The sequence below is a fragment of the Sturnira hondurensis genome, unplaced genomic scaffold, assembly GCF_014824575.4.
Source record: "Sturnira hondurensis isolate 20B ecotype Veracruz unplaced genomic scaffold, ASM1482457v3 Scaffold0001872, whole genome shotgun sequence".
Lineage (NCBI taxonomy): Eukaryota > Metazoa > Chordata > Mammalia > Chiroptera > Phyllostomidae > Sturnira > Sturnira hondurensis.
The window spans coordinates 40816678-41096251 of NW_028074503.1; the positions used below are offsets into that span (position 1 = coordinate 40816678).

The following is a 279574-nucleotide window of genomic DNA, read 5'->3' on the forward strand; positions in this document are numbered from 1 at the left end:
TTCAACCCAGCGTTCTCTGCAGTTGCCAAGCTGTGGAGGCAGCCCGTGGGCCCACCAGGAGACGCGGGGATCAACGGCTACAGGAGATTCACCAGTGGAGTACTGCTGGGCCGTGAAAGAGAAGATCTCACCCTTTGCGACAGCATGGATGGGCCTGGAGAGCATCACACTCAGTGAACTGGGCCCGTCAGAGAAAGGCAAACGCCATATGATCTCCCTTGTGTGTGGAACCGAATGAACAACCTGAACTAACACGCAAAATAGAGTCAGACTCATGGATGGAGAGCAGGCTGATTGTTCTGGGGGGGGTGGGCAGCAGATGGGCAAAAAAAGGGGGGAGAGAAAGAAGGACTCCTGGACACAGAGAACAGAGTGGTCATTGTGGGGGGGGGTGGAGGTGGAAGAGGGCGTAGGGGACACAAGCGGCCGTGGGAAAAGCACAATAAAAAATGCAAGCTGTGGGCCCCACAGGGCCGGCCAGGAAATACGATAAAACAGCGTGAGGGGCTTCTCTGAAGGTCCCCGTTACGCTCTGGCCACTCTTGGAAGAAAAATACAGCGATCTGAATATTTAATAGGAAATTGCATCTATGGCCATAGGTGCATTTTTTTAACTTTTATGAACATGTTTAATGATAATTGTTCTGTCCACAGGTGTTCAAGTCGATTCTCACACACACGGGCTGTGAGGTGCGCATCAGGTTTTAATTACAAGGGAGTCCGTGGCCACAGTGTGGCCTTCCCGGAGCCTGCGGTTTCTTTTGTTCCTCTTGGTCACTTCCTGCCGTCAGTCCTCTTCTCTCGGAAGGAAAGAAGGACTAAGTGGTGGCATGTCTGCGTAGCCTGACACGTCATCTGGGTGCTGTCTGCCTGCTGCAGCCGTCCGGGCTGGGGCGCAGGACAGGTGAGCCCTCCCAGGGGCCTGAGGGCTGGCCCAGCTCTGCAGGTTGGGAGGGGCAGGAGCCCAGCTGGGAGCCACACCCCCGGCCCCCACCCCCTGTTTAATGGAGCAGCTCTTCGTTCATTTCAGTGGACAGAATCAAAGGCTAATGTGGATTTATTCCAGGCAATTGCTCTCTTTGTTTTTCTTAATTCATGAGTATTAATATTCTTTAATGAGGGATGTTTCATCATTTATTTTTTTGAGGGAGCTCTGCCCTCCTCCTTTCTGGAGTGCTGGGCATTAATGAGCTCTAAGTCACCGAACAGTCCCACAGGGCTTGTGTGTCTCTGTAAAGGGAAGCGGAGGGGAGGCCTGGGGAGGACTCTCGTAAGAGGCGGTATTCCTATCGTTCGAGGGTTCTGCGAATGTCAACATAGTCCGGTGACCATGATGCCAGTTTGAGGCCCGTCTTGCGACCTCTGTGTCTCCTGGGTCGGACCCCGTGTGTCACACGATTCGTAGGCTCCAGTGTCTGAGCTGAAGGAAGGAGAGACCAGCAGAGACACTGGTTCTAGGGCTGAGGCAACGGGTTGTGAAAATCTGTTTTCACACCTGTGCCAAGCACTTTGCAGGGTCCTCTGATGTGACTCTCACGTAATCTTTCGGCGATCGTGCTACGATTCTGAGTCCCCTCCCTCAGGCAAGGAAAAGGATGCTCCAAATTGAAAAGGTGACCCCAGTGACAGGTGGGTGATGGAGAGAAGACCTTGCAGCCCCGACGGCCTGGGACAGACCAGCTCCTTAGACACCGAGATGTTTTCGCTCCTAACATTTAATGAAGGCACTGCCACACCTGAATGTGCACCGGAAAATAATTTTGTCGTACTCAAGGATGGGTGTTGAGTTTCTACAGTCAAAAAAATTTGCCAAATAGTTGCAGATGGAAGAGACATTGATAAAACATAACAGATGGAATAACAGTGACAAACGTCAGAATAGGACGCTTTTGCCAGACCAGGCTGACATGGCCGGAAATGCTGGAGTCACCAGCACTTTTTTCCAGCGAGGAGAAGGAGAAGAAGGAGAAGCCTGCAGAGTTTGAAGGGCTTGCCACCACGCAGGGAGCATCGGACATGCCCTGGGCTCCACGGAGACAGGAGAGGCCTGCCCAGCTCTGCTCTCACTGGTCACGATGTCCACAGTGTCCATGGCCCCAGGCCATAGCCGAGCAAGGCATGGACCACAGCCATGACTCCGGACCTGAGCAAGCGCTGGGCCCCAAGACAGCCAGTCTGCCAACCGAGGCGTGGCTTTGCTTACCCCCAGGGTCCAGGGCTCTGGCTTTGTCCCCATGAACAGCCCGACCTAAACAGGAGGATCGGCTCCCAAAGGGACCTGAGGGCACTTGCTACTGTCTCCCTAGAGACATAAGGTGAGCCACCGTCAAGCAGAAAGTTAGACTCCAGCCCGCGTTTTCCTTATGTCAATAGGGTGCAACCAGTCAGCATCTGGAGCACTTTCTCATGAAATACCCCACGGTGACACACCAGACCTTTCAGTTCCAAGACATGAAAGCCCGTGAGACATTTCTGCGTTCCGACAGGAAGGCAGGGTTCGTGTGTGTGTGTGCATTCTTGTGCACACTTAATAGTAGCATTTAACATCTCCCGTAAACTTGCTTGGCGGTAAACAAACAAACCGTCAGGAGGCTGCAGCAAACACTCTGCTCGCTGGCGGGCTGCTCGGCAAATAATGACATCAAAGGGAACCAGAGCCACAGATGGCGGGCAGAAGGGAGATTCCTTCCCCATCTTCGCTGAGGTATAAATTACATACCAAATAATCCACTCATCGAAAGTGTACAACTCGGGGGTGTAACAGAGTCACAGAGTCAGGCAGCATCACCCCAATCTAGTTTTAGAAGATTTTCTTCACCCCAAAAAAGCCCCACCGCTCCGCCCCATCCCTCTGCACCCCCACTGCAGCCCTGGGCCACTGAGCTGCTTGTGCTGCCCACAGATTTGCCACTTCCAGGCCGTTTTGCATAAATGGAATTGTGTACCATGTGGTTGAAGAAAGATTATTCTCCACTGCAATGTTAATAGCTATGTGCCCATACGAACTTTTGGACACTCCAACCGAAGTTGCTGTTCCCAACGTGGAGCGACGGAAAAGAAGCCCCATGGGAAGTGTCGGGATGCCTAAAGGAGGTCTGGGAGGAGCTCCTGCGGCTGTTGTGGCGAAAGCATCCAGATCCCCCCGTTCAGGACACTCCCTGGCCACCACCCCCACGCTCACAGGATGGACGGGGGACACCCTCTCGCTCGCCGTGGCGCTATTAAGAGTCTCAGACGGCCTCCGCAGGGTTCAACAGTCAAGGTCGCTTGGTACATCCTGAGTGTGCATTTTCCTAACAAAGGCTGGCACTCTCCACTTAGTATGTGTGGCACACATGCACACACGCACACACAGGACTTCAGGGCCATGGTTCCCACCACAGAGTACCTTGTGGCTATCAAAGTGCCGCCTCGCACAGAACTCATTGCTTCAATCTCATTCCAAAGATGCTCCGCATCTTTTATCACATAAAATTTAAGCTCCAAGAATTAACCAAGATTTTCTTGGGGGAATATCAAGGAAATTGTGTTTTCAGCCCTGGCTGGTGTGGCTCAGTGGGTTGAAGGCCAAATATTTTATACACACACCATATATATAATTCTCCATGTACATATACACACACATATATACATATATATATTCTGTATGTAAACTTTTTTAGATATAGAAATTTCTGCACAGAATTTTCTGAAGATAAAATTGTAATATGATGGTACTTGGTATTCTATCCTCTCAGGAATTTTCAAGGTTTTTTTTTTTACATCACTATTGAAAACATCCCACCTTATTATAACTCGTGGACTTCCACAGTTTGCAATAAATATAGTCAGTACAAGCAATTTTATTTTAAGAATTCTAAAGTGATTAGCTTCATCCGCCTACAGTGGTAGGTGCAAATGTGATGTCAGCAGAAGAAAGCACTTCCTCTAGGGCTTTGTGCGAAGAGGTTTGTTTCGGTCACCATGGGGACCATGGTGTTGTGCCTGGAAAGAGAGTCTCAGACGTTAAAATTACAGGCGGAAGGACTTGTCAGCCACACAGCTGTCGCCAGAACAGCCTTACTGACTCCAAACTCCATCCAACCACAGTGAGACCCGGTGGGTGCAGGTTGACTCCAATTTGTTTAGTCTTTGGGCGACCCTTTACAACTCTCCACGAGAAGCTACAAATCATGCGTTTCTCATTCTGGTAGAAGAGCTGCAATATCCATGGTTCGATACAAAGCAGTCATTGAACGAATGGTTTAAAGAAATTTTTGAATTCCGAAAATACATCACTCTAAATGACTTTCAGCTTGACCCTAAGTAACAGAAAGCTCTTTTTCAAGTTCTTGGGCTTTCGAGGGGTATGACTTGGGTTGCACATGTCACATAGATTCCATGTGTTCACACGCCCATTCACGACATGCATGCAAAAGTCTGCATTTGACCTAAATTCACAAAACAAGAAGATAGAATTACTGCACAAATATAACTTGTAAATTATGAACTTACTGTGATGAATGTGGGGATGTTGTTTCATCCGTTGAATGAATATCTTTTTCTATTGCAGTTACATTTGTCTCCTTTATAAACAATACAGGCCCCATAAACCTGGAAGGTACTTCATCTTTCCCTTTTTATTATTATTTTTAAAAATCTTCACCCAAAGATATGTTTATTGATTTTAGAGAGAGAAGGGAGAGAGAGAGAAATAAAAACATCAACTAGTTGCTTCTCATATGCACCCTGACCAGGGATCAAACTGCAACCTAGGTAGGTGCCCCCACCGGAAATCCAACCCACAACCTTTTGGTGTGTGGGACGATGCTTCAACCAACTGAGCCACCCAGCCAGGGCAATCTCTTGCCTTTTAAATATACTTCCATTCAAGGAGTAAAATATGATGTTGGAAATCTTGTATTTGGTCCATGCTGAGGTGTTTTGAGTTTATACATATGGAAGAGAGCGGTATGAATAAAGATCACTTCTGATTAACAACATATTACAAAGACACAGCATCCACCCTGGGGGAGGTTTTGCCAGGGTGGAGAGACATACTTGCAAACTGCTATCTTTGTCATGTTCATATCCTTCATCTGGGTACACAATGGGAACGAAGAATCTTTGCTAAACTAAATTAGCAATGCACAGAAGAGGAGGTCAGAATTTGGAAAAGACTTGAGGTTTTTGTTTGTTTGTTTGTTTTTAAGTGGACAGACTATGAAAGAGAATTGCCCAATCACCAGCCAAACCCCATTGCTGATAGCTGCCCGGGGCTGCAGGTACAGCTGACAGTCCCTGGCTGGTCAAAGGGGACCAGCGGGCAGTCTGGAGACATTCCAGACAATCCGGGTTAGGGGTGGCAGCTTCCTAGAACAAGATAGAGTGGCTGGGGGCTTTTGGAGCCCCTCAGGAGACATGACTACATGCCAAGCAGTGTCTCAAAACAGACCACACTCCTTTCCAAGTCCCCATGGAACATTTGGAAAACAACAAGCCACTGGGGGTGGGTGGCAGGAAAACTCACAAACACTACTGAACCTTTAGAATTTTGGATCTTGGAACATAAAACCTATTCACAGAACATACAGTTTGGAAATCTGACCACATATTTGGCCGGAAGAAAAACCTCAAATTTTAAAAAATGTTATGCGTTCAGACTAAATTCCTGGGCTATAAACTAATAATTCTTAAATTAATATCATGATAGCAAAGTTCAGAACTCCCTAAATACTAGACCACTCTTTGGAGGCAACTTACATGGAATACTGAAACTTTAATAATACAATCTAGGGAAAATGTCTTAAGTATAGGAGAAACCTGAACATGTTTGCATGCAGAAGACTGAGTGAGGAAGTAGGGATTAAACTATCAGAAACTTGGAGCACGGAAACTATCAGTACGTTGGAGCACGGAATTAGCTTTGGAGATTGACTGATTGACTGCCTGAGGTCGGGGTGAAGGGAGAGGACCCAGGAGCCGAGAGGAAAGTGAGAGCTACCGACAGAGAAGTAAAAATTGAAACAAATGCATGTGTGCAGAAGCTTTGCAGCACTGCACGGATCACGGCGCACTCGGGGCCGGGGGTTCTTTACACAGTTGCTCGGGCCTTCGAAGCCGCTAGCGGCGCGGAAGGACCGCTGTCTTCGCCCGACAAGCGAGAGGGGTCAGCGTCTCCAAGATCTGCGGGTCGCCATCGGCTTCCCCAGTCGCCGCTTTCCCACCTGCGCCCAGTCGGACCGTGGAACCCAGCACCAGCCCGGGCGCGGAGTCGGGTCTGCAGGCTCCCTGCGGGGCAAACCTGCCCAGGCTGCAGACACAACTGGCCGCCTGCCGCTTGGCCTCCACTTTCCGGAGGCCGGGCGCACCTGCGGAGCGCGCGTCCCTCGGGGACTCCAGGCGACCCAGCACGACGCCAGGCCCAAGACCGCGGCGACCCCACGTGACACCCCCACCGGCTTTTCAGAAGACCTCCGGGGCAGGCGCGCGCGGCCCCGCCACGCTGTACCCGCGCCCAGCACGCGCTTCCCGGAGGCCTGCGCACGGCGCCTGCGCATGCACGCACACCGCCTCTACTCCACCCTCGCCGCTCGGTGACGTCACCGTGCCCCGGGGAGCAGCGGGCGGAGCCTCGGGCACCACCCCTCCCGCCCTCTTGCGCGCTGTGGTCATCGGTCCCCGACACGTGTGACGTCATCTGCCGCCGACTCGCGGGCGGTCGGGAAGGGCTCGCGGGCGGAGTCTCAACCCGGTGGAGCTGAGGGGCGAAGGCGGGGAAAAGTGGCGTGTGAAAGGGGCGAGAAGGGGCGGGTAGCCGGTGGCCCGAACATGGCGGACCGGATCCCTCTGTACCCGGTGCGCAGCGCGGCCGACCGTAAGCGCGCGGCCTACTACAGTGCGGCGGGGCCCGGGCCCGGGGCCGAGCGACCCAGCAGGTAACGGCGGCCCGCCCCTCCTCCTGCCCCACCCCTTCTCCCGCCCGTCCGGGTGCGGCTCGCCCCGGGGGTGCCTGCCCTGGTGGGAGCTGCCCTGGTACGCGCGTGGGGCGCGGTACGGCGGTACTTTGAGGGCACCGTCCTCCTGGAGCGGCCCCGGGGGCGTGTCGGGACAGGCGGGGCGCGCCCCAGCCCTGCACCGCCCCCAGCCCCGGGGTGCCCTGTCCCCCGGTCCACCCAAAGAGGTGGCTGCTTCCGATCCGGGGGTGGGGGCTGCTCTCAGAGGCGACGCGCGGGAGAAGCCCCGAGCACTGGTCACGAGGACTGTCTAGTGTCCGAAACTCAAGCTGTGACGCGGGCGGAGGCCGCTCGCTCGCTCGCTCGCACGCTGGCTCTCTGATGGCGAGTTCCTTGTTTTCACCCACCGGGAGAGCACGTGAAGGCGGTTCATTCGGCTTAGGAAGCACACTTGTTATAACGAGCGTTTACAGAGTGCTTCGTGTGGACACCAGCGTTTGCCTTTAGGAAGGGGAATCGGAGACTTTGGGGAAGTCGGAGACAAAATCGGAGACTTTGCTCAGTGGGCCAGGGTTCGTTTAGAGTCAGAACGTACGCACGTTTGATTTAAAGCGAAAGTCTCATCCCCCTATTTGGTTTTAACTCGTTTATTTCACACCCCAGGAGAAGCTCCTATACTTTTCATAAATGATAGAGTAATTTGAAACAAAAACTTCTAAGAAGGGAAAATACAGCCTTTTGTGCAGTGGTTACCGAAGTTTTCCTCCCAAGGACTCGTAGGGGCAATTAGCCTTCCACACAGAGGGGAAAACCAGATTTCAACACCCTGCCTCCCAGTCGGGATTTAGATTTTGCTGGTGTTTTGGTTGAGGAGCGTCCCTCACCATGTCCTCCGCAGTGAATCTCGCTTCATCTACTAACCAGCCATTGGATCTCAGACGCCTTATTGAGACACGAGCCCTGGTTTCCTCCCAGGAACCTGGGGGTTCCTCCTGGGTTGCTGAGAATGAGGGGAGAATCTAGGAAGCTGCCGGTGGTCCCTGCTGGGCCAGAAGTACCATTTCTGCCTTCCTCCCTGTGAACACCTCCGTGAGTGCGGGCGTCCTAATGGTGTAAGTGGCCAGTTTCTGGACATTGTCCAGAAAGATGCCACCTGTGTGTGTGGGTATAGGTTTCCGGGACAGCTTGGATCTGTCTTTCTGTCCTATTTCTGAGGCTCTGTGGTTTGGGGTGTACACATTTAGAACCCTTATGGCTTCCAGGTGGGTGTCTTTTACTGTTGTGCCCAGTTCCTCTTTGTCTCTCTAACTTTCCCTGGTCTGCAGCCCACTGAAGTCTGCTCTGTTAGATGCTGGTGTCGCCACTCCTGCTTGGTGTGGCCGCGCGGTGACGTGGCACGTGCTTTGAGGCTGTTTGCTTTGTTGGGTCTGAAGTGGGTTGTCGTTGCATCGAGTTTTCCATTTTGCGCTCCATTGGTCTCTGTCTTCTGATTGGTGCATTTCAACCATTTACATTTAAGGTGATTACGAGAGGGGACCCCAAAACCCTGGAGATTATTTATTTAAATAATTGTGTATTTATTCTTACATGTTTAAACTTCAGTCAGCTTCAAAGTCCTCCTGTTTGAGGCAGTGCACCTATAAGACGTTTTCTCCACTGCTCAAAACAATTTTTGAGCTCGTCGATTTTGATGCCTTTTAGTGCTTCTGATGTTTTTCATTTTACCTGTACTACGATAAAATGTTTCCCTTTAAGGATTTTGTTTATCTTGGAAAACAAATAAAAGTCGCTTGAGACAAGATCAGGTAAATAGAGGGGGCGGAGCTCGGGGGGTCTTGCCGTTTGGGTCAAAAACTGCTGAACACTCAGTGCAGTGTGGACAGGTACGCTCCTAACTCACCCAGCATGAAACGGGTGAACACACCCAGAGTATTCAAAAAAATCAAAAAATTTCACTGAAGCCAAATGCAGCCTCTCACAACAACGCCAGCTAGTCCACGGATACAGATGGGCTCCTAGAACACTCACCTAACAGGGGGAGCCTGTACTGCCAGGGGCCCGCCCTCCAGAAGATAATTCGGGGGTATTTTGGGTCCCCCTTCGTATTAATAGGTTAGTGTGTAGGTGTGCCATTTTACTATGTTTTATTTGTTATTTACTTTTTTCTGGTTCTCATTCCTGTTTCTCTGCATGCTATCCTTTGGATTACTTGAACTTACCTTGCTATCTCTAGTGTTTCTGAGTGTAGATATTTGTATGGTTTCTGTAGCGTTTGCTCTGGGCATTGCCATGTACAGAGGAGTCACCAGAATGGGGGGCGGGTGTCAGCATTTTCTTGTGTGGAGTCAAGAATGGAGACCTGACTTTCGTTCCATTCCCTTTACCCACCTTCCCCCTCCAAACCTTACAGCTACGCTGGGTATCAGATCATGCTGATGTCCCTTGTTTAAACCATCAAAAGCCACTTAGAAAACTCGTGATGGTAAACCCATTGCATGGGCCCCTGTTTTTGCTCTTCCTGTTACCTTTCCTTCCCAATGCTCCATGGCTCTCTCGTGATTTCCTTTCCATTGGAAGAACTTCCTTTAGCCAATCTTGAAATTTATCTTAGAATGTCTTTATCTCATTCCCGAAGGAGAGTGTCCTGGGTGTAGAGTTCCTGGCTGACCATTCTCAGCCCCTGAGAGCACGTTTCACTGTGTCCCGTTCTTCGTGGCTCCAGCTGGAAGTCGGCTGTCATCTCCCACAGGGTGGCTTCCTCTCACCTTGCGCTGGCTGCTTGCAAGGTTTTTATTTGTCCTTACTTTTCAGAAGTTTAATAATGATGTATCTTAGTGTGGATTTCTTTAGGCTGATGTTGTTTGGCATTCATGAAGCTTCTTAAACTGTAGTTTTGTTTCCCCAAACTTAGGGCGTTTTAGCCATCGTTTCTTCAAGCGCTCTGATCTCCCTTCAGAGCCCGGGTGCTGTAAAGCTCGGACCTTTGTTAGCGTTACTTAGTTCCCTTACACTCCTTTTTTCTCTCTTCTCAGTGTTGTATGTGCTGTACAGATTCTGTTTGTTCTCAAGCCCCTGAACTCTGACCTCTGACGTCTTCACTCTGCTGTGGATCCCACCTAGTGATGGTTGGTTTTCACTGTTTTCGTTCTCAGTTTTATAATTTCTGTTTGTTTCAGGAGAATGCATAATTGATTGAGAAAGCATTTTTATGTTTTCTGCTTAAAATGCTGTAACACAGGTTCAGTGTCTGAGTTAATCTTGGCTTAATTAATTAATTAATTAATCTTGTCAGGGGACTGTCTTTTCTGATTCATACTGTGAGTGTTCTGGGTCGTGTGACTGATGATTTTCACTGGGATCCTGGATATTTTGTCTCCACTGTTAGGAGAGTGTGGGTCCTCTTTTTCTCATGGGATCCCTTTGTGGTCAGTGAACACACTTCACGGGATTTGGTTTTAAATCTGGTGCAGTGTGTCTTGTGACTGAAGATTCAGTCTGCGTTGGCAAGAGCCCAAAGGCCCTCGAGAAGAGGGTGTGTGGCGTTGGTGCCGGGTGAGATGCTCTGAAGTGTCGGTCGGGCCCTGTCGGTGAGCGGTGGCGTGTTCTTCTGTGCTGCTTGTGTGCCGACCGGCTGTTCCATCGGAGGTTCTGAGCAGGGCGGTGAAGTCACTCGTGGTCACCGGTGGTGGCCGTGTGTTTGTCCCTTTCTCCGCTCCACTGTTGAGTCTGCCCCTCACCGGGTCGGTGGCGCCGTCCTCTGGTGCCACACTCTCGGGGTCGCTTGGCGTCCTGGCCCGGCTGTCACTTCCATCATTACGTCATTGCCCTGTCTGTCTCTAATCATGTGTTTTGCTCTAAAGTTTATTTTTCTGACATTACTACAACCACTCCTGCTTTCTTTTGACCAATGTTTGCCTTGCATATAATTTTCCATCCTTTTACTTGTTGACCTACTTCTCTTAGAAGTGAAATTCCTGTAGTTGGTGTGCGGTGGTTTATGTTTTCGTCCTCTCTGCCAGTGTTTGGTGTGTTCAGGACGTTTGCGCTCAGTGTCGTGACTGGCGAATTGGGGCTTACTCTGCCATTTTACTTTCGTTGCCTGGATTTGTGTTTCTCTGTTTTCTTTTCTCTGCCTTCTTTTCTCTGCCTTCTTATGGGTTATTGGATCGTTTTTGTTGGAGTTCCATTTTGATTTATCTGGGGTGTTTCTCAGTGTGTCTCTTTGCGTAGACACTTCGTGGTGTGTCTGGGTGCCACACAGACACAAGTTGTCACAGTGCACCAGTGCTGTTACTTTGTCAGTTTGAGTAAAGGGTGGAATTCTTGCCTTTTTATATCCTTGAATGCTTCCTGTTGGTAATGTAGTTATCTTGTAATAGTATATGTAGCCCTGGCTGAGTGTCTCGGTTGGTTGGAGCCTTGTCCTGTAACCAAAAGGTCATAGGTTCTGTCCCCAGTTAGGGCAAATCCCTCCTGGGTGCGGGTTTGGTCCCCAGATCAGGCCACGTTTGAGAGGGAACCCATCGATGTTTCTCTCTTTCGTCAGCATTTCTCTCTCCCGTTCTCTCTCTCTCTCTTTGTCCCCTCCTCTCTAAAATCAATGGAAATATCCTCGAGTGAGAATTTTTCAAAAAGTGTATGTAAATTTTACATATGTAAAAGTGCATAGTTCTTTTATATACAATTAGAACCAAATAACAATGTTACGATTTTTGTTTCCTCTTTCAAACATAATTTATAAAATTCAAGAGGAGAAGCAAAGCCTGTTGTATTGACCCATATTTTTTGCTCTTTCTGTCCTCTTATTTCCTGATTTCCCAGAATATTTTATTATTTCTATTCTGTTTTAACACTTTCTTAGCTATTCTTTGAAGGTAGGTGTGCTAGAAACATGTTGTATTTATTTTTCTTTATCTGAGAATATCTCATTTCCCCTTTTTTCCTGAAGGGTAATTTCAGCAGATAGACATTTTGGAGTTGACAGTTCTTTTATTTCACCACTTGAAAAACGTTGTCACTTTCAGTCCCCTCCCCCGCTTCTGCAGCAGCCTCGGGGCAGTGGGTGCCTCAGAGCCCTGGCTGCAGCCTGGGGGACAGGGGGTGTGCTTCTTCTGTCGCACTCGGCTAGGAAGAGCAGGTGCCAGCTCAGGTGCCCTTCCTGCTGGGCTGCCATCCTGGTCCTTGGCTGGGGGGCCCGGCTGTCCTTGAGCTGTGCCTGTGGTTTTGTGTGGCTGCTGCCTCTAGTATGCAGTATGGCTCCCACGAGGTGGGAGGTACGGCCCCTCCTGGTCAGCCTCCTCCTCTCTTGCTCCACCTGCCCCCTGTTGCCTCCAGGGCGGGGGCGGGGGTACTGTGTTGGGGAGGGGGAGGTGTCCCCTCAACCTGGTCCGCAACTGGAAGGGAGGGTGATTGACTTTTTTTCTTTCATTCTTTTTATTTTAAAGTCTGGTTCCTTCAGCCATTCCTTCCCAGTTTTTGATGCAGTTCACACACCACACAGTCTTTCCTGGAAAGTGTAAGTTGCAGGGTCATACATAGTGTGCTCACAGGTAAGTGCGGCCATTACCAGTCAGCGTTGAGGACACTTCCGTCCCTGGACGCCTGCCCCTCTAGCTGGCCCCTGCAGGTTTTCTTGTGGTGAAATGTGCAGCACAGCACGAGCCATCGTGAACGGTGCTTTTGACTCACTCCGAACTTCACTGCAGCGGATAAAGTTTTATGTGAAAGTTACAGTGATTAAAACATTTACAGTTTGAGAAATGTGTGCTTTGTATCAGAATGCAACTAAAACCAAGAAGCGGAAGTTAGAGTGGTCTTCGTTTTTGTCACATCTGTTGGGGCATCACTGGTCAGACACGCAGTGTGGACCTGTGTTTCCAGAAGCTCAAGTTGGCACCGCGAGACCTTTCTCTCCTCCTTGGCAGTTGAAAGCGAATTAGTTGTCGGAGAAGCAGCTCTGCTCGGCTCGGCTTGGCTCTGCTCCACGGACCAGCTTTGGAAGCTGCTCTCCTCGGCCGCAGGAGGCCTGGTCGGGTGCGCACTGTGCCCAGAGTCGTCGTAATGTGCTTCAGAGGTCCTCAGGTTTTCCCCGAAGTGAAATTACCTTCGTTGCCCTACCGTCATACCAGTTTAGGATGCCATGTATTTAAGGCATCGTGTTGGTGACTTGTTACAATGTGTAAAGATTTTCACCATTGGGTGTGCATTTAATGAAGATTTCCAACAGAAGACTTCAGCGTGACTTGAGAATGGTTTAATAAATGTTGAACATTCAGTATCACGCTCTTTTCTGTACTGTGAAGGATGAGGGCGTTTGTATGCTCCTGTGTGAGTATAGTCAGGTCAGCAAGAGGCCACGCACCTCACACAGGTTCCCATGGGCTGCTAGGGATGCAGCTACTTAGGAAGATCACCTTCGGTGAAGCTCCGGCCAGCCTCTGGTCTGCTCGTGGCGGCCTGGGGAGGAGGAGGGTGCCTGTCCTTCCGTTGGTACCCGTGTCCCTCAAACATCTTCCTCGGGTGGAGGGAGGGTGGGGGGGCAGGGGGCACTGGACGTGGTTTTGTTCGCAGTGCCTGTGGGCCTCTGTCCTGCGACCCCGGCCCCACCCTGAGGTCTCCACAGTGTTGCACTGGCTAAACACCCATGTTTGGAGAGACTCATGCTGAGGACAGGCGGCTGGTATCAGATTGTCTCTACGGTATTTCTTGGTGGAGGCAGCACAAATTTTTTTAGTGTTAGTTTTCTCATTCTGAGTGTCTGTGCACAATTTCCTTTGGATATTGAAAATTTTTATAACTAGGATGAGGATCTAAAATATTTTACTGATTGCGAAGATGAAGCTTCCCCTGCTGGGATGGTCCCTCAGGCAACGTTGACCCAAGCACCCACGCCCAGGGCTCAGGGTTCTGGGAAGTCAGAGACGTGTTCCTCAAGGCCCAGCACTTCCCTTAAAGTGGGTCCGTGGCTCACTCAGGTGGGCGGCCACATCCAGGCTGCTGGAATGGACACGTGTCACTTCGTTTGCTGCGTCTGACCATGGGACCACGTGGATGGAGTCTGCTGACCCGGGATCTCCAGACCAGTGTTGACGGGGCACTAGATACTGTCCCGTCGTCTCAGTGTATGTGGCGGTGAGTGCAATGTCTTATGCCCAGGGATGGGCACTGAAGTTTCTTATCGAGTGTTTCCAAAGAGGGCCCTGTGCGTGCAAGTCCCGAGGCCCCTCTCAGCTGCAGGGGCTGGCGGGCCCTTGTCCCCCGCATGGCTTTGCGGTGGAGGGCCGGGCCTGCGTGCCAGGCAGCCCCTGCCTTGCCTCCTCTGCGTCGCGGGCCTGCGTGGTCCGCCGCTGCCATGGGACGGACAGACAGACGGACGGAGGCCCGGTTCCCTGGTGGCTGCTGTGGCCCTGCTGCTCAGCAGGGACGGCCCGTGCCCTGGTTGCGCCTGGAGGCTGCATCTGAGGAACGCACTCGTTTCTCGGCAGCACTGGGGCTTTTCACGTCCCTGACGTGCAGGGGAGGGGGGACGTTCCTTTTTCTTCAAGAAGGCTTGGGCATTGGCCTATTTTAACGATATTCCTCCCTCGAGTATCAGTTGACTTCTCAGAAATGTTTCTTGTCAAAATGGAAGCAATAAAGCTGTTATACCAAAGACAGAATGGGAGTCGAAGCTGGCTATTGTCCTGCCCTGTTTTTATGTGGGTCCCTGTGAGTGGCGCGTCTTCTGGTGTTAGAGGGTCGGACGACGCCTGGTTTTTCACGCCTGGCAGCAGCGAAGGTGGCTCTCTTCCCTTCCTGCCCGGCAGGGCCCTCGGGTTTGGTATCATCCGTTTTGTCGTCTTTGTTCGCATTGTTTTTACTCGTGTTAAAAATATGTTTCCAGAATTATACTTAATTGCTGCAAACGTTGATTCTTCTTGAGTGACAAACCAGTCGAGTTTGTACGACACTCGGCAACAAAGACGCTTAAGATTCTCTGCTTAGCCTGTCTCTGAAAAAATCCATTATTCATCATCTTATTGTTTTCAAATACTGAGGTAAAATCTCCACTACAATAGGAAAATTGCTCTGGGAACGGGGTGAATTGCTCACCCGTTCAGAGGCTTCTTTCTGCATTTGAGGCCGCTGCGTGCTGTTGCTTCTGCTCATTGTCTTTCAGACGCATTGTTCTGCTCCCCCAGCGTCCAGTCGCCGGATGGCGACTCCTGCTGCAAGCAGCGCGGTGACTGGAGAACACCGGGAGCCAGGCCGGAAGTCTCCCCTGGTGCACGGCACTGCGCCGGAGCGAAGCGGGGCTCCGCGTTTCCACCGCAGTCTGTGCGTGCTCACCTCCTGGCCGACCGGTTTTAGGGAGGTCGCCTCATGTGGAGACCAAGGCAGAAGGGTGTGAACTGCTGCTTCTCCTTTAGGGCTGTGCACAGGTCATGGAGTTTGGCCTGCTTATGTCAGCGGCTTATGGGCTGGCCTGGGGGGCACTGGCGGTGACAGGGGCTGTCCGGGGCGGACTGTGGGCGCTGCCCGAACGGCTGCTTTGGCCCCGGGCAGTGAGGTGTCCCCAGGCAGAAGCGCCTGCTTTCCGCAAGTCTCCCGCCTCGACGTTCGTGGGGCGGGTGGCGCTCAGCTCTGTGTCTAACGCAGTCTGAGTGTCTGGAGCGAGGCTCCCGTGCCTCTCGGGTGCCACGCAGCGCAGCAAGGAGACGGTCATCTTGGCAGGTGAGTCTGGTGCCCATTTTAAGTTCTCGTGGGCTAGTCAGAACCTGTGCTCAGAGTTTACTTGCATCACCAAGAACAAGAGGCCTTTGCCGCGCCCTCACCCAGTCTTCTCTGGTCTGCTCTCCCTGGTCAGCAGGTGCCGGCTGGAAGACGAGTCCGCCCACCTGGATGAGATGCCGCTCATGATGTCGGAGGAGGGCTTCGAGAACGACGAGAGCGATTACCACACGCTGCCCCGAGCCAGGGCCGCGCGGCGAAGGCGCGGGCTGTGGGGGCTGCCGCAGCTGCTCTGCGGAGCGTGGGTGTCCCTGTGCACCAGGTGCGTGGCCCGCAGTGCCTTCCCTCCTGGCTCGCCAGGCACACGCTTAGCTTGAGCATGCCCATCCCGTCACACGCAGGAGGTGCCCTGCGAACGCTGTCCTGGGGTCGGTCACGTCCGTCGGGGTGGGCAGTGCCGCTCTAAGGGGCCCGGGCAGCCAGAGCCGCCTGTCCCCGCTCAGCATCTGGGCTGGCGACTCTCTGCCCTGACCTGGGATATGTGTCTTCTGTTCATTTAACCAGAAGGGAGTTTAGAGGAGAACTCGCGTGTTAGACAGCGTCATTGGCGGTTGACGTAAACCAGTGTTGTGTGTACTGGGTGTTAAATTGGTTCACCGTTGACCTTAGAGTTTGGAATATGAAAGCACACTGAACGTCAGGGACCCTGTGCCCCTGACGGCCCTGCGCACCCCTGGGACAGGCAGGATGGGCTTGGGCGACAGGCGCCTGATGCCCTGAGGGGTGTGTGTCGCAGAGACTCTCAGTCGGTGCCTTTACTGTGATCATGAACTTGCATCCCTTTGCCCGTGAAAGGCACAGAAGCGATTACAGAGGAGTGTCTTGTCCTTTGTCCTTCCATCACCTGTTAGAAGTTTGCAGACAGGTGTTGGACACTTGTTTCAGTTTCCGGGTTTGCTCTTGGAGTGGCGTTGACACTGTTCTGGGGACCCCTGGGGACAGAGGAACCCCTCGGGGGTCTGCAGATGGAGCCAGAAGGGGAGACCACGTAGGGTGTGGGCTCACGGCCCATCCACCTCCAGGCACAGCGGTCCCTGCCCTTGGTTTTCTTACGTGTGTGTAAGCTTTTCACACAAAGAAGCAATTTCATGGCTAAATAGTCTTTTAAAGGTTGCTGACATGTGGAACTAATTTTAAGACTTTCTGTGTCTTTTAAAAAACCGTTCTGTAGGTTAAGTAGTCAGTGTTCCAGGAGTGTTCTTTGTGGGTGCATGTTCAAGCGTGGCTCGTCCCTTTCTGGTCCTGGTGGGCACTCCCTGTAGGGACGTGGACAGCTCCTGTGACTGGTGCAGACTCTAACAGGGCAAAGTGGCACTCACGCACTCTGCACGCGAGTCACCAAGAACTGCAGACTCTCAGTGTTTTCGGTCTCTTCACAGCATGGGGACATTGTTAGGGTGATCACTCCTGGCCTTTCACAGGGTTCCGTTTGCACCAATGGAACGTCGCCGTATTTGGAGTTTTGTCTGTAATGTGTTTCTTTTCTTGAGGAGAATATTAAGAATATTTGACGATGTAGGTAGCAGCAGCAGCAGCAACACCCATGTTGGGGACACTGAAACATGCGATAAAACACGCAAGACCGGCATGTGAATTTTCACGAAGCAGTGACTGTGTGGAGAAGCAGACTGAGCCATCCAGGCAGTGCCAGTCGGTCCGAGTGGCCCTGTGGCCAGGCGTGGCTGCCAGTGTCTGTGGCCCGGAGAAGGTGCTGCTCGATGGGAACTGTCTCCCAGAACAGACTGTGCGGTTGGCGGCTTGTGGTGCGTGCCCTCCTCCTCTGCGCCTCGCGGACCTTCAGTCCTGAGTGTCTGCTACTTCCCAGTGCCCTGAGCACCAGGCCCAGTGAAGTTTGACGTCACTGATGCTAGCAGGGGTGGGTGGGTGAAACCGCAAGGTAGGGGTGCAGGAGGCCCGCCGGTGGGCACTGTGGCGAGGCAGCCAGTGTGTCCGTGGGTCCCGACTGCAGGGCCTGCAAAGAGTCCACTTGCTGCAGAATCGCAGAACTCCTTGGGGAGCGATGAGGAGGCTCTGGTTTCTTCATGGTGTGAGAACTGCTTTCTTGTTTCTACAATCCAGCACAGAATTCCAGCTCTGCATGTCGAAACTCTTTTCTGTCGTCTGTCTTGTGAAACTGTGACTGTCTGTCCTGTATGAGGCTCCGAAGCACATGGGTACATGTGGTTCTGGGGCAGGTGGGGCTTTCTTATGAGATTCACATTCCACTCTTGCTAGAAACAGCTTTGTCCCCAGGAGAGCAAGGCCTGACTGGCATTTCCCCGTGTTCAGGGCTGGGCATTGCATGCTGGGTGTATTCTGGGCTCTAAACGGCCCCACGTGTGGGTGCAGAAGCCAGGGTGCAGGAAAGTGTGATTTTCCCACGAGGCCTGAGTGCTGTGCTGCCTTTGGCTTAGAACCAAAGGGGCCTGGTGGATATAAGAAGTGTCTGATTTTTTGCAAGTTGTGCCAGTTTGGGGAGTCACGGAGCTGTGGCCAGTTGGAGATGTAAGGACAGCGCCTGGGGGTGCACGTGAAGACAATCAGCTTAACGTCAGAGCACCACTTGGGCGCTGGAGGCGTTGGTGAAAGGCTCCTACCCTAAAACCTTTCAAGAAACAAGTGTAACTTGTGCACTGTTGGATTCGGGTTCAGTTTTGTAAGGGGATTTACAGATAAATGGGAGGGTACCTTCTAAAGCGCTGACAGTTTGGGAACGTCGTAGCCACATAGAAGTGCCTAGTTAAGTAAACTTCCTGGTTACGAGCTTCCAAAGGCTTCCCCTCCTTTCCCCTCATTTATCAGCTCTCAGCCACGTATTGGTCTCATGTCACTCTGCCCGGATTCCGTTTCCCCTCACTCTGCCACCGAGGACAGGTTCTGTGTTGGTGGCTGCGAGAATTTCTCCTGGGGCTCCATGCCCTTCACTCTCAGCAGTGAAGTCACTGTCCTCCCCTGGTCGTACTGGACAGCTCACAGGCCCAGGCCGTTCTGGGGGAGGGCCAGGCCTTTGTAACAGCAGTGTGTGGGTTCGTGTGATTCTTCATAGCCGTGTGTGGTTTGGCTGTGGCCGACCACTACTTAATTCTGTCTTTACATAAGGCAGCAATCAGAAATGCCACTTTGATGTGTCAACAGTTATTAGTAGCCTAGCGTCATGAATAATTGAGTTGTATCTTGGAAGTCTAGGCATCTCGGTCTCTGGCAGACAGAGTCACAGGAAAACGTTAACCGCCTGTGTGATGTGCGCCTGAGGCCTTGGCTGTCACTGAGTGTCTGAGGACGGGGCCACGCCCACATTCCTAAGTTTTAGGGCACACTGCTGGGTCGTGCCCTCGGTGTCCCTCCGATACTAATGCTGCTAGACTCGCTGTCTTCCAGGTCAGGGAAACAGTGATCACATGGGGGGCGGGTCACATCGAATCATCAGGAAGCCCCAGCTGCTCCGAAGGTCAGGAGTTTTGTTTCCCGAGAGGGGTCTGCTCCGGGAAGGTCACTCCCTGGGGTTCAGTGTCTTCCACCGGCTGCGTCGGTGCACCTGGCCTGGCCTGGCCTGGTCTGGTGAACCCCTGCAACCAGCCCGAGAAGCGCAGCCTGTGTCTGGCAACCATGGGCGCTGTCACCATGGGCTTGAGATGCATGGGGTTAATTTAAAGAGTGCACACAGTGTCTGTCTCTCCTTTCTTGCAGCTGCTGCGATGGGCTGATAAACGTCTGCCGGAGAAAGAGAGAGCCGAAAGCGCGCACCGTGTGGCTCGGGCACCCCGAGAAGTGTGAAGAGAAACACCCCAGAAACTCCATAAAAAACCAGAAATACAGCGTTTTTACCTTCATACCTGGGGTAAGACTCTCACCTCCTCGACGACGGCTGTCTGTCAGGGAGCGCCAGCTTCCTTCGCTTCCGTTCTCTGTGTCTCGTTGTTAGTCGTTTCCCTTGTTAACTGTGCCGTCTTTTCTTCCAGCCATGTTTAAATTATCGTGAAATAATTCATACGCATTTTAATAGACATATCATAGAATTCAACTGAAGAGAATTTACATTTTGATTATTGCTTTCAGTTCTAGATCAACATCATGTTTATATTATTGTAGAATTAATCAAGTAAAGCTAAGTAAAATGATCAGGAGGTAAGTGGAAGTTTGTTCAGCTGGAAGTTTGTTTGGAGGGAAGCCCGCCCAGGGACTTCACAACTACGGTAACACGGTTTCTTCAAAAGCATGACTCAGTAACAAAGTGTTTATTAGTATTTGTGACTGTCTTTTCTTCTTCACATTACAGATTCTGTGCCTTGTTGTAGTAACACTAGTCCTCTTTGAATAGGTATTATCCTAATTTTAAATTAGTGTGAATATTTTATTATGTTTTTGTTAAATTATAATACCGAGTTAATGTGTGTTTGCAGTACTAAATAGTTGTACAGTTTTTGGGTGGGGTGCATCATTTCCTATTTAGTGACAGATTTGTTTGTCTTTCTAAAGTCAAAGGGAAGCTGGTACCGATTATGTTGCCACATCAAAGTTTCTGACGTGTCCTAGGCATTTGCTCTAGTGCTGTTTCGCCAGAAACTCTCTTCGTTGTGTGACACGAGGGGGCCTTTGTCCTTCGCATGTCCTTTATATTGTCATGCTGACTTACATGGGCATTGATTGCCCCCACCTGTCCGTGTGGTAGTTGGTGTGTACGTGATAAGTACCATGGTCCTTTGTTAAAACACACAAAACCGACATCTCCAGCTCGAAGATGAGCTTCCGTCAGGACAGTGATGTGTGAAGTGTCTTTCAGACGAGGACGCTCTCACCTGCAGTGAACTGCTGTGTCTGGGTTTGCTGTTAAATACTCGTGGGTTGGCTAAGCCCAGCAGTTTCCTAAAGGCCCCCATCCCGTCAGTGGACAGGAAAGTATCTATGACGGAGGGTTCCAAGTCGGCAGTGCCGCTTCCCGGCCACCGGCATGGCCGCCCGGATGGCTGCCCCCGAGTACCTGTGGGTGGTCTGCACACTGCTACTGTGTGAGTGATTCCTTCTTAGGTTGTCTCTTAAATTAGTCTTTTCATCGAAAACGTAGTATTTTAGAAACATTTGGTAATTGCACAGTAGGAATTCTATTCCGTTTTTAGTGTGAATGGCAATTTCTGAATTGCTAATAGGTATAATTTATGCTAACTGAGATTTTAAAGAAATCACTGAGGAGAAAGAGGGCTCTCTGTCCTGCTGGGATTAATTTATGAAATGATTCCAAACATTTCCAGCAGCAGTTGAACACGATGACGAACGTAAACCTGCTATCAGCGTGGCTGAGTTTTGGTCGCTTGCATGGCTGTGTGATGACGCAGGTGCGTTCGCACTGTGCAGCCGTGGCTCCTGACCCTACATCCACAGCAGGCGCTCCTCCGCCCAGGGCCCTGCTCTGCGAAAGCCCCCAGGCCGTCCAGTGTCACGAATGACGGCGTCCGGGGAGGTCTGGGTTTGCAGGTCGCAAGTTTGTAGTAAATCGCATTGTAATGTGCGAGTGGACTGTCCTCATCTGTAAACACGAGTTCTGTTCCATTTAGATTTTGGTTTAGCTCTGTTAATTTGAGAATTTGTAAATAGATGTCTATTAATATACTAAATATTGTTTTTCTACCTTAAAAATAATTCTGTTTGAACTAAGCAAAAACAAAAAGTTCTAAGGTTTGCATTTCTAACATTTTATTAAATGATGATATTTATTTTGTATTTCAAATTATTGTTGAAGACCAGGTATCAGGGGACTGTAAAGAATACATAGGTGCCGTCTTCCTGAAAATTGGTCTGTAATTTATATATCTTTATATTTTATCATTTCCTGTACTCGAGAGGTAAATGCTCTGAGGAGATGAAGGCAGTGCTGCAGGAAAACCACACCTGCGTGGGTGCTGCTCGTCCACCCAGTCTTTGCAGGGCTGCCCAGACGTCCGCAGTCAGGAAGGTGGCGGTCACGTTTTGTCTTTTACCATTGCATAGGTACAAGGAGAGCGTGACTTTTCTGTCACAGTATTTTCTGAGTTGGTCTCGAGACACACACTTGTGTGTGTGTCCTCGCCCATGGCTCAGTCTGGGGGGGGGCTGGGCCGCCTGCCTGGCCGTGTGTGTGTGACGGTTCACCGGACGGGACAGGGTCGGGCTCAGGGTGGCCGCACACGGGAGAGTCAAAGGCTTTTCAAGGACACTGTTAACACCGGTGAATGTTCTGATGGTCTTCTTACCAGTTTTGTTTTAAATATAGGTTGGGGGTAATATTACCTTTAGATATGATTCACTTTTTGGAAAGCTAAAGATTTTCCTTGGAGAGACTGTTAATTTTTTCTTTTCCTCTTTAGGTTTTATATGAACAATTCAAATTCTTCCTGAATCTCTATTTTCTGGTTGTCTCCTGCTCCCAGTTTGTGCCAGCATTGAAAATAGGCTATCTCTACACCTACTGGGCCCCTCTGGTAAGAGAAGATTTTTGAAATTAGCTTCATTATTAAATGTTTAGGATATAGGGCTTTTTAAAGGTTTTATTTACTTATTTTTGGACAGAGGGCTCGTGTGTCGGTCCTCAGGCTTCTCCATGGAGCCCAGACAGCTCCTGCTTGACAGCCCAGGGTACACGAGGGTTGGAAAGGCAGGTGATGCTTTACCGATGCTCCCACTCGAAACATGCTGTCTCGGTGGTGTAATGCTGTTTGCGGACAGTGCTTGTTACTTCTTATTTACGTAGGCAGTCGCATGTCTTCTCTCTTCCTTGCACCCAGAAGAATGCTCTGTGTCCTCTCGCCTGTTCCTTTGGGGCGGATGAGCAGTGCTCTTCAGAAGGGCCCACCAGGCGAGAGAGGGCACAGCTTCAGGGGAGGGGCTGTGCCGGGTGGGGGGAGGCCTCCCCGAGGCGCTGGCTGCCTTTGGAGCCAGAGTCTGAGCAGGGTGTAGGGTGTGCTGGGCTGGTGATGGGTGGCTGCGGCCAGCGCCCCATGCAGCGCTCAGGTCAGTGGACAGAAGGGTGGGCATCAGTGAGGACCAGGCACAGCTGCCGGCGGCCCGCTGCAGGTAGCCAGCCGGTGCAGAAAAAACTGGAATGGGAGGTGATCGACCTTTCCGTGGAAGCCGGCAGGTTTCGTTCAGGGCAGCCTGGCTCCCGGCTATGGGGACGGGCTCTGTGCCTCGTGGGCGGGGCCGGCCTCCTCACACACGTGTGTGCATCCCTGGGGGTGCAACGCAGCCTCTGAGAAAGGAGGATGTCAGCCACATGGCAGCGGTGTGACAGTTCGTGACAGATAGCAGGCACATGAAAGCTGTATTGGGGCTTTCACCTGGAAGAAATGAGAGAAAGCACGGGCCCCAGCCACACTCTCTACGGCGGCCAGTGGCGCTGCACTCAGGAGGGAGGTGGTGGGGACACACAGTGGTAGGGACACGCGTGGTCCCTAGGAGCTGCCCGGGTCCTGCGGTGCTTCCGTCCTGTTGGAGTGTGGTGCAGGGTGGCGGCACCACTCCTCCTGTCAGCCTTTGCTCGTCTGACGTTTGCACGCTCGCATGTTCCAGATTTGGTGTCAGGAAGTTCACTGAGGGGTGTGTTTTCTTTGGGCCACTGAATACTTTCTGATAATGAGCTTGAAGTACACTTATGATGTGAACTTTAAAGTTTCCTTGGGATAGTAAGAATTGTAAATCTGTTACTGTCTTACATTCCTTCTGTAGTGTTTTGCTGTTACGTTTTCTGGTTTTCTTTGTTTCCGTTCATTTTCTATTTCAGAGGTAACGTGGGGTTTGGTCCCCACACGCTCAAAGTCTGCAATGTGACTCCTGACTCCCCCAGAACTTCAGTGCCCCCGCAGGGTCCAAAGTGCATGGTGCTTAGGTCCCCCCAACAGTGATGTAGGCGCAGCATGCAGTCGGTCCCCCGCACCCCCAGTTCTCAGCCCCAGACCAGAGCCCACGCAGGTGTTTACCAGAAAGCCTGCGGAGCAGACCCACACCGGCCGCCCCCACGCTGTTCAAGGGTCTGCCGCACAGCGAGGGGAAGAGAGCGGGACTGATGCAGTAAAGGGTGTTTTCTTGTCTGTTAGTAGCTAGTGTCTCTCAAATACCGTGTTTCGTTTTGTTTTACAGGGGTTTGTCTTGGCTGTCACTATCATGAGGGAAGCAATCGACGAATTCCGGCGCCTTCGGCGAGACAAGGAAGTGAACTCACAGCTGTACAGCAAGCTCACCGTGAGAGGTGAGCGGGGTGCTCTCCGTCTGGTTTGTCGCTTGCGCGGTGTGAGCGCCATGTCAGAGCCAACAGAGGGGAAAAGACGTGTGTCCTCGTGGAGGGTGGCACTGTGCAGTTGCGCATGGTATCTAGTTAGCTTCGCACGTAATACAGCGATATGCTTGCAGGGTAGATTTTCATCCATTTTCTCGATTCATGGATGCACACATGTGACTGCAGGTACACACACACACTGCATGCATACACACGTGCACACATGGATCCATAATCGCCTGACATGCTCTCTCCCATCCATGTACTTAGACACATGTGAACCCCCTGGTGTGTGCACATTCTCCATGAAGTGTGATGTCACTGAATAGATCCTTTCACGCTGTATTTGAAGCCCAGTCATGAGGGTCCGACAGTCAGGTGTGCAGCTGTGCTTGAGGGACAGACTCTGAGCCACTAAAGTGACGTCAGCTGGCGAGTGGTGACTGGTGTGTACCTGCTGCCCCTTGCCCTTCACTCGGGGCTTTACCTTTGCTTAATCTGTGCTTTAAAGAGCTCGTTGCTGTGGTTCCGGTCCCAGCGGAGTCCAGGAGCTGCTTTAGGAAGAGAATGGGTGGAGCTCTTACATACAGGCACTGGCACAGGAGGGAACAACAGTGCAGGCTGGACCACGAGGGGGGCCGGGGGTGGGGGGCCTCGGGCCCCAGGGTCTAAGACGAGGGTGTGCAGAGCACGCTCCATGTCTTCCGTTTGCAGAAGATATCTGCACGGGGGTAACGTATTTGAAGAAATCCCGTCCAGAGCAGTTGTTTTTATACTTTATTGGGATGTGTTTTGTGTAGCCATGCAGTTTGTGGGTTTGGGAACATTCACAGAGTTAGGAAGCCATCACCACTATGACTCAGAACACATCCCACACTCTGGAGGGAGCCGACGGCCACACTGACAGGCAGCCCCACCCGCCTCCCTCCTGACCGAGCCCCCGCCTCCAGCAGCCACTGACCCGGGGCTGTCTCTGTGGCGTGCCCGCCAGCACACGCTGTGCAAAGGGGCCTGGGACCCTCGGCCTTCCGTCACTGGCTTCCGTCACTGGGCGGGGTCTTTGCAGGGTTGACCCACATGGTTGGGTGCCAACACTTCCTGTCATTGCCGAATACACTCCACGTGCCACAGACCGCACGTTGTTGGCTCGTTCCTCCCAGAGGGACCGGCGGGGTGTTCCCACTTGTAGGCTGTTGTGACCAATGCTGGTGTGCGTATGCGTGTGCAAGTTTCTGTGACCAGTGTTGTCATTTACTTTCATTAGTCCTAGGAGTGAAGTGGCTGGACTACGTCGTAACAGTGGTTCTGATGAGCTGCCCAGCTGTTTCCTTAGTTGGCTGCGCCGTTTTGCCTGCTCACCGGCTCCCCGTGCCCTCGCCAGCACTCACTGCTGTCTGTCTCCTGGGTAGTAGCCGTCCGAGTGGGTGTGCCGTGGGCTCCCACGTGGTCTCACTTTGAGTCTTTCCGATGACTAATGAGGTTGAGCGTTTCCTAATGTGCTTATTGGCCGGTTTTAGGTCTTCTTTAGAGAAATGTTTGTTCAGATTCTTTGCCTACTTTTTAACTGGGTCATTTTTGTAATTGTTGAGTTTTACAAGTTCTTTATATATTCTATATTTAAGTTACTTGCTGGATATAAGATTTGGAAATATTTTGTCTCATGCTGCGGGTTGTAGCTTGTCTTTCTTAGTGGTGCCCTCTGGTGCACTAAAGTTTTTCATTTTAATGAAGTTTAGCTTGCCTTTTTTTCCTTTTGTTGCTTGTGCTTTTGGAGTTGTATCTAAGAACTAATTTGCCAACCCAAGATTACAAAAATTTACTTCTGTGTCTTCTTTTAAGAGCTGTATAGTTTTAATTCTTACATTGACATCTATTATATATCTTAATTTCATATTTGGTCTGTGGTGAGCCCACATTCTATTGCGTGTGACTGTTAAGTTGTCCTGTTACCATTTGTTGGAAAGATCACCCTTGATTGGACCGATGGAACTAGTTATGAGACACTGTGGTGCTCCAGGTGGCGGGGTGGCAGAGGCACAGGGCACCGTGGGAACGGGGTTCATTTTGGGAAGGAGGGTCCCCAGAATGGCCAGGCAAGGGAGGCGTGGCGCTGGGACATTACATGCCCTCGGAGTGTAGTGTACATCCTGGCTTGTGTTAACAGTTGTGCTGGTCGTGGGGATCCGGAGGAGCAGAAATCTGTTTCTGTGCGTCAGCGGCGTCATTCAGAAACGAGCGGGGAGGTGACTCGGTGGGCGTGGCAGGTGGTGGCTCGGCTGCCTCTGAACAGCAGCCAGTCAGGCAGATGCCGAGAGAAGGGCTTCCTCAAACCCTGGAAACAGAGGTTTGCTGTGCCCGTGGGGTCACTGAATCCAGGAACAGGTGACCTGGGAGGAGTCGGAAAGCCTCTCTGTGTGGTGCTTGCCCTGCCCCCACCCCACAGAGCCCATGTCCCCAGTCCGGGGCTCTGAGCCCGGCTCTGCTCCGAGGGGGCAAAGCAGCACTTACTCATGAGGCTCATGTCTTCTGTCCGACCTGTCTGAAGGCTACTCGAGGGACTGGTGCAAGGCACTGTTGTTTTTTTAACTGCTTGGAACTCACACAAGGCAGAAAAGCCCAAGAGCAGCAGGCATTTTGCAAGCCTAGGTAAGGCTCTGGCACCTGGAGCAAAAGAAGCAGTTGAGACAGAGAACAGTGTCAAATGCAGGCAGAGTAGTTGGTGAAAGAATACGGTTGGGGCATTCGCCAGTGCCCATGCTTACGGGCGAATTTTGAAACAGCTTTTGAGGCTGGAGCTGGACACCTGCTCAGAAAAGACCTGAGAAGGGCCTTTGCCTCCAGCCAGTCCCGGGGCCCCCTGCAGGCGGAGGTGCCGGCTGAGGCTGACCGCAGACAGCTGGGCGGGGGCTGGTGCCCTTGGCACAAAGCCCTCCCTTCCTTGCTTCCTCTCCCCCTCCTCATTTCCTCCTCCTCCTTTCCTCCCCCCAGTTCTCTTACGTGCAAGGAAATCTCACTCAGAGAGCACACACTTGACAAAATGAGTATAAAGGAGTCCCTGAGCACATGGCCGCAGCCTGTGCCCACAGACCCAGGGCAGCCCCTTCACCAAAAGCGTGCCGGGGACTTACTAGGCCTGACCCAACCGGCGACCTTGAGGAGCTGAAGGAAATGAGTGCTGAACGATGTCAGGAGAGTAAGGTGTGAACAAGCACAGAATGCCAATGAGAGTATAGAAATTATTGGGGGAAAGCACTAGAGAAGCCTGGAAATGGAAAGTACAATAAATTAAAAGAAAAAAATCACCAGTGAGCTTCACTAGCAGATCAGAATCGGCAGAAGAACCTTTCAGTGAACTTGAGCCTGGGTCCTGTGAGATATCCCATCTGAGGAGCAGAAGGAAGAATTAGAAAAATACATTGAGGGTCCAGCACAAATAAGACCCCTGTCTTACTACATAAAAGTCTTTTATTACAAAGTCACAACCGTGTGATTCTGTAATATAACAGTATGACATTTTAGGCGAAATGTTCGAAGTGCTGTCCGTGTGGTGAGAGACACTCACGCACCCGCCTGTGCACACCCAGCGGTGTGACTTCTGCCGGACCCTGCAGGTCTGAGCAGACTCGGGGGGTGGCGGGAGCGGGGAGACTTGGAGGGATCATGGCCATGAGCGCCCACACTTGAGAGATGCCATGCCTCTACAGACTGCGGGCCTTTAGCGACCCCCAGAGAGGTGGGCGCATAGAGAGCTGCCCTGGGGCACACTGAGGTCAGCTGGGGTTGAGACCCCAGGGTCGAGAGAGCGCTGAGAGCAGCCAGTCATCACACGTGAGGGGTCTGCAGTAAGGAGGTAGGAAGTCAGCCCCGTCTGGTGCGGCTCAGTGGATGGAACACCAGCCTGCAAACCACGGGGTCGCCGGTTCGATTCTCAGTCAGGCACTTGCCTGGGTTGCCGGTTCAGTCCCTCACAGAAACAAAAGGCAGCCAATCAATATTTCTCTCTCATATCCATGTTTCTCTCCTTCTCTTTCTCTTTCCCTCCCCCTTTCTCTAAAAATATATATATATTTCTAAAGAAAATGTACTGAGGCCTGGCTGGTGTGGCTCAGTGGATTGAGTGTCAGCCTGTGAACCAAAGGGTCCCCGGTTCAGTTCCCAGTTGGGGCACATACATGCCTGGGTTGTGGGCTGGGTCCCCAGTAGGGGACATATGAGACGCAACCACACATTGATGTTTCTCTCCTGCTCTTTCTCCCTCCCTTCCCTTTTCTCTAAATACAAGTAAATAAACTATTTTTTAAAAAGATAAGAAATCAGCAAGAGAATCCCAGTAGTATTTAAAAATAGTAAAAGAAAAAACGACCAGTCAGGAATTCTGTAGCCAGTTAAACTGTCGTTCAAGCCCTGGCCTGTGTGGTGTTGTCATGTAATTGAAAGGCTGTAAGTTCGATTCCTGGCCGGGGCACATACACAGTTTGCACTTTCGAGCCCCAGTCTGGCCACACACCACACTGGTTCAGATACCTATGGGAGACATCTCATCAGTGTTTATCTCTCCCTTCCTCTCTCTAAAGGCAGTGAAAAATGTCCTTGGGTGAGGAAAAAACAAACAATGATTCAAAAGTGAAGGAGAAATTAAGGCATTCTCAGATGGACTTAGAATTGGAAGCAGGGATGCAAGCAAATACACACACAGCCATATTCACTGCAGCACTATTTACAGTTGCCCAAAGGTGTAACAACCCCAGTGTCTACCGTGGATGACTGACTAAACAAAATTGCGGTCTGTTTGTACACCGACATAGTATTCAGCCATTAAACTTGATGGAAGTGAGATGGGATAGTGTGGACGGACCTTGAGAACACTGTGCTGTGTCGTGTGAGAGAGGCAGGCACACCGGGCCACATACTGTGTGGTTGCACTTACGGACTCACGCCCCATCGGTGAAGTGGTGGGGAGAATGCAGGTTGTGGGTGCTGTGGCCTGGGGGTGCAGGGGTGGGGTGAGGGTCCATCCGGGCGGAATGTGTCTCAGACTGGAGGGGGCAGCTGTGTGACACAGGAAGGTACCAATGTCCTTGAATTCGTTCACTTTAAAATGGCTGGTTTTACCCGATGTCAGTTTGACCTAAAATAGTATAAAGTGTTGAGGAGGACACACTGATATTATGTCTTTTCACTTGTGTGCTATTTGAACTAAAAATACGTTAAGAAAAAACATTTTTGGTGGTGATCTATGAAACTGACATTTTACGTGCAGTTGGTAACTTCTGCTATTTTTGGCTTCCTGTGTGTGTCAGACGACATTCGTAACCACCATCCCTGCATAGCACCATCCCTGGCAGGTGGGTGTCACTGCCAGGTCACAGAGGAGACACCCTAGGAGCACGATGCGTGGCCAGCCCTCAGCCTCCTGTCTGGGGAGCTCGACTCACCCAGACCGGTCTGGCCTCACTGCTGCCCGGGGCACCCAGCTCTGTGGCAGATGTCCTGATGCAAGTGGGTGCGAAGTAAAACCTAGAACATAAAAAATACAGGTTTATGCTCATCAGGCACAGTTTAGAGCTTACTGTGCCATTGAGAACGCGTGCTGCGCAGCCCGAGGTCCTGACATTCCACAGTCTCCCGTCCTCCCACCGGCAGCGAAGCTGCGCCCTGTCGGTGGGTGCGTCATCTCTGCGGCATCCGTGCCTCTGGTACTTGGGCTTCTAAGCACATTCTTGTGGAAGCTCCCTGGGAAAACGTTCTGTAGTTTGTTTCTTTCAGGTTTGCTGACACCCCAGAGGTGCTTTGTTGGGAGCTGAGAGTGTTCAGACTGACGAGGTCTTGGTGGACACTGGGTGGGTCTGGTTAGCGCTGTTTCGTCACCCAAGAAGCCGCTTTTCTGGTTGTGGGTTTTCCGCATCTGCTGCCGCTCCTGCTACTCCTGCTGCTCCCTTCTCCTGGCCCAGGGCCACTGCCGATCTCTGTCACCTCCCAGTGGCCCGTGGCAGGGGTCTGTCACAGCTCTCCTACCCAGGGCCCCGGGAAGGGAGGTCCGAACTGCGTGGCCTTCCATTGTCAGACTCTTGGAATCAGTGCTGGATTTTCTTTCCAGCTTCTAAAGAGAGGTGTGTAAATTGTGTGCTTTGGTAATTCTCCAGTTGGCTAGTTCACAATTCCATTCCACAGGTATTTACTAAGGACTCACCATGGGTTAGGCACTGTGATAACCTCATGGGATTCAAACGGGAGTAAGTTTTGAACTGAGCTTCCCAGAGCTCCTGCAGCATTCCGACAGGATGAACTCCAGGCCTTTGTTTGTTTGTACTTGTTCGACTCTGCCGCCAGGTAGCGGCTGGGCTGCCACATCAGCCACTGTGTGTGTGTCTTGCCACAGTAAACCAAAAGTTAACGTGCAACATTATATTTGGAAATGAAATGTAATTGGAAGTGGATTTAATTCTGTTCTGTGGTTTTTGTGATAGATGCTACGTCCCAGTGTATCTCGGGTATTCCTTTAGCAGCTCTGGCACTCTCTCGTTTGGTCTGTGTTCACGCTCCCACCCCGCGGAGAGGGCGAAGAGCGCCCGCTGCCTTTGAACCTTACGTGAGCCTCGTGTGCCCAGAGGGCGTGAGGGATGGTCCCACGGGCGCACGCTCCCTGTGCTCCGGTCTCCTTACCGGAAGGAGCCCCGTCCGTGGAGAGGACCAGACGGGCTGTGCTCCCTGTCCCCACGGATGCAGCGCCCCAGTGTTAGCGCTGTGGGTGCTCGTGGGACTGTTGCTCCCAGTTAAAAATCTGCAGAAAGTCTCAGTGAGGTTGCGTCACCCTTTAGCGAAGTTCACTTCATTTGTGAGTAATGAGTGTCCCTTTACAAACGAAGAGGTTCTCGAATCCCTCTTAGTCAGTGCCCCTTCTGTATATTCTCTGTGCATTACACACACGTTCACGGGGGCCGTGCGTGTAGCTGGTGCTGTGGGTCTGTTCTCCACTTGGCAGGAAGGCTTTTGCTTTGAGACAGCTGCCTCTCTGGACAGTGTTGGCACCGGTGTGAGCGGCAGCCAGCAGGACCGGGTGGCTGGAGCGCGTGGAAGCGGCCGGTGGCTGCGTACCCGCCCACGTGCAGAGAGGCCAGGACGGTGCTGTCCCGCCGGGTCGCCCGCTTCCTGATCCTGCAGGTGACACGTCGCCCTGGGTGTTTGGAGTCCCCTGTGGGGGTGTGTTCCGCGTGGCCAAAGCAGGGCTTTGGGGCGTGTGTCCAGCGTTCTGCACACTCGTCTCGCACCGTCCCGTCTTGAAGCAGGCGTGAGCCGTCTTCCTTGTCTGTGGTCTGAGCAGCACCTGAGAAGGGCCCAGTTCTGTGTTTGTCGGGAACGGCCCACACCCAGCATCGTCGTGTTCTTACTGTCCAGTGGCATCCGCTGCCTGACACACACGTCAGGCACAGACACACACTGGAGGTTTGTTATCTCATTTGTTTAGCTCCTGGGGCCAGGCGTGCACACACAGGAAGCAGACACACATGCACAGGAGGCCACGTGTGACCCCATTGCTGTGTGGCCAGGCTGTCCCCTCAGTCCCCAGAGAGGGTCTCCTAATTGGCTTCTTCATGATGCTGAGACACCCAGTGCTTTGTGTTGCATCGTTTGGAGGCTACGGCAACGGCCTGGAACACATGAAATAGGACTGAAAACCCCAGCCGGCAGATGCGGTTCTTCTCGGTGCACACGGAAGAGCTGTGTGTGTGTGTGTGTGCGCGCACACGCGCGCCGGGCAGCACTCGCCTTCCCCTCGGGTGACTGGGTGCCTCCGGAATGCCGGCAGCCCCGGGACTTCGGGCTGTGCCCTCGTGCTGCCAGCTGCCGCCGGCTCGGCCTGTGCAGTGGGGAAGGAGGCCCAGGGCTGCCGCTGGTGTCGCCAGCCTGGCAGGCGCTGCCCGAGAGCTGGCCGAGACCTGGCCGCCTGCGAGGGCCCAGCAGTGGGCGGTCGGCCCCGTGGCCGTGCCCAGCACTCCCTTCACCCCCCACCTCTTGGTCACTGGAAACGCAGTGTTTTTTTAACTTGCCGACTTCATCTGGGAAGGTGCTCTCTGTGTTTTGCTTACTACTTACCTTTTAATATTTCATCATTCATTTTTTATCCTTTATGAAAGCCTATTCACCTTTTTTTCCTGTTTCCACTTTTACCTTGTAATTTCTCTTCTAAGAAATATAGCATATGGCAATTATTTTTATCTTGTGTAATTTTTAAATCACTTTTCAGATGTAGATAAGTTTATAATTTTTATGGATGCAAATCTTGCGATCTTTTTGTGGTTTTTACTCTAATCTTAGAATGCCCTTTCAACCCTAGCATACTATAAGTATTTTGATTTCCTTACAATGTTGCGGTTTTACACTTAAAGCATATTTTATACGGAAGGGGCCATCCCTGGCACATGGGGGCTCTGCCCTGCTGGTTCTTGCCCTTGGGAGTTGACTGGGAGGCCTTTGGTCTCAGGCTTAGCACAGCACATGCGCCCTGCCCCCGGGGTGCTGAGAAACCACGAAGATTCCCGCAGGGCATGGTGCTTCCGCAGGCTGGGCAGGCCCCACAGCATCTGACCCCGTGGCCCAGGGCCCTGGAGCCTGGGGGTGCAGGCCCGCCCTGGGCAGGGAGCTGAGCAGTCTGCAGGAGACCGAGGTCACCCAACTCCAGCGGTGGGCGTCACCAGGACATGGAGGGCTGTCCTCAATCTACGGTGACACATACTTGCCCTTCGTGTCTGTCAGTAGATAAAATATTTAACGTTGAGGTACTTAGTAAAGTTTTCGGACTATCTACAACATATTTATCTGGTGAAAGCAGTGAATTGCTATAGGTACCTTTTAAAAAACCCCTGTGGTTGTTGCTGCTGACTGTCGAAGAGTAAAAGCTACTACCAGCCAGACGCTCGGTGACCCTTCCCCTGAGCAACAGTACTTCTTCCTCTTGCGGGCTGTGGTTTGTGCCCTTCGTTTGGTGATGGATTGTGTTTGCCTCTGCTCTGCGCATGTGGCAGGACTGGGAGTTCCGTGAGGGGCAGGGCTTTGCCCATCTCGTTCCCGCCGTGACCCCCACAGGCCCCAGGGAAGAGGCCCCTGAACCCTGAATGACGACGTCCCTGGTGTCGTTGGCAGCAGAATCCTGTGAGCCGCAGGCCCACCTCCTAGGCTGTGGTCTGGGTGCCAGGCCCTGGACTTGGAGAGTCTCCGACTGCCATCTTGTGCGCCGCCGTGGTTCCTGGGACCCTTCCTCGGAACCCTCCCTGGAGCCCTCCCCCGGAACCCTCCCTCACTCCCCCAGACCCAGGGGGTCGGGTCTCCTCTACCATGAGAGGGGCCCTCTGAGCCCACCCCCGCCCCCCTGCAGGGGGGCCTTCTCTCCTTCGTCTTGGGGCCTGCGACCTGGGGTCAGGGGCTCTGCAGCCTCTGCTCCAGATGCCCTTTCTAGGAGCGCTTTGCCTGACTCCCGTGCCCAACGCGTTCTGCTGGTTTCTCCCGTGTTTTCTCTGCAGCTTCACTTTCTGTTTCAAGATTCCCATTATAAATGCGTGCGCGTGCACACACACACACACGTATGTATCCCTCGGGAGTACACGTCCCGGGAGAAGGTGTGGCCCTGAGCACTGTCCCCAGAGGCAGACACCCAGCTGTTTCTAGCACGGTTGTTGGACCTGGTAACCTTTCCCCTGCATTGCCGCATGCTCTTGTCAAAACGACTTCTCTGTCAAGTGCAAGCTTAATTCTGGCTTCTCTTCCATTCCATTGATCTGATGGTTCGTCTTTATGCTAGTTCCATGCTCCTTTGACTACTGTTGCTTTTTACTGGTTCCTGAACCTGGTACTGTCTGTCCTCCAACCCTGTTCTCCGTTTGCAGAGCCATCTTGGCTGGTCGGGTCCTTGGCGTTCCCATGTGACCATGAGCCCGCCTCCATGAAGGAGGCTGCCAGGGTTTTGATTGGTTCCCACTGAATCCATAGATAAATCGGGGGGGGGGGGGTTGACATCCTAATAATGTTAAGTCGCCTGACCCATGAATGAGATATCTCTCCCTTTATTTAGGTCTTTAAAATTTCTCTCAGCGACTTGTTTTTCCTTCAGAGTACAGATCTCTTTTTAAATAGCGTATGTATGTATGTACATACGTGAGTAAACACATCCATCACTCATTTCCCAACTCTCCACTTTGATTCATCATCTGTGTTAAATTAGGCTCCTCCCTGCACACCCACCCACGTGATGAAGGTCAGCGAGGTGGCCTGCAGGGGCGTGGGGTCATCTGCCTGCTAATGTGATGCCCCCTTTGGGTGTGTGCTCACTTGACGACCTGCGCGTGTCACCCTGGGGCGCAATGCTGGGCAGTAAGTGCCCAGTGTGTTCCCAGGTGTGCTGGGTGATATGTCTGTCTGGTTAGACCTGTCTCACAGGCGTATGTTCTCTTTAGTCCGCTAGGACCTTCGGCCTGACCCAACTGAGAGCGAGCAGAATGGGTGCAGGCCCCCTCCCGCACTTGACAATGGGTGTGTCTGGATGTGCTGCTTCGAAAGGCAAACTGAGTGTCCTCAGGGTGTGTTTCAGTTGTGCTTGCGGGACAAGGTGCCTGCCAGGGCCCTGGCAGGGGGTCCCAGAGTCAGCAGACTCTCCGGCGGTGGGCGGGCTGTGGCCACTCTCTGTGTGGAGGTGTGTGCTGGTCCCTGGGGTACAGTGGGGCTCCGTGTGCCCTGTGGCCGAGGAAGTCCAGGAGGGGTGTGGTTTCAGGGGAGGGAGGTCGCCACAGGTTGTGGAGGGAGAGCTGCGTGCAGGCACAGCAGGGACAGGGGAGCCAGAGCCCTCCTGGGAGGCCAGCTCCGAAGAACTTGTGTGTAAGGAGGCAGATTGGCGTGGTCTTCTAAGGAGCTGTCAAACTGTGGAGCTTTTTGGGTGGGAATAAACATAATCCTTAGTTTTTTCAGCTAGTTCATTCGAAACTCCCATTGAGTTAGGGGAACTATAATGTTGGAGACCATTTAATAGTATGTCTCTTCACACAGACAGACAGTCCGAGTCGCAGGTAGGTGCTGGGCAGCACAGAGGTCGGGAGGGTTTGGGGCGGAGAGTAGGCAGTTGAGTCCCTTTGATCCCAGGGACCCCCGAACCTCGGCTCACAGGAGAGGTGAGGCAAGCGTGTCTCTGCCACGGGAGAGAGGCAGGCCACCACGTCCTGCTGCAGAGCCCAGGCTGGAGCCCAGGGCCTGGGCGAGGAGATAATGGCTGAACTGGACCGTTGCAGGCAGGGCCGAGGACCATTGTCACCTTATCCGGTGTCACTCAGTCTTCACTGGTGCACCACAGAGGAAGAGGCCGGCAGTGTGTGGCTCCTGAGTGGGGTGTTTCTAAGAAAAACTGTTGCTGGGTTCAAATACTAAACTATACATCGAAGTATCTTCGTTGCTGTACTTAGAACTTGCCTCTGACTATTGTTAAATTTTACATGCCCGTTTCATGAGCGCCTGGTATTGACGTCCCTGCTGGTTTGTGGCAGATGTGTTGGTATGTGCTGTGACTTGTCACAGTTACGGGTGTTCTGTTGTTACCAGTGTCTCCCAACTCTGGTGTTAGTGTTTCACCAGGGCCAGCCGTCGGCTCAGTGCCCGAGGGCGGCAGAAATCACACCGTCCACATGGCTGTTCAGAGTGGCAGCTGGGGGTCGTGGTGCTGGGCTTCCCCGTGGGCCCGCGGCGTGGGAGCAGGAGGTCTTCCTCCTCTTCCCTGTCCGGCGCCCGCTCACTGGGGAAGACCGCAGAAAGGCGGCCGTGAAGGACATGCAAGCCCTCCCCTGACCGCAGGATAAAAGTGAGCCTGGAGACGTGCCTTCTGAGCACTGGGGTGAAGCAGACCGTCGTCCGGACCTGACGCTGTGCTCTCTGGCCTCCTCTTCCGTCCGTGTGAGGCGCTAACGTTAGGGAACTTCACACTTACTGCCTCTTACCACCGATTGTTTTCCTTAAGTGGAATCGCAAGTCAGTTGCATTGAAATGAGTAACAATTGCTACGTAGTGCACAAAATTGAAGGCTATTAAATATAAATTCTGTCTGTTATGTGAAAATAACTTTCTCAGAAATGTAAAATCTTGATTAAGAAGGTAAAAAGGGATATGCTTTCTGTTTCCAGACACTGAAATGTGTTGACTGCTTGTTTATGGCACCGTTGTCTGTGGCAGAGAGTGGTAGAGGCCAAGGGAAGGGTGGGGGGGTGGCAGGAGCAAGATGAGAGGGGCACGGTGGGAGGGGCTCTGTGGAGGCTGGGCTCGTGGGCAGGGAGCTCTCAGTGAGCAGGGAAGAGACGTTAGAACAGGCGTTCCTTTGTGGCTGTTTTCTGGCTGTTAATAGACACGTGCTGACCCATCACAGAGATACCTGAGGACTTGTTGCACGGGTGATTCTGAAGAACATTGCTATCTTACGAATAAAAAGTCGCTCCAGCTCCTATGTGTTTATTGTGTAATTGAGGACCATGACAAACATAACAGTATTTACAAAGCTTGTTAATACCCTGCAGACAGCTCTTAGGGACCAGGTGGGCTCAGCCCCATGAGGAGGAGGTGTTCAGGGGTCGGGCTGTCTGATGGGACAAGTGTGGTCTGGGGGTCAGCAGCTGGGTGGCAGGGTGCTGGGTGTCAGGAGTGTGCGGTGAGCTCAGCTCTGTTCTGTCAGCCGAGTGAACTGGACGTCAAAGCAGTAGGTACGAGAGTGGGAAGACCCACAAGGCTGTTGCTGGTCCTAAGAGGGAGCAGACAGAGAGTGGCAGGCAGAGCGCAGGGACCCAGGGAAAGAGAGGACTTGGGTCTCACCTTGGTGATGTGTCCCCTGCTCTGCAGGACCAGGCCCTTCTCGTGGGTAGATTTCAGATGTTAAATGTTATGTGTGACGAGTGTGCGCCAGTCAGCACCTATGACGGCGGGTGGAAGGACCACTGTCTGACGAACCTTCAGGCCTTCCTCCTCCATCTGGGCCTCTGTCTGTGACGCTTCGGGGGGAGGGCGCTGCGCTGACCGTCTTTGTCCTTTTTTCCCGTTAGCGCCACGCCAAGCAGTGCCGTTCACCGTGTTCATGGAAGGGTCTCACGTCTGCACGGATTCACCTTCAGTCCTCAAGTTACTTTATTTAGCTGTGTTTCTCGTCGGTGCGACGTGACTCACACCTGAACTAATGGCAGATTTGGGAGGAACTTTCTGGATGGAACCCTCTTCCACATGCCCATGTGGTTTTTATTGGGGTACTTCATTGTATTGGGGAGCTAAAAACTTAATTTTTAGTGACTCATCTGAAATATTTATTTTGAAAATATAGGTGGAGATAAATACCTAAAGTTGTGTCCCCAAAAGCTACGTCTGAAGCGTTTACAGTTGAAAGTTTAACTCTGGTGTGCTGCTGTTTCCTTGAGTTGATTATACTTCTTCTTTTTTTTAAGGTAAAGTGCAAGTTAAGAGTTCAGACATACGAGTTGGAGACCTCATCGTAGTGGAAAAGGTTGATTCATTTTTAATACATTTTAGACATGTATATGCCAATTACTGTCTTTTAGTATGATTGCGAGTAACTTGTGAAGATGATGGAAATGGACAAACTTATTTTAAATCTTTACCTCATTGTGTAAGATTTGCTGGACATATTTTAAATCTTTACCTCATTGTGTAAGTCTTGTTTTGCTAAAGTCCATTTCAATGTGTGGAGGTAAAGTCACGTGTTGTCTAGAAAATAAGATGTGTTAACTGTGTAATGTTGCATTGTCAGAACGCTCTGATTTGCTCAAGAACCGTGCTAGAGTCTGTTTACAGGGCAGTGTTTACAGTAGAACGCTGCCTTTTACAGGAGAGACGGACACACGGAGTTGTCGGGCAGCAGTCCTCGTGGCCACTGAGAGTCCCTGTGTGGTTGCTAACGTGCTTGTGGTTCACCGTGAAGTCAGGTGAAGTGCTAGGAAAGGAAAATGGACAGAAAAAGGATCAGAAAGAAAAAGCGTAGGTCAGTGTAGGGAGAAGCCATTAGAAAACCCTCACAGTGGCCAGAGGGGGAAGCGCAGGCTACCGTGGCCTGGGGCAGGGCGTGTGGTGGCCGACCTGTTTCCCATTCACAGTCTTCCCGAGGAGCAGCAACCAGCTGGACAGGACAGCATCCCCCACCCTTATTTTTAAAGCTCAGGACAACTTTTTAAAAATATTAAATGGCACGCTTTAAACAGACCTCTGGCAGAGCATAGCAGAGCAGTCCTGGTGCTAGCTAGCATCCAGGCCACAGGGGCACGCGGACACCAGCTTGAACCCCCTGGTGGGGGCGTTTCGTACAAGGATGGAAGTGCCCCTCCTCCAGACCCAGGCGGCCCTGCCGTCCCACCTGGCTGGCTGAGGGTGGTTGGGCTGTATTCGATCTTACAAAGGGGGTGGAAGAAGGCCTACTGATTCGCAACTCATTTATGTGGCATTCATTTGCATGGATGTGAGTTGCCAGCCTTTGGTTCCTCCTGAGATTTCAGGTGCTCTCTCTCGCAAAGGGCTCCAGCGAACACCCCCGTGTGATACATCTGCACCTGGGCCTGTGGGGCGCACGCCAGCAGCGGAGAAGCCACGCCGGGTAGCATTTGTATAGGTTTCCGTGCTGTTCTTCTCGAACAGCACATACTCTGACTGTGTCACAGTGTCTGTGGTCGGGGCCCTGGTGCAGCTGGGCTGGGTCTCCTGATCCTGGATCCCTCTCCAGTCCAGTCAAGCGGTCCATCGGGTGGCTGTCACCCACAGGCTCCACTGGGCTGTTGGGAGAACTCAGGTCTTGGACTCAGGCCCCAGTCCCAGGGCTTTGGTTCGAAGCCTCCCCATTCCGGGCCAGGTGGGCCTCTTGCAGGGCCTGGCCGCGCGGACGCCAGCTGGGAGACCCGGCCCCAGCTTCTCCAGTCTCGCTTGCTGTCTGAAGAGGCTGCCGAGTGCCGTGTGGGGCTGGGAGGCTGGGGCAGAGTCTGTGCGTCAGCTCCTTCTCCAGTGCCATCTGGGTGAGCTCGAGGACAGAGCGTCCACGCCTAGTACGCAGCGGGCGCCTCCCCTTTAGGCCAGGCCCACGGCACTCGGCCTGCTGCCACCCTCTCCCTCAGAGGGCGGTTCTAGCCACTGACCCAGGCAAGGGCAGGAGGGAGGAGGTGTTCCAATTGGAGAGGAAGAGGTGAAAATGCCCCTTGTTCGCAGATGGCAGACCTGCGTGTAGGAGGTCTGTCCTACAGACCTCATGCCACCATCTGTAGAAAAGCCTCCTGGAACTGACGAGGACACCGTGGTAACGCGTGACAGGACCCACACCCCAGTGCCAGCGACAGCGGACATGTGGGAGCCGTGCTGCAAACGCAGTGCCCTCAGTCACCCCGTGAGACACAGCCAAAGCACGCACAGTGGAGGGGCTCCATTCTCCGCCTTTGGAGCCACACTGTGGTCGCAGGCTGCAGCTCTCCAGGGCTTTCCCCCAACTGGTCTGTAGCATTGACACACTCCCTCGGCAAGGCCTGTCTGCTTTGTAAACAGAGTAAGCTCATTCTAAACTGACTTGGCCCAGGTGCTAAAGTGGCTGAGGCTGTCTTGGCAGGAGAATGAAGGGAGAAGAGTTGGTCTTCCCCAGCCCAAGTCCTCCCCCCTAGAGACGTTAAGAGCGTGTCCTGCAAGGAGCTGGCCCACGTAACGCCAGGGAGAGCCCAGAAATGGGCCCGCCCAGGTGCGCTCAGGGCACACACTTCAGGAGGAGAAAGGCCCACCCCTTGGTGGGTGAGCTGGAGCCCCCTGGGCACCTGGGAGCACCCTCCGCAGGCGTCACACTTCGTACAAATGTCCTGTCAAAGCAGACCGTGGATTTGTGAACTGGAGGACTGTGAAAATCTAAGAAGAAGCATAGGGACAATGTGCTCAGGATCTAGGCCAGGAAAGGAGCTCTTAGACTTGACACAAAAGGCCCAGAGCCTCAAAGACAAAATTCGATAAACCATCTCATTATCATTAAACTCTGCTTTGTGGAAGGCCTGTCAATATAATGAAAAAACAAATGAGAAAGTGGGAGGGAATGTTTGTAAACTATGTGTCTGACAAGGACTTTATCTAGAATATGTAAAAACTGTTAAAAGTCAATAGTAAAAAAAGGGAATTAGAAAATGGGCAAATGATATAGAGAGAATTTCATCAAAGAAGATACATAGATACAAATCCAGCACGTGGAGACACTGCATCACCGATCGCNCGCTCAGGGCACACACTTCAGGAGGAGAAAGGCCCACCCCTTGGTGGGTGAGCTGGAGCCCCCTGGGCTAGAATATGTAAAAACTTTATCTAGAATATGTAAAAACTGTTAAAAGTCAATAGTAAAAAAAGGGAATTAGAAAATGGGCAAATGATATAGAGAGAATTTCATCAAAGAAGATACATAGATACAAATCCAGCACGTGGAGACACTGCATCACCGATCGCCCGGCGGTGTGAGTGGGACACGCGGGACATCGCACGGAGCAGAGCAACGGCCGTGAAGACCAGGGCCGGCGGCCAGCTCCAGCATCAGCGAGGAAGAGAAGGGGGACTTGTGCATTCCTTGTGGGACTACCCAGTGTAACAGTCATCCTGGAAAATTAGCAGTCTGTTAAAAAGCTAAATATACAAAGACTACGTGACTCAGAAATTGAACTGTTAGGCCTTCGTCGCTGAAAAGTGTTCATTTAAGTTGGCACAGAAGCCTTTGGGTGACTGTCTGTGTCTTCATTGTTCCTGGTGGCCAAAGGCCAGGCGGCCCAAGTGGCCCGGCTGGTGGCAGGCCGGGAGACCCTCGCACTCAGACCCCAGGGCTTCCTGTCCACAGTGCTCTCACGTGGCTCCCAGTCTGGAGGGGAGGGAAGTAAAAGGTATCCAGTAATTACTTGAAGTTACCTCGTATTTAGGAGTGCCTCAGAGACAAGAAACACGATAAGGGAATGAAGTGTAATGGCTTGAAAGTGAAATTAAGACAAGAATTTCATTTACAGTGGCATCAAAAAGAATAAAGTACTTATAAATAAAATAGAACTCTTTTTCAAGAATAGACGGAAGAAGTACAACACTTGCATTTGAAAGCTATAAAACATTGTTGACACATTGACGAGGACGTAAGTGAACGGGGAGACATCCCATGTTCATGGATTGTTACAAGGACCCCCCCACCCCCCTGCTGGTCTGCAGGTGCAGGCAGGGCTGACCCCCCACCCCTACTCTGCTCAACTTTCCAGCTGACCTCTTTGCAGACACTGACAAGCTGATTCTCAAGTTTATTTGGAAATACAAGGGCCCAGAACAGCCAGTGTCATTTTTAAAAGTGAACAAAACTGGAGTATCCACATTTCTCTGTCTCAAACCCTCGTGCGGAGAGACTCCTGGTGATGCAGACACTGAAGGACTGGCCCAAGTTCGGGGTCGAGCGTCCACAAGGAAAGCCGTCATTGACGGCTGACTGATTTTCGATGAGGGTGCCTGGAAAACTCCGCGTGATGGGGTGTGATCGGGTGTGATCGGGTGGGAGCCTTTCTTGCCCAGGACGGTTAGTGAGACCCTTCCGTTTTATTGTGCGCAGCTGTGACCCACTTGCTTGGTTGTTGCACACGTTGCCCTTTGTCCGTTCTGCTGTTGATGAGTGTTTGGGTTGCTTCGAAGTGTTGCCCATCAGGAGGGCTCCTGTTTGCATGCTGCCACAGCGCGGGCTCCCCTGTGCGCCCACTTGCTGCCGCGCCTGCGCCTGGCGTGCGGTGTCGGGTGGGGGGTGCGCACGTTCCAGTCTCGCGGGTGCTCTGGTCAGCAGTGTGTGAGGCCCCACCGCTCCCCGTGTCTGCCGGCATTCCCAATCTGTGCACAGCAGGTGTGGCACCAGTGTGCATTTTCTTGAAGGCTGATAGAGTGGGACATCTTCTCGTGTGGCCATCTTCCTGACTTGGGGAGAGCCTGGTAAAATCTCTCGCCGTTTCTCTTCTGGGCCAGCCCTTCTTTTCCTGCCTGTTCGTAGGCCTTCGTGTGTCTGGATGTGAGTATCTTTTCCTTCCTGGCGTGCTGTGTTGAACAGAAATCCTTCATTTTAATGAAGTTTACTTCGTTAATCTGTAGCTTTTAAAAAAATCATTGACCGTGGGGAAGGAGTCTTCCTCCTTTTCAAAGTGTTGTGAAAATATTCTTCTATGTTATTGTTTAGGACTTTCATCATTTGGATTTTAATATTCAGGAATACAACTCCTTGGAATTGGTTTGTGTTCTGATTGAAGTCCAGGTCAAGCACCCCGCTCCCCACACTGGCTCCTCACTGGTCTCCAGTCCCATCTTCCTCACAGATCGGGTCCCTCTCTCACGGGGAGACCCTGCCTTGTCTGTGTCACCATCTCGGTCTTTCCGTTTTGCTGTGTTGTCAGGCAGCTGTTTCTCATGTTGCTCTTGGTCGTTCTTGGCCTTTGTATTTCCCTATAAATGGTGGCAGTGCCTTGTCAGTTCCCGCCAAAAAGCGTAGCAAGATTTTGTTGAATGTATAGGTCAATTCATGGACACTTGGCATTTTTGCAATACCATATATTCTAGTTTTGGAACATGATACCTTGTATTTTTTAGGTTTCATTTCATTTCTCTCAGTAATATTTTAGTTTTTTGTAAGGCTTACCCATCTTTTATTAGTTTATTTTATTTTTTCTTACTACTCAATTGGGCATATTTGAAAAATATTTACTTTCTTTCTCTATTTGTTTTCCATATCATTAATTTTTGTGTGTATGTGTGCTTACATCTTGTACTTGCTCTGTTCATTGGCTGTTTTTTTTTTCCTGCTTCCAAATGGGTATTTAGTTCTCTGTACTTTGAGCTTCCCTTTTCTGTTGTACGCATTTACTTGTGTGTATTTTCCTCTTAGGGTTTTCCTGACTTTGGGCTGAGCTCCACACACTTTGATGTGTTGCAGTCTTGTTACTAGGTAGCTGAAAATGTGTTCTGATTGCCTCCGTGATTTCTGCCTTGGCCTAGAAGTTCCTTAGAGCGCAGTTGCCATTCTTTCTTCATGAAACAAGTCGCTTTCTTCTGCCACATGTTTTTTTCAGCCTTAACAACTTATAGTTGCTTTTTATTGCTTGCTGACTGACAAATAATCTGTTGTTTCCTTTTTATTGACTTAATTGGGGTGACACTGGGCAACAAAATTGTACAGGTTTCAGGCACAGAGTCCCACAGCCCATCGTCTATGCATCGTGCTGTGTGCTGTTCACCACCCACAGGGGTCCGCGTCCACCACCGTTTACCCCCCTCTGTACCCCACCCCCACGCCACTGCACCGCTGTCCATGTCTGCGAGGTTCTTCTCCTTTTTGCTCCATCCATCCAGCCTCCCCCTGCACAGCTCTCAGCCTGCTCTCTGTCTTACCCTTTGCGACTGTGTGGGTGGACGTGGGGAGCGTCATGCTTAGTGGTGTGAGCCAGTCAGAGAAAGACAAGTGCCATATGATGTCACTCCTATGTGGCATCTAATGCACAGACTGAGCCACCAAGCAAAGCAGACAGTCCAGTGCTCAGATCGTGTGTGGGTGAACCCTTACACAGGTCTCAAAAAATGTAATTCATGCAATTATGTGAAATACTCTAATGCTGTATTTTTTCATTTTGATACAGCTTTCTCAGTTGATAGATTGTTAATAATAATGATTAAATAAGTGCATGATATAAAAGTTTTTATATGCCGTATAGCTCAATTTTATGGAATGTATCTTTGGTTGCTCAGTTGAACATTTATTCATTCATTCAAAATTTACTAAGTGTTTTATTGATGATATGCTTTGTTTTGCATGAGGCATTAGAAGAAGGCTCACCTCCCTCTCCAGGGTCATTTCGCGCAGTAGGGAGGGCGTGGTTTTGTATAAGGCAGTAACTGCTGTGTTGCGGGTTAGGGTGCAGCAGAGGCCACAGAAATGGCCACAGTTAATGTTTCTCAGACAGGGAGCCGGAGTGCCTTTCACATGGTGCATTAGTGGGGGAAATCTTAAAGTCCACCTGAAACATGAATCGAAATACTTGTTTTAACACAAACTATAAATGTGAGTTGCTTCAACATAAATTTTAATTTAACACCTTAGTTGTTTTTATTAGCTGTTTCTGCTTTGGAATGAAATTGTGTTAATTTGTAAACCTGCATGTAGATAATGAACATTTTCTGTTACTCTCTACAGAATCAAAGAATTCCATCAGACATGGTATTTCTTAGGACTTCAGAAAAAGCAGGTATCTTTATTTTTATTTACATTATCAATGACTTGGAATTTTGGCAGTTCAGTTTTCATTTTGAAAGGAAAATTTTATAAAAACTTTTCTCTGATAAATAATTAAATCCATTAATTTCTAAATTACATTTAACTGTTGAAAGAGTGATGTTCCTGTATGTTTGTTTAGAAAATGTAATCCTTTCAGAACCTACATGTCAGATAAGTGTTTTCATTCATATCCATGTTGCTATCTAAATAATTAAATGGTGTTGCTGAAAATTTGATTGCTATTCTGCATTTGCAGTTTTATTCATTAGGTCAGCCAGCATTTATTGCCCTTACTAAGCACTAGGCACTGTGTGGTGCTTGGGGCGGGAGAGGGAGTAAAGCCACTGCCCGCAGAGCTCAGGAGCCTCGCACCCTGGGGGGGGGGGCGGGCGCACACCGGTGGCAGCGAGGCATGTGCTGTGCGGGCGCAGTCCGGTGGGGGCCCTGCCCTGGGGGGCCCTGCCCTGTGTGCTGGCTGGGGGACGGCTGACAGCCACATGCACCCCTTTCAGCCCTGGCCTTTGCCTCACGCAGCCGCCTGCTCCTCTGTTGCCTGTGCGGTCGGGCGCACAGCTTGTGCGTGATCGGGGGGCCTTGGAAGCTGCCTGTTGAAATGGCAGAGTTCCCTCTCCTTCCATTACCAATGGACTCTGTGCAAGAGAAATATTCTTGAGGGACCCAAGCTGCAAGGTTTCTCTTTTCAAACCGTTAGTGTCCTCCTGACCCTGCAGCAGGCAGTCGGCACCTGGCCGCCCCCTTCGCTTCAGCTCACCCGAGCCTCCAGGTGCGCCAGGCCTCCCTGGGGGTGCCCTGCACAGACAGGTGGCCCCTAGAGTTGCAGTGACGCGTCAGAGCTTTCCAAAGCCCTTTCTGCCATTTGATGTTCCAGCTTTTAAGATTGTCGTTGAACGCGCGGTTTACCTCGACTTCATGACCACCTGAGGCGGCTGTGACGTTAAGCAGTTGCCCCTGTTTCTGACAGACCTCCCCAGGGAAACCACTCTTCTCGGTGGATGACCTCCGCACCACGTGGAATCCAGACGAGCCCTCCCTGTTCAGTGGCCACAGTTCTCCAGTCACAGGGTTCGCGCCCTTCAGTGGCTGCCACACTGTGGGGGTGCGGAACAGGGGGTGGGGGGCAAGGGGCAGGCCAGAGTGCAGCCCCCCTGTCGCTGCTGTCGGGGCTTTGTGGATAAGTGCGCCTGAAACGTCACACATTTTTTACGTTCCGGAGTTCTGAATAGATTGCTTTGTGCTGTTTTTGCTAATATTCTCATGTAGTGATGGTGAAATGGATTTTCAGAGATTTTTTTATGCTGCTGTCCCTGCTGACATTACCTACCTATGATTTGCCTCTATTTCTAAACACAATGTAGTCATTACAGTGAATAACAGAAATGTGTCTGTATGGATGGTGCTTTGATGCTAAATTGCCCTTTTAATGATTGTACTGAGAGCATACGTAAGATCAAGAATACTCCCCCGAATGTGGGAGCAGTTTAGTCGTTAAAGGAAACAGGTGGTATAGACTGTGTAGGGGGTAAAGGATGAGGAAAACCCAGCGCTGTAAAGCTGGGAGACAGACGCGTCCACTTTCCAGAGGAGGACTCCGAGGCTGGAGGTCTTCTGGTGGCTGCCGTTGTGGACATTCTTCCGAGACCTCCCAGCGGTCTCCCACAGGGCCACCGTTACGCTGTCGTTACGGCTGCGAAGCGGAGTGGACCGGAGTGCGCTGGGCCAGTGGGACGCGTCGTCGCGCCACCTCCGGGTGAGCATCCCACGCTGTTTGCGGTGACCGCGTCTCCTCTTCCTCCCCTCATTTCGCTGTGTCGTGGGCCCTCGCTCTGACTGTGCAGAGGGTGGCGCCTGGGGTCCTGGGTCTCTTTCAGAATCTACGAGTTACCTCCCTGTTTACCACAAACACGTCTGTAAACACACGTGGCCTAGTTTTTTTATTGCTTCATGTATTTTCAGAAGGTTAATGGATCCCGGTTCAGCACTTTACTTTAGTCTGTTTTAGCCTCTGATTGTTATATTCCTCAGCTTTTTTCTATCAAATGACAAAAATCAATTGCTCATACTAAAATGTCAGATGCCTGTTTCATGCTATTTTTATTTTCTTTGTAAAGTGGACCAAAAGCTTCCCACTGTATAAAATGTGTGCCATAAAATTACTTTCAGTTAAGGATCCTTAGCTTTGGCAATTCTATTTGTATGACTCCAAATAATTATTTTAAGTGTTTTGTTTGCCTGGTTTTCAAAAGTACACATACTCAGAGTTTTTTGTGTATCTTCTAGCACTGTTAATACTACTTTATTACTGCTTTTCAGTTTTAGTTCAGAAAAACCTGGTAGTGCATTGTCTGTCATAATAGAAACATTTCACGCCCTGGGACCATCAGAGGCCTGGATCTGTGCAGCGTGTCCGAGCTTGGGCAGTTGCCGTGGGTCAGTGCAGTGGCGAGTCTCTTGGTGGCGTCGCCTCGACTGTGTGTTAATACAGGGTGTCCCATTGGGCTGTCACATGGTTGTTTGGAACGCAAATGAAGCTGTTGATGGATCTGGTGACTGATGGCTTAGATTCCAATTAATCAATTGCTTCATCGGTTTCTTAATTCAGATCAAATATCTCCTGAATGCACACGGTTCTTTTGCTGGTATTAAGAGAAATTAATGCTTGAGAACTAATTTTCATCAATCTCTTATAAATGCCAATATCTTTTTCACTTGCCTCCTAAATGATGACATTATAGTTTAAGTGTTCGGGACATCCTGCAATAGCTCGGCTGTCACTCGGTGGGGTGAGGGCAGGGAGTGACACCGTACTCGTCCCCATTCTCTCTGTGGTGCTATTCATCTTGCCATTGGCTTAAAAATTTCATGCAGAGTCATTAAGTCATATGAATGGTGTAGAAATTAAGTTTGATGGCAAGCGATCTGGCCTGGCATACACAGAGTCGATGCCTGGTTTTCTCTTGCCGGCACACACCGTGGCCCGGCTCTCGCAGCGCCGTCGGGTCCGCATGCTGTTGCAGGCCCTGTGCTGGTGCTACAGGGATGGGTTGTGGGGTGTGGCGGGGTGTGGTGGGCTCGTGCGCTGCGGCCACAGCGCGCCCGCAGCCCCTTCATCAGCGTCTGCCGCGGCTCTCCTCCGCAACACAGACACCGGTGATCGCAGTGCGATTGTCATTAGACCTGTCCTTTCCTGTCAACTCTTGTCAGTTATACAAAATAAAATCCAGTATGCATAAGAAGTCTGTAATAGGATATAAGCAGGCTGATTTAATAATTCATTTTTGCCGAGCCCTAACTGACATCAGTTGAAACCCATGCTTGCTGTTAAAAAATTAGTAGCTGCAGTTCCTGTAAGACAAGTCCACTTGGCCATACTTGTGGTCGCTGCCGCTCCAAATCCTATCAGTCACTGCAACAGTAGCAATGCTCCCTGTAACTGAAGGTAAATGGCACGTCAATTTCTTGTAAATTTTTAAAAAGCACATCGTAATTATTTAACGTGCAGCAGGTCCTTTTCCTTAAGAAAGGCAACTATCTTGTTTCCCCGTTTCCTAAGTTACAGAAGCTACGGCGATCTAGACAGGCGCGCTTTTCCCTTTGGAGACCCAGAATGTTTGAAGTGGGGGCAGCCGTGGGGATGCTCACGTTTTCCGGTTGCGTGTTAGAAAGCAGACCTGAGCAGAGCAGGGCGCTGACTTGTCAAAGTGCGTGTCAGACAGGATCCAGCCTCCAGCCCCTTTATGCAGCTTTTGTGTTCTGCATCAGAACACACACAGACGTAGGGTGATCACGCACATACTCAGGTGACGGCCACACGGAGACGTCTCGGGTGCCACACGAGGTGATCAGACAGTCGGTCCTGGACGGGCGGGGGCCCAGGTTCTGCAAGCCTCCTGGGTCCCGTGGGCAGTGGTGATGCCCGTGGCAGAGGCTGGTCAGAGGGGAATGGTGTGACTGGTGAAGAGCTCCTGTGGGTCGCGCTTGCGGCACAGAACTGCTGGTGGTGTGATTAGTTGGAAGACCGTTGGTTGGCAGAGAACGGTGTCTGGTGTTTCGCACACCGGAGAGCAGAGCGGGCCCTTGGCATGCAGGGCCCTCCTGGTTCAGATGCACTTGAGGCCAGGGCAGGTGGGGATGGGTGCAGGTCCATGTTAGTTTGGGGACGCAGCTGTGCTCACTACGCTGTGGGATGGACCTACCAAACGTGTCCCCAAGTGCGAGAACGAACGTCACTCCAGTGTCTCCTGGGTGTGTCACACTGTGCATATGAAACCTGCCAGCCTCTGAGGGCCGGTTCCGAGAACGGTGGCGTCAGAGGGTCAGTGGGTTGTTGGAATGTAATGTCTCTTCCTGTTTCTGGTTGGATAGGGGTGTCGGTGTGGCAGCGGCCTTGACTGGGGTGTCAGCATGCTTGCCTGTGCCTTTATGACAGAGCATGTGCTTTCTGACAGTGCCTCAGATGTTCCAGAAAGAAAGTCACACCTCACATTCTTGGGTACTTTTGAGTCTTTGCTTATTGTTTTGTTCTCAAAACGTGAGTCAACGGTAGAAATGATCAGTGCAGTTTTTCTCAAGTGACGCCCAACGAATATTAAACCTTGACAGGCAAGAACACCAACTAGGACATAAGTGTTAAATTGTTAGTGACCTGTACCTCTTCAGCAAGCTCGTTTTGTGAAATCAGATAAATAAAGGCTTTTAAGGCTGTTTTAGGGGACTCTGTAGATATATCATTTGGGGGTCTGACTGTGCTGTGTAATTTCTGTTTTTAAATACCTGTAACTCAGGAATTTTTCTTCTCTGTTCCTAAGGTTCGTGTTTCATCAGAACCGATCAACTCGACGGTGAAACCGACTGGAAGCTGAGAGTGGCTGTGAGCTGCACGCAGAGGCTGCCGGCCCTGGGGGTGAGCGCACCTCACAGACCCGTCCCTGTCCTTCAGGGGCACCCTGTGCGTGCTGACTGACCTACCGAATGCACTGACGATTTTTAAAAATAGTACTTTTTGCCAAAGAAGAATCGTTGAAAATTATGCCAAAATAATTTCTGTGGTATCTTAGCACATACTCTGTTCTGGGTACAGTTTCGAATGTCCCTGTCATCTCCACACTGAGGTTTTCTTTCTTTTCTTACCTTTCGTTTGTTAAACCCTGTCTGTCGAGCCATCTTTAAAACGCAGCACATTGGCGAGGGTTTGGCGGGTCCACCGCACCAGCGGACTCGTTACCGCCCGGGCTGGTCGGGACCGTGCTCTGCATGGGCATCGGCCCCAGTGCCGCAGTCCCGCCTGTGCGGGCAGCTTGTCTGTCCTTTGGCAGCTTTGCGGGGGGGGGGGGGGGGGCGGGGGTGGTTGGCNGGGGGGGGGCGGCTTTGATGCGGAGGAAGCGGAGTGGTCATGGCTGTGGGAGAGAACAGGACACACTCAGACTGAGGCTGGGCCTTTGTCCCTGGTGACCAGCAGGGGTGAGATTAGTCAGAACAGGGCTCGGGATTTGGGTGTTTTCAGCAATGTCACAAACATGTCACTAATGCTGAGAATCTCCTCAACTGGTAGATATCTTTAAAAAAACAAAACCCACAGTTACAGTCACTTGGTGTTTATTTGCTGGTATGTGTGGGGTTTATCCGAGTGAGAGAAGCTTCGTTGTGTCTGGTCTGCTGATACTCAGTGGACGGCGAAGAAGGGCTGAGACCCCCTAAGGAGGACCTCTTGCCCAAGCCCCTGTGGGCTGAGGGAGGGGACCGGGTGCCGTGGCTTTGGCCCCTTCACCTCGGCTGCGGCTACGGGTAGGAAAGCCTGCCTGGGCTGCAGGGGCCGCAGGGCCGTCCTCGGGGTCCTGGGTCCTGGACTGGGCAGGGGCAGACAGGCTCCCGTGTGTGGGGCTCGGGAGCACTGTGGTTCTCTGGGTGTTGGGCTGCCTGTGCTTCCGGCGCTCCCTTGGTCGGAGTCCCTGCGGTCGCGCTCGTTGTCCTTCCCATGCACAGCAGCATCCGATTTGCTCTCGTTCTGTGAGGGGATTTTTGTGCCCGTGTGCGTGAGGGGTACTTTTGATGCTGCATTTGTTATGAAGTAACACTTGGGTATCTAGGGCTGCACCGGCCTCATTGAACGCGTCAGGAAAAGTCTTTTTTGTCTCCTGTGTTGTTCTGACATGCTTGGTATAAGAGTGGTGCTGCTTCTTTTTTAAATACTGCACAGATTCACCCTTGAAACTGTCTGGGCTAAGAGCTTATTTGTGGGAAAGTATTTGTGGTTTAACTTTCTGAATTGGATAAGAGTTAGTCCAGTTTTGTGTTCGTTGGACATTTGTGTTTTTCAGTGAATTTACTCATTTTATATAAGGTGCCAAATTTAATGGCATAAAATTCATACTGTTATTTCTAGTGTTTGTAGGTCTCAAGACCTCTTTCATGCTCAATATTGGCAATTTACATCTTTTTTTCTTGGTCAGTCTAGCCAGAGGTTCATCAGTTTCAGTGATCATTTCAAAGAACTTTTGGTTTCATTGATTATTACCTGTTTATTTTCACTGTTACTGATTTCTGTTCTTCATCTTCTTCATTCTTAGTTTGGGTTTAATTTTCTTTTCTTGCTTAACTTTTTAAAGAAGTTAGAGTCTTGATTTTACACCTTAGTCTTTTTTGTTACCAACTTTTAGAGCTGGAAGTCTCCTTCCGAGCATCACCTCACCGGCATCACACAGATTTCTATGGACCGCATTTTCATTGTCATTTGGTCCAAAACATTTTCAAATTCCTCACAATTTGTTCTTTTTCCCCTCATTTACTGGGGAATGCATTGTTTATTTACCATGTATTTGGGGATTTTCTCATTGTCTTTTATAACTTGTTTTTGATTCTGTTACGTTCACAGAATGTATCTAGTTCTATTTCAGTCCTTTTGTGTGTGTAGACTTGTGAGCCGAGCTCACACACGGTCTCTCTGGGTTCGTGTTCCATGCGTGCTTCAAAAATTCTCTAATGTGCCATAAGCAACTGCCTTACGCAGCTTGCAGCTCTCACACTGGTCGTTCAGATAAACTGGTTCTTGTCAGGAGACAGTCTCGCAGTCGGCTGGCTTTCCGATGCAGCCGAGCTGCTCGTGGGGCCTGTGCTGCCCTGCTCGGCTGCAGAGCCTTCCTGTTCTGTGTCTTCCCCTTTCCTGGCCAAAGCGTCCCCAAGCAGTCACTCCAAGACAGAAGGCAGGAGGTCCTCGATGGCTGGAAGGGTTTCGTTTGGCTGTCCGGCCGGGAGGGGCCCCACTTCCAAGAACCCTCAAGTCACTGGCGAGGCCCCTGGGAGGGAGTTGCACTGAGTCATCGTTTGTAGCAGATTTAATTTTGTCACGAGTGGTAGGAAAAACAGTGCCTAGTTAAAGCACTGCACTATAAAGAGTTTGTCTGAAGAAAAGCCAAACATGAGCCAAGCAGACAGAGGCGTGTGGTTTGTGGCAGCACAAATTGCAGTTCTAGGAAAGCGGGTCAGCAGTGATGGGGCTGGAGACGGCAGGGAGGCCTGCAGAGGACGCGCGGGGAGTGTCTGAGAGGCAGCTTGACGGTGATGTCACAGGTGTGCACATGCGTTAGAATGCATGAAGTGTGTGCTTCTGTTTTTAATTTTTTTCTTATTATTGATTCTAAAGAGAAGAGAGTGGAGGGAGAGAGCAAGGGAGAGAAACATTGATCTGCTGCCTCCTACATGCACCTCGACTGGGAGCCGAACCCTCAACCCAGGTGTGTGCCCTGACTGGGAATCAAACTCGAGACCTTTCGTCTTGCAAAAAGAGGCACAACCCGCCGAGCCACACCCGCCAGGGCAAACGTGTACAGTTTATTGCCTGTAAATTATGTCTTAAGAAAGTAGTTAAAATTATATTGTTAGTATCTTTTTTTAACTATTATCGTGGTGACAGGAACTGACATTCCATCATATTCAGGATTATGAGGATGGTTTTCATTTTTATTAGTGACACAAATGTATAAATTTCAAAATATTACAAAATTATAGTAAGCAAGTCATGTAATACTGACTTGAACATTTTGTGGTGAATACTAACTTTATGGTAGGGAAGGGGCTGAGCATTTGGGTTGAGCAACTGTGTGGTAAATGGAAAACTTTCCAAGTTTCCGTGTGGTTCCATAAAACCAAACAGCAGTATAGTCCAGAAGTAGGAAATTTAACTGAATTTCTGATTTAGCAATTAGATTAAATGTGTAGCTTTGTATAATTTGGCAGATTTTATATAACTGTTTTTCATAGAAAAGAAAGCTGCAATGTTACTGTGGATACAGGCCAGGCAGTTGGGTTTCTCCTTTAGTAGTGGGCACACCTGTAACTGTCACTCCCAGGGACTCATCTGTCTGATGACACCCGGGGAACTATTTGGTGTCGTTTGCTCTTGGTCCCGTCCGGCTGAGCGCTGTGTGCCCTGGGACACCATCACTGAGGGTACCCACACACCTTAGGACTTTTCTTCTGAACTGGGGACCTGACGAGAGCAGCCTCCCCGGGGCCTGCATCCCCTGGGGGCCTGCTGCCAGCAGGGCGGACACTCGCACCAGCCCCGGGGCCCGGCCCCCGCAGGTCCTGCAGCGCTGCTCGCGGTCTCAGTGCTGCCCAGGCGCTGAGGGACTCGGGCTTCAGGCACCTCACACTTCGGGAAATATGTTCCTGGCTTTTGTGATCAGACAAATTTAACAGCGAGTCACAGCAGTTTTCAATAAATCATGACTTGCTGATTTATTTCAGAAGATCCATATAGCAGTAAACAATACCATTTACATTTAATGAGTTTTATTGAACGAAAGGCAATTTTATTTGTAATGAACCACATGTTATGATTAAGGATGTATTTTAATGACCTTTAAGTAATGTGAACAAATGTTGCCCTTGACCTAATAGCAGAGGCTTTTCCACGTGATGGAAAACTTGAGAATGGTTTTTAAATTATCATGAAAGGCTTCGAATGGCATTCTCATTATTGTGCCATTACTCCGTCATTTGGTGTCTAATATACCAGATGAAATGCCTTCCCCTAAATGTCCATGTCCACATGAGGGTGGCTGCTAGCTTGTTCTTTATTTCCGTGTCTCCAAAGGTAGTGTGTTATATGAGCATCCTACTCTTTGGAAATTACGGTGACCGTGTAATACGAGGGAGGGATTCTCAGATTTGCCTCGCCCCAGCTGTTTGCTGCGTGTTCCATTTGACATGCTAGTCACACTGCATAGGACTCAAACTGTTATACCGGGCATTTCATTTCCCCTTTCGCAAGCTAGCTCGACTCCATTAGCTTGAAAATAAATTGTCCTCAGTTAGCACATAGCCCAGGCTGCCATCGGAGGCCCACAGTGCTGAGCCGGTGCCTCCGCCCTCCATCTGATGCAGCGTCCCTGTCCCCCGGACACCCGAGAAGGGGTCTCTGTGCGTCTTCCCGCGCGGCCTGCCTGCAGGGTTCGAGCCTGGAACTGTGGCGCTCCCTCCACCCGCAGCTCCACCCACGGGCAGCGGTCTCCCGGGTGCGGCCTGTGTCCCCTGTGGAGGGCCATTTCGGTCCCTTCTGTTAGCGATTTGTGGAGGTGGGTCATGACCCTGCCTCCCCGTGGTTTCGGAAGCACCTCGTGTCACGCATGCAGCCCGGCCTGCGCTAGGGCCCGCAGTGGTTCCTGTTTCCCATGTGAATCCACTCCAACCTCCCTGGCTGGGGAGGCAGCGCTGTCCCCCGCCTTTGCTCCTGGCCAGACTGGCTGGCGGGAGGGGAAGGGCGCGGGCAGCGCAAGGCAGGCCCAGCGCCCACCTCCTCGCCACGTGAGCGGCCGAGAGCGCGAGCCGCGCGGGTCTGACGGCCCGAAGTTCCGCCTTCTGTGGGGCTGCTTCGACTCCGGTCCCGGAAGGACCCCTGGAAGGACTGCGTGGCCCTCTGCTCCGAGGCCCCTCCAGGGTCTTGCTGTGATGACCGCGTGTTCTAGAATCCGTTATTTCACACCTGCTCCGGGAGGGGCAACGTGAAAGTCTGAATACTCCTCAGCCACCGGGATCGAAGTAGGAAACGAAGCGCAAACAGACGTCGTCTGTCCTCTGAGCGAGGGCGGGCCGGCTCCCACTCGTGGAGGAGCCTGCAGGGAGGCTGCACTGCCCTGGGTTCGGACCGTGAAACACGCGTGGGGCGGCAGGGTGTGCACGCAGGAGCTCCGTGAGCGGGAGAGCGTGGGCGCACACGCCAGCGCTCTGGAAACCTCCGAGGGCCGGCGCAGGAGCAGGTGGGGCGGCAGTGAGGCCTCCTGGCTGGACGCGGTGTGGGAACAGCGCCCCCCAGGCCGCAGACTCAGGTCCGAGCCGCCCCGCCGGGCACCCCTGGGCTCCACGCCCCACAGCCCGCGCCTGCACATCTGTCTTCACAGCAGGGGCCCAGCACAGGAGATGCCTGCCCTGCAGGGCTCAGGGACGCCTGCAGGGTCCTGGCGGCAGCAGAGGGGTCAGCGCCCGCTCACCCCCAGTCCACCGGGAAGACCCAGCCTCCCCTTGGCCTTTTGGGCCTTAAAGGTCGGCCCCTGCGCTCCTGGCGGTAGGAGGGGGAGCCTGCGGACCTTTCAGAGGGGCCAGGGTGGCCTTGCTCCCTCCCTCTGCCCGCAGTGACCTCTGTGGTCACAGCAGCGTCATCGGGGTCAGGCAGCTGTCCCAACACCGCGGCCCTTCACTCACCCCCTGACCAGGTGTCTCCCTCTCTGGAACAGCATTGCTCGGTAGTCAAGCCACCTGAGCAAGGTGGGTCCCGGAGGGCATGGGGTGCGGGTCAGGCCCTGCTCCTCTGCCTCGGCAGCTCTGCGGCCTGTCTGGGATGCCAGCCGCTAGGGGGAAGCAGTGAGGCACCCGAAGATGGGCCTCCCACTTGCCCCATGGGCAGGGGTCACATGTTGGGGCTGATAGTGGCCGGACTTCAGATGGCCATCAGGGCAGAAACCCTCCGTGCAGTCAGCTCAGATGGCCTAGCTGGTTCCCACAGCGCCGACCGGGAGACAGGGACAGGTCTGAACTAATGTCAGCGCCCCTGTCAACTCTGCCCTTTGGTAAAGACAAATCACTTTAAACTTCTGTACTGAATTTGTCCAGCTTTCTGTAGCCAGTTAGAAGTATTTAAAAAGAGAGAAACTACTAAAATATCAATAGTTAAAAGACTCTTAAAACTCTATCCCAGGAAAAGCTCCAGCGCAGGCAGCGTCCGTGTGCAGCTGTGGTTTATGCAATATTGGGTCCCTGTGAGTCATCCAAAAAATGCACTGGTATGTTTGGGTTGTTGCCCCTCCCATCACATCGTTGGTCTGAAGTCAGGTGAGCCCCATATCTGATGCTGGGGCGTTTTGTCTTGCGATGCCAGGCCAATGTGAGGTGCAAGTGCGAAGTCACTTTCCTGGGTCGAATCCCACGCAGGGTGTGGTTCGTCAGAGTCCAAACAGGCGGGGAACGTTGTGTTGTAAATTCTTGGTGATGTGGTAAAAATCTTGATGTGTCATTTTAAAAATTAAAACTCTTTATATACATTGCTTGCATTACTATAACTTCTGCTATTTTAATAAAACTAAACCTCTGGGCCAGGGGGCATACTTTTATAATTATCTTAAAACAAGGAGCTTAAGACCTCAGGTCTGGAGACTTGCTGTTTAACTCTCACCTGTTGCTGGGAGTGTGTGACCTATGGCTCATATCTGTTCTGCTTCCCCACTGCCCCTGGGAAGGGAGTTACGCTTCTGAAGATAGGCCGGGGTCCCCCAGGACACCTGCGTTTTCTGCATAGCTTCGAGGGAGTTGACAGTTCATAGCAAGTGTGGCAGCTGCTGGAACACAAACATCTGCACAGATGAGGCATTTTTCAAGTTGTCTTATAGAACATAAATCTCACTGAATACTGAGTATTTGGATATTCCTCAAACTTCTGACTCCTCATGCACAGCCTGTCCTGCTATAGTCAGCGTCCTAGGGCAGCCCCAGGCCACACACACCTGACCAGCATCTACCAGGGTCTTTGACCCGTCATCAGGTATCAGTTGTCTGTCAGAAGCAAGAGAAATGGCCACACACCTCCAATGAGCTTAAAAATTGTTTTAGTTATCTTGCATCCTAATTTATACTGTTGGCACGCAAAACGTAAGGAAGTCAACCATTACTTCTGATAAATAATATATAGACATATTAATTGGTAACTGAAAGGTTTCCAAGGCATTCTGCTTCATGATAACGTTACTGACACAGCTGTTCTGTACCCTAGGACCTCTTCTCTATCCGTGCTTATGTCCACGCCCAGAAGCCGCAGCTGGATATCCACGGTTTCGAAGGCACGTTTACCAGGGTGAGTGATTTGCCTAAATACAAATGTATTCATTGTGCGTGTCAGTTAAACATAGCAAACCTTTATTTTGGAAGAGCCATCAAATCAAGAATAAATTGATAGAAATTTTGAACTAAAAAGGGAATACCTAGGAAATGTTTCAAGTTTCTAAATTTTTCTATATCCGGTATTTCTTTAGGATACATTCAGTATATTTTTTAAGTATATTTGCTGTTGGTAAGATCTTTCTCCCTTAAAACATTCTGAGTCAGTAAAATGAGGTGAGTTAGCTATTTCAGGTCCGACTTTGAAGAATAGGTAATACGCTACGATATCCACACTATTTCTTTACTGCTGTGAATGAGCTGCAGGGACGTGTGTGCACGTGTCTGCTCCCTTACATGTGCGTGCCCATGCGCTCTGCCCACTGCTGTGGTGTGCAGTCCCTCACCTCCTGTGGACTTGGAGGAGTAAGGTGGTTTCACAGTGTGTCCTGATGTTGTGCGTGGCACACGGCACTGAGGGAGTCTTTGGACATGACTGCATTCATCTTTAATTGCTGCAGTCACTTTTGAAAGATTTCTGTTGGTACAGTCAACTTTGTTTCACCCTGGGTCACACACAAGGCATGGCGAGCAGTTGTCACTTGAGAAACCGTTTGCTAGGGGTCTGATGTGTGCCAGGCAATGTGAAACCAGGGATAGCGAGCAAGAGCCTGTGGCAAGGACGGAGGTCACTCGGTGCCTTTTGCAGGAGCTTGGCAGGGGCAGTGTGGGTGGGTGTTTGTGGAGAGAGAGGATGGCCCTGCGGGTGAGTGCTGTATGGTGGGATCAGAAGAAAACAGATCTTTTGTGTTTTGCAAGAATACCTATGGGAAAAAGCGAAATTTTGTTAGACAACTGAGCACACATGAGAAAAAGTCTTACAAAAAGGCACCCTTAGTACAGTAAATTATTGTACTAAGTTACGGCCTTATCCACTAGTGATATTTGGGAACATCATTTGCTTCTTCCTCTCTGTGTCCCAGAGGTAATGGTGTCCCTTGCTGAAGGCTGGCAGTGTTTGCTGCGCTGTGTGTGGAAGCCCACGGGCTCAGGGAGAGAGCGCGAGCCGCTGAAACCCACTCTGCAGCCTTCAGGCCGTGAGGCCATGTGGCCACGAGTGCAACTGTGCCTGAGCGTTGGACAGCGTGTCGCTGAGCTGGGCGGGGGGGAGGACCCTCTGAGGGAGTGTGAGCTGGAGGTGTGGTCAGGAGAAGGGAGAAGCCATTTGAGGGTTGCCAGTGCAGAAGGGAAGTGACCGGGCTGGCGTCTGTGGAAGGCTTCTCTAGAGCCTGGCTCCCTTCAGACAGTGGCAGGCGCCTGAGTTGAGGCCCGCCGTCTCCCCAGTCCCTGTACACTGGGGCCTCTGTGCAGGTCCCTGGGGGGAGTGACAGGCTGGCCCGGAGCCAGGAGTCCGCGTCCATGGGAGAAAGGACAGGCTGCTCCCTACCCTCTGCCAGGAGTGGGGTCGCCCTCCCTCCCGCAGAGCCAGTGCAGAGTCGGGGGGGGCAGGCCGGCCCTCTGCTGTGTGTGCCTCCCACTGGGTTTCGGTTTGCTGATGTTGAACGTACAGAGCTTGCGTTCTGAATTATTTACATGACGAGTCTTTATTTTTGTGTGTGTTTCAAAAAGGAAGAAAGAAAAACTGTGCTAAATAACTAGTTTTGTAACTAGAAAGTGGAATTCTGTTTAGTGACTGAAATACCAGCTGACGTCTGCTGATGCTCCTCGTTGCCGTCTGAAGTGTAGAGTGTGTAAAGGACAAGACACGTGTTTTGTGCTAAGTAAGACTCAGAGCAAGTCGACTTGAGTGTCCTGGGGTGACGGACACTGTGCGGCGTTGGCTGCCCGCACAGAGTGACGTATGCAGGTGTGGCGGCGTGAGAGCGACCGCCCGGCCCGCCTTTGAAACGGCATCAGGGGGCCTGGCCGGCTGCGTGTATGACATGCGGTGTCTGTCACACAGACGGCTCCTGCTTTTATCGATGTCATTGCTTCTTTCTGTCGAAGACACAACTGTTCTCTCTGACGTTGGGACTTGGCCACTGTGGGTGCACGGAGGTGCCGGCCACGTCCTCAGTCCTCCGACAGCGTGTCCCGTTTCTCCTGTGTCTGCGATCCCTGCTGCGGTTTCCTCCACAAACCGTGGTGCCTGTGCCGCTGCCCTGTGCAGTCAGATGCTCCCCTCTGGGAGCACATCTCTGTTGTGGGTGGAAGAGAGGCACGCTGCTGGGAAACCAGCTTGGAGTCGCAATATTTTGCATTCTCCCTCCCCAAAGCAAATTCTGTCTTTTCAAACTGTGAAATATTAAGGAGAGGAAACTCAAGGAGAAAGTTTATTTAGACATAATTTCTTTCCCATCTTTCCAGTCTTTATTCTGTACTGTACGAGCTTGGTAAGGAATATGCTTTTACAACAATTTTCTCCATATGAGAAAAATATTAATGGCTAAAGCCCATCACTGTAATTCCACCGTTGAGAGGAAGTGATGTCACATGTTCTCAACATGCAGTTGTGTTAGAAACCAGCGGGAAGCATCCACATGGCCCAGCAGTTGTGTGGGTCACGGGCAAGCCAACCGGAGCGTCTAAAACTGACAGTACAGAGCCTGCTGTCCGCGGTTCGGGCGGCCTTAACAATTCCTGCGTTTTCCTGCCCGTGTTTCTCGGAGCGGACCCAGTGCGAAAGTACTGTACTGGGGACATGCCTGTGTTGGTAAGCTTGCATTTCCACACTCGGGGCCGTAGGAGAGTTTTAACCTAGAGAAATTGGAACCGGCTGTGGCTTTGTAGCCAGTCGGTGAAGGGCCGCTGCGGGCTGGACGGCCGAGGCGCCCTCCGGATGTGTGACACGGATGGAGTGGACACAACGCGGCAGAGCCTCCCAGTGCTGCCGCCACAGGGCGGAGAGCGGGGGTCCCTCACACACCAGACGTGGTTGAGGGTCACGCTGTGCCGGGCACCCTCACAGTGAGGGTGAGCGTGGGACTGGCGTGCTACTGTGAGAAGGCTTCAGAATGCACGTGAGAGAGCAGCTTCGATTGGTTTTATTCCTCAAATGACGAGGGCGGGGGTTGGTGGTTGGCAGGATGTGTCCCGACTGTGGAGTCCGTTTGCCTGGTCGAGGCTAAGAGTCGTGGGTGAACGCAGAGGTGGAGGGCGTGCTGGGGACCACTTTCAGAAGACAGCAGTGCAGATACCGACGCAACGTCTCCCCAGCGGTGTGTGTTAGAGCTCACCAGTGCCACGGGCGTCCTGTTAACAGAGCTGGGCGTGGAGGCACCGTCTCCCCCCAGTGGCGGGGGGCAGGGGTCCCAAGACTTGCGCTCCGCACTTCGCGCTGGAAGCACAGGGGCCAACTCAGCGCTGGGCTTGCAGTCCAAGGCACACAAGGCAGCTGAGAGCCGGACCTTTTCCCCAACTAAATGTAACCCCCAAACTGGGTTTATAGGCGTTTTCAACACCAGGGGAAATATCTGTGGATATTTTGTGGGTTTAGATTTTGTGACTCCAAAATCAGAGAATCAGGTATACTAGGGAACCAAATATGTAGTGAATATCTAATAAGTAATTAGCAAAATGGCCAGAATTTATATCATTTGAAAAGTGTGGATGAAAAAAAGTCAGTAGCACAAACATCTATTTGTTACATGAATCTTTGAAAATATGTTTTCAGTTTTTTCCCTCCTTCCCAAATTAATTTTTTATTACCTTAAAATATATCCTAGTAGTAGATTACTAGGTTTTTAAAAAGATTTTATTCATTTATTTTTAGAGAGGAAGGGAGAGAGAAAGAACAGGAGAGAGACATCAGTGTGTGGTTGCCTCTCGCACACCCCCCTACTGAGGACCTAGCCTGCAACCCAGGATGTGCCCTGACTGGGAATTGAACTGGCGACCCATTGGTTCACAGGCCTGCGCTCAATCCACTGAGCCACATCAGCCAGGGCAGATTGTGTATTTTTAATGCACCGTAGTTATACATGGTGGTGACATTGCTTTAAGGGAGACTCCCACCAGTCAGGGCAGTGTGTGGTTTGTTATCCCCCAGAGACGTGGAGGTAATTCTCTCCTGAGCTTGATGTTTTTCCTGTGCTTCTTGTGTGCACAGGACTGTGGGCTTTTGTGACCCTCTGTTCTGGGAAGGCTTCCGTGACCAGACTGCAGGAGCACTCGACAGACTATGACTTCAGACTAAGACGGAGCGGGCTCTGGTCTAGATAGTTCTTTCTGTCTGAACGCACGTTGTGGACGTGAAGGTCAAAGACCGCACTTGATCTGTGTTGTGACGCGGGTGGCGGCCACGTGTGATGTCTGCACACATAACTGGCAACATACAACTCACAGTTGCATTTTCGCATAGTGAAAAGTACCCAGTATAATAATAAGATGTTGTAAAGAGGCATTTAAGACACGTGCCGCCTTTGCAGATACAGATATGAACAGGTGCCTGTTAGTTTGAAATGCCAGATCGTCCCGGGAGCATTCTCTCTCGTGAGCGCACCCACATTTGAAAAGCACAACCCTCGTCCTCAGCAGAAGGCGGGTGGCATTCGGTGCACTGACCTGTCCCTCGTCGGTGCTATTGTTTTACACGCCTCTGGGTGTGCTGTGCTGATGTCAGCGCACGTTCGGAGTGGTCGTCTCAGCTGAACCAGAGTTACAGTGGTGCTGGCTATCAGAGGGATGATTTTCCTCGCCTTTTGCATAAAATGTATTAGTCCGTTAAATCAAGTGTGGGACAGAAAGTTCGGTTTCAAACCATTGCTACAGTAACATTCACTCTTACAGTTGTCTGCGTGTTTACCATTATTGAGACCTTCGTTGTGGTCAGCTTCATGTCAGTGTCGGGTCCCTTCGCGTCCCCCACAGGGTGTCCTGGGTGTTCCTCACAGGCAGGTCTCTCGCTCACAGCTCCTCAGCTTGCTCGATCTTGCAGTGCTTTGATTTCTTTCTTACTTTCGAAGGACAGTTTTCCTGGATAGAAAGATTCCCTTTTTCTTTTACCACTGGGACTCCATCAGCCCATCGCCTCTGGTCTTCAGAGATTCTGAAGAGGAGCCTTCAGAAGGCACGTGGTGACCCCTCTCTCTGCTTTCAAGACTGCTGTCTGTCTGGGTCTCTGTCGAGACCTTGGTCGTGATGTGTCCCGGCCTGGGTCTCACCGAGTTCCTGGTGCTCAGGCCGCCTTAGCGTGCGGATGTTTGCACTGATGCCTTTCGTCGGGCTGGGGGGCTTTCAGCCACCGTTTCCTCAAACACCCTCTCCACCCCTTCCCCCTGTCTCCTTCCCAGGCCCCCGCCCTGAGTGTGGCCATTGGCTCTCTGCTGCCCCTCGGTCCCGGGGTCCCTTCCATTTCCTCCCTCCTTCTGTTCCACGGATGAGATCATTCCCATCGTCAGGTTTTAAGTTCACTGCCTTGAATCCCTTTGGTGGGTGTTTTTATTTCAGTTACTGTATTTTCATCTCTTGGATTTCTTTCTTTCTTTTGGCTTCTGTTTAGGTTTTCGGTCTCTTTACTCATAGATGTGTTTTTTAACTTTGCCCGCATCTTCGTTTCTTTAAACATGTTCAATTTTTTTTTCTTTTAAAGTCTTTGTCTAGTAGATCTGCTGTGAGATCCTCTTCAGAGTTGGTTTCTGTTGATTTACATTTTTCTTTTAAATGGACTGTGCTTTTCTGTTATTTTATGCCTTCTATTTTTGTTGAACACTGGAAATTTGAATATAATAATGTGGTGACTCTGGGGTCAAGTTCTTCCCCTTCCGCAGGTTTTGGTATTTTTTGCAGGCTCCGTCTGTGCCACGGATCACCCTGCAGTATAAACTTAATATCTTTTTATGTCTCTTCTGCGCTTTCCTTGGCCAAGTGCACAAGTGCTTTCTGTTTTTCCTCGTATCTGTTTTGATGGCCTTATCTTTAAATGTTTGGCTCCCAGAAGTGAAAAAATGGAAAATTAAGGTGTGGGAGAGTCCTCACCCTTTCCATTTCCTGAAGTCACTGGGGTGGAGGGGGCCTTGCTGCTGCAGAGGGAGGCACAACACCACAGCCACCGCCTGCCCATTGCAGCCCTGTGACCCGGGGCAGCGTGGGCAGCGTGGGCAGCGGGCGGAGCACAGAGCCCCAGTGCTGGGGGGCCGGGCTCTTTGACCGCCCAGTGTTTGGCACGTGTGTGTAAGTAGCTGCTTCAGAGCAGGTGCCCAGGTGCCTGCTGTGCAGCGGGGTGGGAGTGAGCAGGTGGGCCTGTTCTGAGACCTGTAACGGGCCCGAATTAACCAGAACTTACCGCCCAAGCCTTCCACTGCAAGTTGCCAGCCGTCAAAAGTCTTCAGTTCCAACACAGCTGCACCAGGCACATTCCGCCCACGTCAGCAGGTGGGGGAGACGCTCCTGGCACCTGGTGCCCCCCCTCTGCCCAGAGCCCCTGCTCAGTCCCTGTCTCCTATCTTATTTGGCAGCACCTTTGCCCTGCCAGCCGGCGTGATGACTGCCTCACAGGGCGGCTCTCCGTGGGGTGAGCCATGAGAGTGGTGGTGACTGACGGCTGTTCCCCTCTTCTCTTCCCGAGCAGGAGGACAGTGACCCGCCAGTTCATGAAAGTCTCAGCATAGAAAACACCTTGTGGGCCAGCACCGTGGTGGCTTCAGGTAAGAGGTCCATTCTGTTCTTCTTGTTAATTCGCTCGTAGTTGGGGATGCTTTGTGTTTTTGAGTGACACCGAATGAGTGATTCCCCGTATGTGTCACATGAGAACCTTACTGCGCGTGCCTGCAGGTCCAGGGCCCTGGGTGGCTAGGGGTGGGGGTCGGGCCGCAGGGCAGGACGGGCGGCGACTGAGCAATAGCAAATGAGGGTAAGTGTGGGGACATGTCTGTAGCAGTGAATGACGTGATTTACTGTGGAAACAGTGGGGGCATAGCTGTTCTTTTGCTTTCAGACCGTTTCTCTCGTTAATTGGTGGTTGTGGTATTTTACAGAGCTAGTCCCCAGGACAGACTAGTGGCTTTAAATGAAACCTGGCCCTCTGTTGCACCTCGCTGGGGGCTCCCGCCCCAGAACAGGCCAGTTGGTGCAGGGTGCAGAGGCGGGGTCCTTGGGAAGTGGTCCTAGGAGGCCGAGGCGGGACTACCTGCTGAGGGGATCTGCTTGTCAGGCCCCGTCTCCCTGTCAGCAGCATGGGGGGGTGAGGTGGGCAGGGCACTCTGGTAGGGGGCGGGGCCAGAGCAGCTTGTCCCACCCAGCGGCTGTGTGCTGGCGTGTGCAGCCCCGAGGCTGGTTCATGGCTCTGGCTGGGGCTTTGTGTGGTGCTCACCGACTCCCTGTCCTTGCCACATCTCTGAGCCACTTGGTGCTCTCCCTCTGCCCCCCCCACCCCAGTTTCCCTGGGGCACACACAGTAACCCCGCCCAGAGGCCCTGCCATCAGCTGGGCTCCAGGACGGGCTGCAGCTGCTGGGGCTGGCACCTACTGTGAAGCGCAGCTGGGCCGTACCTGGGGCCAGGCAGACCAGTGGCTTGATAGCTGTCAGTAGTCTGTCTGTCTCTCTCTCTCTGCAGCATCTTGTTTTTCTCATATGCAGCCTTTTTTTAAGTCTGATGAATATGTTATATTTTGTTGCCCTTCATGTCTCATTTTTAAAATTTACAGGTAACCCCCTTCCTTATGGTTTTCTGCTATATATACAGGTGTACTCAGTCTTTCAACCTGTGAATACTTGCCCTCTGTCAAGGATGGTGGGGAGCGTTTCAGATGTGCTGTTGCAGTAGTTTTAGTGATAAGAATGCGTGAGAGGCTCGGGGAAAGTTGCACTGTTCTGGCTGCAGTGGGAGTCAACGTTAGTGAGGATCGAGGCGATAACACAGCAGTGCCTTCACCAGACATGGAGCAGCTCGGCACCTGAAACTGCCGAGGCACTCTGTCCAGTACTGTGCCTCCGGTGTGTTCTGGTTAACATGCGGCACTGACCCGGTCTGTGTCCATCTGCGTGATGTGTCTCCTGGTCGTCCTGTTGGCCCCTCAGACCTCACGTGGAACACTGGGCAGTGTCAGGGCAGCGTGGGCTCAGCGCTGCTCCTCAGCTGCCTGCTTCCAGATGGTGGTGTCCAGCTTGATTAATTCCCAAGCTTCTCTAAGACTTGTTCTGCTAATGTTGAAAATACATTACTTTTGCAATTTGCCTTGTTCTGTTTTTATGCTTATTTTATGTTAGTGACACTTTCACATTTTGATGACGTTAAACTTGGTGGGCAGATTAAGGAAGTGTTTAAACTATTGAACCATCATGTATTTAATGTTCTCCTGCCTGCTGAGTGCAGCCCGAACACCTGGGCCGCTCACTGGGGGGGCGGGGTTAGGAGAGCGCACCCGCAGGGCTGGGACGCACAGGAGCCCAGGCGAGTCGGCCCGCAGCCTCCTCAGGGATGCAGGTTCTGCAGAGGTGGGGGCACTGCGTACTCTGAAACAGAAAGGAATGTGTGGCCCTTGCAAATGGCACTGCTGGGCAGGACCCTGCGAGCTCCGGGGGAGCTGCCCACCCGGCCAGCAGGAGGCGGAGCCATCGCTGTGTCACGGTGCTGGGCGTCCAGGACCTGCCGCCGCACTTCCTCTGCGGTCCTGGCGGACGACTCCCTGAGGACCTCCCTGAGTTAATGTGACCGCGGGTGCAGTTGTGTGGCTTGTTCCGCACCGGCTGCACTCAGCGAGTGGTCTGGGGTGTCTCATGATTCTTTTGTCTGAAGTTTGACAGCCCACAGGACTATTGTTTTTCTTGGTGTGTTCAGTGAAAAAAATCCAGACTTTCAGGAAATGTGACTAGGGGAGACTAGTAATATCTAAATTCCGAAGCAGATGGTCTGTGTGCCAACTCCTCAGCAGAGCCCCTCGAGGCGAAAATGCACTGTGGACTCTTGTTCAGAGAGCCGGGCCCACCGCTGTGGTCTGAGGGCCACACGGTGACCGTGACCAGCGCAGAAGGTGGCCTCTCGTCCCTTAACTTCCATGTTAGAGTCACCATGTTGGCGACGTCAACCAGCAGACGAGCCCCTTTCGGTCTTCGGAGGACTCCTGACGGCGTCTGGCGGTGCAGGGGAACCTGTGTTGCTGCAGGAGCCGCTGCGGTTTCTCAGTGTTTACTTTAAAAGTTGATGAGGTTTTCTTTAATCAAGTTAAATATGCTGTTGGGTAAATTTATTTGAAATTAAATGGTGCGATAACATTTTCCATCCAAAGTGTTAATCAGAAAGTATTATCTCTGTGCTTGCCCTTAAAGTGCCTTTGTAAGGACCGCTTTCGTGTTTTTGCAGGTACTGTAATAGGTGTTGTCATTTATACTGGGAGAGAGACTCGGAGTGTAATGAACACATCCAATCCAAAAAATAAGGTAGGCTAGATGAGGGGATGCTTCCCTGAACTTGCCCTTCCCCTCTGTGAGAAAGTCCGGGTTGCACTCCACAGCCCAGCGCCTCAGCTCTATGTGGAACACCCCACAGCCGCGCAGAGACCCTTCCAAGAGTATCTTTTCTGGGTCAATCAGAATTTCACGTGTCTCTTACATTTTCATTGTCAGATATGTAATTTGCCCATAATTTGACAGTTAATTGTAGGTCTGTTGATTTCTCTTCAATCTATTTAACAATTTGCACTTTATTTTATGTTGATACTTTATTTTAAAAGAAAGGAATCTATATAAATGTTTATAGAGTGTTTAGTTTGATAGTGTTATATTGTTACCTAGTTTTGTGTAAGTTATTTTCATTTTAGAAGAAGTAGATTAGAAACCAGATTTTAGTTTTAAAGACTGCTCAATTATATTTCTACATTGATTATATTCCTGTTATCATCCTAAAGTTGTTATTTATCCGTCAAGGTGCATGTAAGGTAAGCATTCAGAGTTGTTTAGGTGAACTTTCTCCGGTCGGTGGCTGCAGGTAGAGACTCTGGCCCTGGAGCTGGACCGCCTGGCCCCAGCCTGGGCATTGCCACTGACTGGCTGTCCACCCTGGGCCTGCGGCTGAACCCCGTGTCTCACTGCACGGGGAAGGCCACCCGCCCCTGCTGCCTTTCTACCAACCGGAACAGGGTGCAGCGAGCACCGCAGGTTTCGAGCCCAGCCCTCCCTGTGGGTGACAAAGTGCTCACTGAGTTGGCTGCTGCGCCAGGTTGGGCTGTGCCGCCGCGCTCCTCCACCCTCCCTTCCTCTTCCCACCCCTGGTTTTTGAAATGGGTTCTCGGTTCCCTGGGGCTGGCAGAGTGCACCCCATAACAGGAAGGCCCCTCTGAAGTTCACACACCTGGATTGAAGGCCTCCCTTTGCCACCTGCCAGCCTCACACCTGCACACCTGCTCCTCCGGGGCCTGTGCCTTCTGGGTGCTCGCTCAGCCCCTGGTGCACCCATCCTGACAGGAGCCGTGGGAGCAGGGACCGCCAAGGCCAAGGCAGACGGCATGCACCATGCATGCACGTGCACGCCCCCATGCTCGCACGCATGTATGCATGCCACATGCGCACGTGGCAAGCGCAGTGCTGAGCACTGTGTTAGGTCAGGGGCAGAAGCGCTGTGCTGGGGTTGTGGCGCGCTGCTCAGGTGCAGGAGGCGGGGCTTATCAGCATCTGGCTTCTTCTTGGAGATACCCACTCAGCAGAGCGCTCACTTTCCATGGACATGTTGTGTAAAGTAAGGGATAGTCTTAGGAGAGAAATAAAATCTCAGAATTTGCCTATGCTGTTAAGTCTAAGTGTTTCGTGTCAGATTTTTAAAAAATTTCTAGAAGGGGTTGCAGGCTGCAATGGGCAGGAAGCAGCCAAGGTGATGTATCTCTGGAAAATGTTGACATGTGCTGAATAAGGAGGGTGCATGACACGTGGGTCCCTGAGTAGAGAAGGGACCAGAGCTCTTGACTCACCGTCGCACGACTCTGTCGTGTGCAGGCTGGCCTCACTGGTCTGACACAGCAAAGCAAACCTGCACACTTTGGGACCGCAGAGAAGGCTGGTGGGAGAACCAAGTAAACTTTCAGTAGGGAAGCCAAATCACTGCCTGGGTTTCACTGGATTTTTTCAGGGAAGCAAAACTGTCCCTAACACTCAACCCAGAGAGCCATCGTGTGCATGAGTGCAGGTAGGGGCTTGGATGGACGTGGTGGCCTGGTGACATTCTGTCCGCTGAGTCCATGGACAGCAGAGTCCTATGGGCGGGGCATGCATGTCTGTGAAGGAGGCGGCCCTCCCTCTGGCCATGACTCCGGTTGCTCCCAAACCACAGCGGCTCGCACAGGTTTCTTCTCACGGCACACGCCCAACAAGATGGCAGGTCTCCGCCCAGCCTGGCCCTTCCAGTCCCTGGACACTGGCTTCGGTGACCTCAGGGTCTGAGGGAATGACACCGCAGAGCCCACGCTGACCTCAGGGCCTTGGCCAGGGCCCGGCGGGCCCCCTTCCTTGCCGGAGCAGTCTCCAGGCCTTAGGTGAGTTGAAGGACGCAGCACAGCCCAGTCCCTCCTGTGGGGGGCATAGTCCTAGTGGGCATCCCTGGGAAACCAGAGGCCTCACAGCTCCTGGTCAGGACATGTCACTGTCAACCTGGCTGCAGGGGTAGTGAAGCGGAGATGGGGACCAGGGGGCAGCGCACGCCCTGCACTGCTTAGGAGACATGGATACGCAGTCCCCGGGGGAGGTGCGTTGGGTGCTCCTCAGACCTGGCAGGCTGGCAGGACAGCCCAGCATCCTGGGGGAGACATTCGGGGCCTGGAGGTGTGCATGGACAGGGCAGCGGCCATGGTGACGGACTGCGCCAATTGTTTCTGGCGAGAAAAATCAGTGTTACAAAACCGTTAACACTTTGCTCAGAGGAAACGTTCTACAGAAGAGTGCGTTCTGAGGACGTCTGGAGACAGCTGAGATGTGTAAGCATGAGACGGCTGACTTCAGAGCACGCGCAGAGCAGCTGCCAGCAAAGCTTCTGCAGCGCGGGCGCCCACAGCCGTCGATCTCTCCCTCCTCCTCACCCTCGCACCCGTTTGGGTTACTTGCTGCCTTCGTTATCCATGTGCTTGAGAGGCACGTGCGGATTTGGGAAATTGCTTTAAGTTCCGAGGACTGGCACCCTGCAGCGGGGCGGTTCTGACACTAGGGGGCGTTAGCCGGACTTGAGGTCGAGCGTGTGCTGCAGCCCTGGCCCTGGTGAGGGTTTTCGGTGCTACCGAGGCCGGAGGAGCGCCGAGGACAGTGTCGCAGCCACCGCATGGCCCAGTGGGGCTGAGGCCTTCTGTCTGGGAGCTGGCGGTGCCTGTGGGGTTTCTGGGGCCGAGTATCCAGAGCCCCAAAGCAGAAGCAAAGAGGTGGCTGGTCTAGAGGCACAGGGCGTCCCTGGAGTCCAGGTGCGGGGCAGGGGTTGGTGACAACAGGGTCCTCGGGCTGGGAGGCCCCCTGTGCGCTACGGCAGGCCCAGCACCCGCACCCCCACCTGCCAGCCGCTCAGCACAGGCCCGTGTCTTTGGTGAAGGCTGTTCCCAGGGCTCCCGTCTGTCGGGGACGCCCCAGCCTTGTACGACCTCCCCACTGGCCGGTGCAGAGCTCCCTGAGGACTGACACCAGGGCTTCACAAACCGACCGCCCAGGCTGAGCAGGCAGGTGTTACGATTTAAGTATTTTAGGTTGCTTCATTAAACCACATGGTGTTAAACTTGGCATTCTACTCGGCTGATGTCCCAAGCCTTCTTTTCTTCAGTTCTCTCTTTTGTTTTTATGTTTTGTTCTCTTCTACCTACCTTTTTTTCTTTTAAGATTTTATTTGTTTCTAGAGATAGGGGAAGGGAGAAAGAGGGAGAGAGCCATCACTGTGTGGTTGCCTCTTGTTCACCCCGTACTGGGGGCCTGGCCTGCAACCCAGGCATGTGCCCTGACTGGGAATCGAACCGGCGACCTTTTGGTTCACAGACTGGCACTCAATCCACTGAGCGACACCCGCCAGGGCTCTCTACCCGCCTTTTAAAAGAAAACATCAAAAAGAAAAGTATGATTACTCATGTACCTAAAACGTGGGTTGAACAGTTGTTGTTCCACTTTATTCCAAGGGTGCATTTTTCTCTAGCTGCTGCCATAGCTATCTGTCCTGCTCTGTGACTGTAGCGGCACAGCCTCTTCTTATGCCCCAGGTGGGTGGCCCTGGGCTGGTGCCATCAATGTCACATCTGCCTGCACAGTCCACCCCCCAGCACCTGAGTCAGAGGCAAACTAGACAGAGCCACCGCACCTCAGGTCACAACAGCCCGAGGTGCGCAGAGGGTCAGAATCATCCCTTTAGATTGGTCTTTGAAACTGGACCTTGAAACCCAGCTCGCCAGTTTTAGAACATCAGGATATACACCTCCGTTCATACTGCGGAAGTTTATTAGAATGTTCCTGTAAGAGGGGTGTGCTTCATCTAGACACGGGGGATGGGGGGGGATGGGAATGCCCTGCAGTGCTGTCTCGGGAGGGAGCGTTCTGTGGGGTGGGGGTGCTTGGAGCCCTTCCGCAGGTGAGCCCTCTCCCCTCCGTTGCCCTGGGGTAGACGTACAGCAGGGAGATGGGTCTACACAAGTGTGAAGACCTTATTTTAGAGCTTTGAACAAAGGAAAAGTTTTTGTTAGTAAAACGCTACTTTTACAGTACTATGTGGTGAAAGTTTAAATTATAAGGAGTGCAACTTGAGTAATGGACTGCTCTATGAAACTGAGCTTGAGCTATATTTAATAAGATGACACTTGATTACATTGAAGAGGAAAAAACCTCTTGCAGAAGGTTGAGGAGAATCCATTGTGACAGCCTGTCATGCCCACGCCATTCATAATAATAAGCGGCTCGGAGTGGGAGCGGCAGGATGAAGTGATAACAGAAATTGCTGCAAGCGGTTACTGCGATCCTCGGGCACACGATTTGTGTTCCTAATAAAAAGATGCTTTCAGATGTCTCCTGACAGACAGACGGGGCTGTCTGCCATTGTGTGAATTGGAGCTGGGTGGCGGGGCGTCTGCAGAGAACAGAGCACCAGAGGACCCGGCACAGGGAGCTTCGCAGGTTGGAATGTCAAGGCTGTTTGGCGAATCGCTGCCTGTTCTAAAACAACAATCTATTAGTACTTTTTAGGTTGCATTGATTTCCATTAAAATATCACAATGGAAGAGCTTTCTTTTTGCTGGGCTTGCATGCAGGCACAGCACCCTTAATTATTTAAATAGTTGCCTTTTTGAATAATAAAATATTTTCCACTTTAAACGCTAATTTAAAAACGTGAGTGTGTGCTTCCGAAAGACCCGTGTGCTGTAGAACTCAGTATCACAGGTGGTCCGGGCGGAGAAGGGGCTTTGGGAAGGCATTTTTCGGACAACTCGTTGGCTTTAACAGACTCGTCAGGAAGCCGCAGTCAGGACCGGGCCTGCGGCGCGGCTCTGGTGCACTCGTGTCACAGCTGCTCCAGGTCGTCAGCGCTGTGACTGGTGGGGAGCTGGTGACTTCGGGAGAGCAATCAGGAGCTGTGGGGGCCTCCGTTCAGGGTGCGGCCCAGGCGGGGACGCCAGGGACCCCAGCTGCAAGCCAACAGATCACCTGCTCTTGTACGATTAAATTGTTTTTCTTAAGGACCAATCCATGTCTTTAACCCTCCATAGGTAGTTTTTTCTAAGCAGTAATGTAAAAACTACTCCTCAAACAAATCTTAACACATCTGGTTTCAGCTTCTTTCGTGCATCTAAAATCTGTTCTGGGTGTGTTTTCTTGTGTTTGATTTGTTGACGCCAGAAGAGCAACTGCATCAAACTTTCTTCTTCAAAACGTGTGTACGATATACATTTAACGTGAGAGTCCGTCGCCTTCTTTTCCCACGTGATCAGCGCTGTCAGCTGATAGGCACCTTGTGCCTGCCTTCCCGCTGTCGCCAGGACCTTGAGTGTCCCCGTGAGGGCCTGCCCGGGGCCCCTCTCTGAGGGCAGCCGCCCACCTCGGGGGTCGCTGTTCTGAAAGGCTCTTTGTCAAACTGCCTAATGCTGTGCTCACCGGACTTCTTCCTGATCCTGGAAGTCAGAATGGGTTCTTTGAATGCTTCTGTTGCGCCTGGCGAGGGCACAGAAGCTTCTGGGGGACAAGTTCCCATGCAGATGTTCCCACCCTGCAGCGCAGGGCAGGCTGGGGTCAGGGCACCTTCTGTTTCTTAGCAGTGTTTTCAGGGGTAACGGGAGAAGTTTCATGTGAGTCGGACGTATCAGCAAAGGTGCATCCTCTGCCCTGAGGCAGGTGGCTCGCAGTGTCCCTGGGGTGCCCCCGTGCCCCACCGAGAGCAGTGACACTAGGGGGCAGGAGTGCAGTGTGACGAGCCCTTCCTTGTCCTGAGGGCTGTCCCCAGTTGACCAGCGCTCAACCCCACGCAGGCTGTAGGCTGTGGCCTGTGGACTGTGGCTGGCGGCCAGCCAGGCGGCCTGAGTGTGAGACTCCACTTGCTCTGTTAGAGTCGCCAAGACGAGGCCCAGCGAGAGCCCCTTCCGCAGTCCCGGTGTGTCCTGCTGAAGACTCCTCCTCCCTGGTTGAGGGGCGAGGCCTGGCAGCATTTTCTGGACAGAGAAAGGCAGGAGAGGTGTTGGCGGGGAGGGACCCAGTGGCCAGCCACACCCAGGCCCCTGTGTTCACTGGCCCTTCTCCTTGGAAGCTCTGGCTTTCTAAACGGGCAGGAAGACACTGTCAAAGAGCTGTAATGAGCAGTCCTTTCTGGTGTATTCTTACTTTTTCTAAAGAAATCTGTTAGGCCACAGAAATGTATGCTTTCAAAACAGGTAAAGGAGAGGAATAATTTATGTGAAAAGTTTATGAATTTATTTAAAAACCTTTCACCCTAGCCCTTTTATTTATTTTTTTAAATATAGTTTATTAATTATGCTACTAGTTGTCCATTTTCCCCCTCACTCCCCTCCACGCTGCACACCCCTCCCACCCACATCCTCCCTCTTTCGTTCACGTCCATGTGTCGTACTTACAAGTTCTTTGGCTTCTACATTTCCCACATATTCTTACCCTCCCCCTGTCTATTTTCTGCCTACCATCTATGCTACTTATTCTCTGTACTTTTTCCTCCTTTTGCTCCTCCCACTCCACTGTTGCTAACCCTCCATGTGATCTCCATTTCTGTGGTTTTGTTCCTGTTCTAGTTATTTACTTAGTTTGGGTTTTGTTTTAGATGCAGTTATTAATAACTGTGAGTTTACTGTCATTTTACTGTACATGTTCTTTATCTTTTTTCTTAGATAATTCCCTTTAACATTTCATATAATAAGGGCTTGGCGATGCTGAACTCCTTTAACCTTACCTTATCTGAGAAGCATTTTATCTGTCCTTCCATTCTAAATGAAAGCTTTGCTGGATAGAGCAATCTTGGATGTAGGTCTTTGGATTTCATGACTTGGAATACTTCTGTCCAGCCCCTTCTTGCCTGTAAGGTCTCCTTTGAGAAACTGGCTGACAGTCTGATGGGCACTCCTTTGTAGGTGACTGTCCCCTTATCTCTTGCTGCTTCTAGGATTCTCTCCTTCATTTTAATCTTGGCTAATGTAATTATGATGTGCCTTGGTGTGTTCCTTCTTGGGTCCAGCTTCTTTGGGACTCTCTGAGCTGCCTGGATTTCCTGGAAGTCTATTTCCTTTGCCAGACTGGGGAAGTTCTCCTTTATTATCTGTTCAAATAAGTCCACTCGTGGCTGTTTCTTTCCCCCTTCTGGTACCCCTATAATTCAGATGTTGGAACGTTTAAAGATGTCGTGGAGGTTCCTAAGCCTCTCCTCATTTTTTTGAATTCTTGTTTCTTCGTTCTTTTCTGATCGGATGTTTCTTTCATCCTTCTGGTCCATTCCATTGGTTTGAGTCCCACTTTCCTTCCCATCACTATTGGTTTCCTGTACATTTTCCTTCATTTCATCAGTGTACCCTTCATTTTTTCATCTAATTTGTGACCAAATTCAACCAATTCTGTGAGCATCCTGATCACCAGTACTTTGAGCTGTGTATCTGATAGGTTGGCTATCTCTTCATCGCTTAGTTGTATTACTTCTGAAGCTTTGATCTGTTCTTTCATTTGGGCCTTTTTTTTTGTCTCGACGTGCCTGTTATGTAGTGAGGGGCGGAGCCTTAGGTGCTCACCAGGATGCTCACCCGAGCACTTTTAAAATGGTCTCATATGGACCCACAAAAAACGATCACTGGGTGTGAGTGACATGGTCACGGCCCCCATGCCGCCCACTTTGTGGCAGGGGCAGGATCTGACGTAGTCCGTTTGTTTACAACAGGCACTCACATGAACGCTGGCTGTGGGAGCGGCCGGCCCGCCTGGGCCCTGTTTACCTGGCCTGTGGAGCTCCTGCTGGCCACCCACCTCCTCGTCTACGCTGAACACTCACACAGCCTCCCGAGCCCCTGGTGTCCCTTCTCCACAGGATTCAGCCAACACGATGAGCAGCATCCACCCGTGTCCCCAGTCCTCGGAGGCCTTGCGTGGACGTCACCTCCCTCGGGAGGTGACCCTTTTTCTGACGACTTTGGTTTCCTGCAGGCACAGGAGGGCTGCTTTCTCACAGTTCTGCCGTCACAGTTAGACATTCTTCCCTCTTGTCACAGCACTTGCCACCTGTCTCTCGGGTCCACTGCCCCCTCCAGGTGTGTCCTGGTCGCACACCCCTCATTTCACACGGCGCCCACCGGCCTGCCTCTGTTTCGTGACCCTGCTCCGTCAGTTGCCCCCCAAAGGAGCCTGAGCTGAGCCCGCAGCGTCCTCTGTCTTCAGCTGATGTGAGAGGAAGTATGATCAGGAGCCAAGGCTCCCAAGCACAAGAGTGCAGCCTCACAGCTGGTGAGCAGCACGTCTCACGTCCCCTTGTCCCTGCAACCACACCAGCAGGGCTGGTGCTCACTGAGGATCCTTGTCTTTCCAGAAAGCTCTGGGCAGGGGCAGGGGCTGAGGTGTTGTTGCACGTGTGCACGTGGAGCCGTCTCCATCCCTGGGGCCCGAGGGAAGGGACGGGGACCATGTGGCAGCCCTTTCACACTCCTGCCTGTTGTGTGGTGGGGCACCTGGTGGGGCCGTCGCCTGTCGTGGCCTCTGAGCTCAGGGAGCAGAGGAAACAGTGGCTTCAAAGGGGTCACAATCAGAGGAGCCCCTCACAGACACGCCTGCCTTCACGGACACGCCTGCCTCCCCTGCACCCCCGCCCTCACGGACACGCCTGCCTTGCCTGCATGCCTGCATGCCAGCAGCCCCAACATGAAATCCTGCGTCCCAGGCATGACGTACCTGCTGGCATCGGCATGCGCTCGCAGTGTTCCAGACTCCGTGATGTCAGAGTCCACAACCAGATTTAGGAAGCCGGGTCCGTGCACAGACCGTCCGTGCACAGGGCTCAAGTGAGCGCCGCCTGGTGCTGGCGTGGAGTTTCGGGTCTCTTCGCTCACAGAGCCAGAGCTGGGCAGAGGTGAGGGTCCCGTGGCCGTGAGGTTCGCTGACCTGTGGCCACAGACAGCTTCTGCACGACTCTGAGGAGGGTCTGTTTAGTTTGGGCTGGCACTTAGTCAATCAACCAACAATTTTGTTACATTAAAGTCAGTAGTTTGTGTTTTATTACAATTACAGGAATTGTTCCGTAGCCTCAAGATATAAATAGTCTGAAACACACAATACAGAGAACAGAATTTTCACAGTGGATCGATTAAATGTTTTTAATTCCAAATAATACAAAAAAGAATGACTGCTCCCAAGGTTTAATCTCAGTGGAAGCGAAGGCGAGTGCCCGCACTCGGGGTGGCCGAGACGCAGTGAGGCGGCCTTGTTGCAGGAGTCGCCTGCGTGCGCCTCATCAGCCCCGGTCCCTGGGCCCGTGCTCTGGGTCGAAGAGGGGAGTCAGGCTGCGGGCTCCCCTCACATCCCACTGGCAGTCGGCTCTCGCTTGTTATGCACTGTGGAGCCACAGCGTCCTGGGCAAAGAATCCTAACAGCTTTAAAAATAATTATGGTTGTAATGAACTAAACCCAAAAAAGTAAATGTGGGTTCTTGGACCTGTTGAAGTACCCATGCTCCCCTGCACCATTGCATTTCCCACGCACTTGAACCTAGTGGGGCTGTGAGGGCGCAGGCTGTGGCCCCCAGTCTGCTTTCGTGTGAGCGCTGAGTCGGGACGTGCTCTTGGAGAGTGAAGTGCGTGCTGCTTGGGAAGGATGCTCTGCCTCTTAAGTTTTTAGAGTAAATAGAGCAACTTAGTGCTCCCCCCGCCTCAAAACGAACACGGGCTGCTCAGGAAGTGTGGACATGCGCGCCAAGGTGTTTTGCAGATGCTCCCATAGCAGGTGCTCGGGACCCGAGGGGAGGGCTTGGGCGGTACCCCCGTCACACCGCGAGGGCACCGTGGCATCTGCCAGTGACCTGGTCCCCGGTCCTGGTTGGTCTGCAGCTGTGTGCGGGCTGTGTGCAGCTTGCGCTGTTAATCCAAAATGGCTTTTCTGTTTCTGACCTTTGGTACTGGCCTCTGTGCAGCATGTTTCACGCTGACAGGCTGGGTGCGAGTTCTGGGTCCGGCTCATCTTCACGTCTCCGGGGGGACGCCTGGTGTGACGCCGTGCTCCTTCTCCTACTCGGGGACATGGGGTTCGGCATATTGAGGACCTAGACGCGGAAGCGTGTGTCTCGGAGCACGTCTGCTGATGCACGGACAGGTTGTTCTAAAACAGGTGCGACCTTTGTCGCCTGGGAGCTGGTAGGTGTGTGGGGAAATGGACCCCGACTCACCCGGGGGCACTGGCGGCAGGTGGGGGGCACAGCCTGAGGAGGGCAGTGGCGGGTGCCCCAGGACGTGGCCTCTGGGTGCTGCCACCCTGGGAAGCCAGCGGCACACTCCTGGGTGTGGTTCATTTAAACCTGAAACACTCACTTCTAATTTCAGTGTGCTAACTGGGATGTGGTCACTTTACATCCATGAAACTGAACATTTGGGGACTTGTTTTACAGAAAAAGTTGCACTTTGCACATTGAAGCCCATGTCCTATGAAAAGGACACGCCCGCTGCTGACACTGTCCCACCTGGACACCTGGGGTGCTCATGACGCTGGGAGGTAGAGAGTTGTGGGTGCAGTTAGACACAGTTTCGTGTCCCTGGTCACGTTGGCTTTGTGGGGTAGAGGCCATGCCATGGAAACGCGGGAGTGACATGGGGCCCCCAGGAGTCAGGGTCAGAGGCCTGGTGCCCACGCGGGGCAGAGGGTGCACAACAGATCTGAGGCAGGAGTCAGGACAGGGGTGACGGCAAGTGTACAGGCAGCGGGTGGCTGTGTGTGGACAGGAAGCAGCTGTGGCTCTGACCGCAAGGGCGGCTGGGGGCCCTTAGTGGGCACAGTGTCTGGGGCTGCCAGGACGTCCACAGCGGGGTGCTGAGAGCAAGAGGGGCCCTGAGGGGGTGCTGAGGGGCCCTGAACGGTCATCCTGAGGCTGGGCTGGTCAGTGGCCAGTCCATCTGGAGCCCTCAGCGCTGCGCAGCCGAGGGGGTGGAAGCTGATGGTGCCGCCTGGGCTTGCGTGCAGGGAGCCGGGACAGGTGGGGTGGGTGCGGGGCCCACCAAACCAGAACAGGGACCCCTGGTGGCTCCAGGAGGCCAGCACAGAACGGCACTGACACTCTGGGTAGAGTGGGAAGCGTTGGGTTGGGAATGGCTGGGTCACAGGGGTCAGAAAAGAATCAGTTACAAGCAATTTAAACCCCAAATGGAGCCATTCTCTGTGAGTGATTAGCATGGGATTCATCTTGTGAAAGGAAACTAGTGAAACACTTTTGTGTTTGTCTGAAGCGTTTTCCTGACGCCAACTCCCCATTGGGAGCCAGCCCACCTGGTCGGGCAGCACAGTCGCTGCCTCCCTGCCCCGGGCGGCCCAGCCACAGGGCCCCAGCCCCGGGAACCTGCTCATGGAGGCGCCGACCGGCTTTTCTCAGTCCCCGAGGCGCAGGAGTCTTCCTCGTGACTTTAGCTTTAGCCCCAAGCAGCGGTCATCGGCAGGGGGAACCTGTTGTGTGTATCTTGCCCCAAGACGGGTCCTTGATACGGGAGTTTTCTCTCCTTCAGTTTGGGGTGGCCCCCGTCGCGCCTGCTTGTTTTCCACAGCCAGCGTGCGTGATTACATTTAGAAAAAATATCTCCGAGTGCTTGGACCACGCTCGGAGATTGGCGCTGTGACCCAGCCGCTGTCTTCTGGTGGCTGAATAATTAATTTGTGTCTGAGAGCTCGTGAGAGCGGTACCGCCTCACGCAGGGTCTCCTTGTGGACGGTTTGCTGGCTCCCAGTGACCCCTACCTGCCATCTGGTGCAAGTCCTGTGCTGCTGTCATCTGCTGCTAATTGCTGTCACCTGCATACTCAGTCCTCCCAGTGGAGGACTGGGACTGGGGACCTGGCGCCTGCTCATGTGTCCCCCTGAAAGGGGAGTGTAGGCTGTGGGCTTCTCAGCAGAAGCGTTGTGGGTTCATTTGTACTTTAATACACGAGGTGTGGAAGCTGGTGACCATTTGTGAAGGTTATTAGTTCACTACATCCAAGTGTTTTGTCTCTTTTATGATTTGTTTTTGTGGTTCCAGCAGTTAGTGGCCGGTTTAGGCCCGAAGGTCACCCCACATCTTCCAGATGACGCCGTGCGTGGGCGAGCTTGAGTCGGGGCCGCAGCCTGTGGCGCCGTATTAATAGATCTCACTTGTAATTCAGAGAACGAGAAGACTACCCGGGTTGGAGGCTGAACGGTGCCCCGTGGCACTGGCACAGCTGAAAACCGCGGACGCGAAAGATGTGTATATCAAACAGTTTACCAAATGAAGCCAGCTGTGTTTCCCTACAGACTGCGGCTTCCTGACATGCATCATTAAACCTGATTAGCTGCTTCCTTCCACAAAGATTCTTGCAGTCCTGAACGCTGCATATTAACATTTTCTGCCCCTCCAACTGGAAATGATTTGCTTTATTGCAGAGTGTCAACTTGCTCTAGTTTCTGACGCGTTCTAATTGGTACTTCAGAGTATAATCATCGGGAGATACCACGCCACGCATTTCTTTATTTGGAAATTAATACAGACCTTTTCACTTTATCTGTCAATCTGGGCAACTTTTCACAATCCCCAACTCCTGGGATTGCTTACAAGCCATTAAGTATGAAATGGTTCATAAAATGTCTTCAAAGACATAAAGTAACAGAAAAATTTTAGATGGTTTAAAATACTGTTACGTTTTGCCAAGATACCAGTAGTAAGCCTCTTAAAAGATGGTTTTAATAGTAAAAAGCAAGATGAAAAGTTTATTCAATCCTATTATGCTTATCATTTAAATTCTTCTGGAAAGCTGCAAAATTCTGTTTTTGTTACAAAACAAAAGAATGCGAATCATGAGAACCGTAGATTCTGAAAACTACCATTGATTCCGTTGCCTCATCCTGTCCTTTCTGCCCTTCTGCTCGGCTCCCCTAAACGTTGCGGTGTTTACTGCGCCTGCCTTTGGTGGGTGGTAGCTGCTGGGCCGGCATGTGGGTGGGGCAGGGTCTTGTCGCTTTGCTCAAGGTGGTAGTGACTCCGAGGTGTTTCACACCCTGGTCAGCATTTATGTGTCTCCACGTGTTTTCAGTGCACTCAGAAGTAGGTGACATGTATTTTGTACAAGGAAATGTCACAGACTCGGTGACGGGCGACAGAGATGTGGAGACCAGTGAATGTCCTCATAATGGACCTTGTCAAGTTGGCTAATGACGTCTGATTTAAAAACACCGTCAAGTGGCTTGATGCAGTGATAGGTGCCAGGGGTTGGGGGTTGGGGGCGAAGACCTTACATGGTCCACAAACTCCTGCACATTTACTCAGTGAGCCGCAGCACACCAGAGGAGATGGCGACACATCCAGCCTTCGTGACACTTTGTGAGATTCCTGGTCCAGAATGGATTCTGGGGGAGCCGCCCACAGGAAACGGATGTGGGTGACGTGCTGAGCCAGAACCCTAAACACCAGGGCAATTACGCATTGTGGACTTTTCTGGCTAATTGTTCCCCGCCCTGCCCCAAGTTACTTACAGTAACTTACAGTTACTTAGAAGGAGCAGCTTCGTAATGCCGTGTCTCATACTTGACCACAGTCGTCCTCGAGAGACCAGACTTGTGGCATCTGTTGAATAAAAACATTAGCTACTGTTTAGTAAGTTCCCTCCCACGGACCGTGAGCTACTTAGCACCTGCTGGCACACCGAGTTCGACTTGAGATGGTGGCATTCTGAAACAAATCACCGAACAGGTCTCTGACTTTAGCATAGAAACTCATCTGTGTCATGACCTCTTAGGAAGAGAATCTAGGGCTAGAAATTAAAGCTACGTTGTAAATTAATGACATTTGCTAATGAAAACGTAGCCATTCCCCTTTTCCAAAGTTTGATCAGAGCATTAGTTACGCAGGTGGACAGGTGATATCCCCCTGACCCACGCTGCTTCCCTGTTAAAAACAAGTTTCCTTGGCAGTGGCCAGGGCGGGGGGCGCGGGGGTGCTCCAGGCAGAAGAGATGGTCTGGCGCCTGGCCACCCCAGCCACGTCCTCTGCCTCTCTGGCCAGGATGTGGCCACACAGCCTCTCGGTGTGGAGGGCGCACCCCAGGCTGGCTTCTTCGTCTGCAGCCTGGCCCCTCTGACATCTGGGTTCAGCGGCTCTAAGCCCTCGCAGGAGTGATTTCCCCAGCACCTCACTTTCTGGGTCGCAGAGGTGGGAAACGCTTTCTTAGCCCTTTGAGAAGAATTCAGGGGCCTTCCTGGAGGGGGATGCTCACTCTGCCCTGAGTTCCAGGCCCCTGGCCTTGGAAGCCTGGCTGTGCTTGTGAGACCCTGGTGGAGTGCCAGGCCCGCAGGTTCAGCAGCAATGTTACAGCTGTGTGCACATTACTTGAAAAGACAAGACTGTTCCATTCAGTCATGTGTTTTACAAGTTATATTTAAGCAAATATTTTAAGACTATATTTTAAGGGTATTTATAAAGCACGCAAGGTATTTGCCGTGAAAGTCTTGCTACATTCCGAAGAAAACGAAGATGCATGTGCACCTGCCTCCCAGAGAGAAGCGCGCGCTGCACTGGGCGGTCCCTGCTGTGTGCCCGCGGAACGGCTGGGAAGGGGTGGTGTCAGCGGCCTGTCCGCCCCTTTTTCTCCTTGCGTCTGTTGCAAATTCTAAGATTCCTCATAAAAGCCTTCCTTTTAAAATATCCGTAGTGCTCAGAGGAATTATGAAGAAAATCTATTTTTCACATTCCTGGGGACCAGGGGATCTCCAGGAGTCTGGAGAAGCCCCAGCAGTCAGTCCAAGTCCCCGGCCTGTCCCTGCACACCTGGGTTCCTACCCGCAGGTGCCCAGGATTCAGAAATGTCTGTTAAAACATATAAAAGTTACCAACACAAACCACTTATGTAGTTGAATTAAATTGAAGTCCAAATCCAAATACCTGGCTTCAAGTGTCCCCTCTGTGGGTGACGTGGATGTTCAGGTTTCTGGTGTCAGGGGTCACTTAGGTTACTGCGGTGATTACATAGGTGGGTGGCCTTGCAAGACCATGTAAGGTGGACAGCTTCCTGCATTGCTAGGACAATAAGGTAAATATACATGTATGTACATGCAGGATCTTGACACCGTCAAGGGGAGCTGTTATCACGGTTTCTGCGACTCCAGAAATTTTCAAAGCTGCAGCTCCTCTCCTGGGGTGACCACCTGCAGGACTGTGGGTGTCACGGCTCTAAATACACTTCTGTTCGGGAAGTGGTTTTTATTTGGGATGTTCCCCCCATGTGTAATCGAGCATGTTACTGTCCTAAACATCTGTCTTGAATTTTGCATGGGAAAACAGGTATTCAGGGTTGCTCCTTTTGTTTAAAACATGTGCTAAATGTACTGAATTGGCGGCATTGGGTCTGAGGTCTGCCCTCACCAGAGGCAGGGTTTCACAACTTAGGAAGAAGAATCCCCAGACTTGAGTGCCCTCTGCTGGCCAGGCCGCCGCATGTCACCTTTGCCTTGGCTTTCTTTTCCCAGCTGGAGAAATGTTACTGGAAAAACCACCACAAAATGCCCCCTGGACTAGGAATTCAACCAGCGGCCCGTTGGTTCACAGGCTGGTGCTCAATCCACTGAGCCACACGAGCCAGGGCTCAGTGCTGGTTTTTAATGTGGTTTGCGTACAGAGAATACAAATTAAATTTCCACATACTTTTCACACAGTTTTGCTTATTTGTGCATACTTATTTTTGTTTTAAATTTGGCTTTGTTGTGTCACAGTTGAGAATATTTGAAATAATTTATAATTACTAAACAAAGAAAGTAGGTTACCAGTTTATTTTTAAATCATTGTACTGTTTTAAGCGTGATGACTTCTGATACATTGGTGGTCCTCTGATAAAGGCTCACATGCCAACTAGAGGCTGTCAGACAGTGACCGGCCTGACCAGTTGTCCTGCTTGAACATATAAAGTAAGTCTGTGTTTGCAAAAGCAAATCCGAGGCGGGGCTGTGTGTTTATGTTTTTAGAAATGTGCTATTTCATGGCACTCTGACAATTATGGGAAGTATTTTGCTGCGTGGATGTGCGTCCCAGTAAATACAGGGGCCGGTACCGCAATTTCCCAGATGACTGGGAAGGCCAGCAGGTTGAGAAGAGCCTCCCTGTGCGTTCACAAAGCCCCTTCAAGCGCAGCAAGCGGTATGTCTGTGAGTTTGGGGAGTCATTCTGCCCTCTGACGACGAGTGTATTGTAGGCCAGCTGACGAAGATCTGGCAGTGCACGGTGGGGCGGGGCACCACACTGGTGCAGCCGGGGCCAGGGTCTGGGGCCAGGGTCTGCCTCTGCGTCCCCGTGCCCCTTGTTCTCACACTGACCCGGAGAGCAGCTCTGCCTCCTTGTTGAGGAGCTGTGCCTTGCAGTCACCCGCTTTTGTTTGTGTAAAAATGCAACTCCATTTTCTTTTGAAATGTTAAGTGTTCAAAGAAAAAACATCTTGATGACTATATTGTAAGCAAGAAAAAAACCTTAAGTGCTGAATTTAGAATAGTCTGGCAAAATGTGTCGGTAGGTAAAAATGTAAGGTACAAAATGTTCTTTCAGATTAGACTTTAAAAGGTTTACTGTGTAAATACAGATTTTTATGTTTAAAAATTAAGATGATGTATTGTAGCATTAAGAACTGTCATAGTGATACTTATTTAGGGAGCATTTAAAGCACAGGTTATTTATTAAGCCAATAGCCGGAACAGCTCAAAGCAACGCCCACTTCGCACATCACTTGAGGTGGAAAGGGATCGCAGCTCAGGCTCAAGGCCGGCGCGGCGGGCGAGCGCCGCTTAGTGTGGGTCACGTCCCAAAGGAGTGAATGCATAAACTCAAGAGGAAGGAAAAAGACTGTCGAGCCCCACTTAAAAAATACTTTTATTTGGAAAAAGTGGTTGCTACAAGATTTAGGAGTTATTAGAAGGTCTTCAAATTACTTATTGTCCTGTTGTTGTTGTTTAATATTCCAGTCAAGGGGAAACATGGGGCTGACTTGCTTCAGAGGCGTGTGAAAGGAGTGTGCTTTGTTTAGGGGTTTCAGCTGGGTCCACGTGTGGCCCTGTGTCAGTTTGGAGTCAGAGGCCAAATTCTGCGTGACGGCAGCCAGTTCGCTGGTTGAGAGAAGCTCGCCTGGTGAAAGACAAACAGCCTTAGCAACGATGTTATTTTCTCCTGAGTCATCTTTCATTATAACACTGTGCTTCTGCTGTGTGGAGTCCTCTTGAGTGAATTAGCTATCGGATTAGAGGCTTTTCTGGTTTTCAAATTGTAATGTATTTACAGGGGAAAATGCAAGGCAAAATGATACTCAGCTTTCTGTAAGTTTAAGTTGGCTTTCTGACAGTTTGCATCTTATTTGGCTATTCTAAAATGTTTTCATGTAACAATTAGGTTAAGTGTGAGTTTAAAAAAATGGTAGAAGTATGTTGATGTTCACATGTGAATATGCATGATGTTAATACCATAGGATAAGAAGCTAGTGGTGTGCATGCCTTTGTCCCAGGTAGTGGTTCTGGGAAGTTGTATCCCGGGAGCCTTGGTTCCAGTTTGGTGTGCACACTGGTCTCCCAGGGGCAGGGTGGCAGGACAAGGCTCGGCTGAGATAGGTGGGTGCTGTGTCCCAGGCAGAGAAGGCAGGGTCTTTCCCACATGCATCCAGACGCCGGCCTGACCTTTCCTCGATTAAGCAGGAGAATACCATATTTACCCTTTATTGTTGGTGCAGACCATTATTTTCCTGAGTACCATTAGCTGTTTAAAACTTGGTACATAAATTAAAGAGGAGCTAAGTGGATTTGTGATCGCTGCCATTAGCAGCATTTTAGATTATACAGGCAATTATTGTGTTCATTATCCTAGAACAGCCCCTTTGCAGAACCATTGTCGTGTCTTAGACATTATGCACAAATTTTCCCTTAGAGATTAAAATTTCCAGTAGCGTATTTAATTTTGCTATCACATTTGTTTCAAATAAAACAAATATTATGACAAGTAGAAGATAATTTGCTTTACTAAGAAATTACAATAAATATTGAAAATTACTTCCTAGTGTACTTAATTTACCTTTTCTTATACAATCATAATTACTTCAAGTGATTATTAATATATTTTATGAGTGGAAAGGTTTTGCAGTCATAACAAAAGATATCTGGTCTGTTCAGTGTTCCAAGAAATATTTTAAAGAAGAGGTTCACAGGAAAACCCAAGTTAACACTTTCTTTACAGAATCTGTAACTTTATAAGTTCACTAATTTTTATATTGAATAGTTTCCAAGAGTCTAGATTGCATTTTAGACAATTTGAAGAAACTTTTAAAGGTGTTTTAGAGAAATGAATATACAAATTAACTATTAATTAAAGTTGACTTTAAAAAATATAAGTTGAAATGTATCTTCTTCTCACTGTGTGTTAGAATTGGCGAGAAAAATGAAGACCACAGGCTGTGCTACTGCTTGGTTGCAGGTGTATTCCAGGAAGAGCCACCCCGGGTCCGAGCAGGCTCCGTGCAGGGACGCAGGGACTGCGGGAGGGCGGGGCTGGGTCTTGCTCTGCGTGGCCCCCACGGCAGGCAGTCGGTGCGCGGTGCTTGCTCTGGCGCGTCTGCGTGTCCGCACACTGCTGCTCTGGACTTTCGGCCGGTGTGCGCATCTCCGGGGGGAACTCTGTGCCGGGTCCTGGCTGCTTTGTCCCTGCACTTCCCATTTTCATGGCTGTGATGCCAGGAAAGTGTGAGGTAGTGGGTATATGTTTTGCAAGACAGCGATTCTTTATTTTATTACAAAAAGAAGACCAACTCTGGAAGGCCCGATTAAATCATTCCTTTCACTTTTTAATGGGATTTGGATGAATAGAGTAAAATATGCACTTTGCATTCATTGATAGCATCTTTAGGTCGAGGTAATTGAGTCTTTTTTCCTGACTGAATGAATAATGACTTCATCCGACCCTCAGCGGGCCTGAGACTTGGGCCGCCTTTGTCACAGCGGCAGGAGCCAGGCTTTGAAACATGCTCTGCTTCCCTGCCTTAATTTTTCTTCATTTTAATCCAAAACCCCATTTTTCTCCATAATTCAAGCATAAACTATGTAGTAGTTGAAGGGGCGGAAATTGCAGGTGTTTGTCCTGGACGCTCTGCTTTGTGAGTAGAGTTGATCCATGGGCTGTGGTCCTCTGCCGTTGTAGGCCCCTGTGGGCCCCTGTGCGCGGGTCCCAGCTGGGGCGGCTGCCAGCAGGTGGGCCAGAGAGTGCAGTGGGCCTTCCTGCAGGACATGGGGCCCTGCTGAAAACTAAGGGAGGCGGGCCTCACCTGCTGTCGTGCCGAGAGGCCACAGAAGCGCCTATGGACCCGGTGGTGAGGTTCCCTCGTGCCCCGAGTTAGGAGTCTGCCCACAAAGGAGACCACATCCCACAGGCCTGGAGCTTCCTCTGCTGTCCCGCAGCACATGGGGAGCAGGGTGGGGGGCTTAGGGGTGTGGCCTGCAGGGCAGGGCCTGCACAAACCCGCACCCACCTGAGGAGGTCCCTGCAGCTGCCAGACCTCGTGGGTGCTCTGCAGGGGAAACAGATCCCACGCTGTAGGCGAACACCAGTCACGTGGGGTCCCAGTGTCCATCCCCATTGTTTCTGCCCTGTGTGCAAAGGCTACGACGTGCCAGGCACTGGCAGTGCTGGCTGCGGTTCCCAGAAAGTGAGTCTATGAGCTTGGTTAGGAGGGAAGCCTTCAGTGTTGCGACTCTTTTTTATAGTGTTTATTACTGGTGTTCATCTTATTTTTTCCTACTGGACTGACTGTGTCTTATGGGTGAGATCTCACAGTTTTTACTCATTTTTCATGACCTTTGAGTTTATTAGCAAAATTATATAGACATTTCCATTTATTTGTGTAATGACTTTTCTTCACAACTAAATGGATTATGTGACAAAGTTTTGTGTTTTCTCTCTAACTACAGGTTTAGTGTTCCCATGAGAGTTTGTGGCAAATATTAATCCCAAACATATGTAAACTAAATACATGAAATGTGGAAGAGGCTAGCTTTTTATTGGCCAAAGTTCTGGATTTGAAAAAGTCTATAAAATAAAACAAGTTAACAGTTCAGTGATTCTCAAATTTTTAAATTTTTTTTAATCAAAGTTTTGGCAGTCATGTTTTCTTTTTTAATTATTCTTTCTTAAAATCCGTAGCAGAATCAGGAGAAACTCAGCTGGCCTGATACGAATGCTGCCTTCTGCTTGGGTCCCACACATCATGCGTGAGCAGCTGTGTTCAGGCATGCTGTGCCCCGCAGACCCTGGGGACCCCGGAGGCCAGGCTTCGCCAGGCCCTCTGACATTCCCAGAGTCACACAGTGCGTAGCCAAGGCCCAGGTCCCCATTTTTAACGATGAAGAGGAGGATGGTGATGATACGATGACACGTATCTAGGCTTACCTTCTACCTGGAGCTGTGCATCATGTCATGGAGCCCAAGTCCTCGTTAGCAAGGCACTGCTCGAACCTGGTCCCTGCTCCCCGCAAGGAGCTGTGCAGCCAGGGCCCCAGATGGCCTGCCTCTTCCCTCTGCCTAGACTGCACACCTTCTCCAAAGCCCAGGCCCCTCCACCGTGCACACTGCCTTGCACGCTCGTCTTCCCATGGTGACACCGGGCAAAGGGGGAAGACTTCATCAACGTTGCCAGGGCTCGAAACGGGTGTCGTGCCTCTCAAAAGTGCTATGTCCCCCTGGGTTGTAGAGTGAAAGGTGTTTGGGTTGCTGCCTCTACACAGAACACAACCAAAAAATGACCTGGTTCTCAATGACACAATTTTCACGCACCTTTCGCTCAGCTCGTCAGTGGTCCACAGAATGAGCACGAGTGTGGTGTGCCTTACTGGGAGACTCTGAAGTGTAGGATTTGTACAAATCACAATACGAAGTGTCTCATCCCAGGCTCGATACTCTATCTGTTGCTTTTCTTCTTAACGAGGAGTTCTTTGCAGAGAGGCTTTTGGCAGACGGGGATGACAGACATCCTGTCCTGTCCTTGGGGGCCTTGAGCTGAAGAACATCTGTGGGGTGGAGGGTACACACAGCCTCTGTACTTGTCATGGCAGTGCAGGGAAAACGTACGTCTGCTCTCACAAGAGCTAACCAAGCCCCCGGGTCTGCTAGGCCCATCGTCTCCTGTCTCGTGGGTTCCCGTGAGCGGTCAGCACATCACCACACAGAGAAGCATCTGAGTCTCTGCAGCTGGACACTCGGCCCAGTAGCACCTGCCTGGACACGCTGTGGGGCATGACTCGTTCTCAGGGATTCCGCCCGCATCCTTCTCGAAGAAGCTTCCTGGGAGAAACCCAAAGTCAGCAGTTGTGCGTTGCGCCCTAACGCGGACTCTTGCAAAAGGCGATGTACAGATGTCGTCACTCACATTCAGATGGGTGGTGATAGGGGCGTTATGCTTCTGCCCTAATTCCCTGTTTTCCTTTCAGGTGGGTTTGTTGGACATCGAACTCAATCAGCTGACCAAAGCGCTGTTTCTGGCTCTGGTTGCCCTCTCGGTTGTCATGGTAACCTTACAAGGCTTTGCTGGGCTGTGGTATCGCAATCTTTTTCGGTTCCTCCTCCTCTTCTCCTACATCATCCCTATAAGGTAGGTTGAAGACTTACTGTGAAACAAATGTCTAGTTTAATTGAATGTGATTTCGTGGAAATTTGAAATAGAAATTTGTTTCTCAATATGAAAGAAATTGTCCACACAAAGGTCAGAAGGAAGGAGTCAAGAGCTCTGCTGAATCCTTAGGAATCCTTCCGTAGAAAACAATGTGTGGGAGTCAGTTTTGTTAGAATAATCTAGAAATCCGGTATTTTATGTTGTATAAATGTATTGATAATATAATCTTCAACAATTGGGAGATACAAGACATAAATCCAAATCTAATACAGCAGTTGTAGTTGATTGCTGATAGACATTTGTTTCTGGTGCCCTTGGGTCTGCACGCGGTCGCTGACATGTTCAAGTCATCTGTATTTCAGAGCCCAAGTAATGTATCTGTCAAGTCGGATAAAATGCTGAGTAAGGCCATCTTCTAAGTAGGAGAACCCATCTCACTCGAAATTGGGAAACACATAGTTAATATGAGATGCTTTTCATTCAAAGACTAGTATTTACAATAAATGGATATAAGTCCATCCATTTTAAAATATTTCCACAAAAAACATTTTCAAAATATACCCTTAATATATATGTTTGGAAATTCCATATGAATGAGCTATCGAACCCTACTAAATCATGCATAAAGTATGAATCCAGAATAGCGATCTTCTGTAGCAGGAAATGGAATAAAACCGTAGGCAGGGATTAGGCGCAGAGGTGGGAGCACGTCTCTGTCTACAGCCCGGCGCTCTCTGTCCGTGTAACAGCTAAGTCCCTTCCTTCCCTTGCTGCACAGCGACGGCGCAGTTGGCTGTCCCTGGGCGCCGTACACAGATATGCACGCCCTCCCTCTCCCTCAGCTGCCGGTGTCTCCTGCACCTGTCTCTGCAGAGCAAACGTCTTTTCTTCAGTCTTGTTTCTCTTCACTGCCGCTGCTTTTACCCGTTCTGCCACGTGTGTGGTGTCACTTTCCTGGCTGCATCGTCACACGACGCAGAGGCCCGGGGAGAACTCTGTGCCTCTCTTCTCTAGGGCCTTCCTCCCCGCACCTGGGGGAAGCCATTAAGCAGTGTCCACATCTCTTGCAGTTTCTGAATGAAATACTTTATTTCTGTGAACTGTCTCCAATTTCTTTCTTCAGTGAAATGATAATGTGAAGAGACTTGATCGCGGTTCGATTCCCAGTCAGGGCACATGCCTGGGTTGCAGGCCAGTTCCCGGCAGGGGACACACGATACATTGTGTGTCCTCGGCAGAGGCAACCATACATTGATATTTCTCTCCCTCTCTCCTTCCCTTCCCCTCTAATGATAAATAAATAAAATATTTAAAAAAAAAAAAAGAGACTTGACACTTTCCCCTTTATCAAATTAACAAAGAATTGATTACAAAAAAATTTATTAATTTAAAAAATTTGATTACAGTTAGGACAGTTAATGCATGAGCATTTAAAACTAAAACTAATTTTCACTTTTTTTATTTGAAATATGTATTTATACTAAAAACTAGTAAGACCTAATAACAACAGAAGGCCAGAGTGTCATCTCACTGAGTCCCGACAAACCCCGCAGGGCTCTCAGATGTGTGCACCCACTTCTGCGAACGAGTGTGCAGGTGCCCCGACAGGTGGACCAGCACATACACACCCTTCTTCAGGCTGGCTGTCTGTGAGGAAGGCTGTCTGCGAGTCTGTTCCCGTCTAGTTTTTCAGTCCACAGTTGAACATCTAGCGTGTCTGAGCTCGCACTCACCAGAGTGGTCGCTGCCGGGCGGCAGTGTCTGAGCGCACCCCACTGGGAAGCCTCCCTCCTCCTGGCTGAGGTGCTCAAGTCCTGGGCCCAGAGGAGTGTGGTACATTCGGGAGTGAGGGTTACGTTTGATTTAACAAAGTTTGTTTCCCTTTGCAGTTTCCATAAACTATGGTGGATGATATATTCCAGTATTTGCTAAATATGCTTTTCAGTGTAACCAAAAGATAGATTTTAAAATATTTTCTTGTTTTGCAAAGTACACAATTCTGGAGAGCGCTTTTTCCTCCACCAACCTAACACTCCTAAAAGGCTTTTTAAATTTAAGACAGTGAAGCTGTTTTTATAAAAATTTCTCTTTACAGAGTAAAATATGTGTGAGTCACCGGATAGAATTTACTTTGTCTTTCATGTAAAATATGACAAGATTTAACTCTTGCTTTTCCAACTAACATGAATGGACATTCCCTCAATCATCTGTGTCACTCATGGCCAACGGCAGACTGTCAGTTCTTCACAGCACATGTGGGCCCGTCGGTTACAGAGCGGGCGACTCCTTGTCTCTCTCGTTTTTGCCCCTTTGCCCGCGTGCTTTCAAATCCCTTCTTGCCCTGGCTGCTGTGGCTCCATGGACTGAGCGCAGGCCTTTGATCCCAAGTGTGGCAGGTTCAATCCCACTCAGGGCACATGCCTGCTTTGCAGGCAGGTCCCCAATAGGGGTCACACGAGAGGCAACCACACATCGACGTTACTGTCCCTCTCTTTGTCCCTTCTTTCTCCTCTCGGGAAATAAATAACATATTTTTAAAAATAAATAAGTAAGGCTATTCACATCCCAGCTGTGAACACTGCCTCTTCCATACGGGGTCAGAGTTTCTCACGCCCTGGCGCAGCCCTGTGGGTGACAAAGCAGTGCCTTGGCTGGGGCCTCTGGGTCTCGGGGGCGGTCCCTCTGTCCTTGACCGCAGCCCGGCCCGCCACTGGCCACCGCCTGGACGCCCCAGGCTCTGCTCCGAGCCCCCCACGCACCATTCACCGAGAGTGGGCCGTTGCAGTGCGGGCCACACAGCCTCGAGTCTGCTCCAGAGCCTGGCAGCGCCACTGGAGGAGAGCGCGGAGGGGCCTCCCGTCGGGGCTCTCGCGGGTGCTGCTGCGGGGATTGAAGTGGGTGCGAGCCTGCCGACCTGCCCAGCCCGGGGAACGCGCCCAGCGGCCGGTGGGTGGGAGGGAGATCGCCCACGTGGGGCGTGTGGGGCCGAAGGCGCGTGCCTCGCAGGGGCGGCTGCGGGCGCGCTGGACGAACTAGCACCAGGGGCCACAGATGCGCGGGCGGCCCCTGGGGCCTCGCGGCTGTCGCTGGACATGCGGACACCCGGAAAGTCCCTGGGGTGGCAGGGAGGGCAGAAGCGCCTTGGAGTGGCCTGGAGGGGACAGACACGTGCCCCAGCTTCTCCCCTCGCACGTCCGGGCTGTGGCGCGCCTGGGCGGCGGGGCGGGATGGCGAGGGCCGCGAGGCTCTGGTCGGTCGTCCGGCAGTCCGGAACGAGGAGCCTCGCCCGGCCAGTGCGGACTCGTGGGAGCAAGCTACGCGTTTCCCGTGGGCGGTGCTTTGCGAGCAGGGGTCACTCCGCGTGTGTAAGGGGCCCTTCCCCCACCCAGTGGTGCCGTGGCCTCTTACCCCGGAAGGAGTGTTTTGCGGCATGAAGTATGTTTTCCGTCCTGTTTCCCTTCCGGTTGTCTTAGCGCCCTTCTCAGGCGACTGGACGTGGGCCCGGCAGTCGCGTGCCGGGCGGGCTTTGCTGGGCAGGCAACTCTTCCCTTGCCTCGCTGCGGTGTTTTTACATCACGAGCGTAGTTTTAAGACTGTTTTCTCTCTTAAGGTTTTCTTCTTTTAACACTTTGATGAGCAGACTTTGTGGACTTTCCAGTGTCCTGCCGATCCTTGCGCTTTGGTGGGGGTTTGGCTCTGCGGCGACACTCGCCTTCCGTGCGCGTGGGTGTGGCTGCAGTGAGTGGGCGCGGGACCTCCTCCTCGCGTGTTCCCTTCGCGTTTCGGGTCGAGACCGTGCCAGTCTCATGAAGGACACTGATGGGTCCTCTCTTGTTTTCTGTTCTCGAACGTTTTATTTAAAGTTGTAAGCATGCATTTGGGGACATTTACATGGGGGAGGGGGTGCTTTGTGAGCCTGAACTGTTCGCTCTGTAAAGGTGTTTGGCAGAGTTGATTTCTTTAGTAGTGTAAATACATTTCTAGTCAATAGTTTAAACAGTTGACTTTAGTAGTTAGAAAACTTGATTTAAAGGTTTTTTTAGTTTTTTCTTGAGTCAGTTTTGCAAAGTTACAGCATTTAAAACACAGGTCAGTTGCACCGCAGGACTCGGGTCCATTCAGGAAGCTCGCTCCGCGTCGCGCGGAGAGCGGACTTCCGGTTCCGGCGCGGAGCTCCGCCTCTGCCGGGCCGGCCTCTGTGCCGCGTGTTGGTGTCGGTGCGCTGTATTTCTTCCTTCCTCCTGCCTTTGGCTTTTATTACCTTTACTTCTTAAAATAGATGCTCAACTCACTAGTTTTCCGCTCTTTTCCTTCTTCTGGACGTGCGGTTGAAGCTATAAATTTTCATACGAGCACTACTTCAGCTGCATTCCAAAAGTTTTCATAGTTGTATCTTTGACAGAATGTTTAATTTCCACTGTGATTTCTTCTTCGACCCACGGTTATTACAAAGTGATTACTTAATCTAAGGCATGTTTGAATTTTCTGCATATGCCTGTGTTCGCTTCAATTGGTGGTTGTCAGAGAACGTTCCTCGTGTTGTTTCAGGTCTGCAGAACTGCTCAGACTGGGTCAAGGGCCGGGCCTTGACCTTCCCGAACGTTCTGAGGGACCTGGCGAAGCACGCGGGCTCTGCCCAGGGGCTCTGCCCTGGCAGCTGCCGGCATCCGTGTTTGTTCACTAGGTCAACGCGGTTGGTCCTGGTTTTCGGTTCTTGTGCGCCCCTACTGAACTTCTCTGCCTCCTCTGCCTAATACAACAGTTGTTCAGTTGTATTAAAATTTCTGATCTGTATTGTGAATTTGTCTGCTTTACCTTGGAATACTGTCTATTTCTGGTATTATGTATTTTTCTGGCTTTAGTATTGGGTGTATACAAATTTAAATTGTTGTATATTTCTGCTGAATTAAGCATTTTCTCATTATAAAGTGACTTTCTTTATCTCTGCTGAAGCTTTTTGCATTAAATTCTACTTTGTTTTATGTTAATATAGCAGTGCCAGCTGGCTTCAATTTGCTTGGCATGTCTTTTTTTGCCTTTGTACTGTCAACATCCCTGTGTATTTATTTTTGTATATTTACATATGTATGTCTCCTATAAATAATATAACATTTAATTTTTACTTACTCTGGTAATGTTTGTGCATACACAGTTTTATAATACTGTTATATTTTTAGTTAAAGCTATCATTTTATCTTGCGTTTTTAATATGACTTACCTTTCCTACATATTTCTACTTTATTATCATTGTATGTTTTTTATAATTTCACCTTTTTTCTAGTAGTTTAGAAGTTTATAAAGGGTTTCTGTTCTTTTAATAGTTATCCTAGAAACTAAAAGCATCATTTTTAATTTATCAAAGTCTGAAGTTAATCATGTCCATTACCCATCACCTTACAGCATTTAACTTCACTTACTGACCTGGGGCCATTTTTGCCATTTGTTCTCATTCTAGTTATCCTTAAGCCCCATAGATACTGTTTATACATTTTCTATTCATTGTGATTTACCCATGTTTTTGTTTTTCATTTTGTCTTACATTTCAAACCTTCCATGTAGAATAATTCTCCTGTCGTAATTTCTTCTTTAGTTTTTGTTTAATGTTGATCTTTATTGGGAACTGTCTAGATTTTTGTTTGGCTTGCCTTCTTGAGAAAGTTCACCTGTGTGTAGATTTCTACATGTCACATTTATTTTATTCTCTTTTGGCTTCCGTGTTGCTACTTAGCAGCAGTCTGGACCCTCTACTCCTCCCCCCTCCCCCTCCCCCTCCCCCCGCCACCCCTCGGTTCTTAGGCTCCATCTGCTGCGCCTCTGCACAGAGGGCCCTTTCTGTGTCATGCTGGGTGTTCACTGGGCTTTCTGAGTCTGTAGGTGGGTGTCTTTCATTCATCCTAGAAAGTTTTCACTCACTATCTGTTCAAGTACTGCCTTTGTCCCATTCTGTCTTCTCTCTTCGGGGACATCCGCTCATGCCCCGCTCACTGTAGAAAGGAGGCACCTCTGTCAGGCCTCTGCCTTTGACCACCCGATCTTTGGTGTCGCTCCCCATGCGGGAGGACTGCTGGGGAGTCCAGGCTCCTGGCAACAGGCACGCGATCTCAGGGAGGAGATTTTGTGGTCACTTCCCTCCTTAGTGACCGATTTAATTTTAGCTTGGGAAGTCTTCACTATCTAGCCATTTTTTTTGTTTCTTTTAAGAATTAAAGAAATATTTCACGTGGCATTTCCTGTTGTTTTCAGTGGCAACACTGATCAAATAAAATAGCCTGCTTTTACCCAGGGTTACAGAGCTGTCTTGAAATTTTTATATAAAGACAGTTACACAAATTTGAATAAAAATTTCTGATTAGCTTCCATGGCAGTACTTGCCAGGGTAAAATTTTGAGTTCCCAAATGAGAGAAAATGGCACCTGTACCATTTCTGTTAAATGTCAGTTTACAGGAAAAGGTTTTGATAAAGCTTGTCATGAAAATGGCAGGTGCTTCCTTTCTCTCAGATTAGGGTCTGAAGCCCCGATGCAGAGGGTGCAGGCTGATGACCTCAGTTGGCCCTTCCCGAGTGGCCTGCTTTGACCAGTTCTGCAGGCCACTCAGGGCCTCCGTGTGGTGGCACTGCGCGTTTTGGGGAAATACACCTTGATTTACTCAGGGTCCAAGTGACCTGAGACATTTTTGTGGGTAGAAGGTGAAACTATATTTGGGCAAGAAGGTGCCACAATTACAACGATGCCCCATTCTGGAGTCAGCCTGTGCTGTCTTACCACGGTGGTCGTCCACGTAGTTTGCTTTGGTTTCTCACTGGGTAACAGTGAAGGGCCCGGCCGCCTCTGGCTCAGTGACCGTGGAAAGTCGCAGGGGACTCTGACTTCGCTTGGATCAGGCTTGTGGTTGACCGTTTCACAGTTGCTAAACGAGTGGAAAGTATTTTGGTATCTAGTACTTTATAATCTACTCCTATGATTCTCAGAGTAATGGGCTTATTGTACCTTTGTTACTCACATATGTTACAATAAAGTTCAAGGTGAATTGAGGTCTGTGTTTTCAAATTCTAAGAAATTAAAACATTACTGAAAAGTAAGCTAAATGTAATTGCTTTGTCAACTTAAGGTTTGAAGTTTGAACCTCTAGAAATTTTCACCACTGGAAAGCAGCTGGGTCACACTAACACTGACGCTGGATCACAACACACACTGAGAGTCAGAGCAGACTCCTGCTCCGTGTCATCTCTGCAGAAGACACTCCCCTCGGTCTCAGTCTGCTACCTGTCACTGAGGGGCCGCCGGCTGCAGGCTTTTATCAACCCAAGGTGGCCTCCGTTCTTCCTTCAGTCTTCGAAGGCCACTTGTAGTCCGATGGTATGCAGTCACACCACAGCACTTCATGACCTAGTGAGTTTTTACCACTCTGTAACCTGGGTGGCCATCGTATTGAACTGTCTGTGACTGGACAGGAGAGATGGGGTGACTGAGTCAGAGAGTGTGATGTGAAGAATGTAGGGGACTCCAGGAGACAAAGGCACAAAGTGCCCTGCGAGGATGCAGCTGAGGCCAGGATTGGCTGTGGGCTTGGGGAGGTGCTCGGGGCCAGGGCTGAGGCAGGCACGGTGCTACCACAGTGGCTCTGCCCAGCACTGGGGTCCCTGCCACGGCCTCACCTCCCAGAGCTGCCTGCTCAGTGGGAGCCAGTGGTCCTAAGACTCTAACACACATGCTTAGGACATGGCTATTGCCTCACTCCTGAAATGTCTGCACAGAGCCCCGGTCTGGCTAGAGCCGAGCTCACCACGCAGACCGAGGTCTGCATCGGCCTCCACGGCACTTCTGTGTGTACTTTCTTTCCAGCCTGCCAGTTGTCGGTTCCTTGCAACCAGCTGGTCGTAAGCCCTGGCTCAGCCACTGCACCCTCCCAGACCCAGTTCCTGTCCCTCACTGAAGCCCTTCACTGTGGGAAAGCATCGTGTTTGTTCCTGTCATAAAACAAGACCCATTTCAAGTGTTCATTTCCACTGGGACACAGCTGGCCCTCTGCCCCATGGGGGACTGACAGCAGCCCTCTCTCTCCCCGAACAGCATTGCAGACCCCAAGTACCAGGGCACATTCTGGCACATGGAATGGCTTGTTGACTTACAGCACAATAAATTCACTTACTTTAAAGTCTAAAAGTCAATGTTATTTATGTAAAGTGAAAGATAATGTATATAAATAAGTCTATGTGGCAACCATGAAGGTGGAAGTATTCTCAGGGTTGAATCCCACTAACCAGGCAGTGGTTTCACTTGACAGTTTGCGTGTGAACTTGGACATGGGCAAAGCGGCGTATGGGTGGATGATGATGCGGGACAAGAACATCCCCGGCACTGTCGTCCGGACCAGCACCATCCCAGAGGAGCTGGGCCGCCTGGTGTACCTGCTGACGGACAAGACAGGTACCACCTGTGTGTGTCTGCCTGTGGGGACCAGGGGTGGGGGCGGGGGAGGGTGTGTGTGGGCGTGCAGCAGCTTTGACTCCTGTCTAGTGTTTCTCAGACTACACACTTGAAAGCTGGCACAGAGCTCACCGTCATTGTCCAAAATGCACAGTATCGTCAGAAGTAGCAAAACATTAAATGCTTAGAGATATAAATGATATTTCTGTATTTTAAATTTTCTGCCACCTTACAGTTGTTCTTGTTGTCTTTAACTGCTTTTTTACACTTCTCTACTGGTTTCTTAAGAGCGAGAATTGCCTGTTTACTATAGAATGGCACTTGTGAGCTATTAGAAGAAACTAAAAATAAGATCATGAATCTGATGTTTTAACAACTACATTCTCCTAAGGAGCCTTATACTACAAATAATTTATCTCACTGTGAGATTTCATGCCCCAAATTCTATTTGTCCTTATTTTCTTTTTTTCACCAAAGAATTCTTATCAGTCTGTAACATAGGAGATAAGAACAGATTGAACTCAGCACTCCAATAAAAGCCATACCTAAGAGTTAAAACCACTCCTTGATTTATTGGCTTATGATTTAAACTTCAAGTTGTTATTAATGAATTAGAAATAAAATAATATGTGTATACGTGGTAAAGAAAATATGTCTGAAATAAATTTCAGCATTTTAAATACAGTATTAGAAAGACCTTCACTGCAGTCAGGGAGAAGAAAGAAAACCTGCTAACGGCAGCCCGTTGCTCTGGCCACTGCAACAAGGCAAGAACCAGCAATACGATAAACAGCAAGAAAGGAGACACAAATGCTTGTCGATGTAACGACCGACCCTGGAAACCCCGGGTGGGAGAGCAGTCGAGCGGCAGGTTCCAGACCTAGCGGCACAGGAGCCCCTTGCAGAACAGACGGACGAACAGCACCGTTCCCTGTGGCCTGAGTCCACGCAGAGCCTGCCCGCTGCTGCCTGGGGCACGTGTGCCCAACAACCGATGTCACAGCGAAACAGGAAAGGAGACCCACACGTGCGAGATACCCTGTGTCCCTGTGTGGAGTCCCATATTCACAGCAATTTGGTCAGGCCTGACGTTGGGCTGTGGTTCCCCTCCGAGCCTGTCCTTGGTGGATGCTGCGAACTGCTGAGGTGGGTGGTGCTCATGAGTCAGAGTCGTTGGGAAAGAACTGAGGGGGAAGGGAGTTTCCCTTCTGAGCTGCATCGAGATGGTGGGAAGAAGTTTAAAGAATAAATCTGAAAACACGGAAAGCAAGCAAGCTATGTCTAAGGGTCCAGAAATGGAGTTATTCCTGGAAATAGTTTGAGAGAGCAGCCAGAGCAAAGCATGCTCGAACTCAGAGCAGCTCTGCAATGTAAGAAGAGAAATACTGAATGTAGAGCTGGTAGGTGCGTGGGATAAGGCGTGAGGAGTCCTCACTGTCCACCGTTCACAGAAGAAACCACCCAGCTTACCAACCAGGCAGCCTGGGTGTCATTGAGATAATCAGAAACCAAGAAACACCAGCAGAAATCAAGGTACCAGCATGAATAAGCAAGCTGTTCCCAAAGAAAACGAATCAATGGTTTTTACAAAGAAATCCTAAAGAACCAGCCTTGGCCTGGTAGCTAAGTTGGTTAGGGCATTGTCCTGATGTGCCGAGGTTGTAGGTTCTATCCCGTCAGGGCACATGCAAGAATCAATCAGTGGGACAACAGATCGATGTCTGTCTGGCTATCTTTCTGTCTCTCTCTCTCTCTCTCTCTCTCTCTCCACCCCACCCCCCGTCCTGTCTCCCTCTACCCCACTTCCTCTCTCTCTAAAATCAGTAAGTAGCCCTGGCTGGTGTAGCTCAGTGGATTGAGCACGGGCCTGCGAACTAAGGGATCGCGGTTTGATTCCCAGTCAGGGCACATGCCTGGGTTGCAGGCCAGTTCCCAGCAGGGGACTCACGGGAGGCAACCATACATTGATATTTCTCTCCCTCTCTCCTTCCCTTCCCCTCTAAAGATAAATGAATAGAATCTTAAAAAATAAAATCAATAAGTAATAACTTAAGAAAAACTATCAGGAAAATGGTTATAATTATAAGAGAGCTTAGTTACACATGTAAACTCAATGTCAAATTTAAGCTACATGTCTGTGGACCCACAGCAGTTGGAACACTTAATTGTATCAGTGCCAGTTAGAATGGTAACAAAAAGTATAAAGTAATTAAAAAGTAAATTGAAATAAGAAAGGGTGGGACTAGGTCTCCTCCTTCCCGAGGCAGTGGGGAGGGTACCCAGGCACTCGGGGGACAGAATGTCACTGTGGCTGTTGGTCAGGGCCGCACTGACTGAACTGTAGGTATGCAGATAGAGCCCAGCAATTACTCTGTCGCTGCCACTGGAGGACCAGTGTTCAGTCCTGTCCTCACTTGGACTGTGCAGAAACTGTCTGTCTGTACAGTTAGATGGGAGCTGTGTACAGACCTGGGGTTGCACCTGCTCCCACAAGAACATATGTGTGCTCCTGGACAGCTCCCTGACTCCTCTGAATGAGCCATTGTTGGGGGCAAGGCCCTGGGGTGGGGTTTGTGCAGCAGGAAGGGACGGGTGTGCACAGATTTCTGTCCATCTGTGAGTCACGGCCAGATTCCAGAACCGCCTCTGCCCCTGGAACAGACGCATGTCTGGTGCAGAGTCATGCACACGGTCTTTGCAGAGATGGAAGTGACGTGCTCTGCTTCTGTGGCTTGCTGTAGTCACATAAAAAACCCAGGTTATAGTGGTCACTGAGGTGGCCTCCCCAACGAACCAGCAGTGGGTCTGACAGGTGGTGGCCAGCAGACGGAGTGTCCGTGCGGGGCGGGGTCAGCGCCACCGTTGGCCAGAGCAGAGTGGCAGGTCGGGGAGAGGCAGTACCCGGTGACCGGGTTGGTTTCCTCCTGTGGACACGAAGGCGGGAGGCTTTCATTGGGTTTGCGTGGAGTGCATGTTTCTGGTGAGATCTGAGACTAAGGATGTTGCCATAGTGACACATCTGGGGCCACCAGTGCGTGAGGCGTGCAGCAGTGCACTCGGCAGGAGTCAACATCTGTGAGTTGCCAGGGGGCGGGGCGCATCGACGCTGACCCAGGGAGCCAGCAGTGCAGGGCCACAGGTGCCGCCTGGTTAGGAACAGAGCTGCACAGGGCACACGCAGGCACGCCTGCCACACGCTCACTGCTTCCTCAGGGAGCTGCTGTCTTTGTGCAGAACACACTGTTGCTGAAACGCCCCTGAAACCACAGGCTGGTCAGGGTTCTCACTTCAGCTGTAGCGTCTGTTACTCGAAACGCCTTGTGGCTTGGGCTTGAATCACACATGAGCCTTGCAGGACGGAGCCCTTGTGCGGGGTGCCTGCTGGCCAGTGGTGTTCATGATGTCCCCCCCTGCCAGCAGGTGGTTGCCAGTCTCAGGCGGGCATGTGGGTGAGCGTCATTCACTGCGGGTCCCCAGCAGTGGGACCCGGCATGAGCCTTTCTGCTCAGAGTTAAGTCACCTGCGAGTGCATACTTCCATAACATTTTGAAAAATATCACTCGGATCCACCTTAAAATGTGAGATACTGCATATGCCACTCACCACAAAGCCTGGCTGCATAAAGCCAACAACGTGCTCAAATAGAAAAGTCACAGACTCCAGCATTTCACTGTTCATCTGAGGAGGAGTGCTAGGGACTATGTTAGTTTCAAACACCTAATGTGTGACTTATTAGCCAGAAGCCTTAGGAGACGCGGCAGTTACTACACTGTTTGAGTCCAGTGATGAGCCTTTGAGGCAAACGCTCTCAGCTTTTGGCGTAACCATTGGACACCCTTCGCCACAGTCTAAGTTCAGAACATTCCGGCACTGTGTGGAGCCTCCTGTGCACACCGGCTGCCATCCCTTCCCTCCCCTCCCCCCCCACCCACACTCAGCAACGCCTCATCTGCTTCCTGCCTCGGCAGTTTTGCTTCTGGGCTTTCCACGAAACTGGCTTCTCTCGATCCACGTGACATTCTCAAGGCTCATCCACATCGTAGCAGGCGTCAGTGCCTTGTTCCATTTCACTGCGGAGTAATACTCCACCGCGTGGGCATACCGCATCTTATTCACCATTAATCAGCTGACAGGCGTCAGTGCTGCTTCTGGGCTTTGCCTCTTCTGAGCAGAGCTGCTGTGAACACTCGAGGTTCCCACCAAGGCAGTTGGGCAAGACCGTGTGTGACACAGCCATTCCAGGAAATCCTGAGGAGCCCTCTAAAGGTGTAGTAGAACCAACAAGTGAGTTTACTGAGGCTTTCAGAGGCAAGATCAATGTGGAAAATGAGTTGCACTTCTATACACTAGCAGTGAAGTGTGCAAATGTAGAATTCAGTAAACGACTCCATTTACAATGGCGTCAAAAACGAAGTCAACTGGCCCTGGCTGGCGTAGCTCAGTGGATTGAGCACAGGCCTGCGAACCAGACGATCACAGTTCGATTCCCAGTCAGGGCACATGCCTGGGTTGCAGGCCAACTCCCAGCAGGGAACGCACGAAAGGCAACCATACATTGATTTCTCTCCCTCTCTCCTTCCCCTCTAAAGATAAATAAATAAAACTTTTTAAAAAATGAAGTCAACTGTTGAGCGTGTTGCGATGTAACAGTATTCCCCACGTTGACCTACGGCCTCTGCATGATCCCTTTGAAAATCCCAGCTGCCATGTTTGCAGAGATTGACAAGCTGACCTAAAGTTCACATGGACACCCTGGCTTCAGCACTGTTCTTGGGACGAGGGCAGAGCTGAGAGACCCACACACCTCGGTCCAGAGGCACCATGACCACAGCAGTGCAGCCCCGGCAGGGTCAGATAGGAGACCAGGCCCAGAACAGATCCTTCCTGCGAGGGCTGTGGGACCAGCCAGGGTGCCCAGCCCTTCAGGGGAAGGAGTGGTCTTGGCAGCAGGTGGTGCCGGGACAGCACCCAGCCAGGCGCGCACGGGAACGCACTCGCCCGGCTCATGCCATGGGCCCTGGCGAGCTTGGAGTGGGGCGGCACCGAAATGGGTGTTTTACACCGTCTGTCTTCAGAGACTGCCTGGGATTTGTTTTCCACTTCATTCTTCCCAGCTCTATTACACAGCAGATAAAGGTCTCTTAGGTACCCAGCTAGATGCAAAGCTTTGTGAACATAATCCAAGAGGAGAAGGAAATAGCTCCAACCTGGCTTCGGGGATCTTTTAAATTATTTTAAACTAAATGTGTAAATGCAATGATGTATTCAGCGTTTTAGCCTCTGCTTGTGTGTGTCTTTGGTAACTCTGGGGTTTTTGTGCACACATAGATTTCTGCAAATGGTAGCAAGAAGCAAAGTGTAACAGCATAGAAGTTGGGAATAGACTTCGGAATCTTCAAACCTGAAATACCATCACCAGGCTGATTGAGGAGAGCTCCCTGGAGTGATGTAGTGATGTGACCGTCACTCTGCAGCCTCAGATTTACTGTCTGGAAGTTGAGCCGGTGGAGTCATTGTGACACTGTGTCTCTGGTTGGGGGAAACATCTGGTGTCCACAGGATTTACTGCATTCTGGATGCCAGGGCTTTGTCTTCTGTAATCTTTCGTGAAAGGTGCTCCGGAGAAAACCGTCTGTCATGTGACTCAGACGCAGGACGCTTTCCACCCGGGATGAATTGACAGGCCCAGGAGCAGGTGGCAGACGTGCCTCCTGACCAAGGGTCTGTGATGCTGCTTCTCTCCAGCCTCTGTCCTGGTGGTTGACCGCAGGCCTGGAGCCAGCAGACCATGAACCACACTGCACCCTGGACAGACAGCCGCACTCAAGTCCATGGTCGCAGAGGGAGACAGGAGGAGCCCTGGGGTCAGGGAGCAAGACCTCGAGGTCCACACTCAGCCAAGCCGAGCCTAGCCTCCAAGATAGCTAGGGACCACAGCCCTGCAGCCAGACACAGGCGTGTGCATCAGGCTACATGTGGGAGCTCAGGGTGGGTGCTGGCTGTCCATCTGTCTGTCCCAACAGTCACTGGCAGACAGAGTGGGCAGGTGTTTGAGTTCCTGGGTTTTGTTTCTCACATTTGTCGTGGGAGTGTCTTGCTCTTTGGCCTTGGCTACAGGTATGCCCTGTGCGTGCACCTTACCCCCCCCCCAACCACACACAGCAAGCATGGCGCCCACATGCCATGGGTGTCTCCCAGGCTCCGGTCCATGTATTAGGTGGTGATGGTAATTAGGAAAGTGGGACCTTGGCAATAAGACATCCAAAATCAACATTTTTGTCTCTTCAGTCAACTCAGTTTCTAAAGCAGAATATCATGAGTGCCTAGTAAAACAGTTAGTATTTTGTGGGTGTTTTGTAGCCCTGTGAAAAGCCCAACTTCAGTTGTCAAGCTCTGGCTGTGCGCCTGTTCCTACCCACAGTTCAGTTCCTCAGCATCGGGGTGACCGCGTCGGGGACTGTGATGCACGGGCTGAGAAGCCTGGGGCCAGCCAGACAGGACTTGCTGGACGTCTTTGCGGGCTGCAGCTCCCGGGGCCACACCACTTCTCTGAAAGCAGGCAGGAAGAAGTCACACGCGTCCATCACAGTGCGCTTTTACGGGAAGCGATGCACAGGAAGTGATGCACAGGAAGTGCTCAGGGTCTCTCTCCAGGGTCCTGAGTTCAGCATCGTAACACACTGGGTTCCGAAACTGCAGCGTCATCTCGTGGTACCTGCTCCAGCTCGTTTCCGAAGGAAGCCGGAACCAAGTGCTCCCAGCAAGGTGGCTCGCTCATGCAGCCACCCTCAGAGTGACCACCTGGCCGCCAGGATGCTGCCTGTGTCCACTGGGGGCCATTGAGCCCACAGCTGCTCACTCAGCTGACGCACAAGTGCCTACCTGCCTCTCGTCTCCTGCTCTCCTTCCTGGGGTGAAATGCACCTGCTTCTGTTGAATGAAAAATGTTCCATTTTTCAAAATAATTTTTCTAAACCTATAGACACACTAATTTAGGGCGAGTTGTCTTACTTGGGCAGTGCTCTGCGTGTAATTTGCGGTTTTATGCCTGTCTGTCCAGAACAGGCCAAAGCTATATGTGTACCACACAGCAGGCCTCAGCCAACGGCCACGGGCTGGAGAGGGTGTAGCCTTCTGGGTTGCTGGGCCACACGTAAATACACAAACGCTAATGAAAACAGATGCGCAGAAAAGAGTGTTGCGTCAATTTGCGACTTGGTGTTGAGCCACATTCACAGCCATCCTGGGCCGCGTGCGCCTGCGGGCTGCAGGTTGGACACGCTGGCACTAAACTGTCTTCATAGGACTGAGGTCCTTCCCATCATCACAGCCGTTGAAAAGAGGGTCTGGCATGCTGGGAAGAACATGTCTGTCCTTACTAGTGAAATGAGAACAGCAGCAGATAAAACGTCAAGAGACTTATGTCACAGACTAGCGGGCGGTGGCAGTCGAGGCGTGTTCAGAGGGACGGAAAGTCACAATCTTGATGAGCTGCCTATGTGCCTTTGTCTTCTGTCACAGGGACCCTGACCCAGAACGAGATGGTGTTCAAGCGGCTGCACCTGGGCACTGTGTCCTACGGGACAGACACGACGGACGAGGTCCAAAGCCATGTCAGGAGCGCCTTTGCGCAGGTGAGCTGGCGGCTCTGCGGCCGGCACGGGCTGCTTGGGCACTCGGACTTCTGCCCCCAGCTCAGCACGCCACACCCTCCGTCTTCCGTTCTGGGTCGAAAGTCACGAAGTGGACTCAGGCTAATTTTAAACAAGCATTTCCACACTGTAGAATCAGGCAGGGCATAGTGGCCTTGAATCACTTGCTCCTGTTAAAGTTTCTTGGGGAACTCCTTGTAAGAATTACTCAGTTGAGATGGTATCTTAAGGATAGTAAGTAGAGTGCTTCATCAAATGGGTCTTAACCATCCCTCTTTTTTTCAGAGTTCATAGGACTTTCTTGTACGTTCTTTTGTTTCTTCACCTTTTCAATAAACAAAAGTAGACGGTACAGGTTAGGAGCCCAGGTTACCTGCTGTCTGCGTCAGCGGGCACCGCGCACTGCCGACCTGTCCTCCTCCTTCCCTGATGGCTTCCCAGTGACTCACATCCTGTCCCCTGTTTCCGCACGCTATGTTGGCACAGGCTGGACGCATGCGGGGTGTGGCTTTCCCGCCCTCTCAGAGCTCAGGGTGGTCAGGCCCGAGTCGGCACTGAGAACACCTCTCCCCTGCAGCTCCCAGCCGCACCAGCTGCACTTCTGAGATGCTGGCCAACGGCCTCCTGTGTGTGTGTTCCTTACACAGAACGTGGACGCACACAGAACCACGCACCGCCCCAGTTCAGATGGCACGCGTTGCCACAGAGTACATTGTCCTCTGGGATATTTATTCATGGGAGAAAAATCTAGAAGTCTTTTTCCCTCTCCTAGCAATCTGTGCTGGCACTGAACATACCAGGTGACATTTGCTCTTTGAAAGACTTCTATTTTCCATGAATATGGATATGGTCGTACTAGCTCCAAGTAAGTGATTTTATTAGAAACACTGAAAGCAGAAGACATGAGGCATTATATAAAAATTGCAAATATTTAATATTTTTTCCATTTAAGATAAGAGTTTTAAAATCCTTTTTACTGGAAGCTGTCTCAGTTCACTGGTTGGACAGCATGTTCACGTGGAACTGACTTTGCTGCTCGCGCTCTGCGTCATTGAGACACCGGACTGCCGGGTCAGCTGCACCGTACACAGGTCTTCCGTATGCTCCCCCACTGGAGGAGTCTGGCGACAGAGGGCATACGCCCTAGTGGAGTTTGTGGGAAATCAAATTACACCGCCCGTGGTAAGCTAGCGTGATCCGGAGGCAGAGGGCAGCAAGGCTCAGCTCAGCGGCGGTGCGGAGCGGGCGCAGATGTGAGTCTGACGCGCTGACGGGCACCAGCTGCGTGGGGAAGCTGAACCCTCCATCAGACAGCACTGTAATTTGATGGGCAGAGTCCTCACGGTTCAGTGGCTCTGCACGCCCGTCCAAAAGCCACAGACTTGGTTTCTAAGGAGGGTTGTCGGGAGGGAGCCTGAAGTGACTGAAGAGTGTCTGACAGTCCTGCGGGGACAGGGGGCGTGTCCCCTCCCCCTTCGCCAAGCAGGAGATGAAGAATGCAAGTCTTCTGCTGGGCTGGTGGGCTGAGGCCCCTGAACGCAGCTGAGTGTGCTGAGAGCCAAGCAAGCACCCATGCTAGGTGCGTCACTGCCTCGGGAGAACAGGGTCCTGAGATGCAGTGTGGGCTATTCTCGCTCAGGACACAGTGGTTCCTGTGTTCGGTCACTCTGATCCACAGCACTGGACACTGACTTCAGAGAAGGTTGTGAGCTGGATCGACTTATGGTGTTCGGCAGAGATTTGTAGCTCACCAAGTAGAACATTTGTGAAGAAAAACCAAAGAGGTTGTGTCATACACCATTCTGCTTTGTTCTCAAACTTACTCTGCTTTTAGGCGCAGTGAATAAGCAGCAGTTATGAAGGACCCAGCAAATACATGCCACTGTTAGAGTGGGCCCAGTGAAAGGGGACTGTCAGATGTTAAGCACGACAGTGACCCTTTGTGTGTACTGGGCCAGAGGGAACTCCTGCAGCACTTCCCTGCAGTTGGGTGGAAACTGCCCCTGCCAGCACATGGGACGCAGGAGGTCACCAGAGCCAGCCCAGGGCGTCAGATGAAGCTGCTTCTCTCCCCCAGCTAGTCAGCTCGTAGAGACGGTGCGTGGTGATAGCTCCGGGTCGGCTCTGCTTTGTCTCTAACCCGTGACTCCGTGTTTCGCAGCTGCACTCTCAGGCTAGTGGAAACAGTGCCGGTTCAACTCCTCCGAGAAAAGCCCAGCCTTCGGGTCCCAGAGTTAGAAAAAGTGTGAGCAGTCGCGTCTATGAAGCAGTGAAAGCCATTGCCCTGTGCCACAATGTGACGCCCGTGTACGAGTCTCGAGGCGGCGTGACGGGGGAGACTGAGTGCGCGGAGGTGGGCCAGGACCTCAGCGATGAGGACCGCACCTACCAGGCCTCCAGCCCCGACGAGGTCAGTCAGCCTCTCGAAGAGTCTTGTGTCCCACAGTGCTCCTCAGAGCACCAGCTTGTGTCGCTGGGGCCCCATGTGTGGGCGGGTGTGCTCTGGGGTGGGCAGGGGACTCTGTGATGGTGTGTGGGCGAGAGCCTGTGAAGTGAAGCTGGGTGAGAGCCCTTGGAGTCTGCGAGTTCGATCCTGATGTGTCTGCGTGGCACCGCACACCTGAGTTGGTCACAGCAGAAGTGACCAACTGGTGACCAACAAGGGACAAGCTGGTGCTTTTCGAGTTCATAAGCTGATCAGTGCCCACGTCGGGTTTTACGTAATGAAGGTGCTGAGGCTCAGGCCTGTCGGGACAAGCAGCATCGCTCAGTTTTTCCCCGTCTCCAAGTGAAGCATTGGGTCTGCTGATTAAATGTCCAGTTATTTTTGCCAGCATTTTAAAATGAAGTAATTTTTTAAGTCTATAGGAAACAAAAATTACAGAATCTTAAATATGGAAAGATTAGTTAACCTTGTGTTATTCTTTGGTTTTTAGGTTGACAAAATTTATTATTAAATTAATATGCCTAATTCCTATACAGTCTTAGTATACTTTCGGTATAGTTTCCTTATATACTTTTTTCTTTTTTTAATTAAGATTTTATTTATTTTTAGAGAGGTAAAGGGAAGGAGAAAGAGAGAGAGAGAAACATCAATGTGTGTTTGCCTCTCACATGCCACCCACCGGGGACCTGGCCTGCAACCCAGGCATGTGCCCTGACTGGGGATCAAACTGGTGACCCTTTGGTTCGCAGGCCCGTGCTCCATCCACTGAGCCACACCAGCCAGAAACTTATCTAATTTTCTACTTTGGATTCTTCAGAATTCTGTAGAGTGATCAAACCAGCCGTGGCAAATACTTACAAATACTTATTTTAGGTGTACCATGTTACCTGCCAAAGGCAATACAAATTTTGATGAAAATACATAGGATTTTTATATGTGGTAACACTTTGAGTCTTAAATTAGGAATTCACAATAAAGGGGATGTCCTTGGTTCAGAGATTAGCACAACTAAGTAGAAACTGCTAATCTTATACTTAAAATGGTGCCTTCTTCAAATTTCTTTGTACTTTGGAAACCCGACAGCGGCTAAAAAGCTGGAGAACATTGGGAAATCCTGTGGGACGTCAGCAACCTGCAGGAAGCCCCTCCCACGGTTTCTCTCTGGAAGTGGGGGGGTGACTGTTGCCCTGGTTTTCGAGGGGCTGTTTGGACACAGCGTGTCTCGGGCCCTGGAGTCTGCGACCAGTTGTTCAGATACGTTGGGTTTGCTGCTGTGTGTAGGATTTATCTTCTGGAACAGAAGAGCGATCTTACTGGAACAGCTCACAACATAGACAGTAGCACAGATCTGCTCATTTCACGTCTTTCCCACAGAAAGGGGAGGAGCCTCCGCTCCATGTGGAAAGCGGAGCTTCAGGTTGGTGAAGGTGAAGGTGAAGGGCAGATGCCCTCCCTGGCAGCCGACCCAGCACACTGGGGCGCACCCTGAGCAAGCCAGTGGGGTGCAGATTCCGGGCTTGGGGCTCGCCCACAGACTGGGCTTTGTCTTGGCTCACCAGAGACCGTGCTTCGGCCTGGGGACCGTGGATTCAGGCCGGCCCAGCGGTTGCAGACGCGGAGCAGGGGCCACCTAAGTAAGGGTGCCTCGTGTCTTCAGTCTGCCCACCGCCATGGAGGGTTGGGGCCAGAGCCTCCCCCTGGCAGCGGAGCTCTCCCAGCCAACCTCTGGGCCAGTTGGACACTGGAACCCGGCCATGCATATTCTGGGGGCGGCTCGTCAGGGACGGGGTGCTGCTTGGAACAAGTGACAGCAGCCTGACACCCCCAGGCTTGCAGATCAGCCAACAGTGACTGTAGTGATGTAACCAGAATGCATGTTTCTAAGTGAGGAGGAATGTGCGTGTGGCCCAGGAAGCCATGGCAGGTTGCAGGGCAGACGGGGCCTGGGGCAGTGGCTATCAGGCCTGCTGGGAGGTTGGGGCAGGGGACAGACCAGAGGAGACGTGGCAGTGGCAGGATCCGCGCCTCTGAGGCCCAGGGCAGGACCCACAGGGTGCCGTCCTGGGTCACAGGAAGTGGCTCCTGGGTCTCCCGGGTCAGGTTCAGGTGAAGAGCCTGGTGGGGAGGTCACTGGAGGGCCCCTCCCTGACCCCTTCCCTGCAGGGACTCATTTCTGACTTTGTGACTGAAGTTACTGAGAAGACAGAGCCACGGTCACTATCTCCCTCCCCTGCTTCACTGAAATTACCCTCTCCCTGCAGGCAGCTCTACCGGGCAGACTTCAGAAATATCCCAAACTTACAAGAGGTGAATCCCAATTCACTGAGTGCACACGGAATAAAAGGAAGCTGTGGTTCAAAACTGCACAAACAGCCCTGGCTGGTGTGGCTCAGTGGATTGAGCGCGGGCTGCGAACCAAAGGGTCACCAGTTTGATTCCCAGGCACATGCCTGGGTTGTGGGCCGGTTCCCAAGGTTGGGGGCATGTGAGAGGCAGCCACACAGTGATGCTTCTCTTCCCACTTTTTCTCCCTCCCTTTCCCTCTCTAAAAATAAATTTTTAAAAAACCTATACAAACAACTATGTGTCTTCAGCACCACACGACTGTCCTGCTCACCTCTTGATCTTCTTGTTGAGACCCTAAAAAGGGTGTGGGAAATAGACACCCCCCACCATGGTCAGGTAGCGTACACTGGACACAGCGGCTGTAGAGCAGTCAGTCCCCAGTTCATCTCTTACTTTAGGAAAAGGTCAGATGAACAGAGGGATTCGGGTGGAGTCAGGAAGGACCTTGGAAAGCCTGCCCCACGCTGAGCCTGCCAGCGAGGCTGTGGGCGGCCCAGTACTGGCCCCTACAGCCAGCAGAGCGGCGTGTGGTCAGCCTCGCCTGTGTCCTGGGAAGCGAGGCGGGGGGCTCGAACACCCTGCTGGTGGTGGTCTTGCAGGGGTGACCTCAAAGGGGAACACTTGACGTGGCCACAGACACACCCAAGTTCTCAGCACAGTAAGTTGTGCAAACCAGTCACCTCAGCCAACACTTTGGGTGCCAGCCCGTCACCCTCCTTCCCGGGAAGACAGTGGCCTCACTTCTCAGTGGCTGCCTCCAGGTGGCCCTGGTGCAGTGGACAGAGAGCGTCGGCCTCACGCTGGTCAACAGAGACCTCACGTCCATGCAGCTGAGGACGCCCGGCGGCCAGATCCTGACCTACCGTGTCCTGCAGGTGTTCCCCTTCACCTCGGAGAGCAAGCGCATGGGCATCATCGTCCGGGTAGGTGCCACCGCCCCCCCGCCCCCCGCAGGGCCCTCCGGGGCGAGTCAGACGGCTCTCCTGCGGCGGCTCCAGCAGCACCCGTCCAGGCCGCCACTTCCGTAGTCAGCTTTGTGTCCAGCAGCGGGTGTGTACCCGCAGCTTTAGCATAAGCATGACTCAGGACCATGGAGTCGCTGAGATACATCCCCTTAATTTTGTCCCAGATGCCAAAATTCCGTATCACAAGTTGGCTGAACAAGAGAGCTTATTTAGTGAGACAAGGAAAAGTAGGACTCATGCTGACCTTGCAGCTGAAGGTCAGCCCAACGCGACATCCAGTGGCACTTCTGAGAATAGCACGGCGTCTCAGGACGTGCAGCTAGCTATGTCTTCGTCCTCTGCTGCCCGAGATTGGGGCGTGGAGCGGCACAGAAAGGGGGTTGAGCTGCTCAGCACAGAAGGCCCCTGCCCAGAGCGCGCTGCCCTGAGCCCCTCGGAGCCGCCTCCCTGCCTGAGCACACCTGCTTGTCCCCTTCCCTGCAGGACGAGTCCACAGCAGAGATCGCTTTCTACATGAAAGGTGCCGATGCCGTCATGGCCACCGTGGTCCAGTACAACGACTGGCTGGAGGAGGAGGTAACCGCTGCTCTGGGCGCCAGCACGCGGGCAGAGGAGCAAGCAGACGGGGCTGTGCCCTCTCCCGTGGGTGACGCTGGTGGCCAGGGCAAACCGCGGTGCAGATTTCAGACCCTCCGTGGGCCGAGGCATTGCGCCACCACGGTGTGTTAAGGGCGGAGCCGGTCAGTGACACGCAGCCCCCCCTGTGCAGACAGCTGCCACTTCGGGGCTTGGGGGATTGCTGGCCCCACATGCAAGCAGGGCCTTCAGAAGAATGTTTGTTTGTGTTAGCGAGAACGTAGACAGCATTACTAATCACTCACCAAAAATCCGGAAATAATAATGTGTATACAGCCAAATTATGTTTTAATATATTCACTTAATAATCTAAGTTACTTACAGGAAGATTTTAATCGATGTCTAATTTGTACGTGGGATTCCCTTTAAAAACAGAAACTGAGACACAAACATGACCAGTGCTGTGTCTCATCAGATTTCTTCTAAACAAACAGCGCTTGTTTTGGCCTCGTGAGGCTTTACCGTGTGGTGTTCACATGTGTGGATTGGGGAGAAGCTGGATTTCAAAGTCACATGAAAGCCCTGGATGCAGGGACGGTAGCCTGGAGCAAGTGTGCGCCTGCTGCAGCGCCTGCCCCTCGGGGGCGTGGGGGCGTGGGGTGGCCACCGCACCCTGCACCGTGCTGGTGGCTGTATGAATCAATAGCTCCGCAGGCACTGGGGTTTAATCAGGGACATGAATAAATTAAATTCCCTGAAGACCTAGTAAAATGCCATAAAAATTACTTTTGGTCATAATGATGTGCAATTAATTATAAAATACTTGTTTAATTTATTTAGCTTTATGAGGTCAAATCAATAAATGTCTTGCAACAGACAGATAATGTCAGATTGCCTTTCACAAGATAACTTCATTAACGACCCCATGTGTGTTCCCTCCCTCCACATGGCGGTCTCTCCCACCGGTGGCTCTGACCTCCACCCCCGCTTTGTGTGGGGCTCTCGTGGTCTGAGGCCTTCCACCTTCGGGCAGCCAGTCCGTCTGCCACGGGCCACGCAGGCCCCTGCGTCTCCCACAAGCCCTCCAGGTCTGTCGGTTGTCGGCTGCGTGCTTGTGTTCTCCAAATACTAACCGAAAAATCCGACAACAAAAGGCACTGACCCTTCTCACCCACCGCACGCCAGAAAGGGCCGGCTTACCAAAGCTGCGATGGGAGTCTGCGCAGGCGTACAGGAGCCACGTCCAGGACGTGGTGGCCCCGGCAGTCACCACCTTCCCTCTGAAAGGCGGACGTGCCCCTCCCCCCAGACCTATTGTTAGGAGGGAGACAGGAGTGAGGACTGGGGAACGGGAGCACGAGGACACAATGGGAAGCACACCACCGTCTTCTGGGGACCCTGTCCTCGAGCTGGGACCCGCCGTCAGCTCTTGCTGTGGTGTGCATGGCTGAGCATCCGCTCTAGTCCACCGGATGGGGACCTGCAGCAGAGCTGAGGGTCACGCTGTGTGTGCCTGCAGATAGATGGTAGCATCTCGCTGCCTCTCGCAGGGAGGCGTCTGCCAGTGGGGAGCCCTGGAGTGGGGGTGAGGTCATCAGGGAGGGGACAGGGTCCGCACATGGCGGCAGGGCGATCTGGCCAGCAAGCAAGGAGCTTGGGCCTGCGTGCGTTTATCAGTGGGCTGGCGGGCCTGACCCTGGGCAGGGAGGGGTTTCAGCTCATGTGTTGAATTCTGCTCAGAAGGCCAGACACTCCAAGTCCCCATCCCCTCTGTGCGGGGCACGGAGCCAGCACCCGGGGCAGCCCTCTTGCTGTGCAGACTTGCGCTGGTGTCTCCCTCTCTTTCCACTAAAGAAGGAACTAATTAACTCGCTCTCTGGTGATGCATTTGTTTAAGCGCATCACGGTACCAGCTGCGTGTTTTTAAATGGACGTTGGAGACGCTGTGTTTGATCGGCTCTCCGGCCATGCTTTAGAGTGGAAGCACTTCCCAACGACCCGACCATCCCTGGTGCGCGGCTGCAGGCCCTGTTCGCACCGGGCCCCATCTTTGCCAGGCCCCGGCCCAGAGCCCGTCACATAGGGAATGGCCTTGGGCTCCAAGGGGAAGTGGCCACCATGGTCTCTGCTGGCCACGAGTGCCCAGGACAGGTGAAATGGCCAGCCTTCGGAGTGCTTACGTGTCAGAGTTTGCACGTCGAGAGGGACTGGGTGAGAAGGGTGGGGCGCTGGGCAGCAGGTGGTCCGGGAGCCGAGTGGCTGGGTGAGCCTCGGCAGCTTGACGTGCTGCCTGGTGAGCCTCACACAGGTTTCAGAGATGCCGTAGCTTGTCGCTCGTTACACTGTGGCTTAAACTGCGTTTTTCACAGAAACACGTTGTGACATTCCTTCTTTCCCACTTCACTCCCTGCAGGGGCTCCCACCTCCCCTCAGCACCCAGCATCAGCCTCCCTGTGCTACCCAAAGCCCGGGGCCAGCATGGGGAACAGTGTGGCTCATGTGTTCATGGTGCCATTTCAAAAAGTGGTTTGAGACGGGAAGGAATTGAGTTTGTCATCTGGATGCCAGCCCACGTTTCCCCTCACCTCCTGTCCCCAGAGGTCTGGAGAGCAGGGGCCGAGTGTGGGCTAGAGTGACTCTGTGTGGGACCGTGGGTGGTCTTCTGAGTCCTGGGCCCACGTATCTGCGGGCCTGGGACACGGGGACCGGGAGTAGAGCTGGAAATGCAGGGGATGTGGTCACTGCCTGGATGTGACCCTGACCCTGCAGAGGCCCCTGTGACCTTCGTCTTCTTTCCCAGTGTGGGAACATGGCCCGCGAGGGTCTCCGCACCCTCGTGGTCGCGAAGAGGGTGCTCACCGAGGAGCAGTACCAGGACTTCGAGGTGAGCAGGCCCGGGCTCCCACACCTCCACACTCCAGGCCATGTGGCCGCAGCGGGAGTATCTGCAGTCAGCGACTGCCCTCTGCTGTGGCCGGCTGGGGGTGGGTGTTTCTTCAGCCCTGCCTGGTGCCCTGTCCCGAGTCCTGAGTGATTGACAGCGCAGCCCCGTCTGTCCTCAGAGCCGCTACATGCAGGCCAAGCTGAGCGGGCACGACCGGGCGCTGAAGGTGGCCGCCGTGGTGGAGAGCCTGGAGCGCGAGATGCAGCTGCTGGGCCTGACGGGCGTGGAGGACCGGCTGCAGGCGGACGTGCGGCCCACGCTGGAGCTGCTGCGCAATGCGGGCATCAAGGTACCACCACACGCGCCTCGTGGCCCAGGCCACCTGCACCCACGGTCTCAGCGCTTCCCGGCACGAGGCTCCGTTTCCCAGAATGTACCCTCTCACCTGGTGCTGCCAGGGGAGCCCGAGGCTCAGCGACAGGTGGGGGCAAAAGCGATTTCAGCGTCTCCTCGGAGCTAGGGCTGCCCCTGGCCAGAGTGAGGGGGCCAGGGGCATTTAGAACAAGGGCTGGTGGGCAGGCGGGGCAGGGGCTCAAGTGCTGTGAGCAGGGAGTTCAGTGAGCCGTTCTCTCTCGGATGTGTCTGCCACCCGCTCCCTCTCTCGTGCTTCACACACGTCAGGCCCAGCTTCTCTGCCGTCCGGGCTGGGCCCTCAGCAGGTGCAGGAGTGAGCATCTGGGTGTCCATGTCAATTTCTTGCTCGGCTGGGGAAGGTTTTCTGGGCTTTTTTTCTTCCTTTTCCAGTTGAAGGAAACACGCCCCCCTGAAACCCAAGTCTCGGCTTCAGCCCACAGGCTCCCCCTGGGGCGGCAGGCAGGCCCCCCGGCGGGGCGGCTCTGGCCCCGAGTCTCAGCCCCAGCCTTGTGCTCCCAGCGTGTCCAGCCTCAGGTCCCAGCCCAGGAAGGGGAACGTGAGCACAAGTGCACAGACAGTGAGAGAGCCACAGCGCACCCCGAGAGTCAGCACACGTCTGACTTTTCTGTTTCCTGCTCCCAAAAGTGCATGTTTGTGTGTGGTGCGTGAGACATCTGAAAATTCAGGTGATGAGATGTCATGGGAAGTTTTTGCTGTTATAAAAAACATAGAGACCATTGGGTTATACATTGATGTCCTGCTTTCACTCATTTCATGTACTCTTGGGATATTTACATATACAACGTGTGTGTACATGTGTAATTTGAAGGTTTTACCTGATACAGCTTTCAGCCTAACTACACCTGTTCACCCACTTTGAGCCCCAGTTTCCAGCCAAAAGCCAGCCAGCTGGAAGTGGGTGGCCAGGGTCCATGACCGTGCGGTGCCTTGTGCCATGCCCCAGGTCACAGTCCTGAGCCTAAACTTCACTTTGGGGCTCCTGACTTTAGTGAGGCAAGTTAACAGAGACGCCATTATTGTGGTGCACACAAACCCCACCGCCTCCCCCAGCTCCGTGCCCAGCTCTCCGGCACATGCACAGCACTGTGCCGCAAGCACAGCCGCCATCCAGAACTTCCTATCTTTTTTTTTTAATTAATTAATTTATTTTTAGAGGGGAAGGGAAGGAGAGAGGGAGAGAAATATCAGTGTATGGTTGCCTCTGCTGGGGACACACAATGTATCATGTGTCCCCTGCCAGGAACTGGCCTGCAACCCAGGCATGTGCCCTGACTGGGAATCGAACTGCGATCTTCTGGTTCGCATGCCCGCACTCAATCCACTGAGCTACACTAGCCAGGGCCCAGAACTTCTTATCTTGCAAGTCTGACACTCTGTCCGCATAAAGCCAAGCTCCCGTTTCCATCCCCGCAGCCCCTGGCTCTCACCCACTGTTTACTGCCTTTCTCCATGACTCTGGTGACTCCAGGGTCCCCCTCCAAGGGGGACCAGACAGCATTTGCTCTTTGTGACTATCTGCCTTCGCGTGGCGTTGCATCCACAGCGCCCGGCCCGTTGCACTGTGTGCACCATGGTGTGCTCGTCCACTCATCCTCCAGGGGCACGCGGTCACCCCCATGTTTCAGACAGTATGAATGGTGATGCTGTGACCCTGGGGCTGCAGATGTCCGTGCAGGAGGGCAGTATGAAGAGACGAGAGAGGGGTGGGTGGGTCACCAGTGTGAACTGTTCCCTAGATATGGATGCTGACGGGCGACAAGCTGGAGACGGCCACCTGCATCGCCAAGAGCTCGCACCTGGTGTCGAGAATGCAGGACATTCACATCTTCAGACCCGTAAGTCTGCTGGAGTCCCTCCGGTCCAGGACGTCTTCTCTGACGGCAAAGCCTGTTGCTTCTGTGAGAGCGTGCAGGCCACTTCTCCCTAATGATCAGTCGTCAGTTCTGAGAGAGAGACACTCATTTTCTCACTCAGTTCATAAAACCATCAGAAATGGATTTCTATTGGTTACTTTAACTGCGACCAAAAGCTGCCCTTTGATAGAAACTGGGTCTGTGTCAGTTGAAAAGCACGTTCCTGTTGCTCTGTTGGAATTGCCGTCTTGGCACAGACCGGACACCACAGTCCTTCCATCCGTCTGTAAAGCTGGGGTTCCGTTGGTGGGAACCCCACTCCCCGCAGCCGCCACGTGTGGTCCGGAGCCGCCTTCGGGGCTCGGGTCCAGACGCAGAGCGGGGATGTGGCTTTCGTCTGCCACCGCCCTCCGAGTGAGCACTCTTCCTTAGGTAGCTCAAAGAAAATGAACACAAATGGTTCAGTTTGTGTGTTTACTGTATGTGTTGCTTTTGACTACACTTAATTCCAACGAAAAATGAAAGTTTCTGGGGTACTGACGGATGGCGGCCGAGCAGACACTGTGTGTCTGCGTCTGCTCTAAGTGCGGCGTGCGCACCTTCAGACACAGACACTGAATATAATTTATATGTAAATGTGGTTTATTTTGAAGCATAGGAATCGCAAATTAGGCCCTGCAGACGACTATTTGCAATTAAATTATTAATGATTCTGATAAAACTTCAGATCAATTTTTGTTGACTTTCCAGTGTTATAGCACCACAAATTAAAATTTCCACCATTAAATGTACCTATTTAAAGATGAATCTGAGATTAATTTGGACCACATATGAAACTTTTTAATTCAGTCCTATAATATATCATTTCTTTTATGCCCCATAAAATTTCCACAGAAAGTGTGTCAAAACCAGGGTGTTGGTGTCTGAAGTGCTTCCATTCCAAAGTTAATGACGTTCGAACACGATGGCCTGATTTTACTCCTTTACTCTTCGCTGGCTTGAACAAACAGAGAAGTGGAGCCTTGCGGCTCGGACTGGGGAGGCGACTTAGTGGAGGCCTTGGCCCGGTCACCCGGGCCTCTCTCTGCCCAGGAGCTCGGTTCCCGGGGCCCCCGCGTCACCATGTGGCCGTGCCACAGACTTGCTGCTAGTGTGGGACCTTGGGGACAGGAGGGGCGGCTATCATCTGTGTGCTGACGAGCCACCGTCCTCTGTCTGCTGTGTTGTGCTGGGTTCTGTTGTGGTGCTTTGGGTGCCGCCAACCAGAGAAGGGGTGGAGCTTATAGTCCGTGGGCATCAGCCCCCAGCGCTGCTGCAGGAACCCGAGAGTGCTGCTTCTCCCAGGGCCTCGTGTGCGGAGCACCTTTCGGTTTTCGGTGACGTGTGTAAAGGCGTCAGTGGCCCACACTAAGGGCTTATGTGTCGCTGCACCTGCACTCGGCGTCACTGCCGCCTTCTCCCCTCTGGTGCAGGTAGCCAGCCGAGGGGAGGCCCACCTGGAGCTGAACGCCTTTCGAAGGAAGCATGACTGCGCGTTGGTCATATCCGGGGACTCGCTGGAGGTGAGGCTGGTCCCAGCCCAGCACGTGGTTGGCTGGCTGGCTGTCCGTCCGTCTGTCCGCCCACCCATGTCTCTGGCCCAGCAGGCGTCAGCTCTTCCTCCCAGGGGCTAAGGGCTCACCGGGTTAAAGGCGCATCCTTGCACATGTCTCTGGCGTCTGCCTGGCTCCTCGTGTGGTGGTGGAGCTGGGACCTGGGCACAGAGCCCCGCACATGCGGGGCTGACCGGCCTGTGTTCCAGGTGTGCCTGCGGTACTACGAACACGAGCTCGTGGAGCTAGCCTGCCAGTGCCCCGCCGTGGTCTGCGGCCGCTGCTCGCCCACGCAGAAGGCCCGGATTGTGAGGCTGCTGCAGCAGCACACGCACAGGCGCACCTGCGCCGTTGGTGAGCTCCGCCCCCCCCCCCCCCACACACACACACACAGTACCTGGGGCTTCATGGTCCCTCTAGTTTCAGAGAAATTGGTGTCATGAAATTCAGAGGCAAAATCCTGCTCAGCCTCTGACAGCAGCGTCTGCAGGTGACAGAGCGGGGCAGTGGGGGGTTTTATTCCCCACCCCCACCACTTCCTGTCCCCTTCCCAGGTGACGGAGGAAACGACGTGAGCATGATCCAGGCTGCAGACTGCGGGATCGGGATAGAAGGGAAGGTACGTTCGTTCCGTCGGGGCGCCATCTCGCGCACGCAGCCGGGAGCACAGTCCAAGAGCCCCCCTGGTGCGGGCTCGCGCGAGGGAGAGGGTGAGCCCTCCCCCAGGGAGAGGCAGGGAAAAAGCGGAGCAGCTCAGTGCCACTTCCTCCAGGGGGTGTCACCACGTCCTCCTCACACTTCCTGGTGCCCACAGCACCTGCAGCTTCTCTTTCCTGCAGGCACGCAGGTCGTGTGTGGATGTCGTGTCTCCAGGCTGGCTGGGAGCTGCGGTGTGGGGTTTGTCTTCTGTGCTCACATAACACCCCTGGAGAGACCTGGCGGTGAAGCCGGCTGCAGAAGCCATTCCCTGGGCTGCTCCGCTCCTGGTGCCGACAGTTGTGTGTCGTTTACAGGGCTTCCTTCAGTCACACCCGTGGCTTTGTGAGGTGGTGGGTGGGTGGTGTCCAAATATGAGAGAACTCAGGCTGACAGTCCTGAAGGTGCCAAGAGTCCTGAGACCCCCGGGCCAGGCCCGTGGGCAGTACTGTGTTCCACCTCTGCTGAATTTCTGTCATACCGAGAGGCAGTGGAGGATGGTCCCCACACCCTGGCGAGCCCTGCGGCAGCCCTGTCACCTGCCCTGGAGGCCGCCCCACACTGTTGGGCAGGAGGCCTCAGCCTCCTCGCAGTGAGGGGTGAGCTCTGCAGCGGAGCAGACTCGCTGCCTGGTTTGCAAGGAGCGCCTGTGCCTTGCAGGAGGGGAGGGCGGCCTCGCTGGCGGCAGACTTCTCCATCACACAGTTCAGGCACATCGGCCGGCTGCTAATGGTGCACGGGCGGAGCAGCTACAAGCGGTCTGCGGCACTCGGCCAGTTCGTCATGCACCGGGGCCTCATCATCTCCACCATGCAGGTACCCAGGCAGGCGGGGGCGCTGTGGCTCCCAGAGAGGCAGGCGGTGCGGGGAGGGCCTGTGGCTAACGCTGTCCTGTCCTCTCTCCAAGGCCGTGTTCTCCTCCGTCTGCTACTTCGCGTCTGTCCCCCTGTACCAGGGGTTCCTCATGGTGGGGTAAGTGCTCACAGCAGGCCGCGGGGAGGGGTCCACGCACACTGGGTGTTCAGACGGCGGTGCTGATGCAGGAGCCACACTCTGCTGGCGTGAGAGTTCCCGATTCTGTCATTAAATGAGGAGTTCTGTTTTCACAGCAAATCTGTGACATTTGTCAGGAACTCGGTTGGCAAAAAAAGTGCCTTTGGTTACTTCCGCACAGTGGCGCATGACGGCGCTAGGAGCACTCAGTCGCCTTTACCTTCGTCTGAAACAATCTCGTTACATTGTGTCGTGACAGCTGCCCCACCAACAGGCGTGTTTAAAAGTTACCTAAATGGGTGGATTTGTGTGCAGCCACCTTACTGTTGAAGATGGAAGAAAATATGCAACATTTTCAGCTTGTTAGACTCTGTTATTTCAAGAAGGGTAAAAATACAACTGAAACGCAAAAAAAAGACTTGTGCAGTGTGTGAAGGTGCCGTGACTGATCGAACGTGTCGAGAGTGGTTTGTGAAGTTCCACACTGGAGATTCCTCACCAGACAGTGCCGTGGGGTTGCGTGGACCAGCTGAAGTTGATAGCACTCAAATCGAGACATTAACTGAGAACAATCAGTGTTACACCCTGTGGGAGGCAGCCCACACACTTACAATATCCCGATCGGTAAAGTTATTGGTGAAAATGAAAAAATGTGCCTTTTATGGAAAAAAGCAAATGGACTTTTTGGCCAGCCCAGTAATAACCAGAAACTGGGAACAACCCAGATCCACGTCAGTGAGTGCTGGGGTCACAGACACCGGCACGGCCAACAGCCCCCGATGCCTCTCCAGGGAATCAGCTGACTAGAAGTGCCACCTCCGTGGGCTGCCTGCTGTGTGACATGTGCAGGCAGCGTTGCAATGACTAAAAATACAGAGGGGAGAGAGAGTCACGGTGGCCAGGGGCTGGAAGGGGAGGGGTGGCAGGAGGGCCTGGGGGGAGGGCTGCCTGGTCAGCTCCAGGTCCCTGTCCCCATCCTGGCTTGAGGCCGGGCTGCAGTTTGCCAGATGCCCCCACTGGTTAAAGGGCCCAGGTCCTGTGTTACAAGTGACCACTGCACGTGAGGCCACAGCCACCTCAAACCGTTCGGTGAAGAAGGAAAACCGGGTCCCACCTACCGCCTGCATGCAGGTGGGGCCTACCGGCCCTGTTGCTGTGGGGGTGGGGGTGGGGTTCAGCTTCAGGAGAAGTTGTGCTCGGCGCCGCTGTGGTTCTGTTTAGCGATCGCCCCGCTGGCCTCTGGCCCTGTGGGAGCGCTCCTCACACTGACTCCCTGTGCTCTGGGCCCTCAGCTATGCGACCGTCTACACCATGTTCCCCGTGTTCTCACTGGTGCTGGACCAGGACGTGAAGCCGGACGTGGCCATGCTGTACCCGGAGCTCTACAAGGACCTCACCAAGGTATGGCCTGAGGCCAGGTCGCCTCCAGCGCCTCGTGGCTCTCAGGGTCCTGACCAGCGACCCTCCGCGAGGAGCATGCCAGGCGTGAGGCAGCTGTTAAACCTTCCCGCAGGTCTTACATCTGTTCTCTGTCCTTCAGGCATTTTTAAATTTCTCCTGGTTGTTTTTGATATTTCCCTTTTGAGTTCAGTGTTGAAAAGGGGAAACTGGCACTCGGTGCTAACGGGCCCCCTCCTGTCCCCACAGGGCAGGTCCTTGTCCTTCAAGACCTTCCTCATCTGGGTCGTGATCAGCATTTACCAAGGTGAGAGGGGGAGGCTCTGACTTCTGCTGGCAGCACTGTCTCCCTCTAGATCCCCCTGCCCCCCTGCCCCCAGCTAAGTAGTCTTTGACCCTGGACACCCTGCTCCAGTGGGCCTTCCAGCCTCTTCCCAGGGCGGCGGGGGGCGGCACTTCTTATAACCGATGAACATCACATAGAAACCGGCCTGTTTTTAACTAAATTTAAGTCCAGGGAAACTGTGACGGGTATGCACCACATGGTGCTTCAGGGGCCAGCAGGCAGTAGGGCTGGGAGAGTCCAAATCTGGCGTCGGCAGTCGCCGGTGCCCAGTGCTCAGCCCCGACACGCACGAGGCAGCCCAGAGCATGAGGGCCAGGCAAGCCGACCGGCTACGTCGAAACACCAAGTTACTTACACGCAGCCAGGTGGGGGCGGCTCCTCCTGCAGGTGTTTTATTTATAATCTGTTGTAAACGGCTGTCAGTCCGTGGGAAGCATGGGGTGGGCCGAGCCCCCCGTCTCCAGGTGCCGTGGGTGTCAGCGGCCTCCCCTCCCCGTCTCGCTGTGGCGGCGGGACATCCAGTCCAGACCTCACAGCTGTGGCCTGAGAAGCCCTGCCCCCCTCGCTGTGTTGCAGGCGGCGTCCTCATGTACGGGGCCCTGCTGCTCTTCGAGTCGGAGTTCGTCCACGTCGTGGCCATCTCGTTCACGGCCCTCGTGCTCACCGAGCTGCTGATGGTGGCGCTGACCGTGCGGACGTGGCACTGGCTGATGGTCGTCGCCGAGCTGCTCAGCCTGGGCTGCTACGTGGCCTCACTCGCTTTCCTGAATGAGTATTTCGGTGAGCTGCCCTGGGATCGCCTCTGGATAATTGTCTGTTAGAGACTTTTGAACGGTGTTTATTATTACTTGTTCGCACATTGTCTTAAATCGCAGCTCACTGTGAAACGCACACCAGAAAGCTTCAAACACACGGTCTTACTGGGGAAGGGATCGGCTCCTTGTAATCATTTTTAAAATCAAGGCACTCTCTATCTCGGCTTTTACAGAGACACTGAGTATGTCACATGGAGGCCTCTGCGCCAGGCACCCAAGGCGGCGCCCATGGGCCCTGCACACCCAGGCGCCAGCCGGCTGCCAGCGTAGATCCTGGTGCACCCACAGCCAGGCCCCGCCCCGCCCAACTCTCCCAGCCGCAGCCGGGTGACATGTGGTGCTGGACGGGAGCTGACAGTGACGTGGCCTTGGACAGGATTGGGTCGTGGCTGTCTGCACGCTCCTCCCGGCAGCCACTCCGTCACTGTCACCCCTTGGGTGACCTGACAGGAACAACTGTCTGTCACAGGCCCATGCCCAGGCATGGCTGGCATGTGACCATCCTGTCTCTTTCTGACCCGACGTCACCTGTCTGATCAAATTTACCCCTTTCTCCTCCCCACCAGTCTAAGGGCTTTGGGGCCAGAGTGTGGGGTGACTTCCCCCTTTCACCCCCCGAACTGATGCCAGTGCCCACAGGACTGCCTGAGACTCTTCAAGGCGTGTAAATCAGGCTGAGGGAGGAGAAGGCATGTGACCGTGAGACAGGGTGGCATTGTCCCCGAGGCCCCAGGCAGTGGGCGTGGAGGAGCACCGGCGCAGCAGAACTCAGGCTGTTTGGGAACAGCAGGCCACACCCCTCCTCGTCCAAGATCAAGAGCCCCTCGTCCTGATGGCACGTCAGCAACCGTGGTGCAGTGATGCCTGAGGACCACACGGGAGGCCAGTGGCTTCCTGCGAAACAGCAACATCAAGGTCACTGATTGCCGGAAGCTCCTGTGTCTGCTGTGGCCGCTGAGCCGACACTCAGTCCAAGGGCCCCGGGACTTCCCCCGCCACCTGCCTCCTTACTGAGAAAACGTCAGCCCTTTGCGGGAGCTCACGTGGTGTGTGCCAAGTGCCTGCTGTGAGCGTTGTGCCCTGTGCTGTGAGGTGACTGGAGAGGCCTGTTTCCCAGCAGAATTCTCCGGGGCAGGAGACCCCACAGGGCATCCAAACGGAGATAGGCCGGGGCCAGACCCCTCTGATTCCTGCCAGCTGGGTCTGTCTGCCTGAGGGTCGTCCTGTGGGACAGCAGGGTCACCCGGCACCTGAGGAGTCCGCGGCCCCACACAGATGTCATGAACCTGGAGCAAACAAGCCCAAATGTCCGAAGGAGGCACAAGCTGCATCCGCCAACCGAGAGGAAGGCTCAGATGAGAAAATGCACCCCAAGCTCCCCCGCAGGTGCACCGAGCCAGCCCAGAGAGAGAGAGGTCACAGGCGCCACAGCGCAGGAAGCCCCCCAGGACAGGGCTGGAGAAACCCCACCAGCAGCCCTGCCCCGTGGGAAAGGACGACGTCACGACTCCACTTCATGAAACTTCAGGCCTGTCAGGATGAAGGGAACCCTGCAGGTGGCGGGGGAGGAGCAGGGCCAGCGTGGCTCTGGGCTGTTGCAGAGGCCACAGCTGGGGGCAGGGGCTCAGCCTGCAGGGGACGAACTGGAGGTCCCGGCGACACCCCAGGCCGGCTTTCTGGGGAGTCGGGAAGGAGGACACCGTGAAGTGAGGTCCTTGGGGGGTGAACGTCTGCGTTGACCTGCAGTTCTTTGTGGGCCGTCGCGTCTGAAACTACAAAATGAATTCTGGGTGGGGGAGTTCCCACACTACAGGGGCCAGAGAAGTGGAGGGAGTCGAGTAGAGAAGGCGGAGCCCAGACCATCCAATACCCCTTCCTGCCGTGTCCTCAGCAGTGCGGACCGGGCGGGAACCCGTGTGGAGAGCTCCCGTCTTGGGTCAGAGGGGCTCTCGCCGCGCAGTCGCTGTGTCCTCATCGCTCTGGGGGTGCACACAGCGTGTTTCCTGCCCAGACCGCACTCAGCTGCTCAACTGCAGGTTTCTGTCAGGAGCAAACGTGGAGCACAGAGCAGAGCACGGGAACGAAAGGCACAGGTGTTGCATCTGGTCTGTCGTGAAACTGAGGAAGCGTGGGCCTGGCTGAACCCAGTCACCAGAGAACGAGCCACGTCATGTGGCCACAAGGGAGGGACCCAGGCCTGTCCGACCCCGTCTCCTCCTCTGCAAACTGGACGTGCGATCCCGTTTGTCAAAGGGCCGGTCTGGCAACACGCGGTCACGACTGACTCGTCCGTTTAAATGTGTGTGAGCGATGTGGACAAATGCCTCCTGGGCCGTCTGGAGCTCGGCAGATGCGCGTGTGTGTTGCCTCGGAGATCAAGTTCCTGTGACGTCCCTGCTGCAGACCCGGCAGCTCTGTCGGGCTCCCGCTGTAACTCTGTGGAAGTTCACGACCGCACCTCGGGCACACCTGGGAAGTTGGGGGGCCGCCCGCTCTGAGCCAGAGGCACGGAGACCAGGACCGCAGCTCCCGGGTCGCCATGGCTGCTTCCCGGGACGTGTCTCGATTCGCTAGCTGGCAGTTGCGCGCCCAGCAGCCCCTGCACCCTGTCCTCAGCGGCGTGCGCGCTGTGGTTTCCAGGCAGGGTGTCTCATGGGTAGGGTGTCTCACGGAGCTGTCCCACGGAGGTGAGGTCGGTGCTCCTGTTGGGGGGGCAGAGATGCAGGGCGGTCTTGGCTGAGACCTTCCACTGATGAGAGCAGCCTCCCTCTAACCCGGTTTCTTGCTGCCTCATTGTGGCTTTGCCCCCACGGGAAGGAGCTCCCCCCACCCCATCAGGTCCTGTGCCCTGGGGTCGGGGGGCATTCAGGTGCAAGTCTGCTGACGAGGGTCCAGGGTCTGCGTCCATCAGGCGACAGTTGATCCCTCCCAGCAACCTCTTTGCCTTTCCGTGATGGGGGTGCTGAGCCCTGGGAAACACGGTCAGGATGTCCAAAGTGTGGTCAAGTGCAGGCTGCACCCTGTGTCCTTGAGCCAACACCCTGCACGCAGGCTGGTGTCTTCCCTGCGACTCTTCTGTGCCTCAGAGCCCTGTATCCTGCCAAGAAGGCCTGTCCGACCTGGGACAGCAGTCTGAGGGGCCCCTGCCCTGGGAGAGGCCGGTGCCTGGGACCTTGGGTTCTCCACGTGCCAGGCCTCAGACGGCAGGTCTGGCAGGTGCACCAGCAGGTTCCCACAGCACTGCTGTGCCCCCAAGGCCAAGGGACAGGAAGGAGGACCTGTGGTGGCCCTGCCTTGCAGCCACACGAGCCCTTGCTGAGGGCGGGAAGGTGGGCCGACAGTCTGGGTGTGTCCCAAGGTCCTGCTGAGGTTGCACAGTCCTCAGGAGAGTTCATCACATCTGGTGCACAGGGGAAGCCTGAGGGCTGCCTCCAAGGTCGGGCAGCGCCTCCAGGGGGCACACGGTAGGTGGGCCCTGCAGCCTCCCTCCCTGCCTGCCTTTCACGCCCTCCTGTTTTTCTCCCCTGCAGATGTGGCCTTTATCACTACAGTGGCCTTTGTGTGGAAGGTGTCTGCCATCACCGTGGTCAGCTGCCTCCCGCTGTACGTCCTCAAGTACTTGAAGCGCAAGCTGTCCCCACCCAGCTACTCCAAGCTGACATCCTAGCTCCAGCCCTGGCGGCACCATGGGTCCCCAGGGGCCGCTGTGCAGTGGCCCTTGTGCAGTGGCCCCTGGGACGGGGTCAAGCAAACGGAGCCCAAGGAGTGTCCTGAGGAGCATCCCCAGTGCAGACACCGTTGTGGGTGCGCCTCCCGTGCAGGGCAGTGGTCCCGGTCCCTTCTACTTTCTAGAATTTCATTTTCACATTGGACCAGCTTCTGTTTCTATAAAGCATTCCCCTCACCCTGGTTTCTGAGATTTGAAACAAAAGCTTGTTTGATGTTCTGCAGCTTCCCGACACACAAGAGCTTCTTTCGCTGCTGTAACGGTCCTCCCGGCTCAGCCAATAAAGCCCAGGCTCTGAGGCCACTGCGCGTGTGTCCAGGGCTCTGGGTGGACAGAGCGGCCTTACTGTACCGTGTCCCACAGCAGCTGCGGTTGTATAGGGGGCATTACTGTTGGGGGACTGGTGTTCAAGGTCCTGTCTTCACACGTGTGACATCACTTCACTGCAAAGCTGCGTCCATGTCTGGACACCACATCCTGTGAACTCACGAGCCGCAGCACCAGGCACCCAGTCCCTGGCTTTCCTGGCTGCTCAGGTTGCAGACGCACATGCACTCGTGACCATTTGCAGGAAGGCCTGTCCCCAAGCTGCTGGCCCAGCTCCCTGCTCTTGACAGCCCGTTGTCGAGGGGCTAGGAGTCAGTGCCCACTCCCAGACCCCAGCCCCCACATCCCACACAGTGTTCCCAGGAGCCCAGGGTTCTCAGCTGGTCGGTCAGGCATCCAGACTCTTCCTAAGCAGGAGGCTGTAGGCCTCGCCCCAGGCCCCTGGGGTGTGTTTGAGCCCCCCAGTACCCCGGGAGGGCAGGGCTGGAGCTGGGATGGGGCGCTCCTGCTCTCTGCCACAGCACAGGCTCCCAGCTGCAGTCTGGACCCTCACACCAGGTGCCCAGCAGCCTGGACCCGGAGCCATTCCCCACGCTGCCCACATGGTGTCGCTGTGCACTGGCCTCAGCCCCTGGGCTGCCTGCTTCCTGTTTCTGCCTGTGGCGCCTGGGATGGGCATTTCAGTAGTTTGACTCCCTGTGTCCCTCAGGTCTGCTCACAAGGGGAGGGGCCGTGTTGCCACTGCTCACACTGAGTGTCCCTGGGTACCAAGCCCCCATCTTTCCTGGGATGGTGCAGGGCAGAGTCAGGTCAGCGAGGGTGTGGACGGACCAGGCAGAGAGTGCCGTAGACCCTGAGGTGGGCTGAGGACGGGGCCATGGCGCAGCTGAGGCGGCTCCCAGCCAAGCTGCCTGCTGTCTGCACCAGGAGTCACGGGAGGTCCACAGAGAGGAGGACTCCACGTGTGGCCCACCGTGCAGACGTGACAAGCAAGCCAACCCCAAGTCCGGGGGGCGGGGCTGGTGCACGTTTACCCAAGGTTGTGGGTGCTCCCCCCCCCCCCGCCCCGTGACTGAGAAGCTGGGGCGGGGACACAGCAAGGGAAGGCACCTGGGAGGGCACACCGCAGGGCGGGCAGCAGCTGCGCCAGGGGGCTGTGTGGGCTGGCCCGTGACCACCAGGGGGCTGAGGTCACTGGGTTTGACTGCAGTGCGTGTGGGAGTGACTGTGGTGGGGGGCAGAGGGGCAGGGGTGTGAGCTAGGGGACCCGGACAGCTGAGCAAGTGTCCCAGGGCCTGATCTCAGTGTCTGGAGTGGACTAGACGGCTGGATGGACAAAAAGAAACAGGCAGGCAGGTGGGTGGCTGGGGAAGGGGGTGGGCTGGCCTTGTCTCTTCTCGGTGGCGGTCACAGGACACCTCAGAAAACACTTGAGGGGCAGTGAGGACAGGTGAGAAGGGACAGGAAACACCTGGGCGCCACTGGCTGTAACTGCAGAGGATTCCAGCAGGTGGCACTGGAAGCCAAGAAATAACCAGCTGGCTGCCGAGGCTCCGGCCTGGCCCGTGGCACTGATGATGTGGAAACCACCAAGCACCAGCCCCCAAACCTGTGATCTCACTGGACCGGGTCACTCGCATCAAGGAACCCCCACCTTCTTTGGGTATGTGCAGTCTCAGGTCACTGTACCTGACTGGGGTCACAGGGGGCTCCGGGTCCCCAGGTCTTCCTGGGAGAAACCCCCCACGGGTGCTGCTGCCTCCTGCCTGTCTCCCGCCTGCAGCCCCTCCCGTGCGTCCGCGGCCCTTTTCCTGGTAGCACGAGGACACCGGTCCCTGACCCAGTCCCAGCCTTCTCCAAGATGGACTTGTGAGGAGTGGTTGTCCCCAGACACCACCCCACCGAGGTTCCGGGTGGACATGGCCCTAGGGGAGCCCCACGCTGCCCAGGGCAGTGGGTGACTATGGGTACTGTAGTGGTGTTTATAATCTCCTACCAGTCCAGGTGTCCCTGTTTCTCCTCACCGGCAGGTACAGGCATGTCACCAGCCGAGCACCAGGGTGCTTCCACTTCAGAGCTGCTGAGTGCCCAGGTCCAGGGGGCATCCCCTCGGCCACACAGCACTAGGGAAGCCCACCCTGAGGGACAGGCTCTGGGGCAGGTCAGAACCCTGGACGTCCGCATGCATCGGTGGTGTGAGCCCAGAGCTTCCTGGCGTGTCACAGGCAGCACTGTCCACACACAGACTGGCCAGTCACAGCGTCCACCCTGGGCCCTGGGCACCGGGTCCATGTGGTCTGAGTCCTTCTGTCCTGAGTCCTTCTCGGCCTGTGGCTGGGACGCAGTTTCTCTGTGGCTCCTGAGGAGAAGGGTCCTCACTTGGCCAACACTAGGGAGCCAGCAGGAGCCCCAGCTTGAGAACAGCCCTGGGGCCCCAGGGGCAGGGCCCTGTGGTCCCCACCATCCCCCAGACCAGAGCTGAGAGGCAGATGGCTGCCAGGCCCACGCCCAGAACTTACCCTCTCGAGGCCCCTCCCCACAAAGCACCATCGTGGGCTGGGACTCGGCCTCTCTCTAAGGGCCTGGAGAGGCTCCTGCTCCAGGCTGGGCAGTTCCTTGGCCACCAGCACCAAGTGAACAGCCTGTCCCGCAGCCCCGGGGCCCCACAGGCTGGCCCGCACTCCTGCAGCAGCCTGCCACCATCTGGGCGGGTTCTGCGGGCATTCACCAGGGCCACGGGGGGGCTTGCACTCACTGGCCAGCCTCGCCTGGTCCGGCCCCTGCCGTGCGCTCTTACTGGTGTTTCTCTGGTTCTCGCACTGTGCCCTGCAGGCACCTGGGCACCGCTGAGGTTTCCGAAGCAAACTGGCGGCAGCTGTGTCTGTGCATGCACCGCGGGAGCCCTCATGGAGCCCCCACCTGTGACAAATGGCAGCCAGACGAGAGCAGGTGGGCTGAGGGAGCACCAAGCTCCCATCCACCCCCTCTATTGGCCTAGTGAGGGTTTGTGCAGACACCCGGTCTCAGGGTCAAAGTGCGAGCAGGATGGGCTGGACAGAGCCCACAGCCATCCGGTGTGAGTCCATGCATGTAGGAGAACGAAAAACAGCCAGAGCTGGTGGAACACACCTGCGCATGCTCAGGGTGTACTGGGGCAGCCCAGAAAGTGCAGGGCCTTCGAGCTGTGGGTGAGTTGTGTGTCGTGAGGCCTGGGCACAAGAGAGGCCACTGGGTGGACATGGACGCAGTGTCAGGGGACAAGAGTTCTTTAGGGCCAGCAGGTTGCCCCGAGGTGGCCACACTCAGAACCTCTCCCCAGAGGCCACCCTGCTGCCTGGGCCACTCCCACCCACCAGGCCATTGTGGGCTCCGGGACGCCCCTCTGCAGGACACTTGTCCTCACCTCAGGGCCCACGTGGTGCACAGAGGAAGCCGGGTGTGGCAGGGACAGGGAGAAGGTCTGTGGCAGGCGACATCCAGCCCATGTGTCCATGGGGGGCTGCGGCTGTTCCAGTGAGGACATCCCACTGAGCAGCAGCCCCCGCTGCCCTGACCCCCAGGCCACCCCAGCCATCAGACCACCCAGGAGGCCTTGCCAAGGCCTGTCCTGGCCCCACAGCCTGAGCTGTTGTCCACATGGAGGACGCCACTGCCCGACCCTGAGAACCAGAGGTAGCAGCCCATGGGGTTGGTCAGTCACTCAGGAGCGGGGACGGGCCCCTGCCGTGGGCCCCAGTAACAGGACAGCGAGGCCCTGTGATTTCTCAGTTGCCATGGGACCTTCGAGCATCACAACTGGACCTCTCTCCGCCTGCGTGGGCGTGGCTGCAGGAACTGCCACCCAGCAGAGGGGCCTCCAGCCCCCAGGCCCTGCCTGTGTGCACCCGGGGCACCCAAGACCAGGCAGGTTGCTCAGTTCTCTTCCGGAGCCCGTGGTCTCCAGAGGGGACGCTCTGAGCACCTGCCCAGTGCTGGCTGTGATGCCACTGCCCAGCACAGCACAGAGGCTCTGGAGGAGCTGGACGGGGAGTCCCTGCCTGACCCAGCAGCCCCACCAGGCGTCCATCTCCCGGAGGACCGCAGGTGGGGCCGGAGGAGACCCTGGCAGCGCCGTGGCCCCTGCAGCATTATTCACGGGGGCCAGTGAGAGATGCTTCCCGAATAGGCACCACAGAGGAGTGGCTGAGAAAGCGCGGTGCGCACACCATGGGGGGTCGCCCAGCCTGAAGAGGAAGGGCGCTGGCACGTGGGCTGCCGCAGGGGTGCACCCACAGGGTGTCTGCTCTGGAAGAAGCTGGTCACAAAAGGACAGACACGGTGCAGGCGTGGTCGGGACCACAATGACAGGTGGCGGTTGCGGGGGCTGCAGCTGAAGCCAGAGCTCAGTGTGGGGAGCTGAAGAATTCAGTGGTGACCAACCAGCATGACTGTGCTCAGGCCACTGAGCTGTGCCCCTAATGGGGACAAAAATGGTGGGGTTTTGTTCCGTTTGTTTGCCAGTTGTTAAACATGCCCCTGAGGGTCGCTGGCTGGCTGACGAGCTGAGGTTGGGGTGGAGGAGAGCTGGTTGGGGGCCACCAGCATCCGCCTCCCAGCGCGAGGCCACCCACCCACCGCCCGCGGCTCCCGGGGCTGATCTGTCCAGGTTCCCGGTGGCCCCACGCTCACGGGTGTGGGTGGGAAACGGCATCGTCGCCGAGGGCTCACGGCCATTTACTTTTTTCGGCAACATGCCAGTTCCTCTCCTTCTCCACGTAGAAAAAAGGGCTCAGCGGCTCATAAACGGCGGCCGTCTGCCGGACATCAAACGCTCTGACACGGCCCCCTAGTGACTGGCTGTGATGAATCAGAAGCACATGCACCAAATTCCCCTTGAAATTCATTCGGGTTTCAAATGAGTGGAAAAAGTGCCCGCAGAGCTTGTCTGGTGTTTGGTGCTTTGTTAAACCAAACACACTTTGAAAATGGTTTGGGAGCCACGGAGCCTGGGCCACCCCGTCCATCCTCGGCTGCAACCTCCCGAAACTGCGTCTTGGGCACAAAAGAAAGTCACTCACTCAGGTCCTAAAAGGACGAGAAGCGTGGACTCCCTGTCTGAGTCCGGGCAGAACTGGCCCAATTAGACAGATTTAGATAAACTCACTGGTTTAAGGAAAAAGGTACGATGTTGCCATTAGAAAACTTACTGTGCAAGAAGGAAACCTGGTTAATTCACAGGTGCAAGCCCCAAATCTCACCAGAAACAAATTGACATTTTCCTGGGGGGGTGGGGCAGGTGTAGGAAGTGGCTCCTGAGCCTCCCCCGCCTTGCCCTGGACTTGAAGGCCCCCTCATCCTGCAAGCATGGGCCAGAGGAGGTGCCTGTGTGGGCCGCAGGCTAACCGGGAAGGGTCAGGGGCACGCAGGCCTCCGGGGCTCAGGACAGGAGAAGCATCTGCAAGCCTGTGCAGTAGCCAGACCGGCCAGACCAGTGGCACCTGCCCAGCCTCCCTGTGCTTCCAGGAGCGTTAAGGAAAAGTGAGGGGCCCCCGCCTGCCCTGGGGACACAGCCACGGGGCCTTGTTAGGCAGCTTCCGCATTTTCCTCCCCTCCCTCCTGAGAGCATCAGGCATTTCTTATCTCCTCCACAGCCCGTCCCTCCCGTCCTTACAGAGCAGGAAAGGACCCCCTGGCCAGGTCTCCACGCTCTGGCTCTCCCTGGGATCCCCACAGCTGTGGCAGGATCCCACCGAGGCGGTCTGACGCAGAGAGGCCATGGCCTGGCCGACTGGCAGGCTGGGACAGCACGTCCTTGGGAGGGAGAGCTGGGCACCTCCTGAGCCACCGGCACTCCAGGGACGGCAGGTGTCACGTCAAAGCCACTTGGCATTTGTGCCTGGTTCCCTGGGGCCCCCATAAGAAATGACCATGAAGTGGGGAGCTCAGAGCGACAGAAATATATTCTCTCGCAGTTTCTCAAGTCCAAGGTGAAGGCACCAGCAGGGCCGTGCTGCCTCTGGAGGCCGTGGGAGGACCGTGCCGGCCTCTTCCAGCTGCTGGCTGCTGGCGAGCATTGGAGGTGGGGGTGGAGGCCACGGGCAGAGACTCTGAGTCCAGTAAGGGTGCGGCCTGGGCTGCAGGAGAGAACTGGGGGCAGGACGGTGGCACACGCCGCCCAGGCAGAGCCAGCATCCAACACTGTCCCACCCAAAAGAGCCACAGTGTAGCTGGCATTGCCGAGAACGGCAGAGTGGCCCTGTCGGTGGGGCTCCTCGGCCGGGTGCGCTCAAGGACAGAGGGAGTCCTGACTGCTACCTGTCATCAGGTGACTGTGGCACCCGAGCTGGGCCCCCCGGGGAGGAGTGGCAGGGGGTCCAAACACCCCAGGAGGGGAGAGGCTTCACACAAGCTTGTTTCTTGAGCAAAGAAACAAGCGAACAACCATAAGCCCCAGATTGGGCAGGGGCACCCACACCAACCATTGCTACAGTGCATTGTTCAGAATGTCCACTTCCCAACAAAAAAATTAACATTGCATGCAAAAAAGCGAGAAAGCATGACACATCCCCCACTCAAAAAAAGCCCACAACCCAAACTGGCAGGGGGAGTGGGGCCAGATGTCGGCTTCCACGGAAAAGGCCTTAAAAACACCCCTGGGGACGTGTCGCCAGAACCAAAGAAACGCTCGATTAAGGAAGTAAAGGGGTGGTGATGATGACGTCCCATCAGATGGGTGCTGTCAATAAAGAGAAAGAAACTCCGAAAACGTGCCGAAATTCTGGGGCCAGTCGGGGCGACGGAAGCTCCAGGCCCCTTGGCAGGCAGATGGTGAGCTTGAAGGTAGACCCACAGCGACGCTGGAGCCCAAGAGCGGAGAGAAACCAGAAGAAAATCGAAGATGGCCTCAGAGAAACGAGAGGCACCGTCCAGGTCGCTGTGTGTGCGCGGCAGGGCCGCCCGAAGGGCCTGGGAGATGGGGGAAGAAAAAATCCCCCCAAAATGATGGCTGAAAATGTCAAGACTTTGTTGAGAAACAACGTACCCATCTAAGAAGCTCAATAAGTGCAAGTGCAGACACCCACCAACTGATACATCTTAGTTAAAGGCTGAGAATCAAAGACAAGGAGACTCTCGAAAGCAGCAAGAGCAGAACCACGTGTCATTTACAGGGACCCCGATAAGACCAACAGGGGCTCCCCGGCAGAAACGATGCAGGCGCGAGGGGGCCGGGGACCCAAGAACCCTATACTCAGCAAAGCTATTTTTCAAAAATGAAGGTGAAACAAAGATTTTCCCAGATGAACAAAAACTGCTATTTTGCTGCTCGCAGACCCACTTTACAAGAAATGCTAAAGGAAGCCCTGGCTCCTGTGGTTCAGCAGATTGAGCACCTGCAACCCAGAGGGTCGCCAGTTCAATTCCCAGTCACCTGGGTCGCAGGCCAGGTGCCCGATAGGGGGCACACGAGAGGCAACCACACACTGATGTTTCTCTCCCTCTCTTCCTCCCTTTCCCTCTCTCTAAAAATAAATAAATAAAATCTTTTTAAAAAAAGGAAATACTAGCCCTGGCTGGTGTAGCTCAGTGGATTGAGCGCGGGCCTGCGAACCACGCGATTGCGGTTCGATTCCCATTCGGGGCACATTCCTGGGTTGCAGGCCAGTTCTTGGCAGGGGCTAGTTCCCGGCAGGGGCCAGTTCCCAGCAGGGGATGCACGAGAAGCAACCATATATTGATGTTTCTCTTCCTCTCTCCTTCCCTTCCCCTCTAAAGATAAATAAATAAATATTTTTTTAAAAAAAGGAAATACTAAAGGAATTTCTTCAGATTGAAAGCAAGTGACCCCAGACAAAAACTGAATCCATGTGAAAAACAGAGTCCCAGTGAAAGTGGTTATATGATTTGATGATAGTACAAATGTATATGTTTCACCTCATCGCTGACTGAAAGAGCAATTGTATAGAATAATGTATCTATAATGTAACATGGGGATATGATTAACAGAAATAGAGTAGGTTGTGATGTATCTCCGATAACACAGAAGTGGGTGGAGCAAAGTTGTGTTGATTAAGGAAATGACAGCAGACGGCACAGAAATAATAATTACAGTGTTTGTGGGGTTTGTAACATCACTATTTGCAAAGTGACTTAACACCATACCGGGAAGGAGGCAGACGGCACAGGACCAATATTTGGCGTGAAGCTGGCACAGATCTGAAGCTGGTAGTGATGTTAATGTGTGTGATAAACCCTAGAACAGTCACTAAGGAAGTAACTTAGTAAAAAGAAATCATCGATTAAAATGCTACATTAGAAAAGACACACTTAACATAAGAGAAAGCAATAAAGAGGAACAAAAAGGACAGGAGAAAAATAGAAAACAAAAATGCAGAGTGGAAACTGCATACCGATGAAGACGTTAAGTGGACTGGATGAAACAAGACCGTCAGGGCCAGAGACTGTCAAACTGGACCAAAACCAGAACCCAACTTGTAAGTGTTACGAGAGCCACACTTCAGATTCAAAGGTGGAAAAACACTGTCATGCAAAGAGCAACCACAGAAAATGGACTGGTGCGGCCGCACTCATGTCCGACAAAACATCAACACAAAGGCCTTACTGAAAAGAAGGGGGTTACTTCAGAATGAGAAAAGGCCAGTCCATCAGGAAAACACAGCAAGTGGAAACACATGGGCACCTAATAACAGAGCTCCAAAATACACAAAGCAAAGGCGGAAGGGACGAAGGGGAAAATCGGGTAGTAGCACAGTGATTCCCCGCCGGAGCCTTCAACATACCACTTCGAATGGCGGATGCAACGACCAGACTGAATACCCGTGGGCACCAGAGACTGGACCGGCCCTCAAACCAGCTGGGCGCCCAGACGGCGGTGGAGCTCCCAGCCCAGCGGCAGAGCGAGTTCTACCCTAGCGCAGGCGGAGCGTTCCGAGACAGTTGGGGGCGGGGGGGGGGGTGCGGCAAAGGTGGGCTTACAGCTGCTTGTGGGGAAAATAGCACAGTAACTACTGGTAATAGAAGAGCAACTTTTGTGTGTCCTGTACTCACATGGGTAAGCCCACTTTTGTACTGGGCGAAACAAACTCAGGCTGTCCAAGGTCACCACACCGGGAGGCGCTGGCTCGCGGCCCGGAGGTGCACACAGACTCATCAGAAATGCCATAAGAACTCTGGGAACGGGGGATGTGGCGGATCAGAACAAGGCTCTGGTGACTGACTAAATCAGCGACTTTCACAGGGGGTGCCGAGTGAATTTTAAAACGCGCAGTGCCTGTTTAGTCAGGGGCACTGACCTCTTTTCTCCTTAGATGGTGGAATAAAATAAATGACCACAGACAACACAACAATAGTCGTCCTGTGTGAATGAATCAAAATTACACTATTTTCTGTCACACTGGCAAAGATATAGTGTGTTTTCGGCGTGCTGCAGAATGGAGTAGGTAGACTGTGTGTGCCACGAGATGACTGAGGCTGGAAACCACGGGACTAAGTGGGGTGTGGGGCAATAATGGCACATCTCAGTGGGGGGAGGGGACAGGCCCTGGGAGGTCCCCACTGAGGTCCCCGCGTGGCTGCTGCAGGCGTGGAGGCTGAAGGACATCACCAGCTGCCACGCCCAGTGGTGCGGCCTTTCTCCGGATGCCCCAGGCACGTGCTCTGGGAGCGAAGCTGGTGCAGCGAGGTCAGGACGAGGTCAGGCCGCCGGAAGGCCATCGGAGGCGGCCTTGGCAGTCGCCCACAGAGGGGGCGTCGATGCAGGAGTCAACCGCGGTGTAGGATCTCTGAACCCCAAACTCACGGATCTTTAAGAACACCCCCAAACCTAAAAGGGACGCCTGAATGTGCGGGCGCAGTCGTACAATCCCGGGGAGCCCTTTCCTCCTCCGCTGCAGGCTCGGCTGTGAGATTTACTTGGTTTGGCTTTTTACGAAATCTCAGCAGTTTATATCAGAGTAAAGGACCTCTGCGTCGTCCTCAGTTCCTCACTCGCTGCTCAGCGCCACACTCTGGCCCAGCGCCCAGGGCTCCCAGCCCATCCACAGCGCCTCTGTCCGGCCGGTGGGCCCCCGCCCCGCGGCGGAAGGACCCCGCAGCTCGGCGCGCTTCCAAACGGAGTCGTGTCCGAGTGGTCCGCGCCGCGGCTCGGAGTGTGGCCCCAGCACGAGCAAGCGCGCACAGTGGGCCCGCAGACGTGCGCGTGGTGCTCCCGAGCAGCAAGTGGCAGCTGCCCGTGCCCCGCTGAGTGGCGGCAGGGAAGGGTGGGCCCTGGCCAGGCCCCTGCGCAGCACCGGGGAGAGGGCGGGCAGTGCCCAGCCAGGTGCGCCGCGCGGTCCCCTGGGGCTCGCGGGGCAGGAGGCCGGCGCGCTCCCAGGTCCTCCTGACCCGGCCGGCCGCCCACATCACTGAGGCCCGGTCTCCATAGCAGCTGTGCTGAAACACAAACCCAGCCAACGTGACCGCCCGGGTCTCCAGAAAATGCTGCGCCCGGCGGAACATCCCGCGTGCGCTCCAGGAGAAAGGACTTGGCACCCAAGGGGACTTTGGAAGTGGTAAGCTTCTGGGGTGTCTTCGCCCCAATAATCCACAAAAACAACAACAATCTAAAAATAACCTTGTTTTCTGCCCCAAGCTCCTTTTTAACTTCGTTAGTCATCACCCATTCTTAAAATAAAATCCGTGTCACGTCTCTCCTGGTAGCGACTATAAACACACCTCCCGGGGAAGCGGGAGGCCCGGGCGGCGGGAGGGGCGCGCCGGGGCCGCGGCCGCAAGACGGAGCCCGGGGGCTGCGGCGGCCGCAGAACCCGCCGGGGCCGGGGGCGCGCAGGCCGCGGGCTGCGCCGCCGCCGCCGCCGGAACTCCCTGCGCCCTGGCGCGCGGCCACCGTGGTCCCGGCAACGGCATTAAACAGAGGGAAACAGACGGGGATTCCGTCACCGGGCGGAGGAATAAGGAGGGCATTGAGCGCAGACAGGAAAGCGCCTTTCTGGACGGAGCAGCACTATTTGCCGAGGGGGAGGGGGCGCCGCGGCGGCCAGCGCTCCGGCGGCGGCCCCGCCCCGAGCGGGGCGCCCCTCCCGCCCCTGCGGGCCCCGCGGGCTCGGGTCCCGGGCCGCCCGCGCGGGTGGGGGCGCGGGAGGGGCGCACGGGTCGGACTCGACTTGCACACGACCCGAGGGACCCGTCGCCGCCGCGCCCCCGACACTCGGCGTCCTCCCGGCGCGTCCCGGTGGGGGGCGGGGCGGGAAACGGAAGCTCGCGGCTGCGCCCGGGCACCCGCGTCTGGGGACACCGGCCTGGGCTCGGAGCAATCCTGCGAGAGGGGCGGGGGCGGGGCGAGGCGGCGCGGCGCGGCCCTGGCGCCCCCTGGCGGCCGAGCGTCCTCGCGGGGTCCCCTGCCCCCCAACCCGCGGGTCCCACGCGGGCGTCTCTCTCCCTGCGCCGGGACACCGGCTCAGCCCGAGAGCAGAGGTACAAAAGTGGGACACCCCCCGGACACCCCAGGGACGAGGCGGCTCCGCGGGAGACCCGGGGCGGGAGAGACGTCAGCTCTGCCCGCGGACGCCTCTGAGCGGCCTCCTGTCATCTGCGGCTGCGCCCCCCTTCTCCGGGTCCCGGGCCTGGGCAACTGGGGAACCCACCGGCGCCCCGCAGGCCTCCTGGGCCCGGGCAGCAGACGCGTCCTTTCCTGGCGGTTTATTTTAAGACACGAAGGGTGTCGCGCCGCAGATTTATGGGTTTTGTACACCAGACCGTTTCACCGCCCTAACACTCCAAGCCCTTCTACCCGCGGCCAACGGGAAAACAGGGTCCCGTTTGGCAGCCGAGTTGCGCCGAGGCCGAGAGTTTGAAAGAGGAAAGTGTTACGCGAACTGCGCGTCGGCGCGGGACTCCCGGGGCGGCCCCGCCTGCGGGTCCCACGTGGAGCCGGGAGCCGGGGGCCGGTAGCCGGGGAGGGGCCGCGCAGCTCCCCGGCACCCCCACCCCCCAAGTCCCGCGCCCGGGATGAGGGCTCGGGCGTACGCAGTGAGACGGCAGAGAGTCGAGGTACCGCCGCGCAATCTGTTAGTGATTTGGCGGGGTGGGAATTTCCTTTCTCGGGCCTGCCAGGGGGAGAACTTTTCCAAATTTCCACCGCGGGGAAGCCTGCGATTTCACATAATGACTTCAGCATGCTGCGCTCCGGAGCCCCTCGGTCCTGCGCCCCCACCGCCCGCGTTGGGCGGAGAGCGACTCTCGGGTCCCCGCCGGTCCCGGTCCGGGTGGGTCCGCGCGCCCGGCGCCCCCACGCGCACCCCGGCCTGCTGCCCTTGCGCCCTGGCCCGAGAGGGGCGGCCTCGCGGGGAGGGGCCGGCGCTCGGCACCGGTCCCCGCGCCACGCCGGACAGGCGGGGGCGTGATGTCACGGCAGGGAGGGGGCTCGGGAGCGGCTGGGCGGCGGGAGGCGGGGGAGGTGTTTTCCAGCTTTAAAAAGGCAGCAGGCAGAGCGCGGCCCTGCGTCAGAGCGAGACTTTGAGTCGCCCGAGTCTCCGCGAGGGACCCGCTGCCGGCGCGGGCGCACGCCTCCGACCCCGCCGCCGCCCCCCGCCCCCCCCCACTCGGGTCCGGCCGCAGCCGTCCCGCCACGCGCGCGCACACGCCCCTCGATGACATTTCTCCGGGGAGCGAGACGCTGAACCCGGGCAGTGCGCGTCCGTTGGGGAGTCTGCTGCCCCGGAGCCCGACCCCGGCCGTGCCCGCTCCTCCTCCTGCTCCGCGCCGCCGCGGCCGCGTGGATGCCAAGTACCAGTTTCCCATCCCCTTCCAAGTTTCCACTCGGCGCTCCGGCTGCAGTCTGCGGGAGAGAAGAAACTTTGGGGCCCGCGCCGCCCGCCGGCGGCACCATGAAGTCGGCGGAGGAAGGTAAGCGGGAGGCCACCGCCCCCCTCGCGGCCCCCCAGCCCTGGCCCCCGCGCCCCCAGCCCCGACCCCACCGCCACGGCCACCGCCGCCGCCTCCCAGGAGGCTGTGCCGTCCGCACGCCCCGGGGGGCCGACCCCAGGACGGCCCAGCTGGCCCCCGGCGTATGCGCGCGGGGAGGGGCGCGTGTCCCCAGCGCGCTGCACAGATTGGAAAGCGGTGTCCCCCTGGTGTTTCCCCGGAGAAGCCCTGATTTCGAGCGCGACTTCTTGCCAATAGGTGTCTCCTCTTCTCTAGCGCTGAGTGCGCGCGCTCGGCCTTCGGGGGTGCAGCCCCGCGGTGAATCCCGGTGGTAAAAACTCAGCCCAAACGCGGACCGTTCGGGGACTGGGCGAGGTTGGGGCCGTCAGAACCACAGAGGATACTTTGGGAGGAAGTGATGTTTGGGAGAGGACAAGGGATGGCCTGGTTTCTAGCGCCGTGGGGCCAGGACACCCTGTGGCTTCGAAGACCAGTCATCGAGGGGTGTGGGTGGGGGCCGCGCTGCTCCAGGGGCACTTTCTCCAAGCCCCGGCCCCCAAATCCGCCTCCTCGTCGCTGATCTCGCGCAGGGCCGGTCAGCGCTATGAGAAGCGCTGACCGAACGCGACCCCTGATTGTAGCCGTTTTTAATCCTGTGGACCCAAGAGTCCCGACCGTAGGAAATGTTTCAGGACAGTTTGAAAAGTGACCGCCGAGTTTCCGGCTGCTTGCTTATAGTCACAGGATGGCGTGGTGTGGGCTCTGAAGCCTGGTGATGGCGAGTCCCCTGCTGACAGCTCACTGCCCTCCTTAGGGCAGTCCCCATTGTCCCTTGTAAGACCCAGCGTGACCAAAGCAGCAGGGACCCCCCCCCGGGAGGCCCCCTCAGGTGTCCGGAAACCCAGGGAGAAGGATGGCCACCAGCCCCTGGAGGCCTGGAGGCGGCAAGCGACACCTTTCCCAAGGCCCTATCCCACTGAAGCAGTTTATTCATATTGTTTTAAGAAAGCTGGCAAACCTGCCCACGTGTGATGAGCACTCGCGTTTTGTAAGGGCGGACATCCTTCTGCAAGCACTAGAAACTACCGGCCGCGTTTCCTGCCCGGTCCAGCCAGTGCCAGGCCTCGGAGCAGAGGCTGGGGCGCCTGCTCAGCAGGGGCCGGGCCTGCGGCCTCCTGCCGTTTTGCGCAGAACCCGTGTCAAGGAAGACGTAGCTGGCGCTTGTGGCCGGTCCATTTCCATTTAGAAAAGGTTAAGATGTGAACGTCAGGAAATGTTTACAGAACCAGCTCTTGCTATTAAAAAAGTTTTTAAAAATTGTTGAGGTTTTGACTGTCATCCCTTGGACACTTATGTCACCACCACCACCACGCACCCCCCCCCCCCCCCCCCCCCCCCCCCCCCCCCGCCGATTTCTTATCACTGTTTCTTGTTTAAGCCACAGGCCTTTCAAAGTTCAGATTTTTTCTCACTTGGGCTGTCAGGGGTCCAACCTGCAGCGAAGGCTCTTGCCCTGAGGAGGGGAAAAGCGGTCGGGGGGCGGTGCTCCGCTTTCCTGTTTCCTCTCTGAGAGGCTGGGGAAGGCCTGGGAGAGCGCCCGTGCCCTTTGACTAAACAAACATCGGTGTTGTTTTATGAGGAGGAGAGAACGAGGCAAACCAGAACGTGTGACCTAACCCTCCACACAGACAGGTTCTCCGTCTGAGGCAGGGTCCCCCCTGTAGGCCAGGGCCCCTGCTGCTGCTGAGGGCTGGGGACAGTCTGCCCTCCTGTCCTGGAGACAGGCCCGCCACAGCCGGAGCTGCCACCTCCGAACCTGAGCCTGCCTGTCCCCTCTCCCTGGCCCCAGGGTTTCACAAGCATCTGGGTCGAAGCCCGAGAGGTGCTGGTGTTTCTGATGCCCCGACCCCGGTCCTCCGCAGGCAGAACTCAGAGAAATGCAAGCCTGTAGATAGCCGCCCACCCACTCATTCAGAGGTGGCTCCACGCAGAATGCCCCCAGGCTCCCAGAACAGAACAAAGCCGCCCTGTTCTCCCGCCACTTAACTTCTCGGCCTGGTTTCCTAAGCCAGATGAGCGGGCCACTGGCACCCGCTGCGTCACCCCCAGGGCTGGGGCACTGCACCTGGGAACACCCGAAGCCCCGAGGAAGCGCCGAACTAAACATCCCATCCACCCCGGAGTGTGCTGAATGGGCAAACAGCTCCCCCCTTTCACAAGAGGGAAGTCTTGGGGTGCTGGTAAGAGGAGGATTTTAAAAAGCTGCCACCTGCTCTGGTCGCCTGGGTTGGGGATCTGAAAGTAGGTGGAGACCAGCTCTGCCTCGAGAAGAGCAGCCTGGTCCCTGAAGCCTGAGGGGCCCAGGGACCTGGTGGGACACAGGGGCACCCGGGTGAGCTCACCCTCTGCAGGACAGTGGAGCGGAACATTTTAGTCTTAACAGACGATCGGGACTGTTAGTCGTGTGTCAGCTTTTTGCGGAGGTGAAAAGGTAGCTGAAGTTGAAAAAAAAAACACCAAAAAGAGAAAAAATGAGATGTTCCCTTCTCAACGGGACACAGAACTTCCATTTGCCTGAAGGTCAGCAGAAAAAGCAAACTAAAACAAAACAACCCTCCAACATACATCGCAAAGTGAGAACTATTATTAGAAACCAAATCAGGCCAAAGAGAACTATAGTTTAGTTTATCGCTGGAGAAAGCCAGCCCTTTGCAAAGGATCACTGGAGACACACGTTGGGGGTGCGGGAGAGGGTCACGTGACTAGCGGGGGGTCTCATCTTCTGGAAAGAGCAGTGAGGAGGCGGGCCTGGGGGGGGGAGGCGGGGGCGGAGAGGTGGGCGGTCAGCAACAGAATTACGGGCGGGACCCTTCTCTCCCCGACTCCCCCAGCGCGTGCCCCCTGCTCGGTGGCCTTGGCCGCCACCTCCCGCTGGTCCAGATGCTGGCTGTCCGTGGGGCCAGGACACTGTGGGCAGTGAGCACAAGCAGCTGGAGGGAGACCGAGGGCGACCGAGGTCGACCACCGGCCGCCCGGGCCTGGCCCGCTGTTCCAGGTTCCGGCGGCGCGCGCTGCTCTGCGCCGACCCGGTGTTCAAGCCCCGGGCCTCCCCGCTGCTTTGGAGAGGGGGCTGTTCTGGGCGCACAGGAATGGGCAGTGCTCTTAGGAGGTTGGGGGTCTGCAGGGAGGTGTGACCGAGGAGAAGAGGTGCCCCAGGCGCTCGGGCCTGGGAGTCAGACGCCACCGCCCGGGACAAGGAGGCGGCGGGGCCAGCGCACGCGGGGGCTGGGGCGCGAGGGCGCCGCCGCAGGAGAGCTCCCCTGCCCCGCACAGCATTTCGGTGGCGTCCTGAGCCTCGGGGCCGGCGGTGGGTGGCGCTGGGGGTCCAGCCTCGTGGGACGCGCCACCTCCTTCCTCCCAGGATAGGAGGGCGGGTGGTGTTCGCGCTCCGACCGTCGCAAAGCCGCAGACGGTCAGCGAGCCTGGGGACAGCGTCCCGTCACTTTGGGCACGTTCGCTGCCCTCCGCGCCCCCTGATGTCCCGGAGGAGTCGTGGGAGTCCCGGGAGGAACCGTGTACCCCGCACACTCTGGGGGTCTCGCCCGCGGGTGCGGCGCTGGGGCGGGGGCGCGAGTGACAGGCGCGCGCTCCGGCTCCGGAGTTTATTTAAAACTCGGGACGCAGCCGCGGAGTCTTGTTTGTGTGAACCCGGAAACGCGGGGGAGGGGCCGGAGCGCGGGCGGGGGAGGGGCGGCCGGAGTCACGTTACCGGGACGGGCCCCGCGCAGGGCGCAGCGAGCCGGGCGGCGACCACAGGTGCCCGCGGCCGGGACCCTGCGGAGCCCGGCCGCCCCCCGCACTCGGGCCGCGGACCTGACCCCGGACCCCAGTCCTGACCCTGGACCTCCGACCCTGGCAGTGACCCCTGATCCCGGACCCCGATCGCGGACCGGCTTCGATCCTGGACCCCGATCCCAGACCCTGGACCCTGACCCCGGACTCCGGACCGGCCCCTCCGTCATGACGGGGCCGGAGGACCAGGAGTTCGACTTTGATTTCCTTTTCGAATTTAACCAGAGCAACGAGGGCGTCCCTGGCGTGGCCCCAGGTGGGTCCCCGTGCGCGCGGGGGTCAGAGGTGCAGAGAGAGGTCCCGGGTGCAGGGCGGGGGCGCACTGTCCCAGGGTGAAGACCAGGGTGCAGGGGCCAGAAACACAGTGTCCAGGGGCACAGGTCCCTCTGCTACAGGAGTCCTGGGTGGAGGAACCAGGGGTGGCACGGGGGAGGGTGGGAGGAGCCGGCCTGGGCCCCAAGCAGTCCTCCTCTTCTCTCTGCCCACGAACAGCCCTAGGGGTGCCCCCGGCCCCACCCCACCCAGGTCAGGTCAAGGCAGCACCCACAGCATCCCCACCTCCCATGCCCGGCACCCTGGCACAGCAGGAGAAAGCAGGTCAAGTTCAATGGCCAGTGGGTGGGGAAGCCCCTGTGAGGCACTTGGTGCCACCACTTGGGTTCTGGCATCGGAGCATTAGGGCCCAGCCAGGGGTCACACTTGTGCAGGTCCAGGGGCCTTCCTGTGTGGGGCCTCTGGCTCCAGGCGGCCGCTGCCCCACTCCAGCCAGGGGGCAGGAGCGTCCAAGGCCCGACTTGAACAGAGCCTGGGGACAGGTGGTGAGTGGCCACTGCCAGAGGCCAGGGGAGCTGGGGCATCCCCCCATCCGTCTGGATCTGGCCCTGTGGCTCAGGCTCCCAGCTCCCCCACTTCCCTGCCCCCCCCCAGAACAAAGTTAAAGTGGAAGTAGCTCAGCCTAGGGGGTGGGGGCAGGGCCTTTCCTTTCTTTCATCTTCTCTGTCAAAGTAAAGGGGCCCTGCCCCCTCCTCACCCCGGAGCAGAGGCTCATGAGTAAGAATAGAGCTGCTGAGAAGTCCCTGCCAGTCTCCCTGGGGCGGAGGTGGGGGGTGGGAGGAGGTGCCAGGACCCCTGCTGTCCCCTTGCCTTCTGTGGGTCTTCAGGGTGCCGCTCCCTGCTCCTCGTCCCCTGCTCCCCGTCCGTGCCCACGTGGCAGCTAGGCACTGGGGCCGCACACCGCGCACTTGGCACCAACAGCCGCCGTTTCTGCAACAACTGTATAATATTTTCCATGCCGTTCACTGCTTCGCTCCTAAAGGCTTTAATGCCCTGGTCACTGAGAAAGGAAGGGAAGTAACTGTTCCAAGGGGGCCCAGGCTGCCTGGCCTTCTCGTCCGCTCTCCCTGGCCACCTTCTCTCCTCGTCCTCGGCTGTGGGTTTCCAGGCCTCAGCCACCCTGGGGGCCTGGGCCGATGAGGGTGGGAGGGGGCGAGGCCTCGCCTTTCCTGTGGAGTTTGGCGCCTGCCTGCGGCCTGTGGGCCGCTTTGTGGGCGCATCCTGGGTTCGCTCCGTGTCCATCCCGTGTCCGGGGTCCCTCACGTCAGGAGCTCGTGCACACTGCCGGCTGCTCAGCCGCCCTGTGGACAAGCAGATGTCACAGTTGGCGTCGCACCGTGTACCGCTTCTCGGAGCGTGTCCCTGCACCCCACAGCGTGTGTCTGCGGCTCCCTGGTCTCCCTGTCTCTCCGTGGCAGCTCACTTCTCTGCAGTGGCGGCTGACTGTGCAGCGTCTGCATGCGCATTCACCAGCCGCTGAAGGATGCCTTGGTTTCTTCCAAGTTTTGGATGTTACAAGTAAAGTCCTTTCTTCTTGTCCTTACTAATTTTTACGGTCTGTGGGTTAATTATTAAATTACCACCTTGGTGTGTCACGTTATTGCATTAAACGTCCAGTGCCCAGAGACAGGCCTCCTGCAGCCCCGGGGCTGAGCCTGGATGTGACTGAGGAGCGGGGCCGACACCGAGACCCCTGGGGGCTCCTGTGGGCGCAGCGCCGGGCAGTTGTCCGCAGGCTAGGGCAGCCCTACTGTGGGCGCTGGTGGTTCCTCTCAGTCTCGCCTCCTTCTGGCTTGAGAACATGTCACTCAGGGTGTCCTGGTCCCTGGGGGACAGGACTAGGTCGGCCCCCTCGCCTACCCTGTCACATAGGAGGCTCTCCTGCTGCTTCCATCTTTGCTGTGGGCGGGGCTGGGCCTGGGGGTTCCTGAGGGCTTAGCAGGTGCAGACACACAGTGGGCACTTGTGGGGAGAAGGAAGAGGAAATTTTAAACGCACTGGGCTCTGGGCGGGCAGGCGAGTTCCCTGCTCGGGTCTTCCCGTCCGGGGCCTCGGGCAGGAGCAGGCTGGGCTTCTCTCCGGGCTCAGGAAATAGCTGTGGCTGTCAGCTGGGAGCGGGCGTGGCCCAGCTTCCCGCCAGGGCTCCTGTTTGCTCCTTTATTTTGGCCCAGCCCACTGCTGCCAGCTCTGTTGCCCTGGCAACTCCAGAGGAACTCGGCCAGGCCTCTGGGTCTGGCTGGAGTCTCCCTGGCGGTCCAGCCGCCTCCGGCCCAGTGCGGCCCTGTCTGCACCCCTCCCTGCACGTGGCTGCCTTTCTTCGCTCGGTGCACGCAGAAGGGGTGTCGCTGGAGGAGGCGTCGTCCTCCACTGGGGCCTCAGCGGTGGCGAGGAGGAAGTGAGAAGCTCGGGAGCCCCTCACACAGGCAGGCCAGCCCTGCAGCAGATGCCGGGCGGGGGTGCTGCCCTGGGATCACTGCCCACCCCCTGGGAGGCCTGGGGAGCACTCGACAGGGGACGTGGGTCCCGGACCTTTGACGTGTCGGCCAGAACCTGTGCCTGCAAAGGAGCGTCCCTGCCGCCCCCCTCAGACAGGGTCCCAACAGGGCCAGCTGCTGTGTGCAGGGTATTTTAGTTCTGGGTCACGTTTGTCAAAGGAAGGCCTGAGTGAGGGGTGGACACTTGATGGTGCCAGCTTCTTAAAAACAGGGACCGAGAGGCGAGGACCTGGAAGGGCCGCCTGGGCCAGCTCCCGGGACAATCTCCCGCATGTTTCCTGCTGTGCCGGCCTTCTCGGAGCCTCCTCGAAGGGAGCCTGCGGGGCCGGCGGGACCCTCGGGGGGCCTCAGAGTCCTCTCGCCCTCAGGCGGCCCTCCCTGCAGCAGCTGGGGTGGGGGGAGGCTTCAACACAGGCCTGCGGCCCGAGCTTGTTCGGGTTTTACTTCGTTTTGCTTCTGCTGCCCACAGAGGTAGAGCACCGGCCCCGTGGCCCAGAGGACAGGGGTCTGGCCAGGCGTCCGGGAGGATGGGGCCTGGCGGCCACTCAGCCCAGTTCTATTTCTAGCCTCCTGTCCTGCCTCTCTACCCCAGCAACACTGACAGGGACAGCCCTTCAAATGGAAAGCCGAAGCCGGTTGGCGCGTCTCTTGGAGTGTGTGGGAGGGTGAGGGCCCTGGTCGGTGGTCCTGTCGGAGACGCCCGCCTGGCAGGCACAGGGCCCCTGCGGGTGAGGACCCTGAGCTGACGGGCCAACCCCAGTCACCGCCGCCGCGTCCCCAACACAGGACTGGGGTCCCAGGCATCCGAATAGCACCAAGCGCCATTGACTTGAACAGGAAGCACATGGGTGCATTTTGGGGTGCTGGTTCTGAGAGAATGTAGTTGTAGGGCTCTGAAATGAATCACTTCTTGTGAGGAGACAGAATGACTGTGACAACTCAGACTTGTTGACTCTGCTGGGCATGGAGTTTGCAACCAGCCCGGGAGCCACACTGGTCACCGCTGGCCGCTAGGCCTCCCTGCTGTCCTCACGGTGCCCGCATTTGTGCCCAGAGGCTCCTTGCTCGGTGAAGGGGGTTGGTCACCGGGAGACGGGTGGTGGGGGTGGCAGACACGAGCACCAGCCACAGCTACGTCGCTCTCGCTGCAGCGAACCGTCCTGAACCAGCTCTCCACGGTCTCTGCTCCCGCTGCCTCGGTGCCCACCTGCCCGGTAATTTAATGAACCCTCCCTGGCAGGTGGCCAGGCGCAGAAAAGGACTCTGGTGGGTGTCGTCTTCAGTGGCTCGCGGCGGGACAGGACCCAGCCTGAACGTCCTGGGACTGTCGAGAAAGTCACTGACAACGTCGTTATTCCGTGTCAGTGGGATTCCTCTGAGTCGTTAAATAATTCAGATTCGAACACGGCATCAGTTGGCAATAAAACCAAGAGCGGGGAGGGGGGGGGCGTGGCCCCGGCAGGTGGGGCTGCTGCACCGTCCGTGTGCTTTGGTCTGGGCAGCTCTGGGGGTCCTTCTCAATGCGGTTTGGGCTGTCAGGGGGCTTCGCTTTGAAATTTGCCTGATGGGGGAGAATAGCGCTCAGGCGAGTCTTGCTTTTAAGGAAGGCTTTTCTTCCTCATCCACAGAGGTCTGATTGATAGAGGCCCCTTCCCAGAACGTTCTGGTTGTCTGTGGACGCCAGGCTCCCACAGAAACGTGTCACACCTCTCCCCCCACCGCCCCTCCCCCACCTGCCCATTCATCCAGAGGCTTGCAAGGGACGCAGTCCTGTGTGGAGGCCCCCCCCCGGGTTCCCTCTGCGAGTGGCTGGCGCTGGGGTGTCGAACTCACTTTCTTTTTTTTAAATTTTTTAAAAATATTTAATTTATTTTTTTAGAGAGAGGGGAAGGGAAGGAAAAAGAGTGGGGGAGAAACATCAATGTGTGGTTGCCTCCCATGCGTCCCCCACTGGGGGCCTGGCCCGCAACCCAGGCATGTGCCCCGACTGGGAATCGAACCGGTGACCCTTTACTTCACAGGCCCATGCTCAATCCACTGCGCTACACCGGCCAGGACTAAACTCATTTTCACTGGGGGCCTCGTCAGCCTCTTGGGTGCCTTCAAAGGGTCAAATATCATTTCTTCTTCTTAACAGTTAAGGAGTGGTTACACTTACACTGTCCTAAAATTATTGCATCCCTTTGAAGGCACCTGCGTGGCCCCTGGTAGACGTGAGTCCGACCCCCTGGGGGGGAATGTTTTTTCAGTTCTGGGCATTGCCTTTCGGCCGACCGTGGCCAAACTGTGGCCTTGGCTGCATCTCTCAGGGTAAGTCACAGACCCACTTGACGTTCTTCGAGTAGGACGGGCAGTGCAGGAGTCTGTCCTCTTCCACGGCCCCACCCACCTGGGGGCGCGGGGCAGGGGCTGGCGGCAGGGCCCCCACCAGGGGCTCCCGGGGCCCCCCACGGGCAGGACCCGGCCGTGCTGGGGGCCGGCTTTGTGCCTGCACCCACACTTCCTGTTTCCATTGCCCCCACGCTGCATCCTGAGATGGGATTTCTCTCTGACGTGAAGATTCATTTTCTGTAAACTGTGAGGTCGTCTGTGGCTTCGCAGGTACCTGGGCTGCAAACAAACGGGCCCGCGTGGGTGGGACTGCGGGCGAGGCCTGTTCTCACGGTGGCCCCGCCTGGAGGGGCCACTTCCCTCCGGGGGTGGGGGGCACTTGTCAAAGTCATTGGGATGGTGTCTCCTGTCCCAGACAGAGAAATGCCAGGTGAGGGTGGCCCCAGACTTGGACCCACACTTCCTGCCAGGACAAGTCCTGGGAGAAGCTGCATGTTGAGGCCTGACCACTGGGGTCCCGCCTGCCGATGGGCCCCCGATAGCGACCCTGGTCACCACCAACCCCAGGGGGCTGCACTGCCGGTCGGACTGACTGGTGATCTGCTCACACCTGCCGGCCGTGGGCACACAGGTGCCCTTGATCAGCTGGCAGAGCAGGTGGGAAAGGTGGGGGCGTGTGAGGCGGGCCCTGGAGAGCACGTCCTGTCTCACTCATGAGAGCAGGCACACTGACTTACACGTGGCTGTCAGGGGTCATTGTCTCTCAAGGCCGCCTTCAGCCTCCCTGTGGAAGGAACAGAATCCCCCCAGGCTGAGGGAGCAGGGTTTCCATCCAGTGTTCTGCCCCGCTGGGCGCCCCTCACACCGGAGCCCACCCTCGGGTCCACAGGCCCCGAGCCTCGCTGTGTCCCTGAGGCCCCGCCCTGCCTGGCCCCTCTGCAGTAGTCAGCCACAGCCTGGGCGGGGGAGGGCCGCCCCTGGGTCCTGGCCTGGCACCTGGGAAGTGGTGCCTTCACCCCCCCTCCTCCCAGGACCCTTGACCACCAGAAAGTTCTCTTCCAGGCTTACTTCTTGTTTTGTATAAGCATCGTAACCAAACTTTATTTCATTTTTAAAAAGATTTTGTTTATTTATTTTTACAGAGGGGAAGGGAGGGAGGAAGAGAGGGTGAGAAACACCAATGTGTGGTTGCCTCTCACACACTCCCTACTGGGGACCTGGCCTGCAGCCCAGGCATGTGCCCTGACTGGGGATCGAACCAGCAACCCTTTGGTTCACAGGCCGGTGCTCAATCCACTGAGCCACACCAGCCAGGGCCAGATTTTAACATCCAGTTTTGGTGTTCGAGTTGAAAGCGTCGGCACCGGCAGGTGTTGGCACGTGCTGGGGTCACAGTGGGTGTCCCTGGGTGGGCAGCAGAGCCCAGCGCTGGCGTCAGTTCAGGCCTCACCCTGGCCTCTGCCTCCTGCCCGAAGACCGGGCCGCACCCTTCCCCACGTGGCTGTCCCCACCGTCCCTCTGGCTCCTGGGGAGGAGACGGGGGTACCGGTCCCAGAGATGGTGAGGACCAGAGGTTTTCAGGACAGCATCCCGTGGCCCAGCAGGCACGCGGCCACCTGAGCGGGAGGCATCCCTGCCACCCCGACGTCTGACTCAGTCTCAGCTTTGTTTTCTCTTCCTCCTCACGGCTCGGGTCCCCCGGGGCCTTTTGGAAGCTGGCGTGGAGCAGCACTGCTCTCTCTGTAGAAGGCCACCAGTGATGCCCTGGTGGCAGGGCTGTGGGCGCTCCCCAGGTGCCGGCCGGGGCCACGCCTGCCTCCTTGGGAGCCGGGGACCGTGTTGTCCTTGGGGGTTGGAGCCATCAGAGGAAGAGCCTCCTGGTGCAAGGGGGACAGAGACCGGTGGTGACTGTGAGCACAGCGATGCCCCCTCTGGAGATGAGAGAGGGCGGACGTGGCCCCGCCTGTCTGGGGTCGCACACCCATGTCTGTTAGGGCTGTGGTGTGGGCCCCGGATGCTCTGGCCTCCACCCCGGGACTGTGTCTGACACCGAGAGCCCTCGCTGGCCGGCGCCGCCACGGGGCTGGGGTCGGGTTTCCACGTGCGGGTCTCCATTACTTGGCGACCTGGATAGCCGCAGGTGCAGACAGCAACTGGGCACCAAGGGGTCACAGCAAGTCTTCTCAAACTGCAAACCCAGAGTGCGGCTTTTGTGATACAACGGCTAATTACACTAGTAATGATTTTTTTAAAAAGATCATACTGAGGTGGTAATGAGCGTTTAACGATCCTTCAGTCTGGCCGTGCCCCAAACGACCTGCGTCGCTCTGTGAAAGGAAGGGCGTCTGCCCAGCCTCACCAGTGCAGTTCCGGGGGAGAAACCTGGCCTTCGCGCCCACGTGGTGCTCAGGGCGCTCTCTTTGCAGCTGGTGGTCAGGGCTGGGCAGGGCCAGGTGGTCAGTCTGTTAGCCCCTCTGTCAAACAAGTGGGGCGCTTTGCAGGGCCGGGCACAGTGCTGGGCTCTGAGGGCAGTGAACCGCAGCCGACGGGGGCGGGCGAAGACCCCTGCACTCAGTGAGCCGAGTGTCTATGGTGAAAGAGGAGGCTGGAGATGAAAGATGAGGGCGAGACGTGAACTGGGGAGGGCGGGCGCCTTTGGGACCCGGCCAGGGCAGGAGGGCAGACCCTTCTGTGCAGAGAGCAGCTGGATGCAGGGAGGTGGTGGGCAGTGGGCGGCTGGGCAGGAGAGGCCACGTGCTGGAGAGGAGATGGGGGAGGGTCCCGGGGTGGGCTGTGGCCTCGGGTCATTGGGGGCAGTGGTAGGGGTGGGGGGGAGCCCCAGGGGGGTCGCAGCCCATTCTGGGGCTCGCCCAGCTAGGGGTGTGCGTGTTTGCTGACTGGCCCCCTCACACCCCATCTCCTTCCCTCCCCCCCAGAGCACTGCAGCTACGGGACCTCCACTCTCAGCCCGGGCCTGACCCTGCCCACGACGCACCCCGCCCTGCCGGGCCCCTGCCATGACCTGCAGACGTCAGCCCCGGGCATCCCGGCCTCCGCGGGCCACCCCTTGGGGTACGGAGCCGTGGTGGACGGGGGGTCCTCGGGCTACTTCCTGCCCTCCAGCCACGTCAGGCCCAATGGAGCCCCCACCCTGGAGAGCCCTCGCATCGAGATCACGTCCTACCTGGGGCTGCACCACGGCAACAGCCAGCTCTTCCACGACGTGCAGGTGGAGGACGTGCTGCCCAGCTCCAAGCGGCCCCCGCCCACGGCCACCCTGAGCCTGCCCCAGCTGGAGGCCTACCGCGACCCCTCCTGCCTGAGCCCGGCCAGCAGCCTGTCCTCCCGAAGCTGCAACTCCGAGGCCTCGTCCTACGAGTCCGGCTACTCCTACCCCTACGCATCCCCACAGACGTCCCCCTGGCAGTCCCCCTGCGTGTCCCCCAAGACCACGGAGCCCGAGGAGGGCTTCCCCCGTGGCCTCGGGGCCTGCAGCCTGCTGGGCTCCCCACGCCACTCGCCGTCCACCTCGCCCCGCACCAGCGTCACTGAGGAGAGCTGGCTGGGCGCACGCGGCTCCCGGCCCTCCTCCCCCAGCAACAAGAGGAAGTACGGCCTCAACGGGCGGCAACTGTCCTGTTCCCCGCACCCCTCGCCCACGCCGTCCCCCCACGGCTCGCCGCGCGTCAGCGTCACGGACGACACCTGGCTGGGCAACACCACGCAGTACACCAGCTCCGCCATCGTGGCCGCCATCAACGCCCTGAGCACCGACGGCAGCCTGGACCTGGGCGACGGCGTCCCCATGAAGGCCCGCAAGACGGCCCTGGACCACTCGCCCTCGGTGGCCCTCAAGGTGGAGCCGGCGGGCGAGGACCTGGGGACCACGCCGCCCGCATCGGACTTCCCGCCGGAGGACTTCCCCCCCTTCCAGCACACCCGCAAGGGCACCTTCTGCGACCAGTACCTGTCTGTGCCGCAGCCCCCGTACCAGTGGGCCCGGCCCAGGTCCCCCACGTCCTACACGAGGTGAGTCGGGGGGGCGAGGCTGGGGGTCTGTGTGGGTGCCTCTGTCTGGCACCTCCAGCAGCTTAGAACCACCATGGCCTCTCCCAAGACAGGGCTTTGCTGCTGAGTTTGGGGTCTCTCGTGTGTGGCGCTGTCCCCCCATGTCTGCCCTCCACGTCCCGTGGTTGTCCTCCAGGCCTCCCTGGGTCCAGTGTCCCTTTTCATAAGGTCACAGGAAGCAGCCCGCCCTGAAACCCCCTGTCCACTCACTCGCCTCTGCGCAGGCCCGCCTGCCATTGGGGTTGCCCCAGAGGGTGTGGGGTTGGGGGGACACAGTTTACAGACATGTGCGCTCGGCGTGTTTTGGGCTTCATGGAACCCTAGGGTCCCTGTCCTGGTTGTTTTCGCCTCCTGCGGGCCCCTCCCCAACTCTGGCTAATTGCTGTCAGCTCGTCTGCAGATGGGGCCTCAGCTCGGCCCCCCCCCCGGGGCCCACGCTGCTCCCCGGGGGGCCACGCTGTGCAGAGAAGCACAGCCACCTCCTCCCCAGAGCCGAGGGCCGGTCCCCGAAGTCTGGTGGCAGGGAGCTCGCAAACGCACCCAGTGCCGTGTCTCAGGTTGTTGATTTTTCTTCTTAACGGTGTGTGAGGCTCCAGGGCTCCGCTGGGGCCGCTTTCTCAGCCTGGGGTTTTTATTTTTAACTGAACGGCCCACAAGGACAGGCAGGCCGCCACCGCCGACCTGGGCAGCGTGCTTGCCGCTGCAGGACCCTGGAGGGCAGGCTGGCGTCTTTGCACGCCTCCCGTGCATGGCGTCTCTGGGCACAGGGCTGTGGCCGCCTCTAGGAGGCGTCCTGGTGGCCTGCGTGTGGCTCGGGAGACACGGGCCCAGCGGGGGTCTGAGGGCAGGAGGGTCCCCCACACGGGCCCTTTGTTCAGCTTAGAACCGCCTTTGCGACAGCCGGAGCCCGGGGTGGGGGCGGTGGCTGCACTCTCGGCACCCAGGGACCCAGCTGCCCCCCTGCACCCTCCCCTTTTCTTCCTTTTTAAAAGATTTAATTCAGTGAGAAAGAGGGAAGGGAGGAAGAAAGAAGGAGAGAGACATTGGTTCCCTCTCGCACACACCCCAACTGGGGACCGAACCCACAACCCTGGCACGGGCCCCGACCGGGAATTGAACCCATGACCTTTCGCTTTGCGAGACGATGCCCAACCCACAGAGCCACACCCGCCAGGGCTCTGCAGCGTGTTCAGAGTCTGTGGTGACGAACCAGTGTGAGTCGAGAGCTTTGAGAGCCACCAGCTGGTGAGGGCTGGGACTCAGTTCAGATTCAGAGAGAAGGCCACACCGACCTCTGGTTGTCCTCGACGTGCGTGAGGGCGCATCCCCCCTCTTCATTCCAGCGTCTGCTCTCAGTGCCGGGACGTTCAAAACTCCGGTGTTTTCAGAGGTGTCGCCATACGTGCCTCGGAACCTGGGGAGGAGTCACGCACGTGGGAACGTGGAGGCACTTTCCGTCGAGAACCAGCTGTGCCGGCTGCACCGTCTACACGGTTTCTGCGTGAACAAGCATGTTGGGGCGCTCCCGCCTCTCGTCCAGAGTCACAAGTGTGCCACCTTCTGCGCTTGCCTGGACCACGAGGGTCACAGCACCCAGAGGGGGCTTCTCTCCAGTGTTGACGTCAAGGACAGAGGGACATCACTGACGAGGGGCTGTCACCAGGAGCACGGAGGTCACAGGGAAGGAGACCCAGTTTGCTGACAAGACACCAGGTGGACTCGGCTGGCCTCCCCCGTGGGCGGCAGACACCGTGGTCACCCTGTCTCATCTGCTGTCGTCCTTTCCTGCCGTCTCTGTGGTCAGATGTCCCCTGTGATGGGGACACAGTCATCCTGTGTCAGGGCTGCTCAAGTGTGAGCTTGTTCACATGGAGCCTCACACTGAGGCCTGGGGGTTCCCACCCCAGTGACAAGAGCCAGCTGCCTCTCCCCTTGAGGCCCACAGGGTGTGTCTGGCAGGGGGCCGTCTGCAGGACCAGGCCTGTGTTTAATTCCTGGTCGGAAAGCAGGGCCCCCTCTCCACCTGTGGGGACTTTGGCGGCCACTCTGTGGCCACCTGCCTGCTCTTTATCTCCGGTCGCAGAGCCCGAACGTGGTGTGACGCTCTGCATTCCTGCTAACTAACGCAAACAAAGCCCTGGGAAGGCGCCCAGCTGCCCTCCGCAGGTTCCAGGCTAACCTTTCCCACTGGGCCGGCCCCACACCCAAGGTGTTTCCTGCCCACGTGCTTCCACGGGGTCCCGTCAGCTGGGCCCCGGGGGCTGCGGCACCACAGGGAAGCCAGAGGGGAGGTTGTTTTGCCCTCGGGAGAGGGCAAGCAGATTTCCTTCCCGAGAGAGGGGCCAGCGAGGGGACGTCAGCAGGCCCCCCCAGGCAGTGCCGCCCCGCAGTCTGCGCCAACAGTGAGGCCTGCAGGAACAAACCCACCCACCAGGGGCCTCTGCGCGGGTCACGGTGGTGCCCCCAGCAAAAGTGACGAGTGTGCCTGAGGCCTGTGTTGCGGCATCTTCTCCCTGCAGGGGTCTGGTTCTCCACGCAGCGCCAACAGCCCCTCCCTCGGCCCCCTCGGTCTAGACGCTGTGGACTCCCTGCTGTGGTGGACGAGACAGAACAGAGTTTGGTCGAGTTTTGCTGTCCCAGAGTTCAGACTCATCTTGGGGTTTATCAGACTTTCTGTTCTTAAAGCTCGGAAGTGCACAGGCATCACGGGCGACTCGGCCCACGGTGAAAAGCCCAGAACCCTAGTGTCCGGGTCAGGCTGCAAGGGTCCTCGCGGTGGTGCTGACGTTGCCAACGGCATCCACAGACCCAGCTCGTTCTGGAGCGAGGCCGCGTGTGGGCACGGGCGGCTGCCAGAGGCCAGGGTGGTGGGAGTGTTTGGCGCCCACGGCAGCGACATGCACCCACAGGAGGTTGCTTCCAGACGGTCATTTGCGGTGGCACCCGAGGCAGGTTTCACGTTAACCTGAAGGAATGGAAGTTTGCGCGACAGTTGGCTGGTCCGGTCGCACAGACAGGACCGAGAGTCTCACCGCGCAGTTCCCCAGGGGCCGTGTCTGGAGTGAGCACCTTTCTCTCCTTCCAGATCAGAGTCGTGGGAAGTCCCAGCTCTGGGGGTGTCGCGTCTTGGCTGTCTGCGCCCCTCAGAGGTCCCCTCCGAACTTGCCCGGAGAGAGGCAGTCGAGGGAGGATCAGACCTGAGCAGGTTTGGGAAGACAGCGCAGGACGTGAGGAGTCTGGCCTCACCAGCACCTGCCAGTCAGACTCCCGTGCGCACAGCCTGGCTTCTCGACTCGGGAGCTTACGAAGAAGCGGTTTTCTAAGGGGCGAGAGAAGCTGAAGGAACAGCTTTCACTCGGAGCCTTGGGGTTCGGTGGTCCCGGGGCTGCAAGCCCAAACCCATGGATTCCAGGCTTTGCTTCCTTCAGGTTTCCGGCTGTGATGTTGGTGACTTCATAGCAGTTGTCACTCTGGGGCTGTGCACAAGCGTTAGTTTCCAAACCCTGATAGAACTGCTGGCCCTGTTGCCTTTATAACGTATCTGGATATTTCAGATTCATCCGAACTTGGAGCGAGGTTAGATAAACCTGTAAGCAGGTCCCTCACGAATGTCACCACTGGGAGCCAGGAGCCCCGGCCTGGCCCCGTGCGCCCTGCCTGCCAGCCCACTGGGGGCTGACCCCGGGACATCCCTTCTGGGTTATTTTTCCCTCCTGGACCCGGGAGAAGGAGCCGCCGCAGGTCGCAGGAGGGAGCTCTGGGGGCCGGCCGGGAGTCAGAGCCCCGTGTGGACAGCGCTGGGGCTGCCCAGCCCAGAGCTGCCCCTTGTAGGGTCCCGGCCACCAGCACCCTGGCGCCTCTCTGTCTCCAGGAGCACCTTCCGGGGCATTCGGCCCCAGCATAGCGCCCCCATGGGGCCCCGAGACAAACCTCAGCCACAGCTGGCCCTGAGGGTAAACTCGTGTCTGGCGGGCAGAGGGCCCCCCCCCCCCCCCCCCGGGCTGGGACTCGGGAAGCGGCAGCGGCCACCTGGGTGGGAGGATGCAGACGGCAGAGCTGAGCCTGCTCGCACCTTTCGGTGGCTCACAGCTGGCCCCCTGGGCCAGGCTGGAAACAGCCCTGCGTCCAAAACTTCACTCCTGGAGTTTCTGGTTCCACGAGGTTCACAGTTGACCCGCGGGGACGGGGACGGGGGGGGGGGGGATCTTTGCCACCCTGGCCTCGAACCTGAGAGCTTCACCTGAGGGCAGGTCACACCTGAGACTGGGAGGGGCCGAGTGGGCGGGGCTGCTGCAGCGCCAGCGTTCCCAGGGGTGCACTGGACCTGGGCCCTCATCCCGCCTCTGCCAGGACCCCGTGAGTGTCTGCTGTTGGGAGGAGGGACCCCAGTACTTCTGCGTCCTGGTCAGGATAAAATGCCCAAATCTTGGGGGCTTTGCACTCAGATTTTTAAGTTGCGCTGTGGGAATCAGAACCACGGCTTCATTGCTCAGCGTGACCCCGACCTCAGACGAGGTGCAGCCGTGAGACCCGGCCAGCTCACATCTCCCAAGGGGGTGCCGGCGGCGGCGCTGCGGCTGGGCACCTTTGTGTGTGCAGCCCTGACGTTTCCCGACCTGCCCAGGGCCCTCCTGGAGGGCGTGTGTCCAAGGTCAGAGCCGCAGGTCCCTGCACTGACCTTCCCTGGGAGCAGCGGGAGGGAAGGCCCTGCCCTCCCAGGGCTGCGTTGAGCCCCGAGGCGATGTGGGTCATCCGCCTGGGGACACCAGGTAGCCCTGCCCCAGAGACTGAACTTGAACTGGGAGGCTGCGGCGGCCGCACTCACGCTGGACCTCTCAGGGGTGGTGTTGGCCCGTGTTGGCCTGTGTTGGCCTGTGTTGGCCCGTGTTCCTGGGTTCCCGAGCAGAGTGCTTTGAGAAGCGCCCTGATGCGGTTTGCTATGTTATCGGTGCGTCTAAAGTGCCCTCCGGGCACTGGGCAGACGGACTCCAGTTGGCTTTCAGTCAGGTTCCCGTGGGGCCCAGGCTGCGCTGTCTGATGCTGCCCAGCCGAGGGTGCAGGGGGGCAGACCCACGTCCGAGGAAGGGAAGGGCTGGCCCTCCCGCAGCTGCACTGGCCTGGCACCAGGAGGGCACGGGCGTCAGGGTGTGTCCCGGCCCAACGGCCACCTGCAAACTTGGCTCTGCAGATGCTGGCCCCCGGACCGGGGTGAGGGGCAAGCTCTGGTCAGTGAAGAGGACGTTGGTCACTGGGGTCATCGGCCACACCCGGGTCGAGAGGCAGTGTCATTCAGGGTTCAGAGTGCAGCAGCTGCCCCATCTCCCGGACCACGTTGCCGAAAGGCCAGTGGAGGTGGCCAGTGTAAGTCTTTCCTCCGGGGCCAGGTCACTGGCAGATTCAGCTGCTCTTCCCAGGACCTGACGACCCACCTCCGGCGCTGGGTGATGCAGGGCGTGGCCGTGCCCTGGGAGGCCCCGTGCCTGTGGAAATGCCTGGTTTTCTCCCAAGAAGGTGGGCTCCCTGCACGGATCCCCGTGCCTCTTGGGCAGTGAACAGTTACTAGCAGCAGGCTCCAGTGGTAGCCACGGTGTCTCCATGGGACTCTGCCCCCGCCACGGGAGGGTCCGTGCAGGAACAACGCTGGACCACCCACAGTGCTGCTCCCCGTAGGGTCTGCACCCATGGGCCTCCCTCCTGGTCCCCGATGAACACAGGTGGGGCAGGCCCCCTCTGCCTGCGAGGCTCGGCTCCCCAAGCCTCAGTGCTGAGAGAAGGCAGCATCTCCCTGTGCCTGACACCCCGAGTTGGTGGGATCCTCTCGGGCAGACGGAGCCCCAGCAGGGGGGCAGCTAGTTCCCCTGGACCCTGTCTCTGGGACCCCCGCCCCCCATTGTCAGGAACGTCTGAGGTTATCAGACAAGTCTCCTCTCGGTGGGAAGAGCCCTACCTCACGGGTCTGAGGGGCGGCTGAGCTGGGTGGTCCTGGGTGCAGCTCTGCCCATAGGCTTCTTCAGGGGTCCAGAGTCCTGGCTCTAGGCCTGGAGAACTGCGCTGATAACCTTTTTTTTAATTAGAAAAACAAAAAACACAGCCAGGAACAGGAGGCCTCTGGCTGCCACCCTGAGGATGAGGCGGAGGTTCAGCCCTGTTGCTGTTCCGCGGGCTCGACTCTGCTGGCGGGCAAGTCCCGCGAGGTTCAGGGCTTGTGGCTTCAGCTGCTACGGCGATATCGGTGCCTACGAAGGCCTTCCCATGTCCTCTGCATGACAGAGACGTGTGGGCTTCAGTGCTGAGGAAGCTCTGCACCAAGAGGGCTTCACCCGGACACACTCGCTGCCTCGCCTGGGGGTTTCTGCTGCATCAGAACTTCGCACCCATGGGTGCCTCCTAGGTTTCCACGTCAGCTCAGTGGGCCGGCCCCTGTGAAAATTAGGTTCAGGTGATGTGTGCATAGGGTCTTTTGGGGGACCAGGACCACAGAAGGGCGCTGGGACCCATGGGCACTGCCCGTCTCAGAGCAGGGCCTCCTGCCAGGGGCCGCCGCTCGGAAGGTTCACCGTGAGTGGTTTTGCGAGGAATGTTCTCCACTGTGGGACTCCCAAAAACACGCATGAACGAAAAGAGAGCTGCGCGTCTTTCTCCCACACGTGGGGCCGTTCTGTGTGATACCAGGCTGCGGGGCCCCGGACTCGGGTCGGCCCATCCCAGCCCCACCCCTGGCCCCGGTCAGCGTGTGGCAGGGGCGTGCGGCTTGCCGCCTTTGCCCTAAACACTCTGTCTTCAAAGATGGGGCTCATTTTTGGAATTGTGGGCCACTTGCTGTCACATCAGTCACTGACAAGCGATTTAAAGTGATCTCTCCGGTCGCCAAGTGAGCCTGCAGTCACGTGCTGGGGTTCCCTGCCTCTCGGCTGCTGACCCGCACGGTCACACATGCAGAGCCTGGCACTTCCCCCGACACCCCCTGATCCCGAGGGCTGCCTCTGTGACCTCCTCACCTCCCCACACTCCCCGTGTCTTTCCCAGATCGGTGCTGGTCGGGGAATCGCTGGGATTGTGGCTTCATGTCCCCAAGAGGCAGGGCTGGTGTCTCCACGGTCACTGATGAATGGCCTAAAGGTGGTTTGCAGTTTTAAATCGAGGTGCATGGTTGAAGGTCTGGCCTGTGCCCCTCTCTGCCCCTGGTCCCCCCATAGTCTCGGGATGTCATGAGAGGGGGTCACCGCTGGCCCAGGTGTGCCGGGAAGTGCTTGGATGGCTCATGAGCCCGGAGCATCACTGTTGGCAGGGACTTGTCATCCGGGGGACACCTGCAGGTCTCAGAATTCTTCCTGTGGGTGTTGGTGTGCCTGAGAGTCGGGTCTCCTGGGCCGGTGGAGGTGCAGGGGACAGAGCTGGGACGTAGCTGCGGGGACCGTGGAGGTGGGTGTGCGGCGTGAACAGAGCAGGGTGTCTTGTGAGCTGACCAGTGCTCTGCGAACAGCCAGCCTCGCGGTGGGAGCTGCTGAGAAACTCTGGCCCCTGGTGACATCTCCACGCTGCAGGATGGCACGCTTTTCCTGGCCAGACTCCTGCCCATGGGCGGTTGGCGGTGGGAGATGGGCCTGCCGGGCTCCAGGGGAAAGCGGGGCAGAGAGGCGTGGCCCCAGGTGAGGGCACCAGACAGACAGAGGAAAACCCTGAGTTGTTCTGAGACTGTATCGCCGTGCGTGGGCGATCGTGCTGCTCTGAACGGCGTTAGAAAAAGTCCTTCACATGTTTTCCACGTGAAGAAAACGTAGATGCTCGCTGGAAAACCAGAGGGACGTTCTCCTGGGGACCGGTGGCCCAGCGGCCCTGGGAGCAGGGCGACTCGAACAGGGGGTACATCTCTTTCCACCCACGGCCTCGCCCACGCATAGTGTGTGGCACGCTCACCTCGTGTGGTCACACTGGGACCCCAGCGAGGAGGGCGGGGCCAGCCAGGTTCCGGGCAAACAGGACAGCCCGAGCCAGGCTGCTGGTGCCCAGAGCGTCGGACCTCTGGGGGACAGTGTGGGGGTGCCAAGCACTGAGCACTGCCCCGTGGGGCCGCAGGCCTCTCCGGGAGGCGAGGATGATGTCAGTGGAGTCTGACTCTCGCAGACAAGGCCCAAGAACTGCATTTGCAATCTTTGTTTTGTAAGAATTCCACATTCACCCTGGCTGGTGTGACTCAGTGGGCTGGGCCGTGGCCTGCGATCCAAAAGGTCGTGGGTTCAATTCCTGGTCAGGGCACGGGCCTGGGCTGCGGGTTTCCACTCGGGAGGCAGTTACGGATGTCCTTCTCCTTGGTCTCTACAACCAACGAGCGTGTCCTCCAGTGGGGATTTAAAAAGGCAAAAGAATTCCAGGTTGACAGACAGCAGCAGGGAGATCTGCAGAGCCCTGATAACGCCCCTGTCACCTCCTGGGCTGGTGCGGGGAGGAGACACAGGTGCCAAGGACGCCCGTGTGCCCAGCTTCTCCGGGAACCTGCCCCATCGCCCGGCAGCCAGGCGAGGCCGTGCGGCCGTCACCCTCGTTTCACACACGAGAAGGCGTCGTGGGGATTCAGGAGACACCCGGGCGAGTCCCCGGGAGCTGCCCGGTGCTGGACCGGAGCAGGCTGCCTGAGGCTCCTTGCAGGGACAGCCCTCCTGCCGCAGCCCTCCTGTGGTCCCTGCAGGGGCCGGCCGCTGCCTCCGGGGAGCAGTGCCTTCCAGGCCCCTCACAGTGCAGGCGACCCCTCGCCCGTGACTGTCCCGCGGACGGGGTCCTCCATGCGTGGGAGCCCTGTGCTGTTTGACAAGTGGCCCCTCACGTCACTCTCACGAGACCACGTCCCCTGTTGGTGACATCGTCTAGTGTTTTTTCACAGGCAGCTGTCACGGCCCAGGGAGTCGTGACTACTGATTGCCGTGGCAGACTCTTGTGAGGCCTGTGACGGTCACTCCCGAGACCCCACGGGGCGGGCTGTCTGCTGGGTAGGGCCGGGCCCCCAGCGCAGGATAAGAAGTCAGGACGAGGGGAATCTAGAAGTTTTTAGTGGTGTTCCCATGGGTGCTGTGGGCGTATGTAGTCACGTTTGTCATTCACTCATGATAGGCATTCGCACGTCACCCCGCTGAGTCACATGCCACTGCTGCCCTGAGGCCTCCTGGGGGGACTGTGCTGGTCCCTGGCAGCCCTCTGGCCCTGGCTGTGTGTCAGCCGGTCCCTGGGTGGCCGGGGAACTCCTGGGGGTGGGTGGAGGTGTGTCCCCAGCGCCAGCTGCTCTCACTCCTCGATGAGGCTGTGACTGTCCAAGGAAATGACCAGAAAGGCAGCCAGGGGCAGTCCTGGACACGCAGGTCTCGGAGACAGACCTCAGCTGTGGTCCTGGTCAGCCACCGAGTCGGCTGGTGAGAGGCTGTGGGTGGTGGTTCCCCCGCCCCAGACAATGTGCCCAGATGCCCAAATGTGTTTTTTAAATTTAAAAAGAGCCCCCGTCCCGGGTCACGTACCTCACTGAGCCGAGATGCGCCCCCTTGGGCGCACCGGGACTGACAGAGGTGCGCCCGGATGTGCAGATTCGAGGTGCGTGTGGGTGTACGGATGATGTCTTCACCCCAGTCTGTACAGCTCAGCGACTCTCACGTACAGACTTGAGTGCCTGCTGCCCACGTTGCAGTGAGCATGACTCTCGAAAGCTCAAGTTCAGTTGCAGCTGAGTTGGAAGCCCGACACTGTCCCCACGCTGGACGGTCACACGCGGAGCAGTCACGGACCGTCCGTCTGGAGCGAGCCAGAGTGGGTGGTGGGTGGAGGCCTGTCCCAGGCCCCCCCCCCCCCCCGCTGTGGGAGCCGTCCTGCGTCCCTTAGTCTTGTATCGCTGCGGGGAGCTCCAGGCCGGTGTCTGTCCGTCCATTTGTAAGGGTTTGGCTGGCGTCTGAGGTTTCTGGCTGAACCTATAGGCAAACTGCAGGCATCGCCCCCTCTTGACCTTGCCTGCACGGGGCAGATGCAGGCCCAGTGGAGGGCTCGCCAGCAGGGGCCAGGCCTGGGCTGACGGAGCTGTTTGGGGTCAGGACCCGAAGTACCTTTTGTAGGCGCACTGGGACCCTCGGAGCCCCACCACCCTGGCCCCACGTGGCTGAGCCTCCATGTTCCTCCCTGGGGAAAAGGGCTGCTCGTGTCCCATCCGGTGCCACAGGCTCCGAGGACACATGTCACATTGTCCACCTCTGCTGGCCGATGCCCAGACTTACCAAGTCACCCCTGAGCAACTTTAACAAACAAGCTCACAGACCAGTCTTGTGGGCTCCGTAGTGATTTATGTCCCTTCCTCTGGTGGCAGGTCTGCCCTCTGAGCGAATCGGGGAATTTGGGAACTGGGCTTTAGGGTCTTAGATCAGGTGTGTCCGTGGCCCAAGGGAGGTTCAGTCAGTCAGACAGGCCTGTGGTGCCGGAAGGACGGGGTGGTGAGGCCATCGCGGGAAACGTCTCCGTCTTATTCAGGAGGCTCGTGGCACAGACCAGCCAGGCCGCAGCCCCTTGCCGTGACCGGATGGTGACTTGTGTCGGGAAGGGGACCTCAGTGATGGGAAGTGCAACCCTGAGCTGGTGAGGGTGGAGGCGGGTTGCACCCCGGAGTACAGGACCGGGCGCCGCCTGCTCGCACACCTAACGCTGTGCCGTCTCTTACAGCCCGACTCTCCCCGCCCTCGACTGGCAGCTGCCGTCGCGCTCGGGACCCTACGAGCTGAGGATCGAGGTGCAGCCCAAGTCCCACCACAGGGCCCACTACGAGACCGAGGGCAGCCGGGGCGCCGTGAAGGCGTCGGCGGGGGGCCACCCCAGCGTGCAGGTACCGGCATGTGCACCGGGCGCCTCTGAGCCCGCGGGCGGCTGGGTGGCAGCGGGCGGCTGGGTGGCAGCGCCTGGCAGCCTCCTTCCTTCCATTTCAGTTAAACTGCCGACAGCCGGCTGGCACTCTGTGTGCCCAGCTCCCTTCCCGGCCGCCCCAGTGCTGGGGTGGGGGCACCGGGGGGCTCTGGTGTCTGCAGCTTCTCGGTCGGCTGCCCTCACCTCGCCTGAGACCTGTGTTAAAATGGGAACGTCTCTCCGTGAAACTGCTTCGGGGAGGCAGGCAGTGCCCGGACGCCGGGTCACGGCCAGAGGACTGAACAGATGCTGTTGCCAACAGGTGTCCATTCCGCTGGCGTGGCCGGGGCCGGCTGTGACTGGTGGTGTGTGAGTGGTGGGCTGCTGAGTGTCCTCTGTGCAGACGGACACTGTCCCCAACCCCGTGTCCTCCTGAGCGGTTGTGTTTGGCTCAGAACACATGGGGAGAGGGAGAGAACTGTGGAGACGCCCGGGCCGCCGGCTGTGAGGACCTGGGTTGCGGCCCGGGTGCTGGGGCATCGTCTGCGCTTCATCATAGACTGGGCCCCATGTCCTAGAAGAGAAAACTGAGATGCAAACTTGAAATTAAAAATGTTTATTTTGAGGACCTTTCTGGTAACAGACCTGCAGAAAGAGGCTGGTCAGACCCAGGGGAGGAGCTCCTGCGCCCCCTGCCCACTGCCCCGCCCACTGCAGGCCCCCCCCAGTGGGGGGTCCTCGGCCACCTCTGCCCCATGTTTGCTCGGAGCCGCCCCAGCCCTGCCAGCTCAGAACCCAGGATGACTTGGAAGCGCCCTCTGTCCCTCCGGCCTTCGCCCCTTAAGTGTTTGTCCTGAGGCTGCTCGGCAAGCAGGGTGCGGGCCCAGGGCTGCAGGTGGCAGCCCTCAGCTGCTCGGGCCACCCGGTGCCCCGGAGCCGGCGCAGGTCTCCCGGCCGAGGCTGCCACACTGCCCGAAGCTCACTCCGTCTCCCCGGCGGTGCCTTGGGCTCCGGCCTGCTGGGCGGTCAGTGGCAGAGACCACATCTCCCCTCTTAAAGGCCTTGGGCCCTCTCAGGTGTCACTCTCCAGGCACCGTCCCCGGACTGGCCTCGCCCGCCTCACTGGGAAACTGGGAGAAGTGCAGAGTCTCTGGTCCCTGGGCTGCGGAGTGAGTCCCAGCTCCGGGTGTGCCCTGCGGTCCCGGCTGAGCCAAGGACCTGCTGCGAGGTGCCAGGTGCAGGGCGGGGACGGCGTGTTCCGGTGGTTAGGGAGGTCGGCGGCCTGAGGGGGAGGCTGGGGACGGTGTGGCCAGGCAGGTGAGGGGTGGGGGGTGCTGTGGCAGCAGAGCTGGGCGCCCCCCACACCTCATGGCTCCTGGGGGGGTCTGTAGTTGGAGCTGGAGTCCCAGCAAGCACCTCGATGGGCACCACCACGGGGACGGATGACCTCTATCATCCTAGACCTGTCTCCTGGCTCTGCCCCATGTGGGTCTGAGCCCCCAGGTGGACTGTTGGCTGCCATCAGTGTGACCCTGGGGGTCACACATCACCCAATCAGCTCTAAGTGCCCCCAGGTCCCTGATATGACCAATGACAGGCATGCCCACCCCCCACCCACCCCCCCCTGTCACCGCCGGACCGTCGGTGTCGTTTGTGGCCGTGTGCTCACTGACAAAACCTCCTTGGTCGGCTGCTCAGCCAGGCGCAGCAGCCTGGGACACTTCAAGTTGCCGCCTTCCCGGGGGGAGCAAGGCATGAAGACGCCTGTGTCTGGCCGAGCTTCACGGCTGCAGGCCCTTCACTGCCTTCCTGGCCACGGTTTCCACAGAACGAGAGTGCCTGGCTGCTGAGTGGGGGGACGCGCCAGCCGAGAGGAAGCAGAGGAGGAGAGGCGGGGACGAAGCCGCCCAGCCGTCAGGTCGACGCCCCCCTGCCTGTATGTGACGGTGGGGAGGGTCCCGGCCCAAGACGCAGGCGAACACCCGGGACCCAGACCAGGGCCCCCGGAGGCTGACCCTCCTCATGACGGCCAAGGACCGTCCCACGAGGCGTGTGCACGGAAGGCCGGTCTGCCTCCTCCCAGCCTCATCCGGGGCCCGTGAGTTCAGTGCCAGGGCAGGCAACTCGGAGCACGACCGCTCTGGAGGAAACCGGAAACACATCTTCAGGAGTCGCTCCGCATTAAATGGCAGCAAAGTGGGAGAAGCTGATTCTGCGTTTCAACAGAATGAACCCCACCCCCTAGCATCGGTTCCCAAATGGAAAACATCAGGCCATCTGCCAGCAGCTTCGTTGGTCAGCAATCACCCCCTGGGGTTTTCTGACCCTTGCGGCCAGGTGGGCTCACGGCTGCGCAGGCCCTAGGCAAGCAGCTAGAAAGAGGGAGTGTGGGGGTTGTTTCCTCTTTGGGTCGGTGGATGGCCGTCGGATGGAAACAGAACTCGTGCACAGTCATGAAACAAATGAAAACAGGAGGCTCAGTCCACAGTCATGACCGAGCAGCAACTGCTAATTCCATCCCCGGCCGTGCCCTCGAGTCCCTCAGAAGTCCCTGCGTCGCTGTCCCCTGCCGGCCACGTGAGACCACGGCTCTGCTCAGACCCTCTGTCCCCACGGAGCTAAGACTTCCGCTGCTAAACGCACGCTGTCCCCTGGGCACACCCAGAGGTTCTGAATTCCTTCCACGATTCCAAAAGCCCGTCCCAGAAGCAAGCCCGCCCGAGCACTCCTGTAGAAGGAGACACCCACGTGCCGGAGCAATGGGGACCTGGCCCTTTCTCCAGCGTCGGCCAGCGAGGCTGGTGTCTCGGAGCATCCAGGACCCTTCCCAGACTCTCAGAGTCACCACCGGTCCTGGGGGCGGGGGCGTTCTGGGATGTCTGGGGGTGCTCACCTCCATCCCTCACCCGTGAGCAGAGCCACCTGGCCCACCTCTGGTGCCCAGTTGGTCAGCAGGCTGGGCCCAGGCCCCCGGAGGGGGTTTTGGCGGAGGGGCAGTTTCCACCCCCTCCTGGGAGGCGGGGACGCAGAGGACTGCCACCTGCGTGGGAGACAACTCCCCAGGGAGACGAAGGCTGTCTGGGCCTCTTCCATCACTTTTACTGTAGACCAGAGAACTGTGTCCCTAGGGGCCCAAGCTCCCCTGTCACCCCCTCCTGCAGACAGGAGGGCCGAGGTCCAGGAGGCTGACAGGGTCACCGGGTCCCCACGGTTCACACCTGTCTTCTGCTCTGCGTCCTTGGTGCCCCGTCTCTGTCACCCTTCTCCACTGCCTCCGTCCCCAGAGCACCGCTCCCGTGCACACATGGTGGGTGGGAGTCTGGGAGCCTGTCTGATGTGTCCTGTGTCCCTGCGCTCGTGGTCTCTGACTCAGGGGTCAAAGGGTTAAGCTCTGTTTACCACGTCACCAAAGTAACTTTCTCGATAGCATCTAGCCCATCACACAGGAGGCCAGTGTGTGAATAATTAATAGGTCGCAGAAACACGAAACAGGTTCCAGGCCCCGTCAGTGCCTGAACAGCACGTTGGTCTGTGTTCTGGTCGGTGACCCACGTCGGCTTCGGAAGGTGACCCTTTGCTGGATGTGGGCCCCTCCCCCCCGAAGGCGCCAGCCCACCGGCAGGAAAGCAGCCTGGTTGCGAGGGACTCTCTGTCCCTGTGGGAGCAGGACAGATATGCTTCTGTCCTACAGACTCTGGGAGCCGAAGCCACAGAGCAACCGCCGCAGGAAACAGCTTGCGCACTGTCAGGCGGTTCAGGCCAGCGGCCTCCAGCGTCCCCGTCTTCAGCTGGCGAAGGGCCTTCCCCGGGCTCGGAGGGGCGGCTGCAGACGCAGCCCACTCCACTCCCTGTCCCGTCTGTCTGCACTGGAAACGCAGATGCTAACCTGGGACCCAGGGTTTTCACAAAAGCCAGAGGAGGGCATCGTTACTGGAGTGAACTACGGTTTTGACAGCAAACCCGGGCCCACCTGGGAGCCCGGCCCCCGAGACCCGGGACAGCGCAGGTCTGCTCAGGGCCCTGCTCAGAGCTAAGGCCGCACCACGACTTGAAACACGGCCCTGACCCCAACCAGCCCCGCCGGCCCCGGCCCGAGCTCCGCAGACCTGCACAGGGCACCGATCCGTTTTTCGTGGGTGGGCCTCGGCTGCCAGGCTCCCGCCGTCTGCCCTTTCACATCCCCCAGGCTGCCCAGCTTCCATCTTTGCTGCTGCGCTCGCAGACCGCTCTGGTGTGCGGGAGAGGCTCTGGGTGGGGGCACATTCCCTCCTGAGCTGCTGGTCCGTAACTGCCCCCGAGCCGTGTGGGCTGGGGGTGCCGGAGGGCCCATTGACCTGCACCCCGGTCGGGTGGGAGACACCACATGCCAGTGGCTGGCCGCAGTCTCACCTCTCCACCAGGACACTGGTCTGCACACAGCGCCTTGCTCTGTGTCAGCACAGGGGCGGGACACACAATCATCCCTCAACCGGCTGCTCGGTGGCCGTCCCTTCAGCGTGCTGGGTGCCAGGAGAGGGCCCCGTGGGGTCCCTGGGGCCCTGTGCCTGCTTCGGCCTTGGTGCCAGCCCTGCCCACTGTCCTTCGGGTCACGGAGGACCAGCCTGGCTTCCAGAAGGCCCCTCAGTCCATCCCGTGCACCCCAGGAATGACCCGCTGGCCCCTCAACTGTGGCAGGTAACCTGTACTTAAATGCAACTCCCCCGCTGTCTCGCCCGACAGGGCCTCCGGGGGCTGTCCCAAGGAGGAGGGGCTCCAGAGCACAGCAGCCGAGTGAGGGGGCCACACAGGCTTTGCCTTACAGGCTTCCACCCCTGCCAGCGACTGCCCAGGCTGCGCAGTGCAGCCCCCAAGCGTGGCTGTCTCCCATCCGCGTGTGAGCCAGGCCAGTCTGGTCCCAGTGCCTGGGGCTGTCCTGCCAGCGAGAGACCTGTGCCTTCTCCAACCCTGGTGACTTCCAGGGGCGTCAGGGACAGCTCCGCACAGTGGTATCCGAGGGAGCACGAGGCACCAGTGCTCGCCAGGAAGTCGGGGCGTATCCTGGATCACAGATGGGCCACCGTGCCTGTCGACACACAGCCGGCCACCCTGCTCAGGCCCTACCCACACTGCTCACTGCACCAGTGCCCACACAGCGCACACCGCCTCTGAGTTCACCCAGGGGCGGGAACACGCAGGGGAAGGAAGTAGGGCCGCTATCTGAGTGGGTTTTCCCCACGGAGTTGCGCTGGGCGCCAGTGAGGGACGCAGAGCTTATGCCTGGGCTGCGCGCAGATTTTCTGTCGGTGTGGATGCCCTGCGAGGACTTCCTTGTGTGTGTGTGTGTGTGTGTGGGCACGCACACGCGTGTGTGAGCCAACTCAGGACGGTTGGTTAGAAAGTGACCTGCCACGTCACATGTCACACGCATCAAACATGGACATGTGCACGTGTGTTTGTGGGGCACGTGTCTTCACATGTGGGTGTGTGTAGATGTGTAGGTGTGTGCACACGTGTGTGTGTGAGCATGTGTGCGAGCTCCGTGTGAATATGAGCCCCGAGCTAACTTGGCCCGGATCTCGGCCTCCCTCGCTGTGCCCGGTGTAACTGCTGAGCTCAGCACAGGAGCTAAAAACAAACACTTGTGTGCAGGGAGCGCGGGACCTCGGGACAGAATAATGCATGTTCTTCGGCGAGGAGAGGCCATCGCTATGACAGGCAATTCCATAAATATTATCTTGACAGAAGCTCTTGGGTGCTAGAGGCAGAAAACCGTGCAGTGCGACACGTGGAGTATTTAAATTACTTTTCTTAAAATGAACTGCACGGTTTAAATAATAGATGTTTACTTTCCGAGTCAAACCGTACATATCCTGATTGTCCCTGAAATGACATGTTTTTAAATGCTAGAGTTATGCCCACAATCCAGTGCTTTGCACACTCCATCTGATCGTCTCCACGGAGGGTCCCCGGGGGGTTAAATTGTCATTTCCAAACCACGTGACCCTGGTGCAGCCCCCTGACCCCAGGAACCCACCTGGTCCACACAAGATGAGGTTTTGGCCAAAGAGTCATTTATTGCGTATGTTCTTGCGCTGAACTTTATGAAATGCGACACAGAACGGCAGTATCCGTCTCCTGATCGGCCTCTGGGTTGATTTCTGTGTTTCCCGTTGTAAAGTGCAGGTCGGGCGTGGAGTGGGTTTCTCAGTAAGTTCACCAAGCTGGCACAGACTGGTGGCCCAGCCCCCAGCCAGGGGGCAGGAGGGGTGGACCAGGCAGCGGTTGGGGCAGCGCGCGTGTGTGCACATGCACAAGTGGGTACACGTGTGCACACGTGTCCTGGAACGCAGGCACCGAGAGCCCAGGGCATGGGGGTCCAGAGGCCTCTCCAGGCTCCTGGTTTCATCGATGCCGAGAGGCCGGAGCAGGAGAGGCCGATGCGAGCCGCTGCCCCAGGTCTCCCTCCCGAACTCGCCGCCGCCTGTGCAAGTCGAGTCGACCCTGAGCGGGCCGGGCGCTGAGCGGGCTTCCCTTCTCTCGCCAGCTGCACGGCTACTTGGAGAATGAGCCCCTCACGCTGCAGCTGTTCATCGGGACGGCGGACGACCGGCTTCTGCGGCCGCACGCCTTCTACCAGGTCCACCGCATCACGGGGAAGACGGTCTCCACCACCAGCCACGAGGCCGTCCTGTCTAACACCAAGGTCCTGGAGATCCCGCTGCTGCCAGAGAACAACATGCGTGCCAGGTAAGCGGGCGCCCAGCTCGCCAGCCTCACACACACTCAGGACCAGTCCCTTCTCCCAGGCTTCAGGCCCCGTGCGTGTTGCCACCGAAATACATACTCAGTCCCCCAGCCGCGAGCCCCTCCCCCCTTGGCTGCACTCAGCTCCCAGACATGACAGCGAATTAGAGGGATGGGGACCGGCGGCCGTGCAGACAGTGTGCGGTCAGCGAGGACTCTGTGTCGGGACGCGTCTCTCCCAGCCCCGTCGCGCCGTCGGCTCAGGCCCCCTTGTTTGGAGACAAATTCGTTGTGAACGGGCCGTTCCCAGGGATGTGCCGAGCCCTCGAATTCAACTGGCCCGTGCTGTGCGGGTCCCGTCTGAGCTGTGGGCGCCTCAGAGAAAGAGAAAGCCGTCCCACGGGGCCTGCGTCCTGTCGGGGCCCTGGGGTCGTGTGTGGAAGTGCCCGGTGGCCACCGAGGGTCGGAACTCAGGGTGGGAAGCGGAGCACGCAGGGAGACAGTGAGGGAAGGACCTGGGGCGGCAGGCAGACTCCAGGGTGCCCTAGGGACAGTGTGGGAGGCTGGGCCACACTCTGCAGGACTACGAGTGGGATTTTGGTGACTTCGAACCCTGCACATTGGAGAAGCAGGGAGAGCTCCCTGCCCACGTCGGCTTTTCCCGGTTCGAGGGAATTTGCGCGCCTCCGAGTTGGTGCTCAGCCCTTGGGTCAGCTTGGAACTGCAGTCAGCTCCCCGAGGACCGTCCAGCCCGGCGTCGGAGGCCCCAGCTTGGCGGCCTTACCTGCGCTGGCTGGGAACTCGCCAGCCACCGCTCATTCGACCGCAGGACCGGCGCTGCCTCCTCACGGCTTCCTGAGGAGGAGTGTCAGTCTCCACCCGGCAGGCTGTCCGCGGCTCCCTGCTAGAGTCCAGTGTTCAGGGCAGTTAAACGAAAGCTTAGAGAGCTGCAGAACACTCACTCACCTGGCGAGCTGAGCGATGGGGCCGCTGCCAGGACCCTAAACGAAGGGACCGTTGGGAGCGCCGCTGACACTGGGCTCCCAGACAGGCGGCAGCTCTGGGCTCCCGTGGCCCGTGTCCAGCTCGGTCCCCTTGGCCAGGCCGCAGGGGAGGGTCTGGGCGGGGGGGGGGGGGTGCGCCGTGGCAAAGGGGGCAGGCAGTCAGCATGGTGGGTGGGTCCCGCCGTCAGGGTGCTGCTCTCCTGGACAGGTGGGGGGCAGGTGTCTCCGGAGGTGGGGGGCAGGGCCCTGCAGGCAAGCGCCCTCCCGTTCTGCCCCGCAGCATCGACTGCGCCGGGATCCTGAAGCTCCGGAACTCCGACATCGAGCTGCGGAAGGGGGAGACGGACATCGGCAGGAAGAACACGCGCGTGAGGCTGGTGTTCCGGGTCCACATCCCACAGCCCAGCGGCCGCACGCTGTCGCTGCAGGTGGCCTCCAACCCCATCGAGTGCTGTGAGTGTTCATGGCGGCGGCGGCAGCGGGGCCCTGGGCCTGGGGCCTGGCACTGACCGGGGTCGGACGGGGATAAAAGTGAAAGAAAGCTGGCCAAGAAGCACAGGTGTCAGCAGTGGTTGTGCCTCCACTGGTCCCCTCGCAGTTCAGGGGTGATGGGGAGGTGCTGCCTGCAAGCCCAGTGCACCCCGACATTCCTGGTGGTCCGGGTCTCACGCGGGGCGGGGTCCTCTCCCTTTTAATGAATTTGCTGGTTATTGTTAGCGAAGGGGGTCTGTTGGGGTTCCCCCCAGGCAGCTCTGCAGGCCTGGACACTGACAGAACCAGTCCATACCCTGAAGCCCCTCCGGCTCCCCTGCCTCCGCATGACCCCACCCACCCCAGGTGCGGAGTCTCGGGGAACACACCTGTCCTCTTGGCTCACCTGCCCCCGGTCCAAGCTGGAGTTTGCTTCTGTTGCTGCAACTCTGGGGCTTGGGTGGGGCCCCTCCTCCAGGTGACGCAGGCCCTACCAGCTGTCCCAGGGCCCTGCCTTGCCTCATCCCTGCACGCTGCCGTGTAGACACCTGCCCCACACCCTGTGTCCTTTCTGTGGTGCGGTCTCCTCGGTGGGCACAGTGTGGTGGGGGGACCTTCAGGACTCTGTGAGGACCCCGGGGCATGGCTTCTACCCCTTAGGACAGTGTGGCCACTCCCTGCCTCGGGAGGTGTGACTGCGCACTGTCCCTTGAGGGGTCACGCCGTGCACACTGGTCACCAGAGGAGCCATTTGGAGGCACCAATCCCCGAAGGGCTGGCCCTCTGGGGAGCATCGGGGCCCGGAGGCAGTGGGCTCTGCCTCACTGGCCTGCCTGTCCCTGCAGCCCAGCGGTCAGCCCAGGAACTGCCCCTGGTGGAGAAGCAGAGTGTGGCCAGCTGCCCAGTGCTCGGCGGAAAGAGGATGGTCCTGTCCGGCCACAACTTCCTGCAGGACTCCAAAGTCGTCTTCGTGGAGAAGGCGCCAGGTACTTTCCCGAAACTGCCCCTCAGTGTCTCCTCTCTGGGGCGCCTCGGGGAGGGTCCTGGCGGCTGAGGCGGGCGGCCTGCGTGTCAGTCCACGTGTGCTGGGCACAGCCGGGCCACGCAGCTGGGGTCACATCTCTCCACATGTGTTTGTGCCCACGCAGGGCTGATTTTGGCAGTGGCCGGGGCCCATCCTCCTGCCTTACTGCTGTCAGAGGGGCTGTGGCCAGGGGCCACCTTACAGAGTGCTTGCCGTCCCCTGGGGCGCTGTGCAGCCGGGCAGGGCACCTCCGGCATAGACCAGCTCTGTCTCTGAGTCAGACTGACGGAGACAGGGCTCCAGGTGCAGAATGGCCACAGGGTCCCCCTGTGGGACCCACGATCAGGTCCACAGGCCTTTCCAGCCCCCCCGCGGGCCGGTGCCCACACAGGACACTGCTCTCTTTGTGACCGGTGGCCCCTGGGGTCCCGCCTTTTCTGTGCTTGAGCCCGTGCTGACCCCTCTGTGCAGGCCAGTGTGGGCCCGTGTGCCGTGCTCGAAGGAGCTGTGGATTCGGCCGAGGTGGGAACACGGAGCAGACAGTCTGCCCCTGGAATGTGGGGAGCCGGGAGCGCAGGGCCGGTGGGGCAGTGCTGTGGCTCCTGCAGGGGACAGAGAGCTGAGGCCGCAGTGCTCGGAGCCGCCTGCGCCCAAGATGGGGCCAGCGGAGCCCGCAGGTGGCCCGGTGGGTGGCCTGTTTCTTCTTTGTCACGCTTCCCACCTGGCAGTTTCCCGAGGGCACCAGCGCAGGGCTAATCGCTGGGAACCGCGGGCCATTCAGCCTCCACAATGGGTCTTGATTTGGTACAGTTTGCAGGGAAATTAAGTGCTTCAATCAGAACGGGCTTGAAAGGCTTTCCCGTCCACCACGGTCTCTGCCTCTGTAATCATGCACGTAACGGGGAAACGCATCTTAAATTACGGAGGAGACCCAACAAAGTGGAACGACAAGGACGGGAATTTGAGTTTCTGGAACGCCCTTCTTTGGAGGACATTCATTGTGAAACAACTTAACCTTTTGCGCTGCGGATGTGCAAGCACTCGCAGCTAAGGCAGGAGCGTGGGGCTGCAGCGGCGAGACCCCGCTGGGCAGTGCCTCTCGGAGGGGCGGGCCGGTCGGCTTCCCGACTGTTGCCTGCGGAAGCCACCTTGCGGCCTCGGGGCGAGGCCTCCCCCGGAGGGTCTCTGCTGGCTGTGGGAGCCCTCGGCACTCCTGCTCCCTGCGGCCGCGCGGAGGACTCTGTCGCGGTGTCTCCACATCATGGTCTTCCTGGGCAGCGCCCCTTAGAGCTTGGCCACCAGCCCTCAGTGCAGGGCGCTCAGCTTAGGCATGTCCAGCCGTCCTCACCTGGGGGCCCCGGGGACTGCCCTGGATGGGAGCCAGGCGCTGCCTCGCTGGCGTGGGAGGACTCATCACCCGCCCCCCAGTCTCCTGCAGCAGCTGGGCGCCCGTGCGAAGGCGAAGTACAAACAGGTGGGGGTCGAGCAGACATGACTTAAACACTCTGCACCTGGGACGTGCAAAAGCGGACGTGGCGGTCACACCTCTGACACACTGGTGGCCCATGTGCCTGTGCACATCTGTGCACGTCCCGTGTTTGTCCCGTGTTTGCATACGTGCCGAAGCCCACGTTTCTTTCCTGGCTGGGGGCTGGGGGCGCTTCTCCCCGACCCCGTTTCTGTGCGTCCCCCGGTGAGTCACTCAGATGAAAACAGGGCTCGCCTCTGGCTGTCCAGCGAGGCCGCACGGCCTGTTGTAACGTGATCTTTAAACCGCTGCTGGGGTGCCCTGGCCATGTGAGTGGTCGATCCTGGCTGCCCGCATCGCCCGCATCTGTGTGGGAACCTCACCAAGTGGCTCCCACCGGTGTCCCCCTGCCCAGCAGGGCTGCCTGGAGCCCACAGGGACTCCTGGGGCAGGCCCCCTGGTGGATGCTGCTCGGGCCCCTGGGTCAGCCAAGGGGCCGTGGGGACCTCAACAGAAATGTCACGAAGGGGGCAGAGGGTGCGCGGTGGAGCTGCTGCTGGCAAGAGGCCTGTGGTTTCCCTCAGGCCTCTCACTGAGTCTCGCAGAAAGCCCTGGTGTTGAGACAGCCTGCCCGTCGGGACCAGGCCTCGTGTCCAAGAGCTGGAGGCCAGGAGTGGGGACCCGAGGGGTCAGATGCAGACGCACAAATGTTCCCCGGTGAGAAGTGAGGCCCTGCACCTTGCCTTCGGATGTGTGAACAAGGAGCTTGTCTGCACGCCCTTACCCGACTCGAGGCAGCTGGGCACCTGCATGTCCCGCATCCAGGAAAACACCCACGGGCACAGGAGCTCGCTTGTCGCTGGGACGTGGGGCCTGAGACGGAAGAGAAGGCTGAGGGGTGAAGGTGTGAACCTGCATCGAACTCCTGATGCCAACGCTGGAAGTGACTCTTTCCTGCCGAGTCCCCTGTCCGTCTGGAGTCGGGGACCGAAGCCTGTTCTCCTTTTGCTGTGAGACACGTGTCACCAGATGTCGCTTCACGCACGGGTGACTGTGTGCGGGGCCCAGACTCGGCCATTTTGGCGGCCGCCGCCAGCTGGCCAATCCGCTGGGGCCCGACGGTGGCCTTCCCTCTGAGGACAGTCTCGGGGCCCCAACCCTTCAGTCCTGTCAGCCTCCCCCTGAGTGCCTGGACCACTTGTGGGGGCCCCCCTTGGGGGCCCCTCCCCTCCCCCTTGGGTCCCAGCTGGCCAGAACTGGGAGAGGCCCTGCGAGGGGTAGACACGGAGGCACACACCCCATCTGGGCCCCACTGACTGCCCCTCACAGGCCAGACCACTTCCCTTTCATGAGCTGGCCAGCAGGTGCTCAGACCCCAGACCGAGGTCCCAAAACCAACATGGACAGACCCAGCCCCCCCGTGGGGGCCTCCCCCGCCCTTTGCTCCATCTGCAGGTGGGCCCAGCTCATCTCTCTGTGGGTCCCCAATGCTCGTATCCTGGCACCGCTCCCGCCCTCGCTGGCACTTGGCCACATGTAGAGCCCCTGCCTGCCCTGCACCTCGGCTGGGTCCTCGTCATGCCGAGCTTGTCTGTGTGGGAGGTGGGCACCAGACTCAGAGACCGGGGCAAGCCCTGCCCCTGTGAAAGAAGTGCAGGCGCTGCTCTGGAAGCGAGCACTCGGAGAAGACATGAGGTGTGGGAAACCTTCGCACGCTGGCAGAAAGACCGTGCCCACCGTTCCCTGAACTCCTGCAAACCAGGCCACACCCAACCCCAGATCTCGGGGCTCAACTCGGCCACCCAGGAGCACCCCGCCTCCAGAGCCCCAGGGTCTGGCCCCTCCCCGGGTCCCCGCACACTCCCCTGGTCAGTCCCCGGGGCACCCGGTCGCTCGTTCGCAGCCCCTGGAACAGAAGGAACCAGAGGGATCTTCACTTGGCGAGGCACTCGCCAAGGCCGGGCTGAGGGAGACACGCTGCAGTGTTGTCTCGTTGGGAGTGAGCTGTCCCAGCACAGGCGTGGGGGCGGCGTCCTGGCCACAGGGACATGTGCGGGGGCGGGCGAGGCCCCGTCATCTGGACACCCGGACCTGAAGGGCCAGTTTAGGAGGAGCAAGCAGTGTGTGTGGGCGTGCACGGCTGTGGGTCAGGGCGTGTGAGAGTGTGTGTGTGAGGACCCCCCACCTCGCTGCCTCACGGGTGGGTGGCAGCCCCACGCCCCGGCCGCACTGTGGGGCAGTGACCCCTGGCGGCCTGGGTGCTCTGAGCTCCCCCCGCCCGGCCTGCTCCCAGCTGGGCCCCGGCCCACGCGGGTCGTGTTTCGACCTCCTGGGTCATCCAGCTGGCGCTCGGGTGGTGATGACGCAGCCCGGCGGGGGCCCGCCCCTCCTGGGCATGTCCCAGGCTGGGGCTGGGCAGAACCCCGACCTGTGGTCTGGCCGTGCAGCCTCTGAAGGACTTGGGGAAACTCCGAGGCCAGCGCCACAGCCTGTGGCGCGGCTCCCTCGCCAGAAGTCCCGGCTCCGGTGAGGGAGGAGCCCTCCCTGGTGCTGACCCAGGAAAGGGGCAGGTGCTGTCCGCGCCCCCGACCACTGCGGCACAGGGCTTGCCCGCGTCAGCCTGGCAGGCACTGACGGCTGTGCCCGCTCGCGGGGCCTGGGGTGGGCTCACAGGGCCCAGGTGGCTGCTGGGTGGGCGGCAGAAACCTGCTCAGGACTGTTCTGGAGGTCACGCGCGTTTCCAGGAGTGAGAGGCATGGGGAGCCAGGCCAGCCCGAGTCCCCCACAGGGCTCATCCGCAGTTTAGAGAGAGAGAGACGACCTGACAGTTCAGCCGGTCACCTCCCACCAGTCTCAGGTGTAGGGGGAGCCGTGGGAGCCCGCCCTGGGGGTCATGGCAGGAGGGGGGCTGTACCCAGGGGGCTGCACCTGTGGGTCCCAGAGCCCTGCTTCCCGGCACTGCAACACTCAGGTTCTTGGAGACCCCGGGGGGCATCCTCACCCAGCGTGATGGCTGTGGCTTCAGCCCCACCCAGAGGGCCTCCCTCCCACAGCGCTGTCCTATGGGGTCCCAGGCTGGCCTCCAAGGTCAGATCTGGGAGGGGCGTGGACAGTGCCGCTGCTGGTCTGGAAGGTGGGCTCAGCGAGGCCTCTGTGTCCCCCAGACCCTCCCCCCAGGGCATGGGGACAGGGGTGGAGGACACAGGTGACTTGTGCCACTGACCCAGGTGTGGCAGGAGGGCCTTCCCACAGGTACCCACTGGGTTCCAAGGACCAGACCAGAGGCCCCGCCACTTCATCCAGTGGCTGTTGGCTAGACTGCCCCCTGGGGGCACAGCCAGTCCGTCATTTCTTCTGAGTTACCCCAAGCCGCACAGCTCTTCCTCTAGGTTCTGCCCCAAGGCAACGTCAGGTTGGTCAGTCACGGCCCCTCCCGGGTGGAGAGGGTCGTGGGCCCCTGGCTCCCGGTGGGGTGGGCACAGCTGGGTGCCTGGCTTTCAGCTCCTCTTGTCCCCCGGGGTCTCCCCACGTGGCCACGCCCCCCTGCACTCCTGCGGGAGCACGTGTTTTTCACCAAGGCTCTGAGACACACTGGCCCTGGGGCCCCACGGCTCCCCTGTCCATATTCTGTGTTTGGGTCACTCAGGGCCGTGCGAGCTTGGCATGAATTCCAGACCCTTTTGGCCGCCCTGGGCGAGGTCGGCACAGCCCTGCAGTTGGGACCCTGTGTGAGAACTGTGCCCCTTGTGGGTGGACAGCGCCCCGTGGTACGGCGCTGCTTGTTCCAAGTCAGTGGGTGGGCGTCAGGGTGGCGTCTGCTGTTTGTTGTGCTCAGTGCCACTGTGAGCGTCGGCGCCCACATTTCCGTGTGGACGAGCGCGTTCCTTCCCGGCCACGGTCCTGGGCCTGCAGGGGCTGATCTCCTGGACGTCCCAGGTTTGACCCTCTGAGGAACCGCCAGCCCAGGTCCCGTGGCGTGAGGGTCCCCTTCTTTCCACTGCAGCATCTGTGCCAGGCAGCCTGGCCCGGCAGCTCTGCGGGGGCTGCCCAAGTGCGAGGCCTGCAAAAGGTCCCGGGGGTGGAGGCAGTGAACCCGAGAGGTCGCCCGATGTGCACCCTTGACCAGTCCTGAGTCCCAGGGACCCGCATCCCAGTCCCCACCCTAGCCCTGTAGTTCATCAAGCCTGTAGTTCATCATGAGCTTCCAGCCTTGCTTTGTGGCGAGGTGACCGCCCGTGTGCATGTCACACAGCCGCCTTCCCGGCAGCCAGCTGCCCTGTGTCAGTGCGGGGCCCACTCAGCCACAGAGGCTGTGCTCACTGAGGACCCAGCGTGCAGGCCACACACATGTGTCTCAGGCCCCGTGAGCAAGTGTGCAGCTCACTCCTGCAGCCAGCGGGCCACCAGGAGGAGGTGAGGCATGGCCACAGCCCAAGGCCTGAGTAGCCCAGGTCCCTGGGAGTGGGTGCCGCCACGCCAGCTGAACTCAGGACTCTCTGCCCCGGGCACTTGGTTGTCTCCCTGCCGGCTCTGCCACTGGCTGCGTGATGCTCACAGCTCTGGAGTTCACACCAGACTCGTGGCACCTTCCCAGCTCAACCGGAAGCCAGTCTCATGGCCAGAGAAGAAGGCTGGGCCAGGGTCCCAGGACATCCTGGGGAGGCTGGGGTCCCCCGCTCGGCTCAGGCAGCCCCCCGAGGTGTGTGACAGCCCCCCTGCCCGTGGGGAGGAGCCTGCACCAGCTCGAAGGCTGCGGGGCCTGGCGGGTGTGGTGGGGAAGCCTTTCCGATGACTCACCCCGCAGGGAATTCCCTAATGACTGGGAATATTTTTACTTCTGGGCTTGTGCACAGTTTCCTACTGCGAGCCCAGCGAGCCCCTGATAAGGCGGAACACAAAGGCCCATTCAGGCTGGTTTCCCTTCCCAGTGGAGCCGCTGCTGTGTGCAACACCCAGGCCTGGCTGGGGCTCTGCGGGAGAGGGCGGCACTAGGCTGGGCGTGGAAGTGGGAGCCCAACCCTGTGGCTCCTTTCCTAAGAGTTTGCAATTAGCTGTCTGTAGCTGGCTCAGTCCTGCCTCCCTCGAACAATGGCCCGTGTAAACAGACACCCGTGTTTGAAAGGCATCAGCTTGTTCAGGATCAGCTCCGCCTCGACCCTAAACCCCTTGGGCTGTGGATCAGCCACAGACAGGAAGACGAGAAAGCAGCCCAGAGCCTCGGGCTGGCAGTCAGGCGGGCACTGGGGCCTGGCCTGTGAGCGATGCGTGCACTTTGGGGGTTTGAGGGGCAGGGCTCGGACATCTCCGCGTGTCTCTCTGTGCTGGTGTGGCACTGTCACCCGAGGGACCTGCGTGTGCAGAGGCTGCGATGGGGTGGCCAGGCCCCGGAGAATCGAGAAGCTCTCAGGAGCCATAAGCCTTGCTTCCATTCCCATCGCCTCCGTGCATGGAGCTGACATGCGCGCTGACCCCTGGGTCCCTGTCTTGTCAACCAGTGGGTCACACGCACTGGGCTAGCGTCCCCAGGGGCTGGGGTGGCCCAGTGTCCCTGTGACTCACGCTTCCTTTCGGTCTCCGCCTCCACCCTGCCCAGCAGGCGCTGGGGGGAGGAAAAGGACTTTGTCTAATTTACTTGCATGTGAGAATTCAAACACACGTTTCTTCTTTGGAAACAAAGCCTAAGTAGAAGCTGATGCTCATGGAAGAAGCGACTTGAGCGAAGACAAAGGGGGCGGGGCCTCTAGGGGCCTCGGTGAGCTCAGAGTCGCCGCACAGCCCGCGGCAGGGGCTGCCCAGCACCCGCGTCGGGCTGCCGAGGGTCCCTTGGCTGGGGGGCTCGACCTGTCTCCCTGGGGGCCAGCCCAGGCACAGCCTTTCTACCCCTCCCTTCGGGACCCTTCTCCTTTCCTATAACCATGTTTTTTTAAACCCATGTCACCGCGCCCACTGCATGAGGTTGAAATGCTGTGGGGTTTGCATTTCTGTGTCCTGACACGGCCAAGACAGGACTTCATGTCTCATGTCTGCCCCATGGACCCTGGCTCCGGGGATCCTGCTGGCTGGAGTAACTCCGGCCCCCAAAGGCGAGGGGCCTGGGCAGGCTCCAGGCCACGCTGCACCCCAGAACCAGGGCTGGCAGCAGAGAGCCAGCCTCAGCCTGGTTCCAGGTCCGAGGCACCGCCCACAGTTCTCCCGGGCTCGAGCTCCCTGTGGGTGGTGTGTGGGAACCCTCCCCTGGTTGATTCCGGGGCCGACATCGGGTAGGGGGTGACTTTGGGGGGGCCCTGGCCTGGAGGCTGCGTCCTGCAGGGCCCCGTCTTCAGGCTGCACCAGGGTCCCTGCGCCTAAGTTTGGGCATGAGCCCCCAGAGCCTTTCCTCGTGGCCTGGCGTCTGTGACCTCCCGCACAGGGGCTGAACCCCCTGCTGTCGCTGGGCCACCGCCAGGTGGCAGAGCCAGGCAGGGCGGGGCCCCCCACCCAGAGGCTGTTTTCCGGGGTGCGCTCCATCAGGCCCCAGAGTGACAGCCTTCCCGTGCCCCTCTCTCCTAGACGGCCACCACATCTGGGAGATGGAGGCGAAGACGGACCGAGACCTGTGCAAGCCGGTGAGTACTGTGTCACAGGGGCCCCAGGCATGTCCTGGGGCCGCCGAGCTGGAGCGGGTTCCCGAGGAGACTGTTGTTGTGGAGAGACCAATGGACTAGCAGAAAGGGGAGCACACGTAAAAGGGAGGGACGGGAGCACCACACAGTGTCCTCAGGAGGCCCCGAGAGGAGGTGGCACGGGGCGGCCGCAGAGGACCCGGCTCGGCGGGGCTTTGACCTCCCCACACACGTGGGGCAGCTTCCAGCCCCTCGGGCAGGACAGGGGCGCACAGGTGCCCATGGCCCTCCGCCATCATTGCCCCCAGGGCCCCCACTGGGCCCACTCCCGCCCCCCCAGGGAAGCCGCTGCTCTGAGTGCCGAGTGGGAGCCGTACCTGCCCCGGCACACGGGTGGCAAGGTTCACCAGTGCCCTGGCGCTGACATCTTGCCTGTCCTCCCGAGAACACCCACCGCGTAGCAGGCTTGTCGTGGACACGAAAGGTCCGCCCTGTGCCTTTTGAGCTGGCCTCCCCGTTTGCCCGTTAGGGGGCCGGCCAGGGCCTGGGGGACACCTGCCCAGGTCGGGTGGGTGGGGCGAGTTGGGGCCGCCCACCTGGGCCTCAGGCCTGCAGAGCTGACAGGCTTTCTTGGCGCCTGAGACACAGTGACTGTTTCTCTGATTCCTGGAGAGGATTTCCAGCCTGAAACCTCAGAGCCCTCCCAGCTCTTGTTCGGTCTCAGCCTGGGCCGCCCTTCTCAGTCCCTGTGCTGGCTGGCTGTGTGTTGGGGTTTCAGGAGCGCCCCTGCAGCCCACCGAGCTCAGTCTCCGTCCCGACGGAGCCAGTAGGTGGTACCGCCCACGGGCAGTGCTCAAAGTGACGATTAGCAGCTGCCGAGGGTGTGTTTTCCATTCGGTCCTGCAGCAGCGGCCGGAACCGTGGCCAACGGGAGACACGCAGTGGCCGACGGGCTCGTTGAGGAAACCCACGTTCCCCAGGCTCCGTAGCATGTTCCCTGGGGGTGGCAGGATGCCCCTCTCCCAAGTGACAGTGAAGGACGCAGGGGGCACTGCTGGCACTTGGCCCTCGAACGCCATCCGTCCCGAAAACTGTTGGAGAAGCAGTTGGTTTGCAAACTGAACCCCCTGCCTCTGTCGTCCGAGAGACACGTGACCCACGCGGGGTTTGCGGGTAGAGAACCAAGACTCGGACTTTCGTCCGACACCCGAGACGCTTTTCCCATGAACCAGTCGGTCAGAAACCGAATTGTGCGAGAGCCGAGGTTGGACTGGGCTTAATCTGGGGGACTCCCCGTGGGTCCTGCTCGGTGCAGCTCGTGAGCAGCAGACCCGGACGGTGGGCTGGGCTGACGTGATCTGGGTGACCACTGGCCACCTCATGTTGGGGGTCCCTGTGTCATGACAAGGGGGTCTCATAGTGCTCATGGAGGCGGCGCCTCGCTGGTGGCTGCCGCTGTGGTTTTGCCGGCACCAAGCGTCTTCCCCGGTGACTCAGCTCCCTCTTCCACGCCCCACCCACGAGGCGGAGCCTCCCAAGGGCTGTGGGAGGGAGTGGGCCTCCCCACCCCTCCGCCCCTGGGCGGGCAGTGTTCCGAGTGCTGAGTCGAGGACTGGTAACTCCCTCCTGCCCTCGCTTGCCCGGGAGCCCGAGGACCAGCTAGAGCCCCGGGCAGCTCCGCTTCCAGACGGGCTGCCTGGCCCAGCAGGCCCACAAGCTGCAGAGTCAGCGCAGGCTTGTCGTCATAAACAGACACCTGGCGGCTGCAGAGGCCACCCTGCGCCCAGCGTTCGCCCTCCCTCCTCTTCCCAACACCCCACCACCTCACTGCGCCTCCTTGGCGCACGACCGCCCTGCGTCGCCCCAGAGGGCTTGCCCACCCCAGCAGAGACCCGCATCATCTGGTAGGGAAGTAAGCCCCGCCCAGTTTGCATGATCAGATTTTCTGTGTCGAAGGTGTCTTTTTCACTCTGAGTGAAAACCTCTGTTACAGGAATGTAGCAGTTCACGGAGGGTTTGAAGGAAACGACGTACACCTGAGTGACACGGACTTTTTCACCACCTCACCCTTGCCTCTTAGATGAGGGCTACCTCTGAGATTTTTTCTGTGAAAAGGATGTCTTGCTCACTGGGGCCATCGATGTGGGTGTGCACGTGTGTCCGTCTGCACACTCACACACATGCATTGTATGTGTGTGTTTTCACACCGTGGGACTGCCTGTGCTTCCTCTGCTCTCAGGGGCCGTGCAGACGATGGCTGTTCTCCAAGCGAGTCATGTGTCCCACTGGCTTCTGTCACTGCCTCGCCTGCCTCGCCTGCCCTGTAGTGTGTCTCGGGTTCGGTGCTTTGGGAAATGGGCCCCCAGCGTCGCATGGCTCCAGGGGCCCTCCACGCCCTCCTCCACTCCTCTCCTTTCCTTCTGCTCTCAGCCCGGGGGGAGCCCTCCCCCCAACTTCTCCTGCCTCCCTCTGCGGAGGCCCCACGACGGGCAGCCGCATGCCAGGCCCAGCTTCCCCAGCAGGGCCTCCTTCCTCACGTGTGAACCCTTGGGGCACAAGCCCTGAGGGGTGTCTCGGTCTGGATCTCCACTCGCTGGGACCGATGGGAGGCCTGGACTCCAGCGGGGGGGGGGGGGCGCAGGCTGCAGGCGCCCTCGAACGAGGACTCGGTCACGGGCCCAGCTCCCTGCCGACGCTGCCTGCGTGGCCTCTTTGGCTCAGGGTTCTTTTTGGTGGGGGGTGACAGGCCTGGGCAGGAGACGGCGCTCCTGTTTCTTGTAAGTGACAGGAGTTTTTAGCACAACGCAAACGTGCAGCACAGAGCCAGCCAGCCAGGCCCCGGGCGTGCCTCCCGCGCACCCTCGACGGAGGCTTCTGCGCCGCAGTCTCTTCGCCTGGGATAGGAAGAGGCTCGGCCCGGACTTGTCTCCATTTTTCTTTCACAGCGTTCTTGAGGTTCCATTATTAACACAATTCAATCAATTTTGCTATTAATCTGGGGAACAAGCTACAATTACTTCAGCAGAAAAAGTATTACAATGGATTTTTCTTACACATTTTCTCTACTTGTTAACTCAAATAGACGACAAAAACGGAAGGAGCTTTTGGATGTGGGATGTTTGCCCACACTCTGAAATCCAGAGTGGCTCCCGCCTCCTCCCGTGGTGCTGGCTTGCAGAGTGCATGGTGCTGGCTTACTGTGCCCCCCGGGGGCGGCTCAGCGCAGGACCCCCAGGCCACCTGGCTCCCTGCAACCGGCTGTATCTCGCATCTGCACTCAAGACAGGATGTTGTGAAACTGTTGCTGGCTTTTATTTTAAAGCACAGAAAGCCCCCAGACCGTCCTGTTCCACCTCAGACTCCACCTCCCAGCTGCCAAGCGCCCAGCTGCCCACCTTCCCCAGTTGGGGGTGTCTGGGCGTCCGTGACAGGCTTTGGGTCACCGTCGTCACACACCCTGTGTGTGTGACAGAGACCTGTCTCCAGGAAGCACCTGCTTTGGGTCTTCATTGCTTCTTACCTGGACAGGAGTTCCTGGCTCCAGGGACACGTCTCAGTGCATGGGGTGGGTGGGAGGTTGTTTGCAAAGGTCCCTGGTCCACAGCCGCAGGGCAGACGGAAGCACTGGGGGTCGGCTGCCACGTAGCTAGTCTACTCTCAGCGTCTGCGCCGGCTTCTCTCTGCACGGAGTAGGGGGCGTCTCAGGCGAAGCCCCAGCCTGCACCCCCGTCGCACGCCCCTCAGACCCCTGCCATGCTCCATCAAGGACCCTCTTCCCGCCCATGGGCCAGCCGCCAGCCGTGGGGAGCCGTCCTCCACACGGATGAGCACGCTGCGCTGCGAACCGATCTGCTCGAGCCGGGCGCTAACCGTGCCTTCCGTCTGCCTTCTCGCTGCAGAACTCGCTGGTGGTCGAGATCCCCCCGTTCCGCAACCAGAGGGTCGCCAGCCCCGTGCAAGTCAGCTTCTATGTGTGCAACGGGAAGAGGAAGCGGAGCCAGTACCAGCCCTTCACCTACCTGCCTGCCAACGGTAACGCGCTCTTTCTGACCTTGCACGCTGCCGGCGAGCGGGAGGGCTGCCTTTTCTGAGAGGCGCAGGTGCGGCGTGCCGCCCTCACTGGGAACCCACGCGGTTGCCTTGGGCCTTTAAGCTGTGCTGCCTTCCTGTTAGCAAGACTCATCCTCAGTTCCTTAAAAAAGAAGGAAAAAGGCAACCCTTCCGGAGTATTTTCCTTTATTCCTGGAGGGGGTGGGGCGGCGTGTTGGACGATGACTGAACATTTCGCTGGCTGCTTGCGACTGTGTAGCAGCCGGGGGCGAGGGGGCCCCCCATCCTCCGGGCTGAGTGTGCCCCGCGCGTGTGAATTCTATGGACGTTTGAGGCGAGGAGCAAATAGCTGTAATTATTTTGCAGGTCCCTTTAGAAATAAACCCTTGCTGCTCAGCCTGAAGGCTGCTGCCTAAAGTGGTCGTTAACCCACATGGTGGTTTTGTGTGTTCCCCGCATGACATTCTTCCTCGAATGTGGCGTCGTCCTGTGACCCTCAGGCTTCCAGGCCCGAGTGCCTGGCAGTGTCCTTCTCACTTAAAAAAATCCGTTTACTTGTCAACTCTCCAGGCTGTTTTCTTAAAGAAAACATTGTGTTTCTGCCCCCCCGCCCCCCCCCCCCCGGGCACTAGCAGAAAGTGAGGGTGCATGTGCTGAGCTGTGGCCACGGTGGCCCGTTTGTCCCCGGTGGCTGGGCGTGTTCGCAGCGGGCAGCTGCCCTCCCGTCCCAGGTTTGACTGTGTCTTGTGGAAGCTCTGCCTTGCGAACAGTGTTCTCACACTCCAGCCTTTGTTCTCCAAGCGTGGAGTGAAGAGGGGAATTGTACCCGCAACTAATCACGGACGCAGCCGCCTGGCTGTTTAGTAAAATGGCGACTTTTGAAGGTCCCCGCTTTCTCTGGACGTAAAATGTCATTCGCAGTGGACTGGATCGTGGAAAGCTCTGGAGAGTTGGTGTCACTGTCAGACAGGATGAAGGCAAACTCGAGGCAAATTCGAGCCGTGCCTCTGAAGGTGCGGAAAGACAATTCATTCTGTTGTAGAATTGCCACCTCGTGAGCGTGTCCGAGACAGCGACGGCGTGCCCGCCAGGAGCTCCCAGGAGCAGGGCCTGGGAGGCGTGTCTGCTCCACACTCCACAGCTTCCGGGGTCTCTGTTGCGTGATCGCCAGGGGTCCTGTCCGTTCTGGGCTGAGAGGCAATATCTCCAAAAAAGGAAACATTCAGTCTTTTTTTGTGAAAATGTAACGATTGTCTCCTAATTAAACTTCCAGCATGGTTGACTGAGTATCGAATGTTGTACAGAAAACCTCAGCCTTATAGAGAAAACTTTCTTTGCAAAGCCGTGTAGAAAGTACCTCCAAAGGCCCTGCTCCAAGTTCACCAGCACCAAGCGTTACTCACTCGCCTGTGTGGGGGGAGGGGCTGCTGGGGTGGCACACCCTGTGATGGTGGGGCGGGGGGCCGGGGGCCTAGCCACACAGTCCTGTGGCCTCCCGCCCGTGGGGTCTGGGTGCCTCTGCCCAGCGCCCACGGCCCGGGCTCCATGCGGCCCCTGTCTGCCAGCACCTTCACCTCCAAGCTGGGAAGGACCTCCCACCCAGCCCCTCCCGCTGGCGGGTGCCCAGGCGTCACCCCCAGAGCCCACCCGTGTGACCCGCAGGGCTCTCCGTGGCTTGGGCTCCCCTAACCTTCTGGCAGCACCGTCCCTGCTCCGTCTCCTTCCACCGCTTGTCCGAGCTCCGCCCCAGCCGAACGAACCTGGAGGTGCCCGCCTGCCCCATCTTCCCCGGGCGGGGGTGAGGGGCGGAGCTCCAAGGGGCAGTGACGGCTCAGCACGCCACTAGCCTGTGTGCTCCCTGAGAACAGGGACCTCTGCCTGAGTCGGGCGCCACTCCTGAGTTGTGGGCTATCCTCATGGGGTTTTCAAGAAAAATGAACAGACGACCGATGAGCCAGAGCGTGAGCAGCTGTTTTCCTTGCGACACAGGGTCACCTCCTCAGCTCTGGGGTGGAGTCAACTTGCCTCACTGGCCCGCGTGCCAGCCCCTGCACCTCGAGTCCTGAGGGTCCCCTTAGAGCGCCCCCACCCAGCTGCATCAGGCCCGCACCCCGACGCCCCCGACCAATCACCCCCCGAGTGCCGTGGCCCGTGGACGGGCTCTGCAGCTGACGTAGGGCATGACACCATCGGCAAAGGCCATCCTGGTTTCAAGGTCCTTTGGTTTCGTTCCCTCCTCTGTTGTGCCTCAGCTGTGGCGGGGTACCATCCCCCTCCCAGGTTGGGGGGGCATGGCTGTGGCTGCCTGCTGGTGGCAGAAACCTGCCTCGGGTGGTCGCTGTGCTTGTACAGATGGGCAGGTTCTTTTTAAAATGTGCTGTTGACATGTATGCGATGGTGGAAATAAACCCATTAAATCCTTCCTCTGAAATTCATTTCTGTGGGCGGCTGCATAGGGCACGTGCGATTTGGGGTTCTCCTTCAAATTGGGGTGAAGCAAGGAGACAACACAGCTTCGCGGCTCTAGCCTCCGGGACGGGGACCTCAGGAAGGGTCCAGCTCTCACACAGAAGTGCCCACAAGTGGGGGCCCTCACCCCAGCAGGCCACTGGGTGTTTCGGGGTCCAGAAGCCAAGGGTGCAGGGGGTTGTCGGTCAGCAAAGGGCTGGGAAGGGCCCACACCTTCCTTGCCTCTTTTCTCAGCTCTAACGTCATCTTCTGGTGACCGCGGGTGACCCTACCGACCGCAGCTCCCGGGGTGACGCCCGCCTCGGCCCCCACCACCCCACAGTCAGGTGTTCTGGGTCAGTGGTCCGAGTGGAGGAAAGCCTCCGGTGGAGGGCGGAGGGCCGAGGCCTGCTGGTTCGGTCTTTAACTGCCGCTCTGCATGGAGCCCAGGGTGGCTGGCTGCCCGTCTCCGGGGGGGGGGGGGGGGCGCTGAGTGTTGGATGGGAGAAGCTGCCGGGGGCACTAGGCCGTGAAGGGAGTCGCGCCAACAGGAAGTCCCTCCCACTGCCAGCCACACTGTCCTGGGGCAGCAGTCGGGGCAGAACAGAGGAGCATGGGGCAGTTCTAGAAAAGGCTGCCAACGCTCACGCAGGCAGGCGGGGTGGTGTCCCGTCTGTCTGCCGTGTGTGTGCGTGTCTGTGGGCTGCGCCCGGCACCACGGAGATGCCGCCGGGAGGACCCACGGCTCTGAGAGTGGTTCCCAAATGCCAGAGGAGAGGTGGGAAGGCCTGACCCATGGGGACATGGCAGGCGGAGGGTGGCAGGTCGCTGTGGCTCCCTTGGCTCAAGATCCAGACGGCCGTTCCCAGCAGGGGCAGGAGCTGCGATGATAAAAAGAATTCCAAGTGTGACCTCAGAATTGTGTAAAATGAGAAGAACAGCTCTCGCCTGAGACGTTTCTAGACGGTTTCCCAGAAACACCTGTGTTGGCCCGAGGACCCATACCCACTACAGCTGGGGCACTCTGGGTGGGGGTCCTGGAGCTTCACCGGGAAAGCCTGGACCACCTTTGTTGGGGTCCCCCTGTGGCCAGGACTCCCCACCTGGGCCCCTGCTTGTCCTTCACAGACTTGAGTCCCAGAGACCACACGGCGATGACCACACAGCTTTTGTCCCCAAGAGAACCTACCTGGACCATGGGGAGAAACGGCTTTGTCCCCAGTAGGGAGGGCCACCGACCAGGCCAGAGGTGCCCTGGGATGGCCCTGCCCAGCGGGGAGGGGGTTTGTGGGTGCTGTTAGTGAACCCCGACAGGAGGGGCCCCTCAGTTGTCCTGCTCATGGTTGGGGGACCCTGGTCAAGTCGGTAGCTTTGTGGGGTGGTGGGAAGCACAGCTGCACCGTCAGGCAGGAGAGGAGAGCAGGTCGTGTTCTCGTCTGCGTTACTCAGCCCAGAAGCCAGAGCAGAGTGAGAGGAGGCAAACAAGAGGTCGGAGTGGGCCTGGGGTCACACATGGCCCCCAGGGCGGCCTGAGGGGCAGGCAGGCAGGTCTCTGGGGGTCCCAGCACTGTGGCTGCCGACAGGAGGACCCAGCTGCTGCCCCCCAGGCCCCACTCCAGAGCAGCTGGGGTGCGTATGTGGGTGGACACGCAGCCTTCCGTCCACCCAGCAGCCTCAACCTCACACCGGCTGTGCTAGGTCTACCTTTGGCTTGTTCTCCCTATTTGCATTAAAGTTTAACCCCGAAGTAGCCACCTTGATGGACCCAGAATACGGCCTGTCAGTGACTTCAGAGGCCACTGGCTTCTGAGGGGCGCAGCTGGTCCGGCCTCTCACGTCCTGCCCGTAGCCCCTTGGCCCCTCACCCAAAGGCCACCTGGGCCTCGAGTTTTACAAAGAAACGAGCTCCGGGAGCTTCAGCTGCTGCCGGCCTGCCGTGAGTGAGGCACACGGCGTCTGACCCCGAGGCCTTCCCTTCTGGACCTGCAGACCCTGAGAGACCTTCCGAAAGGCTGCATGTGTCCCTCCTGCCAGGACTGACTGGGAAAGGCTGACCTCAACTCCGTCTGACGGGAGTGGCAGGCGCAAAGGAGGGCCCTGCTGCCATGCGCGCTGGCCCCCGGGCAGGCACCTCGTTGCAGAACCCTCACCAGCTTTCAGATAAAGCAGCCGGTGCCGGCGTTCTGCCTCCCAGTGCCCATCCTGGGGCCTGCCTTCCGAAGCCGAGGGGGCCGGGGAGGGGGCGCAGCCGGAGGGGATGGGCAAGGAGAAGGTGCCACCCGGGACTGGCTTCCTGTGGGGCCCCGAGACTCCGGGGTGCTCAGCTGGCAAGCTGCTGGGGTCAGTGGCGTGGCTGGTCCTGTGTACATTCCAGAACCTTCTTCCCGAGGGAGGGAGCTGGTGTTGGGGTGGGGCCAGCACCCGGTGGAGTGTGCACCGTCTTTCCCGTCCCTTTTCATTAAAGGCTCACAGAACCGAGGGGCTGTTCTTATTAAATTCCCGGCTTTACTGGCTCCCCTGTCACCCTAGCCAGAAAATGAGGGACCTGTGTTTAATCTCTTTCCACACTGTAACCCTCATGGAGTAGCGGTGCGCAGGCACCGGGTGACATCCTAGGAGGGGTGTGAGTCCCCGAGTCAGGCCCCAGGAGGAGTGAGGTCAAGGGCAGGCCAGGGTGTGGCAGAGACCAGGGCAGGGAGCCTGGGTCTCTACTTGAGGTTCCTCCGCTTGCCTGGCCAGCACGTGTCTGACCCTCTGTCGTGGGGTCCGAGTCGGGGCTGGAGGAGCTCCACATTTTAGAAGGGGAACTGGGACACGTACCCAGGGGCCTGCCCTGGCCGAAGGGTTGGCCTGCTGACCTTGCACGCCCCCTGAGCCCTCTGGCCGCACCACAGAGCACAGGGAAGGAACACTCAGGCCTGTTCAGGGAGTGGGTCAGAGGCCTGTGCTCAGAGCCTAGGGTGGGGGGGCCGCATTGGGGGCCTGGGGCGCCACACCCAGGACCCCTTCACAGAACCCAGGCTGCAACAGCTCTGAGGGGCCTTCAAGGTGGTCCAGTTTAGAAACTAGAGGGCCGTGGGCCACCACAAACAAAGGCTGTGGGCATCGGAGGGAAACACCCAGGCTCCCCTGGACAGGACCTGACACAGCTCTGTGCATCCCGGAGGGGCAGCCTGTCCTCTGGGGAGCCCGTCCCATGACACCTGCACTGGGGTGGGGGGTCACGTCGCATCACAGCAGCAGGGAGCATCACTCCGCTGGTGCTGGTGCCCCGAGGGTCTCCCTGGGCCTCGGACCAGAGCCGAAGCCCCCGGCGCCCAGCTGCTTGGAAGCAGCCACGGAGCCTGAATCATGCTGCTTCCCACGCAGTGCTGGCGCTCGCTGGGTGAAATCTGATCAGTGTGTGTTTTGGCTTGTGTGGTCTGTTTTGACGATGGTCTCCACCAGCCTAATTGGGTGACAGGTCCCCGCGTCACTGAACCTGGAGAAGCCTGGCTGGTGCACCCCTGTGGCCATGCAGCTGGCGCCCCACCGGGAGGCGCTGGCCTCGTGGGAGCCTGGGCCCTGAGGGTGCACCCCGCCCGCAGTCCCACCCCCCAAGCCCCAGGGTCCCCGCTGCCTTTCCCATCTCGTTATCTCAGGCAAGTTGTGCCCCGAAGTCCTCACCCCAGTGTTTATGCTGATGGTAAAACTCAGGCTGGAGTGTTTGCAACAAACAGGAGACAGTCTGCTCTTTGTTTCCTGGGGTTTGGAACAAAAGCTCTTTTGTCCGGGAGTGCAGAGGGGACCTGGTAAAGTGATTCAAGCTGAGACAGTTGCGGTCACGCAGAAACGTGCGCGTGCAGTGAGGGCGGACAGGAGTGGAAGGTAAAGGGGCCTGTGCCCTGCCCCGTCCATGTCCCTGGGTCCTGTTCCGACCTGGTGAGCGGATGTTACTGCAGAAGGACACGCTCCAGGGACCAGGCCGCCGTCACGCCCACTGCCCACTGCTCTGGACGCCGAGGCCCGAGGTCAGGGACCAGCAGGGTGGGCGCCCGTGAGGACTCCCCTCAGGTGGCAGACGCCGCCTCTTCACTGCGCAGACACGCAGCAAGTGGACCGCGTGGGGCCTCTCTCCCTGGGGGCCTGACTGCCCCAGTTGGAGGATGGGCCTGAGCCCAGACTCATGGTGGGGTTTGGGGGCTGCCCCTGAGCGAGGGGACAGGGCTGCTCGGAGGGCGGCAGAGCTTCAGCGTCCTGTGCCAGAGCCACAGGGGGACGGGCATGTTGGCACCAGGGGAGCCCCGACATCACGCCGGTGTGCCCCCCGCAGCCCAAGGAAGGCGGTCAGTTCGTGTGCTCAACATCTGAGGGCAGAGGAGAGAAGAGGTGCTCGGCCTGATGGCCCTCAGGCCACAGACCAGCTGCCCTGCCCGGTGGGGGTCTCATCCCACGGCCCCCGAGCCCTTAGGAGTGATCCTGCCGTGTTGTCATCCAGCCTCCCGGCTGCCCCTGTCCAGTTCCTCCATGGAAACAGCCTGTGGTGGCCATTTGCAAATGCACTGAGCCCCTGGTGGGGGGGCAGGGCAGCAACCAGCTGCTCCTGCACCCGGGGGCCCCAGGTGTCTGCTGCTCCACCCCCAGGGGGAGCACTGAGAGGCTCAGATGGGGTGTGGGTGGGTGGCTGGGGGGCTGGGCCCCGACCAGTGGGCCCTGAGGACAGACCTAGAGCCCCCATGGGCACACAGAGCTGACCCCAGGGAGTCGGGGGGCCCTGTTCTGGTCACAGAGACTGTCGGGGGTACGGCTGCCTCCTTGGAAGGTGCCTCCCATCTGCCATTGCTCTGCGAGGCCTGAAATGTTCCAGAATGCTGTTGGGCCCACAGACTGACATTGCAGAGGCTGCAGCTGAGACGACCCCACTGCCCAGCTCCTGGAGACGAGTCTCCTCGCTGGGACTCCCCAGGGCTTGGGGACCCCTGAGGTCATCAGTCCCGGGACAGAAACTGAGGCACCTTCAGTGAGACGCTGGCGTCAGACACACAGCGAGATTCAGCAGCCCCCACAGGCCGCTGAGGTTGACTCAGGAAGGGGGGGGGCGGCCTCCCTCTGGGTCCCCACACACTCTGCCCGGTGGCTCTGCAGGTCACCAGGTGGAGACTTGGCCAGAAAGAGCCCGGGAGCAGACCGATGCCAATGCCACGGGCTCTAACAGGCTGTGAACGACACTGGCCGTCGAGCAGACAGCAGCTCCCTCTTGCCCACGGACGGTGCCTGGCAATCCCTGGCCCCGGCTGGGCAGCTCGGTGGTCACACTGCGGGCGTGGCCCCGGCAGCTCGCTGCGACCGTCCCTTAAGTGTCGTTCGGAGCAGATGAAGTAGGACGTTCAAAGAGCTCAGGGGACGTGTCACGGGAGAGACACGGTGGCCTTAGTGCTGGCTGAGACTCGAGTGGGAGACCCACGAAGGCGTTACATTTGTGTGCTGCCCAGCGGTTCATGAATGCTACCAAAGTCGGGAATTTAACCTTCGCCACTCTGGACGCCTGTGTGTCACGTGGCACCTTTCCAATGGGAGACTTTGGCTCCATCCCAGCCACATGTCTGTGGGGGCGTTTTTAGCGATTGTCACCCCCGCCCCCGGATGCAGGGTCTCAGGGTTCACGACGTGCCAGCAGTGGGGGGATGCTGGTTAGGGCAGGGCCCGGGATGCTGCACCCAGACCGGCAGAGCTGGCCACAGGGACTGTCCTGAGGGGTGACACCAGCCAGCGTGAGGACCAAGGGACATGCTGTAGGCTCTCAGCCCGCAGCCTGGCCCTTTGAGGTGCGGGAGCCGACGCCGACACCGCCCTCCGACGCCGGGCTCTCCAGCCAGGCGAGCAGACTGCAGCTGTTTCCTATTAACTGTGAGGACGTCATGCGGTCTTGGCAGCCGGGTCCAGCGCCTCCGCTCCCGTCTGTGGACGTGGAACGCGTGGCGGGGAGCTGCACCGCGAGGGGGCTCGGGCCCAGCAGAGGCGGGAGGCCCCCCGGCTGGGGGTGCTCGCCAGCAGGACCGCGTCACTGGGGGGCCTGTTGGAAAGTTCAGGGGGAGACCTTGTCGGGGGCTTTCTGAGGGGGCACCGAACGGAGCCACACATCCTTCCGCACATGCTCAGGGACAGGACCCAGGACCCACCGTGTCGGTGGGCCACCGCGCCAGCGGGCCGGCTCACTCATCCAGACTCACGCGTGCCCCTCAGGTGCTGCATCCCCCTCCTGAGGACGGCTGCTGGCCGCACTGGGACCTGCCGCACTGTCTCCGGCACGATGGGCACAGAATTAACATTCACCCTGAGGATGCCCAGCTTCCTCGTCCTGCCTGCCGCCCCCGGCCTGGGCCTGAGGGGCCCCGCCCTCCTGGAACAGAGGGGTGCAGGCCGGGCGGGCCGGGTACCCAGCGGAGCCCACTGGACGGCTGAACGCCTGCCAGCCCCTCCGGCAGCAGTGCGAAGGCGGCCGTGTTCTGCTGGGTCAGCTGTGCCTGACTTGGCGTGTCCTCACCGCTTGGCCACACTGGCTCGAGGGGCACGAAGCAGCATCTGTGAGTGGCAGACCGAGGTGGTTGGAGACGTCAGCTGGAGGCCTCGTACTGACTGTGACCCTGTCCGCACAGCTGGCCGTCCAGGGACACCAGCCCCGCGCTGAGGTCTGCCTGCAGGGGGGACGCCCTCACGGTGGACGAGCGGGCTGGGGCATGCGGTTCAGCTGCAAATCCCCAGGAGCTGAAAGCACAGGCTGTGGAGCTTCTGAGGAGCCACTGGCCCGGAACCGTCCTCCGTTCCGTCTGAGTGTCGCCTTCAAGCGAGAGAGAGGCACCCGGTCCCAGGCACTCAGTCCCAGGCACTCGGGGCAGCTCCGGCACCGTCACCTCCGCCCAGTCACGGGTCGGCTGGCGGGCGCCCGGCCAGGGCAGTGCAGGCCACACACCTGTGGGGGGCACCCCCTGCTCCGGCACCCAGCAGGCGAGTTGGGCCTGGAGGGCCGATGACAGCACGTGGTCACACCGCAGGCACCATTGATGCTGTCAGGGCCTCCCTTGTGGATCTGTGTGCCGTCGTGGCCGTTCTCAGAATGATGGCCCTGGCCACCGAGATGACCCTGTGATGGGCACCAGAGGCGCGAGGCCAACGAGAAAACAGCATGGAGGAGGCGAGTGAGGGCGGGAGAGGCCCGGGGCACCGGTGCGGCCGAGCAGAGACGGCACACGGGCGACACCCACTGCAAGACCGGTGCTGCGGGGCCCTCCCCTCTCCCCTCGGACATTGGCCTGCCAGCCTTCGTCTGCTTCCCAGGGAGGGGCTGACGGGTGGACTCGGGAGCCGTCCCCGCCCGCTCAGGGTGGCGGGGTCCCTGCGGCCCTTCAGGAGCGGAAACTGAAGGGCGGAACGGGAGGTGACGTTTCCGTTTCTCGTGCTGAAGGCGCCTCTCGGGCAGCCGACGCCCCTCATCTTTGCCGCCGTGTTTTGCGACTTCTGAGCACCGCTGTCCCTGTCCCCAAGCTCGCCGACCGCCCAGCCGCGCACCCAACGGCCTCGGCAGCACACAGATGCTGCCGTGCGTCCAAGTTCACAGTTTCGCTTTGATTGCTACAAATCCGCGGGCCCTCGGGTCCAGGGCTTCTCCTGCAGTTTGCAAATGGATTTTTATAGCACATTAGTGCTTCGGGGGTTCCAAGGAAAACAGTGCTGTCGGCATTAGAAGCAGCTGCAGCTCGCGGAGCCGATGACTCACGCCCGCCTCTTTAATTGGGTGGGAGAGCCAGGCGGGAGACACAGGGACTCAGTCAAGACGCTGTTTGTTTTCCGAGGGTGTCCTGGCCGCGGCCCGCCCCAGCGCACCCATCTGCAGCATGTTTATTTAACTTTTTTTCCTTCTCACAGTTCCAATCATAAAAACAGAGCCCACCGATGACTACGAGCCAGCCCTGACTTGTGGACCCATGAGCCAGGGCCTGAGCCCACTCCCGAAGCCGTGTTACAGCCAGCAGCTGGCCCTGCCGCCCGACCCGGGGTCCTGCCTCGTGGCAGGCTTCCCGCCCTATCCCCAGAGAAATGCCCTGATGTCACCGCCGCCCAGTGCCAGCCCGAAGCTCCACGACCTGTCCTCTGCCACCTACAGCAAGGGCATGGCCAGCCCCAGCCACGGTCCCCTTGGACTGCAGCGGCCAGCCGGAGGGGTCCTCACCAGCCCGGAGGCGCCGAGGCCCGTGGGCGTGCACCCCGACTCCCCCCAGCAGCCGCCCCCCACCCTGCTGCAGCCACAGGTGAGTGCACAGCTGAGCAGCAGCCGTCCCCCGGGCGGCCAGCCAGCACTCTGTCCCCACAGCCCGTCGTCTGCACTGCCGCCCGGTGCCCAAGAGCCGACCTGTCTGCAGCCCTGCAGCCCAGCCCGCCCACCTGGGATGGGCCACCAGCAGCACCAACTGCCGAAGGTTCCGGAAACAGAGTCTGCAGCCACTGGGCCTCTGCCGCTGCCCGAGGTGCGTGAGGACAGTAATCAGGGTCTGGCCCCCACTCCCGTGTTGGTCAAGCGAGAGCCTCAAGAGTTGGACCAGCTGTACCTGGATGACGGTAAGTGCCCTCGGCCGCAGGCGCGCACCGGGCCTGGCGCGGTGCGAGTGCAAGGAGGGGTGTGCGAACCCACACGGCGGGCAGTGTCCTCGGCGGGATGCGTGGCGCCGCTCCGTCACCTCAGCCACCAGTGCGGCCAGTGCCTGTGGCCGTTGACCCACAGGGAACACTGTCCTGGTGACTGCGGCCAAAACCTCGAAAGGCCAGGTGTGTAGCCAGAGCTGTGCCGAGCGTGGCACCCTGAGCAGAGTCCGCTGAGGGTGAGACCACCTGCCCAGGGGCTGGGCAGCCAAGCCTCCTCAGGGCTGCTCTGGCGAACAGTGTCTAAGTGACGGCGCAGCCACAGAGGTGACGTTTGACCCTAGGCAGCTACATGGGGGGCTGAGTGCCGTGATGGTCTTGCCAGGAGCTCAGGAAGGGTACAGGGTGGCCCTGAGCCCCACACGGCGAGCGGCTGTGGGTGTGGAGCCGCCAGGGTGGTTGGGAAGGGACGCACCCTCGGCACACCCAGGTACAGAGACCCGAATTCCAAGGTAGCAGGAGACGCCTGGTCCCGTTCCAGTGGATTTATCAGAGTCTCTCTTTGCTTGGGCACAGGTTGTGGTGGTGGCCAGGCAACCGTGGGCCTGCCATCTCCCACTGAGAGCCGCTCAGCCAGTGCTTTCCTGGCAGGTGGGGCACTGTGTGTGCCGCCCAGGGGGTGGCGGTTTCTGACTTGGGCACTGTCGGGCACCTGCAGCAGGCCCGTGTCCTCCCGGCCACTGGACTCAGATGGAGCCTGAGAACCAACGCGCGGGCACACGGCCCAGCCCCTACTGTCCGGTCCCTGAAAACAGTGGCCGGACGGCGTGGGCCATCTTGCGCCCCGCCGCTGCCTCGGTGAGCAGCACGCTTTCTGTGTGGTTGTGCGCCTTAAGCCTCCACTGGCCCCTTCATCCCCAGGGTCCTTTCGGAAGAACGCTCACTTCAGAAGCTGCTGTCCCCCCGGGGGTGGCATGGCTCTGCCTGCCCTGCACCTCGGTTCCAGTGGCGGTACAGGGCACCCGGCCTGGCAGCAGGCGCCATCCAGGGCAGGGGTGGGGGGACATCCCTGCTGAACACACACTCCCCACGCTCCTGGGTCTTACCCACTCCCATCAGCTCAGAGAAAGCGGCCCCACCACATACTTCTGCCGCCCCCTCCTCCCGTGAACCCTCACCTCTCCACCTGGTGAATCCGCAGCCACCCCCATCAGAGGTGCCCCAGGGACCCCTCCCGCAGGCCAACTCTAGGCCCACCACTGCCCTCAGCAACCTCAGAGGATCCTCACCACCTGAGGGGCGGTGCCATGCCCATGGCCACGGGCAGGACAAGAGCAGCCATGACCCTCCCTGTCACTCTCCCCAGCAGACACCGGGCTCCAGTCCTGGAGGCCCCACCTCTAAACGCCACTGACACACCTGCACCCAGTGTCAGGCCCCATGCCTCTCACCTGCGTGGCCGCAAGGGGGCTTTTAGCAAGTTGTCTGGCTTTCACTGCCCCCAGACACTCTGCCCCCGCCCTGGGACCCAGGCCCGCCCCCCTCACCACTGTGGTCTCACCACTCCCGTCCCTTCGTCTCCTGGTCCGGCTGCCCACACTCTGCGCCTGGTGGCCTTGGCTGCCCTCCCGCCTGCAGGCCCCACACGTGGTCCTGGGCCCCTGAGCAGAGGCCCCGAGGCCCGGCCCCCAGCGCAGCTCCCGCACAGAGGTCTGTCACCTCCGTTCGGGGCTGCGTTTAGGGCCCTTATTCCCACGGGGTCTCTGTGTAGTCCCCGCCCGTGACCAACAAAGCTTCCCGGTCACAGCACATGCAAGCCCAGAGGTGTTCGTTTGGGGTCGTTATTGGGACGGAGCCCAAGGCTGCCCTGGACAGCAGCAGATGCCTGTCCGCAAACACTTGTCTTTCTCACGCCCCCACATGTGACGTGCTTATTCCCCAGTGAGAACCACACAGGGAAAGGCCCTTCAGAGCTGGTGGTGGGTGCAGACGGCCGACCAGCCTCTGCCCGCATCCCCACTGGGCAGCCCTTCCCGAGACCAAGGGAGGGCTGCAGGGGCACTGGCCGTGTTCCTGTGACGCAGCCTCACACCCGCCAGGCTGCCCCCCATGGGGCGCCCGGCTGGAGTGGGTCCCCCATGCAGGCCCGTGGGCCCTGCCCTGTCCTGGCAGTGGGACCCACCCCTGTCTGCTCTGGGCACCGTCCCTGCTGGGGAAGCGGGTCGAATGCTTCTTGCTTTCTGAGCGAATAAGTCTCCGCACGTCCACCACCAGCGTCAGGAGGTAGGGCCCGGCTCTCCCTGGCACCTCCGGGCATTTGCAGCTGTGCAGCCGGAGGGAGGCGGACACTTCTCTCTCACCCAAGGGCTGGCGGGTGGCCACCTGCTAGGAAGTCGGGGCTCACACGGGGTCCTCGAGGGCCAGATCTCTGCGCTGAGCTTGGCTTCTCAGAACCTGGAACTGCCCCTCCGTCTCAAACTGAGAGGGTGAGGGAGGGCGGGCTCACACTGCGGTTCCTTGCAGTGGAAGGTCAGAGAGAGGGATGGCGGCGTGGGCGGGGCCCAGCTGCTTCCGTAAAGGTTGCCCGGGGAGTTGTCGCTGTAATCGGGTGCTTTGCTGGCCCCCTTGTTAAGGTTCTGCGTCGCTGAGGTGTTTGAAAACCACCCCTTCCCATGGGGACAGTGGTGATTCTCCAGCTGGTTCTGGGTAGAGAAAGGGTTTTGTCCGAAGCAACTCAGCCCATTAATGAACTTCAACTCCAGCATGTTCTGTGGGTTGACAATATTCATAAGATTTTGGCTCTCAGTTTAGACTTCCTCAACTGAGGGTCTGCAAGAGGTCATTTTTTCAAAGATCAGTTTTACCGACCGGGTGTCATTCGAAATGCAGATTCTCCTAGTGCGTCATCAAAGCCCTGCTGGACAGTCTCCTGGGTTGCCGCTGTGCAGAGCCAGGGTGTGGCTGCTGCCGCCTCCCTCCCCTCGGTCCCGTGCACACTCACACTTGTCGCTATTCATGAGTCCCTCGTACCCACATCCACTGGAAGTGTGTCTCTGCCCTGTCAGGCACACGGAGTGCATTCTGGAACCTCTGTGATGGGGACCCTGCTTTGCTGAGACAGAGCCCCTCCCTCGAACTTCGCAGCCGGAGCCATAGCCCCCAAGGTGCTGGCTTGTCTGCCGCCCAAGCCCCTGTTGCCACCTCGCCGCCACCACCCACAATCGGCCCTTTCACTCCTCCCGGAGCCCCAAGGTTCCCAGAGGTTCGATGTCACTAAAACAACAAGCAGGTGGGCTCCGCGTCTGGGCCATGAGCCCCCCACCCTTCTTCCCTGAGCGCCGGTTGCTCGGGGAGACAACAAAAGGCTTCCCTCATGGAAAGTCTTACTCAGCTGGCACAGTGCCCAGCTCGGAGGCCACCCGCTCCCGGTGGCGAGTGAAAGGCCTGTGTTAGGTGCGGCAAGCACGTGGCGGCAATGACATTGGAGACGCACTGCCACACGGCGTGGAGGAGAGGGAACCCGGCCGCACAGGGAATCCATCGGGGTCCGGCCTGAATGCCCCTGGACGCCTGCGTGGGGGCCCTGCTAAGTCGCAAACAGGGAGACCCCACAGGGGCAGTTCATGCAGGTGCCGGCCTGGCATGGCTGGCTGTGGGTGGAGCTGGACGTCGCCCACTCCCGCCCCGGGCGCCGAGAGCCTTGAAGGGCCACGGCAGGGCCTTCGCATGCCTGTGCCCTGGGTGTCCGAGTGTCTACTCGGAGACTTAGAGCTGAGCTCCCAGGGGTGGGACAGACGTGCAGACATGGGCTTGTCTCAGTGTTCCTCTAGAGAAAACCCGCCGTCATGGGGCACCTCCGGCCAGTGGGAGGACTGTCCTGCCCTCCTGGCAGACTCCCTGCAGAGCACAGGTTTCCACAGTGGCTGGGAAGGTGTGTGTTTGTGTGCGAAGCCTGTCACCGTGGACACCAGGGCAGCAGCAGGTGCCGGGGAAGGAGGGGTGGCCTCTCTGCCTGTGCGCCAAGCACAGTTCTCCCTAAATAAGTGCCGTGTCCACCAGCGCCGTGACGTCAGTGTGTCCCTTCCTGCGTGGGAGGGGGATGCGGGGAGGGTCCAGCTCACAGGACCCCTCGCCTTGGTGCCTGCGAGGTGCCCGGCACTTTGCTCCGCTGCCCAGCGTGTGGAGAGCACGGAACAGAGTGAACCACACGCCCTTTGTACCAGAGGCCCTGCCCCCACTGTCTTCTCTGCACGTGGAAGACAGTTGGTGGGCCGCTTCCACAGGCTCAGCCCTCTCCACCCCCCTCCCCGAGGGGCCTTCGCTGGCCCCCTTCTCTAGAAGTCGGGCCGTGTGAGGGTGTCACTGTGAGGGGAGGAAATGAAGGGAACGAGTGGGGGTGTCGCAGGGCTTGGAGGTATCGCTGGCCCCACCCAGCAGTGTCGGGGGCTGGGAGCATGTCACCGAGCAGGGAGTGGGGGCTGACCTGCAAGTGTGGCTGCGGGCGGGCAGGTCGGGGCTCGTCCACGCCGAGCCCTGTGCAGACCCCCACTCGTTCCCTACTCGTTCCCTTCATTTCCCGGCGCCAGGGCTGCTCGTGTGCCCACCCTCCCTCTCGTCCCACACAGAGGTGAGTGCTGCCCCAGGAGCCCTTGGTGGGGGGGCCCAGTCTTCATTTCAGATCAGGCGGTGCACCGCGTGCGGCGGTGCGTGAGGCCCTGCATGCTCTCTCTCTGCTGCACATTCTCACGGACAGGTGCTTTTCACAGACCCTTCGGCATCTGCGGGCCGGTGAATGCCACGCGCCGAGCCACCAGAGTGCAAAGCCACAGCCCAGGGCGTGTGAAGGCACAATGGCCACATTCACGAAGCCCAGCTGTCGACAGGCCGTCGGGCTCACATCTCATTGGGGCGAGCAGTGACCAGAGCGGCGCGGGCTCTGTCTGCATCTGTTGGACGACTGTGTTTTCGCAAGAGCGGCCAGGGCCCCGTAACCGAAGCCAGGCACTTGGCCCGGTGCCCCGGAGCTGCAGGCGCGGGGGCAGCCCAACACCACCGCCTCTGAGTAACCCCCCCCTTGCAGACATGCGTTCTCGGGTGCCCCGGCTCACGGGCGTCTGTCGAGTGCAGCAGGGAAGGACACACGTTGGCGATGGTGCTGATCATCTCCCCACCACGGCTGAGAGCGAGTTGCTCCCGGCCGGGGTCCCAGGAAGATGCTGAGAGGCAGAAAACCCAGCCATCAGTGCTGGGTGCAAGGCCTGTGGGGCTTCCCAGAGGGACGTCTCTGCGTGTTCTCTCCACTTGTGTATTCGGCCTTAGAGCCGCGCTCTGGGGCAAGACGGCCAATGTGACGCCCCCTGACAGAGGAAGGCAGCTGAGGTTCAGACAGAAATGTCACTTGACTTGCTCGGCAGAATCACAGTTGACAAGTGACAGACCCAGGGACATGGCCTCGACCTGCCAGCTCTGATTTCCACAGCCTCTGCTCTGCTAAGGTTCAGCTAAATTGTCGAATATTTCCCCACTAGGGATGTGATCAGCTGAGTCTCCTGCCCAGAGGTTGTCACATGTGAGTTGGCCTTTCAAGCTGAGGAGGAGTGTGGTGTATATTTTTCTTCACCCGAACATTTCTGGTCATTAACTGAGACGTGCCTGGTGGCTCGGTGGGACTGCGAAAGGGCTGGCGAGGGGACCTCGGTGAATCCCTCCCCCCGAAACAATAAAATTACAGGCAAAACTCTCAAATCAGTGATGCCAGAGTTGGGGCATTAACCCAGAGGCACACCAAGTGAAAAGCATTTATTCGCCAAAAACCGGGACCTTGGAGAAGAGGTAGCCTGCAGAGTTTCAACCTGGGCTGCCCCCCACCCCAGCTCCGAGGAGCGTGGCGCGAGAAGCAAGCAGCTTCACAGGCAGGGAAGGTGGCGGGCCTCTCGGGGGCTCCGTTAAAAACTACCCCACGGCGCAGCCAGCGTTTTGACTGGTCCTGAAGCCCCCGTGAAAGCAAGGCTTCTCGGCATCATCAGAAACAGCAGATGCTGGAATCCCACTCATGGGAGCCGCCCCCCCCCCACGTTTGCAAGCAGGGACCAAACAAATAAAGGACCGCAAGGGGGTCTGAAAACCCCTGACGTGTTCCCCGGGGCCCAGAAAACTGTGCAGGTGCCCACAGGCGTGTGCACGCTCAGGAGAGACCTAGGGAAAGAGAGGCCGCCATCCTTCACCTCTGGCTGACCTCGAGATCCTGCCCTCCCACAGGTGAAGGCCAAGGCTGACAAGATCCCCCCATACACAGAGCCCCTGGACAAGTGCCCTGACGGCTTCAGGCGTTTGGAGAAACTTCCCACTGGCGGCTGGTTGACCGTTGAACCGCACTCACCTGAGGGTGACCCCTGGGGAGCCAGAGTTAAAATAAAAACAGGAATTATTTAAAAGGGGGACAGAGAACTTAGTGCCACACCATGAGTTCAGAAAAGTCACTCATCCCGTAAGCGGCCACACGGAGAAAAATGGGGCCCACAATAACAACAGATCATGGGAAAAGGGCTGATTCTGCTATGAAATATTATCTGTGAAGTCCAGTTTCAACCAGGAAATTATGAGACGTGCACAGGAAACGTCTCTCAAACCCAGGGAAGAAGACCGACCCATGTGCAGCAGACCGTTGTGCGCCCAGGTGGCCCCGGGTGGCCCAGGTGCTGGATTCAGTAGCCAAGGCTTCACATCGGCTGGCCTGGATCCCTTCGGGGCACCAAGGGAAGCCCCGTGTGGAGAAATGGAAGCGAGTGTGACAGCTGTGCCTCACCAAACAGAAAACTTCAATAATGTGGCTGAAGTACGTTATTTAAAAAGAGAGCCACGTAGAAATCCTAGAGTTTAAAAACACAATAAATGAAATTAAAAACTTGCTAGAGTCAGTGAATGACACACTGGAACCAGCAGAGAGAAAAATCAACAAACTGGAAGGAAGGTCTGAGGAATAGAAAAAATGAAGAAAAACGAATGTAGGGACATCGTAAAGCGCATAAACATCTGAGTCATGGGAATCTAGGAAGAGAGAAGAGAGAAAGGGATAAAAAAATATATTGGCAGAAATAATGGCCAAAATCTTCTGAGTTCACTGAAAAACATCACTTTACACATCCGAGAAGGCTGACAAATTTCACGTCAAGTCCAAGAGTCACACCTAGTCACACCACACTGTCAAAAGTCAGAGACAACGGGACAGTCCTGGAAGCAGGAGACAAACACTGGCCACTGCGTGGCCCCTCCCTCGGGTGCACGGCCCCCGACTCGCCCCCCCAGGGCCAGAAGGCAGGTGCCGGAGTCACAGGGCTGAGGAGACCGGCCACTGACCGCGAAGCCCACATCTAGCAAAACTGGCCTTGAAAAGGGGACAGAGAGCCATCCCCAGAAAAGCAAGATGCAGAAGGTGTGTTGCCAGCAGACCTGACCTACAGGAACTGAAGGGCGCGCTTCATAATAGCACGGAGGCGGGGTGGGGAGGAGGCGGTATCAGAACAAAGTGCCTCTATGTTACTAGACATAGATAGGTATCAATCTGAAATTATTTTGTGTTAAAATGCATATCGTATTCTCTAGAGCAGGGGTGTCAAACTCATTTTCACTGGGGGCCACGTCAGCTCGCAGTTCCTTTCAAGGGCCGAATGTAATTTCAATTCCTTACCAGTTAAGGAGTAGTTACGTTTGTACAGTCCTAAAATTATTTCGGCCCTTTGAAGGCGACCGCAAAGCTGATGTGGAACCTGGTGAAAGTGAGTCTGACAGCCCTGATCTAGAGAAACCACTAAGAAAATAAAAATATACAGTAAACAAAACGAGAGCTAAAAGACACTTAAATGAGATACCAGCAAATATATATTTAACAAGCAAGGGGGCCGTGAAAGATCGCTCATAGGAACCACAACCACTACAAACCAAACAAAACCACAAGACGTGAAAACAAATGCCAAAATGGCAAGTGTAGACCCTACATTGAATGCAAACAAACTGCACACTCCAGTAAAGAGGCAGAGCTTGTGAGAACAGGCCGGAAAAACCCACAGGGCCCATTGGTACACTGTCTGCAAAGGGTGTACTTCAGAGTCAACGCACGAAGAAGTCGAAAGTAAAAGGGTGGAGGAGACGTGTCATGCAAATAGCGTCCAAAAGAGACATAGAGAAGCTGTTCTAACACCAGAAGTAGTAGAGTTAGGCCCCCAAAATGTTACTGCAGACAAATAGCACATTTTACAATGAGTAGAATGTAAACGGAGCAGAAAGATGTAACAATTGTGAATGTATTTGCACCTAACAACAGAGCCCCATGATACATGAAACAAAAACCGGCAGAATTGAAGGGATAACTTGAAAGACAATCAAAAACTAATGGCTGGGGACTTCAACAATGGGCGGAATGACGAGACATAAACCAGCAAGGAAACCGAGCGGTGGACCAGCCCTGCCTGCCAGCTAGGCCTGCAAGGCCCCTACTGAGCGTGTGCTGGGGGCCTCTCCAGGCCCCGCCCCGGCCTGGCCCCACCGCGAGCCTGGCTGAAGTTTAAAGATTAATGCTGATCCCGTGGGAATTAATTATAGAATCAACGTGGTCCCTACCAAAATTTTAACAGATTTTTTTCAAAAACTGACAAAAGGATCCTAAGGTTTATATGGAATTGCAAAGATCCAGAATAGCCAAAGCAATTTTGAAAACAAAAACCCAAAAACCCCCAAAGTCGGGAGGTGCACACGTCTCAGTTCCAGCCTGACCAAAGAGCTGCAATATCCCCGGAGAGCCGCGTTGCCACGGGACGCCCAGATCGGTGGGGCAGAGTGAGCACCCAGAAGGAAGCCCTTGTGTTTATGGTAAATGGACTTTTAACAGACGTGCCGAGCCGTTTACTTGGGGCAGAGGATAGACTTAAACAAAACATCCTGGAACAATTGGATCTACAGATACAAAAAAAAGAAAAGAACTTAGATTCTTATCTCACACCATCCACAAAAAATTAAGTTGAAATTGATCATGGAATTAAATATAAGAGCTAAAGCAATAAAACTCAGGAGAGACTATATGAGACAATTCTTCAATCCTTGGATTAGGCAACGATTTTTCAGATGTGACACCAGAAACACAGCCCATAAAATTAACAAGTTGATGCGTTGGACCTCATCAAAATTCAGAATGTTCGTGCTTCAGGTGATGCCATTAAGAAAACGAGGCAGGCTGCAGGCAGGAGGGATGTGTTTGCCAAACACACACCTGACAGAGGACCTGTGCCCAGAAGGCCGCGTCTCTGCCACACGCCGGAGCGCGCAGTCGGGACCCAGGCAAGAGGCTTCAGCAGACGTTGCTGCAAAGAGATGCCTGAATGTCCCTGAGCTCAGGACAACGTGCTCCCTGTCCCTGGTCACAGGGACGCAAGTGAAATGCCAGTGCCAGGGACATCCTGCTCCTTCCCCCGGCAAGGGCTGCCCTGGTGGGGGAGACGGCAGATCTGGAGGAGGATGTGGAGAAATGGAAACTCTCACACAGTTCTTGTCATTGGGGCGAGGTCTTAAAAGTGAAACAAATTTGGATTGACCCCCGTTCCGCTGCAGGCCTCTGCCCGAGGGAAGTGAGCACAGACGCCCACACGCACTGGCGCACAGGTGTGCCCGGCACCACTAGTGGCAGCGGTGCAGTGCTTGGAACAACCCAGACGTCCAGCGACTGGGCACTAGGTGGCAGAGGGTGGCACGGTCAGGCCATGGAGTATGATTCAGCCAGCGGGAGGGATGAAGCACTAATTCCTGCTGGGATGGGGTGACCCTGGGAACACGGTGAGAAGTTCGAAGAGCCACACGCGAGAGACCACAGACTGGGTGGCTCCTTCCGATGGAAATGCCCAGAAAAGGCAAACCCTCAGAGGCAGAGACCAGCCCCGCTCGGGGGCGTCCGTAAGGACGGGTCTGGGGCTGCTGCTTCTCCTAAGCTTAAGGAGCATTTGGGGTTCAGCTGGGTGTTGCTGTCTGCTCAGTGCGCCTCTAAAATGCCATACGCCAGAGGGGACTCTGCGCTCGCAGAGTTCAAGGCCCGTGTGCGTCCCGGATGGACGGTTTCCATTTCTGTGGGGTGGACCTGTGGTCCCCAGGCTCCTTTCCTAAGGAGCGTCCGTCGGAAGAAAATTCAGCTTCTGGGTTTGTGTGATGAGAGCACCGCGCTGATGGCAGATGGTGCCGTCTTTTCCTCTAGGAGGTAAAACAGGTGCGCCTCTCGGGCTCTGGCTGTTTAGTTGAATGACGGGTTGTCTTTCTTTTTGGTAAAGGTTTTATGTATTTATTTTCAAAGAGAGGGGAAGGGAGGGAGAAAGAGAGGGAGAGAAACATCCATGTGTGGTTGCCTCTCGCACACCCCCTACCGGGGACCTGGCCTGCAGCCCAGGCACATGCCCTGAGTGGGAATCGAACTGGTGATGCTTTGGTCTGCGGGCCGGGGCTTGAGCCACACCAGCCGGACGGACCAAGGGCTGCCTTTGAATCAGGGATGAGGCGACGTGAACTTCACCTCCTGGGCAGGCTGGAGGTTCTCTGTCACGTTCCCGTAGGTTGGGCACACGGAATTTGGAGTCCCTTTACCTTTTGCAGTTTGAATTTTGAAGCCTGGTTCTTCCTTCCTTTCAGATTATAATGTAAAGAACAAAGCCTGTTCCGCCTTCTGAAACATCCGCCCTTATCAGGCCCAGGGACCCGCTAATCACAGCCTGATACTTGGGACAATGGGCCAGTCAGCGGGCCCTCCCTCCTGAGCCCCGGAGCTGGTTTTCCTTTGTCTCCAACCCGGCAGACAGTGCAGGATGCGGTCTCGGAGGTGGGCCGGTGGGCAGTTATCGGCCCCCAGCCCACCCCCTCCCCCACCCAGGGGGGAAGGCCTGCCTGCCCGGCCCTATCAGGCCCTGGCAGCTGCTGTTGTTTCAGATAGGGCCTGGAAGACCGGGGCAGCCCAGAGCCCTCAGCCACACCGAGAAAGTCTGTGATTTACTTGAGGCCCTGGCTGCGGTCCAGCCGTCGCGAGAGGGGGAGGAAAGGGGCAGCAGAGACGCTGTCTGGCCTTGCAGACGTGGCGGGGGTGGGGGGCACCTTGCCATCACCTTGGGGCCCCGGCTGAGCCCCAGCAGCTGGGCCGCCCGCTCCCTCTACCCTGTGGGTCAGGACCCCCGTGGGCAGCACCCCTGGTCTCCTTGGCGGACGACCCCCTCCCTCCTCTGCCCATGAAATGGGTGAGTCTACAGTTCTGTGCCCCGCGTCCCGCAGACGACTCTCGCGGGGCTGCGCCTTGCATCAGAAGTTGTTTGAGGCTGGAGCAGGACGGGCGTGCGGGCCCCCTCCTGCTCAGTTCCGCCCGGGCGTGTGAAGGGCACACAGCACACCCTCTGTGCACCGGCGGCCGGCTGCCCACCCCTCTACGGCCTGAGCCTGGGCCCTGGGACCCCGCTGAGGGAGGGGCCCTGATACGGCGGGGGCTCCGCCGGGGACCAGCTAGCATCTGCGAACGTTTAGTGAGAGAAATTACACTTCAGGACATTTCCTCTTCATCACGGCCCGGGCAGGATCGGCCAGGGAGGGAAACGTCCCGGGGTCACGTGTCGGGGCTGCTGCGGTCCCCGTGGTCCCCGTGGGGAGAGCCCGCCGTTTGCTGCTCTTGGCGCGGCTCCCGCCCTCTCCGCGGCGGCTCACAGTTGCCTTTCTATGTGCGTTTCTTTTTCCACAGTAGCTGTTGCCAGCACGCTGTAAACTACCGTATATCACTCCGGTTTAAGAACCTAAACTTTAAAACAAATTAAACTCTTGTTGACATTGTAATAAAAATCAGAATGGGACCAAGCAGCTCAGCAGACGCATACTTCAATTATTTCTGTGGATTTAAGGTTGTTTGCGGGGATTCCCAGACTCCCAGCGCGGCAGAGTTACTTCCTCCTGGCCGACGGCTGGAGGGGCTGGAGGGCCGTGGCGGCCTTGGCCCTGGGGGTTGGGGGGTCCCTCTGTCTCCTGAACGTTTGCTCCAGACTCCGCAGGAGTGTGGGAAGGCTCGGGTGAAAATCAGCCGCAGGACAGCTCTGGCGGGGGGCAGGGGCACCAGTGGTTTTTAACTCATTCGCATTTGAGGAAGGAGTTCAGAAACTGTGTCAGCGCCTGTCTGTCACTTCGGGGTCCTTGCTGCTTATGGCCCCATTTCCAGCACGAGCTGGAACTTGGACCGAGCGCGCGTCCCTCCCCCCTTATCTTCATCGCCACAGGGGCCGGGAGGTGCGATGCGCTTTGCACAGTCTCTCTCCCTCCCTGGGGTGGAACCGGTGGTTTCCACTGGATCGGGTGCCAGCTTCCCACCCTGCAGGCAGCTTCCTGCCATGATAACACAGACCAAAGCCTTGCACAGTGGGGACAGACAGACCCGCGCTCGCCAGAACTGGCGGGTGCCCGGGAGCCGCACCGTGACTGGGGCTCCCAAGGGAACCTTTCCAGGCACGGCCTGGCCCTGCCCGCCCGTGGCTTCCCCTCGGGCGGGCGTCCTTTTTTCTCTGGTCCCAGGGCCAGGTGGCAGCAGGCCCCGTGGCCTCCAGCCGAGGAAACGCCGATGTCCACCGAACACGCTCCTGACCCACACTCCCCTCTGTTGTCCCCCTTGCTGAGTCTTCAGAGCCCCCAGCCTCCTGGGAGGGTGAGAGTGGCTGAGATGCGGGCGGCCCAGCCCCAGGGGAGGGTGGGGTGTGAGTGGGAAGCGGAGCCCACTCCCTCGCCACGTCCAGCGCACTTGCCAAGTGGCAGTTCCCCTTGGGCCCACTGGTTAAAGGAGCCCACCAGTGTAGAGCAGGTCTCCCTCTCGCCTCGTAGCCCCGAATATCAGGTCTGGGAGCACGCACACGCACACGCACACGGGGATTTTTTGAGGCGTTTGGCCACTGTGATTCAGTCCAGGGATCTCCACCTGACCAGCTCGCTGAACTCCAGGACATTTGGTAATACGTGCCTTTTTGCTCTTGAACGTGGAAGTGGATTTTAAATGTCCCACAGCTTGTGGAGGGGCAGGATGTTGACCCCAGCTCCCAAACTGTGTGCTTCAGGGCCCCTTCCACGCCGTCTGGGTCTTCTGTCCCTGCCCAGCCCCAGTGGCCTCAGTCCAGTGGCAGCAGCCGGCTCACTGGCCTCCTGTCCAATGAACGTCGATGGCTCACCGGCATCTCCAAATCGCTCGTTTTCCACAGAGTCAGTCTTTCCTCTGAGGCTTCTTCGGAAAACAAATTTAGACAAACCAGCATAAGAATTAAAACCACATTTTCCAAACAGGTAGCTCATAGCCCCCTGGAAAGAAAGACCCGTGGCAGACAAACACCACGCAGATTCCCAGGCAGTGACCGTGCCCTGCAGGGGGCGGGGGCGTCACCCAGCTTCCTCCACAGCCAGAAAGCAGCCCCAGTGTGCAGGTCCCACGCTGTGTTCTGGCTCCACAGGGCCATACGGACACAGAGCAGGTCGGGTCCCGGACCCCTGAAAACGGTAGCGGGGTCGAGAGAGTGAAGCAAACACTAGGCAGAGGTCAGAATCTAGGTGACAATTTGAGAGGACAGGGCGGTGCCACTGTACAGTGCCCGGCAGGGCGCCCAGGGAACTGTGGGGGCGGTGGCTGGAGAGAGCCCCAGGGGCCAGCGTGGGGTCAGGAGGGATTTGGAGGGGAATCGAGACCAGGGCCAAGGTGATGGCTGCCCGCTCTGCACCTGAGCAGGTTTCTCTGCTCAGTGTGACTCCAGGAGAGGGTCCCAGCTGTCAAGTTTGGGAGCAGAAGGTGGACAGAATTTCCCCCAGAACATGGGAAGGTGTCCCTGGCCACACCACGGTCCCCTGTTCATGACCCCAGGCATCCTGTCTGCGTTCAGGAAGGAAACGCAGCCGAGGGCTCCGCCTGTTCTGTCCAGGGCTGTTAGCCACGCCACCCCAGCACCTGGGCCGAGAGGTGGTCTCGGGGGTCCCACCCGGCTGCCGATCTGGGCGATTGGCGGGGGCACGTCCTCATTACAGAGAGTCCGCGCACGTGCATGCCAGCCCCGCTGATTCGATTTGGGAGGACGAAAGCCCACTAATGTGCAATTACCGGACGTAATGGCCTTTGCTCAGGCTGCACCTTCCGTGACACCGAACGCGCTTTGATGAATTGCTCATTACGTGCGGTGTTGGCACAGCTTCCGTAAAGATTAATAATTGGATAATCAATTCCAAAATTCAGTTTCGGGTGTTTGTTTCCACTCCAGGGTCAATACGTCCCAGAGATTATGGGACCTGTCTCATTTGCCTGTGTTTTTCCGACTCAGCCTCTCTCTCCTTCCTTTTGTTTCCAAATCAGGGATTTTTAAGGGGGACTGACCAGCTGGGGGGCTGCGTTCCTCTTCACGCCTCCTCTGGTTTTTCCCATCAGACCTTTACAGACTGAAAACACAGGCTCTGTGTCGGTCAGTTTTGTCCATGCTCACAGGTACAGTTTTTACCCTCAGGGTGGGCTCGGTCAAGTGGGGGTGTGGACAAGCCATGGAAGAACCATGCGGTGAGGGCGGGACCCTGTGGACGCCTCTGGCATGGCAGGGGCACCAGGTGGCCTCTCTTCAAGTGGACAGGCGAGCCCGAGAGCAGGTCTCGGGCATCCCTGGTGGCAGCTTCAGCGCCGGGCTGCAGGGCAGGGTGTCAGGGTGCACCTGAATGCCGCCAGGGCGGAGCAGACTGGGGCAGGACGAGATGGGTCTCCCATCTCGAGGAGGCACACAGGGCTCTCAAGGACAGATGTCCATCTGGGCAGTGCTCGCTCGGGCAGCGGGTGGGAAAGAGCAGAAGCCACCCAGGGTCGAGAGCTGGCGGCTGAGTGGGCTGTGGATGCAGTCGGCCTGGGGCAAGTGGGTTCACATGGTCGTGTGCAAGACTCCTGTGGGGATAGGCCCGATCCTGGACCAGATGTAGGAGGCCAGAGACAAAGGTGGCCCCGGGAGGTGGGGGCGCGCAGGGCGGGGGCTGTGTGTGGGGCTCTGCTGAAGGTCCAGGCAGCCCTTGCTGGAGACTTAGTGGCCAAGGCCAAGGCCGAGGCCGAAACGGAAGCAGAGGCTGAGGGAGGAAGGCTCACCCTGGGAGTTGCAGACCTGTGGGTCGTTCTCGGTAGGGCGAGTTAGCCGCAGTCGGCCCTGGGACCTGCCGGCCGACCACCTCTGGCCCCAAGGTGAGAGCGCCCGGCTCTTCGAGAGCAGCTGTCACAGGGCCACGCTGCCCCCTGCAGCTCCACGGCCACGGGGGAGCCTCGGCCGCTCCCCAGCCTGCACGCCTCAGCATTTTTAGGTGGTCCTCAAACCTCAAGCAAATGTCACTTGTATTGTTATGTTTTCAATTAAAAAAAAAAACTAGTGCAGAGTTTCTTCTCAAAGATTTGAATGAGGTTTCGGATATTTTGAAGGGGAGGGGCCCCAGAGAAGTGAACCAAGGGCAGAATTCTCCCGAGGCACCAAATGGCCCATTCTCTGTGTCTCCTGGCCACCCCGACGGCCCGCCACGTCAGACATTCATGTGGGTGCGGATCAGGTCTGGGGCCCCTGTTCACGTGTTCCTCTCAGATCCACATGACATGGCCAGTCCCCGGTGTCACGAGGAGCAGGGGCAGCCCCAGTGCCCTCGGGTGACCTGCGGGGCCGGGCCCAGGATGGCCCTCGACGTGGCTGCTCCCTGCTGTCCTCTGCCTCCCCTGGGTGCCCAGAGAGCCGGCCACACTCGGTGGGCTCACCGCCAACCACCAGTTTCCCTTGGGCTCCGGCGTCTTGCTGGAGATGGTGCTGGTGCTAGTTTTTAATTATGAAAATCTCAAATGTCCCCTGGAGCGGCATGAATAGTGTGCTGGGACGGCAGGCTCCTCACCCAGACACCGGCGCAGCAGGGCGCCCTTACTTCATGGTCCTCCAGCTGTGGCTGCCGGGACAATAAGAGCCGGTTCCCGGACCTCTCCCCCACCCCATCCCCTAATTTCACAGCCATTATGCTNCTGCTCCGTCCTCAGGCAGGCATGTTTTGGAAGTGGCCGTTTTCTTCCTGGGTTACCATGCAACCATCACACCTGACAAAATCACTAAGAATTCTTTGCTAAGGTGAGGATTTTGTCAGAGGCCCATTTAAAGACAAGAAAGTGTGGTTTCACTTCCTGTGAACTCGGGAATGGGCGCTTCCTACTGAGCAGCATCTTCTGACCCAGACCTGGCACCTGGTGGGCGGCCCGGAGTGCCCGGCTGACACCTGGCGGGGCCGGGCTGCCCCAGGGCTGGTTGGCCATGGCGGCCCTCGCACAGCCAGACTCACAGCAGCAGTTGCCCCTGACCGTCCCCTTCACGCCCCAGGGGGAAGACAGCAACACTTGGCTCTTGCCTTTGACTTTGAGTCCCCCGGAGCTTGCACGAGAGAGCCTGCCGGACACAGCAGCAGGCTCTCCTGCTCTGGACCCGTTTGTTGTTGTTGTTTTAATTAAAGGGAGCGTTTACGGTTTTTACTTTTTCAATTCTGTTAATTCTGTTCAAATAGGAATTGCGCGATTTGGGGGAATGTATTTTACAGTGTCACAAAGGGAGCCCTGGAAAAAGCTCGTTGGCGGGTTAACGATCCCAGTGAGTGATGGCGTCTGGCACAGATAAACTGATGGGCAGGCGGTGTGGCCGGCGCACGCCCGGGCGCCCTGCGGAGGGAGGCGAGGGGTCGGCCTGCGGGAAGGCCCGGTCACGTGGCTGCGGTCCCCACGGGTGCCGGAGTTTCCACCCAGGGCGTTTGCGTTATTTGGAGAATTCAGGCTAAATAAGGCAGCAGCACGGAAGGTAGGAAAATTATTCTGTTTTAATGGCTGGCAGTCCCGTGGCTCAACAGTGCTCATCAGCCAGCCCCGCATCCAGGGGGAGGGTCATGTTTTATTAAAACTGGGACTTATTGTCAGTCAGTCCCACCGCTGTCCCACTCTCTCCTTCCGAAAATAGCAGGCCCCGTGGCACTGGCTGATTAGGGTTAAAAAGATAAAAATAAGTGAAGGCTGAAATAGGCCCAGGACACCCGAGGTAACAGGAGCACTCACTTTTTAATGAAACTTGAAAAACTATATTATTTTCCACTGCTTCGCAAAACATCTTTGAGAAAAAGCAGAAAGTGAAAAAGGACTTTAGTGATGTTGCCACTCGGCATCTTCAGAGTCACAGCGGTGGCCCCGCACTCGTGGCTGGGTTCCCCGTTGCTAGCGCCCCGGCCGAGGTGGCACTGGGTGCAGGACCTGCCAGGCTGGCAGCCCAGCTGGCCAAGGGGCCGTGGTGGACACAGCCGCCCTCTGGGGGACTGTTGACCCAGCGCCATCGGGGAAGGCGCAGGTACTAAGGGCCGACTCTGGAAGAGTTCCCCTCTTCTGAAGATACAAAACCCACATGAGAGAGACCACTTCGCTTTCCCCCGCACCGCCCCCAACCCAGTGCCTCTCCCCCAGGGCCAGATGCACTGTCCCCACAGAACAAAAGCACGTGCTCCGCCCCCTACTCTCTCATCTCAATCGTGGCTCTAAGTGGCTCTGACGGTGGAGTTTTTATGTCCTCCGCTCACACCGACGGTAATTCTTTCAACGAGGACCAGTGGGAAGCATGAGCACTGGTGTTCCACAGTCCACCGAAACCACAGACGCTAGGGGTCATACTCCCCCGCCCCCCCCCCCCGACCCTGGGAGAAAGTCACAACTGCCCCAGAATCGGTGGGCAGTGTCCAGGTTTAGGGCAGCCGGCAATTGGGACCCTTCCCAGAAGCTGCTTCTCTAAAGACAGGTTTGGCCCGAGATATTTCTGGTTTCCTGTGTCCACTAAATTGTTATGCACTCAGGTTACAATACTAACTATAGCTAAAGGTGTGTTTTCTGGGAAACTTCGAAAGTGCTTTTTAAAATTACCTCCTAGTTCTAGGAATGAGAAAGAATGTCTTTCCTGTTTTGTTTTGTTCCTCAAAAAGCTATTTTGGCTTTCCCTTAAAAATAAAAACATTTATGCCTCGGGCCCTGTGGAGCCGCTGCGCCTTTCTGCCCCTCGGAGGGCGTGGAGCAGGAAGTCAGCGCCGCCTCTGTGCCTGTGTGTCTCTGAGTCGCCGTCATCGGCTGCGAGCTTTCGTAGAAAGAGTCCGCGGGACGGGAGGCCACGCGGGGAGCAATCCTGTGTGGACTCCCGAGTGGGATCGCTAGGCTTGTTTGTTTCCCAGGTCGCTTTGGTCTAAAGGACAGTGAAGGCTTCTAAAAAAGGAGTTCTTTTCAGGGAAAACCAGCATTTTAGCTGGTTACAAAACCAGGAGCCGGAAAGCGACAGTGTCCCCGATGGGCCCACTCACTCACGAAGGGGCCGCAGACGGACACTGTGCGTGGGTTGAAGCTCCTAGTTCAGTCGCCTTCTTCCGTGGAGCCAACACAGCTGCTGGCAAAGAGGGAGATGCTGTGAACTGTGCATATACTTAAGCCCCTGGGCACCTATGTCAACAAATATGGGGTTTTTAATTGGTAAATGTGTTATTTGCAAAGCATGGTCCTTATCCATCTTAATTTTTTTAAAAAAAAAAGCAAGGACAAAACAATGGCCAGGTTAACACTAAGGAACCAGATTTCTTGTTCTTTAAGCCCAAACCCAGTTCCTGAGGAGCTAAGATCAATGTCTGTGGGAAAACCCACCTAGAAAATTCAGACGCCTCAGAGCTGGGTCCCCGAAGGGACCGACTGTGCTGCCGATTCTGTGGGGCAGGAACGAAAACCCACTCCGGCGTCGGTCCCGATGATGAAAGGGACACGTGTGCCTGTGAGAAACACGGAAACGGAAGCGAGGTGGCCCAGCCCGTCTCGTCCACCATCTTGTGTCCTTTGTGAGAGCACGTGCGCCGTGTGGTTGAGCTCAGACTTTGCATTAACTTCAGACCACCGTGACTTTCACTCACATGCCCAGTAATTTTCATCTTTTTCCGACAATTAGTAAACTGAAAGTTTACCAAAAAGTGCTAGGGTGTGCACAAAGCCTTTTCTTGACAGAAGCAGGTGATTGGAGCCTTTGGTGGAGCATTTTAGCAATTGCTGTGCCTTTAGAAAATAGTCTGGAGGCCGAGGACGCCTCCCGCCTGCAGCCCCGCCCACTCTGCTGACGGTTGCGAAACCTGACTGCCCTGCACCCCACCCACGGTGACCTGATTGCTCCCCTGATGTGGCTCACCTCCTGCCCTCTCTGAGCCTGTCTCCGTAATGAGAATAGCATCCCCCTGCCAGAGAGCTGGGAACGAGGCACTGGAGGTCGTGTGCTTTCCATCCCCCAGCACATGGAACTCTAGTCCGTTCCTCCATCTGCGGTGACTGAGAAGTCCCCGACTCAGAGATCAGAGAGGGGCCTTGGCCAAGCCTGTGTTTTCACAGATGGGACCCTCGGGCCCCACCCTGTGCGGGAGCCTCATCACGTGGGCTTCAGTGGCAGGAGGGGAACTGGACCTGGTCTGGCAGGCGCCCCTGCTCCTGACAGCGTGTGCTCAGGGTGCAGGGACAGCGCACCAGGGCTCTGAAAGGACGGCTGCAGGCCCCCGGCGCTGGCCACTGGCTCATGCTTCGGAGTGGTGGTTTGAAGGCTGTGCCGTGAAGCAGGCAGAATGGGGGTCGGAGGGGAGTGGCAAAATCGTAAGGCTTCAGGAGTTTGGCCTCAGAGTTCATTGGTTGCCATTCGAAAAGCATCACATGGCCCAGGTAGCGTCTGGACTGCGGGACATCAGGCCACCTTTGAGGTCAAACTCACCTAGATACGCTCTTTGTAGTTCCTGTCACTTTTCCGGGGGCTGCTTTTCCTCTAGAGTCTATTTCTACTTTACTCTGGTCACCTAATGTCCTGTGCTTCCAGAGATCTAAGGGACACACTCACTGCCAGGGCCCGGGCTTCCTCCTCCTGCAGGTTAAAGTGACACTGGTGTCCCTTCATTCCAAGTCCCTCCACACAGAAGCACACTGTCACTTCCTCGCAGAGAACAGGGGCCAGGACAGTGGGTGACAAAGTCTCCTGCAGACAGGATCATGGTCGCTCACTGCCGTTCCGGGAACTGAGCAGACTGCAGTCAGCGGCCTGGATCCCAGGGCCCTGCGGGTCCCAACCGGCCATGAGGAGGCCTGCAGGGCGGTGGCCACCACCAGCACCTCAGCTCCAAGAGCGCTCACAACAACAGTGTGCCCCTGCGGTAGGGCTTCCGCTAGGTCCAGGCTGGGCCTCCACTTGCCTTTCCCGTGAGAAACTGTGACCCTGGGGCCGGGCGGCTGGGGTCTCGAAAGGAAGCCTTGGTGGCGTGTGGGCCACCTCCGGGCCCCGAGATCTTCCCTGGGCACACTCGGTGCACTTGCCATTTGTTTCAGAGCAAAGGAAATGCTGACACGTCATGTGTGTTCTCACAACACAGCGGAAAGTGGGTGATCAGACAGGCTCCGTGCGGTTCCTTTGGTCGCGTCCCTGTTTTCCTATTTAACAAAAAAATGTTTGAAGAAATGACCAGAGAGGAAGTGTTTCTGGCTCCGGCAGGACACCACCTGTGCGTGTGCGGTGGTGGCAGTGGGTGTAGGTGGTTTGGTTTTTTGGAGGGAAACTGTCCCTGACAAGGTGATAGCTGTGCCCTCATCTTCCTCCCCTTGCAGACCTCGCATCTGAGGCTGAGCAGGTGACACCAGCAAGGACCAGACAGAAGGAACAGTGGTGGTAGAATGAGGAAGAGAGGAGACAGCAGGTACAGGAGGGGACAGCAGCCCTGTGTCTGTCCACCCTCGGCTCTGCATGACCTCCCTAGGAAGTAATGGAAAACAACTTGTGCCCACCTGTTGGTTTGCAGGGCAGCCGGCGGGCCTAGTCTGGAAGTATGCAGAACCACGGGCTGGAGGGTGTGTGGGCTGGTGGCCACGCTCTGGTCCCCAGGTCCTGGCCTCAGCCTGTTCGCCTCACAGCTGAGCCCTCCGTGGTCTCTCCAGGACAACACTCACAGTCATGGTACCTGCCTTTCCTTCCTCAGAGGAAAGGTCCGGAACAGTGTGCAAGTGCCGAGAAACCTGGGGGTGCAGGGGCCTGGGCTGAGGAAGCGCTCTGCTCAGTCCTGCAAATGGAATTTCAGATCCCCAGCGGCTTTCAGAAACCAGGAATTCAGAATCGTGGGGAAACTTCATTAAACAAATACATTAAACAATATTCAACCTCGGACGATTCTCTCCCTGTTTGGGCTGTTTCCAATAGTCATACGAAACCTGCGGATAGACCTGAGAGATGGACTTGGATATTTCACTGCAGCACGCAGCTTTAGGTCAGCTTTTTCAAAATCGCAATCAAAAAGAAGAAACTCCTATGAAAGTACAAACATTTTACTTTGAAAGGGACATTTCACCTTAATTTGCACAATTTGTGAAGAGCTGAGTGATCATGTCATCCTAGGAAGAATTTGGTTTCTATTTACAGATAATGTAAGTACAGGTAAAAAAAAAAGGCTGTACATTTTAGCTTGTGTATTTAAAAAATGCGATTTCCCTTTCACTCAGTTGCAGATACGTACGCAGAGGTGGATGGGTGTGCATGACACACACATCCCGCATACATAACCCCGATTAGAACAAGGCTCCGAACTGCCACAGAAGTTTTAGAAAAAAACAATAGTTTCCACCTTAGGAGCACTTTAGAGAAAAATTAAATATAAGGGAAAAAACCTTCTTATTAAATCAAACTGTGGTGTAACAGCTCGCCACATCCTGTTGAGGGACATCTGACGTGAGGCAAAGCACAGGTTCCGCTTTCAGGTCTCTGACAGGCAGTGAGGGTCACATGTTACCTGCAGTTCAAAATACTTCTATAAAGAAAAAACCTTGGTGTAGGTGGAAAAGCTGAATAAGAAATGGAAACTATCAGCAGAGAGAAGACATTGTGGGAAAGCGTAGGTGTCATCGACACAACCACATCAAAGAGAGAGCCACTCCCAAAATAGCCCATGTAGAGCCTGGGGGGCTGTGGACTCATGTGGACGTGGAACTGTGACCTCATGGAAGAGAAATAGGAAGTTGTGGCCAGGAGAGGAGTGGGGCCAGAGGGTCCCATGCCTTGGTTCTCAGCCCAGCCATCAAAGAAAGCACTTGACCTTCATCAGGCCTTCCATGATGTGCTTGTCGTCCATCTGTGAAGTGGGAACCGTTGGGCTTTTCCGACTGGATTGTAACACAGATTGCATCAACAGAAGAGAATGTGGCTCTACGGCTGTCCATCCTCAGTTGTGTAGACAGCTGCGTGGGGCATTGTCCACCCTGCAGTTGTCCATCCTGGCCTGCTGCCTCACACACTCAGTGTTATGGAGGATTTGGGGAAGGTCCTAGAGGATGTCTGCGCATCTGTGACAGTTCTTGAGGAAGTTCCCAAGATGTCTGCAACACTGTGACCCCAACTTGCTATTTCTGGACTTGGACAAGGCAGGATCTGATGACCCAGCACTTCCAACACATGGTTGGGAGGGAGGCAGGGACAGTTGCTCATCAGAAACCACCAGACCACGATGACAGATGAGGAACTTTGCTCACCCGATGGTCCCTTCCAGCCTCCTGATTCTTCTGACAGCCCCAGTGGGGTCAGAAAGGAGGATCGGCACCTAAGTGGCCACGTGGTGGGAACTAGGGCCCTGGATAGCTCAGGACACGCTGAGTGATTTCCCCACTCCCACCCACTGTGAGTGCTCCCGCCAGGTTCAGGTGCCCCCGTGGGCAGTAGGGGAAGCCCACTTCTGAAGTTTCTTCCCCTTTTATCTTGTCAAACAGATGTTATTTTCCTGTGGTCTGTGTAAACTTGAGGAACTAGAATATTCTAGCTTCTTTGCTTACTGTCTCCCCTCTTTCTCCACCATTATTACACTCAGGGCTCCTCTCTCAGGCCCCATCATCGTTACGCCACAGGCTTCCTCCCCAAAACACATCTTTACTACCCAGACTCCTTCTCAAGTCCCAACATTGCTACCCTTCAGATCTGCTCAATCCCCATCATTATCACTCCTCAGGACACCTGTCAATACCTATCATTATATGCCCTCGGGCCTCCCTCCTGACCCCCAGGACTGTCACTCCTTGGTTACCCATCATTGTCACCCCCTCAGGCCAGCCTGCAGTTCCCATGATTGTTACTCCTCTGGCCTCCCTCCATTTTCGCATCATTATTGCCCCTCAGGCCTCCCTCACTTTTGTCCCATATGACCTCTCAAGCATCCCTCTCAGTCCCCGTCCTGATTACTTCACAACTCCCTCAATTCCCACAAAAAATAAATTTCAGATACCTTTCCATTCCCAAAATGATAGCCCCTCAGGCCTCCATCCTCATCCTCATCATGACAACCCACCAGGAGTCCCTTTCAACAAGCAGCCTATTCCAACTCAGGCCACCACCTGTTCCATGTAATTACTCATTCCAGGACTTCTTTTCCATCCACATCATATTCCCCATCAGGCTTTCATCAAAGTCCCCCATTCTTGGTACCACTCGGGCTACCTTCCATCATGACAGCCTCTGGGAATCCTAGTCAGTCCAGTAATTACGATGCACCAGGCCTTCATTTGCCTTTCCATTGTTGTTTCACCTTGCACGCCCATTTCCAATTTATGATGGATCGGACCTCCCTTTCCTTTCCATCGTTATTCCCATCCAGCCTCCTCCTATATCATTATTTCACCTGAACCTTTCTCTTTTTCTTATGTGAGAAACTTTTATTTTTATTTTTTAACAAAATATTTTATTTTATTTTTTAATATATTGTATTGATTATACCATTACAGTTCTATTCCCCCCTTCATTCCCCTCCACCCTGCACACACCCCCACCATTCCCCCCCTTTAGTTTATGACCATGTGTCTCAAGTTCTTTAGATTCTATATTCCCCTACTATTCTTGCCCTCCCCCTTATCTATTTTCTACCTACTGTCTATGCTATTTTCTGTACCTTCTTCCCCCTTCTCCTCCTCCCACTCCCCTGTTGCTAACCCTCCATGTGTTCTTCATTTCTATAGTTCCACTCCTGATCTAGCTGTCCTCTTGGTTTGCTTTTGTTTTAGGTGTGGTTGTTAATAACTGTGAGTTTGTTGTCCTTTCACTGTTAATATTTTTCATCTTCTGTTTCTTATATAAGTCCCTTTAGCATTTCATAGAATAAGGGCTTGGTGATGATGAACTCCTTGAACTTGACTTTATCTGAGAAGCACTTTATCTGCCCTTCCATTCTAAATGAAAGCTTTGCTGGATAAAGCAATCTTGGCTGTAGGTCTTTGGATTTCATGACTTGGAATACTTCTTTCCAGCCCCTTCTTGCCTGTAAGGTCTCTTTTGAGAAATCCACTGACATTCTGATGGGAACTCCTTTGTAGGTGACTGTCCCCTTATCTCTTGCTGCTTCTAGGATCCCCTCCTTTATTTTCATCTTGGCTAATGTAATTATGATGTGCCTTGGGGTGTTCTTTCTTGAGTCCAACTTCTTTGGGACTCTCTGAGCTTCCTGGATTTCCTGGAAGTCTATTTCCTTTGCCAGACTGGGGAAGTTCTCCTTTATTATTTGTTCAAATAAGTTTTCCACTCGTGGCTGTTTCTTTCCCCCTTCTGGTACCCCTATAATTCAGATGTTGGAACGTTTAAAGATGTCCTGGAGGTTCCTAAGCCTCTCTTCATTTTTTTTGAATTCTTGTAGCTTCACTTTTTTCTGTTTGGTCATTTCTTCCTTCCTTCTGGTCCACCCCCTTGATTTGAGTCCCAGTTTCCTTTCCATCACTATTGGTTTCCTGTGCATTTCCCTTCATTTCAATTAGTTTAGCCTTCATATGTTCCTCTAATGTGTGACTATAATCAACCAGTTCTGTGAGCATCCTGATCACCAGTATTTTGAACTATGCGTCTGAGAGGCTGGCAATTTCTCGGTCGCATAGAGTTATCGGCTCTGGGGCTTTGAGTTCTTCTTGCACCATCCTTTGGGCTGTTCATGCCTGTTACAGGATCGGAGCCCTAGGTGTTCACCAGAGCAGGGCAACTCAGTCGCTGGGTTGTGACGCTGTATGTGGGGGCGGGGTCAGAGAGGAGCAATGGTGGTGCAGTCTGCCGCCTCCCACCCTCGGGTCCCGCGTCTGTCCCACTGCACTCGAATGTGCGACCTGGGTCAGCCCGCGGCTTTGCGCACTCACTAGGTTCACCCGCTGGGGCCTGCATGGTCCGTCTCACTGCTCACTCCCCTGCTGGCCTGTCTGCGCACGAATGTGTGACCGCAGCCAGCCTGCCCCACACCCTCACTGGGTCCGCGCTGCCACCCGCTGCTACTCTGGCTGCCTGCATGCCTGGGTGGGGGATTCTTCCTGCCCGACCCGCTCTGCTGCTGGCTCCGCCCCTCTTACCGTCCCGGTTGAACATTGTTGTCGGATGTCCGTATAGTTCAATTTTTCTGTTCTTTGGCTGCGTCTTTGTTCTCCAAACCTTTGTTGTATTCAAACTTGGTTGTGGGAGAAGGCACAGTGTTTCCACCTACACCTCCAATTGGTGGAAGTCCTCACCTGAACCTTTCTCTTATTGTCCATCTTTATTAGCTTAAAACCTCTCTCTGCTTGTTCATCATTATTCTTTCCCCTCAGGACTCCCTCCTCTTCTCCATCATCACTTCCCTTCAGCCTCCCTCCTCTTCTCCATCATCACTTCCCTGAGGACTCCCTCCTCTTCTCCATCATCACTTCCCTTCAGCCTCCCTCCTCTTGTCCATCATCACTTCCCCTGAGGACTCCCTCCTCTTCTCCATCATCACTTCCCTTCAGGCCTCCCTCCTCTTCTCCATCATCACTTCCCTTCAGCCTCCCTCCTCTTCTCCATCATTATTGCTCTTTATACCTTTACAACCTCCCTATCACTGATCAGATTTGTGTTCTGGGGCTTGATCAGCCGTGATCATTAGATGAGAATGAAAACCCAGCTCTTGTTGGGGGGCCATCACTTCCTGTGGGATGCTTTTTACAACTGCCTTGCCCGTGAAGTGTCTGCTGCTTGGTGTTTAGTGCTCGGTTTGCCCTGGGTTGAGACATCCCGTGGCCTCCGTCTCCACCTTCCCAGGGGCTGCTGCCACCCCGTTGCAGGATCGCTGACCGTGTGGTTGCCCTGTTGGCCCCACTCCTGCTGTGCCCGCGGCTGATGGTGGCATATAGGAGTAAATGAGATGAAGGCCATGAGAGCAAGAGTGGAGCACCCGGGGCTGCAGAAGCAGACATGCGTGCTGCATAGCTCCAGGTGCGGTCACTGGTCTCTGCCCTCTCGCCTGCGGGCTCCTCTTTCCGCTCACAGGCTTTGTCTCCCTACGTGGGTTCCGCAGGCCGGCTCAGGGTGAAACACTCTCGGTGCAGTTAGACTTTTACTTTCCAAGACGTGACATTACAGAAACTCAGGATTTCTGGCTTTTTCTTGTTAAAATGGTCTTTGTTGTGGCCATGTTCTGCCAAATACAAATCGTACGTGTGCCTCTTAAACAAGTGAGAGTGGAACCAGTAAAATGGGGAAGAAGGGCACCTCCCCTCCCGTCCCCGGCACCCATCTGTGCGTCAGGAAGCAGCGCGCCAGCGGCCTGGCGCAGATGCCAGGAGAACGAGGGAGAAAGCCGGTCGGGGCTGGTGGTGATGGCACCGCACCTGGGACTGTCGGGGGAAAGCTGCCTGCGTGCTGCTGAGGAGCCACCCCGTGCACACTCCCGAACAAGTGTCCCGAGGCCTGAGCCCCGGGCGTTGCCCCATTGGCATCCGTGAGGAGCCTCGGAGGAGGGAGAGTCTCCCCCAGGGCCTCCCGGCCACCCTTTGCCACCTGCAGAGAAGGTGGCTGCAGGTCAGATGGCCGTATGTCACTTCCGTGTCTCAGGCAGGGTCGAGGCGTGCCCTCTGCAGGCAGGCGGGCGGGCCAGGCGGCAGGGGCTCGGTCGGCGGGCGGACGCCAGGGCCCTGGGTCCAGGCCAGGCCGCACCTTTGGGAAGAGCCAGGGTTTGGGGATTGCAGCTCGGGTTCCTTACTGTGAACCGGTGCCAGCGAGTTCTGTTATCAGGTCCCATGACACAATTCCTGGTTCCCCCCACTGTGTTTGATTATTGTTATCCTTGCGAACAGTCGGGGGTGGGTGTTGAAAGGGAATTTAGGGGCGGGGGTGGGGGGTGATGAAATGCGCAGGGACTGATTGCTCAGGAAGCTGCCCTCGGACAGGCCGGGGCCTTTGCAGAAACACATGGAGTTTATCTGGGCAGCAGAGGGAAGCCCGGCAGTTCCGTGACGTGAGCATGCGCTCCCCACCTCCAAGTTCTGTCAGGAAAGCGACTGTGGTGACACCTCCCTGGTGACATTTCCCCTATCTGGATGCCCATCGGGGATGGAGGGAGGGGGTATTGTGCAGCTCGCCCATGATGGCCTGTGCTCATTTCCTCCCTGGCTGCCAAAAATCACAGGCTGATAGCGGCCGTGGACAAGGAAACAGATGAAAGAAGAGCCCCGACAGAGGGGCTCCTGCTCCCCGCCCCCCCCCCCGATTTCGGCCCTCTCTCTGGCTTGACGACGAGGCCGAGGGCCAGTCACCAAGCGTGGGCTCCCGGAGGTGCTTCCCAGTGTCTGCCAACTGTGAGTTTTGTGGACCCACAAACCGCCCAGCGGTGCTCCCCTGCCTGGAGAAGATGCGCCCAGGACCCCGGGGGAGCCCCTGACGCCTGGGGATGGCGGAGGCTGGCTCCCAATGTGTGTCTGGTCAGAACAGTGACTGCACGACCACCGGCGCCTTGGTCACAGCAGCCAGGTCCCGGGCAGCTGTGCCGCTGGTTCAGGACACCTCGAGGACAGGGCGCGAGGCGGGAAGGAAGCTGGTTCCTTTCACAGGCCGCACGTAACGTCCTGAAAGCACAGCTGATGGAATTGCTGGCTGCTTACCTACAGTTTTATGCAGAACCGTGTTCCCTAATGCTTTCTCTGTTTTTTGTTTTCTTGCAGTAAATGAAATCATACGAAACGACCTCTCCAGCACCAACACCCATTCTTAGTTGGCAACGTCAGAACTCGCTCAGGGGCTGCATGGCGTCCACTCGGCAAGTGGCAGTGGAGGTTCAGCATGCAGACTTCTGACCGGATAAACTGAACACACGTGGTACCACTCAGAACTCCTGGCAGATTTTTACACATACAAAGAAGTAGCTCTTTAACCGGAAGGAAGGATGGAAAGAAGGGAAGAAGGAAGGAAGGATGGAAGGACGGACCGCTTCATCTTCTGAAGGAAAAGTCATCTCAAGAAGAAAATAAAGGGGTGCGGTAGGGTGAGTGCAGGAGACAGACCCTTCAAGGGCGCCATCCCACCTGGCAGCCTGATGCCACGGCACCTGGGGCACCTGGATTTCAGCGCGGGGAGTGCCTTATTTAAACACAGCATCAGGGCATCATAGAATTAAGCATTAAATCCGCTACCAGGAAAGTATTTGTAGGAGCAAAGCTATAAAAACATTTTATTCTGAGGCTTTATCAAACTTTGTATAAATGAAGAGAATACTGGCAAGCTAGGCGTTGGGAGGAAAACCTAACACATTTCCTACTTTTTTCCAACTTTTCCTGGGCGGCTGTAATATACAATTTTGTTGCCTCATTCAGTGCATTTTAGAAATCTTCCAGTTTGTCATCTCAGCTCTCTAGTATCTTTCCCTCCCCTGGGTTACTAAAACCATAGGATTGTTCATTGTAGCATGCTAGGGTTTTGTTTTTTAATCTGGCTTTGAACATAGCACCAGTAGGTTGACTAGCACAAGGTAGGTTACTGGACAAGAAAAGAAATCTGTTCATCGGAGGGCAGATGTTGCATTTGCATGTATGTACATATATAGACACATATTTATGTATAAATAATAAATAACAGGTGGTCTTTGGGCTTCGCCAAGCAAGGGCTTCCGAGCCAGCAATACCCAGCATCCGTGTGAGGAGGCGCAGCTGAGTTCCAGACGCGGCTTTTCAGCGACTTCCACGGGGGTCCGTCCCCCGCAGCAGGGCTGGTTTTCTCGTCTCCTGCAGATAACCGAGCACTTTACAAGCGGGAGGAAGTGCGCTCAGAACACCCCGTGTTACCAAATGGTGAAATTGGGAAGTAACTGTAAATAACAGTACAAAGGGAGTGTAATATATTTGTTCAGCTGTAAGATTATTATTTCACAGAAGCCTTATAACTCTGCTTCATGTAAGAAAACGATTACCAAAACACAAAGTTTTAACATGCGGCAACTGTAGTAGGTTTCAGATTAGTTCCTGTTAACAGATAGGGTAGTGTAGGCTTTACTACTGCATTTTGTACAATTAACAGCTTATTCCACATAACCAAAAAAAGCATGGTTGAACTGAAACACGTGTAACCCCATCCTTGTGCCTTAGGAAGTCACGCCCCCTCCTGGAGCCAGCCTGAACTGCAGCCACGGGTGCAGGTCCTTGGGTGAGAGAGCTCGCCCACTGGAAGAATTATTTTAAAAATGTTCTTCTGTGTGATTATGTCTCACTTTTTTAACTCAAAGAAAATAAACAAAAACCTGAAAGCCATATTGTCACATTTGCACATACCTGTGAAGAGTGGAAGCTCTGTGGCTGCGTGCACACAGTCCTGCTCCCCGAGGGCGTCCCTCCTGCCTGTAACCCCAGCACCTACCGTGCGTTTCGCGTCCTCGACTTGCATGAAACATTTCTGATGGATGTCCCCTGGGAAGGGGATGTTTGACATTTGTGTCAGCTACCTTTGTAGTTAGGAAATAGATGCAATAAAGCAATACTTGCTTGCCGGACGCTGTGGGCTGAGAGTGAGTCATTCCCTCAGGGAAGCGCGGCCGGGTGGGGAAGCGTGTCTGCGCCGCAGGGACCTGCACCTGGGAGAAGCGCTGTGTGTCCCGCAGCTGCGAGGATACGATCGTCAGCCTGGAGGTGCATCTTGCCGATGGAGTTCTTCTCTCCTCCTTCCACATTCGAGGAGAGCCTGTCATGGACGTGGGCGGGTGACATCTGGGCCTGTGGGAGACGGAGCGCTCACTTGTGCCAAATACCTCTGCTCAGAGGAATCGCCTGGGCCACACACACACCCGCAACGGTGTGTAAACTGGGCTCCTTCCCCTCCCTCCGGGAGCCGCTCTCCCTGCCACTTGAATCTCCCGTTCGGCGCGGCGGGAAGATGTTCCCAGTCCCTCATAAGCCAAGTGTGTAACCTGGAACCGTCAGTAAATACCTCCGTGAATCGTCAGAAACAGGATTTTCGTTCAGGGCATTTCTAACGCAGGTGTTCCTGTGGCGCCCTTTGCTCAGAGGTTTACAGAGTAGGACGGGTACCGAGGGACCCTCATTCCCAAACTCTGCATCTGTCCGGCCAGGTTTCTAGGAGGCCACACGGCCCCCAGGGGGGAGGGGTGCACAGGAAGGTTTGGCGGCCGTTGGGGGGGAAGAGGACCCAGGTGTTCACAAGCCCTGAGACAGAGCCGTGTCACAGCCTTGGAAGGTTGGGCCCAAAGGGCACCCGAAAGCCTGGTACAGAGAGAACCGGAGTCCCGAGGCGCCTGCAGAGGGCAAGCTGGCTGGCTCAAAGGACGAGACTCGTCACCGAAGGAGACACTGGAAGTTATTAGTTCTAAAGGGAGTTTTCATAAACCTGTTTCCCCAGAAATAAAAATACGAATCTATAAAGTGATGAATGGCTTCTGCCAAAGAGGCCGGGCTCCTGTGGATACCCATTTCTTTCATTTTCGTCTCTTCTAGGTTGATCTTGGGTTATAAGGAAACACATCCAGGCGCTTGTTTCCACCAGGGAGGTGATGTGTTTTGCCTTCAAACTGAGACACGTCAGCTCAGCTAAAGCTGGCCGTCCCTCTGGAACGCTGGGGGTCACCTGCCTCCCACGGTGTCCTCGGCGACAGAGATCGTGCGGGAATCCAAGGACAGGCGCCTCCTCACCCCGCCCCCCGGGCTGGGCGCCGCATGTTGGGGGGCGCACATGGCTGACTCTGACTCACCCTCGCATTGCTCAGCCCCGAGACTCCAGCCCTTCCCCAGTCAGAGACGACGGGGTCTGAGAAAAACCCTGACAAACGTCAGATTTCTCTCGTAGCCAAGTGCTGCCTGAGCAGAACTGGGCATTTGAGCACCAGACTCCCGGTCTCGAGGGTGTCTCCTCACCCGAGCCAAGTCCCCGGCTTGATGCACAAGAGTCCGCAGCCCTCACCCCAGCTTCAGGGAGGGACCCCAACGTGATCAGCTGCGTCTGCTCACCCTGTAACGTTGCCTTGCTCTGTCCCCACCAGGGATGTCACGCGGAGGGCAACGGTGCGGCCGTAATTACATATTTCTTCAGAGCCGTGTTTTGTGTTGGCATAAACAGACCGTGTTTGGTTGGTGTGTTTGGAGAGGAGGCTTGTCGGGAAAAAGGATGAGAGAGGCTGCAGCCGAGGGTGGGGGCCTCTTGGTGAGAGGGGTCCTTGCTTGCTTTTTTTATAAAATTAAGGTAGAATTCGCATAAGATGAAAGTGATGATTTTTAATATTTTTACATTTTTTTCAATTTATTTATCTTTAGAGGGGAAGGGAAGGAGAGAAGGAGAGAAATATCAGTGTAGGGTTGCCTCTCGTGAGTCCCCTGCCAGGAACTGGCCTGCAACCCAGGCATGTGCCCTGACTGGGAATCGAACCGCGATCGTGTGGTTCGCAGGCCGAAAGTGACGATTTTAAAGCAGACAATTCGGCAGGGTTTAGCACATTCACTGTTTTGTATGACCACCACCTCTGTCTCACTGTGAAATACTTTTGCCCCCCCAGAAGCAAACCTTGTACCCCCCTCCCGCCCCCAGTAACTGCGCCTCTGAGTTTGCGTTCTGGACATTTTACACATGTACAATCCATCAAGCATCTCGGCTCGAGGTTTGTCCACATCATAGAATTTGCCAGAAATGTGTTCCTTTTATGGCCAAATACCTTCCCCACTGTATGACAGCTCACAGTCCATCCCCTCAATGTCCAGGGACACCCGGGTCGTGTCCCCACTGATCTGCCATGAGCCACCCCGTGCAAGTCCTTGTTCGAGTCCCTGTGTTCCAGTCTTCGGGTCTGTCCCTCCACGCAGGGCTACTGGGGAGCGCCGTAACTGTGTGTGTGACTTTTCGGGGAGCTGTTTCTTCCTCCCCCACTGTTTGAATCATGCAACCCCGAGACAGACACAGGATCGCTAACCTAATTTGGAATCACACATGGGAAGCACATCATATGTGTAATTCTTCATGCCAGAAGAATTAGGTTAGCGGTCAGGTGACCGAGGAATCCTCTGCACCGGGCAGAAAGCAGCCCCCTGCTCTGCCCTGCTGGGCCTGGCCTGCCGGCTCCACCCACACGGGGCCGCGGCCCACGCAGCTGGTGACCAGAGCCGACAGAGCGAGATGGCACAGCTTTACTTCGTAGGCACAAATTGAAGTAGTGGGTGAAGAGCCAGGGAAGACCTTCACTGCTGTGCGTCGTGGGCGCAGGGAGCTGGTCGGGGCTGAGCCACGAGAGCTGCACCGCCTTCGCGGTGGCCATTTCCTCTCGCCCGCTCTGCCTGTGGCCGAACACCTCGCCCCGGACGCGGCAGTGTCGGGGCGGGCGGCGCCTCCTGAGAAGATCGAATCGCCGGAGCCCTTCTGTGCCCTGCAGCTGCCTTTTTCCCAAGAAGGAGGAAAAGTACCGACGGGAGTGTTTCGGAGGGAAGTGTGAGTCGCGGATGGGAAGAGGGGACTGGGCTGGTGGAGCTGCTGCCCCCCCCCCCCGCCCCCCAGGTTTCCGCTGCGTCCTGACCCGGGAGCAGACCCGGCCCCGCGGCCGGTGACCCAGCTGTTCTCGCTGCAGAGTCTGCCCTGCCCACGCGCCGCCTCCAGATTCGGTCTGAAGGGCCTGCGGGCTCCGACGCCTCCCTCTTCCGCTCCCACCGCTGCGCCTGGTCCTGTCCAACCAAGGCCTTCCTTCCCCGTTGGCTGCGCTGTCGCCACGTTGCTTTAAAGAGTGAGTCCTCTCCTGAGAGGTGTAAAGGAGGCACCTTATGAATATCCCACATTTCCCGTGTAGCGTGTCCCCGGCGCCCGCCAGCGCCGCAGGCCGGGGTCAGGACCTCCTGCCGCACCTTTCGCCGTGCAGGTCTGGCGGCAGGAGTTATTGCAGTTTCTGCGTGTGTGAAAATGGTTTTATTTCATCTGTTTTTTTTAATTTTTATTTTAAGATAATCACAGATTCACTGCAAGTTGCCAAAAAAAATGTACACGGAGGCCCCAGCAAACCTTCGCTTTTCCCCACCCACAGGAAATGGACCCTGGTGCAACTTATAAATGTTGTTCGGTTCCGTGAGTTCGACCTGCACATACGTGTGGACACGTGTGTGTGTGTGGTTCCACACAGTGACCGCGGTGTGGATTCACGTGTCCAGCACCAGCATGGAGGCAGAGGTGCTCTGTCAGGCTGCCCGGGACACGCTCGGCCCCCACCCCACACACGGGGCCCCACGGCTACAGTGTGGGCATTTCTTACACGTGACTCGCACGGCCCGGGGCCATGCAGCCAGTTCCGCCGAGAGTCACGGCGTGTGGGGTGCACCGCAGCTCATTCCGGCCGTAGCCCCGCCAGCCCCGTAGTAACCCTGGACTTCAGTCTGTGGAACCCTTCACCCACTGAAGGACATCTGGGGTCCCCCAGTTTGTTGTTTGTTTTTGCTGCAAAAAGCTTTATTTTTTCTCCTTGGTCCTGGCTTGGGAGAGGCTCCAGGCTGGTTGAAAGGCTACCCAGTGGCTGCAGGGAGAGGCTCCCGCAGGCCCCAGGCCCCAGGCCCCAGGCCCCAGAGGGTGCACAGGGCCCCTCGAAGGCCTCTGTGCTCCACAGACTCTTGGTCACGCTTAAGGGGGAGCCTTTCCAAGACGTACCTGCCCAGCCCAGCTGGGGGCTGCCAGCCTGGGAGCCAAGCCAGGTGTCGCCCATCTTCCTGGGTGAGCTTCACCTGCTCCCCCAGGAAGCAGCTCTCCAGGAAGTCACGGAGCTGAGGGGCCGGGCGGGCAGAACCACGGGTTGCAGGTCCACAGGGCAGGTTCTTATCCAGGACCAGGCAGCCTCCCTGGTGTTCTGAGAGTCTCTCCCTCCTCTTGAGGTGGCTCCCACACTCCCTGGAAGAGAACCCAGCCACATGCACTGGTTTTACAACGTTCAGAGACGCTGGATGCCCTCGCTCTCCTTCTCCGCCACCTCGTGGAAGAAGTGGCCCAGGCCCTGCAGAGCCCCCGCATCCCGGTCATGGAAGGAGGAGCCCAGAGCAGGTAGGTGTGGGAGGCTGCAGGTGCAGGCTGGCCAGGCAGTCCTCGGGGCCTGCACCTGGGTGGAGTGGTTCTGACGAATCTGGGCGCTCACAATTGCTCGGCAGTGAGCAGTTACAGTCCAAAAACGGTGTCGGCTGGTCTCCGAGGCCACGGGTGGTCAGGGGGTTCTGAGGTGGCAGCTGGAGGATGTCTCGGAGGCTGGAAGAGGGGGCGTCCCTGGGCCGGTGCCGCCCAAACCCTGTTGAAGCAGGGAACAGATTGGGGGACCACCGAGGGCACTGTCTCCCCCAGGTTCTTTGGCTGCAGTGAACGTTGTGCACATAAGTTGTCCTTTTGCATTTTGGTGAACGTAAGTTTCCGTTTTTTTGTAATCGAGGCCCAGAAGGCACCGCTGGGTCACGTGCTAAACGAATCTGTTGTTTTCTAAAGTGCCCACCTCTTCTCGAGTTGCCATCTCACACTTGTGCCCACGATGCCTGAACAGCCCCCTTCTCATTTTAGCTGCTCTGATAGGTGCGTAGCGGTGTTTGGTTGTGGGTTGTGTCCCTTGCCAGCCACGGTGCTGGACATTCTCGCGTGTGAAAGGTCTCTTCCTGTCTTTGCCCCTTTTCCAATGGACTGTTTTGTCTTGTCTTCTTGTTTTCCATCAGCTTTCAAATATACGTCTGTGCGCTGTGAGCAGCGGGGTTCTGCAGCTGCCCCCCACCAAGCTGAGGACGTTCCTCCTCAGACAGCTGATAGGTGACAGGTTCTGTCCCTGCCTTGATATGGACATGCTCTTTCTTCTTCAACCTGAGATACAGTTTCTGTTCACTTTCATTTTTTTAAGAACTTAATGTTTTTATCCAAAAAGATTTTATTACTTATTTTTAGAGAGAGGAAGGAAGGAGAAAGAAGGAGAGAAACATTGATGTGAGAGAGACACACTGATCTGTTGCCCCTTGCACGTGTCCCAACCCAGTCCCATGTGCCCTGACCAGGAATCAAACCCGAGGTCTGTTGGTTTACAGGACGATGCTGCAACCAACTGAGCCACACCAGTCAGGGCCAATGTCATCGGTAAAGGTGTTTTTATGGCTCCAGAATTCTCAGTGCATGTTTTTTTCCTCTGGATGCTGCAAAGATGTTCTTCCATCTCTCGGTTTGCACTGCTTCTGATAAGAATCCCGCCGCCTCCTTGCCCTCTTCTCCCACATGTACTGTGGGCTTTTCCGATGACCTGCGAGAGCCTTCTCTCCATCACTCGTCTGAAGCAATTTGATTATGTAATTTGGTGTAATTCTCCTCTTGTCTCGTGAGGTTTGTCGAGCCTCGACAACGAGGGTTTATGACTTCCATCAAATGGGGTTGAGCTGTGATCATCCCCCCACATCTCTGCTGCTTCTGCAGGGACGGAGCCGCACACACAGGGTGGGCCAAGGGCGGGCCGGCAGTTACCGGCACATGCAGCAGAGGCGATTCTTGCGCTGTTCCTCATTAATGACCGCGGTATTTTCCACGTGAACGACGGAAACCCTCCTCCTGCCCCACCCTGTGTATCAGGCTGTGCAGATCGGCCTCGTGCTGTTATTTCAGACCGTCCTTCTATTCTGTTTTGTGTAGTTGCCAGTGCTGTGCATTCACGCTCAGTGATCTTTCTTCTCTGCAGCGTGAACTCTGCTAGTAATCTAGACAACTCCGACACTGGAGTTGTTGGCTCTCGATAGAGGTTTGGCTTGGTTTTGTTTCAACGTCTCGTGTCCGGCCTTTCCTCTAACCCCTTCGATGTGTAGAAGAGAAGCACAGTAACTGTTTTAATATCTACATCTGTGATTGTGTCATTCATTTCATTGTGGGAGACTCGGGTTGATTTTTTTCATTGCATTATGGGTCATCTCCTACTGCTCTTCTGCATGCCTGTGAATGTTTGGCCAGATGTCAGACACTGTGCATTTCACCTCCCTGAGTGGTAGGTCTGCTTTGTGACCTTGCTTGGGTCTGGGCATTGTTCTGGGATGCAGCTAAGTCCCTCAGAGAGTGTTCCAATGTCGGGCCGTCCTAGCTTTTAGGCTTTGTCAGTTAGAAACAGTGCAGCGTTTAATCTCGGACTGATTTTTCCCACCATGTTCCTTTCTGAGCACATGACCCGCTGCCCCCCTGGCTGGGCCTTTCACAAGGTCCAAGTCTTGGTCCCTCCAATCCTTTCCAGTGGCTCTTCGCCAGCCTTGTGGGGCCTCCCCGGGCACAAGTCATCGGTACTCAGCCGCAGCCCCTGCAGACCTCCAAGCTCTCCCTCTGGGCAGTAGGTCCTGTGATAGTGGCCCTGACACTTCCAGCTGCCCAGCCGCCTTGTGCTCCCGGCTGGTCTCCTCCGTGCTGCCGGGCCACCCCAGGCTCTGCCCGCTCCCGCCCCTTGCATGGGCACCTGGATCCCCCCGCACCCCGGCAGAGGCCTCGAGTGGGTACAGCCATGGTGCTCACCTTGTTTGTCTCCCTTCTCAGGGATCACGGTCCTTCATTGCCTGATGTCTAATGTCTGACACATGTTTTATATTTTTTCCCCATTTTTCACTTGCTTTGGTAGGAGGGTAAATCTGGTCCCTGTTAGTTCATTCTGGCTGGAAACAGAAGCCCTGATGCTTGCTGTTTCAGCGCTGCGTCGGGAGGCCAAGCTGCGTCGGGGCGGCAGTCACTCTCCCGCTCCCCCGGCACTTGAGATCACACAACAATAATGTTATTCACAGGGAGGCTGCCCGTCTGGCCAAGAGAGGGCTCGCGATCACCAGCTGTGCCCTGGGGCCCCATATAATTTTAATCGGAAGGGAGAGCATCAAACAGAGCCTGCAAAACAGCTTTGGCTGCCAAATATGCTTTTTCACCTGGAGAAAGAACAAAAGAATCCTGGGGAAGAGACGGGTTTTCATAGTTTTTTAAACAGCACCAGAAAGCAAAACACGTCTGTCCAGGGGGGTGTGGGAGGGGACCTTCCCACATGGCTTGGCTGTCACACCGTCACCGGGACCGGAAGTCTGCTCCCAGCTCCTCAATGTGGTGTCCACTGGCTTCTGCCCCGAGGCGGGCCGCGCGGTCATCATCGGGACCTGGCTCAGAGACGCCAGGGGATGTGGGCCGAGACTCTCAGGGGCTGGGCGCGGAACGTGGCAATGGCTGAATGTCGTGGGGGTGCCTACCTTGTGTGTCTTCTGTACCTGGAGCAGCTGTCAGCCCAGATGACCTTCACCAGGAACTTGAAATGACTGACGTTAATCACCTGTGCCTGGTTCAAGTTCACTCTCAGACTTCCTCGTGAGAAAGGGATTGGAAAGCAAAAGGCAAGAGTGCAAGCCACGCTCTGAGGGAACAGCTCTGAGGACTCGGACATCTTGCCGCACGGCTGATCTTGTGGTTCTGTCCCCACTCAGCAGCGGAGTGTGTTCCAACACAGCCAGGCCTCGGGGCACCGGGTCCGGGTGGGCCCCTGACAGCAGTTCTGCCCAGTGCTCGGTCCTGTCCCAACACCGCCATTGACATGATACATCCAGGCGCCTGCCAGGGTGCAGTCAGCCGGCAGAGGCTGCACCAGCCGTGGAGCCCCATGTGAGCAGCGAGGCCTGAGCCTCGGAGGGGAGGGACCCGGCATGGCTGGGATGGAGAGTCCGGGTTTGGCTGTCTCAGGAAGCCCTCATCCCTGCCCCTGCCCCACAGGCCGCTCGGCTGCAGGGGCCCCAGAGTCCTCACTGCACCTCCCACACCTCATGCCCTCCTCAGCTCCACAACCCTCTTTGCTGGGGTCAGGGCCCCTCCCGGGGGCCCAGGTTCAGGTGACCTTGCATCTGTCAGCTGTGGTTTCCTGGAAGAAGAGGACCTGAGCCAGGGCAGCAGGTTGGGCCCACGTCGGCCCCTGTCCCTCAGCCATGTTCCTTTCATCAGCCCCTCACCAGGCCGCCCCTCCCGTCCCGGATGGGGGTGACAGATGGCCCAGTGCTCCCCTCGGCATGGGCTTCCTCGTTATTCTTGGAGTCAGAGCAAAGCGGTGATGGAGGCAGGCCCTGTGAGTGCCGCTGAGCCCATCACCCCGCCTGGAGCTTCTGTGCGGCCCGAGCTGGCTGGGAGTTGGGGGCCTGGAGATGGCTCCAGTGTGCAGGGGTCGCAGTGCCAGCTGAGGGGACGGGTCGGGGTGAGAGGGAGGAAACTGAGCAAATCCAGCCCCTATTATCTCACACTCCAGGCTTTTAGCCTGAGCTACCAACTGTGGCCTTGACCTGTTTTCTGAGTTTTCTGTGTTGTCCTGTTTGACCTCACAATGACCCGAAGCCATGCTGGGCATGGGTCCTGCCTGTGCTGTGTTAGGGGCTGTCTGGCGTGGGGCTTGGGGAGGGATCCCCGAGTGGAGACGGCAGAGGGTTTTTCAGACAGTGCCCCGCATCCGAGCCCCAGCCACTCCTCCCCCCCAGCCCCGGTTGGCCTGCAGCCCTCCCACGTCATGCCCCCACAGCGGGGTGGGCAAGGCAGGTGGGCAGGGGGTCCTCTCTGTCCCGTCTGGGCCCTGATGGACCCCCTGCCCGCCCACCAGCCAGCTGAGAGGAGACAGTGGAGAGTTAGCTCAGCATCCACACCTGTGCAGGGCCAGGTGTTGGCGGCGGGGTTTAGCCCAGTTCTCCACACACACCAGGCGTGGACGCCACTGTGCCAACGCCGGCTTCGCAGTCAGCTCCCAGCCGCCCAGGCCCCCTGGTTCTGGGCCTGTGGAGGCAGGAGGCCTGGGCTGGTCTGGGGTGGGAGCCACAGGGAAGAGAGGGGGACGCCGGGGTCAGGGCTCCCGGGGCCACGCAGTGGAGCCAGAGGCTGGACTGCAGTGCCCCGCGGTGCCCAGCTCCACCCCTCGGCCTCGACAAGACGGCCTGACAGCCAGGCCCTGGGCCCAAGCCCTCCGCAGTCATCTTCTGCAAAGTGGCTACATGTCGCCCAGGTGTGGCCCCTCATGAGGGCAATTCACTCACAAGCCAGCGAAGGGGACAGGCAGATTCCCTGGCCAGGACCTGGAGACCTCAGACTGGCTTCCCATGCGATGCTGCCCAGTAGCTGTGCGTGCAGGTGAAGTGTCGTCCCTGGTGTCTCACGCCTGGGCCGCAGTCCCCCGGCCCTGAAGAGCTGTGCCCGTGACTCAGTGGGGAGGAATGTGTTGCTTGGCATTTGCTCCCAAGAGCGGGGCTGGCGTCTGCATCTGCATCCTACACGTGTGTGCTGTGGCCGGGCAGGCTGCTGCTGTCCTCTGCCTCGGAGGAGAGGGTGGTGAGCAGGGAGGAGGGGCCAGGAGCCTCCCCGGGGGTGAGGGACAGTCTTGAGTGATCCTCAAGGGCTGGTGGAAGAGGTGTGGTCACAGTATTCGAATCAGCCTCTGGAAGGCTGGAGAGAGCGACAAGGAAACCCGTGGTCAGTCCCCCACAGGTGGTTCAGGCTTTGTCTCGTCAACGTGAGGCTAGGGGAGTGAAGCCCCGAAGCTGCCTGCTGCTTGGTGGGGCTGAGTTTCTGTGGGTCACACGCCTGGGAGCCACCAGCAGTGGGACGCAGCGCACCTGGGCGTTGGCTTGGTGACTCAGGGAAGGGCACCACCTACTGAGTCACCGTGTCTGTGTCCCGCACCTACCCAGCCTGGGAAACCACTCTCCCAAGGCTGGCCCCACCCAGCCAGTATCCCTTGGAGACACAAAGAGACACAGAAGTGGCTGTGGTGGTTTGCGGAGGTTTTTGGCCTCCGTGGCAAAGGCTCAACGTCTAATTAAACGCCCGTCAGGCATCCCTGATCATCGAAACGATTAATGGTTAGATGAATAAACCAACAGGTGAGCGAATCTGCACCTGAGAAAGGAGGTGGGCAGAGGCCCCACCCTCAGCCCTCATCTGAGTGGCAGGATCAGGGCAGCTGGGCCCTCAGCTTGGGCCGGGTGACCCTGCAAGCATTATTCTGGCGCCTTACCTCCGTGAGGGTCGACGTCCTGAGCTCTGTGGCAGGTCGGACACGGCCACAAGGCCACGTTGGGTCCCCTTCTGTTCCTCTGGTGCCCTGTGGCCTCTCATAATGTTCCCTCTAGGCCACACGAAGGTGCACGTAACTCAGCTCAAGTGTCGCTACTGTGAGGATTAATTGGATCCCTGAAGAATCACACCACCTGCTCCCACACCCACGGCAGACTTCACTCAGCCTTTGGAACTGCAATGGCTCACTCACAGAGCCCAGCCGGCTCCGATCCACCGGATGACACGTAGAACAGGCCTCTGCCCGTTCACCCAAGGCTCAGGGCTCGAAGGCACTCACAATGGGATTTTGAGCTTGGCCGGTGCAGAGGGGACACAGGGTCGTCCAGCCTCCTAGGAATCACAGGTCACGCTGCCCTGCAGTGGGCTCTGTCCTGGGCGTGCCCTGAGGAACCACGGACTCATGAGGCGGCTCCCCAGTTATGACCTGGCGCCTTAGCCGCCTGGGGCGTCGGCCTCCTCGCTCAGCGAGAGGAGGTGCTGGGGAGCACGAGGCCGTTTCGTCCCCAGTGGTTCTTATTCAGATTCATGTCTGCACAGTTAGGCTTCAAGCACCTTCCGAGAAGTCAGCCTGCGTCCCAAGTGTGGCCATAGTGACCTTCCAAGTCTGGGGGGGCGGGCAACCAGGCAGCGGGTAAAGCCTTCATGAAACTTTCAGAGGGCGGCTGGGGTAACCCCAGAAAGCTGGCCAACCTCCCCAGCAAGCGGCCTGGTTTGCTGGGACAGGGCTCTGCCCAGACCGCCCCTCCCCAAACACTCCTGGCCCACGGCATCTAACTCCGCCTTCTGCAGCTCTCCCAGAACCCAGGGGTATTAAAAATTGCTCTTTAAACCACACCTTGTTCATCTTTCTCTTGCTAAGGAGTGGATGGAATGTACATCTCAGACCCTTGGCCTTCACATGAACTCGGCTGCGTTCTTGACCTGTTTCCAGCTTTGGAGTTGACCGTCCTTCTGAAGTCGCCATGGGATGGGGTCACACCGGGGTGGGGGGTGGGGGCTTCCACAGAGAGCCCCTCCATCCAGCCCCAGACACCAGCCTCTCCCCTTCCCTCCCCCTCCTCCTCCTCCTCTCTCTCTCTTTCCTCTTTCTCCTTTTCTTCTGCAAGAAGAAACTGTATTGTTTCCACTTGGTCCGTGGCGGAGGGAGAGGCCCAGGCCAGGGTGAGGCCCTGTGCCGGGAGGTCACCCAGCTGAGCCATGCGAGTGTGGTCTTCAGGGCGTGTCTGACCGCCTGGCGCGGGGGCGGTCCCAGCAGGCCACGGTGGTGGGGCTGCACGGACAGGATGCAGACCAGCAGGCCCTGGTGCCCTGTGGCCCTGCACCCTCTGGGCCAGCTCGTGGGAGGACACCTTCCACATCACCACGGGGGGAGACAGGCCCCGAGAAAGGTGGGCGAGGAGGTCACAGATGCGGGTGGACCGGGAGGCTGACAGCAGCCTTCCCCACTGCAGAAGATGAGTTTCAGGGACCTAGGGGCTCACAGGTGGTGACAACAAGCCACTAGCCACGCCAAGGTCGTCAGCTGGGCCTAGAGGCAGGGGGCTGCTGTGACCAGAGGGGCAAGTGGGTCCCTGGGCCCTGTACCTCCCACCGCAGCACAAGCAGGAGACAGGCCAGCGTGACCACCGGGCGCTGCAGCAAGTGACTTCGAGACCTTCTCTGCCAGGTGGCACTTGAGGCCACTGCCCTTCCCTGCTGCCTGATCCTGTAGGGCCAGTGGGACCCCCACCAGTTTTGACTGACCTTGGGGCTCCTGTGTCCCTGCGGCCCTGGCTGCCCTTGCAAGCACAACCAGAGGTCAGATTGGCCAGTTTCTTCCACACTCAGGGGTGGTCGAGCCCTTCCCTGCCTGTTGTAACCCAGGGCCTTTTGAAAACTTCGACTCTTTATTTCACATTTTAAAAAAACTATAACACCTTTAGGGCTCCCTAAAAAGTTAACTAAAAGTATTTAGACTATCAAGGTGTGACTAAATAGACCATAATTTTTATTCAAATGAATGGGGTCAGGGGTTCAGTTCAATTACATTTTCTGATTAACTCATGGTTGGCTAGAAAACCCTTTTTCTTTTTTACCTTGTTTTAAAATCTTACTGAAATTCTATACGTATCAGTCTTCTTAGTAAGCAGACAAAAGCAAATAAGCAGAAATGCTCATGTCCAGATTGCTAGACACCTTAACCTAGACCCCCAAGCAGGGCCCGGGACAAAGGGGCTCATTAGGGCTGTGGCCGGAGAGCAGGGGTCGTTCTGGGGCCGGAGACGGGAGGACAGGGAGCTGGTGAAGGAGACGTCACTGTGACTCAGTGACGCTGGGCCGCCAGTCGGCCCCACAGCGACAGCCCCACGCAGCCAACCCGTCTCATCTCACCGTTTCTGTGGCACGGAGGCCCCGTGGCTCAGCTGGGCTTCTCCCGGTCGCATCCGCTCTCCCCAGGCCCGACAGGCAGAACCTGCACCACGGGCTGCTCGACGGCACACAGGCCTCCCGTCCCCGCTGCGGGTGACCTCGGCCAACTCGGTCTTTCCCGAAGGGCGGGCGCTAGGGCAGAGCGAGAGGGAGAGAGTGGCGCCCAAGGTGATGTCACACTTGGTAGCCTGAGCTCTGAGTGACATCCTGACCCTTGTGCTCTGGTGCATTTGTGAGACGGTGGGACCTCTGGGGGCCTGTCCTGGGTGGCTCTGACCTCTCCCGTAATATAATCCGAGTGGTTTAGATGGAGACAAACATGTGATTTTGAGCATCCCCAAGACTGTCCCAGCTAGACTTTGTCTGCCTCCTCCCTGGGGACTCTCCCTTTGCTCCCTGGGGACGCCCACCTGCCCGCCTCCCCTCTCTCTCTTATCCCTTGTGTCCCCCGTCTCTTGCCGGGTGCAGACCCACTGCCTTCCACGTTTCCTTTCCATCTGCTTCGGTGACGCCACAACTGGCCAGGCTGGGGGCAAGGCCCCCACGCTGACTGTGCAGTGCTGACCAGAGCGCCCCGGACAGCCCGGCCCTGTCAACTCACGTCCTCGCTCTGGGACCGCCCTCGTGTCAGCTGTGATCACTGCTGAACCTCCGCCCAGTCTTTCTGCACCGTCCTGTGCAGGGTGCCAGGATGTCAGCAGCCGGCGTCACCTCTCCACCCACCTCAACTGACGCCGAAAGTTGCCGGGGGAGACACGGGGCAGATGTGCAACAGGCGGGCAGCCCGCTGAGTGAGGACGTCGTCCCTGAGCACCAAGGCCCAGGCAGCCGCACCTGGGAAAGCCTCTGAAGTCTCAGGAAAGCCCTGCAGAGGCCGACGTGTGTGACTGCATCCCGGCCCCAGGCAGAGCCTCTGCACTGGCAGAGATGGGAGCAGCTCAGACGGGCCAGGCCCTGGAGAACTGTTGGGGGCGCACATGTTCTCTGTTGCTTCCTCCGGAAACTCCACTAAAATGACCACAAGGACAAAGGAGCCAGGGAGGAGGTGACTGTCGCCAGGGAGGAAGCAGGTGGGAGAGGCTCCAAAGGGCTGGGAGCCCCGCACAGAAGGGCTGCCGAGGGGTGTCCCCGAAACTGAAGCCAGTGGATGCTCAGTGTGTCTCCCTGCCCCGAGGGGGGTGACAGGGGCCTGGTCCTCCCTCTTGGTGCTCAACCACTCTACCATGCGGCGCTCACCTCACAGCCCAACACGGCTGCTTCAACACCTGCGATCAAGCCCACATTTCCATCTCAGGTCCTACCAGGAGGTTGCACGCTTCATGCCCACTCCGGTGCACAGGTCATGGTACAGAGGAGCCTGGGAAATGTACACCCTTCTCCACCCTGGGCTTGGGGACACTTTGGAGGAAGTGGGACTAGAGGACAGCAGGGCATGACAATGATACTCTGGCGATGTTAAAAAAGAAAGAAACCCTCATCTTAAGAGGTACGAGCTGAAGGGTTTGTGGGTGAAATGGCACATGTCACCCTGCAGTTAAAATGTCAGTAAAAGTGTCAACGCCCTGGGGAAGGAGAGATGCCCCAGAGTGCAGCCCAGGGTGTTGGCGCAGACAGGACAACGCCACCTGCACGTTCACCTTCCGTGGCAGGAAGTCAGCAGACGTGTGAGCATCTTCACGACTGGAGGTGAAAGCGAAATTCTTCTTTCACCAAAGAATCAACAGTGAAAGACAGGCTGCCTTGGGGGGGCGGGCACACTGAGAATGCTCTGGGCGGTGGGGGTGGTTTTGAGTATAAAAACATGTCTAAGTTTACGAAAAGTGCACTTTAATAAAAACAAAACCGAAGGAAAACAATAATAAAGCAGCAGAAAAAAGTCTCATGAAGAAAAGCTTGGGGGCCCTGCTGTGTGCTCAGGGCAGAGAAATGAACAAACCGGGGGCCATGTGAGCCCCCGACACCCACCGGGGTGGGCCTCCCGCCGGCCGGGCGCCCGGCCCGTGCGCTGCCTGGTTCCTGGAGGGGCAGCGGCCCGTCTGGCTGGGCGGCCACCCCCACACTGTCAGCACTGAGCTCTGGACATTCGATACCTCGGGAGCGGGAAGGAGGCCGAGAGCTTTAACCCCTAAATGCTTACGATTTTAAAACGGGATCTGGCAAATGATTAAACTGAATTGCAGACCTAATTGCTTTCACTTAAAATAATATTAAAGCAAATGTGAGACGGTGTTTACCTTGGAGGAACACCACCTTCGGAGGCACGGCCCCGCCCGGTGTCTCTCCCGGGAGGGCTTTACCCTGCAGACTGCCCGTGCGCAGCTCCCAAAAAGCGAGGTCCCAGGTGTTTGTGAACGTTAGGTGTGTTTTTAAAGGGAGCAAATGGCTACTCTGGGGTACAGTTCACCCCAATCTCTGCCTTCAGCCCTGACAGCAAACCACCCTGCTGGGAGAGGGAAGAGTGCGGGGCGCTCACACTTTGTCAAAGTGGCCAAGTGCCATGTGAGCTGTGGGTCAGGGTCCCCGTGGGGCCCGGGGTTCTGGGTGCCAGAGTCGGAAACCATGACTCAGAGGGCCCCCAGCCTGAGCGCTGCTCCAGGCGGCGGCGGCAGCGGCAGCAGGCGTCTGTGCACAGGCCTCGGTGGCGGGACGGGTGCTGCGTGCATTGCTGGGCACAGTGCAGGCTCTGGGACACCTGGAAGTCGAGGCCGTGCTGGGCCCAGAGGTCGAGATGGAGAAACCTCTAGAAGAGCCCACAGCCACAGTGAGAGCCACCACGAGAGCCGCCACGTGGGCCACCTCGGAAGGAGCTGGAGGAGAGAAGCGGTGATGGACACTGCCGCTCGCCTCTCCAGTGTCTGGGTTCATGCTCAAACTGATCTTTGCTCAGAGTCTCCAGAACAGCTGTTCACACGGCACGGGTGGGACCCCAGGGGCCGGAGCCCCCTCCTGGCCCCACTGTCTGTGAGCAGCTGCAGGCGGCTCCGTGGGGGCAGAGACATAGGGACAACTCTGGTCGGCCCAGTACATAGGCACTCTGTCCCTTTTCTCAGTAGTCCCAACTGGGAGGGAAAAAGAGAGAGATGAAAACACATGGTCATAAATCTGCACTCTGTTTTTATTGGTGTTTCTATTTCAGAGCCTTAGTTTGGAAAAAGACTTTTTCATGCCTTCCAGGCTACTTCTGCGGTGGTGGGGAGATTGTGATAAATGCAAAAGTGGGGGAAAAAAGAAAGAAAAAAGTCCTTTTCAGATCCAGGAGAACACAGCCTGGTACACAGCCACTCGCCTCCAGGCCCCTTGTTCCTTCCAAGCCAACTGGTCACGTCTCTGTGCTTCTTCCCCGGGGTCACTGGGCCAAGACACCTGCTCCCGGGGTCCCCCTCAGATGCTGCCAGAGGCTCCGGTGGGGAAGCCGCTGTGTGGAGAATGGTCAGGTGATGTTTCAAATGAACTGGAGCAGAAAGAGTACAAATATGACAGACTGCAGGGCACCCTCGGCAATGGAAGGAGACCCAGGGCTCCACATTTGCCTGGATCCACCGTGTCCTTCTGTGTGAGACCTGCCGGGCAGGGCGCTTGGTCTGCAGGTCAGATCCGAGTGGACCCTGCCGACACGGGGCGGCCTCCCACTCAGTGGCTTGCCTCCTGCCTGGCCACGCAAAGACGGCTCCCTTCACGTTGTGTGTGCCTGCCTGTGTGCGTGGCGAGGACGCTCTGCCCCAGCTCCAGCCGCCAAGAGGAATGGGCGGGTTAATCCGCCCCAGCTGTGCCTGAGATGGGGGTGGGTGTCCCTCCAGGCAGCTGCAAGCAGGTCCGAGGGTGAACCAAGTACAGACAAGGGTGGGAGGCCCAGCTGCGCTCGTCCACAGCTCAAGCACCTCCCTGGGCCTGGCCGGCTGACAGAGAAGGGAGAGATCGCTCTGAGCCCCAGGTATTTTGCGAGCGGGAGGCCGGTAGGGGAGGGCGCAGGCGCCAGCGACACCTCCAGCTGGCAGGCACCCCTGGCAGCCACATCCCCAGAATGACGCCCTAGCGGGTGAGCTGCATCCAGGGGCCCTGGACCCAGCGCTGTCCCTGAGGAAACCACGACTGGGAGGGAGCCCACCCCCAGCACCAGCTGGACAGGGCAGCTGGAGCCCAGCCCCACGCCGGGCGCCTGGGCGCTCCCACTGCGGGGCCTCGGCCTCCCGCCCACCACAGCGACCAGGGAGGGCGGGTTCTGCCCACAGCAAGAGGCGGCCAGACAGGGAGTGGGGAGGAGGGAGCAGGCTGGCAGCCCAGAACATCCAGGTGGAGTGACAGCCCAGAGGGCCCCGGGCGTCCCCTGCTGAGGGAGCATTTCCCCGGGGTTCTGTTGGCACCAAAATCCCTGTTTTCACTCTCTGCTGAAAGTTGTTCAAGACATTCCGCCTCTGAGACTTAGCCACAGGTTACCAGGTTCTTCTGGGGGGTAGGAGGTGGGGGTTAGAGACCAGACTGGAAGTGGGGCCACAGTCTCTCTCGTTCACCAACGTGTGCAGAGCTGCTGCTGGGCACACAGTAGGCGTGCATGTTTGCTGAGTGAAGAAGACGAACATTCTCCACATGTGGCAGCTGAGGGCGGCCTGGGACGGGGACACCGGAGGGCTGTGGGAACAGCGGAGGCGGGCATGGCACTGAGGGTGCAGCCACTCGGCAGAAGAGGCCAGACAGGCTGGTGACGGCTGGCGCTGCGAGCCTGTGGCTCACCTCAGCCCTGGGCACAGCCCCCAGTTCTCGCCATCATGCAGGAGGGACCTGGAGGCAAGGGGCCTGTGTCCCCAGCACCTCGTCCATTGGACCCTCGCTCAGCCATGGGCAGCCCCACCGAGTGTGTCCCATTTGTGGGCTCGGTGATGGAGGCACGGAGGGGCTTAGCCCTGGCCTACAGCTGTGCTGGCTGCAGAACAAACAGGGCCTGGGGCGTCAGATTTGTTCCCTCGGTCCCCATGGCCAAGTGTCCACACGGACACAGTCGTGCCCTTGGTTCGGGACCTCAGCCACACTGAGGCCACGGGAACATCCTGATCCCAAGGTCCCAGCTATGGGACTGTGGTCCCTGCCCTCTGCGCCTGCCTGCTGCCTCCTTCCTGGTGACCCCTGTCACACTGTTACCCCCTTGCTCCACACCACTCACTAGAGGGCCCCTTGCTTCCAAGATGGCCCTGACAGCAAAGGCCCAGCTTGGGGCCACCACCTGGTCAGCGCAGTCACAGGAGACGCCACACCCACCCCTGTCCCCGCCGCCGACAGGCACCAGGTTTCTCACAAGAACAACCCTTGGCCAAGGCCAGGAGCCGGGTCCTGCTGAGACCTGCAGAAACAGGGAGGGTCACACACCTGTCTGCCTGCCCATTCCATGGTGACTGGCAGCCCCTGGACCCCGAGTCCCAGCAGACGGAGCTCGGGGCATCCGCAATCAAGCCAGCAATCTGACTCGTGCCCTGGGCTTTGAAGAGTTTACAGGAAAAGAAGAATGTGGCAGATCTGTTAATTTTTCACACTGATCACAGAGTGAAATGATAATATTTTTGACAGGCAGGGTTAAATAAAATATAAGATGAAAACTACGGCTCCTTGTTTTCATTTCTTTAATGTGGCCACCAGAAACCCAGCGTCTCACATGTGGTTCCCATTAGATTCCTGTCCGACAGGGTCTGTCTAGGAACCATTGTAAAAGTCTCCACCTCCTGCCGGTTTTACGAGAATCATGCACAGTCCACACGTGTGGACACGTGGTCTGGGAGCTCACATGCTGCTCAGTATGAGGGTCTGGGGGAAATGGGCTTGAGTCTCGTGTTCCTGGGTTCCTTTGGTTTTTCTATTACAGACAGTTTAGTAGAGAAAGGGGTGGGGTAGCACATGGTCTAGAATTACTCTCCCGCCCAGAGTCAGGACTGAATACCGACCCCCATCTGAGTGACGACAGAGGCCCACAGGACACGTGTGTGCACACACATGTGTGCATGTGCCCATGTGGGGACCGTGGAGCAGGGCACAGACTGAGGGTGCCGGGAGCCCAGCAGGTGAGCTGTCTGAGGAGGAAGTGACACCAGTCGGTCCCAAGAGCCAGTCAGCCAGGGGCCCCAAGATCGCCAAGCAGGAACGGAGGAGGAGAGGCCAGGGGTGACAAGGCGGAAGACCCCCATCCTGGCCTCAGGATGCAGACAGGCACAGAGGTGCAGACAGGCAGCTGGTGGGCCGACCCCACAACATGCCCCTGCCTGGCAGCTTCCCACCGCCAGGTCCAGGCCCACGTCCGACCAGAGCAGGCGTCCCTGCTCCTCCTACCGAACAGCGAGGGTCGCAAGGCCAAGCTCCCCAGTGTCACACGAGGATGGGGATGGGGACGCAGATCAACACAGCAAGTCTCCCTCAGTCTTCCTCCTGGTCACAAACCAGCCAGCCAGCCCAGGCGGTCCCCATGTCCACCGACCTGACGCTAGTCCCTGAACACCCTACGAGGGGGCTACCCAGGCAGCCTACGTGCAGCCAGGCCTGGGATGGAGGGACTCTGTGACCCAGAGACTCGCAGAGTGAGACAACGGCTGGTCCCACACGCAGTCCTTTCAGACAGATGTGTTACCTCAACACGGATACATCATGCCCTGCACCACGTGATGCCACACAGGGACACGAACCACATGTGTTGTGATGGCAGGAGCCCAGGTGCCCCAAGGGCACAGGGCTGACAGAGGCAGCCCCTGAGTTTCTGTCCAGGCTGCTGGGCCTCCTGCCTACTGGGTCACAGTGCGGAGAGGAGAAGGCTCCTCCCTGTGCACTGGGCCAGCACCCCTCCTGCAGTCCCCAGGGGAACTCAGAAAGAAAAGAGGGCTCCCCACCATGCACACCCAGCCCCCCTTGACCCCCTGACTCCAATCTGTTCCCTCCACCGACACTGCCCACCCTGCCGACTGGGGCCGAGGCGTTTCCAGCCTGAGACAGCTGTGGTGGAGGACATGCTTTTATGGTCAGGGCTTGGCCCTGACCCCCACAAGGCACCCCTGGGCCACACGACCGGCCTGGCTGGCCCCCGCCCCAGCCTTGGTCCTGGCGCAGGTCGGGCAGTCCAGCCCCAGCGACCCTCCAGGGGGGCTTGGGCCCCTGCAGAGGAGCCATCCAGCCCAGGTCTGGGGTCCCCAGTGGGGCCAGGCCTGCTGGAGGGGGCAGAGGGGGCAGGGCAGGCCTGCACTGGGGGCGCTCCAGGCAGGGGGTGGAAGGATGGGCAGAGGTTGGGCTCTGAGGCCCTGTCTGCCCAACCGCTCCCTGAGCCACATCACACTGGCTCTGAGTTCCGAGTCTCTGACCAACTTGGCCGGGCCTGGCACCATGGCCCGACGATGAAGACCACTGTGGGCTTGGAAGTGGGGAGCAGGGCTGGGTGGGAGCTGGGGCATCTCAGGCCGATGGGGGCTGACTCTCTTCCCCCAAAGCTGCTCCCTGGACTTCCATTTAAACCAGAGACTGCAGCCACTTGGAGATCGATTCGGTTCCAACAGGATCCCAGTCCAAAATGCAAATGCGCGTGCAGTGTGGAACGGCCATCAGCCACCCACATGTTAGTGCGAATAAGCCCAGGGCTTCTTCTATCCTGACCTACACTTCAGCTGCTGAACTGCAGTAGAGCTCTGAGGAGGTCAAGGGTCGAGGACCAAGGGCTAAGGGGTCATTCAGGCCCTGTGGGCTCTGTCCTCCTTCCTCAGGACCCGCTGTGGGAAGCCCACCTGGCACAGCAGGCCCTTTGGGGTGGACTGAGTTCTGAGTAGCGAGTGAGGTTTTGGACTTGGTAGCTGGTAGTTGGAGAGCTTCCTGTTCCTCTTTGGAAGCTTCCTACAAGAGCCAAACACTTCCAAACAACAGTGTCTGCGAGACACGGCTGTTGTAGCGGCCACATAGGTAAACACAGCTTCTCGAAGACCCAATGCTCCAGGGTGGGCGATGCAGACCAACTTCCTTGATTTGCAGTTAACCCGTGTGTCGAGGTCCTGGGCGGGCTGCAACAATGTGTCCTGAGCTGCAGCTTCAACAGCAGAAACGGACCGGCGTCTGCGGTCAAGGGGTTGCAGGGCCAGGCGCACTCTGAGGCTCCAGGGGAGGGTCCGTCCTGCCTTGTCCTTCTGGGGTCCCTGGGCCCTGCGGCCACCTCCCTCAGCCCCGCAGGGAGGAGCCGTGGCTGTCCCCACACTCCCAGACGAGGAATCCAAGGCTCTGAGCACACACTCCTCCCAGGTACAGACCCTCCTCGAGGAGCCGGGACCGGTGAGAACAGCCAGACCCAGGCCCGCGGAGGCCCTCGCAGATGTGCCCCCACAACAGAAGCCTCCCACCCAGGGGGCCGAGAGTCCGCCTCCCTCCCTTTAGAAAGTTAAGTCCTAGGGTTGCCAGTCCCCACAAAGGGCACCTACTTCCCTGGGGACCCAGCAGGGACCTGCCCAGCTCGCGTGACCAGCAGACGGACATACCGGGTGAGGAAACCAACCAGGAGATGGTCGGGACAGGGGTGCAGAGCCCGACACCTCAGGACCGATGGCGCACCTGCGCAGGGACCTCGCCAGCCGTGGATGCAAACTCCTGACACAGTCACAGGGGCGCAGGGGCGCTGAGCGCCGCGGGAGGCGGGGCCAGCTCTGCTGTCTCCAAGAGACTCGCCGTCCCTCGTCTGCTGACGACTCCCTGGCCTTGCTGCTCCCTTGGCCTCTGCCTGGTGTGGCTCTTCAGGTGGCACAGGTCTGTGTCCTGCTGTGTGGTCACAGCGCTATGAGCACATCCCTGTCCTCGGGGCGAGTGCGGTGCCTCCCTCAGGGGGCAGGGGAGCGGCAAAGCCCGTGGGCCCCCTCTGTGAGGCGTCACCCCTGTCTTGTCTCCTAGAGGGGAGGAAGTTGGACCCACAGGATGCCCCTGGGACACTGGACACCAGGGCCACGAGGCGTGGGTAGTCTGGTGTCCCTCGAGGGTGAGGTCACGGATGACCCGTGGGACGAAGCTTGTGACTGGACTTGGTGCGTCCTCACCCCTGTGACCAGCACACTGTGCTGGTGCCTCAGTGCAGCGTGTGCCCCGAGGCCGGTGCCTCACACTGGAGCCACTGAGTGTCCCCCTCACTGGCCCAGGTGGCTCCATGGAGCCGGTGCCGAGTACACATCTCGTCGCTCTCAGACCCGAGTCTGCCCAGTGCCACTGGTGTACCGGCCACCTCCTGACAGCGGCGCTCAACAACCATGAGAAACCCAAAGGAAACTGCCACTTTCTGTCCTTGGTGACACATTTTCTGTAAACTCCCCAAACCGTCCCCTCTCTCTGGGAACCTCCACATGCCGCACTGTGACGGTGCCTCCTCAGGACCTCATGTCCCAGAACACATGGCCTTAGGCCTCTCGCCCCCTACCGAGCTCCCATCGAGGACCCCCGCAGGCCCCGATCACAGCTGTGAACCAGCTCCTGGACACAGTCGGCCACCTCTGGGCCCAACAGGGTGTGGCCTGATGAGACCTGTCTTCTCCTGGGACAGTGCACAGCACCTGGCCAGCGGGTGTGAGTCTGAAGGCACAGGGCCCCCTTGCTCTGAGGTACCAAGGTCATCCTGGCAAAAGGGCCTCTTGTCCAGCAGGTCCTGCTCTCTCGTTCCCATGTATAAAGCCACAGGCACATCCCAAAAGCACAGCCCCAATCCCAGTGTCTCAAATGTCTGCAGCACTCGTGGGGCCTTATGGCCACATCCATAGCCAACCCGTTTCCCTGTGGTCCCCACAGGCCTGCCATGGGTGTGGGCATGCCCACCACCCCACAGAGCCACCTGCACCCCAGCCTGCAGAGGCCCCCTCACTCAACACTCAGAGCACCAGGTTTGGGGAAGATGGATCCGCCCCCGTCTCAACACATCCCGTGTGTTCAGAGCACAGAGGTGCCTCCTGGTGCTGGAGCTGCCACACAGGCTGCTCGCTGGACACAAGTGGCCAGCCCTGCGGAGGGTGCTGGTGCCAGGCCAGCGTCCATGCCCCCCGACCCACAACACAGGCCCAGCCAGCAGGCCTGGCGCTGCTCACAGGAGCTCTAGGGGCCCCCCGTGGAAAGTGAGCCCTGTTCTGCAGCCGCCCTGCGGCCTCTGGACTTGACAGACTTGACGTGAGTTCCTGGCAATCCAGACGCCTCGTGTCCAGAAGCCGCACGGGACTGGGTTGGCGGCGGGGAGCCGCCGTCACCAGCGCAGACAGGCTGAAATTTACAGCAGTGACCTGGGCCTCGTCGGGCTCCTGTGACAGGGTGTTGAGTGAACGGCTGCTCAGTCACCCGCACCCTGGGCCAGGTTGGGTGGATGAGGGAACTCACGAAAGGTCAGACAGTAGGAGTTTGTCTAGACACTCTGTTTTGGATCCCACGCTTGGTGTCTCCGTAGCAACTCTCACAAACACCACTATTTCAGCTACAGCATGAGGGGCGTCCTTCTCTGTCATCGACCGGAGCCTCTGCCCACTGACCCCGTTTGGCCACGGCGCTGGCCCCGGGGCCTCGATCTGGAGGCATGGGGAGACCCCCAGGGAGGCCCGTCCCCTCTGGCAACGCCCAGCCCTGGGAAGGACGCTGGCGTGGGAGGACGCCAGGCCTTCGAGAAGTTTGTCCAAGGTCCTCGGGAAGCATGCCCAGAAGTAGAAATGGCTTATTTTCCCTCTGGGCCTGGCAGAAAGGCTGGTCTGTGGCCCACTCCTCTGTCCTTTCTCCTGGGTTTGAAGCAGACCTTCCAAGAGCCGAGAAGGGGAAGAGTCACACGTGTGACCAAGGTGTTACTGGCCAAGTGCCGACAGGGACTGAGGACCTGGGTGCGGGGGAGGACGTGGGGCAGGGAACTGGAGAGGGAAAGGTCCCAGTGGCCTCTCGTCTCCTGCCCCGTGGCTCTCAGCGTCCATGGCTGCTGCCTTCCAGTGGGCAGAGGTCAGGGTGCTGCCCCGCACCCCCAGGGCACAGGACGCCCACCACTGAGCCATCCAGCTGAACACCAGCAGCTCTAGCATGACCTGCTCCTCAGAAGGGCAGCGCAATAAAAGAGAAAACAGCCTGACAAGTGAAACAGTCCTGCAGGGCTGGCTGCGTTTCTGGCGTTTTCACTATTATTGTTTTTACTGCTACCAGACTCCCTCCGCGCCTCAGCCCACTCGGACACCGTCCAAACCGGCCTGCTCTGGACGCCTTCCCATGGGCGCCTGAGGAGGTTGGCCAGCTCGCCACCTGCCAACTCGAGAGCTAATGGGCACCTGCACTGCCCGCCCCGCTGACCCAATACATGAGCGAGCGCTGGGCACACATGTGCCCGGTCACTCGGGGAAGCGGTCTGCATGTGGCCATCAGGAGCCCCAAACAGAAGGCCTGGGCTCGGTCCCACTCCCCACGCTCAGTCCTGGCAGAGTGCTCAGGAACCCGGTTCCAGTTTGTGACTTGTCACTCGTCACAACCCAGGGCTCCCTGCATGAGGCGAGCAGCAGAGAACTAGTCCCCAGAAGCCCCTCAGGCCCGGACCCTCCATGGGCTCCCTCAGGACATTTCAGGCCAGGATGTAGGGAAAAGTCCGACTCACTCTGGAAACCAGGAGGGCGTGGGAACTGCAGCACAGTGACACTCCGTGGGCCGCTGGGTGAGCTGCGGGCGCCTCAGCCCTTGGCCACGGAGCCGAGGGTCACTGTCCAGGACAGGTGCTCTGCGGCCGGGGACCACAGTCTGTGTGCAAACTGGAACCCGCCAGCCTGAGCCCGGACCCCACAGGAGGAGCTCAAGACCGAGGTCTGAATCCAGGTGCACCTGGCAGGTGACCCACAGGACACTGTGGGGTGAGGACAGAACGGGAGGGTACGGAGGCCAGCTTGTCAAGCAGGTGACCTGCATGGGGATTGAGCTTCTCCCGAGCAGCCCCTGGAGGCAACAACAAACTACTGCTGTCAGGTGGTGGCAGGGCGCTGGTGGGTGGGGGTGGGGGCGGGGCCTGGGCTGCACAGAGGCCAGCTCCTCAGTGCCGGAGCCAGGGTCGCTGCTTCTGCTGCCATGCCCAAACATGCCCTCTGGCCCGGGTGAAGACCACGCAAGTTCCCCTGATGACCACTGACCCTGGGCCACAGGCCACCTGAAGGTAACTCTAAGGAAAGGTTAAAAAAATAGATGCAGACTTTGGGCTTAAAACAGTAAGACATCTCTGTCCTTTGTGTTCCCTGAAGTCACTTGGAAACAACAGGGGCCTAGAAGAGCGGAAAAATAAAGTTTTTGACCGGAGGCGGAGAGGCAGGTAGGAGAGTCCACGAGGTCGCCGGTGACGCCAGGACGGGGACGGCCCAGCGAGGGCGCTGCGGCAGGAGGCCGTGGGCAGGGGGTCACGGGTGACGGGAACCCCCCGCAGTGGCCTGTCCTGACCCCAGCCGGGCTGCCCTCCGTGCTGGCAAGCAGCCGCCCGGTGCGCACAGAGGGACGGGCGAGCGGCGGCGCTGGGCCGCGGGAAGCCGCCCTCCGTTCCGGAACAGCCTTCAACCGGCTCCCGCCGGAACTTGTGGCCGATGGGAGGTCCGCAGAGAACTCAGCGACGGTCCACGATGGTCAGTAACCCAACGTTGGTTCTGCGCGGAGAAACTACAATCATGGAGGGAAAAGGACGCAGGAGACACCAGCGGCGACGACCACTCGTGGTCAGAGAAGCGCAAGAAGCGCCTGAGCAGGCGGTGCGGCCCCTGCGTCCGCGCCGGGCGACACGGCGGCAAAGGAAGACCGCAGCCCACGGCCCCTGGGGAGCACAGATCCAGGGCCTCCGCACGCACAGCCGAGCCACGCTGCACAGTTCACTGGAAGGAGCAGGCGACACGGTCGCCCGGGAACGACTCCAGGGGCGCAGGGTGGGGCAACCTCCGCCAGCCCGTCCCGTGACCCACGTGTCTGCAGCGTCGGCAGCGTCGGCGGCGTCCGCATGCGCAGAAGCGCGGGGACGAATCCAGCGCCCGCCTGTGGTCAGCAGTCACCAGGGAACCGAGGGGGCTGCCTCCCCGAGAAGGACGCCAGCGAGGCCCCCCCCCCCCCCACCAACACCGTTTCCCTCTAGCCTCCCGCCACAGCTTTTCCGTAAGATCAGGACCGAGACCAGGTCGCCCACCGTCACCAGCTTTTCAGCACTGGAGTCCGGAGAAGCCGCAGCCTCCACAGCAGGTCACGGGCCGCCCCGGGCTACTTGGGCAGGCTGCCCACAATCACGGGACTCGAGTCTCGGCCACTCTGCCGCCGTCAGTAACAGCCGTCCTCGTTGGTGGTCTGTTTCACTGGCTTTGAAAACATTTTGTTTTCTCCTTCATTTGGGGACAAGCCCGAAGAGGCAGGCCTCCCAGTGGCAGACGGACAGTGACTTGCGTCTTGACTCCCGGTCTGCCTGTCCCCCGTGGTGGGAACAGCTGCGTGGCAGCACTGGCCACCAGAGGGGTCCCTGGACATCAGCACCTCTGGCACTCCTGTCCTTCCCCTGGCCGTCACTCTGGGTTCTGTCCAGGTGCTGAGGCCTGGCCTTTTGCCGGCCGGGCCCCTCTCCTGGCCTGGCTCCTGGCATCAATCAGTAGGTGGGCAGGTCGGGGCGGATGAGCGCACGGGGGGGGGGGGGGGGGGGGGGGGGGGGTGGCGCCGNCAGGAAGGGGGGGGGGGGCTGGGTGCCCTCTCTGTCGGCTGTGGGACGCCACGCTGCTGTTTGGTTCCAGGCATCCGGGCCCAGGCCTCCTGCCCTCGAGGGGCCAGGGCCTTGCTTAGCAGGGAGGGTGAGAGACGGGGCTTGGCCCGCTCCACGGGCTGAGGTGGGGCCTGCGTGTGTGAGAGCATTTCATCCCTCTTTGGGACAAGTAGGGCAGAAACACGGTCATGCCTGACAAAGAGGAGCCCATGGGAACCCGCCGTCCACCTCAGCTGCAGGAGGCCCAGGCCCCCAGTGGCTCGCCCTTGAGGGACGAGGCCAGTACCCACACGGAGCCCTGCCTTCGGAGCCGCCTGCCACAGTGTACTCCTGGTGAGGGTCCAGCAGGTTCGGCCCCGTCTCCGTCCTCGAAGTCTGAGTTACCACCTGTTCCCTGCCGGTCAGGACAAGGGGGGAGGGCTGTTTGCACAAGGTCACAGTCCAGGTGCAGGGAAGGCTGCTCTGGATGGACAGATGGACACTCTGTCCTGGTGGGCCCTCAGCCACCATCCCCCCTTAGGACCAGGAGCCCCTGCCTCCTGTGATGCCCCCTCCTCCTGCTGGTTTTCTGACCCCTTGTCCATTGTGGGGGAGCCCCCACCTGAGCCGGTCCTCCTGGCTCCAGCAAAGGATCCCAGGTTTTCACTTCAAACCATCCACCGAAGAGACGGGCGGGAGGCAGAGGGTGGGGGTGGGCACAGTGCAGAGACCCTGAGTGCCAGGGTGCCAGCCGGTGCACTGTGCGGGGCCCTGCAGGGAGGAGGCCAGCAGGGAGAGCCAGAGTGGCCTGTGAGGGGGTACCCATGTGTGTGTGTGGTATGTGCGCCCCTTCCCCGCCCTGCTGGGGCTGCTGGCTCCACAGGGGTCGGGCCCGTCCACCCAGCAGCCGCCCCTGCCCTCCAGTGGCGTTGGACGGCCTCCTAGGCACTGAGACCCTAAACCTCTGGCACCCCGCAGGGGGCTGCCCTTGCATCGGGCACCACTGAGGCTGAGACCCGCAGCACAGTGCACCCTGGGGGCCCTACCCGGTCGGTCACAGTGCCTCGGGGGGTCCTGAGGCCCTGGGGCTTCCCCCCACTGGCCCCACCCCCACAGGCGCCTCTGCCAGGACACGGGAACCCCTGCAGCCCCCACCCCGTTCCCCTAAGAGGGCTTGGGGGCTGAAGGATGAGGCTCCCTGCAGAGGCCACCCCCAGCTGGGGGCCCGGAGGGGAGGCAGGAACGTGGGAGGAGGTGGGACCTGCCGAGACGCGGCCCAGCCCTCGGCACTCGGCCCAGCCCTGCCGTGGGAGGCGGTGTCGTAATGGAACCACCACTGCTCAGGCACTAATTAGCAGTGACCTTGGCAACATCCCTGGCCTCAGTTTCCTTCCATAAAAGGAGGGGCGGGGGAGGTGGTGACTGGCTGAGGGAGAAGCCAAGCGTGGGGCGGGTGTCACTACCCAGAGAAACGGAGTCCCGAGAACAGTGACGTGTTTGCTCAGCAAACTCCAGACAGACCTCGGCCTGTGTGTGAGCTGTGGGTCCCGTCCAGCCTCGGGGCCCTGGGGGCTGGCAAGCCTGCCAACACCCTGCCAAACCCCCCAGAGCTGGGTGTGGACCCCCGGTCCAAACCCTCGCCCTCCCGATGGCCCTGTCAGGAGACTGTAGATGGGGGCGTCTGCTCACAACTGCCCTAACACCCCTTCTTTGCCCCAGAAAACAGCACCACAGGCTGGCGAGGGGCCGGGTGGCCTCACAAATGCTGCCAGGAGGCCCAGCACAGGTTGCTGTACACGCTGCTGGCTGCAGCCCACCAGGAGCCCCTGTGGGACAGCCCATGCCTGTGGCGTGTCTCCACCACTGGGACAGAGCTCGGGGTGAGGGCGTCTCTTGCTGGGCAGGGCTGGGCTCAGGGCCTCGCAGACTTCGAGTCCCACCTTCCACCCACCCTCAGACCGCAGCCTGGGTGCGGGGCTCTGGGACAGCCCAGTCACGGGCAGAGGCCACCGTCCACATGGCTTCGGCACACTGTCCTCCTTTCCACATGCGCACATGTGGGGACGTCAGGGAGCACATGCAGGGGGAATGGTTCTGGGGGTCCTTCTGGGAGAGCTCAGGGTTGGTGTGGGACAGTGCTCCCAGGAGACCTCGGTCCTTGCTCCGTGGCATCCGCGCCTCCTTCTCTAATCCGATCACTCCCTTGAGAAGGAAAAGGACCCCAGAACCTGCCTCAGGCGGCACCGGGAACGCAGGTCACAAACAGCACTGACCCAGACACAGGTCCCCAGCATCCTGACTGGGCACTGCCCCTCCCCCAGTACTCTCCGTCACCTCCCTGACTGTCCTCTTGCCCCTGGCTTGTGCGCAGCCTGGAGGCTGAGTGAGCCTGGTGGCGTCCACACGGGCGCTCAGCCTCGTCTGTGGCCCCACCTCTCCAGTCGGCTCCCTCCTTCCCACCCCTCTCCTTAGAGGAGGCTCACCCAGCAGGACCTCGGGGCCACGTGTCCTCAGGAGCCCTCTGTGTGGGGGAGTCCTCAGGAGTCTGTGGGAGCCCCCAGCCCTCGGATGCTGCAGAGGCTGCGGCCCCTTGGGCTGCTGCGTCCAAGCCTCTGTGGGAGCTGGGCTCTTCCAGGCTCTGCCAGAAGGGAGCTGCTCCGTCCCCAGGGCCTCGCCAGGGTCATCACCGCCAGCCCTGCTCAGCTCCTGTGAGCACATGTTGGCCCGTCACCGAGAGAGTGGGGGCTCACCCGGCGGGCTCGTATGCACCTGGTGGGTGAATGGAGGGAGATTTGCAGCTCAGCTCTGCAGCAAGGAAGGGGCTCCCGAGACTGAGCCACCCTCACAGTGTCTGCTGCGACCCTCGTCCCCAGCAGGGAGCAGCCCTGGGGCGAGAGCCCCTTGCAGAGGCTGGAGGAGCAGGGCTCCCTCGGGGGTGGAGGGTGGCTAGTCACACCAGGCCTCTGGCTCCTTTCTCATTCGTTTGTTTTAAAAGCCCACTGGTGAACAGGCGCTGCTTCTCTCTGGCCGTCCAATTGAATCACGAAGCAGCTCTTCAGAGGTGACCTCTCTTCGGGGGCCTGGGCAAGCCATGGCAACCCGCCTTCCAGGACAGAGTCCCCCTCCCTGTCCCTGTCCCGGACACACCCTCACAGCAGGCAGAGCAGCCCCAGCTCCCACCTCCAGGAGGAGCCAGAGAGCCAGTGGAGTTCCATTGTTTTGTGGGGTTTTTTAAAGCATTGGGGAGTCTCTAAGGTGAAGCTGGGAAGCCCCAACAGCCCAAGTGTGCCCTGCGCCGTTCTGGAATGTTCCCTCTGATGGACATACCAGGAGGAGCCCATTGAATGTAAAGCTAGAGATTCCGCAGTCATCTCCACAATTGGCCGGAAACTAACCCTCAGGGGTTTTGTTTGAACTGGACCTTATCCCACAAGAATTTCATTACGTTTTAATGGATGTGGCTGATGTGGGTGGCCCTGTGTTTTGCAATAGGTCGTATGTGCCTCGGCAATTAGCAAGGGGCCAGCTGCAGGGCGCGCGATGCTCTCATTAAGGAGTTACAAATAATCTATTGATCTTCTTCCAAACACCCAGCAACGTGCACGCACTCCTCACTTTGGGGCAGGGCCCCAGAATCGCTCCAAGGGGACAGAGCACCTGCAGGAGGCGGTTGTCAGCGTGTGGCTCCCACTCGGGCGCTGTTGAAACGCCCGTGTGCGGTGCGGGTCCTCACTCACCCTCGGGGCCACAGCATCTCCAGCTCTGCTCCAGGCGGGCCCCAGCCAGGGCAGGCGGTCCAGAGCCAGTGTGTCTGTCCGGGGCCCGCCTTCCACAGAGGCCTCGGTCCAGGGCTTGCCCTGAGCCTGCAGCCGCCCCCGTGCTGGCCTAGGACCCCCCCCCCAAGACTGGGAAGAGGCTCCCCCTGGGGAAGAGGCCCCAGCAGTTGTTTAACGAAGGTCCTTTCCCAAGGGCCGGGGAAACAGTTCAAATCCAGTGCGGCTGGCGTCTCATCAGACCTGCCCTTCATCCTCCTCAGCGGGACAAAGCCTGTGATCTCACTGAACTGGAGCCCGAGGAAGACGCAGGCACAGCTGGGCCGGTGACGTGGGGAAGAAGCTCCGGTAGCCCACACTGGCAGGAAGAGAGGGCTTCGGAAACCGGCCCGAAGTTTCAACTCGCCCCCACTTGGCCTCCCTGCCACCTGGCCGGCCCCCACCCTGCAGCCGCCTGCACCCCAGCACGAGCCTGGTCAGGCTCAACACTGGCTTTCCTGGCCCCTGAGGAAAGCGGCCAGCCCCAGTCCTGCTCGCTGTCCCCTCCCTGGACTCCCAGGAGGGCGACCACGACCTGGTTTCCTCAGACCCGGCTGGTCTGGGTGCGGAGGCCCCACAGCCCCAGTCCTGGGCACACCAAGTAGATGGCCGCCCCCTGTCCTCGGGTTCCCGGGCCCCAGTGCTGGAGCTGCCATCTTTACCCCCCACACCCCGAGAGAAGAGGGGTCCCCAACCCTAACCCTGCAGGAGGCAGAGTGGAGCCTGAGCCACAGACACACGGGTGGGGCCCTGGCCACCCCCTCCCACTGCCCATCTCCCATTCACTCTGCGTCCGGAGCAGGTGTCTGGGGTCAGGGTGTCCTAGGGCAGGTTACTGGAGGACCTGGGGTCCTGCTGTGGCTTCTCACCTCGGGCGGTGCCGGCCCCTGGCCTGCAGCTGTGTCACCCCAGCTTCTGCTTCGCCTTGATCACCAGGGGACCCGAGACAGAGGGAGGCTCCTTCACGAGACTCCTGGGGGCTGAGGGCTCCTTAGGGGCCTCCTCAGCAGGGCGCCACCTGGTGGGCCTTCGCTTTCAAGGCCGGGGGTCCCTGGATCCTGGAGAAGTTCACAGGGGTCAGTGCTGTGGGGGCAGGGCCAGGGCCGTAATCTAATATCTCCCTCTGACTACGCGGTTGCACGCGAGGCACTCCCCCTCGGCCCAGCTTGCCTGCCAGACCCTGCCAGCCACGCACAGCAGAGGCACGTGGCGCTTCCCAAATTAGCTTTGAACCTCGGAATAATGAGACGGCAAGAGCCGCGCTAATTCACTTACCGGGAGCTCAGAGAGCGCATCTGCAGGCTGCTGGTTTTTTCTCCAGGGGGAGCCTGCGGTTCTGCTGGGAGGCTGCCCCCGGCCCGCCGGGTGGGCTGCGGTCCCATCCACCTGCGTCAGCTGCAGAGCCCGGTCTGTGGCCCAGAGCGACGGCATGAAGGTCTTTCTCCCGTGTCCACTCACAACGTCTGTTCAGGTGCCCGAACATGTAAGCAAGAAATGGAGCCGGAGCTGCCATCCCCGAGGACCGGCCCTGCTCGTCCAGCCCTCAGACCTCTGGGTGTTAGAACAGGACACAGTGACCTTGAAGTGACCTGTGCCCCAAGTGCCTGCATGTGAAGCTGAAACAGGAAGGCGGGCGTCAGGACCCTTGGACCAGCGGCTGAAAATTGAAAACGCTGTTTAGAATCCGCGGCTCGAGGTCGTGCAGTGGGCACCCAGGGCCGCGCCCTGCCGCTGCAGCTATGACCAGCCCCTTCCCTCTCTCCAGGTCCCCGCGGCCTTCCTTGACTGGTCTGACACTGTTGGCACTTCTGCCGGAAAGATTGGTTCCTGAATGATCACTCCTCTTGGTCCCAAAGAAACGCTTGTCACCTCTCACTTCCAGGCCTTTTCCTTTCGGGTGAAGGTACCACTGGGGACAAAGGGACCTGCAGGGGCCTCTCCTTCATGGGCCGCATCCCCGGGCCCATGTGTGGCAGCTGCAGAGCCCATCCGTGCTCACACGCCCACAGACGGCTGTCCCCTCAACCGTGAGGCCCTCTTAGTTTCGGGGGTCTCCCTGCCTGGTGGAGGTCACGTGCCTTATCTGAGACCTGGAGGGGCCCTTCACTCGAGGGGCAATGCTGTGGGTGCTGTGGGAAGCCACAGAGCAGGGCAGCCCCCTGGGCCCCGTGCCCCTTGGCTTGCTGGATTGTGGGGGACAGGGGCTGAGTCAAGTCACGGACACTTGGGGAGCTCTGGCCTCAGCCGGCCCTCCAGGACGCTCCCGTCCATGCGGGTCTCTGTAGTGTGGCTGGGGAGGACGTGCAGGGCCTGTCTGTCCTCGGACCTGGTCGCCAGTCTTGTCACTGTCTGGCCCACAGGCTGAGGCAGAAATGCGTCCGTAGTATTGAAAACAGGAAAGAAGGAGAACAGGAAGAACTGTTCTGCCATGTCTGTGCGCACACATGCCCATACACGCACCTCTCCAAGCAGAGTTCACATCCCCCTCACGTGCATTCGCACCCCTGTGTGACTTGCACATGACGGTGTACACCCTGCACACGCCTGAGGAAGTGACAGCTGTGCGTGAAGTCGCCTTCTTTCAGGGCAGGTCTCCGGTCGAGCAGCGTCACCCGGGGAGGTTCTAGGTCACTGGGAATCCCAAGTGACAAACGCCAAACCGGGGCTCCAGGGGACACAGGGTCAGTGCCGGGGGCCTCTGCCCTCCCTTCAGGCAGACTGGACAGACAGATGCTCCTGGCTGACGAGACCATCGGTGTTGTCCACGGATTTGGTCACCACAGATTTGGTGACCTCGACCCCATGCTGGCAGCACGCAGGCTCCCACCACACCTCACTCGGCTGCCCGGTGTTTCCTCAGGAGCTGCCCAGCCTCCTGGAGCTCAGGGGCAGGAGGCCACTCCCCAGCGCCGGGGCCACTTAAATAGCAAGGCCACCAACAAATGACACAAAAATGAACAAAGTGTGGCACTCACAGGACAGCGAGGATTCAGTTGCAGGCTGAGCGTCACCTTGCCCCACTCCATCTGGGAGTGTGGTGGGCACACAGGTTTGCACGTCACCTTCCCACCGTTGCACCAGATGGACTTGGTGATTTTTCCGGCATTGCAGTCATTTCAGGTGCTCCATTTTTTCACATTAAAGGCTTAGAACTGACATGATATCCACTCAGCACTCAATTCTGTTTAGACATCTGAAGTCAGAGCACTTTTTCTGTGTTTCCCACAGTGGCACCGTCGCCACCAACACTCAGAGTGTCTCGTTCGGCACCGTCACCTCACCGACACACAGGCATCCCTGGTAACACGTGGCATTCAGGAACCCCAGCCCTCCCCTGCCCCTCCGCGTGGCCCAGTCAGAAGTTCCGGATGAGGCAGCACGCAGGGTGCCCATCCTGATCTGTGATGCAGACACCAGCCCGCAGTGCCCACGGCGTTGTGGGTGAGACACGAGACAAACTCACACGGATTACCAAGTCCTGTGGAGGACCGGGGACGGCACGGCCACTCTCTCAGGGGAGAGCACCCCACCCCTTGCCTGGACAGGCTTTTATTGCTTTTCTGGGCACATTACATTGGGGGTGGTCCTCATTTACTACGGACAGGTTCGCTTTAGGTGGTTACCTTTTACAGAAAACAAAGCACAGGATGTTGCTAAATACAAAAAAAGGAGGGTTCTTTGCAAATGTAAAGGGAAAAGTGGTTGAACTGGCTACACTTGTCCTTGGAAGGTTTATCATGGACTTTAGGAAGTTACTTTAAAGATATGCAGTAAGTGTTGGCTGGCTCAATTCAGGGTGAGGGAGTTTTAGCAAGAATTACATCTCGCCCCGGCTGGTGTGGCTCAGTGGATTGAGCGCGGGCCTGCGAACCAAATCATAGCGGTTCAGTTCCCAGTCGGGGCACGTGCCTGGGTTGCAGGCCAGTTCCCGGTTCCCAGTTCCCAGCAGGGGATGAATGACAGGCAACCATACATTGATATTTCTCTCTCTCTCTCTCCTTCCCTTCCCCTCTAAGATAAATAAATTTTTAAAAAATCTTTAAAAAAAATTACGTCTCAAAGTGGCCTAGGTACAATGCAGGCCTGATTCCCCACGGGAGAACCTATCTGTGGGTGTGGGTCCTGTGCACTGGACCTCGCTTTCCACTGGCATTTTCAAGTGGGTGCTGGGTCCACACCACGCAGAACAGTCTCCTACAGATCTGGCCTCCAGTGTTAGGGCAAGGAGACCCTCACTCTCATGGCCTGGGCGCTGCCACTGAGCCCTTGTGATGGCAAGTAGAACCAGCCGCAGGACAAGGGAGAACAGAAAGAGTCCAAATACCAGCATTTGCTGTCCCTGAGCTTCTGGGTCGAACTGTCCCTGAAGCCCATCCCTCTGGACCTGTCAGCTGGAAAGAGTGACACACCCCCTTTGTTATGTTACCGTGCGTGAGTGCGAACTGGCAGAAGCTGCACAAGCGCAGGTGGGTGCCAGCTGAGGGGCGGGGCTTGGCTGCACACGGACCAGGAAAAGCACTGAGGGGGGTTATAAAGGGAAGCCACCCACCGCCTCTTGTGAAGATGCATGGAAGCACAGCCTCGGACAGCTTCCAGCTGAGGCTGCCGCTACGGCCGCCGCTACGGCCCCACAGACAAAGCCCGCTGACTCGGGACCTCTGTGTCCCCCACAGGAAAGTTGGTTTTGTGAGTTATCATTCTAGAGTCAAACCCCCCACATTAAAGGCACTGTTTAGAAGAGAAATAAGCTCTGCTGCTGAGAGCAGAGAGCATTTCCACCCATGTCGGAGGCCGACACCCAGGGTTGTGCCCTTCCACTTACTGACCTGCGAAGGGGTTTTAAGAACAAACAGGACTGACAGCCGGCCCGGGGACACGGGGGGACTTTCCGGTGTCTCAGTGCCCGGCCGCTGCACTGTCACGTCTGACCAGCAGAGCTATTTCTGGGGAAGCAGAAACAGCGAACTCACTGAAAATACTCATGATCGATCCAAGCTTCCTCTTTCAGAGAAAACTCGGAAGTTTCCCCTTCCGTATTCTTGTGGAAACCCTCCCAGGTGCCAGACACGAGGCCCCCGAGGACCTGCCACTGGCTGACTCACAGGCCGGCCCTGCCGATGAGTGATGCCCAGTCATGTTTTGGTCACTGGGTGCTGCGCACTCACCCCGGGAGACGGTGATTAAAACCCGAGTGGGTTCCTTTCTTGGCGTTGGCACTTGAAAACAAGCAATGTTTCCTCTTGGAAAGTACAAGAGGAGCAAAGCAGAATGAAACACACATCTTGCCCTCATGGGAAGGGCTTGCGCTGCCAACACATGCAAAGGCACAGCCGTGGAGACTGAAGGACCAGCGCGGGGCCCAAAGGCGCAGGGGGTCGGGGGGCAGGGTGGGGGGCCTGCGTCAGGCCCAGGGATTCCTGTCAACAGCAGCACGTCACACGGCAACATCCCAAATCATCGGCAAAAGAACAGGCCCTCCCATAGGTGGCCTAGAGACCACTGTGAAAAGTTAGTTCATTAGAAGACAGCGTTTGTTACCATCAGTTCCAGGCGGATGCAAGCCTGGTGTGCCGGGGCTCTCTGCTCAGACGGGTGTGTGCCAGGAGCTTTGCCCCTGCCCCACATGAGACCTGGTGTCTCATCAGGCGCCCGCACCGAGCCCAAAAGGCCCCGCACCTGCAGGCTCTCCCCATTAGAAAATGCAGGGCAGTTGGCACGGGGCCCAGCCCAGCCTCCACCCCCAACCCTGGAGGCTGGGCCCTGCAGGAGCAACTTTCCAGGTGGGCTCTGGGGTTCTGCACCCTGCTCTCAGCGTGATCCCCCGACTGGAGACCCGGCCCTGCACCTTCTGGGTGCTCATGAGGACAAGGGCTCCGTGTGGGAGGACGGTGGAGCCCGGGGCAGAGGGGCAGGCCCTTTCCCTCAACCACACAGCTGTGGCCGTGAGCCCCTTCCTGGTCTCAGCCCGCCACATGCACCCGGGCCTGAAATCCCCATTCTCTGTGCCGTGCTCCCCACTTCTGGAGCTTGGCCAGACTTAAATCTGTCACCAAGCGACCCCCTCAGGCCTGGTAGTTCCGGCTTTGTAAAGTCCCCCTCAGCTGATAAGGCGCCAAAGCCGAGGCTGAGGACCAGGAGTGGGCAGCTTTCTGCTTGTGCTGGGACCTGCAGGACGCATGCCAGGCCTCTGTGACATGCTGCCAGGACAGAGGTCCACACGCAACCATGGGGGACCCCTGTTAGCACCCCCGGGTGTCCTCCCGGCCGGCGCCAAGAATAGCCGCACCCGGTCTGTGGCCACAGCCGTCAGGAAGCCACCGGACGTTCCCGCCCACGTGTGGGATCTGCGCTTGGGAGAAGCCTGTGTTTAAGGCCCTGACAGATGCTGCAGCCTGGTGCCCGGGGCCAGGCCTCCTGACGGGCTGCCAGCGCATCCAAACTGGCCATCTGGCCACAGAGGCAGCTCCGGGAACTCGGGGGAGGCGGCCAGTTCTCGAGGAGTGGGTGCAGTGACCATCCAGCTGACACCCGTCCCTAACACCCAAATAAGCAGGTGTCCGCCCTCCCGCGGGGATGCTAATCGAGCTGCCACCGTCCCTCTTCTGTCCAAAGGGCTGCAGCCCCGGCGTGGCCCCGGGTGCACGCCAGGCAATGCTGATGCAGAACCTGCCCCAGGTGTGGGCCGGGCTGACAGGAACTGGTGCTGGGACGAAGACACACAGGGCGGGCTGCTGGCCGGCCGGCCGGCCAGGGCCCAGCCAGACTCCAGGGCTAAGGCCGACGCCTGACACCCAGTGAGGACTGGACAGACACAGAGATGCCCCAGAGCCAGGCCGGAGGGCAGCCTGGACCTGGGGTCACACTGGACCTGGGGTGGTGCTGGCACACAGCCAAGCCTGGGACAGGTGGGATGGCTGCACAGGAGACTCACTCAGACTCGGACTCCCATCTGCCAACTGGGGGAGCACCCTGGCCTCACCCAGTGCTGCCCTCTACTGGCCGGCCTGGACACACAGCCCCGCACGGCCTCTTAGGGCCAAGGGAGAAACAGCACCTGGGATAGGGCTTGCATGCTTGCAAGACTGAGTTCGGTCTGCAAAGCCAGGACAAGGAGCTGGGCCGGCGGCTGCTGGCGGCCACAGCCAGGAGGAGTGACCAGGTGGACAACGAGATGCAGGCCCGCTAGCTAGTGCCTGAGCTTTCTGCTCTGCCAGAGCCCACGGGGATGAGGAGTGGCCACCGGGCCAAGAGGCCCAGGGCTGCTATGTCCTCTGGCAGGACCGAAGTCCACGCCAGTCACTGTGACCTTGCCAGATGCCAGGGAGGGGCCCAGAGAGAGGGTCCCCCAGAAGGCTCCCGTCCCCAGTCGGAATGGATGTCACTGACATCACACCCTCAGTCTGGAGAGGTGCCGGGGTAAAAAGCCTAACTTCTGAGTGATGGCTTCCAAAGGCTCCGAAATTGGGGGTGGGGGCTGGATCCAGGTTTCCCTTGAGAGGTTCCAGGGGCGGCCTCTCCAAAGGCCTCCTCCCCCCCGGGCGGGAATCAGAAATGCTCGGAGGAGGGCCGTGGGTGGGAAGTGTGTCCACACCTGGGCTTGCTTCCAACTGGTTGGAAATGCTTGCCTGTGTTTCGAAGGGAGAAAGTTCGGCCGAGTTCTGACCCCACACGTTGGCGTCTGCGCCGAGGTGGACTCCGCCAGCATCTGGACTCTGAAGGAGGAGCTCGACCCACAGCCTTGGTAAGTCAGAAAGTGTCACCGAAGCCCTTGGGTGGCAGCCTTCCTCTCCGGCGTAAGGAAGAGCATTCACGTGGCTCAAATGGCAGCCAGGCCCCTGGGCTGTGCACTCTCTGAACCTCAAACCCGGTGACCAGGCCCATGAGGACCCTGCCTCCCCAGGCGCTGTCCCTGAAAGAGCCTGGTGCCCTCAGAGCAGCCAGAGTCGGTGGGCACTGGTGCCCAGACAGACACGCCTGGCCAGGGGCCACCCCACTTAGAGTCCTTATGTGAGGAGGGGGTACTGGACCACGAGAGCGAGGTTCTTCAGGTCTGGAAAAAAGAGTGCTACTCATTCCGACCACGTCCCTGGCTCCTTTGTGGAACAAGGGGAGTGTGGCCTGAGAACTACCAGGAGGTAAAAAATAGAAAAGAGCCTAAGTCAGCCGTGGCCGAGCACAGGTGCCGAGGCGACTCCGGCACCTCCCTGTGTGGGCTCACAGGACATCGGTCCAGCTCATCCCACTCAGCACAGCGTCCTCCAGGCCCCACCATGTCCGACAGGTGCCAGGATGCCCTCCCTTTCGGACTGAACCCCATCCCACTCCGTGAACACTGTGCCATGCACACAGTGGACGGACGCCCCTTCAAGACCCTGAGGTCAGCTCTTTGGGGTACAGAGCCAGCCTCCACGATATTAGTGTATGATTTCATCTTTCTCTGTGGTACTTCTTAACACAAGTTTGTCGAACTTAATTCATCTAATTCAGGTACACTGTAACTAACCTTTTCTGACATTCATAGCCTATGTCATCTCCACATAAGTCGTGTGCCAATAAACGTCTGTGATCAGAGAGACAGACACACAGACAGACTTGGGGCAAGGCAGCTTCCCGGGGCCTCGCTGCCAGTCTGGTTTTGCTTTCCCTTTGCCGAGTCTCGTGGGACCGCAGACCCTGCCCTGAGTCTTGGGGCTGCTGCCTGCATTTGGGCTCCGCATCGGCAACGCAGACCCTACCCCAGTTCCTGCTGGGATTTGGAGAACGGGAGCCTTTTACTCACTCGGGCAACCGTAACCCCTGGGACACCCTGAGCCCCCGGGCACTGCCACCCCAGCCCCACCACCTTCAGTTTGAACGTCTTGCCCACCTCTCGTCAGTGGGACAGATCTCAGGGGGGTCCCCAAGACCCACCCCTGAAAAGGAGACGCCCTCCACGCTGCCACTTCCTCAGGACTAGGTGGCTCACATATTCCTCTTAAACCAGGACCCTTGAGGTGAGAGAGATCCTGGTGAGGACACCGGCCTGTGCACAGGACACGGCTCCTCTCTGCCACTCCTGGGCACTGTCACTACCCCGCTTCCCATTCCAGGAAGGGACACGGAGTCCCCCCACCCCCTTAGTGTGTGTTCCAGCTCTGGGTCAAGCGAAGCTGCCTCTCTCGAGTGCAAATTCAATCCCCTTCTTCCCCTGCTTATGAGACTGGGCTTTACCATTTTGTTTGGACCAAGCTATAAATACGGAAAAATCTATTTCGGCCCACACATGGAATCTTTAAAGGTCCAACTGCGCCCCCGTGTGGGAACATACAAGAATGCAAACCAGGGAAGCTGAACTCCAGAAACCACTGATCTGACCACTCTGCGGAACTCGGGTTCTTGTCGTGCTTGGTAGAGCTTATCAGCTTCTTGATTCTTTAAGACCAGGTGCCATGCTTACTATAGAATGTATTCATTAACTTATTTCCTCAACAAGTATTTCCTAAGACCTGTATACCCCAAGTGTTTTAACCAGATGCTTAATAGGAAATAACAGCATCAGTGCAACACAACTGTTTGTGGGAGACCACAGCTGTCTTCACGGGTCCGTGAGAACCCCAGTTGCCTCCCCCGACGCTGCCACCATTTATGACATGAAGACACCCCAGAGAAGGCTGGCAGTCACTGTGACCAAAGAAGGCAAGCAGGTTTGCACAAGCAATGGCCTTGTCTGGCTGGGGTGGAAGTAATTCTGGGAAAGTGTAACGTGGTGAGAGAAAGCCGAAATGCCACCCCTCCAGGGACCAGTGTTGTTCGGTCATGTCGCCCATCTGTTCTGTGTGTGCCGGTCCCCTCACCAGAACCACAGGGCTCCATGCTGTCACCGTTGCACAGTAGGGCAGCGAGGCAGCTCCTCCTGGAGGGCCAGCAGTTTGCTGGGGAGAATCTCAGGGGGCGGGAAGAGGCCAGAGGACGCTGAGTGGGTCGCCCCACTGCAGGCTCTTCCGATGCCCCGCCTGTGGGATTCAGTGAGCTTAGCTCGCTAAGGGCTATCAGCACCCATAGACCCTCGCTGGTCCTACTGTGCACACAGGATAGACCGACTCCTGGCGTGCAGACTTCAGATTCCATGAAGGGCGGCTCTTGGCTATATTAACTGCGTGAGGAAGCTCTGAAAGACTGCAGGCTGCTGTGCCCGCATGGCCACAAAACAAAGCAGACCCCAGGCCTTTTGCGTCAGAGGCTGGACAAGGGCATATGAGCTGGAACCTTCCCTGCCATCACCAGGGTCCCAACACCCACGCGAGGCAGCAGTTTCTGTGAAACTGTCACCACTTCCGACTGGTGCCGTCTCCACATCACTCATGCAATAGATACTAAATATTTTCCTTTTTAAAAGATTTTATTTATTTATTTTTAGAGAGAAAGGAAGGGAGGAAGAGAGGGAGAGAAATATTAATGTGTGGTTGCGTCATGTGTGCCCTCTACTGGGGACCTGGCGCACAACCTAGGCATGTGCCCTGACTGGGAATCAAACCAGCAACCCTTTGGTTCTCAGGCTGGCATTCAATCCACTGAGCCACACCAGCCAGGGCTAAATATCTTTAATGTAGTGCTTTTTAAATTTAGCCTTATCCCAAGTAACACAAGTAACAACCTGGCTTAACATATTTGTTCTATTACACATTCAAAGCTATATGACAAAGTGAAATAAAAAATGTCTGTGTACTACCTAAAAACCTTTCTTGTACCAAAGGATCCAGTGTAGCAGTTTTGAAAAACTGGAATTAACGTTTGCCTCTGGGGAAACGCCGTGGGTCACGTGCACCTGCGAGTCCGACCGCACAAAGCGCTGCCCTCCCTCCTGTTGCTCGAAGCGCAGCCTCGAGCCGCACAGGACCAGCACAGGACCCGGTGGTGCGTGGAAACCCTGGCGGAATGTCTCCATCTAGTGGCCGCCATTGTCATTACACCCAGAAGCCAGCTCCCGCCACGTGCTCAGTACACGGTTTCCTTTCAGGGGCTTGAAAACGTTCTGGAACTGAATGGTGGAGATGGCTGCACACCTCTGTGAATATACGACACCCGCTGGATTGTGCGCTTTAAAGGAACGCTTTACGTTTCGAATGTATAGCTCAGTCTTTTAAAAGGAACGACTGTGGAAGGATTCAACGTGCCCAGAAAGTGAAAACCCCGTTCGCGCCGTCTTCTGTGAAATCACCTGACACGTGGCCAGGGTGCCGTTTTGTCCCCTGCATGTTGAGGGCGTGACAGTCACATCCAGGGGTCTTAAAAATGGAAACTGCTTCTCTCATTTGCATGTTTCTGAGCCATGGCTACAGTCCCTGTTAAATGCCATCTCCCCAGGCTTCATTTCTCGGATCGGATATTCTTTTTAAGGCCATTTCCCCCTAAAAAGGGCTTCCAGTGGTGATGACACAGACCTGAACGTGCAGCGGTTACTGTCGCTCCTGTTCACAGTGGAGTCTAGGGGAGCTGTCTCCGAGAGGGAGGCTGAGGAACATCTGTGCTCCCGGAAGCCACGTGTTACCACAAGACGCTTGGCCAGGCGGGTGCCCGGCGCCCCCCCACCTCGATCACACCCCCCCTGCAGCACACCGGCTGCCCCACAGAGGCCCTGATGTCCCATCACACACCCGCTCCAGCGTCTCCTTAGAGCTCTCGGGGATGGATCACTGCAATTACTCTGTGAAGGTCTTTGTCACTGGGTGCAAAACACCCAGAAAGAGTAATTGTTATCATTTAGGACTCAAGCATTAATTTTCCAGCTGAGACGCAGCCTCAGCCACACACAGCCACAGGTGTGGGGGAGCAGAAAACAAAGACCCCTGAACATCGCACATGCGTGGGGTGGGGGTGAGGATGGGGCACTGACGGGTGCTCTCCTGGTCCCAAGGACACACATGCACCGCCCCCCCTGACCCTTAGGTGTGCCACTGCCACGCCTTGCCTGTAAGCCTCAGAGGACAGGCCAGCACTGGCCCCACAGGGAGGCCCTGCTGCCCAGCTGCAGCCACAGTGGGGGGAGTACCCCCTCTGTCCTCATCTGCAGAGATGCACACGGGCCACTTTGGCGCTGGGGGGGGGGGCACATGTGCCCCGAGCGCCAGGGCCACCTGGGCAGCCAGTGCTGCAGTTCAACTCCCCTCTACCCAGCCTGCATCCCCTCCCCTCCCCTCCCCTCCCCTCCCCTCTTCGCACCTGGTCCTAAACACACCTCACACCCTGACATCAATCCCAGGTCAACCAGTCTGCAGTGCCCAGCAGCCATCCTGACAACGTGCCTGAGACATCAGCCTTTCTGCTGCCCAGGGCTCTGCTACTGGAACCCCCAGAACTTTGATCTCCACAGCCCTGATTCCTGCTTTCTCTTTTCCTCCTGCCCAAACCCCACACACCCTCTCCTTCTCTCGGGTGGGGTGCAGAGGCAGGCACCATGCCGCAGCTGCTCCACAGCAGAACTGGGGGAAATGGGCACCTGTGGGCCCTGGGACAAGGGGGCTGAGAGAAAGAAAACCCCAGGGAGAGAAGAGCTGGCTCTGGGTCTCCTGCCATCAGTGGCCTTTCCTGCCCCGAGGCACTTCATGAGTGTGGGCAGAGTCTGAGCCTGAGCTTGTCAAAGATGCAGAGACTTGGCCACGTGAAGACAAGCCCTCTGTGTAGGCGGAGACAGACTAAAGACAAAGGTTTTCCTCCCAGGACATTTGCGTGGTGCTAGGGAGGCCTGCAGGGCTTGGGGCTGTGCCCAGGCTTGCAAGACGGTACGAAATCTCCTGGCACTTGAGAGGATAAACAACTTCCCACCAGCAGGAAGGGCCTGCCGCAGCGCACAAGGAGCCTCACTTCCCAGATGCCTGAAGCCAAGAGGACGGAGCCACACCTGACTCCAGCACAGCCCTGGCAGAGTTGGTTGCTGACTTGAGTGGAGATGACCAGCCCTGTGCCCTGTGTGGCTACCGAAGGCACACAGGTGTTCTGAATGCCTGGCATGTTTTGTGGAAGTTCCAGGGACAGCCCTGGGCCTCGAGGGCCTGTGCAGAAGGGGCCTGGGAGCAAGTTCTGAGACTCACTGGGGGAACAGTGCCCGGGGGAGAAGTCGAGAAGCCTCTGTGAGGCCGCTGCAGAATGGCCTCTTGAGGCTTCTACAACTGTTTGGGGAGGGCAGCAGCTGGCGAACTTGCAGGAGCTGCTGAGCCGGGAAGAGCAGGTTTCTGTGACAGCTGGACTGACCTGGGCTGGTTGGAGTGACTGAGGTCGCCTCCTTTTGTCAGGAAAAGGATTGAAGCTCCAGGGGAAAGAAGTGGAGTACCACCTCTTTGAGGCAGACCAGACAGCCCGCATGTCAGTGCGGGTCAAGTACAGGGAGGCAAAAGTGGGCTACAGGTGGGAGTGCGAAAAACAAGTTTATTCTCAGCTATTTACTAATTATGGTGTGGTTCCCATAGGAACAACTGTGTTAGAACTGGGGACAGCCAACCGCGCCTCCATGGCAGCAATGTGAAAATTGTGTTGGTTTTCTAAACAAGGGTCAAAGTCACTTTAATACGAAATATGTGCTTTCACCAAAAGCATTCTGTTAATTACAGAAAAACAGTGCCGCCGCCCCCCCCCCCACTTAGTGAGACATGTGTGCTTCTTGGAGAACCAGGGAAAGAAACATCAGCGACAGCTGCTGCCAGGAAGGGTGGCTTCCTTCCACACTGGGTCACACCTGAGGACCTGGACTTTGAAGGAGTGTCTAGAGAAGACCCTGGGGGACCGCAGGGAGCGTCTCTAGAGTGGGGCCAGGACGCAGGTGCAGAGTAACAGGTGTTGAGGGAAAACTGTCCCTGAAAGGCCAAAGTCTGCGAGCTTTTGTAACACTCACAGGCAGTGGGCCCAGTGCCAACCACGTGCTGCAGGCCTACCCCTCTTTTCCACTTCTTCCATTTCTGTACTTTTGATCTTCCAGGAGTTTACCTATTTCACCTGACTTATCTAACTCCTAACTCGGTGACAAGCGTGTGTTCACGTCATTCTTTTTTAGTCCTGTGAGGTCAGCAGTGCTATCTTCTCTTTCATTCCTGACTTGAGTAATTCCTTTTCATTTTTTTGTCAATCCAGCTAGTTTGGTCAATTTTAAAAATCTTTTTAAAGAATCAACTTTTGGGTTCATAGATTTCCTCCACTGTTTTTCTATTTCACTTATTTCTGCTCTAATAATTATTTCTTGTCTGCTTGCTTTGGGTTTCATTTGCTCTTCTTTTTCTGATTTCTTATGGCCAAAGGCTAGATTATTGATTTGAGAAGTTTACTCTCCTTTAGCTATAGATATTTTAGCCATATACTCTAAGCATTGCATTAGCTGCGGCACACAAGTTTTAGTCTACGTTCTTCCTTTCAATCCCATTTTCTTACTGCTCTGTGACTTCTTAGACACACTCGTTACTTATTACTATTTAGTTTCCAGCCAACTGCGAATTTCCCACGTAGACTCCTAATTTAACTTCAGAGAACAAGCTCGGTGAGGTTCACGCACACTCTGAGAACTGTTGTTAGTCCCGTAAGAGACCGGGGAACGCGCTCGTGCACGGCATGTACCGCGGGCCCCGCCTGCACGTCCTCGTAGCGAGCACCCAACCTCCGCGGCAGCAGGGGCAGGTGCTTCAGTCGACAGCTGGCTCAACAGCAAGTGTCTAGTACCCGCTGTGAGGAATGCCCTTCACGGTCCCCACGGCGACTTCCAGAAGCTCTCCGTACTAGGAACTGGCGACGGCACCATAGACTCCCCACGGGGTCACGGGGGCAGAACAGCCCAGAAAGCAGCCTGAATACACAAAACGACCTGGGGCGTCCCTCGCCCCCTGACCCCTGACCGCGCACTAGACTGCCGGAACAGCGACTCAGAGCCTCGCGTTGCATGCCGGGACTCGTGGTTCTCAGAAAGACCGCCTTACTCTCGAGGGGTTGTTCTGACGGCGGCCCGCGTTGCAGGCCGGGACTCGTAGTTCTCAGGACAACGGCCTTAGCACGGGAGAGGTCAGTAGGACGGCGGCTCGCGTTGCCTGACGGGACTCGTTGCGTCTAATAGAGGTCCGCCGTAATGTGGCGTGCGGTGCATGCCGGGATTCGTAGTTCCCAGGGTGCACACCTCAGCGGGCGAGAGGACGGTAGGTCGGCGGCCCGCATTGCACGCCGGGACTCGAAGCGCCTCTTGGAGACCGCTGTAAGGTAGCGCGCGGTGCACGCTGGGACACGTCGAAAAAGCCCCCTGGGTGTCAGCGCGTAAAGGGACCTGTGCGACTGCAGCACGCGTTGCGTGCTGGGACCGTATTCACAGAGTAAACTGGGCGTAGCAACACTATTTCCGCCAGGGCCAGCCCCACGGGTTTGATCCAGGGTACTGATGGCTGTTGCAGCGTCTGACGGGCCCCGCGTGGGTTTCTGTTTACACACGGGCCTCCTGGCGCACGCACGTGACGTAACGACGTCACACGCTGTCCCGGAAGTCAGCGCGGACCCGGGTGGCGGGTGGAAGCCGGTGCCGGATTGGGAGTCGAAGCGCAACCACCACCGCCGCTTGGGCCGGAGTCGCCGGTCCGCTCGTCCGTCCGCAATGGGCGCGGGACCCTGAGCGCCCGCCCGCCGCATCTCCGCAGCGACCCTACCGGCCACGATGGAGGCGCCGACCGCCGACCGCGTTCCCGCCGAGGGCACCCCGCTGGCGGCCGTGGCGGAGGTGCGCTGCCCGGGCCCCGGGCCGCTGCGCCTGCTCGAGTGGAGGGTGGCGTCGGGGACGACGGTGCGCATCGGCTCGGTGCTGGCCGTGTGCGAGGCCGCCTCCTCCGCGCCGCCCGCCGGGCCCGCCCCTGCCCGCGCCGGCTCCGGGGGCTGCGTGCGCGCGGAGCGCAGGCTGAGGTCGGAGCGCGCCGGTGTGGTGCGGGAGCTGTGTGCGCAGCCGGGCCAGGTGGTGGCACCCGGGTGAGTGTGTGCAAGGGGAGGGCGGGCGGGCATCCTGGGCCAGCAGAGGGGGCGGCGCCGGGCACTAGGCAGGAAAGGGGCTAGGGGTTGTGCTCTGGGGGAACTTTCCGAGGTGGGACTCCCCCGCCCAGCTGTGCGTCTGCGTGCCTTTCTGAGGCTGTATGGCGGCCATTGCTTGTCAATTGTCTTGAGGTGAGTTGTGTTCATTTCTTTCCTGTAATAGGAGCCTGTTCCCAAGACACCGCGTTTGAAAGTTAGGAAAATTCGGGGCGACAGCGAGCGCAAAATGCATTAGCGCGCTGCATGCTTGTCATCGCGCTGTAAACTCTCGGGGGTGTGTACTTCTGATTCTCATAAACCTTGTGGAACGCGGTCGTAAAACCCGCTGTGTTTCTGCGTAGTAGTTCAGGAAGGGGATGCAGCCGGGCGCAGGTGGTAGTACACCTAGGAGAGGCCCAGACGCCCAGGCTTAGTGTTAACCTCATAAAGGGACTGTTTTCTTCTGTTGAGGCGTGTGAACCTGTTGGTGCATACTTCGTGTGCTCTTGAGATCGGGTTGAAGTGCGCACAGGTGTGTGTGCCTGAGACTCCTAGATGTTTTTATTGTCAGGAACAGGCGGGGCAGGTGAGCATCTCCGCCTCGGCGTGGTGATTGGTGCACTGCTTCTTTCCAAGGGGCCACAGTGCATCCCCCTGAAGCTGGGGGGGGGGGGTTCTGTCCACTCCTGTCTTTCATTGGTGGTGCTGCTCCCTGTGGTCTGCTCCCCTCCCCCTAAGACTTGCACTGACTCTCAGCTGCGGAGCTTGTACCCGGTCCCGGAAGCTGATGACCAGAGAGGGTTGGGATAAGCCCATCCTTCATCCCAGTCTTGGTAGCCTTGCTCTTCATCCACTTCCCCTTCTCACCCTTTGGAGATGAAACTGGGTGCCCACACCTGCCCACTGTCTGCCGAGGTGGGGGGCAGGGAAAGGGGTTCAGCCTCAGGACAGAGCTGGCTTCCTTAGAGGGAGGGGCTCACTGTTGACACACTGTGGAACTCTGTCATCACTGCTTTGAAGTCAGAGCTCAGCTGACTTGCTTGGGGCCTAATGAGCTTGTAAATCTGCCATCTGTGCCTGATGGAGGGGAAGCCGGTCCTGATGTGTCTCCTGATGTGTCTCCGTGTAGAACACTCCTGAGGTGAAGTGCTGTCCACTGTGCCACTCTGCTCCTCTGTGCAGAGAGGGCCACCACAGCCCAGGCAGGTCAGTGACAGGACACAGCCAGCGACTGAGGAACTCCATGCGCTGTGCATTGGTGATGTCCATGGGTCCAGAATCAGAGCGACCCAGGGCATTGCCCTCCTGGTCAGCTGAGCCACTGGTCTGAGGGCGGGCTCCCTGTGCAAAGGCGCTTCTTCATGTTTCTGTTGCTTGAGGCCCTGGGATGTCTCGCTGCAGCGGTTCATCACAGGGCTCTCCAAGAACCCGCAGCTGGAGCCAGCGTAGGAGGGAGTGAGCATGGGACACCGAATTGTCCTTGTCACCTTTGTCCCCACCGTCAGCTGTGGCCCTCTCTGGCAGCTCGTCAGTGAGGACTCGGGGGGCATGCTTTACTCAGTGGGTTCTGAACTGTTATTTGTGCTGGGGCCCAAAGTATCCCCAGTCAGGTCAGTGGGAGCCCCCTTGAGCTGGCTGCTCTGATGAGGTCCTGTCGGTCAGAGCACAACCCTGGTTTCCGACACGACCAGTGTTTAGTGCTCAGCTCTCCAGGCCCTGCCCTGGGCTCAGCCACTTCTCTAAGAAGTCCTGCTTCCTTCTGGTGAGAAGGGCATTTTAAAACCAGGATCTGGGTACAGAGCACTCTTGTTTCTCCTGGACTCACTCGGACTCTCAGAGCTTAGGGGAGACCGGGTCCTCCTGCCCAGCGTTCCCCAGTGTGCTCGGGCTCTGCCAGCCGGTGCACCTGAGCCCTTCCCGCTCCCCACCGGAGCGCGCACAGAGGCTGAGGACACCGTCCGGGAAAGTTGGGTGAGTGTGTGTTGTGCGGGAAATACATGGTATTTCCCTGGGCCTTGTGTGAGTATCACTGGGGGGTCCACATGTCAGAGTCCTTTGTGACTGTCACACACCGTCACGGGATGATGGGGCACAGCACGTGGGTAGTGCTGCTTGTGCGTGTGCCCCATGTGGTCCTGTTCAGCACTGAGCCCCAGGCCTCCCCCTAACCCCTCGCCATCCTCTCCAAACTGCAGAAGCTTCAGAGACTGGTCTCAATGGGCCAGCAGGAATGCAGACCTCAGGCAGGGCTGACTGGGCAGCCTGCAGTTGGCCTCAAACTCCCCTTCAGCCAAGATGTACCACCATCTCTGAACACTTAGCACGCCTCCTCCAGTTCAGCAGGGTGGCATCAGGCCAGTGGAACAAGAGGGGTCCTATGGGCTGTAGGTACACAGAGCTCTGGGCTCCCCACCAGGAGAGAACCCGAGCCAACACCCATCAGTGTGTTGTAGGCACCCTGTGCCCCATAGGGGCTTCGTCACAGCCCAGCCCCCCACCCTCTAGATGAGTTACAATGACCAGAGACATCTCTGGGCACGAAGTGTGCCCTGGAGCCCTGACCTGCCTTGTAGAGTGTGGCAGGCAAAACCTCATGACCTGAGAAGAGAGAATGACGTGACTCTTAGTGTAACCAGCAAGTGAGAGACTTCAGAGAGAGGTGAGACTCAATCCACACAGCCAAGAGTGTGTGGGGTCCTTAGTGTGCGTGTGTGCGTGCATGCCTTTACCAGCAGTCTGCCAACTGCTGGTCTTTGCCTGGGACTCAGAAGCCAGGCAGGGCCAGTGCCTCCCTGCTCTCTTAGGGACTGGTGTCCCTTGGGCCCTGAGTTACAGCATGATAGGAGGGTGTGCCACTTGTCACCCAAGGCAGTGGGAGCTGAGAGACCTTGAGGAGGAGGTACAGCTCTGGGTGTTGGGGACACTGGGCAGAGGTGGCCCAGGCAGAGGGAGTCCTGTGCCTGGGGTACCTCCAACAGTGTTTGGGGATGTGTCCTTAGCCAGCATGTCACCAGGTCACGGTGGTCATGGGGAAGTGCAGTGAGGTTGTGCCTGCAGGGTGACAGGCAGGTGGCTGCTGCGCTTGTGTGTGTGGGTTCCCAGGACCCTGAGGATGAGTTAGAAGCCAGCTGGGGGGCAGGCAGTGTCGGGGGAGCTGAGATGGACCTGGGAGCTGTGGGCAGGACTCCCCTGGAGCAGCCCAGGCCCCCCTCGTCCTGCCAGAGGCCCTTTCTGAAAGCCACCCACAGCCCTCAGTTGGCAGATCCCATGGCCTAGGCCTGTGTGCCCGTGACCAGCTGGCACTGTGGGTCTTCTCAGACGTGTACGCCTTGGAAACCACCACCCCTGTCCAGACGGGACCTCTCTCTTGTTTAGACGTGCATTTTGACTTGTCTGGTCTCATCCGTCTCAGTGATCCCGGGCGAGAGGTTTCCTAGTGATTGCACTGAGAACTTGGGGAACTGGACTTCATCAAAACTAAGAGCTCAGCCTTCAAAAAACACTGTTAAGAATCAGAAAAGCAGGCTGCGGACTGGAAACCCATACCTCGTAAAGCTCTTTGACTTGTCATTGGTTGAGCTAGAGACACACCAAGTGTAGCTTCAAGTTCATGTTTCTAGGGGTGATTAGTGAAATCCTGGTACAATTTTGGGAATTCCTGAAAAAACACCCTCCAAGCTGTAAGTTTTAGTTTAAAAATGAGTGAGGGGAGTAAATGCAGACCTGGGCCGGCCGTCTGTCCCTGGTGGTGTGTGGCCTGCACGCGCATGAGGGTCGGTCAACAGAACCGGAGCCAAGTATCCACAGCGTTGGCGCTGTTGCACCCGGGGAGGACTGCGGGCTCTGCTCTGTCACGCCGCCAGCCGCCAGCATCCAGGGGGCAAATGGCAGGTTTTCACCAGGCTCCAGCCGGTCCGTTAACTGGCAGTTGCACGCAGCTTTGGCTTTCGGAAAAGGCCTGGGGCCCCTCTGCTGATTCCGCCACTTGTTGCCAGACGAGTGAGGGGGGCCCCCAGTGGGGAGGGCGCCTGGATTGAGAGCATTGGAAGGGGGTTTGGAGAAGGGGCGGGGCGAGCTGCAGGCAGGGTGGGTCCGTAATGCAGGAGCAGGATTGAAGAGCAGGGTGCAGGTGCTCCTGCAGGGCCACTGAGCCCTGGCAACTGGAAGAAGGGCTGCCCGCGTGTGGCTGGGTGTGGCTGGGGAGCCACCTGGCGGTGAGGGGCAGCTGGGCCAGCGTCCCAAGACTGGACCCAAAGGCCGGCTCTGGAGACCAGAAGGCACAAAACCTGGTGGTGAGAGCTGAGGAGATTCAGGGAGCCCTGAAGGGCCAGCCGGGAACGTGAGGCAGAGGTGTCTGGCCACACCCTGTAAGGCAGGTCGCTTTGAGGAGTGGTTTGGGGTCCAGCGCAGGGCTGGTCTGTTCCTGTTGTTGTTTGTTCAAGGTGGGAAGTTGGGGCTGTCTCTGTTCAGGTGTTAATGACTGGGAAGGGTCCGCCCAGGGAGAGGGATGCCCTGCTGGGGACAGAGCTCTCTGGGGCTGGCGGCTCCCGGGACTGGCTAGGAACACGGGATGGAAATGCGACCCCTGCCTGCACAGGAACTGGAGCTGGGACCAGGATCCCAGCAGACGCGTAGCTGCCTCACAGCCTCTCTGCCCCACAGACCGGGAGGCAGGCATTCCTCACTTGTTCTGTTGTAGTTCCTCATCTGTGCGTGCCGTGTTGGTCCTGAATTATGTATCAGAAACTAGAGGGTTTGAGACAGTTTCCATGTTCCCCCACGCCTCCTCCCCCGACAGGACATTCATCGTCCTGCACCTGCCCTGTGTGGCTCGTTGTGTTTCAGGGGAGACGGGCCCCCGGGTAAAGCAGCAGGCCCCTTCATTTCATGACCAGAGAGCTGGGCCCTGGAGGGGGAGACCTGCACCCAGGCGTGCAGTGGGCCAGGCATCACCCTCCCCTCAGTGTTCTCGGGAGGGTGAGGGGACGCCAGAGTTCCAGGGCCACCCGCCTGATCTCTGCGTTTGCCCCATTTCCAGCGCGGTTCTGGTGCGAGTAGAAGGATGCAGCCACCCAGTCGTTATGAAAGGCTTGTGCGCCGAATGTGGCCAAGACCTGACCCAGTAAGTACCGGTCGGGAGAGAACTCGTGCCCCTGGTTGGTGGGGGGCGGGAGTGGGGGCTGGAGCCAAGGAGAGAGGTCGAGGGCAGGGGCCAGCTGGGGGCCGGCTGCTGCTGGCAGATGCCCTTCCCACACCCCGCACATGAGGCTCAGCCCTCTGGTCCCCCGCAGTCAGGTACGTGTCTGACCCCACCGTGCATGGGGTGGTATCTGCTGGCTCTGTGTCCATGGGGAGGGCTGGTGTCCACGAGTGCTTGGGGCGGCTGGGACGTGACAGTTGGGCCGGTCCCCCATGTGCACAAAGTGGGGGACGCGGTGCAGGTGCCAGCAGCACAGCACGCCACACGGAAGGGAGCGTGTTCGCTGCGGCTGCCTCACAGCTCTCGCTTCCACAGGCTGCAGAGCAAGAACGGCAGGCAGCAGGTGCCACTGTCCACAGCCACCGTGTCGATGGTGCACAGCGTCCCGGAGCTGATGGTGAGCTCTGAGGTGAGTGCTGCCCGAGGATCCTGGGGCCGCTGGAGGGCGGCGGCGTTGCCTCTGTCTCTGAAGCGACCACAGGGGCTGGGGAGGGGCTGGCAGGGCTGTGCTTGTCTCTTCCCCAAGCGGGCTCAGCGAGCAGAGCTGTGAGCCCCAGGCCTGGTCCCAGGGCTGAGTGGGCAGGGGCTACAGAGCGTTTGCACACCAGCGTCACCCACCCCGGAGCCAAAGGGGTCCGCACAGGTGGGGAACTTGGCCCTTTACTGCCGCTGTTCTTCTCGTATGTCCCAAGAGCCCCCGAGTCCCTGACGCCTCGTGTCCTCACACTCTGGGTCTCCCGGGGGGCAGGCGGGTGGGCATCCCCAGGGCAGAGCTGTCGGTGCTTCAGGGGAGCCCAGCAGCCGAGCTGCCTCAGGGCTGCACATTTCTGTGGGTCGGCGCTGCATTGTAGCCATCTTCCTAGATTGTGCTTTTAAGCGATAGACGCCAACTTCATNGGTCCCCAGGGCTGAGTGGGCAGGGGCTACAGAGCGTTTGCACACCAGCGTCACCCACCCCGGAGCCAAAGGGGTCCGCACAGGTGGGGAACTTGGCTCTTTACTGCCGCTGTTCTTCTCGTATGTCCCAAGAGCCCCCGAGTCCCTGACGCCTCGTGTCCTCACACTCTGGGTCTCCCGGGGGGCAGGCGGGTGGGCAAGTCCCTGACGCCTCGTGTCCTCACACTCTGGGTCTCCCGGGGGGCAGGCGGGTGGGCATCCCCAGGGCAGAGCTGTCGGTGCTTCAGGGGAGCCCAGCAGCCGAGCTGCCTCAGGGCTGCACATTTCTGTGGGTCGGCGCTGCATTGTAGCCATCTTCCTAGATTGTGCTTTTAAGCGATAGACGCCAACTTCATTTTTGTGAGAAGGACGAAGTGCCAGATACCCGCCTCTGGTTTCTGCGGGTTCCTGACCTTTAGGCAGACGTGCACGTATGTGTGTGCATGTGTGTGTGTGTGTGTGTGCTCGTGCTCGCAGCGGAGCTGGGGGGTTGGAGAGTAAAGAGAGAAGAAAGTCCTCCATTGTTCCTGCCATTGCAGAGTCGCTGTCGGTCCCCCCCTTTGGGGACAGGTGAGGACACTGTGCACCCTAGGGAGGCCCAGTGTTTGTCCACAGTAGTGACTGCACGTCAGTGGCAGTGAGAGATGCTTGTGACTCAGCCCGGAGTCCTTGTCATGGGCCCAGGCCATCCTCCGGCTGAGCTAGGTCAGACCAGGCCCTTTCAACCCTCGAGGGCAATGGCCGTGCCGTGTGTCTCTGGGACCTCCCAGGTCTCTCCCAAGGTGAGAGAGCCCTGCACTGGGCCAGGGTACCCAGGTGCCCCCCACATGTCTGTTGCCTCATGTCCCAGCTGACCCCCTTGTGCAGCCCACCTTCCCGCTCTCCCCCAAAGCACTGCGGCTCACAGGCGCCAGGTCACGCCACAGCATCCACCTGAGTTTTTAGAGGAGTGACCCCTTTTCGCTCCTCCTCCGTGGGTTCACACCCTTGATGGAAGGGCAGCGTCCTCGGCAGAGTGCTGGGTGTGGGCGGAGCTCACACAGCAGGCTCCGGGGAGGACACGCCCAGCCCCCTCCCGCGAGCTGGGTGGCGTCTTGCACCTGAGTGCACTCGCACCTGCGTTTCCTGCTGCAGCAAGCTGAGAAGCTCGGGCGGGAAGACCAGCAGCGCCTGCACCGGAGCAGGAAGCTGGTGCTCATGGTCGACCTGGACCAGACCCTGATCCACACCACGGAGCAGCACTGCCAGCAGATGTCCAACAAGGTAAGCTGGCGTCTCACACTCCCCGGGGTCCCCACGGCCGGTGCCCCAGCGGCCCCCCAGCTCGGGTAGTCGGGAGACACTCACTCCCAGCTCTTTGTCGCCCAAGCCGCCTGCTGGGCCCATGTGTGGCTGTGTTCGCTGGGGGCTGAGGGCTTGGGAGCAGGCCATGAGGGGAGGGGAGCAGAGAGAGGCGGTCTCGAGGTCCCTGGGAACATCTGCCGTGGTGGGGGCAGTACAGGTGGACACCTGGCTGCAGTGGAGGCTGGACGCCCTGTGCAAGCTCTCCAGGGCAGGGGGGTGGGGTTCAGGGTGGAAGCCTGCCTCCTCTCTGTGATCTGTCCGTGCTCGGCGGGGAGCTGAGCTGCTGATCTTCCAGACCCCCCAGGAGGTTTTGGAGCTGCGAGTGGCTGCTCACAGCCAGTGTCACTCCTGCAGTTGTTCCCATGGAGATGCAGCATCATTGCGGCCGTCGTGGTATTAACCTTGTGGCCATTGCGTGGTGGCATGCAGACACCTTCGGGTGCCGGGTCTTTGCTTGTGCAGAGCTCAGGGCTCAGTTGGGGCAGCACCATGGGAAGGCGTCCCTGGTGGGCGGGCCAGGCCGACTCCCAGACTTGCTGTGCCTTTGAAGTCCGTCAGACGGTGGGAACAGGCTGTAACTTGCAGGTTCCTCAGCCAGGGTGGTCCAGAAAGCGAAAGTGTGCGGCATTGGCATGGCCAGGCCTCAGCGACTGCTGGTGGCTTCCTTGTGCCTCTGCCGCACCTGCCTGTGGGCTGTCCCTCCGTGGGGACCCGCACAGCGGGGGGACAGGGCTTTGCCCATCATCCGGCACCCACCCCTGTGCTGCTGCTGCACCTGGGCACTGCTGGCGACTTTAGGAGGACGCCCTTAATTCCTAACTCGTGCTTGTAAGGGTGTTTTTGTGCGTCGTGGACTCTAACTGCTCAGTTGGGGGAGAGTTTATGGAACTCAGACACCAGAGTCTTTTCACAGAGAAGCCGCATTGTAAGGACTTGGACTAACTGGGACCAAGGAAAAAGTTGACTGAGCCTGAAGTCGTTTGCCTTTTTTCCTTTAGCTATTGTTTAGAGTATTATTACTTAGGAAATTAGTGGTAAGTGGGATGAGAAGGATCAGAGCACACCCCTGCAGAGCGTGAGCTCATTTGCAGGGCGCTGTGCAGAAGCAGGGCACTGTTGCTGCCTGCACCTGTGTGCCGAGGGACTCAGGGCGCTGCTTGGGGGGCCCTGCCGTCAGTGTTTGGAAGCATGGCGTGTGTGGTGTCCCTTCAG

At 57.0% G+C, this 279574-nt stretch overlaps 3 protein-coding genes across 13 annotated transcripts in view; all 3 read left to right on the forward strand.

The window, feature by feature from the left end:
• The first annotated feature begins 6760 nt into the window (after positions 1-6760).
• Positions 6761-125315, forward strand: ATP9B (ATPase phospholipid transporting 9B). 5 transcript variants are annotated; one of them, XM_037036034.1, is made up of 29 exons: positions 6761-6917; positions 15781-15966; positions 19392-19542; positions 22043-22156; positions 23811-23919; positions 37401-37459; positions 44162-44213; positions 49069-49163; positions 56520-56600; positions 63192-63267; positions 65923-65999; positions 87675-87835; positions 96143-96285; positions 103807-103919; positions 106099-106347; positions 109491-109652; positions 110178-110270; positions 113071-113154; positions 113333-113503; positions 115326-115424; positions 116915-117004; positions 117244-117388; positions 117589-117653; positions 118391-118546; positions 118638-118702; positions 120016-120124; positions 120371-120428; positions 121044-121247; positions 124813-125315. In XM_037036034.1, exons 1-29 carry the CDS (start codon positions 6811-6813, stop codon positions 124947-124949), a joined length of 3411 nt encoding a protein of 1136 aa, XP_036891929.1. In that variant the 5' UTR covers positions 6761-6810; the 3' UTR covers positions 124950-125315. The 5 variants fall into 5 exon arrangements, with proteins under 5 accessions (XP_036891929.1, XP_036891966.1, XP_036891947.1 ...); XM_037036043.1 differs by having other exon boundaries at positions 6811-6917; positions 15784-15966; positions 124813-124949; XM_037036071.1 differs by lacking the exon at positions 15781-15966 and having other exon boundaries at positions 124813-124949.
• A 12484-nt stretch (positions 125316-137799) lies between these two features.
• On the forward strand, positions 137800-224458 carry NFATC1 (nuclear factor of activated T cells 1). Of its 5 annotated transcripts, none has more exons than XM_037036101.1 (11): positions 137800-138236; positions 150202-151294; positions 162020-162179; positions 168720-168922; positions 170204-170376; positions 171240-171380; positions 179436-179491; positions 183388-183520; positions 193889-194578; positions 213616-213625; positions 215884-215894. In XM_037036101.1, exons 1-10 carry the CDS (start codon positions 138110-138112, stop codon positions 213621-213623), a joined length of 2784 nt encoding a protein of 927 aa, XP_036891996.1. In that variant the 5' UTR covers positions 137800-138109; the 3' UTR covers positions 213624-213625; positions 215884-215894. The 5 variants fall into 5 exon arrangements, with proteins under 5 accessions (XP_036891996.1, XP_036891979.1, XP_036892017.1 ...); XM_037036122.1 differs by having other exon boundaries at positions 137802-138236; positions 193889-194271; XM_037036084.1 differs by lacking the exons at positions 213616-213625; positions 215884-215894 and adding an exon at positions 222642-224458.
• A 45787-nt stretch (positions 224459-270245) lies between these two features.
• Positions 270246-279574, forward strand: part of CTDP1 (CTD phosphatase subunit 1) — a 24821-nt gene continuing 15492 nt past the window's right edge. Inside the window, exons 1-4 of one of the 3 annotated variants that reach the window (XM_037036138.1) lie at positions 270246-270843; positions 275921-276004; positions 276398-276491; positions 278153-278281. In XM_037036138.1, the coding sequence (XP_036892033.1) occupies positions 270539-270843; positions 275921-276004; positions 276398-276491; positions 278153-278281 (612 nt within the window). In that variant the 5' untranslated portion in view covers positions 270246-270538. The remainder of the gene's footprint in view (positions 270844-275920; positions 276005-276397; positions 276492-278152; positions 278282-279574) is intronic. The other 2 variants (XM_037036142.1, XM_037036136.1) reach the window with 2 other exon arrangements.

Coding starts and splice junctions, on each gene's coding strand:
- ATP9B (XM_037036034.1), top strand. CDS start 6,811: ATGGCGGACCGGATCCCTCTGTACCCGGTGCGCAGCGCGGCCGACCGT. Junction 19,543..22,042: donor TTTTTACCTTCATACCTGGG/GTAAGACTCTCA, acceptor TTTCCTCTTTAG/GTTTTATATGAACAATTCAA. Junction 118,703..120,015: donor CAGGGGTTCCTCATGGTGGG/GTAAGTGCTCAC, acceptor CTGGGCCCTCAG/CTATGCGACCGTCTACACCA.
- NFATC1 (XM_037036084.1), top strand. CDS start 138,110: ATGCCAAGTACCAGTTTCCCATCCCCTTCCAAGTTTCCACTCGGCGCT. Junction 151,295..162,019: donor TCCCCCACGTCCTACACGAG/GTGAGTCGGGGG, acceptor CGTCTCTTACAG/CCCGACTCTCCCCGCCCTCG. Junction 183,521..193,888: donor CACCTACCTGCCTGCCAACG/GTAACGCGCTCT, acceptor TCCTTCTCACAG/TTCCAATCATAAAAACAGAG.